At 38.4% G+C, this 288358-nt stretch overlaps 10 protein-coding genes and 1 pseudogene across 18 annotated transcripts in view; 8 read left to right on the top strand and 3 right to left on the bottom strand.

Moving 5' to 3' along the window:
- Positions 1-28028, top strand: part of LOC140314083 (SR-related and CTD-associated factor 4-like) — a 28607-nt gene extending 579 nt beyond the window's left edge. Inside the window, exons 2-18 of the mRNA XM_072392117.1 lie at positions 566-649; positions 2541-2585; positions 2699-2860; positions 2947-3064; positions 3180-3313; positions 3399-3539; positions 3626-3699; positions 3950-4043; positions 4323-4406; positions 4633-4712; positions 6524-6705; positions 7708-7808; positions 7904-8017; positions 8114-8270; positions 8374-8465; positions 26695-26833; positions 27021-28028. Coding sequence (XP_072248218.1) covers positions 566-649; positions 2541-2585; positions 2699-2860; positions 2947-3064; positions 3180-3313; positions 3399-3539; positions 3626-3699; positions 3950-4043; positions 4323-4406; positions 4633-4712; positions 6524-6705; positions 7708-7808; positions 7904-8017; positions 8114-8270; positions 8374-8465; positions 26695-26833; positions 27021-27433 — 2214 coding nt within the window. The 3' untranslated portion in view covers positions 27434-28028. The remainder of the gene's footprint in view (positions 1-565; positions 650-2540; positions 2586-2698; positions 2861-2946; positions 3065-3179; positions 3314-3398; positions 3540-3625; positions 3700-3949; positions 4044-4322; positions 4407-4632; positions 4713-6523; positions 6706-7707; positions 7809-7903; positions 8018-8113; positions 8271-8373; positions 8466-26694; positions 26834-27020) is intronic.
- A 389-nt stretch (positions 28029-28417) lies between these two features.
- LOC140314080 (rho guanine nucleotide exchange factor TIAM1-like) lies at positions 28418-71484 on the top strand. Of its 3 annotated transcripts, XM_072392113.1 has the most exons (27): positions 28418-28583; positions 46864-46951; positions 47038-47956; positions 48874-49330; positions 49705-49877; positions 50691-50915; positions 52056-52241; positions 53685-53831; positions 53959-54030; positions 54471-54641; positions 54861-54965; positions 55420-55501; positions 55664-55750; positions 56191-56403; positions 56829-56929; positions 64444-64629; positions 65681-65749; positions 66074-66199; positions 66287-66395; positions 67055-67234; positions 67343-67461; positions 67550-67658; positions 68156-68214; positions 68348-68453; positions 68582-68669; positions 68797-68969; positions 69844-71484. In XM_072392113.1, the coding sequence occupies exons 3-27, from the start codon at positions 47048-47050 to the stop codon at positions 70386-70388; spliced, it is 4797 nt and encodes a 1598-aa protein (XP_072248214.1). In that variant the 5' UTR covers positions 28418-28583; positions 46864-46951; positions 47038-47047; the 3' UTR covers positions 70389-71484. The 3 variants fall into 3 exon arrangements, with proteins under 3 accessions (XP_072248214.1, XP_072248215.1, XP_072248216.1); XM_072392114.1 differs by lacking the exons at positions 28418-28583; positions 46864-46951; positions 47038-47956; ... (10 more) ...; positions 56191-56403; positions 56829-56929 and adding an exon at positions 59259-59769; XM_072392115.1 differs by lacking the exons at positions 28418-28583; positions 46864-46951; positions 47038-47956; ... (10 more) ...; positions 56191-56403; positions 56829-56929 and adding an exon at positions 64176-64308.
- Positions 71485-74687: 3203 nt separating this feature from the next.
- Positions 74688-75323, top strand: LOC140314079 (claudin-8-like; annotated as a pseudogene).
- Positions 75324-76708: 1385 nt separating this feature from the next.
- Positions 76709-78142, top strand: LOC140314078 (claudin-8-like). Its single transcript, XM_072392112.1, has one exon. It carries the CDS (start codon positions 76784-76786, stop codon positions 77681-77683), a length of 900 nt encoding a protein of 299 aa, XP_072248213.1. The 5' UTR covers positions 76709-76783; the 3' UTR covers positions 77684-78142.
- A 679-nt stretch (positions 78143-78821) lies between these two features.
- On the top strand, positions 78822-79874 carry cldn8.1 (claudin 8.1). Its single transcript, XM_072392111.1, has one exon. It carries the CDS (start codon positions 78976-78978, stop codon positions 79756-79758), a length of 783 nt encoding a protein of 260 aa, XP_072248212.1. The 5' UTR covers positions 78822-78975; the 3' UTR covers positions 79759-79874.
- A 1422-nt stretch (positions 79875-81296) lies between these two features.
- Positions 81297-82589, top strand: LOC140314075 (claudin-8-like). The gene has a single exon (XM_072392110.1). The coding sequence runs from the start codon at positions 81370-81372 to the stop codon at positions 82450-82452; it is 1083 nt and encodes a 360-aa protein (XP_072248211.1). The 5' UTR covers positions 81297-81369; the 3' UTR covers positions 82453-82589.
- A 2981-nt stretch (positions 82590-85570) lies between these two features.
- On the top strand, positions 85571-108248 carry LOC140314074 (glutamate receptor ionotropic, kainate 1). 2 transcript variants are annotated; one of them, XM_072392109.1, is made up of 16 exons: positions 85571-85981; positions 93392-93559; positions 93653-93910; positions 96327-96508; positions 97045-97098; positions 97551-97724; positions 98500-98643; positions 101859-101966; positions 102488-102526; positions 102892-103005; positions 103103-103306; positions 103384-103607; positions 103987-104105; positions 104353-104570; positions 105682-105907; positions 106028-108248. In XM_072392109.1, exons 1-16 carry the CDS (start codon positions 85891-85893, stop codon positions 106315-106317), a joined length of 2613 nt encoding a protein of 870 aa, XP_072248210.1. In that variant the 5' UTR covers positions 85571-85890; the 3' UTR covers positions 106318-108248. The 2 variants fall into 2 exon arrangements, with proteins under 2 accessions (XP_072248210.1, XP_072248209.1); XM_072392108.1 differs by lacking the exon at positions 102488-102526.
- Positions 108249-112078: 3830 nt separating this feature from the next.
- LOC140314072 (transcription regulator protein BACH1-like) lies at positions 112079-118300 on the bottom strand. 2 transcript variants are annotated; one of them, XM_072392106.1, is made up of 5 exons: positions 118139-118300; positions 116707-116964; positions 115317-116474; positions 115023-115229; positions 112079-113288 (listed from the first exon to the last, which is right to left on the bottom strand). In XM_072392106.1, the coding sequence occupies exons 2-5, from the start codon at positions 116944-116946 to the stop codon at positions 112920-112922; spliced, it is 1974 nt and encodes a 657-aa protein (XP_072248207.1). In that variant the 5' UTR covers positions 116947-116964; positions 118139-118300; the 3' UTR covers positions 112079-112919. The 2 variants fall into 2 exon arrangements, with proteins under 2 accessions (XP_072248207.1, XP_072248206.1); XM_072392105.1 differs by lacking the exon at positions 118139-118300 and adding an exon at positions 117310-117394.
- A 181-nt stretch (positions 118301-118481) lies between these two features.
- Positions 118482-123854, bottom strand: usp16 (ubiquitin specific peptidase 16). 4 transcript variants are annotated; one of them, XM_072392103.1, is made up of 19 exons: positions 123768-123838; positions 123179-123236; positions 122961-123027; positions 122671-122864; positions 122460-122563; positions 122276-122364; positions 121964-122196; positions 121791-121886; positions 121579-121709; positions 121388-121475; positions 120925-121006; positions 120710-120801; positions 120581-120634; positions 120332-120499; positions 119560-120223; positions 119384-119478; positions 119184-119270; positions 118948-119095; positions 118482-118866 (listed from the first exon to the last, which is right to left on the bottom strand). In XM_072392103.1, exons 3-19 carry the CDS (start codon positions 123019-123021, stop codon positions 118745-118747), a joined length of 2508 nt encoding a protein of 835 aa, XP_072248204.1. In that variant the 5' UTR covers positions 123022-123027; positions 123179-123236; positions 123768-123838; the 3' UTR covers positions 118482-118744. The 4 variants fall into 4 exon arrangements, with proteins under 4 accessions (XP_072248204.1, XP_072248202.1, XP_072248203.1 ...); XM_072392101.1 differs by lacking the exon at positions 123179-123236 and having other exon boundaries at positions 123768-123854; XM_072392102.1 differs by lacking the exon at positions 123768-123838 and having other exon boundaries at positions 123179-123455.
- On the top strand, positions 123462-127669 carry rwdd2b (RWD domain containing 2B). The gene is made up of 4 exons (XM_072392107.1): positions 123462-123971; positions 124063-124130; positions 125974-126342; positions 126445-127669. Exons 1-4 carry the CDS (start codon positions 123759-123761, stop codon positions 126695-126697), a joined length of 903 nt encoding a protein of 300 aa, XP_072248208.1. The 5' UTR covers positions 123462-123758; the 3' UTR covers positions 126698-127669.
- A 10038-nt stretch (positions 127670-137707) lies between these two features.
- On the bottom strand, positions 137708-282264 carry LOC140314069 (cell adhesion molecule 2-like). Of its 2 annotated transcripts, XM_072392099.1 has the most exons (11): positions 281890-282264; positions 186537-186563; positions 167543-167692; positions 155395-155547; positions 154743-154880; positions 148640-148798; positions 148263-148353; positions 147903-148081; positions 140205-140231; positions 138346-138468; positions 137708-138254 (listed from the first exon to the last, which is right to left on the bottom strand). In XM_072392099.1, the coding sequence occupies exons 1-11, from the start codon at positions 281948-281950 to the stop codon at positions 138136-138138; spliced, it is 1227 nt and encodes a 408-aa protein (XP_072248200.1). In that variant the 5' UTR covers positions 281951-282264; the 3' UTR covers positions 137708-138135. The 2 variants fall into 2 exon arrangements, with proteins under 2 accessions (XP_072248200.1, XP_072248201.1); XM_072392100.1 differs by lacking the exon at positions 140205-140231 and having other exon boundaries at positions 281890-282263.
- Between the last annotated feature and the right edge of the window lie 6094 nt (positions 282265-288358).

Genomic DNA, 288358 nt, shown 5'->3' with positions numbered 1-288358 from the left:
TCTTTCTTTAAAATAAAGTTATCATTTACACTAGCTTTACCAGGTAATGTTTAACTCTTCAATGACACTGTGTCCTCCCTCGTTGAGTTTATCTTTCGACGTGTTTTTGTATGTTTGTTGGAGGGGCATTACGCACTAAACTCTTACAGCTAAATACAGCTCCAACACATTAATTGCCACGGGTGAGTTTGGCATTACGTTCAGCTCTAGCTGACTTATAACTGAGAAATCGCATGTATTTACTCAGACTATGTCTGATCTGCCTATACACAGTCTTAATCATGGGTTCCAAAATGTGAGTGTACAATCTAGATTGTGAACTTTTCACATGCCTACAAAATAACAGAAGTCATGTACGAGGGAAATTAAACTGTAAATGTCAATACATTTGTAGGTTTGTTAAAGTCTAAATCTTTTGTGTATTTGTAGATTGTTTTCTGTATGTGTTGGTGTGTAGTTCGGTTGTTCCTAAAGTCTTTATGTATGGCATACCATAGGCATGTAATGGAATATATTTTCTTCTTTTCAGATGAACTGATATAAATCTTTTTTCTTTACCCTTCAGTTGTTCTCCATGATTGACATGAAGCCTCCGATATCCCGTGCTAAAATGATGTCCGTAACAAAATCAGCCATCAAAGCTATCAAGGTAAATATCAAATTTAATATTCATGCTACATATATGTCAACATGTAGCATGAACTAGATATTCTTCTCTCCACAATAATATAGGATAAGAATAAATGATTATATTTTTGTGAGTGTAAAGTACCTCTCCAGCACAATGCAAATGTCTTGACTCACCTCTCATTTCTTTAAATTTTTCCAAAACAATTATAAGAAGATGCAGTTATTTATTGGGACATGTGCAAATACAAATGGAAATACAGTGTATCAAGCAAAAAGCAGAGGTTGTATAGTTCGCAACAATCTTGAACCCAGCCTGAACTTACTTAGGCAAGCATTCTTGTATTGTTTTAAGTAGTTTTCAGAAATACTTCTCCAGGCTTCTTCAAGGGCATTCCAAACCTTTTTATTGTTTGCTGCCTTTTGTTCCATTTTCTGTCAAGATTATCCCACGCTGCTTTATTGATGTTGAGGTTTGGGCTCCTTAATCTTAAGTTTCTGTTTGTCGTTCCTCATGAATGTGTTAAAATTGATGTTATAGTAGCTGTTGTGCAGGGTACTTTGGTTTGTGTTTCAGCTGGTCGTGTACCTCTCATATTTGTAACCTTTTGTGAGTGGCCTGTTTGAAACAGAAAAAGCTGCAGACAAGTGTGCAAACACTGTCTCCATCTGAACAACCCATAAAAAAAACTTGCTTAGAAGTGAAACTGAGAAGTTAAAACTATATTTACATGTATGTGCACATTGTACTGGCTGTACAGCTTCTTATTGTGCTATTTATGCAGTGTACTGGTGACATTTTCTCAGTAGTAACGTCTACAGCATGTCTTATTCGTTGTTTAAAAGATTATACTCCAGTGTCAACATCACAGTTCAGTTGTGTAATGACCAATGCGGTAAGCATATTGGTTGTCTAAGACCTGTTGCCACTGATGTTAAGTGCACTTTTTGTTTCATTTGGCCTACCTTTTCTCTCAGTTTTCCTTCCCTAATAATGTCTTCATGACAGCCACCCTTCTGGAGACTGTTTCTAAAAAGGCTTTAGCGAATAGTAGATGGTTCAACTGAAAAGGATCAGATACATCTCTCAAGAGCTGTTAGGCCAGGTTTTTTTCCATTTCTTTCATATAATGTTCATCTGCTTTTTTTTTTTTTTTGCTCTATCAGAAGTTCTTTTGTCCAGTCTCTTGAAAGTGTTTAAGAACACACTACATCATACAGATATTTTTTTAAAGTTTTTGGTTGATAGCTCTTTAGGAAGCACATTGTTTACGTGAACATACAACATTATGCTTTTCAAACTGTGTTATCTGTGTTAACTGTGTTATAAGAAATTATCTGTCTTTGCGACTGGCTGCTAGTAGCAAAGTACCTAAAGATGCTATTGTAATTAGTTACATGTAAGTTATTGTAATCTGTTACGTGTAGGCACAACACTGACTCGTCCCTTGAATTAGGTGTCTTTTATGTACTTGAATGATTCTGAAGTCAGTGTTATTTGGCTTTATTGAACAAAAAATACTTTGCACTGAAAAAAGGTAGGGTAGAAAGACTGGACTGACAATGAGTCAGCCAGTCTCCAAAGAAAAACCGTATTACATCCTGAAGAACTATTGCTCAAGATCATCCTAAAAGATTACAAGAGACTTTGGGCCCTTAGAAGCAAATATAATGAAAGGGGGGGGGGGGTGGATGGATCATGACCTTTACACAGTCCAGTATTATTGAGATGGATGAAGCTTTGTAATGGATGAATGGTTGAGCAGTCGTATGCCTTTTTTTGACTTGATAAATGAGTAATTCACCATCATTGTTAAACATTGCTATTCCCAAGTTCTGTGTCTGTTTTATCTCGCCTTCCCACAGTACTATCTGGTCTTCTGTGACTGATATCTGTTTTTCTTTTGAATCAGCTTTACAAACATGTTGTCCAGATCGTTGAAAAGTTCATCAAGAAGGTATGTGTCATTGAGTCCGTTGCTGTATAACTGAGTGCATTTCATAAAAACAAGTCTTGAGAGGACACAAGAAATAAATACTCTTCGGTTGTTGCTGCTGCTGTTTGTTTCAGTGCAAGCCAGAATTAAAAGTGCCCGGTTTATACGTGGTCGATTCCATCGTTCGACAATCACGCCACCAGTTCGGTGTTGAAAAGGATGTTTTTGGACCCAGATTCTTAAAGAACTTCACTGATACCTTCCAAAACCTTTACCGTTGTTCGGAGGATGACAAGGTATTTTTTGTACTTTCTATATTATTATTATATATATATATATGTATATATCTCAATCTAAACGATGACATTTTTATTCTTATCAGAATAAAATAGTCCGCGTCCTGAACCTGTGGCAGAAGAATGGTGTGTTTGACATGGACATCATTCAGCCTCTGATGAATATGGCTGATGGCATCATTGTACCTCCTCCTGCACTGGAGGGTAATGAAATGACATTTTTGTAACATTGTACTTAAGCTCTGAGTATATTGGAATTATATGCCTGTTTTCGATAAATGCTGTGTTGTCATGTTTGATTATTCCTGTGTCTGAATAGCTCCTGTTGACCCCCAACCAGAGACACAGCCTCCTGTCAGTAATGCCTCAGTTGTACCTGCTGTGCCCCAATTACCCAGTCCGGATGCCTTAGCTGCTGTGGCACAGCTGTTTCAATCCCCCCACGGTCAGGAGGTAAGCAGTACATTTATTTAAATAGTCTGGCGGTTCTTTTAAGATTGAATTATTTCTCAGTTGCCCCTCGTTATCCCTCCACCAGCTACAGAGGATGCTTAAGAACTTCCAGCAGGCAGATAAGACACTGGCAGCCACCACGATTGCAAATAACTTGCCAAACTCGTCACATATGCCAGTGGCCCAGCTCAACCCTTATTGTGAACAGAAAAGCTCTTTAGCGGAGGTAATGGCATAGCTCAGTTGCTCAAAATGATTTTTAATGACAATTTGCTGCTTTTCATTCACTAAACTGGGCAAATATTTCTTTAGAAACTCCTGGATCGATTTGACTATGATGACGAACCTGAAGATATGCCGGTTTCAGAGGCAAACCTTCACTCACAGTGAGTCTTGGAAAAAATGTCTTTTTATTGAACATTCAAGGACAAAAATGCAGCATGATTTTTATTTGAGTCTTGCTAGCATGTTGCATGTATCACATGATCATATGTATTTTACCTTTAGCAGCACATATGAAACATTGTTAATGATAATATTTTCAAAAATATCTCAATGTGAAAACACTGATATTTTGAAGTTCTTCTCATGTCTGTGTTATATTGATGTGTGTGTGTGTGTGTTTTGTCATGACAGGGGCATTTCAAACAATGTGCTAAACCAGTTTCCCGGTCAGATGCTCAACACAGATTATCATCCTGATATGATGGGGCAGACTGGGGATCTAAAGGTATTGATTTGTAATTGCATGATAGAAAAACTCTTTATTCTGAAATTCAGTAGCTCTCTTTCTTTATGACACAGACATACGTCCACAGTTTGTTTGCAAATAAATTGCCTTTTTTGCATGTAGCACTCTGAGATACTATGGAGCCAGAATTGTTTCCACACCTGAGCTTCGTTGTCTTGTTTTGATTTTTGTTAGGAGCTGCGAGCTAAATTTTAAATGTACTGTGGTCACTTTTACTGCGATGTCCATTTACTGTAATCTTTGGTTGTCAACCCTAAGCAAAGCGGAGGATTAAGCCATGGTGAACATCATTTGATGCCAGATGGATATCATTCCACACACGAGGCTTACTCTCAGTCACAGGTAGGCATTTAATTGTCATATTTTGTTTAATTACTTGGTTTATAATATATATATTTTTAAATTAAACAGTTGAAGAACAACTATTGTCATTGTTGCTGGTCGGAAAGTTTTATTTTCACCAAAAATTTGACAAACTCAACTCTTTAAATTGTGACTTGGGACCATCAGTTTGGTTATAATGGACAGAAAATGCACAAATGGGTGTCATGTCATCATTGTCTAATAGGGAAACTTGAAAGAAAACTCATCCATGAGACAGGACGGCAGACACAGAGGTTATGGCAGAAGATCCAGGTCTGGTTCCAGGTAACAGCTGAGCTCATAATATAATTGTGCTGTATTGTAAGTACTCTTTTGTTGGGTGTACTGTGCTTTATGCTGTTTTCATTAGAACATATATTGAAACCCAGTATTAAATGACCTGATGCTAAATTCTCAATGATGGTAGTAATGATGAGCTCCAGTATTATCAGCTACTGGATGAACTAAGAAACAAGCCTTCCAAACGATTATTGCGGCATAACTGTTATCTCACCTTGCACATTTTTTCCTTATCAGATCAGTTTTCTCTGTTATAATGATAATAAATGATGTGGTTCCAAGCCAGCTAAGCCAATACGTAATGGTTACATTAAGTATTGCTGGATTGAGTAGATATATCCGTTTTGATTGGTTCAGTGTGAATTCTGACCATATTAACCCAAATTTTTAAATCGATGATGGATAAACTAAATAAGATTTACTTTAAAATTAAAATGAGTTTAGTCAGTGTTTGAAATTCATGTTTTGAAACCAAACGTCAAACAAGGAAGGATAACTAATGATGGTGTTACCTGTTCTCAAGGTTCATTCTTATGCCAGGAATATACTTACTGTTTAATTTCTTACTGTTTGTTTCACATAAGCAACTTTCTGTCAGGGCATAATCGTTCAAATACCTGCCTGTGTACTATGCCTGTTACTGGTGGATTCCACCAGGGGGCACAACAGGGGACTTTTCCTCCATGCACAGATGTTAATTGTGCTGATCTCCTGCCTGCTATTTCGACAGACATATTGTCAGTGTACAGTGGCAAAGGTACAACTGAAGATGTGGGTAATTGCAGATTTTCTCTACAAGCTTGTCATCAAAACTTGCCACAGTTCATCTTTAGTTTGAACTGCAAGCATTCTGAATACTGGCTGTGATTTGTCAGGACACGTCACCAAGAGCAACAGGGCCCCAGACTGGAAGAATTGACACCTTTTTTAAAGTTGTGGGGATGAAAAAAAAATGGGTCTCTGAAGTCACTGTTTGAATATTTACAAAGATTGACAGCACAGCGTATGCTCTGTTCTTTGGAGTTACCGAAAATGAAACAGTGAAAAGAAAGAATTGTACATATCTCTCCCTAATTGAGACGTTAATGCATCAAACGGTTATCTTAAACTTAAATTTACACCCTTTTTGTCATCCTGACTGTACGACCGAACAGTGTTTTGGTATAAAATTGACTTCTATAATTGTTCTATTTTAGAACATACTGTATATTTAACTGTCCGTTTATTAAAAAGCTCCTGTAATTTGGTCTTTTTTTCCCCCACATTTTTATTTCTGGTGGCTAAATTTTCCAGCTATTACTTGAGTGTTCATCAATGTTATAGTTGGGATAGAAAAAAGTGCTTATTAAAGTAATCCATGCATGTAAATTTTGTGCAGTTGCTCCTAAAAGATTTCCAAAGGGGGAGCACTGGTGCCACTAATGGGAAAAGCCCATCTGGAACTTTTCACGCCATGCTTTGAATAGATGTGTCTAAACCCAGACTCATTAGAGGTCTAAAGTTAACTGTTTTCCACTGCCAGTGATGTGTGATGACTGGGTAGCATTACAGGGACATGCACACTTAGTTGACAGCCTTTGTACTGGCAGCCTTTGTATTGAATTTTGCAGTGCAAAGTGTTAGAATTTCTCTATGAGTGATCTGATGTGGACTCTGCAGGGTGCGCTCCACATCTGTAGACGATCAGCTTTGTTCACGTTGTCTTTTCGAGCTCATATAATAGTGAAAATGGTGATTTTTTTATATATTTTCTTCCTCTGTATTTGTTGACATCATGTTAATTGTTTGTGTTCCAGATCTCCAAGGCGAAGAAGATCAAGATCTTCGTCTCGCTCGAGAAGATCAAGGCATCAGCGTTCTCACTCAAGAGAACGACATTGGAGATCTCGCTCTAACTCTCAGGACAGAAGTGAAAGAGAGAAGGACCGAGAACGCAGACAGAAGGGTCTTCCCAGCATAAAGAGCCAGACACTCAGTGGTATGTTTTCTGACCAAAACAAACACAGTGCACATCACTGCTGGGTTCAAACATTTTTCCTTTAAACATTGACTGCTTTGTATTTCCTGGGAATTTATATTGGTGTGTCACTAATCCCCAAACATACAGTACTGCAAGGACTGTATGTGTTGAACAGTAATGGAAATGCATTGGTTACTTTTTGTCTTTTTGGTTGGGCTGCATTCGCAGGGCCAATCTTTTAAGTGCAAACATGGGTTAACTGAGTAATTGTCCGCCACTCCTTGCTTGGATCTGGATGTTGCTCATTCAGAGCGTTTCAGAGGTGACCCGTCTCTCATGGATCCTGTGTACGAGGTCTGGGGCTGTGCTCTCTGAGCACACGCACACACATAAACACAGATCCATCTTATGATGATGATAGAGAGATGTTCAAACTGGTTTCACTACAAAAACTTTATGTTGCAAGTCTTTTGCATGGACATGGAAGCCTTCTGTGGACAGTCAATGCACAGTCAAATTTTTTTTCTGTAAGCTAGCAGCCCAGATCCACACACAATTCTAAATATATTATATTAAAGGAAAGGATGCATTCATGAATTTAACTTGAATATTCGGATCTGAAATAAAGTTCACAAAGTTCTAGAGAAACGTTTCCAACTAGTAAGAAAGATTTTAGGTGCACCACCACCGCTTGAATTGACTTCTCTATAGCACATTTATTTTTTTTCCACCTTAACTGCAATAAAAAACCAAAAAATAAACAAAGCAACACTTCTTCATGTGTGCCGGTCATGGTAGCGCATGTGTGTTGTATGTACAGCACACGCAGGTCTGCTCTCATCAGAACTTAGAGAGGAAGGAGACAAAATTCACCTTTTTTTAAAAATCATGGTTTTATTCAAACTACATTTTGAAATTCTCTTCTTCTTCGAAATAGATAACATTAAACGGTAACATGTAGCTGTGATTTTCTAATCTTTAAAACTCTGATAAATGTAACATTTCTCTCTTTGCTTCTAGTTTGCAGTACGACACTCTGGGTTGGACAGCTGGACAAGAAAACTCAGCAATCCGACGTGATGTGCCTTTTGGAAGAGTTTGGCCAGATTGAGTCCATCAATGTAAGTTTGGTATATGCCAGAGACTACTTATAAGATTGGGATTTAAGATCATTTTATCTTCTTTCTCCCTTTTAACTTTTGTTCCTTGTGTCCAGATGATTCCTCCAAGGGGCTGTGCCTATATCGTTATGGTTCACAGACAAGATGCTAATACAGCCTTGAACAAACTCAGCAGAGGGTCATACAAAGTCAATCAGAAACCTGTTAAGGTATGTGTTATTTGCTCTTCTACCATGGCTTTTTATTATTTAACTGTGCGTGTGCTTGAATCCATGATGACGACACCTAATGTTCTTCTTTCCTAGATTGCTTGGGCTTTGAACAAAGGTATAAAATCAGCACACAAAAAGTTCTGGGATGTGGAGCGGGGAGTCACTTATATTCCCTGGAGCAAAGTCAAAGTTGAAGAGTTGGGAAGTTATCGGGAAGGGGGTATGCTGGATGCAGAGACACTAAATCCAGGTAAAGGCACATTTGTTCTGTTATCATGAACTTAATCTACCTGTTTCAAACTATAAGTAACTGTTTTTTCTTCTTTTGTTTTCTTCTTATTCCATTGGTTTAGACTGGAATTGTGGTAAGGACCTCAACAACAAGGCAGCTTTAAATGGAGCATTGGAAATGGTACCAGATAGGAGTGTCGCTGCTCTCGTTCAGGTAATGCTAATGCAACCCTTAAACACTTTCTTTTTAATACTAAAAGTGTTTTTATTCAGTCGCTTTAATGGCCTTGAGGAGAGATTGTTTCACAATCTGTCTAATGATGGCTGTAAATAAAATAACTAGTTGTTGCTTATGAGTGGTGGAGCCTATCTGAATCAATTCACTTTTTTTTTTTTTTAAATCAAAAGTCAAGTTACCACAAGTTAAAACCAAAAGAAATCTGTGACCAAATCAAAGGTCAGTATCAAAATTGAATCCATCTGAGATTTGCTTGCCTACGAAAGCTTCTCTCAGGTCTTTTGCCAGCTCTGGACATACTTATTTGTAATTGGTTTATTTTCCATAGAATCATTGTTTTTACTATATGATCATTTGAGCGTCCTGCCCTGTTTTGGAATAAGGAAATATTCTGTACAATTCCACAGATTTCAGAAAGAATATATGTTGGGAAATTAAATGTACATAAGAGAAATGCTCCAGTTTATTGGATACAGTGTCCTCTGTCTGAGCAACTTTGTATCTTCTTAAATGGCCCTGTTCCCTCTTGTCTTTGTGTCTGCTGGCAACAAGTTGAGCTGCACTTGCTTGCAACTTTGCCAACTTTAGGATATTCTATTTTAGAAAATCACCTGACATGTGGTGACTCTTCTTAGTCTCAGCCCTAAAGTGTGCACATGCTCTTCCTTCCTCAACTTTCACTGCCAAACAAAGCTGCAGCTCTATTTTAATTGGGTCTGCCCCCCTCTCCCACTAAAGCTGTTTTAGCTATGTAAGCTATTCATATTTTTATTTTTTACTAGCTGATAAAGGGAATTCTACTACTGTGGAGCTTCTTGAGCAGTTTGGTTCAGCTCGTGGTCAGACCCCTCATCCTATACTTGTACACAGAAAATCAGAATAGGATCATGCAACAATCCCTGTCTTCGGAGGTTTTAGACTCTTATATTTATAGGTGCTCTGTCAGAATAAAGGCATTCTAATGTAATCACATTACTTATACAGTATAGGCAAAATGTTGATTGCAAATCACTCTGAAACCCTGGAGGGTTGGAATTTGATTGGATTTAATGTGACATCACACATATGGCTTTTAGATTAAAGTAAGCACATTTCATATAAAAAAACATGTCACATAGTGCCGTTCAGCCCAGAAATACTGAGAGATATGTTTTGGTTTATACGGCCCAGTCCAAGTATCAGATATGAATTGGATCGTATACAATAATTCAGTTCTTCTTTCTAAGGACAAAGAACATTGTTTTCTATAAATTGATACTTGTGTTAGGTCTTCTGTGCTTTGACATTGTCAACAATTTTTGTGAACTTAAAGTCAGTTCAAATGATACTAAATTAACCATTTGAGCAAGAACAGTTAATTCTGTTTCAGCCATTGTGTCATCATGGTATCGAGGAGTCTGTGAAAAAGTCGGTAAGAATGCTAAATTAATGGCTGTGTTGTTTACCAATGACTTGGTTACCAGAACTAATGTCAGAATTGTAATATAATTATTATTATTATTTAAAAAAGCTGTCTATAGCGATGTATCCACTCCTGCCTTTGAATTTACATGGTGCCAAACCACACATCTGGCTCAGATACTGTCGACGGGTTCAAAAGAGCATAAATTGGCACTTTTGATATACAGACTTTGAGAGCATTCTTTGCCATGAGAGTTTCATCCTTGTCGTGCAGGTTTCTCAAAGCAGTCAGTTTGTCATGATTACATCATGTCACTAACTGCAGCCCGGGAGGTTTCACAACCTTCTCAGTTAAAGCACGTATAGTTTGTCTTTCTTTGTGTCGCTCCATGACTTTCTAGTTCAACAAATAAGCAATCGCATCTAATTGAACTTTTATCCACTTTGTCACAATTCAGATAGGCTCCTCTGCTGATAGGCTTTGCATTCAGCAGTGCTTATTTATTAATTTCTTCTTTCTTTCCTGCAAAGTATTTGCATCTCCACCCAGTAACCTTGTACTGTGTCATATAATCTTATTCAAATAAAGTGGGAATTAAAAAACTTTAATAACTGTGGTATGTGTACAAGGGATGCATTTCTGTTATCCTTTATGTGTTCAGTAACTGTTGAAAATGTACAGAGCATGTGTGTTTGGCAAAAGTTTCAGTAGTTTCCTATGACTTAAAAATGATTTCCTAACCATTCAGCTGTGATTTAATTGTAACGATGTTTAAACAGTGGAAATCAGTTTACAGTGAGTGATGGATATTAACTTAGGAATGTCCAAATAGCGATCTTGCAATAACTTGAAATATCTTGCAAAAGTTACTATTAAACATAAAATGAGCCATCGGCAACGCTTCACACGAAGCAGGACTGTTAGACTGAGCACCTCGCTTGGAAGAAAAGTTGCTCACCTCTTGTGATGAAGTGATTGTCACTAGTGGCTTCTACTGGGACTAAAAGGTCAGATTGGGAAGAGGATTGTCAAAGTGGGAGACAAGGTAAGCCAACAACAATGTCAGCCAGACCGACAAAATGTTCATTTTGCACAGGAAACTAGCTTTTTAAAATAATTTAGTTTTTTTTTTTTTTTTTATAAAACGCATATTGCAATCGACCAATCAAATCACTCCTCAACCCCTTCTGCCACAGTTTTGTTAGCTGTGAAGAAATCTCAGGTACCTAATTGTGAGCTTACTTGATTGAGTCAGACCTGTTTCCTCATTTTAACTGAATTAAAAGTTTTTCATGCTTTCCTCTGGCTTTGCTGTTTAGCCATCACTGATCACCAAAGAAGATCAGTTAAGGTTATTGGCTTTTTGACAGCTTGCAGCCTTTCAAGCAGTTAGCACAATAAGCTCTTGATCTCAATCTGAAGAGTTTTTCTGTGGGAGTAACCTGTGGTATATGAATGTTTGATCGTCTGCCTCGTCTGTTCTTCTTTCTCAATAGCAGTTTTATGACGTCTTTTTTATCTTATAGACATATAGTAATATGAGAGCGAAGTAAAAGGAGGATAGAGTGACATAGCATCTATAGCAGTGTATAGCAGCTCTGCTTACTCGGCCCGTCTCTCCAGAAATGTGAAAACGGTACACCTGAAATGCATCCACATGTGTGCGTCGGCAAAGCCCAACATTTACCTACTTTGCTCTTACACTCCACATTAAGTTCAGCTTTGTTTCAAGAAAATACCGGTTTTGATGAGCAAAAGTACATGTGATTGGGCTCGAGGAGTAACAGGAGGCTCTCGGGACCTACAGGGTGGACCTGGGCTTTGGCATCGGCTCAAAGCCTTTTTTTCCTATGGTCACAAGTAACAGAAAGAGCGAACAAGAGGTTTTGTTTGAATGATGCATCCTGTACGAGTGGACTCTACGAGAACATATTTTTTTCTGGACACTGGAAGAGCAAGAAAAAGTCCAAACAAACCCTGCTACTTGTGTGGAGGCACGTCAGGTGAGTTGGTGCTCCTTCTGGAGACATTTGCATTTACACTGTTGAAGAAATGTGGCCACATGCTTCCTAAACTACCATCATATGTGGTCTGAGCAGTTGGTTTTGAAGGTGTCCGCCCAGAGTGCCTTTACACCTGTACTCGTACCGCTCCGCTGGTGATTGATGCCAGGTCGTATATCACCTGTAAGGAGCCTCATTAGAAAAAACTTTTCTATTTTTAGGTTTGCCTGCAAACTGAGATTAATCTGTTTTCATTAACAACCCCATTCCCAAAAATTTAGATGCAGTGTAAAATGTAAATGAAATGCAATGATTTGCTTAGCTCATAAACCAGTGTTTTATAAAAAAAAAAATAGATCTATAATCATATTAAATGTTGAAAATTAGACTTTTTTACTATTTAAGATAAAGAAATTTAGCTTAGCTTGAATTTGATGGCAGCAACAGATGCCTGAGAAGTTGGGACAAGGCCGTGTTTAACACTGTAGCATCCTCTCTTCTTTTAACAACGGTCCATAAACATCTGGGAACTAAGGAGACCAGTTGCTGGACCTTTGGGAGGAATGTTGTCCCAGTTTTGTCTCCTATAGGATTCTAGCTGCTCAGTAGTCCTGGGTCGTCTTCTTCATATTTTGCGCTTTATGATCTGACAAATGTTTTCAGGTCTTGACAGCAGACAGACCAGTCCAGCACTCGGATTTGTCTATTATGAAAGGGTTTCTTTGTCATAGATGCAGTATGCGGTTTAGAATTGTCTTGCTGAAATATGCAAGGCCTTCCCTGCAGAAGACGTCTGGATGTGGGTTTATTGGCGCTAAAACCTGCATTTTCTTTAAACATTGATGGGACCTTTCCAGATGTGAAAACCATCTTACCATCAGAGAAGCAGGCTTTTGAGCTGGTCATAATCTGGATGGCCCTCACCTTTTTAGTTTGGCAGATGTTGCATCCATGATTAAAGAAAATAATTTCAAAATTTGCATTCTTCTGACCACAGAACAGTTTTCCACTTTGTGCATTTTGAAAGAGCTTTGGTCTTAGATTTTTTTGTTTTTAAATCATGTTCCATATGGCTTCTTCTTTGCATGATAGAACTTTAATCACAGACAGTGATGTCTGGAAGTGTTCTTGAGCCCATGCAGTGACTTCCACAACAAAATGATGCCTATGTTTGATCAGTGCTCACTGAAGGCCTGAAGAATCTATCTAAAACCGTCTCTGCTGTGCATAAACCTGTTTCCAGACTTTAGCTTTTGATGATATTATGTACTGTGGATGATGGGTTTTTCAAAGTAGGGCTGGACGTTGAAACAATCTCAAAGTTGGATCAAAATTAGATTTGTGTAGATCTCTCCGGTTTATAAGCATCTGTCCATTGATGGAACAAATGACCTGTTCCTCAGCACAGACATTGTGTCAAAGTGTACAGCCGTTGATTACTGCCAAACGTTGTGTGAGGTACCAGCGGTGAAGAGGAGTGAATGCACGGGGTAGAATGAGAGCTGTGCATCCTCCCCGTGTCATTGAGGTAAATAATTGGGTTTTCTTTTCTTACTGTTCAAAATAGCAATGTCCTCTATTGCTGTAGAGCTGTGTGTAGCACATCAGTTCAGCCCCTCATTCTGTCTTTGGCAAATCGCCCGCACACACTCGGGCTACAACAGTTCCTCCCGTCTGTATGCAGGAATACACTGAATAAGTTGCCACAAGGTACACTGTTGCCACCTGAACACCCCTGTTGCAACTTTCAAGCCTTTTCGATAACCTTTCCAATAAAGCACCCAGTGAAAAATAAAAACTATAGCAACCTCAGACTGTCCATTCCTGTTGCAGTCAGAGAGGAGACAGAACCTACTTGTATAGAGAAATATGAAGCCGATTTAACCAAGTTTAACAGACTCAACTGTAGTTTCTGGAGTGAGTGCAGCAGCCTGGCAGTTAAAGAGGACACTCGATCTGTACTTCTGAGAAAATCAGCCACTCTGAGGAACTCTTTTTCTACTTTTTTATTTTATCACTGAGCTGTTGACCTAATTGGCTGCAGTGTGATCCTCCAGCTGTTTATTTTAACACCACTTAAATTTTTGTTTTTGTGTCCCATGTTTTGCTGCTGTCAAATTTAAGATAGACTTATGAATTTAATAGAACAAGGTCTCTCTTTCAATATTTAATGTTTTCTATCTTCTACTGTGAATAAAATTGAATAGTTTGCAATGTACAAATCAGCACACTCTGTTTTCATTCACATTTTTTTTATGGAATTGGGGTTGTGCATTGCTTCTTTTAGCACTATCCTGTGCAGAGCAACTGAGCCTTGACGGGAGTTACTGTAGAGTTGTATGGCTCAGCAACAATTTTGCTCTGTCTGCAGTGAGACTTTGATCAAAACGCTTTCAGTAGGAAAAACGTCTACTTACATTATCTTAGAATATGTCCCTTTTTTTCTAACACGAAGAAACGTTGCACTTTAATTACCTCTGCTCTTCGGATCATGACATCCATAATACTCTTGTCTGCATGGCCTCTGGTTTGTTGGAGGGGTATCAAAAATGCTGTTTGACTAATGTGATAATGTAAGTGTACATTGTGCTGACTTGACAAAGTTTCACTATCAGCCGTCCTCAAGGGCAGCTGAAGAGGGAAGGAGAGAAAGGGCTGAGGAAGGAAAGGTGGCTAGGAAGGTATATAAACCATGGTAAATAAACCATTGAATATGCAATTGAACTTCAAACGATGCTTAACAGAGTGGGGTGATGGGGCTTGAGCCAACAAAATAAACCACATTCAGCATTTTTAACTTCTCAAAAGTTTTTGCTTGACACTTTAACGCACTAACAGAAGATTGCTGGATGGAGATTTGTAAAAATGTGAATTTTCTCTCATCTTAGAAAGTGAACGTAACTTTCTGTGTCACCTACTATGATGCAAGATGCCAGATATCCCTCCTGCTGTCTTGTGTGGGAATGAGTCTTGTGTCAAATGACACAACTCTTGGTGAGGTGGCCACAGGCAACTTTTTAAATCTGGGTGAATTAGTTTTTAGAAGTATCGGTGGACACTTAAAAGGCACAGTGTAAAAAAATAAGATTAAAATAAAAACCCTAACTTTCATGTCTATAAGGTCAAATGCATAACCTTGTATTGAAACAAGACTAAAACGTGCTGTAATGCTGCGCATATTTGTCCTTCCCTTCAGATTGATGAAGCTGTGTGTATGCATGGTTCTTTTATAGAGCTCAGTTACTGTGCAGTGGTTTGGTGAAGCCTGATTCGACCTCCATCTTTAGTTTTTGAATGAATGTTGGTGCTCCCTCAATCCTTGCAACATAAAAATGTTTCAGGACTAGTTACTGGACTTTGCAGATGGAAATTTTACTGAAAAAGTTTCTGAAAAAATGCACTTCATTAGGTGGTCTGACTTCTTGAATCGGCGACAGAACAAGCATAAATAAACGGAAACTGTCACTTTACAAAGGCATTGACTGAATCCAAGTAACAGCAGAACAGCCATACGTAGGCAGTTCTGTGAAACGGACTCGCCTGTTTTATACTGGTATACAACTTACCTTAATTTCCATATCTGCTTCAGCCTCTACCTGCCCTAAAAGCTATTCCTTTATGGTCCAAAGTATGAGTAAGGTACACATTCTCACTGCACTTGTTTCCTTATTTGAACATCAGTCTGTATCTGGAGTGGTGGTGGTGTGGGTTTACAAATGATTTTTGTGCGTATACATTGTATATACGTACTGCCCCTGGGGTTGAGACCAGAACAATTCTGATACCATTTGTTTCAAAAGGATGTGCAGCACTGTACAAATGCCACCTCAGACCCAAAATGTGCTGTGCCTTGTTTACAGAGGAGTCTAAATGATTCATTATTTCATGGTGTTTCAGGTCCTATGTAACCAAACACGAAATGTCACAAGACACTCCAGCACATCTGTCAGCTTTACAGGTTGTCTGACATGGAATTGTGATTAGTTGGACCATATATAACAGAAATGTCATGGCAGCCCATTTTTCCAATTTAAGTACTGGTATGATGTAAATATCCAAAGTGAAAAAAATGATTCTGATCATTTAGCGATCATTTAAACACTTTCACAACAGTTTTGAAGAAAAATGTACTACCTGCACGTCAGCAGGAGTTCGACTGCTGTATACTGGGTCCACATTCTGCCCGTTGAGCTGCTGAGGTGCCCCAGATCCCAAGCAGTTGACCTGCCTTCCAAATTCTTCAAATCCCAGTCACATTAAGCTTTTGTGGGATGTGCTTGCAAGAGCTCTTTTCAAAAAGGTCAGACTTGGAATCCCACAGGACCTAAAATATTCCCTATGGACATTCCAGTCCAGGGCACTTGGTTCAGAGGTCAAGAGGTCTTAAGTTTGTACTCCAACCAGCCAAAGCTGCTTTGGCACCTAGACTGTATAAGGCAGGTGGTTTTAATGTGGTGGCATTTTTCATTTAACAATTGTCTACAGACGTACTGTTCGCTTTCATAAAGTACAATTTCATCTTTATCTATCTACGTATGAGGGCATCAGACAATGATATAAACTGCATACATAATTAAGGGGAGCAGAATTATAATCCTAATGATTTTTATCCAGGTGCCCTAATGGGATGTAACTCAAGTAAGGGCTTTTATTGAAAAAAATCTTCTAATATGATATGAAAAATGCTAGATGTGAGAATCACTGCACTTAAAACGGAGATACGTTTTTGTGATTAAATTAGGCTAAATCATGGTAATTGGCATAGTTATTCCAAATATTTAGCGTGGTGAATGTAAGTTTTCACTAAGCTGATGCATTTTTGACTTCCATAAACCCATTTTTATTGTTGAAATACAACATCTTTGAATTTGAGTGAGAGGCAGAAGTGCTAATTAAAATGCCTGAGGGGGATGGTGTCATGATGCATTGAACCTGGAGTTCTGGTCCTTGATAATTGTATTATCAGTGAAGTGGTGTAGATCGAAGTAGTCTGAGCAATGATTAGGTTCATGTTGACTCCAACAACTCGTAGTGCAGTTAAAATTCTTGGCAGTCGTCTTTTGTCAGTCATTTTCAAATTAGGTGACCTTACCAGGAAAGAGGAACTCTTCAGTTACATAGAGCAATTCGACAATGGTCTAAATCCATGGACAACATCAGACTCACATGACGCCTAACAAAGGTGAGTTGGGAGAATTTAAAAAAAAAAAAAAGATTGTTGGTGGTTCTGATTTTCAATCTTTGGCGTTACTATGGGATGAAGGAAAAGGTAACGAAAGGCTCAGTGATGCTAAATGAAACTTTTTGCCTGTAGGCTATATTTTCATGAATAATTATAAGGGCTGCCCGCATAAATTGTTTTTATGTCGTCCAATCAAGAATGAACTAATAACAAGTGAATTATAGTGACTGAGGCATTGAGAATCAGTGTGGTCATCATGGATCCAAGAACTGGCTGCCTCTCTCTTTGGTATTAACCTGCAGACAAATACAGCAGCTTTTGTCCTTTTTTCTGCTGAAGGAGTGAAATAACTGGACAGAAGTAGAACCCTATTTTTGCTGTTTGACTTTTGGCATCTTGTATTTATTTAACAGGAAAACATTTTTACAGAAATGGCTTATATAATTACTCGCTTTGTTCTGTTATTTGACTACCATTGCACAGAGGGAAGATATATATATATATATATATACATATATATATATATATATATATATATATATATATTTTAAAATATTTAAATTTACAGTTATATACAGCCTGATTTCTATACCACAATCTATAGTCATTTATCGGGGACAAAGGGAACTTTATGAATTTCCTCACTGCGATCAGTGTGTCATCTGCTCAAAAATAAAAGGAAGGTTGGTGACATTTTGGACTCTTTAAAGCATTTGGCTTTGGATCACAAAAAATTGGCTCCCAGTTACTCACACCCTTTCGTGTTCTTGCCTTGTATACACCTAATTATCAGAGACTGCAGCCCAAAACCATACTAATCTCTGCCCAATAAAGAAAGGAAAATGCAAACAGGGAAGTCTCTGGAGAGAAATACACTCTAAAGGGTCAGTATTTAGTGCTATTGGATTTTGATGGTATTATTTTCATGAGTTTAAATGTTTATTTATATTGCGCTTTGCTCATTTATGTTTAGGCATATTGTCCATATCAGCATTTGGATGGAGCATATAGGAGGCAAAACGTGAAGCTGTAAAATCCATTGTTTTCTTTAGAGCACATTGATGTCAGGATGGAACACCAACTTAATCGTAATCATTGTTGCATTCACATCAATGCACCATGTATTTGGACAGGTCTGGATTATCTACTAATGAGTGGAGAGGAGGCAAACAGAGCTTGCAGCAAACATCCCTGTTATTTGATCAGTGTGACTTCGGCAGACATTAACTGCTCTGTTCTCTCAAGGGGACTTCAACAATAATTTCACCTCAGCAGACTTGCTAAACTGCACAGATTCCAGTCAGACAGGTGTCTCACATTCACCTGCTTTAAGTACTGTGCAAAAGGTCATGGCCCTTTTCTGCCATGTTTACAATGAGCCAACTTTAATGAGCTTTTTAAGGACCAAAGCATCAAATAGCCAATGAAATTTTGAAAATGAGTATTTTCTGTTTCCATGCTTAGCTTTAAATGTCTAGCAAAGAACGCCTTGCATAAAGAAGCAACTCATCTATGAGCTCTCCCAAATAAGTTATGAGTTTATTAGGTAAAAAATATGACAAAATGAAAACTAAACACTGCAGGACATAGTGGAGACATGCAGTCGTGTCACGGAAGGAAATATCACAACAAACATGGCTGTGGACCACGTGGAGCTGTTTTTAGGCATAACTAGCTGTGTAACATATTCTGCTGTTTTTATGCAATTTGGAATAAGAGATTACATGACTCCTACTTGTTAGAGATTCCAGGTAATCTTTGACTACCACTAACAGTAACATGGCCTGAAAGTTGATATTATGTTTTGATAACATCTTTTTTCCAGCATTCCAGATACATTTGTTCAAATGAACAGTGCACCTGGAACATAAAACAGACATATTTTATTCACTAATAATTTTTAACAACGCCTTAAACAGCTTAACGATGAGCACAAAGCTATTGGATTTAATTTTAGTTGATATGCCGTAGGGGTCACACACGATGACTTTTCACTAGGCTTAACTCCTGATTCCTTTTATCAAATGGTGGTTAACTTATTTTTACAAATAGCTCTTGGTGATTAAATCTGTTTGCCCACCTAGTTGTTGAAGTGACCTGGCAGTTTCTCTTCACAGCTTCTGTCTGTCGAGCCGACTGTAATGTTGCATACTGGAAACAAAAAAACACTTATCGGTGTTCTACCAATTAACCAAATTCTGCTCCGTTTCATGAGCAGTTCATAGCTGTCCCACCATGCTCACAGTCCTATTTCTATCTCTTGTGCTCTTATTGAGTTTAGCATTTTACTCACCAGCTCCTCTCCGGCTGCCTGCCCCAGATTATCAAGCAAGCCGGCTTGCATTTAGTTGGAGCCTGGGATGTGTCTGCGAGTCTCTCATATCCCTTCTTTTTAGGTGTTCACACATTGGTATTGATGGCCATATCTATGCAATGTGTAAATGTCCCTATAAGGATGTGTCGCCCTTGCATTAAAGAATATGTGGTAGAAAGACGTAGATGGTAATAAATTAACATCTTAGATTAATTATTCTACTCATGTTGTTCATAAATCTCTGCAAAGTTCACAGGCTTGGACACTTAGGTTCACCAATCTGCAATACCCCCACACGACCAGAAGATTCCCTTCATTAAAATGAATTGAAGCTTTGATATAAAGATTATATATTAGGAAAAAAACAGCACTTCTCTGTGGAAGTCAAACACTAGATCAAAACCGATGCAATTTAAAGCCATTGTTGTGAAAGCAAATCTGTCTGAGACCTGCACATGAACAACCATTCATGGGAATTTGTTGTCTCACTGAAGAAGGCAACAAAGACACCACCAGAAGCCACCAAAAATGTCAGGAAACAAGGTAGGGTGATGTTAAAGGACCTAACAAGAATAGGGCTGCATGATTTAATATATTACGATACCTCTAATGAACACACTCACAAAAAAATAAAAAGAAAAAAATTTAAATGATTTAACTGTAATATGAATTTATTTATTTATTTTTCTGATTTACAATTTCTACGTGTCTGAATGTGGCATAAGTGTGAAATCAATACATGTGCAACGTCAATCAATCAATCAATCAACATTTATTTAATTAGGGCTTTACAAGATCCAAAATGTGACCAAAGTGCTTAACAGTGAAAATAAAACAGGAATAAAAACATTTTAAAAAAGCACATAAAATAGCAAACATAGAAGCATGTAAAACACGTAAAAAGCAGGTGCAAATGTCACAGCGTCAAAGTGCTGCTAAGTACTAAAAAACAGTTTGATTAAATAAGTTTTTCAGATTTTAAAAGTACCGGGTCGACAATGGTGTGTAAGTTGGGAGGTAACTTATTTCACATCTTGGGAGCAGTAACAGCAAAAGAGCGATCACCCCATCGTTTGTACCAGGACCTCAATGAAATGATCTGAAGACCTCTGGGCCCTCTCGTTATTACAAAGAGTAAGAATTTCTGAGAGATCAGATGGGGAAAGGCCATTTATGGCTTTAAAAACAAACATTAAAATCTTAAACTGAATTCTAAAATGAACTGGGAACCAACGAAGAGCCGAAAGCACTGGGGTGATAAGGTCGCATCTGGATGTGTTGGTTAAAAGACAAGCTGCAGCATTTTGGACTAACTGAAGGCGAGCAATGGAAGTCTGGCACACACCGACATAAAGTGCGTTACAATAATCAAGTCTTGAACTGATAAAAGCATGACAGACTTTTTCCAGGTCGCTGGAAAACTCTGGCTGAGGGACGAAGCTTAAAGAAGCTTGCTTTGACAACAGAAGCTATCTGTACCACCCAGATTTTCACTTTTTGCTTAAAACTTGAGGCCAAAGAACCAAAATTTGGCAACATAATTCATATTGTTAATATCACAGGGCCATTTTATCACAAAGTAGAGGAGAATCTTTAAAAAGGTTGCGCAGTTAAGACTTTGGTGTGGGATTTGCCAAATTTGACCAAAACCTTTTTCAGGTGGCTAATGGAGGCTTCCTCTGTGAAGCAGAGATGATAAAAATAAGGTTATAACTTATGTTCCTGTCTCTGATAAATGACATAACAGGATAAACATGCTGGTGTTGTAATGTACTAAAGTCAATGTCTAGAGTGAATTGATGTGTTGTAATGCTGCATTTGCATAAAAGTAACTAATTAACCACTGCTTCAACCACCTCTTATTCCCAGCCTACAGAGAAGGATGACATGATAATCCAACAGTTACTGAAGCAGACACAATATGGTGTAAAATGGCGGATTGTGCAAAGCAAAGTTAAGACAGTGTGGCAAGCTAGCCCAGGCAGATTTGCTACAACTTTGGCATCAATTTAATCAATAGGACCTGACATGATATCAGCAGCTAAAATGTTGTTGAAATTATTGTGATCTTTTCCTAAATCTACTTGCTGACAACTTTACCAAGAGAGCCAAGCAAAGCATATGTGACGGAGCACATGAACGAGTGTTGTAGAACTTCACAAGAACTGGCTTAAAGATTAAATAGATAGATTAAACCTGAATTTGTCAGCTTAGTGAACTAAGTTCATATTTCCAAAGTTCACTAGTTTGTATTCATTTATCTGTTTGTTTGTTTTTTAATTTTTATGACCATCTCTGAATGCTCCTAATATGGAACATAGTTTTTGGAGTGCGATGACATATTGGAACAGGGGCACCATGCCCGTCTTAGCAAATGTTTACACATCTCTGCATTTAACTGTTTTACCATCAAATTACTGTAAATCAAACAGATAAACCAACAAAGAATATCTATTTAACGCATGACCTACTTTGTTTGATCATTTTCACACTCCAGTGAAAGCACTTTAGCAGAACAGAAGCCCAGTGACAAATGCTGCAGACTCACAATTAATATCACATCATCATAGGTTAATTTCAGCTGCCAATGAAACAATGCAGCCTCAGAGACAAGCAGCAACATTTCAAATGCCTAAAAGAAACCAAGAAAACAGATTAAGAGCTGTGTGACCAAATCTGGTGTGGGAGCACGAGCGGTGCAGGAGACAGCTTTGGTGCAGAGGCTGTGAGCTTGCCCTTATAAAACCCTTCATATTCAGTTGTTTGGTCTTCTCTGAAACTTCTTGTTTTGGTTTGCTACCTTTTGCCAGTGTGTGTCACTCTGTGGTAGTGATGATGCCTAGTTCTGCACGCCTATAACTCCATGTCATGTAATTGACCTAATGCAATTGCATTAGGTGTACATATGGTATTTATGTCTGTGACTGGTGCAGAAAACAATGTAAGGTTGCCAGCTCCCATTTGAGCACGCACTCAGGGGATGCATGCAAGCACAACTCAGCACAACACGTTCAATGTCCACAGCAACGTTGTTCGAGAGAGCTTTGCTCACTTTGGATTCTTTGGTTAAAAACTTCCTTTTTCACAGCAAAAGTAAATATGAGCACCTCTTAAGAATGCCCAACTCATGCCCAATACTGTATATTACTTACCAAAAGCAACAAGTAGCATGATGAGAGATAATCTGCCTTGCCTCCTGGTTTTCTCAGAGACCTCCAGCAAGGAAATGTCACTTCAGTGTTTACTCTTGTCGAGTCTCACATTTCCTTGCTTCTTCTGATAGCTTATCTTGGGTTTCTGCCATAGTGTGTATCCATTACAGCAAAAGTGTTACAGATGTGTTCATTTATTTGTATATTTTTTCCTAAATCTTTATATAGAAATGCCCATTTGGCAGTGTAAGGGAAAACTAACTTGTTGTCTTAGTTGCCAGGCTCAACCATAATTGTGAAATGTGGTTGTGTTGTCAACACCAGTGGTGATGCAAATGTTAGCTGGCTTACTAAACTCTTCAGATATTTGTCAGGTATTGTATCTGTTATTGGGTTATTTAATGAATATGGCTTTTCAAAGAGGTCACAAACAACCTTAGACACCTCTCAGCATTGCACTTAAGCTGCAGCAACTCGGACCAAAACAAATTAGACCAAAATTGAAAGTGAAACCTAACATGGAGTCCCTCAAACATCTCTTAAATCTCAGAAAAATCCCAGATTTTCTCTCTGATTTTATCCACCCCTTTGTTGGAGACTTTTCATCTGAAGAACATGGTTAATTAGTTGGGGAAAACCTCGAACTGTGCTTGCTTTAGGAGACTCACATGTACACAATATGCATGCATGGTCGTTCCAGCTGCATAGCATGAGAAGGAAGCGAGGGACACAGAGGGACAAGGCTGCATGCTCTGGTAAGATCTTCACTACAGCGCTAACATTATCTCATAGCAAATAGTTGTTTGCTGCTTTATTAAGGTATAAAATATTATCTGTTGAACTTTTAAGATGTAATATTTGCGGTGGAATTAGATGTGTGATCAGGCACCTCTGTAACAAACCTGGGCAAATGTTGCAATCAGCATTTCTTGCGACTGGATTTTTAAACAAGCATTTTGGGTTTTAAACAACCTGTCAAAAAGTAAGCACAAAGCAAGAAACTACAACATTCAGTGTACTCATACTGTTTAAATTAGACTAAAAAAAAAAACACTCAAGAACTTACCGATGTTAAGTCAAAACTAGTAGGCTCGACATGTATTTAATAATTGCATTAAAAGCTAAACGTTTTTTTCCATGCTTAAAATGGCTGACTTTTAGCCATCTGAAATGTCATTGTGGGTGTTTGGCTTGATTAAGCAATAACCACCTGAGCCTAAGACTGAATACAGGACCAAAAAGCCTGTTAATTCTGCTGTGAGGGACAAGCAACAAGGGTTAAAAAAAAGGTTTACACCACTATATACAGATCAGCCATAACATTAGGACCACCTGCCTGACATAGAGCGTTCTCTCCTCATGCTGCCAAAAGAGCCCTGACCAGTGGGGTGAAAGGTGGGGTCAAAGAATATCTGAAAGTGCCCTAGAGTGTCTTGTACCAGGATCCTTTTGTCCATGTGGGTTGTGAGGAGGGTCTTTGTGTATTTGAGAGAGTTTAGAGATCATGCTTTTTTAACCCTTCCTAAGCTGTTTTTCTCAGTGCTGTCTCTGTGGAAAGCTGCTCGTCAGTATGTTGCCATACTGTATGTCTGTGGGGGGTGATTAGTCTGCAGAAATGTTTAGGTAGGTGCCAAAGAAAAGTCCAGGATGCAGGTTTTTATTGAATCAAAATGAATGTTGCACACTTTACCTGTCAGTGGTCATTATGTTATGGCTGATGGGTGTATAAATATATATATATATATATATATATATATATATATATAATGTGTGCATCTGTTTGCATACACACACAGAACACAGATATACATATATGTGGGTTTGATCGTCTTTCAAGGAATCGCACTGACTCGGAACCCAAAGAGTTCTCAGATCACATCCGTCTTCAGATATGTTCATTACTTCATACACACCTGCTAACACTTTCAGAGCCGATGCAACATGTCTATTCATCAGGTTCAGTACTCAAAACAGCTTTTGTAGTTGTCTCCAGAGCTGTCAGGATCCTGGAGACAGTCACTTAACAGGTGAAAAGCTTATCTGTTATTTTACCACAGCTGGTAGTCGCTGGAAATAAGACTTTCTGTGCTAATGCTTAGATTGTTGGGAAGAATGATTCTGTTTTTGTTAAATGAGTGGGGTGCATCATATAAAAGGGGTGGATTACTTTTTCTCTCGGACACAAGATAAATCAGATGTTGCAGCAGAATTTTGGACACGTGGATCAGTATGTGTATTTCAATGTATTTTTTGTCCTGATATTGTTTTTGGAGTTTCACACAGTAAAGATACCACTGAGCAAAGTTTTGCTGAAGAGTCTGGCATCTGCAGGCAACTTGACATCATGAACAGACAGAAACTTTAGACTGTTAGACTTGCACCTATAATAATAATAATAATAATAATAATAATAATAATAATAATAATACTTTTTATTCATAGACGCCTTTCTGGACACTCTGGTCATCGTACATAGGTTAAAAACAATACAACACAGACAATGATAACGAAATCAGGTTAAAATTACACATTTTAAATGAAGTCATAGGGAAAAGGCAGGTTTGAAAAGGTAGGTTTTGAGTTTGAATTTGAAGTGTAAAAGTATAAAGGCTGACTGCACGCTGCACTCACTCTGTGGTTTTACAGGGAAATTTACAACTGTGTCATTTTTTTTACTTCTTTTCATCTATGCTGCCATACAGAGAGCTGCTGAATTGCTTTTCATTGTTCTTGCAACAGTGACAATAAAGATCTATTCTATTCTATTCTAAACTTGCATCATCTGGCAGGCTGTTTAAACCTGATGCGCTCAGTGACTGTCAGTGACATCACTTGTCATGGATTTATGGAGAGTTTGTAGAAAGAAAATAAAAAGTGATTTGTGATTTGTTAAAGATCTTGCACACATTTTTAGATATTTCTCACTCATTATACCTCAAAACTAACTAGAGCAACACCTGTAGCATGCTAAATATATTATTTTTTCCATATCAACTTGAATACTGTATTCTGTTTTTATAACCTTTTATATATATTTTTTTAATTACTTTACATCACACCAGTTAAAATATTACAGAATAATTATAACCATTGGCCAGAAGTCCTGAAATAGAAATGACTACACCGCTTTGCCTTTTCTGATTTACCAGTTTGTTTCCTTAATTTCTCTCCTTGACTACTCGCATCTTAGTTTCTCCCAGCCGAAATGCTTGAGGCGAAGACAGAGAAGAGGAGGGAGTAAGCAATAAAAGGCATATGCCAAGTTGGGGCACCCTCGCTTTGAAGGCAGTATTTTAAACAAATACTGATCTTCATCCTTCATTATTCTGTTGCAGCACTGAAAGATGCAAGAGTGTGTGAAACATTTACTTTCAATTTAATCAATTAAGGTTTGATTAATGTGTCACATCCTCTTTAGACTCCACAAAGCGACTTATGGAAAGGATAGAATAAAATTCAGTAATTAGTCTGTCTCAGCAGTCCACAACAGCTCCAACAATCAATTCTTAATGTTCAAATAGCAAATAGCTTCTACAATCATCTTTTTATTCTTTTCTTTCCCAGGTGATAATTTGTCCATGAAATATAATATATAGTGTCTGCTGATGCTGCGTGCTGTACGTTCGTCACTGGAAAGGGCTTTTTTTCCCCAAAACAACAGAAATTAAATACTTTTGTTAAATATATATATATATATATATATATATATATATATATATATATATATATATATATATATATATATATACAAGTAAAAGGGGTGTTGAACCACACTGAAGATGTTGCAGAATGGATCAAATGAAGACGGTTAGCCATAAGCTTCAGGATTGCAGTCAGTGATCTCTGAACAGCCTCGAACTCACAGTTCTGTACTGTTTTTACCTGTTGTAATACATTTCAAGTTTGTTTTGTCTAATTTGACAGTTCACTTTGCAGTAGTTTACAGTAATTTCATGCTGACCATTGAAAACATAAGCACAGAGCAGTAATAAATATCAGATATATAGATTTATATATTTCTCCCTCACATCAAGATATGTCATGCTGTGGAATCGAAGCATGTACATGCATTGTCTTTTTTTCAGTGTGCTTCGCAGAGGCTCGTTTAACTTTCATTTTGATGAGATGCCATTGTGTTTTTTTGTCTTTCAGTTGCCAACAGTTCAACAGACAGAACCAATTGGAAGTCCACATGCGTTTCCTAGCCCCATCATGCTTTCCCCAACATCGATGCCTCCAGGAGGAGCTCCTTTCATGCCCACAGAGTTTGACCCTGCAAATCTGGCAGCTGGTAAGTTTTAAACAATAAATGATGGTGCATATTTCCAATATTAAAGCAGAAAATGAAATTGCTGTTCCATGATATGGATATGACTTGTTTTGGTTTGATGTTGCTTCTCTGAACATTTGCACTCTCTGGCTCTTATTGATATTCCATTCTTGCAGGGATCAATATAACCTCTTAATTTCCTCCACAGAGTCCACAGAGAATTCTGCAGGAAACAAAGACCCTTCCTCAGATACCGGCATTGGCAACCAGCTGGGTTCTCCACCAGCACCAGTGATGACCTTGCCAAACCATGCAATCATGCAGGGACCCCCCAGACCCGGTATGCCACCTCTGCAGCCTCCTCCCGGCATGCCAAATCCTCACATACCTCCCTTCATCTCACCTCCAAACATGCAACACATGCCCCCGCAAATGATGCCAGGAGGACCAGCGTTTCCATCCAACAGATTCAGAATACCAGTGCCCTTCCCTCCTCGCGGTCCTCCTTTCCAGCGATATCCATCCATGAGACCTGAGAGCATGAACGACAGAGAAGGGAGACCTTTCCCAAACGGGAGGCCAGGGTTTGGATGCCCACCCTTTCAAAGAGGGAGGTGGTAGAGGATAGTTGAATGATGAACACTGACGTTGCTGAACCACTGTGACAGATTTTAATGAAGACAATGACGTTTGGTTCATTGAGGACCTTTGTGATCAACAGGTGGTGCCGTCTCTCCTGTTCAGACCGACAAAACCTTTTCTATGTGTAACTTTAAAAAACAAAACACTGTTCTGAATGTGGTCCACACACCTGTCCACCTGAGGAGAGATTTGTTCCTGTATATATTTTAGGTGCTTGTAGATGTTTCTCTTTTTGTATATTTAAAGTTGTGTGGTTCATGCTTGACTCGATTATCCTGTTAGGTGCAGTTATAAACAAAGGCAGTATGTGCATTTTTGAACTAATATCCTTGAACAGAGTTTTTGTCTATAGAAGCAAAGATCCCTCATGCCCTTTTTGGTATTTTGATTTTAGGTTCACACCAATACTACATTCTTTGCCAGAAAAAAAAGGATTTTATTTAAATAAGATTTTATGTCCTGCCGGTAGAGGGTAGAGTGAACCCTGTTTCTATGCCCCACCTCTGTTGTTCATTAAGGTTGCACCTTGTTGGATCATGTGCAGTGAATAATAAACAGAGTGTCTATCATTTGTTCAAGTCGACTGTTGGCGTTGATTTATTTACTGTTAATCCTGTGCTGGGTTGAGAGACAGTTTTGCACTTTCACAGCATCACTTAACAAGAGTTGTCAAAACTGCCTGAGCCGTCATCTCTGACGTTTCATGCGTTGTGTTTAATTTACTCTCATAATTTTCTGTATTGTATCTATTTGATCATAATTATGTTTATGGCATCTGCGTGCTCAAGGGATGAGATGCCCAGAAACTGCGCCAATATGTATTTCTTACTGTTTTGTCTTTGTAAAATTATATGTATAGCGGTGAACGTCGATTCGAGGTGTACCGCGTCTCATTGGCTCCACGGCTAAATAAGTGGCATTCTCATGATCCACTTGTGCGCCGTCTCCAAGGGACCTTGGGCTCCGCCCCTCACAGCGGTGTGGAAACAACACGCATGGTCCGTAGACGGACAGACCTTGGAGAAGCGGCAGGATTTTGAGACACAGATGGGCGACACTGATTTGTGGAAAAAATGGATATTTCTGCGTCAGGGCAGGAGCAGCCATATCCCGGTGGAGGTGAAGACAGGTATGTATGTGAGGGGAAGCATGCTACCCGAATCATAGGAAGGAAAAAATAAGCTCGATTACCGATCATGCTTCTGCGTGGTCCTAGCGCCGTGTCCACGCATGAGCGCGTCACTCAATCATACAAGTTTAGCAGAGGTGACACGCTGGCGCACTGAAGCAGGCGGACAAGACTGACCAGATGCGGGCTTTTTTCTTAGCACTGGCTGCTTTGCATTTGTTTTCCAATAAGTCAATGTCGGTTGCTTCAGGGGTGGAAACAGTCATGTGCCTGAACGACGGGAGACATCAGGGTTAACGCATGCATGTATAGACGTCTGAATTTCAATCCTAGTGCATGGATACAGCATCACAACAAATTGTACCAGACACGCATAACAAGCAGCGTGACTCCCACAATACCTTTGAGATGGGGTTGATTTAACATTTTGGCAAATTGCATGGGCTTAGTGCGGTGCAGGTTGAAGCCATTTCATTTGACTTATTACGCTCTTTTTGCGGTACAAATGGTCCAACTTATTGATACATTGCATGCTACCTTACTAAACAGACCGTAGAGGTGACTGGGCTGAGAGGCTGTTTATGCAGCCGGTTTACTCCAATGACCTTATGGTGTCACGTTTGTTGCAGCGTCACTGCCACTGTCTACCAATGAAAGTGTCTTCTTCGTGTCATTTTATATGCAACTGTGATAAACATCCTAAAATGGCGAAGAGAATGCAGGGTTGTAACAGCTAAAGGCTTATTTCTGCATTTGTTTTTGCAAGGTGCAGTCTGGGGCAGCCAGTTTGTCTGTGGATGTGTCAGCAGTTGACAATTTGATTTAAGAATTAAAACAAGAAAAGTCTCCTTTTTTTGCACTAAAAATGTGTCCCATGGGAGGATAGGATGCAGTCTCAGCATCTTGTATTGATAGTGAGACAAAACCTGCCCCACAAACAAGTCATATTAGTTGTTTATAACATTGTGACACCACAGAAAAAGTGATGTAGTAACTTGATTTTTAGTATCAGTCCTTCAGTGGTTCAGGTTACAGCTTCTTTTTTTTTTTGTTCCCGGAGACCATAATATCTGTCAGTATGCAGCCAATAAATGTAATTGTTCAGGCCCAAAATGGCTTCTGGTTTCAGGCAGTGCAACTCGAGAAAGAACAGCGCATACCAAGTAACCAAGTTAAAAACAAAAAATTGAATAACATAAAATTGAAGTAGGGCTGGTTTCCAACACATAGTACTGTTATGGTATTCTTGCTTGTTGATTATAACACTGTTATAAAGCAGCCTCTCAGAGGAATGTTGGCATTTTCAAATCACAGCTAATTATTTTTGTGTTTTTCAAACACCGCTAACATTTCATTAGATTGTTTACAAGTTGAGTTTTTAGCTTTTGATCTGAAGGAACATCCTAATGCACAAACATTGTAATCAGTGCTAGATTCCTTAAAGATTTTGAAAAATGTAATCGTTTAAAGCGTGTTTTGCTCATGGGTAGCTGTCTATAAATAATCTGAAATCTTAAAAAGACACATGTTAACATGCATGTTGTGTGTAACGTGTTCTTTGAATGATCGCAGAAGTTATGCATGAATGTGAATGAAAGCGGCCTGGATGGACCAATGGGAGTAGAACATCAAGCAGAATGGCCTCAGTGTTTAGTGACATGTCCTGTGTGTGGTAACCTGAACCTCTCTGTATGACATGCCAGCACAGAGACCCGACCCTCTCTCTGTCAGCCCCTGTTTGTGTGGTTCACTTGTAACTAGTTTAGTTCGTCTCTGGCTTGTGTCAACGTGCTTTAATGCTGCATCTCAAAGATCTTGAATGTTAGACCAACTGTCTGCTCATGAAAGAATGTCTGTACATTCACATGGTAATTTGTTGGCTTTTTGTACAATCCATGACTTTGTTCTTTATGCATGTTCTGAGATGTACTACCAAACACAGTTGTTTCGTTGAAATGTGCATAATCTAACCTTCATAAGTGCTCTTTGTGAATTATTCATTTACTTCCCACTTGTGCATAACTCGCCTTTCATTTGCAAAGTAAATACTGGAGACTTTCTCGTGTTATGCTCAGTGCCAAGTGAATAACATGCAGAGCCTGATGTGTTAACTCTAACACACACCATTCATTAGAATTCAAACGTTCTACTACTTACTGTAATAATGTTTGAATTGTATCTGTGGTATCCTTGTTCTACTCATGTTAAAGTACTTGCATCCTCGTTAGGTCTTGCCAAACCACGTTTAAAGGCCAGCTAAACAGAAGGTGATGTGCATTTGATCATATTGATGAGAGACATTAGATCACAGCCAAAAAAAGATATTGATTTCCCTGAACAGAAAATGTATTTAATTTCCCCAAGCGGGTGACTGTGGTTGTGTCATGCACATTTTTCTCCTGATTTGATAGGCCCAATTTAACAGCCAGTGTTTTGTCTGTCAGATTCTAAGGATGAAACAGCCAGCCCTATAGTACTGAATGCACCCTCATTCTGAAGTTGTTTAGATATTTGAACAAAACTTAATCAAGAACCGAGACCAAAATAACTTCATAAACAAAGGATCAAAATTTGTATCTCTTAAATATTCACTTTTAAACTGAAACTTGAATTGATCCCTGTTTTTCACAAATCATGAGATGTTGTGGCCGTATCGTGTAAAAATGTCTCTGCCTGGACTCTAGTTTTAGATGTAGTCATTACAGGCTGCTTGCAAATTTAGCCTTTTAACAATTATCTGCTGTCTTTTTGCTTAAAGCAACAGATTCCTTCCTCCAAAGCAAGACAGACTTCAGGTTGCAGTGATATACACAATGTGGGGTTGCCCGTTGATTTTAATGTGTTTCAAATGTAATAAATGTTATACATTATGTCTGTAAGTAGTTTCCAGGTAACTGATGAGGGACAAACATGCTGTTCATTCCACTTCTGTTCACACCCATGTTGAATTGCATTTCAGGTGAGAGCTCACCCTTTCCTTGTTCATCCTGACAGGACATCTGTCTTGATTAGTGGACACTATTGATGTGTTGCTCTATCCGTTGATCCTCTGCCATTTTCGACAGTTGAAAAAAGGAATTGCATTCTTCTCCACAGACAGCCGAATTGTACACATCAGGGTGTGTGGTATTGTTTTCTCCAGAATCATATGCTGCTAACTGCTAGCTACTTTATTAATTCCTCATACATGTGTATCTTTCTACTTTTTCACTGATCAAAGAGGAGGTGGAAGTTGCCACATGTTTCAGCATCTTATGATGAATTCACAATGTGCTGACAGTCAGCAAAATCTGAAACATGGCTTGTTAAGATTTGTTTCAAAGCTGCATTTGAGAGGGTAACGCCTCCAGCAGTGGTGCACATTAGTGTGACTGTGATGCACTCTAAATATTTCCATGAACCTTAGAAAGAAAGGACCAAGCCCAAGATACTTTCATCCTCTAAGTTCAAGGCTGCACAACTGCAGAGGTATTTTGCATGATCCTCAGCTGCGCTTCCAAGCAAGAAGACATGGGCTTTCTCATGAATTATTGCAAGCCTAAATTAACATTCTAATCAAACTCCTCATGAATAACACCATGCTGCGGCTTGCACCTTTAGAAAAACGGAACAAGAGCTTCAGTATTGACTCCAGCTCGAACGCCTCCTATTACACTGTTAAGGCCCCAAAGAGTGATATCTGAAAATGCTCCGTTTGGCTTACAGCAAATAACTTTTCAAAATAGAGGGCCCAGTGTGTTTCTGTATGTGTATGTATGAATGCAGAAGTTGACAGTATTAACTGACCGTCTAGTTCTTGCTTTCTGAAACAGTCATGGGGTTTGGAAAGACCTGACACAAGCATTCGATGATCTCATTAAAGCTCTTTTCCACTTATTTTTGAACTGTGTGGAAGAACATAAGACCAGCCATCAAAATGCACACGGTGGTGGTCATCAGCTACACGTGGCTGGTGGGGTCTCGTGGTTTTGGATGAATAATGGATACTAAGTGCACAAAACTGCTGAGGCTATGCATCACTTTGGGGAGACGGGAGTTTGGCTAACTTTACCAAACACCATCATTTATTTTCTCAGGGTGGAGACTCTTTAGAAGTGTAATGCAGTGATGATTAGTTATCACAGTATGCTTCTTTCTTTCTGTTTCTTCCTTCTTTCTGTTTTTCATGGCCACCATGCTTTGTTCTACACTGTCAAAAGAGGGTGGTGTGTCACTACCTGATCTGTAAAACTGAACTCTTTAGTAGAAATAATTACATATCTATGAAATATGACTTGCTAAGACAAACACTACTGAAGCATTGGTTGTGCTATTATAATTCTAATAAAAGTCAGTGCAGTTATATTCTTAAATATCTAGACGATGTTTACTTAAAGATCTGTAGAAATTCTTTTAAGCCAAATCAGCATATAGTTAATCCAGCCAAGCAGCTTGTGAAGTGCCGTATCTGCTCTTTAATATGCTCAAAGCATCTTTTTATAGCTAATACTGAAGAGCCACCTATACTATGTAGGTTCAGTCTTGACCAGCAGATTCAAGCTTTCTCTCTGCACTTGGAATTATTCCCCTTCTATACTGCTCTCTTTGATGTTGCCTCTCGAGAGGCAACTCTCTGCTGGAGACCTCTAGATCTTCCACTAATGATGTCTGCCCATGCTGAGGTTACTTTCATGTCTTGCACAACATTTGTATTTTTCTCTTTAGACAGCGGTGGTCACAGTGCTCTTCATTGCAATCTCTTTTCTCTTTGGGACACAGGTGGGGATGGGCTTGGTGTGATTGAGGAGACTCAACAAAATAAAAAAAAGGAAACGCTTGAACCCCCTTTTCAGTGTTCACTAAATGCAGCACATAGCAGACGTCTTGTTTAAATGCAAAATCAATTTCAATTTGATGCATGCACTTTTTCTATCTGTAGACCAATATCTTTGTTGTCGAGTAAAATTTAAATAACAAGGCAAATGCTGTTAATTCTACATCTTGATGTAGAGTTGTGGGTAATGCTCATCCCCTGTATGCAAATGAAGAGATTAATCCTTTTCAGACAATTAAGCCTCTTCGGTTTGTAGTTCAAAGTTGTTGGCGGCAGACAGGAGTGCGGCCTGTTTCATTGAACTGTTCAGTTATGTTGTGCATTGTTTATAATGAGCTTTACATGTTAATCCTTGTCAGGGAAGGTCATGCTGCTGTTGTCAGATCATTTAACTCCATCCTGCAGAGCTACATCCTGTAGGCCTGCACTGAGCACACACTGAACTCAGTTTGGTTTATGGTCAGTAGTTTTTTGTTGACCATATTTCCTCCACATTGTAGAATTTAGCATCACAGCTTCATTTTGAATCATATGTTATTCTGTGGTCTATACACAATTGCTATAATAAAACATTGTGTAGTCAGTTATTAACTGACCTTTATCTTAGTTGTTCTGGGGTGTAGCGCCTGGCCTCTTAGCCTCACTGAAGAACAAAGAGACAAGAATTTATGTGACTGATCTTTACGCAGAGACCCACATGGCATTTAAAAAACTTATCTTCTCACTTGTCACATTCAGAACAGGTCACAAATCTCCTTTTTTTTTTTTTTTTTTGTCTTTCTGAGAGAAAGCATAGCTCATTTTCTGACATTGCCTGTACTGCATCAGGCTTTGAACATGGATCTGGGAGGCCTCTGCTTTGGGCTTTGAAAATGCACATCTAAAAGATACAGCATTCTGCTGCCACTTGGGAGGAGCCTTGAAAATATGTGGATCAGTCTGAGGAATGGGTTGTCGGTCCTTGGAAAAGAAAAGTCAAAGTGGTTGGCAGTGATTTTGGTTGGTTGTGACACCTGGAATGAAATTAGGTGTCAAAAAAAATAACAAGGATTGTTAGTTGCAGCTTTTGTTTGTACCTCTTACCTGTGATTCTTTGTTGTTTTTTGGCTTTTCGTCCTCTTTGTTGTTGGCTCCATCACCCAGCTCAAACTAACATCCAGCCAATCAGTATTCGACCTCGCATCAACTCAGAATTATTTGGAGATATTAGGCTTCATGTCTCCAAAATCCTTTGCTCTGCAGGGGCTTAGAGCACAAACGGACACGCATAAACGGGCGCTTAGCTGTGTGGCAGCATCAGCTAATTAACTAGCAAAGGTTAGGACAGATGTAAAATTAATTGCTCTAAAAATGACCTTGATACCAGCAGAGGAACTGCGGGATACAATTATTTAAAATTATTTTTCTATAGGTCTTCATTTTGATGATAATAAAGTAGCTAAACATCCTAGAAAATGTCTGAAGGTGATTGGCAGTGATTTTGGTTTGTTGTGACACCTGGACAGCATCAGCAGTCCGAAGTGTTGCTTTGGATTTGTAACTGAAGCCTCACCTACCAATTTGCAGCATTGAGTGGCCTGTCAATGCACTGGATGTCCAATTCATTCAGTTCCTTTACTGACTGCAGATAGCACTGGGCTTAATAGCCTTCTCCCAGTAATGAGCAAGCAGTTTTTTTTGTTTAGTCAAGCTCCATGCAAGCAATCTACATTTCTGAAATGCCTTTGGTGACAGCAGACCTGGAGTCAGCATTAGCCCACATTTTACTGATAGATGCATTTATTACTTTGCTGATTTGTTTTGCTGGTGGGAGGGAGAGGTGGTGGGTAGGAGTGCAGAGATGTACTTTTAAGGAGATCTCAGTTCATGTAATGTAATGTACTGTACTGTTAATGTACTGTTGCCTAATGTCAGCTTAACTTTTAAGTTAACTATGAGAATGTAAAATAAGCCATTTTGTTGTGTGTTACAAAGCAATCATTTCTTGATGTCTTCACACTGCAAAATGTACATCCACATTTTTTTAGTTTTTGGAATCACATCCCAGAAAATTGTTTAATAACTGAAAAGATAAAATTGGCACATAGTTAGTTTTGCGTGTGGAATTTGTATTTTGGAACATCCTGACATAGTAGCTGAGCTAAATCTAGCTCTTGGAGTTGATAAGAATGCAGATTATTTATCTGTCTTTACAGAAGAATTCCAGTTGTTTTTGTTTAAATATCAGTGTCGGGATCGTTGGAAGCAGATGAAATTGTTTTGAGAAGAAGCCAGTTTGACCATTGTGCTAGATGCTTTTTCTTTTGGTTATAATCATTGCAAAGTCTAGACAAGGCAATTATACCTCCAATCTCTGGATTCCTTTTAGACGGACAAAGCTCAGCGCTCTCCCTGCTTCTCCTCTGTGGTTGTCTACACTCTTAACTTGCTCAGGGCAGGTTTTACTGTGCAGTGTACACGCAGAGCTGTTTCTGGAGCAGATATTGCTGGCTGCTGTTGAACAGACGTTGCTCTAAACTTACTCTTTGTACTTGGCAATTTTTCTCCCCTGTGCCCTTTGCACTTCCTTTAACTTAAAATGAATACAGCACCACTGACACTGCTGGTGTGACTGATACACAACATCCCTTGTGCTGTAACAACAGCAAATGCTGCATCTTTTTCGTTTAGTTCAGCAGGATGTCACTGAATATTTCAATTACACACTGCAACACAGTGACTGTGACCTTTCCATAGCCTTAAAGGAAAATATTAGTTACATTTCCACAATTTGTTTCTGGTTATTCTTAAGCTTAAAACCAACAAACAATACATCAAATCAAGGGTACTTTCTATAACAACCAAAAATGAAGTGGCATTCACATTTAGACCTCTACTGATCCACTGACAGTTGTTATTTGTGTCAGTTTTTCTTGAATGAAAAGGCTACATTTAGTATAAATATCATGCATTTCATAAGGGAGTGGAGCTACAGCCTCAGTAGAGGGAGGGAACACAGATTCCTGATGGTAATAGGTTTGTTGTTAAGGGGGATGGAATTAAAGAATAAGGAGTGGGCAAGAAGGGAGGGAGTAGAGTGTGAAAGAGTCAGCTGGAGTGTGTGTGAAGGGGGGGTTAGGAACAATTACTTCCCCTCCTTCTTTCCCTCAGTTCTTCGACTCATCCTTGCAAGCAGCAGTCACTTTGCTTTCTGGACTTGCAGGGGATTGATTTGATTTGTGAGATTTCTTGTCGCCCCTGTGTGAGGAATAACAGAATTAACTCTTCCTGGTTGTACGTAGTGAGGTAAGTCTGTGTGTTTGCATCAGTTCGTGTTTGTCTCTTTGCAACATTATGTTTAGCAGAGAAGCGAGACAAATGGCTCTCTTCAGCCATAAAGCTACCACCTTCCAAACTGTTTGTCACATACTGAGAGTCAGTGTGTGGTCTGTAAGCATATGTTTGTAAGTCCAATGCAACAAAGGCTCCTGTAAATCATGTTGCTGTAGAATCTATTTTAGCACTGGATGCAATATTGTCATTAGTTACCTTAGTGTCTGCTTTCCATTCTCTTTTTCTACTAGTTTTTTTCCCCCTGCCATATTCTGGGGTCTTCACAGCATGTGTTTAAGGAGGAGTTTCCACCAGTTTGTACCTGTAGCCCTCCTGTGTAAAGCTAAATTCACCCTCAACTCAAGTGAACAAACCATTGAATTGCTCTCCATTCACTGCTAGATGCAAACAATACAGCTTGTGTCTTTCTAGTTGTAATGACAAAGCAGTGCTGGTGTTGCCGGTTTTGTGATGCTGAGAAGGAGAAATGATGAATTGCAAATGTGAGAGGTGGTCAAAGTCAAGGAAAATTCCCAGAGCGCATCCTGGAGGGGATAAAGGACGACTTTATGATGTCCGAGTTCATTTAAAATCTGAGCATTGTGTCTGAAAACCCACTGTGACGAGGGGCGAGAAACGGTCATCTGGTGTCATAGTTATGGTAATGTGTCGATCGTTCAAGGCTCAGCAGGACAGGAGGTCATATACTAGCTCTCAGGCTTGTAAATCTTGACAATGTCCCTGTTATGATTGGGGGAGAGCACGCTTTTTAACATTAACATTAACACAAACATTAACTTAAGTTCTATTAAAAACTTCGTTCAAAAAGCACATGCAGAGGAACCCTTGTTCTCTAAGTCTGAACAAAAATGTATTTTCAGAATAGGAAAATGAGTGTTCAGATTATGTAAGCATGTACATAAGCTTCAAAGCACAGTGTGCAGAGGAACAAAGACTATACTGTAGACTCACAGGCCACGAGCATTTCTCTGGATCATGTGGTCTTTCAGTTACTTTAACCTTAGCTATTATAGCATTTCAACTGTATGGAAAAGAATTTTAGCACAGTGACACATGCAGCTGCACAATTTGGTGTTTTTACAGTAACTCTGTCTTGATACCACACAATATAAACCACTGGGACTTTTAGTGGTTTTGTTAAAGTAAATGTTTTTGGGTGCAGGCAAGTTTTTTTATTTTTTATTCAAATACCTGCCCCTCAGTCTCAGTAATTGTAGAAGCTTAAGCAACAAGGATATACACTATTATTTTCATTATCAGTATTTGGTTTGTTTCATTTTCTCATCAACTGTGGTTAAAAAAATAAGAAAATGTGTATTGATAGGCCATTTTGCAAGAAATTCTCTTGAATTTTTTGGTGAATGGATGGTTGTTTTCAACAGTAAAGTCAATGTAACAATCTGGTTTTATGATAATTTTTATTAATTAGATGCTACCAAAAGAGTGCCAATAAGCAGGGAGAGTTAGCCACAGAAATACTTTGAAGCATGAGGTCATCATTGTACAATGACACTACTGGACTGCCTTAATAGACTTCCTGCAAATCAAAGGTTGAGATAAAACTCTGCATACTATTGAGCTTTGCTGTGGATATCATCTGTCAGGAAATGTAAACGACAGTAAGCAACCTTCCTATCAGGTTCCAAACAACTCGGTAGAGGCCCTGGAGTGTAGCTGAAATGTGACTTTTTAAGTTACACACCACTGGCCGATAAAAGAAGCTTGTAATGGAAACTGTGTACAGCTTTTCTTGGAGGAAATGGTACAATTTCTTACCTTGCCTTGTGTAGCCATGTGTGTCGGAACCCAGGTTGCTTCAGCTCTTGAGCACAGTGGAACCCAGTTAAGAGCCGGGAACTTCTGAGTTTAATGGTTGAGGTAGCACTCAGAGATTACTTCGTGCGCTGTGTCCAAACATATGATTAAGATCAAATCTCATGCACTCAAAAGGTTGGCCATGTGACTTTAACTGATGAAGGAACACTGCAGCCATGCAGGGCCATGTTCTCTTCTGAACATGTCCTATTAAAAAGTTGTTCTTGCATTTAAAATGAGTTTGGGAACGCAGAGATGCAGTCTTCACCAACTGTCTAATGTACCAGGAAATGACATTCTGTTTCTTCTTCAGTATCTATTTGCAACACAACCTGAAACATGTACTCCCCGCTCATTAATATTAGAATCAAAATGATGAACATTTGTGTTGACGTTGACCCAAATGGGATTTTGAGTGGAGGGTGTATTTGTGGTGCTATATAAAAAGAAACACTCAGACTGAAGGCATGCTTGGTTTCTCACTTATTGACCTGGAAGCAAATGTTTGCCTGTGGAAAATCTAGAGTGAGTCATACATGAAATGTATCTGTTGCTAGATATTGACCCAGTGTTATGATTACCACCATTTTCACATGGTCTCTGTGCTGATTTTTCCAGCACAATGTTCTTATACTTTTACAAGGTTTTAGTGTGTTTTTTATATTTATTATCTTGTACTCTTGTTATCAGTAGATAACATTCTCTGGGAAAAGTTTCTTGTACCATATAATGTGTTGGTCCCTGCATTGATACTGTTGATCTTACCTATAATCACAAGACTGTTGAGCACTTTCGTCCTTTTGTTAGGGTGAAATTGGGGGGTGTTTGGACTCAGATCTTTGGAGGGGCAAAGTGTAAGTCTGGAATGTGAAGCGTGTTTAGACAGAGTAGTGTTGATGCTCCATGTAGGCAGGGGAGACCTTTACACTGTCAGTGACAGTTACAGGATATGAGAAGGTCAACTTGTTAAAGTCTGTGATTTATTTCCACTTTATTTATTTCTATGCCTTTTTTAATCAGATCAAATTTAGATTTCAGTTTGAGCTCGTTGTCTTTATCTGGCAGCTAATATTTTCTTAGCTTGAGGATTTCCAGAAGATGGGTTCAAATCTTAGACTTACAGGTTAGCAAATTTTAGAGAAACTGCTTCAGAAGAAAGGTAAACAGGTCATTTATGCTCTGAAATAGTCTCCTACAAAGTCACCACGTCAAATGGGATTCAATTTATTTTCATCTATACTCTGCAACCCTGAATTTTACTGTGTGGAGTAAATTCTGCAGATTTTGCCCTGCGAACTCCAGGAAAGAAAGTGCGTGTAATGTCAGACTGAAAGTATACATTCTCTAATATCTTTGAGAGAAAGAAATTTTACAACACATTATCACATTGATGAAGATGAAGATGAGTCATTGATAAAAATGTTTTTGTGTTGTTCTGTAATGTAGGGGATGAATAAAATCATTTTTAAAAAGGCTTCAGTAATGCTGTCTTACTTTAAATTGGCTAGTGAAACATATTTCCACCCAGCCTTTGACAGGCAGGTCCAGTCTCAATCACTGATGAAATAGGGAGCTAGTTTGATACAGTAAGAGCAGCCCTGATGAGTTCAGTGTTACATCAGATGTTTTGCTCTGATTAATAGAAATTCTGTCCATTTGGAATACCCTGCTTTGCACACTAACCATGAATGGAGATGTTCCAGACTAATTTACATTTACATATTGATAAAACACTATCTAGTAAAAAGTTGTTTGAGCAAACATCCCTCAATCTCCTACCAGATTCAAAATTGCATATCCCCTCCCCCACAGAACTGCAGTCACAGGAATCACTGCTGTCACAACCTGTATCCACACCCATACGTGTTGACAGTAGTCTTCTTGTTTATGTATTCTTTCAACTAGCAGCTGTTGCAGAACTTCAAAGGTTGTCAATGAAGAACGGAAGAGCCGTAAGCAGGGTGTCCTCTGATAACTCTTAAGTAGAGAACTGCTTGACAAGCAAATTGCTGGAAATGACAAAGGATCTAGAGCTGTCATCCAATGTTAAGTGTTGAAAACTGAAAATAGTTTATCTTGGCTTGTATCTAACTGCATAACTTTGTTAGATTTATGTTTTGGGGGTTCTTGGGTTTAAAGACCTTTATTATTGTTAAATTTACAAATCTCTTGGTACAGCCAGGGTATCATAAGCAAGATCCACTGTTGCAATTAAAACAGTGAACATTCGTTATCATTCTAATACAGCGTGTAATATAGTGTGGAGATAGCAGTATAATATTAATCTGTAGCCATAGTATTCTTAAATCAAAGTATGTGTTGACCTGACAAAACCTGCAGCATCTGCTGTGCAAAAACCCCACAAAGCTTTGACCTTAGCAAAAGAAGTGACCTCAGCACACAGTGACAGTGAAAATCAACCCAATAAGACTTCTGATTTGACTTGCAGTTGCTTAAAGCATTTCCAGACTGTCACTCTGCTCTCATAAAATTCAGATTTTTTAACAATGGTGTCCTCTGACAAAATTACCATTCAAGTCAGTTAAAGACGATGTCTTGCAGTGAATTCAGTCTACAGCATTCTCCCAAAGAGAAGCTGCGGAATGTCTTGAATATTTAATCTCACGGTCCACATTATCGGTCAAAGTGTCAAACATACTTCAGCGAATAGCTTGATTCCACAACCATGCATGTGTATTGTGACAAGGACAATGATCCAGATAAATGGCCCAGATGAGCTGTACCCTCACACTCAACTATGCATGTTAACATGCTTAGTGACAGGGATTAAGGTGTTTAGGCTCAACAACACTAGCTGCAGCTCAACAACAAGCTCTGAAATATTTTTTTCTATACTTACAGGTCACTGATTATTTGAACCTTTTACAAACTTGGAGTTATCTTCTGTAGTCTTGGAAAAACATTGCATAGACTATTGTTTGTGAATTTAAATGATAACGCTGCGTGCAAGTGTTTATGTGACATAATAATCAAAGTCAGTAACAGTTTGGGTAGAAAAAGACGTGCAAACACAAGGGTTCACACATGCTCAGTTCAACATTTATGCTGTTCTATGTGTGTCTGGATCCTTCTAAAGGCTGCCTCCCTTCAGAAATAATGTCTCATAACACAAGGCCACCTGAGACCCTCAAGATGGGGTCAGTAGGGTTACACATAGTTGCAGTGTTTGCTAATTTCCTCTCAAACATGCTTCTATCTAAAATGTGTTCATTTTGTTTATTATTTTTTTATGTAATGATACTTCCAATGCTACTATGTGAATGTCATTACTGAGCACAGTTGAACTGGTATGCCAGTTCTGCAGAGATATTTGAATAGAGCTTAAAAAATATTGTCTGGATAAACTAAAAACTGGCAAGTGCTTCGCCTCTTTATCCTTTCTTTATACTGTACATTACAGTACTTTGCACAAAGCTGTTCCAAGACAAGTCAAGCTGTTTTCATTATCACTGAGAGCCAAGCCCTCCTTTTTTTAAACGTTTTAACGTTTACAGTCAGAAAGCATCCTCTTTTTTTTCTATTCTCACTTTTTTAAAGATTTTAACAACTGGAAGAAGTTCTTGTTTTTTTAATCAACTCTACAGGCAACTCTATTGTGAGGATTTTTCTCTTTTATTTGAAAGCTTTTTGAATGAGGATGCATGTTTTTCTGGTGCTGAACTCCCTCTGTCCCAAAAGACACCCAACTACAGCTGAGTGCTCCTGAGAGCAGAAAATGAGTCATTACAATGAGAGTTGCTGTTTGTTACATACTTCCACTCACACTGAAGCATGTGACCATATCAGCTGGAAAATGTGAGCTGTCTTCAGTAAAGTCTTTCAATGACGAACCCCCTCCCCTCCTCCATACAACTACCTGTGTTATTATCTGTAGAGCCTGGAGTGTTCAGATTACAGGGTTTTGTGTTGGAGCTTGTAACTAGTCAGCCCAATGCATTCTTTCTTTTCATCAGTGTAGTTTGCTTAAATGGTTGGAATGCGTTTCAGCAGTCTCTTCTCGGCTCAGTTTGTTTGTACCCTCTTGCATTGTGTCCATATTCATTGGGCTTTACATTTAAGGTATTTCTGTTTCTGTCAGATTTATCTGGTGCGTTTTTGTATTATAGCGTTTTAAATTGAGTTAATGAGTATGGGAATATGTGAGCAAATGTTTCTCACTATCAGTAGATCAGATTGTGCCTGTAGGAAAAAAATTAAAAAACTTAATTTTTTTAAAAAGATGCAAGCAGCTTGAATTTTGTCCCTGAGGGTCTAAGGAGAAGGGCAGGTGGGGGATTGGACAGTTCTCACTACCTGTTGCAGCAGGCCTAGGAATTTATCTAGTATTTGTTGTGCTTTTAAGTGTTCTCTAATAACAATAGGACCATAAATCTTCCTGTCACATAGTTGGGAGATGACAAAATCCCACCCATTACCTGCAAATATACCACCCTAATTCCAAAAAAGTTGGGACGCTGTGTAAATTGTGAGTAAAATCAGAATGCGATGATTGTCAAATCTTATAAAAACCTATATTTTATTCAAATTTCATGAAAAATATTAGCTCATCTTGAATTGGATGGCAGCAGCTCCTGTCAGCTAAGTTACGACAGGATCAGCAAAAGGCTGGAAAAGTAAATGGTACCAAAAATGAGCTGCTGGAAGAACATGTTGTAACTAAGTAGGTTAATTGGCAATGGATCAGTGACATAATCATGTATTAAAAAAGCTCCTAAGAGAGTCACACCCTCTCACAAGTAAAGATGGGTGGAGGCTCAACAATCTGTAAAAAAAACTGTTTACAAACTGTAGAGCAGTATCAGAATAATATTCTTCAGTGCGAACGTGTGAAGACTTTGAATAATCAAGCATCGACTGTTCATATTGCGATAAGAAAATTCGGAAAATCCGGAGACACCTCTGTGCACAGGGGACTCAACAGAAAATCAATACTGGATGCTTGTGATCTTCAGGCCCTCAGGTGGGACTGCATTAAAAACAAGAGACTTTGTCATGGAGATCCCTGCATGGGCTGAGGGACACTTCCAGAAATCATTGTCTGTGAACACAGTTCATCCACACTTGCAGGGCAAAGCTCCATCATGCAAGTAAGAAGCCATATGGGAACATGGGCAAAAGCTCATTTAAAATGGACTTCAGTAAATGTGGAATAGGACAAACTGGAATGTGAAATTCCTTTTGGAAGTCATTTTCATCCTTTAGAATTAGGATTAGAGGGACCATCCAGCTTGTTACAAGCACTCAGTTAAAAGCCTGCATCTCTGATGGAATGACGGTGCATCAGTACCTATGAGAAGGGCAACTTTCACATCCAGAAAGTCCTCATTAATGCTCAAATTTCAGAGCAAAATGTGGTCCCATCCAGAAAACATCTTTTACAGGGAAGGCATTGTATATTTTAGCAAGACAATCCGTTGTATTAATAGCACTTTGGAACAGTTTGTTGCTAATCGAGATGCAATAAAACAGGTTGTCTTTCTGAACTGTGTGTCGCTGGAATCTTTTGTAGTTATCTATTCAATTTAGGGCTTATTATAGAGTCCTAATGGCTTATACCATTTATCTATTTATTTAAAGTTGAACACTAAAAAGTCCCAGGGCAGCAAATTGAAAAGGTCACAGTTAATTCCAAACAGTTTCTCACAATACAGTCACAGATACGGTGTCTCTTCCCTTAATAGTAGTAATAGATTGTGATTTCTCAGGCGATTATGATCAAGTTGTTGCGGCATAATGAGCATTGATAGCATGTGGGTGACCTGGCTATGGTATAGTAGTGTCTTACCACCGCTGGAGATGCACAGTTATGGAATGATTGACATTTTTTGACTGACTTAATTTCCTCTGTGTAGGATAGCCTCGAGCAGAACAATAGGTCTGTTTCCGTGTGGTTTGTTCAGCTGTGGCACTGTTTGAGAAAGATTTCATTTAGTGGTCCAACTATAGCCCCAGACACAATGCTTTGGTCTCTTACTTCACTTTAGGAATGATCACTGTTCAGCTTGGGACAAAATCATGCCTGGTTTCTGTTGAAAGTCAGTGAGAAAAAATGTTAGTTGATTAACATTCCTTTTTTCAGAATCTGCATTGGGAGTTAAAAAATGTAGTATTTTGATAAATGAAAGTGCTGTATTTTTAAATGATGTGAGCAAAGATGAGTGCTCCGGGTGTGGAGTGGGGGTTTGGTGCTGTGGAATACCTCTTTCCTCATGTATTAATCAAGAGCAAATGATGGACCAGCAGTTGGGGAATTAAGATCTTTTTCTACTTTGCATGAAAGACAATGAAACATCTATATTTTAGAATTTGGTCCTTATGTTTGTGATCATTTGTAGCTTTTTACACTTCTCAGGGTTAATTATTTGTCTTTTTCCATCTTAAAAGCTTGGGTGGAGAACACAGCTCAGATGGAATCTGGGTTCTGTTGTCTCTTATCTCTAATTATACTTTATTATATTTTGTTATCTCTAATTATACTTTGAAGTAGTTTTTCTCTATGCGAGCTTATCAAGTGATCACTTTCAGACTGATCTCGGGCTGTTTGTGCGGTTAAGATTTTAATCATAATTGGATCAAAACTGTTTCCTTATATATGAGCTGACGAGTTAAATATGTTGTAGATATGTATGGACAATATTGCACCAGTCATTTCCCTTCGGTCTCATTTGAGTTTGAGCTTAAATTGATTTTGTGCAGTTTTATTACACAATCTTTTGATCACTTTTGGGTTTTGCTTAACTCTGCTAACATAATTTTTTATTCAAAATTAACAATAAGCGAAAGAGACAGAGTCTTAGTGTTGTTTTTCTGGCACCACCTGGTTCATGCACTTCAGGGCAGAATAAATTCAATTTCTCACTCAATCTGAAGTGCAGTGAGCTGACTCTACTGGCTGAAGTGTGTTGCGTACACTTAACCGATGTGGTTTCTGAAATGAAAAAAACCACATATTCCACTACTTAAGTTCCTCATCATTGTTTAAAACGTTGATTAAACTTCATGAAACATTAATGTCTGGCCAATCTAACATCATATTAACACATTAGAACTTTCATCCATAAAAGTGGTTGTTACATCTGGCCTTAAACGCACATTTCTCTCCATGAATGATCTGCAGAGGAATCAGATTTTAACCACTAAATGAATTAAAAGTAAAACTGAAGGGTATTCTATGGGAGAGGGTACAGACTAGCTCAGATGTAGTCCATGGTGCACTATTGGAAGCACTTGCATTTAGTAAGTTTGTGCCTTTTGGTGAAACACTTTCAAATAATGAGTGGTGTCGTATTTCCTAGATATGTCTTATCTCCGTGTCTGTCCCTTTGCTATCAAACTGGATTAAGTGGAGCAGGTAAATCACTGGGTTATACGAATAATAAATCAACCTCATCTGCAACATCAAACATTGTTCATTGCAGTATGAGTGAGTGGAGGAGGGAATGATGAGGCAAATGGGAGCAACAAGGTAGAATAACATGGTCAGGATCAGTTTATATAACACTCCCTTCACTTTAAGCTTGAGTGCATGCAGCAGAGGGTTGGGCTTACACTCGTATGCGTCAGCCACACATAAAAACATTGCACCCCCTCCCCAAAGGGGTCTGTTCTAAAATGAGAGGAACACGCATTGGAAGGAACAACCGCCACATCTTGGTTAATCTTCACTCCCATCTGTCGATAGTCTTTAGGGCAAGAGACAGGACCTTATTTAGAGCAGACTGCTCAACCTAAAGGCAGGTAGATGGACTCCAAATGGGCATTATGGTGGAAACTTCTGTCCCCTCCTCCTGCTCACACTCTGCTCTGCTGCAGGAGGTAGTGTCTGAGAACAAACGACAATAACCCAACATGATTGTTCACTTCAGCTCTGAATAACTCATGTTCACTCAGCCTGTCACTATACTCACTCCCATTAAATACCCTCTGCTTCACAAAGTCTCTGTGCATTTTGAAAGAGGCTGAGTACATTACTTCCTCTGTCAATCTAAGGGTGGTGTTTATGTAGTTGGTTTCACCAGAAATAGCTACTTGTTTTATCTTCCGAATAGCGAGCAGGTTAGAAGAAGCTCAGTAAGCCAGGTCAAGTTACATTTGCTTAACAATTCTGCTCTCTTTATAACCCTGTTTTCATTCTTTACTTATTTAAATTTTTTGTGTGATAAGAGAGGGACATGTTACTCGTGTTTACATTATTGTCTTTGAGAACAGATCCCTTGAAACACAAACTCATATTTATACACAATTGTAAGAGGACATTTCACAAATAAGTTAAGAGTAATGCAGATATGTGTCTTTCAGAGCTTTGTGGATTGTACCACCAGCTGAAGGCTGAAACTGCCTGAAGATCCAGTGACAAAATGCCAGAAAAATCTCTGCAATCCTGCAGGTACACCAACTTTTAGATAGTTCTGTTGCAAATTATGTTGGTGATATTTCTAAGTTAATTTAAACTGCATCTTCTCTTCTATTCAGGCTCTGAATTATGGGAAATGTTGAGAGCCAGAATGGGGACCATGCCCTATACAGTAATGGACGGGGCTATTTGTCACGTAAGCACATGTCCCGGTCTCTTCGCATCACCAACAAACAGTCCAGACGCTCTCGCCATGCTTCATCAGGAAAAATAGAGCACAGAAACTCTGAGACGAGCACACGCTCAAGTAGCACCCCCAGTATCCCACAGTCCCTAGCTGACAATGGCTTGGAACCCTTCAATGAGACGAATATGCTCCCGGACTTTGGAAGCCCCATTTGGGTGGATCGTGTGGCCATGAGCCTGCGGCCTGTGTCCTTTCACAATGATTTGGCCAGTCCCTCTGTGCACATGAATACGATGCACATCACCCTACCTGGTCCCACGGCAGAGGAGGTGCAGGATGAAGATGTGTACGCAAGTGATGTGAAATACCTTCAGCAAACCCAGGACTGCTCCAAAGAGACAGTCAGCTTCAAAAAGAGGTCTAAATCTGCAGACATGTGGCGAGATGACAGCCTGGAGTTCTCCCTGTCTGATGTCAGTCAAGATCACTTGACCAGCACTGAGGAGATCATCGACATGTCCAATGAGAGGGACTTTACCGACCGTGAAGGCCACTTACAATCCAGCCCCGCAGACTCCACTGACAGGGCAAATTCCCTGGATGAGCTGTACAGTAACACAAGTCCAGCCCGCAGGCAGCCCCATGGCCGCTATGCCAAGTGGCATGACCCCAACAGGTCTGTCAGGGAGGGTGAGGATGATAAGATGCTCTCTCCATCTGAGGAGGATGGGAACACATATGGTGCATACACCCTGCCCTGCCGGCGTTCCCACTGCCTGTCTGAAGGCCTGAACAGTCACCAAGCCACACTGTGTGCAACTATGCAGGGCAGGAGAGCACAGACTATACAGGTAAGATCTGGAATCATTTATTGACTTGTGTTTTACCCCACTAATTTGATTAGAATAATCTCTTTTAAAACATGGCACAGATGATAGAAAACAGAGCAAATGCCTGTGGCTCTAAGTGGATGTGCAGTATATTTATGTCAGATGCTGTCTTAAATGACTGTCAGGGAAGTTAATTGTTAAAGCTTTGTAATGGCTCTTTTGTATTTTGGGACAGAATGTGCAAAGCTGTGCACATCACCAGCCTCTCACGTCATTATTTTGTGTCAGAGTGATGCTGTATTCATCTCACAGATCATAAGCTCCTGAAACTGATTAAGTGTAAAAAGAAAGCTGCGATGTGTTGTTTCCTGATGAAACTGTTGTTTTTCTCAGGAGAGGAGACTGCAGTGATGGGAGCACAGCTTAAAGTCACTCCCCGATAGAAATGCCTCAGGCTATTGTTATGATAATCAGGGAAGGCCTGTGGAAGAGTGTAACAGTAAAATTTGTGTGGTGGGCCTGTCACGAAGGGGCACCGTCAACCTTGGTGAATGGAGTTCTGGAGCGCATGATTGGGTCATGTGACCAGATGGAGATACCAAGCTTAGTGTAACCCCCTTCATCTCCCAGGAGCCTTTGGCCATGTGGGGAGAAGAGGGCAGACCCCACAGTGCCACAGGGAGGGAAGGCTGTACTCATACAACAGTAGTAGCTTTTGCTGTGAGTCATTATTTTTAAGCGGAACCTTCAGATCAAGGGACCCACAGGCTCTTCTTAGGCTCTTGTTTCCTTTACAGATATGCTTCTATCTAATATCTACAAAGATTGCTTAGCAGTCAAATGTAGCCAAGGTAACTGTTGCTGACTGCTAACTCAGTAATGAAGAAATCCTGGTTGCCATGCTGTCTCACCTGTCTTGTGCCTCTGCCACAATTCAGGATGTCACGGCCGGGGAAGGCAGCGAATATGAGGACAGTGGAATCGACGGGGTAATGGTGGAAGCAGAGCACCAGTCTCGACGCTACAAGACCATGTCAGCCTCCTTCTCCGTATGCTCAATGCATGGCAGGAACATGTTTGCTGGCAGTGACAGTGGCAGCAGTGGTGGCGGCGGGGCCAGCGAGTGTGTACAGGGAGTGTACGAGAACTTTCGCCAGGAGCTAGAAATGAGCTCCTGCCAGACGGAGAGCTTGGAGGAGGCAGGCTCCGCCCTGAGTGATGAGCAGAGCACTATGAGCTCCGCCTACCAGTCTGATCTGTTACTCAGCATTGTCCAGGGGATGGTGCGCAAAGCTGGTAAACTTGCTGTCAAGAACTTCCTTGTACATAAGAAGAACAAGAAAGTGGACTCAGCCACAAGACGGAAGTGGAAGAGCTACTGGGTTTCCCTGAAAGGTGTGTTACTTCCCTAAAGTAGCCATAGCATTCTCTTTATTGCTCCACACTTTATTCAATAATGTCATTGCTAACTCATTCCACACTACACTGTTTTTTTTGTAACATTAAGCAGCCTATGCAGAAACACTGAAATCAAACTGATCTAAAATATATCAATTAAATTATATGTCACTTGACTATGCTTAAAATGAAAATATAATACCTCTCGCAATAATAAGTCAGCTGTGCTGCACTTCTTAATCTTGGCCACTGGAGAGCAGAATTAAATTGCTTGAGAGAATGTGGGAACAAACAAAAAAATCCCATTATTATTCTTTCCCTGGGACTGAGGTGTCTGTCCTTTAAAGCAATAAATTATTTTTGTTTTCCAGGATGCACTCTCTTCTTTTATGAGACTGATGGCCGTTCAGGAATTGACAACAACAGTATTCCGAAGCATGCCATATGGGTAGAGAACAGTATTGTCCAGGCTGTGCCAGAGCATCCAAAAAAGGACTTTGTGTTCTGCCTCAGCAATTCCTTGGGAGATGCATTTCTTTTCCAGGTAAGAAAATGCTATCATGGGCCTGTTCTACAAAGAAACCTAAGCAGCCATAACCCTGAAAACAACAACTTTTAAATAAAAGGGTCTGTGTTGGTAGCAGATGGCCAATCACAAACATGGACAGAGCAACATATTTCTTAAAGCGTGAAAAATTATTATACTGAAATACACTGTTGCTGTAGCCAAAGGTTTATCAGTATCACTGGTCCAACTTAAAGCCAGAAATTGTTTAAATTCTGCATGATTATAACTACAAATGTGTGTTCAGCTAAACGTGTTGTTTTTATTCATTTTTAATGTAAGAGGCAAATAATGAACAAACATAGAAACTTAGTTCAATCCGGCCAACAGACTTTCCTGCAAATCTCAATAAATCAACAAGTACAAGGCTGACAGGCATTAATTACTCTCTGTTTTAGAAGTTTGAATCTGTACATTTTGTGTAAATGCTTGTAAAAATGTTTACTTTAAAGACTCTTGCTTCATAAAATGACCATTGCACTATATACATGCCAGTTAGGATCAGATAAGAACGATGGCACTTTTTTTCAAGTTGGTCAGTAGGCTATTTTGTTTACTCAATCAAATGTTATCTCGTTCATAATATGTATCACAAAAGTACGTTGGGTGGGCAGCATAAGCATAGTTACTACAAATCCTGCTTCTTAGTACAGTCCTGCAGGATAAGCTCATATTCCCCTATGGACTAGCAATACCTGGAACAACAATATACCTACTGCATTCCTTTGAATTTTGAATGTCACGGAGCTGCTGTCATGTTTAAACTTTTGCTTTTTTTCTGTCCCAATGTAGACCTGCAGCCAGACAGAGCTAGAAAACTGGATCACAGCTATACACTCAGCATGTGCGACTGCTGTCGCCCGCCAGCATCACAGGGAGGACACGGTTCGGCTGCTTCGTGCTGAGATCAAGAAGCTGGAGCAGAAGATCGACATGGATGAGAAAATGAAGAAGATGGGAGACATGCAGCTGTCCGCTGTCACTGACACCAAGAAGAGGAAGACGATCTTGGATCAAGTAGGTTGCATATCCTCTTCTAATAGATCTCCTCTCACATAGTTCCACATTCAGGTAGCTGTGCAGGATTTATGTGTTAAAAAATAGATCAGCTACTGCGGCCTGTTTTATGATTTTTCCCGTTCCACTTTTGCCTTTCCTTCGTTTAATTTTACCTTTATTATATAAAATAACAGTAAGAGTTATGGAGAATATGTCCAAAGGTGAACTCTTTCCACCTCCTGCTGCTCTTTTTGACTCTTAACACAACTGCTTAACTCAGGAGAAGATAAAGAGATTTGCCTCAGGATGAACTTCCTGCTTTATGTCAGAGACAAACTCCTAAAAATGATAAGTGCTTTTCTGGGTTTTTTTCTGCTTCACGGCTTTTATGAATTATTCTTAAAACATAATCAAATAATGTTTTTATTGCTAACCTCCACACATAATGTAGGTGATTTTAACACAAAAACAGGGAGACTTTCAGAGAATCAGGGAGCAGCATGAAAAGAATTAAGTAACAGATTTCAGAGCTTTTGTCCCCTTATGGCTGCTGGGGCCACAAATTAAGAAGCCCCCTTCTATTATTTTTTTCATGGTATACAGTTGGCAATGGTCAGTGGCCCTCCATTTTCTTAATTAATTACAAAGCTCATATTGTCTTTAACAGGTCTGTTTACAGTGAGAAAGAAGATCAAATTCCCTTTGTCCAGTCAGTTTGGTAGTGCCTGGTTGAAGCCGTTCAGTTTGGCAGTGTCAGGTTTCAAATTGTGCAGAGCTGAATGGATATAGGAGTGCTCCTTAGAAAGCCGAGAAAGCTGAAACACTCCCAGCCTCTATCTGCCAGTGGAATGTGCAGCATTGTTTCTTCGTCTCTGGGCTACTTGGCAGTAAAACAGAGCTATCCGCCATGGTGATGGCCACCTCTTCCAAGCACCAGTTCAGGACCGTGACTGGGAGGGGGCGGCCCAGTGAATAATCACAGTGTCCTGCTCTACTGCCCCAGTAAACATTAGCCATTAGGCAGAGAGAGTGCAGATTGGCATCTCTAACAGAGCTTGTAGGGAAAAGACAAGTGCTGCATCCTGATCTGAGGTTGACAAACAAGACCCTTGATGACTATTTATGTGGAAGTGTTCTTCTGTCCCTCTTGTCTTGCAGATATTCTTGTGGGAGCAGAATCTGGAGCAGTTTCACATGGACCTGTTTCGCTTCAGGTGCTACCTGGCCAGCTTGCAAGGAGGGGAGCTGCCCAACCCTAAACGTCTCCTGGCCTTTGCTTCTCGCCCCACAAAGCTGGCAATGGGTCGACTGGGTATATTCTCAGTCTCCTCCTTTCATGCACTGGTAGATATTATCTTTTTGCCCTTTCATGAAATTAACTGTCCATATGTAATTTGGTGAAGTGGAGTCATAATGTGCTCCCATGAATTATCTAAGCTTTAGTGCATTAACGTTTTTTGCATTTAGCTAATGCCCTCATTGATATGTCTTAAAACCCATTAATACTTGAGTGACTGATGACTAGCTTAAGTATAATTCAACAGCATTAATTGTCGCTGTGGAAGGGAGCAAACTTGTAGCATTTCAGTTGCAAGATGATCTATCTTAACACATTGCCCTTGTATTTATTTAAGTTCTTTGGATTTCAAGTGTTGCAACATTACTGTATCTCCTTCAAAATACACTCTGGCATCATCCTGGCATCACAGTTCTCCCGGGGACTCTCCTGGCAGGAAAATTGATTCCAGAAACTAAAATGCTTTGTGTAAAATCATGTTTTTCTGCAGTGATTGCTATTTTGGTACCAGGGTCTCACACAGGGCACCTTGGGTGTTTTTTGTTGCATATTGGCCTCCTACTGCGGCACCAAGGTTATTCTCTCTAAATATAAAAGCAGCAGCAGCACAGAAAAACATCTATTTGATTTTTATACATCATTGAGGTACTTTTTCCCTCACCACCACCAACGCAGTGCTTTAGAGCAGGTGGGTGGGAAAGCTGCGAGATTGTAGATCGGGATGTCAACCAAGAGACAACTGCTAATAGCTGCCCTGCAGTTTCAATCCTCTAATTTGCTCATCGCTACATCCATCAGTACCTGTATCTGCATTTGGTCCAAAATACTTTTGAAACATTGACAGGATGAAGAGTGAGTGCCCAAGTTGAGTAGCAGTTTAGACAATGCTTGCTCTTACAGCTAAAGTGCAGTTTTAATGTTTAATTCTTCATCTTTGATGCTTTATAATGTTGACACTAGAGTAAAAATGTCATGTTTGCCCAAACCCACATGAGGACAGACGCTTTTATTTAAAGCAACTGCCTGGTGAAATTAGTTCTCACTGAAATCTTACTCATCATAAATACGTTAACCATATTATACTGCTTTTAGCACGATTTAAACATACGTATCTTAACAGCTTTTTGTCATTGGCTCATCTTTATTAACACGTTGAGTTACATTCCGCACTCAGGATGTTAATGGGCTGCATTTAGAAAAGTCAGTGGATGCCACCTTTCTAAAATGCAGTGTGACATGAGATGTTTATGTTTATGCATTTAGCAGACGCTTTTATCCAAAGCGACTTACAGGTAGGCAGGGTAAGGGTAAGGGGGTCTTGCCCAAGGACCCCTACTGGAGATAGTACCTTTCATGCAGGGGATTTGAACCCAGGTCTCCCACATGAAAGGTGGCAATCATACCACTATGCTATCCAGATCAAAAAGATGTCTCATTTGGTCTATATTTGGTCTATATTGGCCCTGATTGTGCTATCCTTTTTTTTGCAGGTGGCAGCTCGCACAGAGACTGGAGTGAGACGGCGAACACAGGCCATGTCCCGCTCCTGCAGCAAGCGCAAGAGCAGGTTCTCTTCCCTTTGGGGTCTGGACACTACCTCAAAGAAGAAGACAAAAGCCCACCCTACAGTCAGCCAGGTCTGTGTTCCCCCATCATCATATAGTTTAGTTGTTGGTTTCAGACTTGACTACATAGTCATTTATTTTCCCCTTTCTAAAAGCAGTTATCCTCACTGTTCTGCTTTTGTTTTTCTTTTCCTTGTAGGTCTTTGCTGATGGTGAGCCAGAGAAGAGGCCTGTTGATGGCATGTTTGTTGATCCCCTGAAGGAAAACAATGTAAGGAGGAATGATCCATGATCCATTCTCTATGAATTAATCAGTGAGGAGTATGTCAAACAAAAGTGGAATTTGCTAAACTAATCTTCAGCCAACAATGATATCAGTGACATATTAGCCTTCTATGCATCCTTAATTAACAACTGTGACAACAACTCAGGGACGTTGATTAAATTTAATTTCATACCTGAAGCAGTTACAATCATATATTATATATGTTATTTTTATATAGATAAATGTACTATATTTCCTGAAAAAATGCTTAATTATGACTATTTTATGGGTGTGTTGACAGTAGCAATTCAGATCGCGATTACAGATGATAAAAGTTTTCTTTAGGCAAAGATTAAAACAGAATAGCGCAGCTGGAAATTTAATTTAATCAGCTCGATAAGTTAGTTGCAGTTGTGCTTACATACTTTTGATGTCTGCGTTGAAAGAAAAGCGAGGACGGAACTGTAAAAAGCTTCCCACGGCCCAACACTGAGAGCGACATCTGGGTCCCTGACCACCTCACTCCCTCCTGGGTTTGCCTGCCAAATGACCAGCCTGTGTTAGCTATCATCCAGCCAGGGGAGTCTGCATTGTGTGTTCTTGAATCCATCTGCAAGGTAACGTAACCAATTACGCAACCTGACCCATGATTCATAATGCTTTTTTGCTTAAGATATGTGTTCCCTGCATGTTTCTACATCTTAGGACTATTGTCAAGGATGTTGTGCTTCTTTGGCTAACATAATTTAACCAGAGAAATGCCAGTTTTGCTGTTTTTTAGGAAACCTTTTTGTCACGAGACAAGATAATATCTCCTTTTTGTACTCATCACACAGGCTCATGAGCTGGATCCAACCAAACACTACTTACGACTCAAATTCCTTATTGAAAATCAAGTGCAATTCTACATTCCCAAACCAGAGGAGGATGTATGTGACTTGGTATGTGCCTGCTTGTTTTGAACGTGATCTTACACATCTTACCTCTTCTTTTCCCACTGGCCCTACCAAGTTTTTAAAGATCAAGGAATTAATTTCAATGACAGTCATTTTAAAGGAATATATGACAAGATTACACTTGGCAGAATGCTACAGTCATAAGAGAACCTACTGTTTTGAATTCTAAATGGGCTTTGTATTTTTCGCCTTTGATTCCATAAGTTCTCTCTAGAGAATGAGTTTCCTGGGAACACTATACATCAAAACATACTTTTGGAGACTACTAATAGAAACATCTGTAGACGGCGTCGTTCATAAAGACATGAAGAAGTGCTTTGTCTGAGAACACAGAAAATGAATGCTCTCCTTTCCTGCTGTCAATAACCCACCCACCACAGTGACTAAAGTCGGCTGGTGGTTGATGATTAATATAATAACTTCTTTTTGTCCTTCACAGCTTTACAAAGAAATTGAGCTTTGCTCCAAAATAACAAAAGTAATCCAGTTTGATAGAGATGAATCCTGTATGATTGGTTATGGTAAGGACATTTTTTGTATTCAGTTGTGACACTGCAGTAAACATATCATGTGTGTTCTCCTACTCATGACCTGTTTTTCAGAGCATTTCCACACTCTGTCTATTAGTCACCCTTCTCTCACTGAACTTTTCGTACCTCTCTATCTTTGCTTTTCCTTCTAAGGTTTCTCCATTTCGGTGGTGGAGGAGGATGGAGTACAGCAGCTCTACATCACTGATGTGAAGGCAGGGGGATTGGCCTTTGCTAAAGGTTCATTTCACTTCTTTTTTTGACAAAAGAGCTATCTTTTTATACACTCAAAGGACAAACAACTTACAGTTAGAAAAAAAATATATATATATGAGTTGCATCAGCTGTTCTCAGCACTCTCCAAGGTAGATTGACATTTGTTCTTTTTTCCGTTTCTCTTTAAAATGCAATAAAATAGGCTTATTTAACAGGTAGGTTTATAGGACAAGTTATTTCTGAAGGAGGTTGATTACTATAATCATAACCACACTGCCTCTCAATGGCCTTGATAAGGGATGATGTTGAATATAACACTTAACTACAACCACTTCCCATTGGCAACTCCGCTGTAGTTCTTCACAGGTTTGTGTGATGTAAAGATAGTTAAACAAACAGAAAATGTTTAACTCCTGCTAATTACATTGGTGTAAATTTAAGCAGTTGGTGTTTCTACTTTACAGGACTAAATGCAGGGGATGAAATACTCCAGCTAAACGGGAAAGACTCCCACAGTCTTAATTTCTCTGACATGAAGGCAGCATTCTCTCAAGCTTCGCTGGCTTTGACGGTTAACACTCTGCCATCTGTGGAACGCCGTCAGCTTTGCTACCTACCGCCACGCCGCTCAGATGCATCAGAAGATCTCTACACTGATATCTTCTCCCAGAGTCAAGGTGAAAAGCACTTTCAAATACAGCCTGTTGTGCTAATCTGGTACAGGATAATGTTTCCTTAAGTAATTTAAAGCACAGGGTACATTTACAGGCTGGCAGGGTTACTTGAAAAGTAAACATCATCACCAGTTCACCTGGAGTGACACGAAAGAAAGGCAAATTTTAAGCTTTGATTTTTGTTTTCCACCAAGCAGACAAGATTTCTCTCCAGTGTCCTTAATGACATCAGTTTGATTTGTGCAAAAAACTGTGTATCTACAATTAATTGGTCTTAATTATGGAGGATGGGCATCTCTGAGCAAATGAATGCAGTCAAACTTTGTGGATTATTAGTATGGTTTTACAAATTACAAAAAAATGACAAAGAGGGAAACAAAATAATCTAAAAAAGTTTCATGAAGCTCATAGTTTGTTGTTCGATGCAGAGGAAATCCTGGATGATGGAGTGGGACTGTTGCTTGAGAGTTCAGGAGACAGCCTGGACGATGACTCTGAGATCTTCAGTGAGTTTGATGAGTGCAGAAAGGTAAGACCACAGCAAACATGTGCCAGTACATCTTGGATCTATGCTTGTTTTTTTTCCTTCGCAGCATCCCCCTCAGCTTTGTGTTGTTATGAAAAAAAACACTAATGAACATTTTGCCTCAGCACAGATTAAGTCACCATCTGTTACTGGCTCATTTTATCTTGTTTATAAAAGCAGTGCAGTTTCCATCCATATTTACATTAAGGTGTTGCTTCTCAACATGTAAAAGTCTGTATCAAGTTTTTCCCTTCATAACACAAAGCTCTAACAGAATTCAGCAGCCTTTGACATCATTAAATCAGTAGAATCAAACTATTGAGAATTGCCTTCATTAAAGAACAAAGTGGATGTTTTGCACTTGGAGACCCGAGGCAAGGCAAAGCATTCCTTCTGAAAGTAACAGCTTAGTGGCAGACGTGTCTTTGATTAAGCTTGCTTTTTAATCGCGTGGTTAAGTGTGGTTATTGGGAGGGTATTACTGATGGTGTATTCTTTTTAACCCTAAATGAACAACAACACATTCCTGACCCTGAGAGTAAGAATAAGCTAAAAGAAATTGATAAAATATCAAAATCCTGACATGTTGCCAATTAATTGCTTTGACTTATGAGATGGCAATGTTTTCTTACACTGATTAAAAGAAACCGGTATCACTTGGGCAACATTTTCTAATCATCTCTCTGTAACTACCTTCAGAAGGACAACTTAAGACAACATTGTATTAAATAAATAATTTCTCAACGGCACTGAAAGAAGTCCAAAGATCAGTCCCCAGTCATCCCTTTTCCCCCTTCAAACTCTGGGCCAGTCCCATTACTGGTTGTTTGCGTTCTCTCTTTAACTTCTTTATTTCTAAGGTTGCATGTTGCTAATTACTGGGTGAATTTTTAAAACTGATGGTATTATGGAAGTGAGCCAAATGAAAACACAAATCCTTTGTCTTATTAAGCTGTGCTTTTTGTCACTTTTTTCCTTTGAGGGTCGATGTTTGAAAATAAACCATTCCAATGCATTGTTAATGCAAAAAGTTCCTTTGTCTCAGTCTGGCATTGAAAGAAGTTGATGAATCAGTATTTGAGGCTCGGAGATTAATGAAACTTTTAGTCTACTGTATTAATTGGCCACCAGCTCACGATTAGGAGCAGAATTATACAGATGTTTGCTAAGGGAACTCGTTTTTAGCTCTGCCTGAGAACCGTCCTCCTGTGTACAAACCGTGCCCATTTATGCGGTCAGTGAAATTATCAATAAGGTGGAAGCTTGTTTCCAGAAATAATACTGTGCAAGCTGTTTTAATTTTTTGTGACTTCTACATTAATAGATCTTTGTTAGTTCAATAATCCCCCTTGACTTGACGGGTAAGTATTTTGCTCATTTCAGTGAGTAGTTGACTGGCTTTAGTACTTAATGAACTTGCAACATTTGTGATTTTGTCCTATACTCTGCAGTTCTCACTGGTGCGTTGCGTTGACCACTGCTCAAAATGATGTAACCCAGAACTATACAAAATGAAATCTTTCCCACGTGTCTGCATTATGTTATGGCTGGCTGAACAGCTAAGCACACAGCCACTGGTCTGCTGCAGGCTAGCGAAGGGCCAAAGAAATGTAGCCAGGAATACAACAGCATAGCATTCCAGTATTGTGCATCAGCAATAATGGTAAAGCCACTGGGACGATCGCAGTTCAAGGGCAGGAAGGTCAGCCAATGACTACAGCTCATCAGGGTTAGTAAATTCAAATTGTTCACCTGGGAAACAGATAGCATCTTCAAAAACTGCTCCTGCCGTCAGAGGAAGGCACAGCAGACGTTTGATATATTTAACTGCTTTTGTTTTGAGACAATATATGGCGTAAATAGCAGCATTAATATTGTTTTCTGTTACCATCATGATGTTCTATTGTAACAAATGTTTTTGGTAAAATAATTCTAACAATAGAAATTATGTCTTTTTATTCCCTTTAATTTCTTGAGCAGCATCTTTGGGAAAGTAGGAAATAATTAATTGAGGCATTGTTGACATATGAAGTAAAGCTAATCATCAAATTTGCATGTTAAATAAGTGTATGTCAGAGATGTAGGACATCTACATATGTGATAATATTAGCAGGTTTATGCAGTATTTCATATACTTTGGTATTTATTATTAAATCTATTTTCCAGACTGAAAAAACCTTCTACATCGGTTTTCCTCTATCCTTGCTATCCTCTATGTTCTGTGGCCTACTCTGATGCAGCCCCCCCCCTCCCGCACTTTCTCTCTGAATTCCTGCATTTATATTCTATTGCTGTGTTGCTTACCCAGCCAATCCCGCTTCACTGCAACCTTGAGGACGAAGCTCTTCCCTTCTGCTGCTTTGCTCTCAGTCCAGTCAGGGGGATTATCAAGACTCATTTACAATGATGCCAGAGTTGGCCAGATATTCACCCTTACAGTCACAATGTGTGCCTGAGTTTATCCAGACTGTGGAGAAGAGGGAGAGGCAGAGAGAGAAAACAGCAGAATATTAGTGACAGAGAAACAGCAGACTGTGAGGGCGCAAAAGAAGGGGAGTTGGAAGGCTGTAAGTGCTGGTGGGCGGAGAGGAGGAGGCTGAGCAGCTTCACTCATCCTTCATCACAAGCACCACAGCACCTTCTTTTATAAAACAGGGAAGACAAAAGGTCTGAAAATGTGTTTGAGGGACACAGTGTAGACTTAATTCTTCAGAGCCTGGGGTCTTTTTCTCTTTGGCACTTTAATTGACGCTGATTGTCCACCGGCACCGGCTATGTCCGTCCTGAAGTGGAACAAGCACAGAAAGCGCTCGTCAGACTCCATCTATGACATGCTTCATCTGGTGAGATTCCTTTGATGCATCTCTTCTTTACATGAGTTCCTTTTGCTGCTGCTGTAATAGCTGTTGTCTTAGTTAAGGGGGAAAGAAAACAAACACCTTTCCTTCTCAACATTTGTTTCACACTCCTTCTTGGCTGCTAAAGACAGGAAGCTGTGAGTCATCATTGTGTCGCAGAGTTGCCCCATAATCACTGGAGTGCTCCACAAGATAATAAGGAAATAAATCACTGCGTGCAAGAGCTAATTTTCCACAGATCTGACCCCAGACAACTTGGACTTTACATGACTTTGACAAACTACCCTGAGCGTTGTTGCAGTGATTGACTGTTGGAGAGTTTTCTCCCTCGCCTTGTAAAGTTGTGATCTCAGGCTTCTGTCAGTTTCAGAGGGGAAGATATGTAATCTTCTCTCCATTTTATGTGAGTGCTTTGATGTTTTCTAACTGTTTGATTTATATTTTAAAAGAAAGGGGATATAATTGACTCCGGTGTCTCAGTTTCACCCATGACAGTGTATGTAATTAACATATATTTCATATGATGTGATAGCGAAGGCTTTGTTCTTTCTTTCTGTGTTCTTCCATCCTCTTTCTGCCATGTCATAACTGTTCATGCACGCAGAGCTGCAATGGTGTTAATTAGCTATGACTGTGTGAAGTATGACTGGACTGTGACTGTCTTTGTGTGCTCAGTAAAACTTGATGAGCTTAGCTGAACAATTAAACAGGCTGTGAAGGATTGGATTTATTTCTGGTCCTATTTTAAGTCTCAAAAGCTATCTCAGACATGAAATATACAATATTAATGGCTTAATCCGTCTGATAAAAGTAGTATTCCTCTTTCAGATAGGTTCCATTTTTATGTTCATCCAGGCTTTATTCAGATGTGCCCACAGTGACTGTTCACGGGGGCAACTTTTCTACATGTTCAAAGGTTTAATGTGCAAGAGTTTGAACATTTACATAACAGAAAAGAGCTGTTGGCTATGCAAAGTTTTTTGTTAATAATGGCTCTCTTATTAGAGCGGGAAGTCACACGCTCAATGTCTGTTGAACTCCGAGTCTCTCTATCTGGTGTTCTGGCAGCCAGATTGACTTTAGTCTCATTCAGACAGTGAGCCAAACAAATTCAATTTACTTTAAAACTAAGAGGGGAGTTCCGGCCTGTTACATTTGTTACGTTTTTGCCTGATCGGAATTCATGCACACTGAATCACTTTTGCGAACTGGTTATAAATCTCTATCCACATGTATGCAAATAGTTGGATGGAGCAGACATAGATACTATCACCATCACTATTTAGATACTGTTTTAATGTCTTTATCAACATCTTGTTGCCTTCCTTCTGCTTTGGTTTAATAGCACCTGAGTCAGCAGTGACACTAACTATTTATCACTTGACTCCTTATATTCAGCCCTGAGGATTCCAATAAGCATCTATTGGCATTAACGTCATGTACCAGCATTTTGTTGTAAAGCTAAAGACTGCAGCATCGCTGTGGACACGTTAGGGCTTTAAATTCAAATGTGAAAAGACAAGGCAAATTGACAGAGGAAAGGCTTTTTTTCCCTCTTTGGAACAGCATATGAGTGTCTGATGCAATGATGAGCTTTTTGTGAAAGATATTAACTGACCCTAACCCTTGGACACACATACCCTTTCATTTTGAATGACTAGTCGTGTGTAAACTTTTGACACGTAATTTATCCTTGCAGTTTAGACACCGTGCAATGATGTCATTGATAAAGATGCAGATTTGCTGACCTTTGTTGGTCAGTCATGTTCAGATACCGGACGGTGTGTGATAACTGGCTGCACTGATGTATTGCACGGCACCGTGGTAGATGGTATCCAGAAGCTTCTCTTAGTGCCTGGATTCTTTTTTAATTCTTTTTTGGTAGCGGATTCAGCATACAAAACATCTCAAAAATCAAATATAGACAGTATGATTTTTTTCAGCAAATCATTTTTTTATGTTTTCAAAGAGGAAGGAGATTTAATCTTTTGAGTAAGACTATGCAATTTAGTGTCTCATTTGTGGACAAAAAAGAAATCACTGAACATTTCCAGAGATTTGGTTAAATTTGATTAATAAATTAACTGAGCTAGAAAAACTTAGCTCGAGCAGTTTCTCTAAAGAATTCTACCTGTAACTTGTGTGTCTATGATTTATGATATTGCGTTACATGCACATAACTGTACGGCCTGGAATGCTGATGCAGATAATTAGACAGAGAAGATTACAGCAATGATGGAAGAGATTGAACCCAGATAACATGTGTTAGACTGAACAAAGGGTTGATAAACAAAGAAAAGCCTTGTGCTTAGCAAGGAAAGAGGTGGGACAGAAATACTGAACTGCAACAGATTTCATAAAGAAGCAGTTTCACCATAAAGTACACACATAATACCTCAGCTGGCAATTTATTTCTGATAAACCACTCCTCTCGCATTGTTCCTGGAACTCTGTCTTTAAAGAAAAGAAAAGCTAACTTGTTTATTAAAGTAAGTTTTTATAACTGTGAAGATATGAATTCCTGCTTTTGTTATCAGAACTGATCAAAAGTTGTGATGTAAAAGATGCCCATGGACCGTATTAATGAGATCACAAATTAAAGTATGAATGAAATTACATATATAGTCATTTTTATCTTTTATCTAAAGCTATTTACAAATGAGGAGCAACATTCAAACTATGGTATAAATAAAAACTCTATACCTCAACTGCTAAATCAATTTATATGAATTTTAATGACAGACTACAAGTAGTGAAGGAAAAGTTATACAAAAGGAGAGCAAAAGTGCAAGTAAGTGCAGTTTATATGTGGAACCTTAAATTAAAAAAGGCTATGCTGTGACTGTCTTCTTCATAGAGATGACAGTACCACACGCAAACCTGGGAAGGGCATTTGAATAGAAGCTTGCTCTGTAGACAAGTTTTAGTGACTTGAGATGTAAACACAGTATCAGCCGTCTTTTTATAATCACAGGAAGGTCTGCAGATCAGTGGGAGCTGTCTGTAAACTGTAATATGGCAAATGCCCACAAGCTCGTATCATCAGCATAGAAAAACAGTACTATGCTAGAAAATTAATCATTTATATAAAGAGTAAAAAGTAATGTATACAATATGTAAATGTTTCTCAAGGTTCAAATATCCTTAGACCGCCCGCTGGCAGAAACATCAAAACACAGACAGCAGCTTATTCTTGACAAATGTTGTGACCAGAAGAATCTAAAGCATTAGACAGATACACAAATAGTGGAGCCCTACTTACTATCTAAATGGTTTTTCTGGTGTACATGAGCTTTGTCAACTCTTTTTCAGCAGATATGACAGCAGAACTGAAGAGTTATCTGACTGTGGATGCCTCAGATTAAGCAGAAAATACAGTTGGATGTTACATTAAGATGCATTTGCGACATTTAATCAACCGCCGTGACTAACAGTTCCTAGTTGATCCGGAGGCTGCCTAATGATTTTGGGAAATTTGTCAAGAGGGACAAATGGCTGTCGAGCCTCACATGTGAATGTCTGCTTGATTAGATAACAATGTTGATAGTCCCTGTTTTTCTCATTTTCTTTATCATATTCATCGTATGATAGAAGAGAACACACATAGAAAGAAATCCCTCTTTCTACTGTCTGCTCAGTGGTGAATCTTGAAAGAAAATCCCTGTTTTTGTTTTGTACATTCTATCTTATGCAAAGGACATAGTTGTTTTGATGTTCTGAGACGTGTTGATTGACAGTAACGCAGATCTTAATTAAGATTATTTTTATCTGAGAATTATAATGTTCCATCCCCTGCAGCTGTGAGGAAGCTATACTATTATTATTTCTCAGAGGAAGTTGTAGGTGTGATCGGATAAATTTGCCTCTGCCAAGTTTATGAAACACCACATATTATGAGGTAGAAGCATCTTAGTCCCCCCGTTAGGCCCTTACACCTGCGTGTTTTATCTGTCGTATGGCTATAACTGCCCCATACAACTTTCCCTGTGAATCCTTATATTTTTTAATTAATTAATTAAAACAATTATTGAAAATATGAAATAATCTTCTGATGGATGTTATTAGAGCCTTTTTGTTTAGTGTTTTTATTGATATGAAAAGCCGAAGGACCTTTTTTTCTCCCCCTTTTTCAGTTTTCGCTGGTGAGGCCGTAGCCTCCTGCAGACAAAGTAACTGTATTTGTTCAGCCACGGAGGCTTTTGTTGAGAAGGGTCTATTTTTGTCCAAAATAATAGTCTAATGCACATCAGGGCCGGTCACCACGGCAACCCATACTCTTTGTAGACAGACTGTTGTGTGTATATTTTGATTCTGTGAAAGAGTTCAATCATTACACCACTGATACATCAGTAAGAAGAAAAGCACAAGGGAAAACAGGGAAGTCAGTGAAAGAGAGGGGGGGCGGAAAGTCATAGTTATGATAGACTGAAAATAGACCAAATTAGTGCAAATGGTTTTTTTAGAGCTGCCTCTCTGCCTCTTTCCAGGCTCACTCTCTGCACAGTCATGAATCAGTGCATATCGGTAGGTAGAAAGTGGCGTTTGCACAATAATATTTAAGGTGCTGATCGATGGCGGACTGCATATTTCTTCAGGTTTGGAATATAATTTAATCATTTTTAATCTCAACACTTATCTGTCTCGTCGGTTTATTTGCAGAGTACGGAGCAGGTCGCTGCTTTCTGCCGCAGTCTCCATGATATGAATCCCTTGGAGTGTGGGTCCTCTTCGCCAAGCCCAGACTCACCCTTTCCACCTACTGCAACTCCCCGACAGCTGTCTGATGCCGACAAGCTTCGCAAAGTCATCTGTGAACTTGTGGAGACCGAACGCACCTATGTCAAAGTCAGTATCAGTCATCTTACTTGTACTAGGCAGATGGTGTTTGGGAGCGCATATGCTACCTTGTCCCATCGATCTGAGTTTTTACCTGCCTTAGCTTGTGCTTGCCCTGCGTATAATACCTATCTTATATTAATAATCCATATTTATCTTAGTGTCCCTGGAGATGTGAGGGGGGCACAGCTGTGCCCTTGCCTGGATATTTTCCAATTCCTTCCAATCCGGTATAAATATGGCTCTGTGGAATAACTGGGTTAGAGATGGTATATAATGGGATAATGTCAAGGCTGTCTAAAGTGTTATAACTCATTTTAGGGGGCACAAATGTACTTATCATAGAAATGACATTATGCATGATTGATCATGTGCTGTACAACCTTCAAAAGGATGGTTTGTTTTTGTTGGGCGATTTGTTCAAATTATGGACAGTTGGACGTGTGGGTGCACAGTGTTTCTTTGTGTGCAGAAGTGGGACTTCAAGTTCAATTGCTATTACAACAAGCTATAAGCAAAGCACTAGCAAGGACTTTAACTGCTAATTAACTTTTAAAATATGAATGCAAGTAATTATTGTCCATATCATGCGTGTGCCTTATTGAAGATTACGTAACCAAAGTATGAACTTATTCATTATTCCTTTGTAAATTTCAGCTTGTTACTGATGTTAATCCTGCAGTTTGTTAGCTCCTATTTTCTGCAAAATATTACTAACTATTTCTATTAATTTATTTTTATGACAGTCTGAGCACAGGAGAATTTAGGCTCTTTAGAATCTTAAACTACTTGCGATTGTCAGGCAGTTGTAAGGCACTTCAGAATTAGCTGTTTTACATGGCTTATTAAATGTTTATACCATTAATTTTACTTAAAAACACTTGCAGAAATGCCTGTTCCTCTGGCTTTTATTATGGATTCAATATTTCCTTTTCTTTAGACCTATTTTGTTGTGAAATATTTGTAAAATTATTTTAAAAAATAAAATAAAATAAAAAACTATTCAGCTTAATGACTTTGGGCAAACCTGAATCAAACCCATTTTACTCCTGTTCTGCAGGATCTCAATTGCCTCATTGGGAGGTATTTAACCCCACTGCAGAAAGAGACCTTCCTAACTCAGGATGAGGTATGTAATACGTTATCCATGGGTTTTTTAGGGTTAACTTTGCTTTTAAATGCTTGCGGTAGTGAAATGTTCGAATGAAAGCTGGTTATATAATCATGAGAAATGTGGCTGTGTAGGAGAAGAGGGATAACGAGGGGATGAAAAGTGAGGTTGGAAAGTAAAGAGATGCATTTCATGCATTTGCAACAGTTAAATTAATTTTCTTATACTGCAGTTTGAGTTTCCATACTGACAGTAGCAAGCAACCAGATAGATTGAAATATTATGGAATGCTGTTAAATTATAGAATTTTCTTATCTGTACTCAAATGGACTTTTCCTCCAGCTGGATGTTTTGTTCGGCAACTTGCCAGAAATGGTGCAGTTCCAGGTTGAGTTCCTCAAAACCCTGGAAGATGGAACCCGACTGGTTCCAGATCTGGAGAAGCTTGAGCGAGTCGATCAGTTTAAGGTATACCTTCTCTTTTTGAAACATACATCAAAAGATAAGACGAGCAGCAAAACTTTATAGGAACCAAAAACTCTTTTTATTCCCCAGAAAATCCTCTTCTCCCTGGGAGGCTCGTTTCTGTACTACGCAGACCGCTTTAAAATCTACAGTGCTTTCTGCGCCAGCCACACCAAAGTCCCAAAGGTTCTTGTAAAGGGTGAGTAAATGTGCTCCTGGGTTGACATTTCTCCTTGGCTCGAGGGAAAAGACGTATTTATTCGTCAACCATCTGCCTTGAATTGCAAATCTCTATATATCTCCTCTGTAGAGTTTTCATGCGCAGGGTTGTCCATCCGACCTCTGCCTGCATACTTTTAAACTGCAGGCTATCTGGGTTGAAAGCCCTGCAAGATTGCATGATATATAATGAGCAGTGTTGAACAGCCTGTTCTGTAGTCTGTACACCCACTCCCTTTAAAACTTCACTGGATCACTTTGTTTGTCACATTTATATTCAATGAGTCAACTGATTATCTGGCATGCAGTTATGTACGGCTGTTTGGATAAAGCTGTTTCCTGAAGCAGTAAACAGCTTTTTTTTTTTGTTTGTTTTTTTGCTCACTTGCAATTTCCTGTTTTTAGATAAGAATGACTGTTGAAACAGTTCAGTCCCACTGGCATGGTTTAGGGTGATTTCTTATGGAATACAAGTGAAATGCACATCAACTGGGTCTAAGTCTAAGTTTGGGTCATATTTATACCACCATCAACAAGTTTTCTGACTGTGAATCACAAACCATACCTAAAAGGACTTTAGTGAACCACTCAGTAGTATCATACTCACACACACACACTGTTTTTTATCCATCATTTCAGCCAAAACTGACCCTGATTTCAAGGCCTTCCTTGATGAGCGGAACCCCAAGCAGCAGCACTCTTCTACCCTTGAATCGTACCTAATCAAACCCATACAGAGGGTGCTAAAATATCCCCTCTTGCTGAGGGAACTCCACTCCCTCACAGACCCAGACAGTGAGGAACACTACCACCTGGATGGTAAGACAAAGTTTCATGGCAGACTGAGAATATTACAGAAGAGTGCTGAAGTATATACATCTACAATCAAAAGTTCAGCTCTAACTGTTGTTTTCTTAATTACTTAAGTTGCTATGAAAGCAATGAACAAGGTTGCCAGCCACATCAATGAGATGCAAAAGATCCATGAAGAGTTTGGAGCGGTGTTCGACCAGCTCATCACCGAGCAGAGCAGTGAAAAAAAAGAGGTAGGGTTGGATTAATGTGGCTTGGATTGGTTCTGGTAAATAAAGAGTCCCTGTGGGGTGGCTGTTAATATTTTGCTACAATTGTCAGGTTGCTGATCTGTCAATGGGTGACCTGCTGCTCCACAACACTGTGACCTGGATTAACCCACCTGCCTCCTTAGGAAAATGGAAGAAAGAACCTCAAATGGCAACATTTGGTACGTCAGGGGAATATAATGCTGTTTTTAGCTACGGTTACACTTTGCTGAAAAACTGTGAATAACTGAGTAATTTTTGGTTTGGATTTGGTTCCTCCATTTATTTGATGACTTTACAAACAGAAACAAAAAGCTGCATACGTGCACCTTCTCCAGCTGTTTTCTCCTTGTCAAATAATCAAATTTAATTTGCAGCTGTCTTGTGTCCTTGTGTCTTTTCAAATAGTAATTGTTTACAGAAAAAAATTTATTCTGTATCAATTGAATTCAATTCAATTTTATTTATATAGCCCCAAATTACAACAATTGTCATCTCAAGGCATTTAAATAATATAGTCCAATTCAAGCCAATTGGAATTCAATTCAATGCAATCATAATCCATTTCATTCATATAGAGCCAATTCAAAAAAATAATATCCTAGTTAAGGAAACTAACAGATTGCACCAACAGATTGTATCAAATAATCAGAATTTTTTTCCCCTTAATGCTCCTCAGTGTTCAAAACAGCAGTGGTCTTTGTCTGCAAAGAAGGGTCCAAGCAGAAGAAAAAAATGGTAGGTTTTCACACTAAATCAACACTAAATCCTGTTTTTTAGAATCTGCACCTGAACAAGCAACATTTATGTTAATATTTTTTTTGCAAGCATAGTTCAGGGAAGTTCACAAAATATCTTTTACTGATTTAAGGGTGGTTCCCATCGAGTTTCCATATCCTCAGAAGAAAAAGACCCCTTCCGATTCCGTCACATGATCCCAACAGATGCCCTTCAAGTCAGATCCTTGGCCAACGCAGGTAGATTACACAATCAGTGCTGCACTGTGTTTTTGAAGTGCTGAGGTCTGATTCTAAATCCAGGAAGAATTGTTCTGGAAAATCTTACCAGATTGCTCTGTTAATGAAATAATGTGTGTTTACCACAGATGGCGAGAGTTCTGCTGTGTGTGAGATTGTTCACATTAAATCAGAGTCTGAGGGAAGGCCAGAGAGGACATTTCAACTGTGCTGTAGGTGAGGAACCCGTCGAGAAGACGTTGAATTCCACTGCAGAGTGAAGCTTTCGTGGGACTGATACAGCCCTGCCTGCTGTTATCAACAGAGTGACAAACTGATAACATGCCCCTCTATTCCCCCTCAGCTCTCCAGAGAGCAGAAAAGACTTTCTGAAGACCGTCCATTCCATTTTGAGGGAAAAACATCGCCGGCAGCTCCTAAAAACAGAGAGTTTACCCCTCAACCAGCAGTATGTGCCATTTGGAGGAAAACGACTCTGTGCCCTGAAGGGGGCCCGTCCAGCCATAAATAGAGCCGGTAAATGTCAGACTGTGACTGCATTCATCCTACAGCTCCAAGTGTCCCAATTCCTTCGGAACTGACACAGATACGATCTTTTTGTTGAATCCAGGTTTTTCATTGATGGTTTTAACCAAAGAACGTGTTGCAAGATAACTGCAGCCAAAGGAAGCTGCAGTTGTAAATAAAGCGAATATAACAGTGTCATGGCTGCTTAAGGGAAATTTGATGTATTTAACTTGGATTTTATCGTTTGTAACTGTTAGGATAATGATCAACTTTCACCAGACAGAGCAAACTTTGTCACAATCTGCTACTTGACATCATAGGTGGAAATTGTGAGGGGAGAGGGGGGAACATCATGGGAAAAAAAGGGTTAAAAGGATGAAAATGGCCCAGTTAAGCTGTGTCCATTGCTTGACTCAACTATGTATGTAACCATGCAAAGTGGTTTGGTCAGTCTTTCATCCAGTTCTTAACCCCCTAACCCTGACCCCCATCCCCCCAACACACTCAAACACAAAGAGCAGAGCTGGGTACAGCTGGGCAATGAGGCAGAGTTTCAGGCATGTTTGTTGATGATTTTTTTTAGCCCTTTGAAACTGAAAAAACGTTAAGACGGTAGTCTTTGTGTTGTGCTGAATAATGTGTTTGGTAGTTCTGAAAGAACCTTAGATTTGTTCAAATAGAAAGAGGTGGCAGGTTCAGGGTCAGAGAGAAAACCTGAAACCTCAAATTAGAGTACGAAAGACAGGAGAACACTGAATGATCAACTATTAAAGCAACAGTGGCCTCCTGAAATTGTAATACTTTAATACTAAATCCCAAAGTAATGTCCCAAGATCTTAAACTGTTCGCTGTTATTGATTGTGTGTTTGTGATCTTTCTGCAGCATCTGCTCCAACCAGGACACTGGGCAGAAGAAAGTTGGTGCGCAACCGCTTCACCATAGACACCGACATTGTTTTTGATGGGGACCTGGAACAGCAGGACCTTGCATCGCCTCAGGAGCCCGACTCAAAAAGGCTGCAACAGAAGAATGAGCCAGATCAGCACCAGCAGTCTGAGTTAGCAGCTGATACAGACCGCTGGGTGGAGGAGCAGTTTGACCTAGAGGAATACGAAGACCAGGAAGAGGTGAAGGAGACAGACATCCTCAGTGATGACGATGACGAGTTTTGTCTGACACCCAGAGCTCTATCCACTGAATCTGATCTGGAGGGGCCCATGATGGCTTTATCTTTGGGGGGTACAGAAACAGAAGAGAGTGAGAGCCTTAAATCCCCAAATGCGAGCGAGACACCAGATGATGTGAAGCTATCAGACATGGAGAACAGCTCCATAAATGACAACATGGAGGCTCAGAATCCAACAGAGACGGATCAGATTTGGGTACGAAGGGAGCCGACAGGTACATCCCCAGACTGTTCTACCTAAAAGCTGATGGGAACAGGCATGTCTTTACATGGGCTGCACAAAGATCACTCATCACAAACAATGCATGAGCATTGATGTATATTGCACAGCTAGTAGAAAAAACAGTATATCCTTCTAGACTTTACTTATGCTGAATGCTTTTTTGTACAGGTAAGATCATTTGTGGAGCAATAAAGGAATCCAGAATGAGGGAGCTTCATCCCAAATCAGATGCTGTTTCCTAAATGTCAAGCGTTACATTTGAGAGATGAACTAATGGTACAATCATGGAGTCTAATCAGTTGCTTTGATTGGCATGGTTTGCACATTTAGGCGGCATTTTATAGTCCCGCCTGCTGTTGCCAAATTTGGGTGTTGTGAGAACATTAATATTGGTTTTGTCCAACTCAGAGATATTATGATAGTTAAGGGCTGTATGGTATTTGTCCTTAAAGACATAGAATAATAAATTGCAAACAATGGTCTTGTCTTGCATAGTTTACTGTACTTGTATATTTTCACATGAATACAAACACACTGACTTGTGTAATGATTTTGATTTTGTGTTTGACAGACTAAAATGATGGCAGTCTGGAAGATAAAGTATTTCTCTTGTTACATTTAACTGCAGAATTATGTAACAGCCCTCATGTCACAAACTGAGAGAATTTCAGCTTATTTTATTTAACATAATCCTGTTTTACTTGAATTTGTATTTGCTGTTTCCTGATTTTGTTTACTGTGAAACCATACTTTTGAGTTTGACCTATTTGCTTTTCAGTGGCGTCACTCACTGACACTTCACTCTCCGTATTGTAGATAAATTTCACATCAGCTTCGTTAGAAATTCTTGTGTGTTCAAGAAGATGGTTTTCTGGTGATAAATCACAAAGCAATGCTTTTATTTATTCATTTGTAAATGAATTTGTTAGCAACAAACAAGTAACTTTTTTTGCAAATAAAGTCCATATTGCTCATGCAATCAAGGGTAAATACTTACAGTATGGCTGAACAGTGAAAGAAGTCATACTCGTAAACAACTCATTGTGCTACTAAGACTGCATTTTTATTACTCTGTATATATAAAATGTATTGATATCATAATAAAACATTTGTTTCCTACTTATAATTCAAAACCCCTCTGTCGTAATTTATTTGTTAGCATGCTTATTCAACAGCTTAACTTGATCTGTACAGCTTAGCAGACATCTCTGCAGAGCAATTTTGAGGTGTGAGAAAACCACATATATCCAGAGTACTCACCATACCTGAGAACAACAGAACAAACCTGTGCTAATGTTTGTTGACTGTGAGTGATGTGATGTCTTAGTGATGATGGAGGCGTCAAATATCTGTTATAACTGGAAACTAACTTGTAAAAGTAGTCAGTATGAGGAAACGGCAGAGAATTAATAACAGAACGAAATCTAAAGACAAAATAAACACACATTACACAATAAATTGACAGACCACCTTGTTCTGCCTATTAATTGGCTGCTCCTCCTCCAATCAGATATCAATACTTTGCAGATCTTGAATTTCCGCTTCCTCGGTTGTTATAGTCTTCTTTTGATTTCCTTGTTTACCAAGGCTCTCTTCTTCTCTCAAATGTCACCATCATTCAGTTCAGGTGCAGCTCATATAATCACTGCACATTAATGTGACCAGGGTAAAAAGTCAAGATGTCAATTTTTCCACTCCTACTCTCAAATGGCAATGCACTTATCTTAGATAATAGATTGCATTTTTTAACAATTATATGAAAGCCCCCAGACACTGCTGTTTGTCATTACTATCTTCATTAGAAATAAGTTAGAAGTGCAAGTGGAACAACTTGCCTCAATTCTTGTCTAAATTCCTATGAACATATCTCACAGACAGTAAAGTTCATAAGAAGAGATGAGTCAGTCCTATGTCTAGAGAACACTTTCACAGTACTAATAAAAAAAAAGGCTAAAAATATTGAGCTTAGTCTGAGAAGTTGAGTGTAAGATGTCGTATAATAATAACAGTGAGAATAAGTGACAGAATTCAGGCTGACATGGAGAAGCGTGGCTGCACATGCCCCAGACAGTATAATCAATGTTTCTCACAATCTTATCTCTTTTGTATTCCTGATCCCCTCTCTCAAACCTGCCAGTCTTCACTCCCACCACAAAAGCTCTTTTGCTCTTTCAGATAAAGGGGAAACATCACTTGAGACTAAATGCTTTATCTGATGCAAACCACAGTTCTGAATGGCCAAAGGATGTGGGTCTGTCACGATCTGTTTCTTTTGTGTTTTCTCTCTGGTCTCAGTTTTGTCGCTTCCTCACTTTTTTCCTCAGTTCCCTCCTGCCAGTCATCAGCTCCACTCCCTTCACCTGATTTCACTCATCCTCAGCTGCACTCACTCACCAATCACTCTCCCTGCAGTATGTCGTCTCCCTGTTTGTTCACAGCATTTGTCAGGTCCTCGTCATTGTCCACTCATGGTTTTCCCTGTCAGTTCTTGTTCCTGCTCATGCAAAGTGTTGCAGTCAGGTTTTGTTATTTCTTAGGTTTTTGTTTTTCACAAGTTTAGTTTTATGGCGTTCCGGCTTGGCTCTTCTCATATATCTATCCACATGAATCATAGTTGCAACTTGATGAGTATAATTTAATATTGCTTTGAAATTTGCGTCCGCAAGGAATTGTGCAACAGCATCATCTAATTTTTGTAAATGATGCTCTGGTGTCTCCTGTGCTGAAAGAGATAATAAAGAAAGCTCTGAAGCTCCTTTCCTCAACATTTAGAGAATTTGAACAGCTCTTATCATGACTGCTACTTAGATGCTTCTGAATTAGACTACTCAACTGGAGCCAGGATTACCCTGTTATCCCCCTCCTTATTAAAGGCACAAGCTCTATCTATCAGAGTTTCTCTATAAATTAATCTACAAATAAATGATAGTAGATCAGAAAATAAAGTGGAAATTGCATTCAGTTAGATTTCCTTTGAGTTGTGAAAACTGGAAAGCAATAATTAAATCTTGTCTTCTAATGTGTAGTTATGTGTGCATGCAGCAGGTGGCACACAAAGTCTGTTGCACATTTTTTGTTTTTCTTTCAACACACCATCAATATCTCACTGTGTACTCCATTTGAGCTTAGTTTGAACTAACTTTATTTGGAATAAAATCCAGTTCAAGCCTAGTTTCACACCTATTAAACGCTAACAGAAATGACTTCACAGCACAGCTTTGATGGAATAGACGTCCCGGTTGTGGGCTCGTCTGTGTGAGCAGATCTGTTTACATTTAAAGTAGCTGCGGATGTGCCAGTAGTATCAGTCATCAAACCTGTTCAGCAAGCTCTCCAGTTTCTGTTCCTGTTTCTGACTTCTCATGCTACAGGATCTCTCTGTTGCTCTATTTAGTCTCTCCTACTTCTCAGAAATAAGGTGATCGACGGGGCGTTACCTGTCGTAGACCAAATAAGGTTTGACTAGAGGAGTGTCTGTGAAATCCCCCACTGTTACAAAACACTTCTTTCTTAGCTCTAATCAGCCCCACTGGAAGGATTTTAGGAAATGGTCGAGTGTCTGTGACGTGGGTGTGAATGTTAGAACTTTTGTTTAGAAATTTTACAGAAATGATTGCATGGAGACTCTCATGTGATGATGAAAAGATGTGGGGGTAGGAGGTGTCTGCTGCAGACCAATTATCTTAAACACATTTAATGAGTAAAAAGCCCACTAAAATGGTTTAGAAAAACAAAATACGTGACACAAAAGAATATAAAATAAGTTACTGGGCAGGTATCACAACACAATTCAGTGCTGCATCAGACATGCATCACTGTTACACAACAAGAAAGCAAACTAAAAGGAGAGGGGACCACGTTACTGCTGAGGTGTTGCTGGGAAATAGGATCATGTCTTAGCTTGACAAGACAAAGCAACTTAAGTTACAGTCTGGATGTGGCCTTGAACTGAAAAGAATGAGCAAGCATTATCTTCGGGGGTCCACCAGACATGCAGTCTCTTGTATTTGTGTTGACCAACCTAAGTTTTCCACCTGGTAGATTAGTCGTACTCTTGCGATCAATATGTATGTATGTCATATGTACAGATGACAACTGAGCGATACTCAGCTGATTTTCAGCAACAAGTGAAAAACAAAGCCACTGTAGTTTTCTTGACTTGTGCTAAAAACACTGGTATGATTAAAGATCATGTCAGTCCAAACCAGCGGAGTGACATTGCATGCGTGGTGATACTATCACACATTTAGGGCTTTGTAAAACAGACAGGTTGAGTAGTCTTTACATTTGATGAAAGAAAAAGACTTCTGGTAAACCATGCAATTAAAGCTGGAGGTCGTAGCTCTGGCTCTGGGCGTCATTGGCCTGTTTGAAACAATAGCTGTTACTGCCCTGCCCACCTGGAAGGTATCTGCCTTCATTGGAGCCAATCTTATTGCCATGGAAAGGCTCTGGGAAGGCTTGTGGATGACCTGCTACAGACACGGTAATATCAGGATGCAATGCAAGGTCCACGACTCACTGCTCACACTCCCAGCAGAGCTGCAGGCAGCCAAGGGGTTAATGCGTGTCTCCATAGTCCTTGTTGTCATCTCACAGATTGCCACAGGATGTGGAATCCAGAGCAACTGTTATCATGATAATATGAAGAACAAGATCATCACCCTGGCCTTAGAGGGGAGTTTGCTCTGCTTTCTTGTTTGACCACGCTTACCCCTGTTAGCTGGGTTGGTTACACTGTTATCAGAACCTTCTATAATCCAACATTGGCTGGGCCATTTCTGGTATTTTGCTGTTTACATCATCCTCTTCAGGTACAGCAAACTTAGATCACAGGAAGAACAGCCCTTCCATGAAGCATATCTTATAGAGGAAAATGATGTTCAGAGACAGGGCAGAGTCCACCTGGCGAGGACACCATCCAGCTTGTATAAGCTTCAAGAATATGTATAAATAAGTGGACTGTATAAACTGATCAGTTGTTTGTCAGTCCCAATGCTTTGCCTCTGCACCAAAAAGGTTTAGTGTTATGTTATACACAAAATAACTATTCCTACATTGAGGATATCATTACAGTCAAATGAATGGAAGTACTTTTTTGTAATGCATGTAGTGGAAATTTGAAATCAAGGAGCTGAGTTCTCAGATAATATGCTAAGTAAGTATTCCTTATTGCTTTCTATCTGTTTGATTGATTGAGTGTGAGTTTGCAAAAGTTCTCTAAGACTTATGGCATGACTGTCACAAACACAGGATGTCAGCGTTCAGAGGTTAGACGGGTTAAACTTTCAGTGGCAGAAGGAAAAACTGCTCCCCCACCTTAAGGTTTATAAACAAAGCTTGTTGCCGCACCTTCAGGTGCACAAAAAGATTAAGATGACATTTTCAGATAAGTGGAACTGTTGTACGATCAAGTTAAGGACAGTAGCATACCAATGATTAACTCAGCTGCACTTGATCATTATGCTCTGATATCCCATGGCCAAGTATTAACATCAACCAAGTTAAATACTTGGCCTGATTTTGTTAGCGTGTATGACTGCATTAATCTATAGAAACACCCTAAAGATATATTCAGTTATTTTCTAGATGCACTGAAAGTGACACTCTTAGTTTTTTACAACGTAAGGAACACTTTAGTGTGGTAGCGACAAGGTGAGAACTGCTGACAAGAACACAGTTCAGTGTTATAGTGAAACTGATCTTCCTCATGTTTCTTAGTTCAACGCCTTTATATCAGCTCTCTTTACCTCTAGGGGGGTGGGCAGTTTGACATCTGTACTCCTCGTATCAACTTTCAATTTGTGAGACAACAGATTTAAGACAATTATTTAAGACAACTATTTAAATGTGCAGACTGCATAAATAAAAACTACACTGTGCAGCTTTTTTTGTGTACCCATGTGTAATTGTTTGAAGATGGCAATTCTTTTCAGAGACAAAAGAGGCCAAACATTTTATTAACTTTTCTGCTTCAAGTTTCAACCAGTAATGCATGAGATTTCACATTAATGATATTTTACAATCCTGTTTGCTGCCTAAATGATATGTTTCTTTAAAAAAACATCCCTGGAGTATTAAAAAGGTGTTTATCAATAGTTTAAATAGGTATATTTTGATCAGCAGTGACTTCATTTAGTGGATTAATTTGTTTGTGATGAAGGGTGATAAAGTAGATAATCACAACAGTAGTGGCAGCAGTTTCATTTTTATTCAAAACAAGTATCACTCTTTGGTCTCGAACCATTTATTGCATAGCCGTAAAGCAGCGTAACCAGTAAGGCTGCATTGCATCGTTAGTGTTTTTTTTGTGGGTGTATAAGTTCCTTGACTTGCCTTCCTCCTCAGAATTGTTCTAAGGGCTGTAAGAGTACTGCCAAAGACAGCATCTTTGGCTCTTGGCATTAGCCACAATGGCCTCTTACACTGCTTACAGTGGCTATACCAAGCCACCTGTATCTTACCCAGGGTCTTACGCAGGGTCTTACCCGGGGGTTTACTATGATGAGAAGCAAGCCCAGAACTATGCAGATTACCAAGACTCGGTAATGGAGGAAAAACAGAGACTTGAGAGACGAAAACGCAGAAATGCTGTCTGTTGTGAGGTTGTGGCCCTTGTCATCGGCTTCATTGGACTAATTGGAGTGGCAGCCGTGACTGGCTTGCCTATGTGGAAGGTGACAGCCTTCATCGAGGAGAATATCATCGTGATGGAGACCCGCTGGGAAGGTTTATGGATGAACTGCTACAGACAAGCCAACATTAGGATGCAGTGTAAGGTGTACGATTCCCTGCTGTTTCTGCCTCCGGACCTCCAGGCTGCCAGGGGTCTGATGTGCAGCTCAGTGGCTTTGACAACATTTGCCCTCATCGTTTCAGCAGTGGGAATGAAATGTACCAAAGTGGTGGACCACCGTGCTCGCACCAAGCACATTGTTCTTGTGGCTGGAGGCTGTCTCTTCCTCATGGGCTGTATCACTACCCTGATCCCTGTGTCCTGGACTGGCCATGTGATCATCAGGGATTTCTACAACCCCCTGCTCATCGATGCCCAACGGAGGGAGCTCGGGGAAGCTCTCTACATTGGCTGGGTGACCTCTGCTTTGCTTTTCTCGGCTGGAGTGATTCTGCTGTGCCGTCACGCTCCTCGCACCCAAGAAACAGATGAGAGGGTAATATACAACCCTGGGGGAAGCCTCTACCAACCTGCGTACTCATACCAGCCATACACATACCAGCCAGAATACAATTACCAACCTCCATACTCTGGACCTCCACCAGGATCTGTAGCATACACACCAAGTCAGTACTAGGCAATTAGGGACTTGTTTTTCAAACTTGTGAAGATTTGGCTCATATGAATAAGGAGAGTTGAGTGACTGAGACCAACAGGTTATCTCTGGTAATGGCCTAATGTTTTGTTACTTTCTCAAAGTAGGCGAAGTAGTCCAGAGATTGAAATTATTTTAGGATTTATTTGTATTTTGATTCTAATTAACTATGCTGAGTTGCTGGAGCCTTTTCCCTCACATATGTTTAATTTCTGCAGTTATTTTTAATCTGATACTATAACAGATATGGGTTGACATACCTGCCTTTTCAGACTCGGCTGATATGCTCTTCGAGTACAAATTATGCACTAAGTCTTTTTAATACATCTTCAGATGATTTACTTTGCGCTTTTATTGTAAATGTACATACTTTTTCAAAATGACAAACCAAAATACAAGGTCAACTGTAGTTTCAAATAAAGAAATAATGTTGAAAATAAATGTTTGTTCTGTTTTTTCATTCAAATTCAATTTATGCTTAAAGCCTAAGTTTGGGATTTTTATAGAAACTAAACCTGTTTCTCTCACGGACATGCAAATGGAGAGCTGAAACAATGTTGTCTCCATTATTGTCAATAGAAATGTGCCTAAACTGGTAAAACCAGGCTGTTTAAACAGGTCCACCCACTATACAAACCAACAAAGATGTCACCTCAACCAAGTCAAAGCTGCATATTCCTGCTTTTTTTCTTGAGCACAGACTGACACAAGAGACCTGCACAAACACAAGGACACACGCGCACACACACACATTTTAAAATTTTTGGTATTGTCTTGTAACATGACCTCTTCATTCTAGTGAAGGATTTTTAATTAAAAACTACATTAAGACGCATAGATGTGATGTTTGTAATATTTACAGTAACAAATGGTAAAAAAAAGTAATTATTCTTTAGATGTACACAAGTACAAGTGCTGAATTGTTAATAAACATTTTTTCCCCTCACAGCTTCTGTATAAAGAGAGATCTGAGAATGTAAATCGATACCTCTGAATAAACAAAGTGTCAGCTGACAGAAGCTCCTGGGGTTTGTGTGCAAAGAAAAAAAATGCTCTGAGAATTCAGTCTCCTAGCAACAGGTTAAAATTCTCACCCCCTCCCACTCTATTGTAAAATCCACAGGGAAGAGGTTTTGCAGGTGAACATCAACCTGCTCCTCCTCCTCCACTTGGATTCAAAGCCACTCCATATAGGACATTTACTTCTTTGTACTACAGTCACTTTGTGTCTGCACACTTTTACCCATGAGCCTGGATGATTAAAGGGACACAGAATGGCCAACTCAGCCCTGGAGATAGTAGGTCTTTTATTGACCCTGATTGGACTGATTGGGGCAGCAGCAAGCACTGGAATGCCAATGTGGCGGGTCACAGCCTTCATTGGGGAAAATATTATAGTGTTTGAGACTCGCTATGAGGGCTTGTGGATGAACTGCTTTCGGCAGGCTGACATCAGGATGCAATGTAAGGTGTACGACTCTCTCCTGGCCCTGTCCCCGGACCTGCAGGCAGCAAGAGGGCTGATGTGCTGTGCTGTTGCACTCGGTGGCCTCGGATTACTGATCAGTTTGCTCGGAATGCAGTGCACGTCGTGTATTGTTAACAATGACAGAGCTAAGCGACTGGTCCTCATCATTGCAGGAAGCATGATTATAATGGCTTGCATTTGCGTCCTTATCCCTGTATCCTGGACAGGCCATGTTATCATCAGGGACTTCTACAACCCCTTGCTGATTGACGCCCAGCGCAGGGAGCTTGGAGAGGCTCTCTACATAGGCTGGGTGGCCTCTGCTTTCTTGTTTGCTGGAGGATGCATGTTCATCTGTTGTAACATACAGTCAGAAGACAAAGGATCAGAGAGGTACGTGTACTCCAGAAACACAGACTACAGGGCCTATTCTCCCCAGTCTCTGCAGCCTCTACAGCCTCTACAGCCTCAACAATTGTTGATACTTCCCCAAGCGCGACCTCAGCCCATGCTGTCAAGACAAGCATCAACCAACTACAGCTACCAGTCCAGATACCCCTCTGTACACAGCGGAGTCGCTTACCTGTGAGCATTTTAAGTAATCATTAACTATGATGGTCCCGATATGCAAAAAAAAATCTTTTCAATGTGGCTCGATATGACTGTGCAATCTTTATATTACTGGTAAAAAAAAAAAAAGATAAACTACATGTAACGTGAAAGCAAATATTTGTATGTATTATGGCAAGTTATGAAAATAACACGAGTACTTTTCCTGAATTCTGATCAAAATCACCAACATTTTTATCTCACACTGCAATTATAAGCGTAACTCTGTGAGCCAGTTCACAATTTCCATTATTTTCACTGTAAATTTTATTGTTAATATATATGTACACACACACAATACGATGTTTAACCTCTTTGTGATACAAGTATATTTGTAATTACTGTTAAAATGTAAATTGACACATGGCGGATTTGTGTAGCTCTGACCCCATCAATGTTTCCCATTTATCGGGTCTTGACTGTTTGCTTTTAACTTTTAATGGGCAACAGTTCCTTATTAATATATTATACACAATATGTGATACACAAAGGGAAACTAAGGCAGGTGTGTCACAGTGACTTTGTACAAGCCAAATTGGTTACCCGATATATTGGATATATTCTGATATTAGTGTCTAAGTCTTTTTGTCTACGTTTGGCATTATGTCCTGGAGCACTTATTTTGGAACTGATGAAAATGGCTGAACAAACTTGAGAAGCAGATTAAACTGCTTGCTAAGGGTGTGGACTCAGAGGAAACTTTCGGCAGAGAGATTAGTACCGGAAATAGGCTAACGTCATGACACAACTTTGCAAGTCACTTTGAATAAAAACAGAACGCTTGAGACTATCCTGCCGCCCCCAGTTGCGTTGATCCTTGCTCTGAAGGTTTGAGCACTGAAATATTTCTGTCCGCTCAGTTATTTCTCAAACTGATTTCTGGTCACTTCATTTCACTTTCAGTAAGAAAATTACTTCAAGTTCAATTAGAACTGTCAGTCACAACATGCTGTTTTTAACAAAACTCAAATAAAGAAAAGGGTGCACAAACATAGAGTGTATGTTGAACTGTTGAATAGAATTTAAACAATGTTACAATCACAAAAATATTTCTCTGACTCTAAGCAATCGGTAAATGCATTTGAGCTGTGTAATATGCACTGTGCCTCATTTCATGACCATAAAGGTCATCTCTGCTCCCCTGTGGACAATACACGAATTACAAGATCTGTTTAGTTGTAAAACTGTATAATTATGTTTTCTTTTTGTATCACATAAATATAGAAAAATAAAAACATGGCAACTTATAAGACCTTCCTGAGAGTTTTCATCCATTATTGACTTGTTTTGTGAGTTTACTGTTGGAGAAACTGACATCAGTGATATACCACCATCGTCTGACAAACCGTAAACACAAAATAAGCAGACGTCTTCATTACCTCCATGTCTCTGAGCCAATGGGATGATCACAAAGCATCTTTCCCATAACAATCTGTCACTTACAACAAACAAGCTGTGTCAAGTGAGCTCCTTACCGCACCATACAGTTGATGTCTCGGTTACTACGTGCTAAAGATTTGGAGTTATCATTGCTGTGGAAGTAAGCTAGTCTAACTTTGGACTTACCAGCTGGACTCTTGGATACTGAACAATGGTTCAAGGTGTTTCTGAGATAGCTGCAGTGTGTGTTGGCCTGATCGGGCTGATCGGTGCAGCAACCACGACCGGGTTGCCCATGTGGAAAGTGACAGCCTTCATTGGAGAGAACATAATTGTGATGGAGACCCGCTGGGAGGGCTTGTGGATGAACTGCTTCAGACAAGCCAACATCAGGATGCAGTGTAAGGTGTACGATTCCCTGCTGTTTCTGCCTCCGGACCTCCAGGCTGCCAGGGGTCTGATGTGCTGTTCTGTAGCCTTGTCGGGGCTGGGGCTGTTAGTGGCCCTAGCAGGGATGAGATGCACCTCCTGTTTTCAAGGAAATAACTGGGCCAAAGCTATTATCCTCAGGGTTGCAGGTGCTATGCAGTTCATGGCCTGCATCTGTGTTTTCATTCCAGTGTCATGGACAGGCCATGTCATCATTAGGGATTTTTATAATCCTTTGCTGATTGATGCCCAGAGGAGAGAGCTAGGAGAGGCTCTTTACATCGGTTGGGTGACTGGTGCCTTCCTATTTGCCTCAGCTTTGCTGTTTGTCTGTCGTCATACACCTTCAGACAAAGACTCGTTTGATGTGTACCACCCTGCTAACTTACTCAATTACAAGACAACACCCAGCAAACCAAATCTGATGAGCTATCATCCCATCTCAAGTGTTCCCAGCCTGTCGTCATCTGCACACCAGAATTTTCTGCACAGCAATGGTTCCATTGGACAACAGTCTGCCATACCAATGCAAAATGTTCCGCAACTAATGATAAATGATGGATCCCTGATCAACCCATCTATTATTCATAAGCCAGGTCCTCCTGAAAATGCTTATCTGTTCTATCAAGGTAACCGGTCCTCTATGAGGAGTTCCATGCCTGGTGGCAGCCTGTACACTCCAGGGAACTCCTTGTATATAAGTCAAAATACCACTCCGTATTCAACCACTTATACAGGCAATACCACTGCATCCCACCAGTCCAGCTTTCATCCCGTTCCACAAACTCCTGTGTTCATAACATACAAAAAATCAAGGATTCAGCCAGAGTCGTATAGAGGAACCGGCTCAGGAATGTACATATAAGGAACCATCTTAAGTGAGTTATTTAGCTGATCACACATTACAAACACTGTTGTTACTTTCTCTCACCACAAGGTAATTGTGAAGATGGAATCATCATTACTGCTTATATTATCTTTATCCCTGTACAAGGTTATGTGATTAGCTTGAACATTATTAGTATAAACTAAACCACACATTTATAGGAAATCATCTGTTTGGAACACCATAATTCAATATTTTCCATCTTTATGACCACACTTGTAAAACATTTCATTGTATGTGTCTCGTGTATGTTTATTAATATCAAGATGTTGTCACAGTTTAGGTTTTTTATGTCACAGTTTATGTTGTTTCTGTCACAGTTCATGTTTTGACATTTATGTTTTCGGTTTCTTTGTTAGGTTTTCAGGTTCTTGTCATGTTTCTCCCCTGTCACGTTAGGTTCACTCATGTCACCTGTTTCATTGTTCACAGCTGCACTGCATTCACTAATCACTCCCTCCACAGTATTTGGTCTCGTGGTTTCCTTTCATTCATTGCAGAATCCTCACCAACCCTTCATGTCATGATCACAGAAGTTAAGGCTGGTTTCCTGCCTCATAGCCTTGTTAATTTCTTCATAGCCCTAGTCATAGTATTTATTCCATAGCCTTGTTTTTTCCATAGTCTTGTTTTGTTTTCACAGTCTTGTTAATTCACCGTTTAAATATTTTTGAATCCGGCTCTGCCGCGCTTTTTGTTCTTAATCCCTGTTTTGTGAATAAACCTTTTTTTGAGTCTGAAAGAACTGCATCTGGGTCCTACCTCTCCACCGTTCCTGACAATGTCTTTATATGCCTTTATCATATCATTAGTATAGCATTATTATATTATTTAATGAGTTTTATCAATATCAAGTCATTATTCCCATTTACTTGTAATTCATTATTATTATTTTCAATGATCATTAAAATCAAATTCTGCGTTACTGTTGCCAAATGGATGATCTATGTATTTTGTAGAATAAAGGAGTTCAACTAGCAAATGTGGGTAGGCAAGGCATTTTTTCCTGTTTCCCTGAGGGGCATCAGGGAGGTGGACCAAGCGTCTGAATGAGTGGAAACTGTTGGATATATTGAATATTTTTGTTCCTGCAATTTGCATTTCGAAACTTCTCTTTAAGATATTTCTCAAAACCTTGTTTGAAAGACAATTAATAATCCAACTGAACTGAAAAGAAATCTGTCAAATTGTATATCCATGAAAAAATTATAATGTATTCTACTTTATTATTTTCTTTTGCAATTGCATCTTGAAAGATCAAACTAAATGCCTTCTGTTCGTAAGCCTGACACAGTCCTTGTTGTTATCATTTTCCACCACTAGATGTCAGCAGAGAACATGAGGAATGTATTCATATACCTGAATATAACTTCCATTCTTTAATACTGCCGGTTTCAGAGGAATGATGCCCTCTTTCCATAATGTTCGATCAGCTCATCTTTTTTCCAGAGAAAGACTAAAAGTGAAACAATGTGAAAATAAACCTTATATAAGGGAATGAAGAAAACACAGAAACATTGTTACTTAAAGTTATAAAAGCAAATGATGAACATGACTGGGTGACACATCTATTATTACAAAACTGGAATCTTAGAAAATCTGTTGAAAAGACTACAAACTGCAACAAGATATTTTCTCACTTCAAATGCAAATTGAGAGTAGTATTACTGTTGCAGTTTAAGTAGAAGTATTCCCTCTACATTAACTAACCTCTGGCGAATCAAAAAACAGTAAGATTACACTAATCCCAAGATATCTATCGGACACTCTTGTTTCTTCCCTTCTGATTAGAGCGGTATGGTTTGGACCATCAATGCCAGTTGCAGCCAGGAGAACTTTTAACTTCCACCCTAAACTGCTCTGTTTCAAGCAATATAGCAAAGTGGGTGAAAGTAACTTCAACACAATTTATTTAACCACAATACTGGGTGAGATCAACAGTTTGAGATAGTTAATCTTCAAGGGAGCATCACCAACCAGTTTGTAGATTAAATCTGCGTTTCCATCAGCACTGGAGCAAAGATTTAATCATTCCTCGGTGTACCAAAGCAAAGACGCTGTTGAGGTCGAATGTTGCCAGATTTGAAGTTAATCTGCAGGACGTATCCATTTTTGCGGATCAACGGCTTGACAGTGCCCTCAATTGAGCGGCTGTATGGGAGGGGATGTTCAGCTTTGTCAAGTCAGCCACAGACACAGCTGAGGATACCAGAAACGAGGCAGACTTGATTTCATAATAAAAGTGCAGACTTTTAAACAGATAAACGCGAGCAGCAAATGTTACAGAAGGGAAAATGCAATCGTTTAAATTCTTACTTAGGCGTACACAAGACACTGGGCTGAATATGAAAATTAGCTTTATGTGTGGAAGAGCAGCACCTGTTGAAAGTTTGGACAGATATTCCTATTCATTGTGAATGAGTAGGTGTGTCAAAGCTTATAACTTGCAAAGTGTTCAGTCAATTATTGTACACTCATAATGTAATGTAAATTCTGTTTATACTGCCATATATATGTATATACAGATTTGCCACTGCCATTTTTTATATATCTTTCATGCTTGCATATATATATATATATATATATATATACATTTTTTTTTTATCTTCTACTTTACATTTTACTTCATGTTTATTGCTGTTTTACACCAGGGATAAGAGGGAAACACTATTTCAATTATGTGTATGTCCTGCACATATGGCAGCATTGACGATAAAAGTTTAATTAAATTTAAATTGAATTGAATAACTGGTACTGTATATCCACGAATAACCAAGGCTCTGACTACCACAGTTACAGGTGGAAAAAACCCACAGCAGAGCAATATTTCCTGGTAACATCTAGAACATATAAAGATATGTTTGTATTTATTCAAGGAAGCATTTGGTGGATATTTGTGTCATTTATGAAAAATGCACAGATCTTAACAACATCTAAATATGATTTGTTCTACACTAAACATGTTGATTTGTTGCCATTGTTGTAACATGCTCACCAATTCAACTTTTATTTTGACAGCTGTCAACAGAAAGGGTTTTATATTGTTGCAACCTTGACAGAAGAAGAACAGCGCACGGTCCTCCTCCTCAGTTGCAGCCTACAATTCAAGTGTGCGCCGGGAAAAACATGATAAGAAGGATGTCTGAAGAATGATTATGGGAGAAAAAACCTTATTGGCATATAAAGGATTTTAGAATGGGAAAACTGGAGGTCTTTTGACCGGTGACAACTGCAAGTGGAGTGTGCAGTTTTGTGTTTTTCTTTCTTTTTTTTCCCATCACAGTGTGTGAAGCATGGATGTGGTTTGGGGACCAGTTTATTTTCGCTACGGATACAAGGGCTGGCAAGTTATCAGCATGAATTGCTAAGGGGAGAAAAAATTCTAAGAATTTCAATGTTAAATACAACTCTGGAGGAATGACAATGGTGAAAAGGAAGGGACTGTTATTTTCACTGCTGTACTTTATGACAGAGTTTTGGCTTACTTCACAGCAAGTCCTGAGAATTGGTAAGTCGTAAAAGTATCATATATTCATATATATGTCTCTCTCTCTCTCTCTTACTTTATATGTATATATACACAATCATTTCCACCATACACTCATCAGCTGTTTTATCATATCTGACCCTATGATCTTGAGTCATTGCTTAATGAGACTAACAATGCATTGAATTTGTCATTCAAAGGAAGGGAAAGAAAATGACTTCTTTTTTCGTTATCATAATGCACGATATCATACATAAAATCATACAAAGATTGACATTCATAACAAGGGTACAGCTCAGCTGGTGTAGGTAAACCAAAGGCTAACTCTTAGCACTTTTAATCACAACTTGCTTTAAAATGATGATGATTGCATGAGTGTAGAACTCAGTACGCAAGATACGGTGCAGCGGTGCGTTTAGGCGTTAAATGATGTCTCTGTTACTGCTACAGCACTTATGTTGCTGTGAAACATGCCTTGCTGTCGGTACGGTATTATATGGTAATAACATCTACCATTATTGAACTCAACTATTATTCTGTAGAGACTGTTTTCATTGTTGTGATGGTTTTGCAGAATCCTTTGAAGTTTTATTATTGGATTTTCTTTTTCCTACTTTTTTGGTTAAGAGATTCTGAGGACAGAGGGGTGGGTTGTTCAAATGAAACAAATGCATCTTATTTATTCATTTTCAAAATCTAAATCGTGTCAATCTACTTTGGTAAGCCAGTGCCTGAGTCTCTCTCTCTCTCTCTTTCTCCTGAGAGCAAACCAAATAAAAATAATGTGAAATGGATACAGTGATAAAGAACAAATAGATTTCATTAAAACTTTGTTTTAAATCTGACCTATTTTCCTTCTTGCACACCCAAAAGTCTTTTAGCCTTAATTCTCACTGATGGCCAGTGACATCTGTGAGTGTAAATCACAACGCTCTTGCTCCAACTATTCCCCTATGATGTAATTTTGTAACAATGAGCCTGTATTTGCAAGCAAATTAATGCTTTCTGGCTCTTTGTTCCTCTCCCATTAGCTATGTGGGTTAGAGCATTGCATCACAAAAATGTCTCTTTTAAATTTAGGCCACAGGACTCCATGTTCTGTTTAATGCTCAGGGCAAATCTGACTGAATTATTATTCTTTTTTTTTTTTGTAATTTACTTTCAGTCTAAAAACTTCAGTAGTTTTAAAAAGGCTGCGTTGCATAACTTTAAAACACTAATAGGCAAGAGCACCTCCCTGTTTCAGCAGTCCCCATCTGAGCTCTATATTGTTATTCTCCCTCGACCATCTATCACTCTCAAATACCACCCAATCTTTGTCATTCTCTTCATGACCCCCACACATCCTAATCTCTCCCATATGGTGTGTGGCTTGGCTCAATTAACATTTCTGTCTTGGCAAGTGCTGGCATCAGATTGTGACTGGCTTTCACTCTTTCCACTAGGATTGTTAATAATGGTAAATCTTCTCCCCCAAGCCCTAAAACAACTAACACTAATCTTCTTTATGCAGAAATATGGTACTTAGGCAATGACCAAATCTCATCACTGGGGAGAGCATAGAAGCAACAGCTTGTGGCTTCCACTCTATTTTCTTGTTTCTTTAGGTCATTTGTCCTCTTACTTCTATACTTTATGTGTTGGTGAAAGCTGTTTTAATTATTCATGATTCTGGCCCATGAGAGAAGCAACCAACCTCTCTGTTAAACTGAAAAGATTTAGTAAATTAGGTGAATTTGTATTTGTCGCCGATTTGAAGTCCCTTTAAATATTTTGGTGGTGGATTGCAAGCAGCTATCTTGTAAACAGAGAAACCTCAGTGCTCTACATCAAACGAGCATAGTAGACTGCTTAGGACCTCCTCATTCATTCACAGTCTGGCACGGGCCCAGGTTGGGGTGATGCTGGTCTTGCTGCGAGGGTGGGGGTGGGAGGTCTCATTGGGTACTGGCCCAGGATGGGGAGAGAAGAGAAAGACAACACTACGTCATTGTGCTCCTCTGCCTTTAAAAGACTCTCCTTCATTTGATAGTTTGAGACACAAAAATCACAAAAACAGATTAAAATCACAATCTAAAGATCCTGTTTTTCTCAACCTTTGAGAATCTGGACTAAAAACAGCCCATCTCCCTAAATTCTGTTAAATTCTATATTGCTAAGTGCACAAGAGAGAGGAATAGAAGTCCATATTTAAAGGCACAGCCTAAAGGTTTTTCAGCACTTGCCTGCAGCATGCATGAACATAATCTTTTGTTTTCGGTACCTGTGACAATGCATCATCCCCCGGTACAACTGGCCAATCAAAGACAAGGTGGAGGTTCAGTGATCCTAAAAATGACATTGGAAATTAAATAATGATACCTTTAGAAAGATTATTTCATTAGTCACTTCTCAATGACATTAATCATAATAGTGTGACGCAAAGGAGCAAATAATAATAATAATCAAAGAGGGAGCTTTGATTTGTTTTTACACAAGTTTTCATAAATATTAAATGCTATTTTTGAGGACTCAATGTTTTCATTTATAAATGAGCAATCAGGTTATGCTGAAAGAAAGCAATGCTATTTCAGCTTTAACTAATTAGGCTTTAACTGAATGAGAATAATTTCAACTTTAAATGACAAAATCTCAAGTCATCCTTGGCAGCTCTGACCTTCTTCTCTCTTTGTGAATTTTCTACCCAATAGTCTGTGAAATGGAGTGAGTAAATTATTCCATGTGCAATCTGCAAACAGACAATATGAGAAATGTATTTCTGTGTACATGCAATGAAAATGGCTCCTATGAAAGTTGTTTGTGAAATGATTTCAATTGTACAAGATAAGGACATATAGTAAATGAACTAATATCATTGAATAATTTGATCCAGTATGGCTTTGCTGTAGCCTGTGAATTAACCTGCATAAATACAAGCCTTTGAGCCATGTCTTTTTGTGAGTATCTCTCTTAAACTGGGTCACGGGATCATGGCTCAGTACATATTTAAAAGCAAATCATGTATATCCAAACACTGCAATACTGAAACGCCAAAGATGTATAACACAGCTCTGTAATTTATCAACAGGATAAGTTTATATTTCAGCTCTAACAGCTTGCAAGTCAGAATATATCTTTGTCTCAATAACTAAATTTAAGGGACGCTGATGAAAAAATGCTTGTCACATAGTGACATAGAGGAATCAATACCTACCAAGACATTCAACTCTGAAAACACGAAGATCAATACTGACTCAATTTTGTAGCACTGATGTTGTGACTTGACCATTTGAGTGCGTTTGTGTCTGATGGAGTGGCAAAGGTTTTTCTTAAAAGAAATAGATGAAGATACATGATCATGTTTTGCATTGAGCTGCACAGGAAGCTTGCTGATTTCCAGAAATCTTAAACAATTCCTTGACAATTTACACACTGTAAAAACATTCTCTCCAGAAGGCAAAAGCAATCATGGAATGCAGCGGTAGACAGTGTTTACTCAGTCTCATTGGACCACAGTTGTCTCTGCCTTGGGCAGCGACTGGCTTAATTATTTTTCTGGTGATACGCACATTGTGTTTTGTGAAGTTTTGTAATTGAAAAGTGCTGCCTGGGTTTTCAGTCACATCAATATATAAGATAATTTTAAACCAATTGAAAAATGAAATGGAGTACTGCTGCTGCTTTACTCCATACGCCTGGATGATTCATCAAGGTCAAGAGGATTGACTACAGCAGAACTAAGGTACCCCGCTGCATAGCAGTCAGCTAATGACTGAGCCACATCCTGGTAGAGAGAACAACTATCAATGGTGTGTTAATAATGTTCTGTTATCCTGAAGAGATTAGTTGTTTTACACTGTAGAAGTATTATTCAGTGGTGATGTGCTGATACAGACCAATATAGATTTATTGGCTCAACACTCCTCTTGCTGAGTACATACAGCTGTCCTTCTCCTCCTCCCAGATGCTCTCTGGAAATCAGGAAACTCATTATATTTACACAATTTTAAGATCTTACTCTAAGTGGAAATGAAAACAACAAATAATGTGTTTTCTTTTTCAGTGCATTTCCTGCACGCTTTAAGGGGGAAGTGAATGACATTAAATCAAGACAGATTTTACATTTGTCTTTTGCTGACAACAGAACTCATGCTGGTACAGAAATGTTCAAATATCTAGGTTTTCTAAACTGTTATTTAGTTAAGTTTTTGTAAATGTATATTATTTTATAAATATACATTCGGTATATCTAGCAACAAATTCAAGGTCTTGCATGGGATGCAAATGCATTTAATCAGATGTCAACAACAGAGAGTAGTATATAGAGTATATAGAAGATTTAGTATATAGAAGATCTATTTTCACAGTCTTCCTTAAGTACTGTATGAGAAGAAACAAATTCCTGATTGGAAATGCTGTTTTGCTGCCACTTGGATTACTTTGTTTCCGGACTCTTAAAGCTGCAGCCTTGGCACTCTAAGCAAACAAATTAGACCAGATGGTCAAAACAGGCTTATTTCCCCATTTTATATAAAAAATACCATAAAATGGAATATGTTTTGCAGTTAATTTAGCTAATTTAAAGAAAAGATGATTATTATATTTATTTGCATGAATTTTATATTTCAGTAGACAGAATTAAGGACTTTAACAGGTCCCAGCAGCTGCTCACTGAGGCTTGGTAACCATAATTAGGATTGGCACTTTCAAGCATGCTTTTAAACCAGGCAAGTCCAGACAAGGCTCTCTCAGTTTGGGGTTTGAGGCCATGCTACACTAAAGAAAAAGGTCATTCACAATCAAGGTCTCAAGGGGAGCTTTTTAAAGGACGTCTCCCCTTTCAAATCAATTATAATTTCACAGGCAATTCTTCAAAGACTGTTAGAGTGTGCAGTGACCTACTGCCATCTGCAACCTCAGTTGTGAAGTAAGGTCATTTGCAAACTCTTGCAAAATTGAAATGGCATCATTATGATTTATGTTTGCGGTCATTATAATCATTGGTGAGCAATTCTAAACATGTCAGAGTTTTCAAAATGCCCTCTATTAGTCTTTGTTGTATTAATGTGAATGTTGCAAACTTGGAAACTACTTATTTTGCTTTTATTTTAGGATAAAGAACTGATAAACCGCTCAGTACTGGACTGAGTAGTGTCTCTTAAGACTTTTGAATAGGGAGTTGTCAACCAACATTTAAATCGTAACTATATCACTACAGAAGTCTTATCTCTTAAGACCCAGAAGTTTAAAATCCTGACATTTGTAAACGCTAACTGACCAGTGGGAGCTTTCTCTCACACAAGTGTGTCTGCTTTATCTACAGGTGCTGACAGTCAAGTGACAAAACAACATATTTCTGGCCATGTTTTTCATGTGCTTTAGGTGAAACATTAAATATGGCACTCATGCCTGGCTGGGGTTATATATATCTGTATTGTCAGCTGTGGCAGACCAGCCATCTTTCTGGGGCAGCAGGCTGGATTAGGATTTGGATGGTGTTTAGGATGATTTTCTCCTTTCTGTGGCCCTGGTACACTCAGCTATTTCAGAGGAAAGATGGCTGAACAGGGAAATACATCTTGAAATCAAATGTTTGATAGTGGTGGTCCCTTAAACATATCAGCCAGTGTTTATTACCTCAGTAACCGTGTAGTCTCTTTAAAGAGGCAGCGCATCATTTCCGTGTTACATGTCCGATTATAATTTTGTGTATGTCTGTCACTCCTTCTTAGTAAAACATATTATTTGTGGGTCCAATTTCAGTTATTTCTTTTGAATCAGAAATGAGGAGTTTTAAATGATTTTCCTAAGATAAATGCAATTGCTGAGCATTGCTTTCTGGTTTACTATGCTGCAGAAGCTTGCAGAGAGGCTGACTTGCGCAGAAGTTCCAGTTGAATAGTCTGTTTTGCATACCTGAGTCTTCCTACCTGAGTAAAATTACCAGAAAGTAGCTTAGCAGCTGCCATGATAAGAGCCGTTTGAATTCTCTAAATTCTAAGGAAAGGAGCTCTAATGCTTCTATTAACATCTCCTTCAGCATAGGTAACAGTGGACCATCCTTAATCAAAGAAAATAGATAATGCCCTCCCAAAATTCCTTGCAGCCACAACTTTCATAGCAACGCTTGATTATTCTTTATCCGGTCCAGTTTTGTGACTCATCGTTCTTTTTTAATTACAAACCTCGATAACATTCTATGTTATTGGTAATGTATGAGATAACCATTTATCCAACATTTTATCCAGAGCACTAAGGACTCCATGATGTTTACTATCAAGGCAAAGAAAAAGAGCTTAGGAAAAGACGATAGGAGGTAATTCTTTTATATTATTCGACTGGACCCAGAGAGTCAAAAATGAACACCCAAAGCACCAAATGCATAAAATCTTGGGTTTAGTGGATAAAAAATAGGCTCACCGGCCAGGTGGCTGGTACATTATTTAATAACACAGCATTGTAATTTCTACATGAGAGGTTTTATTCAGTTTCAGTAAAATTTAAAGGGAAAATGAGGATGTCCACTAAAAGTGAAACGTCAGAGATTGGCTAGACTGCTTTACTTCTAAATACAGTCTCTTTGCACTAAGTCAAATTAGCACACGATTGCCAGCATATGTAAAAGTATATATATTCCATCATAATTTTGAGTAAAGAAAAAGCCTCTCACAATACTTCAATTCACAGATGCTGGTATGAGATGTAGTGAAGCTCCCATAACTTTTGTTCTCATATCTCAACGTCATATAAATTTTACAGAGAAGTCTACCAGAAGAAACTGAAGATTGACTACAAGCCAGGAGGAAAAACATACATATAGCAGCCAAAAAACAATATGAAATGAGTTATTTTGTGAGTCTTGCATCTGTTTTTAATATGAGAAATCATTTTTAGAAACTTTTAAACTAATTATATAATGCTCTTGGGCTTAATTATGTCATACTATGAGTCACAAGCTGTTAGAGGCATGTGTAACTATGATTTCATTCATTTCAAAGTCGAAAAGGTGAGAAAACTTAATTACCACATTAACATGTTGCTGGATATGTTAACCTCAGATGCTTTGTCTGTGCGACTGGACTGTGATGACATAAATGTGTGTCATGTCTTCTTAACCAAACCATCCTAGCTTAAAAAATTCAGGTCATGTAAATGCGCTCAAGATGGAGAAGGTCAGATCTTTTGCAGAATGAGACTAAATCCTGTCATCTCAACCGGGTCCCTTGGGTGGCATTATGTGGCAAAGTCCACTGGAAATTGGGCCACGTTATGCAACTGTGAGAATTGAATTGTGATAATCATGAAAATTAGATTATGGTGTGTGTGTGCGGGGGGAACAACAAAGAAAAAAACAGACAAACACTACACTGAATATGAATATAGCTGCTGTCATTTAATCAGTAACCCATCAATAACTCATTTGTGTGAACCCTGTGTCTTCTCTTCTTATAGGGGGCATCTTTGAGACCCTTGAAAATGAGCCCATTAGTGTTGAAGAACTAGCTTTTAAATTTGCTGTAACCAACATAAACAGGAACCGGACTTTAATGCCAAACACCACGCTGACCTATGACATCCAGAGAATTAACCTATTTGACAGTTTTGAGGCCTCAAGAAGAGGTAAAGATAATTTTATCCATCTAACAGTCAATATAAGACTCATGGACTGTCCCTCCTGTTGGTCATTTGTTATTCTCTGTTTCTTTAATCCAGCCTGTGACCAGTTGGGACTGGGAGTAGGGGCTGTGTTTGGCCCCTCCCACAGCTCATCGGTCAGTGCGGTCCAGTCCATTTGTAACGCCCTGGAAGTCCCTCACATCCAGACACGCTGGAAACACCCATCAGTGGACAACAAAGACAGCTTCTACATTAACCTCCATCCTGAATATGCCTCAATAAGCCGAGCTGTGTTGGACATAGTGCAGTTCTATAAGTGGAAAACAGTCACTGTGGTCTATGAGGATGCAACAGGTGAGTCAAAACCAGAGTTAATGAAACAAAACATGCGTAGCTATCAAAATTGAAGGCATAAAAGAAAATTTTGGGGAATAGTTGACATGTATGCAGCGATATGTGCATTTTCTTAACTTTAATTAACAGTTTATGATAAACCACTCTACATTAAGTTTATTATGATCTTTTTTTACTTAAACTCTCTTAAAGAATCATTTTTGTAATTTTTTAGGAGAACCAAAGTGATGTTTCCACAAAGCGTTCAATCTGAGTATCTAGAGTACAGACAAAGATATTTTCTTAATTTAAAATATGACCATATGCTCCGAGCTCTTCGTGTGAGGCTTAAACAGAAAAATTTCAGCCTCTTTTACTGTTAACTAGTTATTGTTGGTCTGTTATGTTTCATTACAGCCAATAATAGACTGGATCTGAGACTCAGACAAAGTGGGAGGTAGGCTTGGCTAGCACTGAATGTTAGGGTAGGCTGATAGGTAAAGATGATGCAATCTTTCAGCCCGAACTTTCCTTAACAATATCTTAAAAACCGTATATGTACCACCTTCTGAGTGCACTCAAACATACAAGCTAAAACTCAACCATCTGCTAGTTACTACTAAGATCATGAGGGATGAAGAGTGGAAAAAAATATGTAAACTAATAAAAAGATTAAATACTTTGGGGGGAAATCCATTTTATCATACATCCTGTATCATACAGACCAAACTGCTTGAAAATCAGTTGAAAATGAATGAAGTTCTAATTCTAATTGGACACAGAAATACGTGGACAGGAGACATGGTTGTTCAACACAACCTGCGAAGTAGTGGAGCTCAGCATACATGTTGGGTTAAAATTACAAACCTACTTTACTACTTTGCTATTGGGTGATTTAAACAGATACATTTAAGATTCTTTGTTTCAACCACTGCAAAATAACCACTTCACTCAACTCGACCAAATGTTGAGCCATTTTTTAATGAAAACAGCAACTTAGACAGTAAATTATTAATGCTACCGAGTGACAGACTGCGCAATATAAATGCAGGGACATTCATAACTTCCGAAGCAAATATTCATACTATAACTGCATCACACAGCTGGCGGATAAAGGAGGAGTTTCTTACCTTGAACAGATATTTCTTACAAATCAGTCCTCCCAGCTGATAAACACAGGCGTGTTTCAGGGTCAACTTCTGCATTCAGTCTCAAGACCGATTGTGAATTGACTTTATGACAAATCATACATTATTTACAAAGAATTTAAAGACAAGGTTTACTCCTGCGACCGGGGACAACAATAAATCTTTCAACTGCAATGTTTAAAATGCCGCGATTTTGTCAGCACGTAAGTGAAACCAATGGCTGTTACAGCTGTTTCTTGCTCTAACCACATGTAACATCCCACAAACTTAGCTTATGGTGGTAAGTACAAACACATCACCCCACCGAACAATAACCTTAAAGCGAAGGTATATGTAGGTATAGTGTTTCATAGTTTCAATGGGATTATACGAGAAGCACCATAAACAAAAGCCTTATATTTCTACCTGCTTCGGGCACATCAATGTTCCTTGCAACAGCGACAGACTAGGTGAATTTAGTTAATTTGATTTAGCAAGTCTTGATCGGAAAAGTTTCTTATTCGTCATATTAAGTCTTGACGGTACGATATTGATATTTCTCACTATGACCACTAAAGGGCAGTAACCAACATTTTAAAGAAAAAGGTTTATGATAAAAACAGAATTTTTTTTTTTAGCTCTGGTAGTTTGATAAATGCATTCAGAATAGAATATATCCCAATGAAATCAAGTTATATTGCTATAAACCTATTACATTAAAATTCAGAAACGGTTTTTATTGGCATTGACGCTTGAAGAAACAGCCCAGCAAAAGCTGTATCACAGTACAATACAACACGACAAGATACATTTTTTTTTCTAAATTTTTCTAAATCTTTACGGCTTTGGTGCTGGTGTGAAATTATTAAGATAGAAATTTTCCTAAACTAGTTGAAAATTTGATCACGACTAATATTTGATGCCCCCTAGTGAATAATAGTAACATAATCCAAAATAAATTTCACAGTACAGTGCCCTGTAGCGGTCACGTGATGGTACTGCAGCATCAAGTTGTCATATAGCTCAGGTAATTACTTCCAAGATATAGTCGCAAATAAAAGCATTAAAAATTGACGAAATATATTTAAATTTTTTTTTTCAAATCTAATATTTTGTATCATAATGCTTTCCCTCTTAGTAAACATAATATACTTGTATTATACACCCCATTAATTAGTATCTTTCTACTTGGAATCACAGGCAGGATTTAAAGATAGACTGGAAGCTTGAGTGGTTACATTCTTTCAAAGGTATGTGTCTTCTGTAACAAGTGGCTTTATTGATTGTAATATTCTTTTTTTAAATTCAAGGACTGATTCGCTTGCAAGAGTTGATCAAAGCTCCATCGAGATACAGCATTAAAATTAAAATACGTCAGCTTCCGTCTGGAAGCAAAGATGCTCGTCCTCTGCTGAAAGAGATGAAGAAAGGAAAGGAGTTCTTTGTCATCTTTGACTGCTCTTACCAAACATCAGCTGATGTTCTCAAGCAGGTGAATAACTCAAACAGCCATTTTTTCTTTTGTAGTAGCCACAGAGCTTTCTGCTAAAGATTTCATTCATAACTTCTACCTTGAAATAAAGTCTTCTGTCAGAAGCCCAATTTGGAATTGTCAATGGAGAGTAGTCTCTGTGTTATTTATCCACTTTCTGCATTGCTTTTTGGTTTAATATTCACTATAAGCAAGATTAGTCAAATTCCCAGAAATCCTATGTTCATTTTTTAAATCCATGCAGAGCCCATTTCTGAGCCAGACATACACATTAAGGACACATTTTTGTCATACAGCTCAGAAGATTAACTGGAGACACAGTGCTAACATCAGCAAAATGTGACATATTCTCACATAAACACTTGTTAATACAAACCATGCAAACAATGCAAAATGACAAAATTCAGGAAATGGTGTAGCTACGGCACGGTTGGTTGGTTTTAGTGGAGGAGAACATAATTTATTCTGGTTGGAGCAAAACTCCCCAATACAGCTAAAGAGAAAACTGTGACATACATTCTCTTCTTTCTGTTTAGATATTGTCCATGGGAATGATGACTGAATACTATCACTACTTTTTCACCACACTGGTAAGAAAATTGTCTTTCCAAAAATATCTCTGCAGTCAAGAACACAGAGGAGGCGTTTTACTGAACATACAGTACCTGCAGAAGAATTTCCCTTTCAAAGCAAATTGAGAAACTAAATGGATAAATATATGTTGGTAATTTGCCACTTAATCACACATTTTTCCTTGCTATCATTAAATCTGCTTTGATCCCACACATGTTTGGATGTGTGTGTTCACCTGGAGATTCTGTAAAGCAAAGATTATGATGAATTCAAATATGTGTGGTTTATTTTATGATAAGATTGCTTGATGTTTTAGTGCCCTTGGCATAATTCCATGGTATTACATTGTATATTGTTCCACTATTTAATCAAGCATTTTTTTTTCCCTTGGAAGTCGCATTTGCATTGGGGTCATTTAAGCAAAATTGTATTATTTCTGCACTGATGACCTTGTTGCTGATCTGTACAGGACTTGTTTGCTCTTGACCTGGAACCTTACCGCTACAGTGGGGTTAATATGACAGGGTTTAGGCTTCTCAATGTGGACAATCCTAGAGTGGCTTCAGTGTTAGAGAGGTGGGCCATGGAGCGACTACAGGCTCCCTCCAAAGTTGAGACTGGAATGATGGAGGGAATGATGACAGTGAGTTTGATTTTTCTATTAAATATCTACCTGGAAGTTCAAGGTCTGTCCACAGGGATAAGCATGATGACATGTCAATGTTATATTAATAGCCCCATATAGTAAATCACAACTTTCACATATTGGTTGCACCTTATCGGTGAAAAAAAAGATTAACCCACTGCTGTACCCCATCATTGCTGTGTCCTAGCACACATCAAGCTGTCACTGAATCAGCTGAATGTTGACAGCACTGTAGTTAGCGTGGCGAGTTCTGTAAATCCTGGCTTGATGTGTGTAAGCACACACGACGCAGGCCTATTTAGCCTTTGTATCTTCCTCCCTTGAGGGCTCAGAGTCGTATTAGCAGTGGATCATCTTCGGCTCTCCATTCCACCTCTGAACTTTCGCACATGACACAATGTGCATCAGTTCTGTCTTCAAAAGGCATGCTCTATGATCAGAAAAGCAGATCGACAGTATGAGCAATCAATGAATTAAATAGATTAATTATGTAATAAAAAGCTAGAGATTATATGTAAATATATAGACATTAACCTGTTTTGGGGGATGTACAAGCTTTATAAACTGATTTTATTGGATTTTGTTGTATGCTCTTGAGACAGGATACAACAATCCACCATGGAGCTCTCTGATAGTGTGCAAACCAAGTTGTGCTCACTATGAGTGATTGGGGTTGATTGTGTGATTGCACATAATGTTTTCTATGTCTAATGCATGACATGTGATTTGTGATTCCAAATGTTGGATTATAATAGCAGTGTTTATCTTTCAGACTGAAGCGGCTCTGATGTATGATGCCGTTTACATGGTGGCTGCTGCCTCACAACGCACCTCCCAGATCACCGTCAGCTCCCTTCAGTGCCACCGACACAAGCCATGGCGCTTTGGATCACGTTTTATGAACATGCTAAAGGACGTAAGTTAGATTTAAGAACGTATGACACCACCGAACACTCTTCTTCCATCCATCCATCCATCCATCCATCCATCCTAGCCTGCTTCCGCTGCCTCAAGAGCAGAAGCAATGAAGTTAGGAGATCAGCCACATACTTGGATTTCATATATTATTGTATGGGCACATTTACACTGATGGGAGCTGCTCTTTGTATAGATATTTAATGCAAGTGAAGATATTAATGAATAGGTTTGAAGCAGTTTGTTTGAGCTGTTGAAATTGAATGCCAAATGAAAAATGTCGCTATATATCTACCGTTTTAATTTCAAATTTGCCATACTAAGTATTTTAAAGCTCTAACACAATATTCTAGCATGAATTATTTCAACAGCCGATGAGACAAAAAAAGCAATTAGACAAACATGGTCAACAAACAGACAGTTTGAATAACACCCTGTCTGTCCAGTGGTAATTATCCTGGTTTAATTGTGAAAATAGACCTTCTCATCTCTGCTAAGATGTAGCAATTTGAATTTAATAGGCTTCTTATCGTCTAATTAGATGTTTCCTTGACCAGTGAGCTTCTCAGTTGCAAGTGGGGAAAGAATATTGACAGGCACTAGCAAACCAAAGATCCCAGATGGTAACATGATAATAAATTAATGAATAAGTTGAACAGGCTCTATAAATTGTGCGTAATTAGACTTTTGATCAGTATTTTTACATGAGCACACTGGGATCTGAAATGTTATTTTCTGGACCAGCGATGACTAACTGTGCTCTGCATTCTTTCTTTTACTGGATGGACATGACAACATGCCTTCATTTTAAAGGTTTACAACATTTTACACAGTTGATATTTTCTTTCCTGTAACATATTTCCTCCGTTACTTGACAGTACAAACACTCAGCAAGAGATCAGGTAGATTACTGAGGGAAGCTCATTGTTACACACCAATCAGCTGCAAAAATTAAAACCATTTGCGTAACATTGTTTGTCCCCCTCATGTCACTAAAGCAGTTTTGAGCCACCAAAATCATATCTCCTTTAGTCTTTGTATCTTTAGTATTTGGGTCTGTTCCTCTGTAATTCATGACAGCCTCATGCTGCCACATAAAGTCACTGCCAACAGGGAATACCATTTCAAGAGGAGTGTTTGTAGTCTGAAACAATGTTTAGACAGGTGGGAAATCTCAGAAGGAGCATCCACATGTATGCCCATAGTGTAGCACATTACCCGCAGGATCACACAGCCTCCACTTGCATCCAACACATCATTAGAATTTACATCAGTGGCTTTAATGCTTTGGCTGATCAGTGTATGCATACATACTTAAGGATCTGAGTAGGGGAAGGAGGTGCAGGTGTGTAGGCAACGGGAATGATTGAAGAATCATAGCAAGAGGCAGATGCAGGAAAAATAACTACATTTGTATTAGGAACAGACAGAAATCATGGAAACTGGTGTACATTCATTTGATTATGATACTAAGAATATGTCAAGATGTTTGAAACATTCTCAGATCTTCTGGACAACCTGTTTATTCTTATTTTGTTATTAATCATTATTGCTAAATAATGCAGCGGAGACTCTGCAAAGTCTCGTATTTAAGTCATAAGAATAGTTTTGTTGCCTATTAAATTATCAAAGACAATGGCGTTGAAATATATGATACAAGAATTTGACATCTTTATCTTACATTGGTTCACATTTATTCTTTTGATTTCAAAAGTTTGCTCTGTATAACCACAGAGTAATTGTATCTTTGACAGCAACCAGTTGTAACATGATGAGTTGGGTCAGTTATAGAATGTTATTTGGTTCAACAGGATAAGTGAGGATTGATACATCTGCATACTATGGCACACTTTTGTAAAGTTATCAGCAATAGCTGAGTACTCACACTGCATTAAAGTTAAAAGCAAACATTTAACAAAAATACAAAATGAAATTCATTAAACCTTTTCATACTTAATTCACAGCTCAACACTAACCGAAGTTAACTGAAGTTGTGTTATCTGAAGTGCCTTCAAGTAAGTCTCTGAATCTAGGGTGCTTCTCTAGCTCAGCCTGCACTCTAGTGCTGTGCGGATGGGAGGGCAAAATGACAAAATCTGCCTGCAGGAGTCAATGCTGTGTCACATATTTGATATGGTAACTTACATTTCATAGAAAAAGTTTAATAAAGAACTGATATTTCAAGAAAATAAGGTACACTTTGGCTTTTCCCCCAAAACTCACGGATGGACTTGCAGATCATGTTTGTTTGTGAGGCTGATGTATTCAGGCCTAAGGGAAGCGTGGGAAGACCAAACAGATTTTATTGCTCACTGTTTCATACAATTTTTACCTCATGTTCATGGATGATCCATGGTGGCGAGGTCTCGGTGATGTGTTGAAATCTGACTCTTATCCTTTTAATTCTGAATTCTCCAATCTGAGAGAATCAAAGTCGTCATTACACGTAAAATTACAGCAGGTGGTCGAGACAGAGACATTTTCATTTGGTGAAGATTTAAAACAAGACTTATTGAGAATAATAAATCTGGAACTGGAATCAAGTAGAGTTCACAGATGTGTGAAAAGGTTCAGTGTTGTCTTGCATCTGTTAGTAGTTGCGTACCATCTTTCAGACATTTCCAACAAAGAAGTAGAGTAACAGCATATTTAGAGTCTTGTATTATCATTGTCCATATTTGACACATTTGGCTTAGTTATTCTCTCAGTAAAGTATTACTTACCTGCAGAGAAAATCATCAAACACCATGAGTGTTTAAAGATAAAGGCCATTTTCCCATGAAAAAACAGGCTTCTAAGCTTCTTTCATCATCACAGAATTGAGATGCAGCTCATTTTCTTGCGTCTTCTGTAATAGAGATTCAACTTGACTGTTATTCAAGTGAGCTCACTTCATTGTCAACTCATTTCAAATATCTCTGAGCTATGCTGCCCACCCTCTGCTCTCCAGTCAGTCTGCCAGCACCATTTACATCAATGCCACAGACTCAGAGACATCTAATATTTCTATTGAGGATCCAGCTAATGCAAAATATCTATTAAAATGCAGTTCGTCTTTGTTAGCGTTCTTTGCTTAATGGAGAACTCATCAATTATTCATTTTCAAGGATGTTTTAATTTTTTCTGGGCCTCTGCTTGTGTTTGCATTCGTTTAAAAGGCTATAATCAAAACTGAGTGATTTGTCGTATGTGTTTTCTGTGCTCCCTTCGCCACAGGCACAATGGAACGGTTTGACGGGACAAATAATTATAAACAAGACAGACGGCCTTCGGAAAGAATTTGATTTGGATGTCATCAGCCTAAAGGAGGATGGCTTGGAGAAGGTGAACTACCTGACCTGTGCATATACTGTCAGGCTGTTAGAGCTGACATTTAAGCGGAGCTGAAAAGTGAAGGATGTCTACAGACTAATAACATATAACAAAAGATGCTTTGTCTGGTAAATGATATGCAATATCATTTACTGAAAAATACAGAAATATTCATGGCGAGTGTCTAAAATCTATATAATTTAAGGAAATGTGTGAACTGTTGTGACACAGGGGTACAACAAGTTCTCTTTTTAAGCTCAGAGCTTTGTGGATTTTTCTTTAATCACACTGATGATGCTTCTCTGTATTTTGAGTTGTCATTAGGGTGTCTGTAACCTGTTATTGCTGAGAAGGAAGCAGAATAAACTCAACACATTTGAAAGTAATAACTAAAATGAAAACTAAATCATGGCTATTACCAGAAGATTTATTTCCACATTTATTTTATAGTCAGATTTTGCCATCTTTGCTTTACTTACATTTGGGTTCAGGGCTCTCTGATTAAAATGCTCTCTCCTTATTGTTTTTGCAAGACAATGACGGGCAGCCGCCTGAATAAAGTGTGGAAAAAGGTCTGTATTCTAGCTGTCCTGACAGACTAAAGGACCATTATCATTTACTATTCTACCCTATTCTCTTTGTGATGTCTCTCCTTTTAATAAAAAACAAGGTGCAGGTACTGGTGGGACGAAATGTTTCTGTACCGGATGTGTTTGTAAAATTTCGTGTTCCATGTCCCTTCGATGTTTTTTTTCTCTTTCATGAGTATCACATCTCAGTTCCTGTGTTGTGATTTTTTTCATTTTTTGGCTTCCACCTACCTGTTTTGATTCCCTTTTTTTAAGTGTTATTTTCCCTGATCAAGTGAGGGTCCGTCCAGGCAGTAAATGTTTGATGTCATGTCAGTGCGCTTATTTTGATATTTTATCCTTTACAGATTGGTGTCTGGAATTCCCAAACGGGCCTTAATTTAACAGAAACCAACAAGGATTCTTCCACAAATATCACAGACTCAATGGCCAATAGGACCCTTATTGTCACTACTATTCTGGTATGAGTGGAAGTGGATTCATTACAGGAGAACATTTGATCAGACGTGTCCTAAAACTAATAAACCAAACGAATGTAACCTTTGTGTCTTTCACCAGGAAAATCCTTACGTCATGTATAAGAAATCTGATAAGCCGCTATATGGGAATGACCGCTTTGAGGGTTACTGCCTCGACCTGCTTAAAGAGCTCTCCAATATTTTAGGCTTCTCCTACGAGGTGAAGCTGGTGTCAGACGGCAAATATGGAGCTCAGAATGACAAGGGGGAGTGGAATGGCATGGTGCGAGAACTCATTGACCATGTGAGTACTTATCAGTCAGTCTTAGACACTGACATAGTCCAACAAAATCAGCTGAATGAGGTCTTGCTCTGTCCCAGGTGGCTGACCTTGCTGTGGCCCCTCTCACTATCACATATGTGAGGGAAAAGGTGATAGATTTCTCCAAGCCCTTCATGACGCTGGGTATCAGCATCCTGTACCACAAACCCAATGGCACCAATCCAGGAGTGTTCTCCTTCCTCAATCCACTGTCTCCAGATATCTGGATGTATGTGTTGCTGGCATGCCTTGGTGTCAGCTGTGTGCTGTTTGTCATTGCCAGGTAAACTTCTCTGGGGCTGGAGGTGAACTCAATTGTTTAATTAGCCTTACCAATGTTAAATCTTTTTCACTCTTTAATACATACTGACTTGGCCACTTAGCAGCAAAAAGGTGCTACATTTTATGTTGAAATAGTTTGAGAAAAGTCAAAGATTTGTGGAAATAATGTTTTGAATGTAGAAACAGTGTAAACAGTTCCACAATAATGGGACCAAAGCTGAGAGTCCTGAGAGTCAAGGAGACTATTTCATATTTGCATTATGCCATTAACAAAAGCTGGAAAAGAAAGTTTAACTCACCTTTTATTGAGTAAATCACAGTTGTTTCTACAGACCTGTTGTTTTTTTGTAAATTATGACTGTTTTATTCATCACATTCAGGTTCACTCCATACGAGTGGTACAATCCACATCCCTGCAATCCAGACTCAGATGTAGTTGAAAACAACTTCACTCTAATCAACAGCGTCTGGTTTGGAGTTGGAGCACTCATGCAGCAAGGTATACTTATTGCTATTTTGAATATGTAGTATTTTTATGCTGTTGTCATTTCCTTTCCATTTCACATCTACCTAAAGTTCCCTGTTGACAGGGCACCTTTAACCGTCTATGATAATGCTTGTGGTGTGTTTGGGAAATAAACAAGAGTCAGTTTGACGACTGATTTGTGGTGTATATTGTAGAGGTTCATGTTTTAAGACCTATGTGATGTCAAATGGATACTGTAACTTGTGTTTTTACCTCACAGGGTCTGAACTGATGCCTAAGGCCCTCTCAACTAGGATAGTTGGTGGAATATGGTGGTTCTTTACACTGATCATAATCTCCTCATACACTGCCAACTTGGCTGCCTTTCTCACTGTGGAGAGAATGGACTCACCGATCGACTCTGCGGATGACTTAGCCAAGCAAACCAAAATAGAGTACGGCGCTGTAAGAGATGGCTCCACTATGACCTTTTTTAAGGTAACTTTTTATTTTTTTCTGGAAATGGCTAAGTTGAGGAGGGATGCAACCAAGTGAGGACCCAATTGTAGACACTGGCAATGACCGGAGGTTGAATAGACACAAACTGCTTTATTTACAACTAAAACAGAAAACATGGCCAAGCTGGAATACCATAAGAGAAAACCTAACCAAATAACTGACAAAAAGTTGACTGCAACTACAAAAATTTGGACTCAAAACCGTGAAGTTATAACGGTAGAGATCTGACAAAGACTAAGAGAAACCAGGGAGCTTAAATACTGTGGGGAACCGGTTGGTGAATGATTGCAGGATAATGAACACAGGTGAACCAGGCAGGAGGGAACTATATAAGAGAGGATGAAGCAAGAAACAGAACTAAGATAAGACAAGACTAACTGATCAAACGTAAAGGCAATCAAGACAAAACATAAGTAATTAAACAACTAAAGACTAGAAAAAACTGAAGAAATCCACCCAATAACTCGATAACACAAACAAACTAAGCTTCAACAACTAAGAACAAGAACAGAGAGCAACCAAGGAGTAATCTATGAGGAGAAAGACAAATCAATCCTAAACAAATACAGACAGAATAAATCCAAATAACGACCAATGACAGACAAGAAAATTGAAAAGAAACAAAACAGAGTAAATTCAGGCATGAAAAACTAAAACAAAGTCCAAAATCCACAAACCCTAACACCACCACTTTTAAATTTGATTAGCATGACAGCTTTTACCCTTGAGAAATCAGTCCTCAGTCATGTGCGGCTTGATGGGTTAGAAGAAAAGTGAGTTGGATGAAAACGGATTGGGGTTAAAGGTTAGTCCTGAAGAAATTTCCATGCACATCAGGTTAATAAGAGCCTGTCAGCATATCCTGCAGTTCATCTGAATAAACAGGGAAAACGGAATCAACTTTATGGATATGTGCTTGCCTTTCACATCCCATTTCCTCCCATGCATCAGAACAAGAGCACCAGTCAAAAGTGCATCTTAGTCTTTATCTTATAAGCAAGTGCTAAATATGTAGCGACATTATGTGCTAAAAACGGTGTTTGTTGGCTTGGAAACAGATTACCCATAAGTTCTGATTCTGTTTCAACAGAAATCTAAAATCTCAACTTATGAGAAAATGTGGGCATTTATGAGCAGCAGGAAGAATACAGCTTTGGTGAAAAACAACCGGGAGGGGATTCAGAGAGTCCTCACCACAGATTACGCTCTTCTGATGGAGTCCACCAGCATCGAGTACATCAGCCAGCGCAACTGCAACCTCACACAGATTGGAGGCTTGATAGATTCAAAGGGCTATGGTGTGGGAACTCCAATTGGTAAGACTGAGTATTAACAGACTATACAAGAACAATACCATCCAATAAATGCTTAGTGTCTGTCTATGAAACAACAACCCAGGAATGATGTCACTTTATTCCTGCTGTTTCCTTCTGCAGGCTCCCCTTACAGAGACAAGATCACCATTGCCATCTTGCAACTTCAGGAGGAAGGGAAGCTGCACATGATGAAGGAGAAATGGTGGAGAGGTAATGGCTGTCCAGAGGAGGACAGCAAAGAGGCCAGTGCACTGGGCGTGGAGAACATAGGGGGGATCTTTATTGTGTTGGCAGCAGGACTGGTCCTCTCAGTCTTTGTAGCAATTGGAGAGTTTATTTACAAATCCAGAAAAAATGTGGACATTGAAGAGGTGAGTGTCGGCCAGTGTGAATGGCACAACAAGTATTAACACAATAGGCGACTCAAAGACATTTGTGCACCTACCTACACGTTTGTGTTGTCATCGTCTTCACAGGACGACAGTAATCAGTGGGCCAATATGAATCTGAATGTGTTAAACTGCATTGTTACAATCAAAACATACGTTTTTAATGTTTTTGGTAGCGTTTATGTAGATCACACAAATATGTTAGTCAAGACTGGAAGAACACATTAGAATCCCTTAGTCTGATAACTTGACAGTTGTTGACTCCTGACATTTTGGTACTTGACCAACTGAGCCTTGTTGTTTTTTGCAAAAGCAATGTAACATTGTTATGTGTGACAGAAATGTCACAATGATGCCATGATATAGTGGGTAAATAATGGTAAGATATATAATTCCAGATGTTATTACCATATTCACTTCAATAACTGCTGTAGGTTTGACAGGTTTTCCATTTGAATATTACATTTATTCATTGACAGTTGTTTCCAAATTGTTTATGAATGAGTGTTCCCTTAAAGATAGTAATCATGAAGCTGCTTTGCATCTTTACTTCTTTTTTTCTTCCTGTTTTTGTTTTTTGTATCATAGGAACGTTTTGAACATGCATGTATAGATTTTGTCATGTCGTGATTGTTTGAGAATGACTAAAGTTATGTGAGAACGTCCCACCTTTTCACCGTTGACCTTTGGTTGCTTTGGTTTTGCTCTCTCAGAGCCACACGCTCAGATATTTCCTTTAATGGATAGAGACATTGTCAATACACAAAAATTTGGGGTCGCATTAAAAAGATCTGAGGTTGTGGAAAATGTGTATGTTATTCATATTGTAGCTGCCCATCATTTTCACATTTTATTGAAATATCTTTTTTATCTTATGCTCAGTAATTTTGGGAGAATCATTTCCTTGGACGCATCATTCTTGCTATCAAACAGGAGAAATGTGCTGAATAAGTTCATGTTTTCTTGTTATTGTTGTTTGCCTGCACTATAAACAACCTGCTTTATTTCATATAATATTTTTACATGCTTGTGTATCTAATTACTTATCTTAAAGGTACTATTTTTGGCATACATACATGTTGCTTGCAGCGCTGTCTGCTTAAATCTAATGAACTATTCTGCGTTTGCAAATGTAGCTTCTTGTATCCCCGAGTCACCGTTCTCTCCCCTTGCTCTCTACTCTGATCAAACCCGTACCCACTGTATGTGTGCTTAGTCTTTCCTGTAACATCCTCATAAGGTAGTGGATAATCAACCCATATCACACACCTCTGATGTAAAACTGCAGTAGCCCTTGTTCCAGTCTAACAGGAAAAAAACTGAGCCTTGTTCGTTTCGTTAATATATTTGAGTGATTTGTGCCACATTCAGGATGATGTCAGGAAACTATCATGGCTATGGCTAAGGACTGTTGAATCAATCATTACCTCAATATATAACACCTACGATATTTTTATCTAACGTCACATAATGTATAACTACAAAAAAAGTAGCTAATTATGATTTACTACAATATCAGAATGACATTGCTTCAAAAACATGCTAAATTGGGCATGAAAGCCCAATAATCCAGCATGAAACCCAACGCTACTGTTGTATCCATTCTGCAAAGAGTGACAATGGAGATATTTTTAAAACCCCTGAATTACTTGAATTTGATATGAGAACAGATTATTATTGTGTCTTACTTGTCTTCTTTTTTTTCAATGTTGTCACGGAAAAGGGGATCTGATGTGTCTATGTCACTTGATAATGAAGAGAAAAATCTATGTCAAGGGGAGGGCAGCATGTTCCGAGGTTGTTTTAAGAAAAACAGTCTGCTCCTATCAAAGTTACTGAGTTAAATTACTATTTCACTGCTGTTCTGTACAGTTATCAATTATAATGAATCCTATAGTCCTTCTGAAATGTTTTAAATTGTCCATAAAGCAGCATTGTCAACCACCAGCCTAACTGACTCAAATCTTTTACCTAAATTTGTTGACACTCATGCTCTTTATAACGTATGTTGACTGGTACACTCACTGGTCAGATGTGCTAAAATCCCAATAACCAAGTACACCAAGTAAACCAAGTTAAATCAACAGCTCAGGGTATGATAATGATGTAATTGTTGATTCACTTGCTGTCCAACTATCAGTTATAAATGGATGCTTTTTAAAATGCCCTCGACACACAAGTAAAATGCATGAATAAATCTACAATATGCGACAGTGTTTGAAGGATGATGACTTTCTTTAAAACTTTGTGGATTATTTTTCACTGCTAAGCTGAATCTAAATCTCCCAATAGTAAAGTTAATTAAAAACCAATGCAATTGGTAGAATTTCAGGCATAACATTTGCTTTTCCAGAAAACTTTTGACACTGATAAGTTTGCAGAATTTGATCATGACTTGTTAAATATCCATCCTTGATACAGTATAAATTTTCTGAGAGATTTTGTCTAAAGGGCACTTTTACTTGTTCAGCTGGTGTTCCAATTGCAAGACAGAGAGGATTGTTAAGAAAAGAAAACAAGTGTGATAGTAATCTGTCACTGTTCAACCAGCTGTTAATCTGACTGTTGCAGATCAGGGTTCTGGCCAGCTGGGGTCGGCACATCCCCTACTTTCTCTCATTTCCCTTGGAGATTACAGTATTATGGCCCTCATTTATGTAATCCTGTCAATGGGATACAGCCCCCTCTCAGCACTACCATCAAACTGAAGTTCATCGTCACTTCAGCGTGTAATCAGTTGGGATGCAGTAGCTCCGCAGCTTAGGACTTTGTAAGGAGGTCATGGACCTTGTGCTGAGATTGATTGTAAGACTTGTGTCATTCTCCAGGCTTATGACTAAAGAAATTTCAGCATTATGTGAATGTCCAGTTCTGTGCTCTCACTTTTAGGGTGGAGACCTGTACCACCTTTTCCATTTACATAACAGTCATTTTTCAGTTAATAGGAAGGAATAGAAAAGCTAACTGATCAACGAGACAGAAATCTGCTGCTTCCTGAGTTGAAGACAAACTGAGCCATACCAAAGATTTAGGTTTATAATGCTTTGATGTTCCATTGATGTAATAGTTTTTTAAATAGTTTTTAAAAACATCATGGGACCAGAATCCCACCATTAACCATTAAATATTTTGGCTTCTTAAAGGAAATTAATTATAGGTATGTATCACCTAAAAATCTCTTGCAGTGAAACCTGAGTCCTTAAGTGCCACCTCAAACAGTGTCAATTACATTGTTTCCTAAGATGTGCTTCCTCAGTCCTGTGGGGTCTGTATGCCTGAGGATAATAGCTAGAATCATTAGATACAAATATACTTCACACTATATAGAAATGGAAAAATTTACAGTGAGAAAATGCAAAATAGAAATAAAAAAGTGATCACAGCGGGTTATCTTGGTCCCGTCACGCTGGTAATATGAGAGAACTGATGAATTAGAAAAAGGAGGAGACAAAATAAATAGATAAAAGTTATTGTCCAGGTTTTTGGGAAAAATGGAAAATTATAGGCTCTGACATAGATGATGAGTCAACACAGATACAGCAGGCTTTGCAATAATCTCATGTTGTGACTGTTTAAGGTTTTGGTATTCTGATGAATTCCAGGATTGGGCTTTAACTGCTTTCATTTTGTTTGCCGGTCTTTAATCTTCTAACCCTGCGTTCTTAATCAGAACTCAAAGCAGGTTTTTAATCTTGCATGAATGAGGCCGCGGATTATGGACATCTGACCTTGCCATGCTGCACAGCTGCTTCCGCCTCGCATCAAGTCTCTCATTCTGTCTAGCTTGCAAAAGAGGATAATGTCACTTTTGCACTACAGTGCTATAGGATCTAAACTGTGTTAAAAGGCCCAAATGCTGGGAAAGATCCAGATTTTTGACCAACTTAAGAGGCTTGCGTTGATATTTAAAAGTGACTTGAGAATTTTTTTTTACTGAAGCCAACGCAGCTGAGGGGGGTCATATCAGGTAGCTGTAGTACCATCATCATCTAATCATTATTTTCAAATGCTCTTTAGACTTAAAGCTTCAGGAGTAACTGTGAGTGTATGAATTTACTTCTCATAGGCAGATACCCTCTTTTTGCTCCATGGTTCCTCGTGTAATTACCACTTTAACCCAGAGGATTTATTTTTGAGATAAACACAATATTATTACTTTTTCTTTCATTGTGCTAAAGTGCTACCAGAGCTACTTCACAGGACGCAAAATAATAACCCGTAAGAGAGGACAAAAACATCTTGACGAAATTGCTATAACTCTTTAAGACCTTCTGAAAAACTATCATTCTTTTCAATATTAGTTTGCTTTGCCACGTCTGATATAAGATCATCTCCACTGTGAGATGAGAAGGAGCACTCAGACCGGTGTCGGTTCATACTGTTGCTTCAGAAAGTCCAAGTCATTTAAGATCAAAGGTTTATCCCAGATTTCTTTTGGCTAAAGAATATATACCCTCCAAAATAAACAACTACCAATAAAAGTACCTCCAACTCAATGGGTGTTCTGAATGAAAAACGGATCATTAACAAGATAGTGTACATAGAATAAGGTCATTTATACAGTTAAATCTAACTGAGGAATTTACCTAAATAACAAGATAGTACGCCTCCGATTCAATAACACATTTCATGTCTCTGTAAGAGTGGCAGCCACCACCGGAGGCATTATTCTGTATTTGTTCCATATTACGATCTGAATATCTGGGGAACGCCTCAACGTAAAGGATGAACTTAATTACCTCACAGAATATGATTCTGACTACTTAGTTTTCAAATAGGATAGAGTATATGATGATGGAAGTATATTGTTTTCTATCAAACATTATTATGATGTGCATAAAACACCTTGCTTGTCATTATAAGTCAGGCAGAGGTGACATGGCTGTATAGGAAACAGCAATTTAGCGGGCAGGCAGAAACATATCGGTGAGGCTGCGATTTTAATTCTAGTTTAAAATGTAAAAGTTACTTCTTATCTATCTCATGCTCTGACCTGAAGGGACTGTAATATGCTCTGAGGTGAACTGTATTTAACATTAGAGCTGGGTTGATATGATGGAGAAGGTCAAAATGATATGAGGCAACACTCCAAACATCGTGTCCTTCATCAAATGTCACCGTTTATTGCGTTGCATCTCAAGAATATATTTGATTAAATACATTTCAACCATGAAAAAAGCCGAGCTGCCAGTCTAACTGACACCACCTGCTGGCACCAAGAGTATTTGAACCCAAATAACATGTTGGCTTGCTCAAGCAGACATATTTTATTGCTATTTACACTCCCTCTAAGAATATCTGCTGCAGTGGCTAAGGTTATTCTTTTAATGGTTCACTAAATGTGGATGTGTGCGCTCCGGTATGAATGAAGAAAGACAGAGTCTTACTTCTTGGTTTTAACTGCCAGGTTACAGTTGTCAGTCTAATGTACTTTACTTTATTTCCAATTTCCTGTCTGTAAAGTCTTTAGTTACCTTTACGTCGCTTAGGTTATCTATCAGACTCATCAAGTCTGACTTTAATTGCAACCCTTATCTAGCCTTCTCCAAAGCCTTCATAATACTTCTTTACAGCACCAGTATAGCATTAGCACATCCATGCACAACGGACTTATTACCCCAAAATGATTTGCATAGAAAAGAAGATACAGATTTCTATCCAGTCGATGAAAGGTAAGAAGATGTGGTGTGGAAGAGCTGCGCTTCCATCTACTGGCCAACATCTGAAACTGTTAATAAATAATGAGGTGAAAAATCATTTTCAATGGAAATAAAACGCTGAGTGGTACCAAAATGTTTATTTCAATATGTAATTCATCAAAGCATTTTATTAAAAAAAACAACAACATGCAGACAGACCTAAGTGTAAGAAAATGCCATCAATATTAGCTTTGGGTTAATGTGCAACAGTGCTTGAGACAGGAATATAAAAACATGACCTATTCTTTAATACTGTGCTACAGTGTAAGGCACATGTTGAAACAAACAACAATTTCTTATGTTATCCGGCAACATTTTCACACTATCTAGAACCATTTCTCAAATTTCTAACTGACATTAATCACTCAAACTATACATGTGCATCACAATTATGTTAAAAAATTAGTTTAAAGAATTACACATAAAGTACTGGAACATTTTCTGTTAGTTCTCTGCATATCTAATGCAAGAAAAAGCAAATATTACAGATTCATTGAAAAGGAAGACGATACCTTTTCACACCAGTGAAAAATGAAGGATATGTCTCCCGTGTGTTTGTGTGGCCTTTAAGGAGTTGAGTAGGATGGGTGTACAGCAAGATTTAAAATACAGTCAGGTTATTAGTTTCCCTGAGAAAAACTCATCTAATTTTAGGAGCCATCTTAATCTGTGACTGGAAACTTTTAAAAATGACCTGAAAATTGCCTGCACTTTCAAAATACTGAAATCTGTGTTCACTTCAAAGAAAATGCAGATTAGGAACACAGCAAAACTGAACGACAGACGTTTGTGTGTCAAAATAAGATAAAGCTTAAAATGAAAGAGGGAAATAGAAACAAACGCAAGTCTATTCAAAAAGAGGATTACAGTATAAAATGAAGGTGGTCTTGCATAATTGGGAATAACAGTGGAAGTGGAGCCCTGTTATAAGCCGTTGGTCATGTCCAAACAGGCCGTGAGTAAAGATGCAGCAACAGGGCACCCTGCATCCTCAGTGCAGGCCTGTAACGCAGCAGACTGAACCAAGTCTGAAGGCGGCCCACTCTGATTGCACTCTGAAGAGGAACTTACCATTTCAATGGTGATATGAGACTCCTCTTTTTGTTCCTCAAAGCTGGGGGAGGAGATGGGAAAATCTGGCGAAGAGAGCTTGGCGAGAAGTTGCAAGTGATCCTGATCAGAGCCAGAATCAATGCTGACACTCTTACAAAGCCCACGCAAGCTCTGCTGCATTTCCCCAAGGTTTTGTTCAAGCTCCGTTTGCTCCTGCAGCAGCTTCTCTTTTTCACTTTTCTGTGGAGAGAGGCACGGTAAGCTCATTCACTTCATCGCAGCACAAGCCTGATTTATACTCATGCTAGCACAGCTCGACTCTACTTTTTATGGTTTCTTTGGGGGGGATTTTAATATGAGTCTGCTTTTAGTCCTGCCTTTGCTGAGGTTCAACCTGGGTGTCTCTGCAGCAGCACTGAAGTCCTGCACATGCAGCACATTTCCTCATTTTCTAAAGAAAGAACTCACGTGCAAACCCCTGCGCACAGTTACAAATATGTAAGAATGAATTGCAAATCACACAACGCATCTGCAGGCCAGATTTCAACCAGTAATTAATCAATGCTTATGAATGAGCAGGAATTAGACGTCCACATGCAGGTTTATTCACTGATAATATGGATTTGGACATTTCTCTTCTTTTCCTCCACTGACCGGAGGTGAAATCTGCAGCACGCTGTTATCACGCTCACTCTGTATCCAGTAAAAGCTGCTCACACACACACACACACACACACACACACACACACACACACACACACACACACACACACACACACACACACACACACACACACACACACACACACACACACACACACACACACACGCTGTACAATGCTCATCCACTCAAGATGGTTTTGTGTAATGTCTCACAGTGCTGTGATGAGGGCATATTACCTGCAGCGGAAAACAAAATGCAGAAGAGTGTTTAAAGTCGAGCTGTGCCATGCAAAGGAAAACCAGCTCCATAGAGCTGATTGTATATATTTGAGGAAAAAGGCCCCGTTGCTGTTTTCCGTCTTCAATTCTTGCTTCTTCTTCTATAAATGTATGTTTCCCCATCACTCATAAGTATGTTCATATTGCGGTGAGCCTGAATCTACCATTAACCTTTCGGCAAGATGCATTCACTTGCTTTAAGCTGCGTGGCCTTCTCACTCATTTGAAAAAAATGACACTTTTTCTGTAGTCTGGAGTGGGGATGACCAAGAAGTGCATTAAGAAATTTGACAAACACTCAAACATATGTAAAGTAAGTAAAGCAATGCAGCAAGCTGTGTTGAACTTGATGCTTCTCCTTTCATTGCATTATGCTACATTCATAGTGTATTGACTATGATCGTTTCAAAGTAACAAGCATTCACTTTCACAACTTTGCATGTGAAGGAGACGCTTAAAGGTGCTGTTTTAGTGCTTTTGCTACAGTGAGACATCCTCCACCACCGACAAATTAGACTGACCTGACTGGCACTTTCTCTAGATGCAAACTTTCTCTTCCCCTTAAACTGAAAAAAAAGTTGTTTTCTTTCAATCAGAAGCAGTGATGGTTGCTATAAAGAATACACACATGACGTGTTTCCTTATTCCGTGTCTTGCTCAATCACTATCTCTTTTCCCTCACTTCCTCTGATAGCATTGTCTTCAGTCTCTATGCTGCATCTAATACTTTATTTTGCTCTTTTATTTTGTTCCAAACCTTATCTATTATGGCAAAAGTGTGCTATTTGGATGTTTGCATTACCTGATGCTGAGCAGTGTGGTGCCAAGCAGGCACTCCAGGGCAGTTTCAGGCCCGGGAATAACAAAGGTCAGTGTACTTCAGCTCCTATAAGGTTCAGACTCTAGTGTTGTTTTAAATGTATGAGCCGCCCCTGCTTGTGCTCAGGAAAGGTCCTACATAGTACACATAGCTGAGGAAATGACCTCATGTTTGACACGCTCAGCATATTGAACATATAAAAGTCAACTTACTAATCTTTTGATTTCACATTCTAGCTGTTGTATGCTGTCTAGTTTCCTCTTTCGGCAGCGCTGTGCAGCCACGCGGTTTTTACTTCGCCGACGGACATCATGGACAAACTCAAGCTGATCTGGAGTCAGGCGGTGGTCCCTCAGAAGCTGTTGGAATGCACTCCTGCTCACTTCTGAGATTTGCTCTACTGGGAAAGGGAGGTGAATCTGTAGAAAAGAGGTTTCAAAGTTACATTTAACTTATTCCATTAAATACTTTGCTCAAAGTGAAAGTAAGTTGTGTTTAACAGTGACCTCTGCTGCTCTTTTGTTGTTTGCCTCAGTATCCCCATCTGTGTCCATTTCGGATTCATCCCCAGAATTGAGTGAGGAGGACATGTAGGGACTCTTCTCTGCCTGTGACAAGCTGTCAGTCTGTGCACCAGGATCATCACCCGTCCCAAGGTCCCGTAGGAAAGGACAGTCTCCGACACTGGAAGTCAGGTCCAACTGCTTTAGCCAGTGGAAGTCTGATGCCTTTTCCAGATTGTTTTGGTTCATTGGATCAAGGGACTGTGGTGGAGCTTGAGAAGGGCATAGGTCGGGCCAAAACCCCTTTGCCAGGTGTTCAGCAACCTCCCTCTCCACACGACTGCGGTCCTCATATCGATCTTCGGGGGTTAGCTCAGTTAAGTTTGGGTTTGAAAGATCACCTGCCATCCCTTGTTCAAGGCCATCCTCGCTCTGCTCTAAAACAGTTGTACAATCTTCCACCCCTGATGGTTTGACTGGACAAGAGCCTGGGTTACAGTTGGTTTCAGCACCAAGCGTCTCAACAGTCTGTTCATTATCTCTGCAGGCTATGTCAATTATTTCTGGTGGAGTCCCATTTCCTGGTGTGGACAGCTCGCAGTGTAAGTCGCAGCCTGCCAAACTCAATTCGCTTTGATTACAAACATCTCCCATCTGTAAAATGTCTCTTTCGCAAAACTGAGAGGAATGATCTGCTTTGTCAGAACCTGGGCATGGCAGAGACAACATGGGGCACACACCATTTGCCGCTAACTCTAGAGATAAGGGAGCCATTTGTGGCCCGCAGTTCTCCAAACAAAAGTGTTCCTCCCCACTGTTTGTCTGACCCTGTGTGCTCTGTGATGGAAAGTCTGTTTGCTCATCCCTACCTGAAGGCAATGAGCTGTGTGACTCAAATGATTCTGCATGGCTACTGTTGGTACTGGAGCCAAAACTGGCACTGTGCTCCCAACTCTGACAACAGGCTCTTTGCCTGACCTCCTGTGAGGTTCTTTGACCCTCAGAAAACTTTGGGAGGAGGAAATCAAAGCAGGCTGACTCCACATTGTGAAATTCTAAAAATTTAGCACTGGCTTGAATAGCGTGAATGTTTTCTTTGGTGAAAAGCAGCTTTGAAGTGTAGGCAAATTGAAGCAATGGTTCAAATCCTTCCACGGTGACCTGTGGAGAAAGGTCACGCAGCAAATTGAGTCACAATAGGTTACCACACTATAAAACGCAACAATCACACCAGTTTTCTAAAACTAAACATAAAGTGCTCTTCCATAACATCTTTACACGTTATAATTTCAAAATGAGCACCTGAATTTAACCGTGACAACATTTTGAGCAGTTCTGCAATTTCTTTTTCCTTAAAAAAAAAAGTTCTCTTCTTAATTAACCGCACACCCACCTCCTCGGGTAGGGTGATGACGGGATTCTGTCTGGTAACACTGGTAACCCTACTGTGAAAGTATTCACTGCATGAGGCCAACACAGAGCAGTGGGCCCGAAAACTCCTGTTTTCCACCACCACCGTCACATCACACAAGACGTCCTGCTGCCGCTGGTCATTCAAACACTGGAGAACATGGGTGCTATGCACTGCTGACTGAAAGGTGAACACTGACATGCGGGGAGCTTGGAGCGTCATGGTTGTTGTAAGCTCAGCCTGTATGACAAGAGAAGCAAGGTGAAGTCAAATCAGCAATACAGCAAAATACATAAATCATTCACCCTCAGGGCCGAAGACACAGAGGTGGCAAAAAAAGGGAAAAATTTAACTAGAGACTTTTAAAGGTGCTCACTACTGCAGCCACAAATCTCTGACTTGCATTACCTTATCTCAGTCTCCTTAATAATAATCTCACAGCATCACTATAAGCTACATGAAGTCTGTTTTTCCAAGCTCTTCTAAAATAAAGTGTGCAGCATAACAACGTACTTTTTAATGCAAATGTGTCAGAACATTCACTGTTTCCTGCTTCTCTAATGTGACTGCTCTGTAATATTGTACCTGCTCTTCAATCACGTAGATATCTCCAGGTTTTGGACTTTTGGTCATTCGTAACCAAGACAATTGAAAACGTCATTTTGAATTTGAGAACGAATTATTTCATTCGAGAAATACCACATATTGTTCAGCTTAGATGGCATCTTCTCGACCTTTATAATTACTAACCAACCAGAGAACATTTTATGATCGTGTTAAACGTGAAAATCACTTAGTTATGCAAGGCATTTGACTTTTCAGTTTTCCTATTGGTGGTAAAATATTCTGACTTTAATTTATGCGTCGTCACTATTGGTTGTATCTGATATGTTTTTGTCTAGTTTCAGTAAAAAAGAAAACTGGATCATGTGGGCTCAAAACTGTGCATTGGGCCCAAATTGTCTTATTGTCGTAAAGCATTAGTAAAACTGCTCCCTGACTAAATTAAGTGCGTCAGCTTGACAAACTAGACCCTGTTTAGCTGACAACAGGCAGGGCAGGTTAAATGTTAACGCACCAACATGGACCTAAAGTTAAACGCTGAAACGCTGACTCATGTTCAGCCAAGTTATTGAACTGGGTCTACTGGCGAAACGTAACGAAAATTAAGTTAAGACTAGGACGTTACGTCACTTGTGGTTAACAACAATATTAAGATGTTACACTATCATTACTGTTAAGCAAAAGGATGGACCCTAAGCTAGGCCAGACCGTTAGCTGGAACTATTGTGGGCAGTAAACACATCTTCCTGTTTTAGCTAGAAAAAAAAAGAAAAAAAAGGAAAAGGGAATCCCCCAGAAACATTTATTTCACTTTAAAATGTTTATTCAAAAAGCCTAAATGTTTACTGACCTGCCATGTTTGCCGAAAATGACTGACAGTGGTAAATTTTGGGTCGGGATTCTGACCGTCCGAAGCAGCACTTTCCTCTTGTCATGTGACATCAAGACCAGGAAAAACTAAGTTCCTACTGCGCATGCTCAGTGCTTGTGTACGAAAACTTGCACACAGGACAGACCTGATTTTGAAGTATGCAATTACATGAAATTCATTCATTCATTATCTATACTTGCTTATTCCAGTTCAGGGCCGCGGGGGAGCTGGATCATATCCCAGCTGTAATTGGGCAAGAGGCAGAGCAATTACATGAAATGTATTTATTTATTATGCAGATATTATACAGATGTTTGTTCTCAAATGAAAATGATCTTAAACCCCTTGTTGGTTTAATAACCATCTAAAGTGTAATTCAAAATTTGCCATTTCCCATAAATCTGAAAATTTATACACATGATAAACCCTTGAAACATTATGAGACACCACTGTGACAAAAAAATGTCCATTATGTAAAAATGATGCAATTTCTTCAAAGCCCTGGTTGAGGTCCCCTTGCATTGGAGCTGAAGCAGCAGGTTGGTTGGTTGATTTTGTGGTCCTGAGCATAGAGGCACGGTTCAGTTAGAGGATTCTTTCGTAGAAGAGGAGGTAGGCTTGGCAGCTCTTGACTTTACTCTCACTCACAGGCTGAACACTTGTATCGCTGATATGGAACCAGGATCCTCTGGGAGGCTCCTCACCTCCTGAAGGCATGATGGAGATCATTTGCTTTAAGGAACACCTTATTATTATATTACACAAGAGTCATATCCAAGTACCCCTACCTTGTGTTGAAAGTCCGTTAGATGAGGCTTTAGGACTCTCAGGTCGAACTTTTACATAAGCTGTGTAATGACCTGATCTCATTGTTCCACTGTGCTCTACAATACCGTACAAACTGTACAAAATCTGAGTATCTCCATCTGAGACGTTCTGTGTGTGGAAAAAACAATTTGTTAGTGCTCAGAGATTGAACAAATAAGTAAATAAATACCGGTATGCAGTTACCCCCCATACTAACCTTACATTTGGCTGAACAATATGGAGCTAGATCCAGGATCATGGGAAACTGGACCTGTCTGCTCACTTTACAAATACTGTATCCAGTCTAGAGGAAAATAACAAAAATGATTATAATTCCACCCAAGAAGTCCATCATAGTCTTAAAAACACACCAAAATGATGTTTCCATGCTCTGTGAATGAAACAGTTGGCTCAAACCTGTTGAAATCTTTTCAAATGAAGGGTGAGGGCAGCTGGGGGAGAGGAGATCAGCATTTGCTTCAACGCGTCAGTGTAGACATTCTTCTTGGATCCTAAACACAGAACAAATTTTAGGATTGCAAAAGTACATCTAAAATGGGTCAAATATTACCATGGAGAGTAATTCTACATACCTCCACCTTTGTCTTTTTTCAGCTGCTGATTAGTGCAAGTGACACAAAGCAAGCTGTTGTTCTCCGTGAGTGTTTCCACCTCTGTGAACTGAAAAAGACACGACTGTACTGAACACTCCTGTTTCTCTGGGGTTGTTCTGGTAGCCAGTGTGTGGAAGGCCAGTTCTGGGTCTTGGTTTATTACTGTATACTCTTTAGCCTCGAGCACTTCATCTTCACTCCCCATGTCTTGCTCCATAACATCAGAGTCTTCAATGAAAGCCTCATCCAGGGTCACTCTTTCCATCTTATTAGCCAGCTTCGTGCCCTCCTCCCCTTCCTGATCCATGTTGGACATTTCATCACATAAGCTGTCCTGTGAGTGCTGCTCCTCTGATAAAACAGTGAAACGATTGTTGACGGACGACGTAGCTAATGAGTCACAGTCAGTCACTGAATCTTTGTCCTCCTCTTCTTCCTGCTCAGTGCTCTGATCTTGTTCAGACACACTGGCTGGTGCAGGAGTTTCTTCACTCATTGGGGCTCCTTCGTTTGCTTCCTCGTTAGTGTTCTCCACGTCCTTTGAATCTGCAGTAGCATTTGTATGTTCGGTATCTGTGTGGCTTGGAGATGTCAGACTGTCCAAAGTCACTCTACCCTCAAACTTTTGCTGCCTTTTTTGATGCTGCAGGGTAAGAGAAGGAAATGGACTTTATCCATTTAGTTTACCGAGATCCATCAAAAACATTCGGGCAAAATACTAAAAAAACCTTGAATCAATTCACTTGAATACCTTTGCTTGCTTCTTTGCTTGCTTCTTTGCCTTTTTCTGCTGGTATTTGCTGCCAGCTCCAACAGGAATATCATCATTTCCACTTGTCGAGACTGGACTGTTTCTGCCATCCTGCACTGACTCGCTGTTCTGCTGAACTCCGTTCTTCTGGTTTTTCTTCCTGTATACCTGGAAGAGGTTTTTTGAAAATGTAAGAGTGTAAACACAAACAAAACTTTCGGAAATAGTTTCTAAATAAATCTCTTTTACCTCATATGAAACAGGAAGAGAAAGATCCAAAAACATCTCCGTCACCACAGACACCTGTTAGAGTGAAATCGTGTTACAGTGACATTTACCTGGCAGATTTTCCTCAGCATTTCAAACTACAATACGTACCGTTTTGCACTGCTGACACATTATAGTGCTGGTCATTTCCCCACCAAAGACTTGGTCAACAAAGTTTCCGGGACATCCCTTTTTCTCATATTCTGGAAACAAAATGTACTGTCAGAGGGCCATGTTTTTCAAATAAATAAACCATCAGAGTGCCAAAAGCTATATAATATATGTTTGATTGTGTGACACGGACTTAAATATGTTTAAATATTTGCCTTTTGCCATTTTTTTCAGGTGGTCTTCATCCATGTCTGCACTTGATTGTTTCAATGCCTCCATGAGTCCTGTGTTTACTCTCTGTAGAGATGAGGTTTAAATACAGATGATGAAGCAACCACTAACAACCATCCAAAGATCGTGTAGATGAGATCTATAGCATGCTCAAAAGCTCAATTTTAGATTTTTAGCATATTGTGTTTTTTAAAAACTTTTGAGCAGGAGATCATCTTTGCAACTCAAACAATTAACAGGTTTGATCAATCTATGATGACATTTTGACTCTGAAGTTCTACTGATAAGCAGGAATAATCTCATGGTACAAGTCACAGCAGCTGGTGTATTTACAGCAGAACTGTTCTACTGCTGTGTGATAAATAGCCACTCGGACAGCTACTGCTTTCAGTGAAGTACAGTTTTCAGCGGTAATAAAAATAAATTTGTTAATAACTGAACGCATACTTTTAGCTCCTCGGCTCGCATCCCATCCAGCAGATAGCGCAGCAGCTCCTGGCTATCTTGCTGCTGAAAGCCTTTGAACCTGGAAGCCCTGCAAAGATCAGATAAAATTACAAACAATCTCTGAAGCAAGGAAATATATCTTCAGTACATCTCACGGAAGAGTTTAAACTCTAAACAGTAGTTGCACTTACTTCTTACAGACTTGTGTAAACAACTCCCTTGGTGTCACCACACTTTTCTTGGATTCCTGGATCTCATTGAGTAATTGACACATGGCCAAAGTCAGGGGTCCAGGCCGGTTTAACTGGACAACTACAGGCTCCTGTAATCATAATCAATGAAAGTCCCTTAGTAATACAAAGCACAGAATACATTAAAAATCAACAGAAGTATGGCAACACACCAGATCCAGAGAGGCAGCAGGTTTAATGTCAAGACTTCGTTTCTCTTCTGTAACTTTGTTAAGAGTCTGACTTAAGGGCTGTGTTTGAGAAAGATTCTGCAAAAGACAACAACAGCAATTGATAAATAATTCAATTTTTCTTTAGAATGGCCTTGTGGAATGCACAACCTCACCTGGATGACTGCATTGAAAAAACATGTGTTTCCAAGGTTGCTCAGCCCTTTTACTGGAACACCACAGTTTCCTTCAGTCGTGCTGTGGTTTTGTGATTTCCCAACACTCTCTTTCTTGGTGTTCTTCTTTTGATGATTCCTGCTTTCTTTGTTTTCCTCATTCACATTTTCCTCTGGGTTTACAGTCTCTGTCTTCTGTTCGGTTTCTGGCACATCCACTTCCTCCCTCACACCTTCATACGCAAACACAGTGAACAGGGTTATTGAGAAAGGCAACGCTGATATTACACAAAACTACCAAGTGGTACCTACTTTTCTGCACTTGCTTTTTCAGGTTGGTCATCAGCTGTGCTAAATGTCCTGTTCTGGAGTACTGGACTTCGTCATCGCATATGTAACACCTGAAAGAATTATTTATGAAACACAGCAAAAAAAGTTCTACTCTTTTCAAATACATGATATTCCTCAGGGTGTTACAACCAAACAACATACTCACCACACACTCCAGCTGTCCAAACTGACCACTAGACAATGTGGATCTGACCGAGGAGTCTCATAATGTTGGATGGCATGCTTGTTCTCAGAATTCCTTCCACATCCCTGATAGAAAAGATATATATTCATATACATGTTTATGTATATATACAAGGTAATATAAATCAAACACATTCAAAATAAGAATGATAAATGATTTAGTATCAACTTACTCTGTGGCCACATTTCAAGCACATCCATATTCCTGTTTCTTTTTCATCTTCAGAGTCCTGTGACAGAGTTGAGCTGATATTTTCTTTATTCTCATCATGCTTACAATCCTGACAACTTGTCCAATCAGATATACCAGAAAGTTTCTTTAAAAGAGTTTGGTCTGTCCCCCTCTTAATATGTCTGCAGGATGGAACTAAGAGGATAAATAAAACGTAAAAAGGTCACATCCTTGTCTTAAACAAGGAATCAGACAGTATGAAATGAAGATTATCGTGTATCGTATTTTTACCTGCCAGGTCAACGTCATCCTCCTCTCTGGGACTCTTGTCTTTCGCTTTCTTCTTTCCCATTTTAACCTAAGCATAATGAGAGATGAATACCAAACATACACAGCGGTCACCTAACATAACGCAAGCTTTAATCAATAACTACATCACATGTTATTACTGCAAAAATTCTTAATGTCAGAGCATACTCTGGATGAAAATAGCAACCGATATAACTTACTGTCACAAACGCAGGCTATCAACCGTTCTCAGTTTCGTTTACTTCGTGTAGATCAGCTCTTCAATCCGCACATAATTAATTAAATTGTTTATTATAGACAGGATACACAAGCTCAGATGTATAGCAAAATAATCCACAAAGTTTGAAATTCGTACAATTGCCTGATTATTTGCAAGTAAAAACACCAGATGACACATGCCGACTACAGAGTTTTGATGGTGCAACAGTTTTTAGTGATCGGTTTCTTCTTGTGCGTGCGCCGTTTAGAAAAGTCCGACTCGAAACAAACTTCGCTTCCTGTGGAGTACTGTCACACACGTTCAGACGCTAAACCAGACCACGTACTCAGCTTTTGACTCATCGTTTATTGAAATATGTCATTATTTTCGCCAGACTTAACGATACATTTCCTGTACCGACCTAAAAGTTTACATGTGCCTGATGATTTGTTAGCATGATGACGATAGCAGACGTGAAAACCACCTAAAACGACAATATCTCAGACCGTTTGCAGTACAGTTGGACTGTTTTTCACCCTAAACTCTAGTAAAGGTCGACGCCTTAGTTAGGGTTTACAAGCATGTCTTACTTGGAGTGTGCTGAGTCTCAGCTTGCAGAGATAGAGCTGCTAACTAGCATGTTCCCTACCCAGGAGGAGCTGGAGCTCATTGACCAGCTGGCACTTGCTGAGCTCAGGAACTACGTGGATGGCTCCGCTTCAGCAGACAACCCTCCTCCTTCCAGACCTCAGTTCCTCATCAAACAAAAGCTGGACTCTGCAAGTATGAACGAGGTAACGGGCGGATTGTCTGTAATTGTTAGTGGAAATATTATTATTGTATTAATTTTCACTTTGTCACTTCTTATTTTGGTCTCCCACTCAGACGGAGATTATTGTGTCCTGTGCTTATCCATCTGAATACCCCAATGTGTTACCAGACATAACAGTACGGTAAGCCCCAGTCAACTAATGGATGTCTGGTTATAGTGGTATCATTTATGCCTAGTTTATGATCAAAATAGATTAGGCACCAAACTGTTTAGCAAACATTTGAAAAGCAACAGTCTGGCGTATGTTTGATGTATAGAATTATTGAAATCATATTATGAAAAAGCAGACCTCTGCAGGATCTCTTAAGCCCTAAAACAGCAGCAAAAAGTCAGATATGGCAGTGTTGTGTCTTATCAGGGTCCACAGTAATTATCCCCCTCAGTTCTCATGCATTCTGTGTTGTGTCAGCTAAAAGAAGAATGAGATTAGACCAGAGTCCACATTGCTTTCGCTTTCCCAAATTGGAGATCTATGAGCTGCTTGAAAGATTTCAGTTTGGTTTCACTTTTAGTTTTGGCCCTGTTCATTTTTAGACACGGGCTCAAATGAATTACATAAATCACAATAAAGAATTTAAGCAGTCTGCAAAGGCAGAAAAAAATCTAACAAGATGGCGTTTTCCTGAACTATGAAGAGACCGTTGGAGCTGTGGTGATAGTTAATGAATGAACAGTCCTTAGGAGGGTGGCAGATGACCAGATTTTGAATCTATACAGCCCTTTTCTCTGTGTTTTTGCTGTTTGTCCTGTGTATCTGTACTGTAGATCTGTCCTAACCATCATAGAGCTGCACAGTATTAATATTAAACATTTGTATTAGAATGATTGGTATTTTGGTGATTTATTTGTACTATGTGAATTTTTATGATATATAATTAGGGCGACAAACTGGAGAAGAATCCCCTTTGTGCATAATTTCCATACATTTTTCTGCAGGTCATTAGTGCTTTTCTCCCCAAACTTAGGATAATATGCTCCTCTCCATGCAGCATTACAGACATCAGAGCACATAATAATGGTGAAGGTGGCCACTTTGTTTCTTTTGAAAAATAGTCTTGCCTTTCAAAGAGATTCAAAAACAGAGTATCAGGGCGGCTTATCTTGTAGATTAGTCATGGGACATGAGTACAGCTTGAGTTTTCCGTTTGTGTCACACAGCAAAAAAGCTGCAACATGACAAGTTTGAATTAATTAGATTCACTTAACATCAAGCATGCTGCAATCTGACTACAAGGTCTTAAACAAGCAGCTTTGAGAGAGCAGAGATAAGCCATCTAGCTTTTTCTTTTTCATGATTCAGCAGACTAATTTGCCCAATCTTCACAGGTATTTTCTGTCTTAGTAGAAATGCAGACAGCAATGATCTGAAAGGAAATTTCTGTTACTTAGCTGCAAGGTGCTGGCTCCAACATTTTGTCTGGTTCCAATACACAAAAAAACGAAACAAACAAACATCGTCAGCGTCTCTCACGAAATACGGAGCCTTTCCACCCACTACTCTTAATGAGATCATTAGCCAACATCATCCATCATTTATGCAGTGTATGAGGGAACTGGGGCAGAATATTCATTCTCTAACTGGCACGTTAAAACCGGTTGATTCATGACTGTTATTTGGTCCTCTGAGACGTTCTTGTGTTTTCCACAGACTACTTTGGTGAGTTAGATACTTTAGTCAGTTTTTGACTTAATCAATTTGTTTTATTTGAACCGTTGCTTTCTCAATGGTTTGTACTATGGTATTAGTTTTAATTAGAATGTTATCCAGCCAAAAACACTGCTTGTATCCAGCCATTTGTGTGTGTGGTGAATGATTTTATTTAGTAAGAAGTCGTGGGCATCTGTTATTGTATTTTATGCTATATTCCACTGTAGAAATAATGTGGCAGTTTCCTCAAACTGTCTATGAAAAGTTAGAAAGTTAGAGTTCAATGTTTTTGTTTTATGCTTTATTCATACTCTAGGTGCTCTGGTCTTAGCAGGGCTCAGCAGACCCAGCTTCAGGCACATCTCAATAGATACCTTCTGGAAAACTGCCAGGGGGAAGTGTGTGTGCTTGCTGCTGTGGACTGGGTGAAAGACAACCTGCAGCCTTTCATTAATGAGAGCTTATTAACAGCACCAGCTCTCAAGAAGGAGTCTCCCTCTTCACGGCCACAGGAAGTGTTCAGCCGACTGTGGATCTACAGTCACCACATCTACAACAAGTCAAAGAGGAAGAACATCTTGGAGTGGTCCAAAGAGCTGGGCCTGTCAGGATTCAGCATGCCTGGAAAGCCTGGTATAGTGTGTGTGGAAGGTCCTCAATCTGCCTGCGAGGAGTTTTGGTCCAGGTACCTTGAGTGTTGTTATTTTTGCAGCTAATATCCCAGCCAGAGTTCTACTAGCATGCAAGGTTTATTTGTATTTATCTCCAAACCTTTTCCCCATTTCAGAGTGAAGGTTCTGACATGGAAGAAGATCATGATTCGACATAGAGAGGATATTACTGTCGATCATCAAGATGAGGACAGCAAAACTGCTGAGAGTGTAGACTCACTGCGTAAGTTCACAGGCTTTGAAGAGGCAATGTTTGAGCCCCATGGAAACAGAGGAAATCACATGGACCTTGGACAGCTTTACCAGTTCTTAAATGAGAAAGGCTGCTGTGATGTATTTCAGATTTATTTTGGCATTCAAGGCAGGTAGCCAGAGAAAAATTCAGATTGAAGTAACTTTTCTTGAAAACAACTTATAGTGTGGAAAAGGGGAATGCATTCATTATTAATTTTTAGTGTCACACGCAAGCTCTCAGAGGGAGCATGAAGACACTTTAATCTGAAAAAGTGAAATAAGTTGACCGCTTTGGCTGAATGATGCTCGTCACAGCTGGGACCTCATTGGTATATCAGACAGAAACAACATTTCTTTCGATTTCAGAAACTATTTTCTCACTCTTTTTAGTCAAAAAGAAGCTTTAAAAAGATGTTATCTGACTTTTCTCAAGGACTCACTGTTTTCTTTTTAATACGGCCAGTGCTGCAGATCACGCCTTGCCTGAGGTGCTTCTTTCCTCAAACCTCACCAGTGTTTATTACTGCCAAAGCATTATTGGATTTTCAACACTGATATTATTCTAATATTCAGATTGTCAAAAATAGGTTGTGTATCTGTGTTTTTTAATTTTTTTTATCTGTTGATGTTATAAATGATGGATAAAGCAATTATGGAAAGACTTTTTCCAATTTTCTCTTATTGATACGTTGTTTGATAAACTATGCGTCATTAGGGATTACACATTTGCAATTAGAATTTTTTGTTTCGTGAACATTAATCTTAATTTTCTGCACCTCAACCCTGAGATGAAACTGGAGGGTACAAAAGTTTTTTTTGTAGTTTCATCTTGATTTTACTCCTTAAGGATCACATCAAATTTATTGTGGGGGTGAATATTTTCTCGCTGAATTTGTTAGTACAGTGCACTGTGTAGGCATGATGCAGCAAGTACTGCTGAAAATCTTGAAGGACTCGTAGGGATATTTGTACTGTTTGTAGTAAAATGTGTTTGATCCGGAGTGCCCAGCAGATGGCAGCATTAGATAATCAGTCGGCAGATGTGACAACCTCAGATATAATCTGTGTTAATGATATTTTTCTGTAAGAGAAAAGATTTAAGCACAATTTCAGTTATTAGGATCAGTTATGGAGATTCTAATAAATAAAGTGCCCCAGAATCAAATCAGAATAGATCTGTGAATATTCAAGGAACTTCAGTGTGTTTGTGTCTGATTATTGTCTCAGATTGGTGCTGCCCTGTGAGATGCGTGTCTGATTTGTCCTGGGCCTGGGGGCCTGGGGGCCTTTCCTGCTCTGCCCCTGCTGATGTTGGGGCTTCTCACTTATTGTTTTTATGGTCATTCCACACAGAGGTCTAATGGGCCACCTGAAAAGACTAGATAACTTTGTGTCTTTGTTAGCTCACAGCTTTTGTGCAACTTGCAGGTACACCCATTATAAATCAGGGTGAGTGACTGTTCTAACCCTTCATTCAGCAATTTGTGTCCAATAACCTTTAATTTTTTTAAGCCAGGAGTTCCTTATTATTGCAAACAATAATGACTAACTAACAACAGAGCAACTTGAATTGGCTTTATTTCATTATGCTTCTAAGTAGTCCAGGTTTTGGTACATTAATTACTTTTGCAACGATGAACACTGTCACTGGAGTTTTGACAAAGCAATGGCAGGTGAAGGGCGGCTTACTCATCTTTGTAAGAAACCTGTTGGGGAGGTTCTTTTAATGAAGACAGTGTTGGTGTCCCTTCATACCCTTACTTTATTTCATTCCTTTCTTAGTGGCTTTCAAAGCTCTTCACTGATTTTATTTTTTATTCTTTCTGGTGATCCTCTACAGACCTTCAAAGCTATAATAATTCCACATTAGATTGTTCTAGACTAACAGCAAGCCATATATCTTAAAGACTGACTTCGAAATGCAGAATCATCAGTCCATTCTGACTTTTAACTAACCAGACAGCTTCTTATTGGTCATTTTCCTACTGTTGCACATTTGATCTGTGAACTGAATAAAATCACCCGTGATGTTCAATGCACGACATTGATAACAGCCAAAATGCCTGCAGCTCAAGTCATATCTCAGTCTTGGCCAGGACTCCCTTGAAAAAAAGATTTTTAATCTCAATGGGACCTTTTTCCTGGTTAAATAAAGGTTTAATAAAAATAATATCTATATATCAATTTGTGTCATTAGGTATGACTGTTAATAGCCAAGTGGAACATGGAAGGATGGATTAGTCCCCTGCTCCCCCCAAACGGAGGCTAATTGCTCATGTATATGTCAGATATAACCGTATTAAACATGTTGCTTCAACTAGTTTTAAAATCATTGTGTATGATAGAGATCTATTCATAGATTCAAGTCATAAACATTACTTCAAGTCACAACAAGTCAAGCGGAGACCACCCTTTCGTAGCTATACAATCTTCTTAGCGACTGTTCTCCAGACTTATTTTACCTACTCACAGATAAACTGTACAGCTCTTAAAATAAAAAAAACACTGATGATAAAGTCAGGTTTACATTAATCTCGGAGTACTTTTGTAGCAATCCAAAACATAGATGGTAATTACAAAAGAAACTTGAATATTTTTCTTTATTTGCCCAAAGTTCTTAGCTCTTAAATCCCAAAAATTATGAAGTACAGACACAATATCCTCTGGTGAAGCTCTCTCAGGCTTTTACTGCTGTCAATCTTTCACTGTTTGTTGTGGAGACTTGGTAGTCATCTACCAATCTCAAGGTTTGATCCTTAGTATCTCCAGTCCACATGCGGAAGTGTCCAGAACATTTAAATTCTCGTGATGAGAACAGACACGATCTAATACACAGCAGTGGCCGTACACGTGACACTTCTTCTTTGGTTTTTCATGTGATGAGATTCATCAGGACCTAAGTGCTTTACCTTCCCTACTTTGCATTTTCCTGTCGGGAAACCTTCTGTATACTCAATACACAGGCTGTTAAAACTCTTTGAGCTTGGATTCAGCACTGTAGCCTCAGTCTCAGTCAACAACCAAAGTGATTGAAAATATAAATGACCGCCCTTCAACAACTAACTAAAATACTGGAGAGCAGACATGTGCATAGAAGTAGGATGATTATCTTCCTTTCTTGGACTATGTGGATTTGAGCTTCATGTTAGTGTGAGATTCTACTGTCATTATTACAAAATGGCAGACATGTGATGGTTTGGGGGGTGATGGTTGGGTCTCATTAATTTTACTCCACTTACTCACCTCAAACCCTTTCATTATTCAGTGACATATCAATATTTTCATACTAAATGAAAACGGAGAACTGGACTGTGACTAATAGTCCTAGATTGTTGGCCATATAAAAACATAAAATGCCATACATTTGGTATATTTCTTCCTTTAGAGCAGTACTCGATACATAGTTCTTCTAACTAAAGCAGCTTTGTAGATGCTGCCTGCATTTTTTGCTTAAACTAATAATTAAAAAGATTTTTCCTTCATTTGTTGTTCCTTGCCCCGCTTAGCCATAAAACATTTTATCTCTCCACTGGAGCCACTGTAGTAATGATGAAGGACAATATCTTCGGAAGATTCATATTAGATAGAATCTCTAGTTGATGGGGAGTAAATAGCTTGGAAGATGACTACAGAAATCATTTGTCATTCCTTGTTCTTTAAGCCTATTTTGGCAACTTCTTTATGAAAATCATATTTTTTTTCACATAACATTGAATTTATCCATGATTTGCCAGTATTATCCTTTTTTTTAACTTTTTTTTCCATTGCTGACAATAATCCAATTCTTTAGGTGTATTGAACTGGTCATGCATATAATTGAATTAGTTTTGAACGTCATGGTGAGGTACTTTAACATAGGGATTTCATCCTGTCTCTATAGCTGGCACTCTTTCACACAGCCAACTAATATTAACAGTATTGTTTTGAATCACTTGAAGCTGAAAACCCTGAGCAGAGGGTTTGATGAAGAGCTTCTTTTCTTATGCTTAATCTCATGAAAAGGATGTATGGTGGATTCCTTCTACATTTTTCTGAACCTAACTTCAACAGTTTTGTCATTCACAATTGTTCCACTCATATATTCGTCCACAGTTTAAACTCTACAGACTCATTCTAACTTGTGCAGCTTGTGTAGCTCCATCACAAGTTATTTAAGAGCATTAGTTGTACTGTTGGATTATAAATGTGGTGACATCTTTTCGATTCATCAGGCGCACAATCCTTCACTGTGTTTATATAAGGTGCACTATAAAGTCATAAACCATGCAAACAGGCATGTGTCAGTTGACTTTAATGATGAAGTAGATTGAATAATTGAAGGAATGAATTAATTTATATTGACTGATTGAGGTTCAGTATTTATTATTGTAGTAAATCTCTCACAAAGTCACCTGAGCTGCACAAAAAGCTCCTTTTGAAAGCATATCAGTGTGTCCACTCACTACATGTTGCATTACCATTTTCAATTCAGCCAAAGTAAACTTTATAATCAAACCAATTAACAAAACAATCAGTTGTGTTTCTAAGTGTTATTATGGAAACTCAGCCCAGATGCTCTTTTGGATTCAGGGCTTTATCTCCCCATGACCCTTCAAGGTGAACTCTTGTATGGTTTGTCACCCCATGAATACTAAATATCGCTGAATTAAACATTTTCTCCAGTCTCAGAACTATTTAATCAGTTTTCTTTCTGGGCTTTCTGTCTGGAAGAGTCCCCGAAGCCCACCATCACACTGGCTGACATCATAAAGACAACTGCCTAGCTGCTCAGGAAGTATTTAAATCTCATATCCAACTGGTCATTCCCAGTTTTTTTTATTGCCACTGTGCACTCTTTAGCTGCTGCCCTATGAATTAAGAGAAGCTCACGGATTTGTGTATATTAGACTTTTGGACATCCTTGTGTGAATCAGATGCAACATCTCCCTGTTCTCTGTTTTCTCCGTTTCAGACATTTATAAGAGATAGATTGTCCGGTTCTTCTGAAAAACCTTGCTTTGATGTTAAGTCAGGTTTATTTTAGGTGGAATTTGCAGCATGTGGCTAACTGATGGTTACCCAGCTCCCACATCCTAAGCCACATTTTAAAATGAAAGAACATAAAAATGTCCCAGTTTTGACTAACTTTCAATGATGTGTTAAAGTATTTCCCTACTTAGACGTTGAAAGGAAAATGTAAAGTGATAATAATGAAACTTAATGTTGTTATGTGGCATTACTATGATAATGAGGCTAATGGCAACACCTGATGTCCACCCATACCCAGACAGCTGGCAACGTGCTGGTAGAGCAGTTTGTCAACACTCTGTTTACACATTAGTATTCTGTTTGCAGTAAAAGGGCCTGTTATTTGTGAAGGAAATTCCTATTTTGGAATTTATGAGAGAAGGAATTCCATAATATTATTCTTAAAGGTTTTTAATCTTTATCCTGCTCGCTTCTGTCCTTTGAATAAATGAAAAGACAGACTTTTTTCACTATTTATGGCTTTAAGACATCCAGCTGTTGACTTTTTATGCCATCACAAATTCAGTGAAACTCCACAATCATCATCTTGGACAGTCAATGACTGCAGTGCAGCCATGGTTACAGCCACACAACTTTATGAAAATAGCTATAAATGTCTTCCTGCAGTTTCCAGACGACAAAAGTTTGGGACTGTTGAACCAGTTTCCCATATGAACAGATCATGCATTATTTCCTGCTGTAGATGTGCATTTTAGTATAGAAATGGTAGTCTCAGATTTAAACTAACATAGAAATGGTACATTGGAATAATATATGGATGCATATCATGTTGCAAAACCATGTTTGTTTTACTTTGAAGAAAACAAATGGTTAAGAAATTAATGCTTAGACTTCTAGTCTCTAGTCATAGTTTCATTGGAGGAACAATATTTCCCACTCATTGTCAACTTTAATTAAGTCTCCTGTGAGTTCCTTGGAAGAATCTCAAGTGCTCAAATTCAAACAGATGGTATGCTATTTATTGCATACCTTATGCCACAGGTACGGCGTTGGACTCCCACCTCAACACTCACACTTACATAAAAGGTCTTATAGTATAGCTTCCCCTATGTACTCTCCTGAGTCTGCATAACCTAAACTCACCTAAACAATTTTGAAAAGTTTGTTTTGATTAAATCTATAAATACGAGGAAGAGTAAATCAAATGGCAGACAGACAATCCCTAGGCAGGCTATTTAAAGATGTACCGGAGAAAATGCGAGTCAGTTTGGATGAATGAGTTAGAATTACAGTGGGTAGCCCTATTTCAGTCATCAATCTATGGGACTGCATGTGGCCTGATTTGAACAGTGAAGCCGCTGCCTCACAAAGTGGAAGCTCTCATGCAGCAAACAAGGGAATTGTATCTGACTGTACACATTCATCTAGACTAATAGCATGGTGATGCATCTAGGGGGATATACAAGCTCATGTTCTTTGTTCCAGATCATTTGATTCCTAACTTCCATTCAGTTCTGTCACAAGCAGAAGTCTGAGTGATCTGTATAATCTCATCAAATATGATTAAGCAAAGCACATTTCAAGCTAATTTCCTACACCCCTCTGTTACAGCAGAGATACAGGTGAGGTGTGCATGTTGAAGCTATAAGTCAGACAGGACTGCATAACTACAGTTCTCTACTGTGCCAAACCTGTGTTACTTTTCATAAAAATCATTAAGACCTGTCCATTTTGTTTCTGATTAACTTCTGTTTACTCTCTGCAATCCATATTTTTCTATAGTAGCAGCAGTCACCTTGTTATTATTTGTTATAATTAGAATAAGATGTTAATCAAATACAAAACACAATCCAGGCTTATGAGGGCAATGATACGCACACCCTATGCAAAGTCCTGAAAATGAAAAGGATCTCATAGAGTGTATTTTATCTTATACTGTGTTCATACTTACATGTGACTTTTTGATAAGGTGTAAATCTTGTAAAATGTTTGTCCATGCTGGCATACACACACACACACACATACACACACACACACACACACTGATCCACCACATTAAAACCACTGACAGGTAAAATGAGTAACACTGCTCACCTTCTTACTACGCCATGTTCTACTGGAAAAACTATCATTTGACGACTGGCCTCCTCCCAACGCGCAAACACGCTCACACTTCCATATGGCTGCAGCACTCCCCTTCTGCAGTAGAGTTGAATTGATTGTTTCTGGCTGTGATTAATGTTATTTATATTGACTTAAGGTTTCCATGAATCACAGTGTCACTCTGTAGAATCACTAATACCAATTAAATTGGTAATTAAAAAAAGATAATCCAGAGGACAAACATTTTTCATTGCTTCTGTCAAGCATATTTTATCCTGCCCCTTTTTTGAAATCCTTTTATCCTTCGGCATCCTATGTAAATCAAGGTAGTCTTTATGCCTGGAAAGTGCAAACAAGTGAAATTGCTGTCATTTGTGCACAAAGAAATTGGACCAGCAATCCAAAATAGGAACTTCAATTTGTATCAGGGTTGGAGGGCTTTTCTTGTGCTGCTATATGGCTCCTCCAGCTGTCACTAATCTACAGCACAGCTGTGGGAGGGGGAAAAAGAAAGAAAAAACAGACTGTACAGATAACTGCTTGGTCCAAGTTATTGTAAAAACTTTCGTCTCTTTCAGGGTCTTGATGATGAAACTTGAAAATCCAAATGTTCAAGAGGAGCGTTCATTCTGACTATTTCATTTTGTACGGCTGGAGAAAAATTGTAGGGACTATTTACTCAAGCATTAACGTTTAACACTTCAAAATCACTTAATGTGTGCAAGTGTTAATGTTTCTCCGTAAGATAACAATGTGTCCCTGAAGAATTTTGTCAGAGACTTCTGTTCTGTCATGATAAGAGCTTATTGTGAGCTTGAAGACTGATATAGACTCTGCCTACAGGGTACAGTTGGGATCCATTTCTTCAGTTTAGTAAGACCTACAAGACCTTCATTGAGGTCATGCTGTGATTGTTACATTGCCCAGGGCATGGTTCTCACATTTCAAGGGTAAGGAGAAAACCCATTTCCCAGCTCACTATTTGTGATTGTGCATAAATATTCCCCCTTTTGATAACCAATTACTAAATTATGATGGATTTTTAGCATTATTTTCTGCCAGGCATTATTCAAGACAGTCTATCACAATTTCTGTAGCTTAACGAAGCACTGAGCTTTTAATAATGTGAAGGAGTGCAATAGTGGAAGCTGATGTTTATTTGAACTGGCTGGGCTTTTTGTGGTAATGATTATGAAGTGAGCACTGGGAACAGAGATGAGAGGGGGAGCTGGGCGCTATGTGAAGCAGGCAGATGGTTGGCTGGACAGCGTGTTGATAATGGCAACATTAGTCTACTGGGAAGCAGCATTATGCTCAAGGTCAATGGGAGCTGAAGAATGGAGGACCATAATGACTTGGTTCCTGTGTGCTGGAACGACAATTCTCTTTAAGGACGCTGAGGAACTTAATATGAGCTCAGTAATCTGCAGAAGGCTATCATATCAGTCCTCAAATTTCAAAAGGTTCATTTGTGTCACCGAAGCTATGATAATGGACCACAAAAGGTGCCTTCTTTAATATTCACATAACATTATGTATCCTGGTAGTATCCAGATTAGTACAGAAGGTCAGACACTGTAATCACCTTTTGCTTCAGCTGAATGTAAGTTTAATCACTCTTAGTTTATAGTAAATTGTAAGTTTCACAATAAACACTAAAGAAATTTGTTAGAACATTAGTTTTTTAAGGGCTACAGAAATGTTAAATCCTCTACAAACATTACATGTTTTCTTTGTCAATTGCACCATCCTTGTGTTTTTCATTTTTTAAACAGTGATGTTTATACTTATAAAGTGGCAGGACGAGGTGGGTGGGTGGTGACGGTGCCCTACATACAGCCACGTAACAACATTTTAGCCCTGTTTGACCCAATCCTGTCCAGTGACCACCAACTTTTCTGCTTTGCTTTCAGATCAGGTTGGTTAAGGTTAGGCATAAAATCGCTTCAGCTACGATGTAAGCCTGACATAAATAACATTTGGGTTATTGATAAAAAGGCTTGATTAGGCTCAAACATAGCCAAATATACAGTTAAAGATTTGAATCAGGTTGCTTGAACGCTGCCCTGTACAGAACAACAGGCACTGGAAAACATTAGCATCTCACAATTTCTGCAGCTTTCTTGTGACACTACATTTTCTGACGTGTGGACAAATGTACTCATGACATGTTTTCTCGATGGACTGTCCTGCAACATTTTTGAAGGTGAGGTTAGATCACAGAGTGGTTTGTCTGCAGGGTTCTTTTTCTCTGTTTTGTGTGTAGTTCCTTTGTCAACAACTGAAGGAGCAGCCTCCTGCCTTGATATCTGCGGGAGGTTTCACAAAAACACTTTTAACATATCAAACTCAGCTCTGGTGAGATGGTTATGAACTCTGGGAGACCTGAGTTTTCTTTTGACACCTCCTATTAATGAACAAATCACGATTAGAGTTGAGAGCTTCAGGCACGCTTTCCGAGGAGCTCCATGCTTTTTATTTATTTACTCATTTTTTTATCTCTCTACCTGTTTGGGACTGCAAATATACTTAATACTAAAGGCTGAGAAGTACTTAACAATTGCATTGAATAGCAATTATAGTTCAGCTTTGGTCAAAGTGCTGCCAATCAAATTATACTTCTTTCACCTGGCTGGTGAAGCTGTTTAATAGCTGAAATGACTGCAGGTAATAGCACTGTAATTCCTGAGCGCAGAGCTTTGATCTTAAGTTCATTTTAAAGTACAAATCTTGTCACAACAAAATGGAACAAAATTCCAGTTTTCAAGTTGTTCATATTTTAATCCGCACTTTCTCTCTTTTTTTTATTTTCTCTTACTTTTTTTATTTTTTTTACAGTGGCATAGTTGAAAAATGAATATTCAATACTGAGAAAAAAAGCAAACCTCACACATCCTCCATAAAAAGCAACTTAATTACAGCAATTAAATCTTTATACAAAATGAGTATTTATAGCATTATAATGAACTAACAAAATAACATGTATGAGCATTGGCAATGGTTTCAGTGTCTTTGATACAGTGATTATATACAGTGAGGGGATGTCTGATTCACCAATGCCTCAACATGTCAGTACTGTTTGCAGCAAACTCAAAGGCCATAATGGTGATCCTTGTACATTTTTTATGATAGGTTACAGAAAGAAATGGAAAAGTCCATGTCAGACAACTACTTTAGTATCAACAGCAATAATATCGATCAATATAGTATCATATAATAAATGTCAATCAGTTATAATAAATACATATATTTAGATTTTTTTTTCATTTCAAGCAATTCATTAGAATCCCTATTTGAGGAAAACTTCAAAACACTTATCAAAGTGACAGAGACTGATATGACCTGAAATCAAAAAGCTATCACCAGCGTTTTTCTTCATTTTACTGAAATCAAATACTTACATGCCTCATGGCAAAACGGACTACTTTTCGATGGGTGAATGAGAAATCAAGACTTGTGGAGTACTTTAAATAATGTAAATGCAAATATACAAACTTCAATGTGTCAGGGATCCCAAGATTCAACAATATTGTTCACCAATATTCACGTTAGCAAAGTATTTTACAGCAATATCCACACATTAAGCATAGTTGTTCAATGAAAGTCAACACAAAAAAATGAACCTTTACAAGGTTCCACTCACTCATTTTGGATCTTACATCGAATAGCTTGAAATAATGAATCTCACCCATGACAATAACTGAAATCGTCATCATGTGTTGGACTTCAATCTCCATCTAGACTCAAATTGAATCCTGAGACGATAAACGGTTGATGTGTTTTCCCTCTATATTAGTCCTCAGACTTTGTGCTTTAATTTTCTAACTTCTCTGTTGGTATAAAACAACAATGCAAGTTACAACTGAAAACAAATAAGTGCAATAATGTACCAACGGTGCAAAGATGAAACTGAATTTATTTGACAATCGCATAGATTGTGCTTCTACATTTTGTTCTGTCATTTTCATTTATGATGCTTTAAACGTGTGCGTTATGGCTGTGGTGCTGAAAACTCCGGGCAAGACAACTGTATGATCCTTAAATGAAGATTCCTCTGAAGTTAATGTTCGATAAATTCTTCACTTCACATGTTCTGCTCTTATAGGAAAACTGTTTGAAAAGCTAAGACCTGATTCTATGTTGAGATGAAGCACATTTATTTTTCCTTCTGAATTTTAAAAAATCTGCAAAAAAGTTCTGTATCACATTAATTAGGAGAGAGTAGAGAAAGACATTAATGCAGTCAAGAAAGAAATGCAAAAAATGTACAGCATTTAGGCACCAGAAAACTGAAAAAGGTCTAATTCATGGTTTCTATTTATTACAAAAGGAGAAAGCTATTTTGTTAGTGAATGCTTTGAAAACAAGCATATCCAAGCATAAACTTTCTGTAAAAGACGAGAGTAACATGTAAAGTAGAACAGATTATGTAGTGACACTGAAGCTGCTTAAAATTGCATGTCTGCTGTTGAAAGTTAAAAGAAGGGAGAAGGGCAAGAAGCCTAAATGAAGTACTCTTTCTTCTCCTCTGCATGCACATGGTTTCCCTCAGCATTGATGATTGCTGTGTCAGCGTCAGGTGCGTCCTCTGCTCCTTTGGCCTCGTGTGTTAGATATGTTCCTGTAAATATACAAACCAAATGCAGTAATCCACCAGCTAAAAAAGTCAGTGTTGCCATTAATCGAAAAAGAATGCAAGTGACCTCTTTTACCTTTATGTCTAGCAAGATATCGTCCAAGAACTATTATCAAACACAAGGTGATAAAGACCACGACTGCGACAACGCCACCGATTAAAGCGTGGTCAGGTCCATGTTGTCCTAAAGCGTTAGGATCTGAAAGACGGCAGAAAGAGAGAGGAAGGGGAAATTGAAAGAACTATTAACAATAAGATGCTATGCCACAGTTTCATGCAGCTGTAGGCATTTATTCAGCAGTACTGAACATAGATTGCTCTTGCAAATTTACCGAATACAAAGCGCAACAGTCCCAAATGAGCTTCTAGCATATTTAGAGCAACCTGCTGCTTACAAGTGCTTGAACTGTGATTTTAAAGAAATAATCATAGGTACTATCACAACTTTTCAAAAAGTGCCAACAGCACTAATGTGCTGCTATAGAACTGAAGTCGAGCTCTTGAGTGATGCTTTAGTTTTTTTGGCAGAGACTCTGCACACACTAACTTATGTTTCTTCTTTTTCATTGCCTCATCCTGCAGCTCAGGGTCGGTTTAAAAAAAAATTAAATATTCGACATGAGACATCCTAAGGGCAGAAGGAGAGCTGAGGGTTTCACAGGCTGGAGTATGTCTTGATGCTGTAATAAACTGTGAGTGTCTGTGTCTTTACTGTGCACCTCTTGTGCTCTCATTATCTCAAGCTGATGAATGGCTGTGGCTCGTGCTCGGTTTTGCAAAGTCACCCTGGGAAATGACGGCGGGATGTTACAAACCTTGTTATCCCACTCTGTTAACAAAATATAACCCTCATTTCCAGCATCACAAATTGTTGGACTTAAAAAAAAAAGGATGAAGTTGGGTATCATGCATTTTATCTGACTACATGCACAACAGAATCACCAATGTTGTTTTATCAGGTAACCCACAAGCAGGCACAGAAGGCTTTGAGGCAATGACTGTTTAGTAAAAATTTGCATTAACTCGATTTTGGCTGCATTTTAATGGGAATAATGATCGTATAGGTGAATCCACTGTCAGCAAGGAGCATAAGCAAATTTCATATCACACTTGATGCACACTGTCACAGAAATAAGAATAACTTAGCGTGTCTTATTAAGCTATTGAAGAAATTGGTAAAAATCATTTAATATTCATGCTTGTCTAAGCAGACCGTATACTTTTTCATGTGTAAAAACAAAGACTAATCCTATGTCAGTTCTGCTGTAAACAACAGGGAGGTATCACCGCAGTTTAAGATGGTTGCAAAAATAAGAACAAATGCATGTGACATTCAAGATCCTGCAGCCACAAACGCAAAACTATAGTCATGTCTTTATAAAACAGGGACATCAGCGTTTCAGTTATCGATGTTCTGCCTGATCTGCTGTCAAGTTAGACATCTCATGTCTGCCCTTTGTAGATCCTGCGTTGCACAGACACAAGCTCACATATTTCAGACCTAAAACATATGCAAATTTATCTAAAGAAAAAAGATACCATATCAAAGTAAATTTCAGCAACATCATACTGAGAATGTAGAATGATTAAATTATGGATGAATCTGAAGTATAGTAAACAGAAATATTTTACAAGAACAATGTGATCTGATATTAGGAAAGTATAATGGTTCTACAACAACTTTTATTTCCTTTCGCTGTAATTACATGATTTTATTGGGCAACGACAAACTGAAATGGAAAACATATTGTGTGAACTTATGCAGCCCATGACATGGCTGGAGAGACAGCGTTTGGTGTCAGCAGAGCGAGCATCCATGCATGGTGATGATTTGGCTCATGATGGGTGAGGCCATGATGTGTCCTGACCCAGAGCCAGTTCCAGCATCACACACTCTAAATCTGGCTTGCAATGATCATCTGCTGAGATATTTACCTGATGTAGGCCCTGGAAAGTCTTTAGCTGTTGCCACGGTTGTAGACAGTGACAGCATTGAGGAAAGACGAGGGGAACACCGTGAAAAGAAAGGTGACCACAAAATTCAAAGCAAAACATGAAAGGTTAGCATGATCTTAGCTTTTACTTGACAGAAAGCAAAGCTTGCCGCTTAAAGCCAGATGCTTTACTGAACATCCAGCAGAAATGCTCTCTTGCAGAGCAGCATGAGATAAGGATTGTTTAATATCCATTTATACCTTTTTTTTACAGATTTATTTGGTTTTCTTTGAAAACTGTCTTTACTTTGCACAGGTTAATATCTTCTGGCCTTTCTAATTTGATCTGTTTTGCTGCTTTGTAACATTGTTCCAAAATGTTCTGCTTAGATAAAGTTTATTATTACTGTCATAATAATGAAAAAACAAAGAAAGAAAGAAGAACATAGGTAAAATAAATATATTTTGTCGGCAATGTTCATCTTTAATAGGTCAGTTAAAAAAAATATGAAATGTACTTGCAGAAGGTTTTGGTACATGTTGACTGATAGAGTTTTAAGTATCATATTTCTAACCTTAACATGCGTGAGACCATCAGCCATCAGTGCATTAACTGGGCCTTTCTATTCTGAGTGCCACCTACAGATTCAGATAGATGTTTTACGTAGAAGATCCGAACAACCAATCCAGAAAACGTGTGGAATAGGACTGGTTAGCTATTCTTCTTTTATAGACCTTTTTTTTTTATAAACCTAGGAAATGGGAAAGAATCACAAACTACAAGCTGAAATTGGAAAGAGCTATAAATATATACAATAAATTCCATCATTATTAGGCTTTAGAGTTTTCAGACGAGATGCATTTGCAGCCTGTTTCATGCTGTTCTTCTGATCTACAGTTATGCATGATGGGGTGGGGCAGTTTTAAAGACTGCAAGCTGGTAAACATTGATGGTAAAGGAAGAACTTTATATCTATTTCTTGTGATAGGAACTAACTCCTGCACACTGTGTAGCAAAAAGAATTTCAGTTGGTCACAATGTTTTAGGCAAAACATCAGACCTTCAGGCAAAATGTAGATAAACGTCCAGCACCGAAATGCTTCAAATAATTACATTATCTGTACTTTTTTGGTCATTGTTTGGGAGTTAGTTCTGCTACTTTGAAAACGTTGGTGATGAAAATTAACAATTTCAACTGGTATAACAAAACGACCTTTGCAACTAATAAAAAACATTCTACATGTTCGCCTTCATGTTTGCTAAACCTCCATATGACACATAATTCATTTCAGTGACAAACTAAGCATATAAACAAGCCCTTTGTGTGTTTACACGACAATCTGACTTGCACTCGTAAGCTTCATGGCTTGTTTGTTGAAATGCAGTGCATCCCAAATCTCAGTAACCTTTGTATTTTTCATCATAACATCAAAGCTATTTATATGTGCAACCATTTATTATCTTTTACCTGCAGATTGCTCTTGTGGCTCAGTATAGCTAAGTCATATACAAACACTACAACACTAATTCAGAGAGATTAACTGAAGCATGCACATTTAGGCACGTGATTTTGGTAAACAATCAAACACAAGCTCGTGCGCTCTCATCAGTACGATGTACTCGTAGAGAAAAAAATACATTTTCTTCTATTTCTGCTTCTACACAGATATTCATATTTTTGCGATGGTTTACAAATGGTTAATAAATTATCGAGAAACTCGCTCTTGCAACGTTACCTCATGAACAGTAATAAAACAGTTCTGTGCATAAACAAACAAAAAGCAAATCTCAAATGAAAGTGAAAATGCGTGAACATTGAATTCATCAAGTAAAACAATGCTATTTTCTAGCTCAAAGCTTTGTTGTTAGCTCATCAATCATCAACTGTGTGCTCAATGTCGTGTTTGTGAGTGCATGGAGTGTTGAGGCAGAGGAAGAAAAGAGGGTGCAAGTGTACCTGCGAACACAGCTGTGACTAACCAAGGCTGATGTGGGAATGTCTGCATTAAAAGATTGGAAGAATGGAGCTAGAGAGGGAGGCATGGGAGCTAGAGGCACTAAGGTGATGACAACTGCTATATTAAAATAGGAACAATAGAGCAAAAACAAACCTCTCTGTGGGGAGCAAGCTCAACACGAGAAAACTTAAAGGGAAATTAAACAGCACAAATCAATTACTGTGCATGGCTGGTGCAGGTTAATTCTTATCTTTCACCTCAGCAAATACAAGCAAAAGTCATTTTTTAAAAATGCATCGATGATAAAATACAATAGCAGCACAACTAACTTAAGTTCTGAATGAATAAATCATAACAGCAATATCTTTTGGGAACGGATGAATCCGGGCATTAAGGATTTATCTTTTACATCTGTTAGACTTTGTCGGGGCTTGATGCTTGGTTGGCAAATAGGCCTACCGACAGAGAAAATGGGAAATGTGTCATGCTCGTTGAGGTGAAAATGTAAAATCAATCAGAGGAAAATGTGATGTGAAGAGGAAAGAAGTAGGGTTGCAGCTTCATGGATGAATGTTGCCTTCTCTGTATTAAACTGAGCTACTTTTTGCCAATGCTTCTTCAACATCATGTGTGCAGTGTTTCCTCTATGGATATAATGCAGTTTATCAAAGAGAATCATTTCAGACTATGATAAATTGTGGCAGACAGATGACATTTATGGTTTCTCAGCTCTCCTGTCATTAGCAAATTAGGTTTAGAGGCTGAGATGATCCGTAAAAGACCTGGCAAGTATTCAGCCAGACACAATGTAGCTCTGAAGAATGAGTGTCATCATCAGTGGAAATGAGCCTGTCTCACACTTTGTTTTTTCTGTGCTCAGCTCAATTTTTAATTTTCCCTAGCAACCTGGACCTTCATATTTAGTGAGAGGGCTGCTGAGGATTATCATTTTTGTTATTCCCTCAGTTTATCTCACAAAGAGTGAGAAACAGCTTCTAGGCACATATAAATCACGCAGCCCCAGCAAATCCAACAAGTTTCTTTTTAATTTGAAGTAATAGAAAAATCTTAGGCTGCAGCTTGGCTGTGAAATCTGACGAATGGAGCCTTGAACCAGCACACCGTAGCTGGAGGTGACAGGAGGAAATAGACGAGCTTGACATTGCTGTCTACCTCTATTCAATGAGCATGCTGAAAGAGGACACTGAGATAACATAAGCTGAAAGGACAAATGTGTCATCTTCCTTTTCCTTCACTTTTGGCAAAGAATGGCTTTCTCTCCCCAAAGCCTCTGCCTTTCACACAAAGAGGCTGCTGTGCATCGCATAACTGCTTGTGAGTTGAATAACTCCTCTGTTAAGTAACACCCAGACAAACCACGCTCTAGTGTGGCACTGTTTAATTGGCAAAAATGGAAACAAATAAATCCATGTTGAATTTTAATTTTCTGCCCTTGTTTCTGTATCATTTCTTATTCTTGGTTGTATCTGATTAATATGATAAATATGGGCTGCTGAGGTCGTAACGATCCATCTCCTGCAACAAGTTGTCTTCATTCTTTTCAGTATTATTATTATTGTTCCTTTCTGTTTCCTCACAGCAAGAGTCCAGAAACTCATGAAAAGTACTCGTGTAGGGATATGCGGTATGAAAATGGGTTAACATGGTGCCAATCGTTAGCCTAATAGCATAATTGCCTAATTTACCTAATTTCTTGGCCAAATTGTAATATCTGCCTAACTTTACTCTTCTACCACTGCTGCATCCTCAGCCTATCAAAACACATTTTAGAGTCCAAAATCACTATCTGCCTTGGTCATCTCTTTGACTTGGGCATTTTTGACGCACCTTTGGTAAGTAACCCAAAAACATTCAAATATGACTTAGACAATTATGCTATTAGGCTAAAGCAATGCAATATTTGAAAGTGGGTCATGATCTCCAAACCTGGAGAACAACAGATCATCATGCTGACTAAAAGTAATGGTCTTCATCTGGAGCTATAGGATATAAATGTCCTTTAATGATTTGAATCATGCACTGTTACTTTCTTACTTTCTTCAACACATCTGATTCAGATTAAATGCATCTCTTCGAAAGATTGTTAAGTTCTGCACAAGCCTGCTAATGATGCATTGATCTGAATCAGGTGCGTTGAAGCAGGGAAGCATCTAAAGCCTGCAGGACAGGGGCCTTCGAGGACCGGAGTTTGACATCCCTGATTCTCACAATCCCCAAACTTAGTGGAACTGTCATGCAATGTGCTCGTGTGGTCTCTGGAGCAGCTTGGGATTCAGTGTCTTGGCCAAAGACGCTTTATTGTTGGGTTTGCAGGTTTTGTTATGTTAATAGGATTGTAGTTTAGTTTTTTATGCTAGTTTATTCTTTGCCTTTCAGTCTTTTGGTTTCTCATGTTTGGATAACATTCTTTGTCTGATTATCATCTTTTCTTTAGTGTTTGTTCTACGTTTTGCTTTAGTTGGACTCAGCGTCTTGGTTTCGTCCCTGTTTGCTGTTTTGGTTCAGTTGCAGTTTGAGTTCTGGTATTTTGTTTGAGCTTTATTCTTTGTGTATTCTGTTTTAGTCTTCAGTCCTCTGTGTTCGATTCAGCTGTTTACTTGCTTTTATCATACAAGTTTGTAATCTATATCCTGTTTAGTTTTAAGCTTTTGTTTAACCAAGTCATATGTTTAGTGTCATCATGTGTTTAGTGCCAAGATTCTTTGAGTCCTTGGTTTAGTTGAAACGACTCTATTAATGTCAGTACCCCAAGATGTTCTCAGCTGTCTTGATCTTGTTCTGGTCTGAATTCACACCTGTCTCCTGTCACCTGCTGTCACTCAACTCATCAACCCTGCCAGTATTCATAACTCTCCAGTCCCCTCACTCATATGCCTGTTAGTCCTTGTCTCTTTCCCTGTGGGGTTTTTCTGCTTGCTGCTTCATTTTGCAAGCTTTTTGTTTGTTTGTTTGTTTGTATGGATTTTTTTAATTTTGTGACTTTTGGATTTCTAGTTCTATTGTACCATTGGTTTAATTAATAGACTTTTTTGGGGTCATCGTTAAGTTTGCCGCCAGCCAGTCTGCATTTGGGTCCCCCTCTAACTGTCACCATGGATACCAACACTTTATTATGCGATGATGTGGGAGATCTAACTGTCAACCTTGCAATCGGGAATGAGAAGCCTGCTTTTAGGCTCTGCTTCACAATATGACAGAGACAGATTTTTTGACTTTGCCATTTTCCTGATTATCAAATAAACGTCTCCCATAACAAGTGGCATATAGGTGTCTCTTTTGGATATTAAAGGACCTCCACTAAAGTTAATCAGATGACCCTGCATGTTGATTCTAAGTTAATACCCCACAGGCATATGTTTAAATCTGATACTACGGGGTCCTTCCAAGTTAGGTTAGGTTAGGTAACTTCATTTACACCCGAAGGTAGATTTGGTTGCAGTTTAAAGAGTTGGCTGCTAACACACAAACAGACAACATTTAGGACAACGATAGAGACAGTGAACATAACAGTGACAACAGTGCTCCAAAACATGGAAACATGGATAGATTAAGAAGGCTGTACAATCAGTAAGTTAAAAAGTGTAGTCCAACATAGACTAATTACTATTCAAGGTTTTGATGGCTTTCTTCATCTGCAGAAAGGACCCAAGTGTTATGTGTCTTATAGGCTTCTGCGGCCAATGTTAAGCCTAATCTTGAGCTCTTTCACAGCTTTGAAAACATTTTCAGTTTGCTGATAGAAAAACTTTCTTCTAATGAACATCACCAAAATTGCTTCTCTTGTCAATCTTTTTTTTTTTTACAGTTCTCTGACTAAATTCAAAGTTGGCGTTTGCCACAGTGATTATTGTGTTATTTGTGTCAGCTGTGCAAATAGATGTTTCCCATTACGGCAAATGTGATGTGACCCCTCTAATCACTTAGCCTGAAAAACTCTTGATATCAACACCTTTTATTAGATTATCAATTATTGTTGTTCTGTATCTCTGTTTACCTGGACAATGCCTGTCATGGCCATCTTCAAGGACAGAGTGATTGAAGTCTGTCTCGCCCACGTAGCATCTTTTCTAATCAGACCATCACTATGTTCTATGTCCCAGAAGTTTAATCAGGCTTTATTTTGCCACAATAACTCATACACCTTGAATACGGAGTTGCTGCTCTTCAGACGACTGAGATCATTACATATATGGCTATGTTTATGGTCAGCGTCATCAATTTCAAGGCTTTTATATTTATAGAGCTGCGGTTCACTTATGACTGTGACAGGTGGGGGGGGGGAGTATAATAGCTGCAATCAACAGGATATAATTTAGAGTCGAAAGCCTAATTACTTCTTATTGTGCCCCCTGTTGATGATAAGATATACATTTACCCCAATTTACAATTTCAACATCAGTCGTAGAGCAGGAACATTTAGTATTGGATGTATATGATGTGAAACTGTAATGCCCCAGCTTCACCAATGGTTTCTTCAAGGAAAGTTACTTTGACATGTTTCTTTATATTCAGCTGATATTTCAGAGTTGTTTTTTGCATTTAGTTGCTGTTTACACATAACAAACTACTTGGTAGTTTGTTATGGTTAAGGTATTAAAATCATAAAGATTAAGGTTAGATATTTAAAACAAGTTTTTGGAAAATTCACGGCTTGCCTGAAAATTGACCCAGTAATCATGTATTATATAAAAAAATCTTGGATTAATGGATGCCAAGTCCTTCCTCCTCAGTTTAACATGCAAAATGTGTTTGAAATACTTTGAAAGTCATGCTGGGTTGCATGAAAAAAAAAATCAGGAAAAATTTAGTTTTCTATTACGTGACTGTTTCACATTTTCTTGTGAACCGTATATTAACATCTCAGAGTTGATCTGCTAATGACTTGTGGCTGTGTTTGATAAGTGAAATAAGTTTTTTTTTCAATAATATTGTAAGAATGGTTGTTGTGTATCCGAGCACTGAGCATCAAGTCCATGTAACTTAATGACCATCGGTTAAACCACTTGCATATAAATATTTTGCTTTGAAATAAAGTTTGTGTCTTTAAGTTAAGCTGAATTACACATTTTGGTGTCATGATCCGTGCTGTGTTGATGTTTTTTGATGTTCGTTTTCCATTCTGTTTCTTGTTTGGGTTCTGTCACTTCCTCACTTGTTTCCTCAGTCTCTCTTCAGTAGAATCATCAGCTCCACTCCCTTCACCTGTGCTCACTTATCCTCAGCTGCACTCATTCACCAATCACCCTCCTCTGTATCTAAACTCCCGGTTTCCCTCACTATTTGCCAGATCCTCACTGCTACGCCCTCTCGTGCTCTTCCTGTTTCCTTGTGTCTATTCTTGTCAGTGTGGTCCATTCAAGTTTTCTCAGCTTTTTGATTTTGTTTTCCCATGTTTTAGTTTTATGCATTTCCGGCTTTGCCTTTATTTAGAATAAATAGTTTAGTTTAATTTTTGGCTCTCAGTCAGTGTCTGCACCTGGGTCCTCCTTCCTCGCCTCCACAATCGACACGTGACAGCTGGTGAATCATCAGATGGAAAATTCTAGGATTTTTCATATTTACAGTGGCAATCATTGTCTTGTAATCAAGCTTTTTGATTCAGAGAGCCATTATTATATAATTTACCAACGTAACAGGTGTTACCTTAGGGGGAGCAGCAAAGTGAATGTTGAAGCGTCAGTAAAACTGATAATACACAACAAAAACAGCCCTTACTCACCGTATACAAACAATATATATTCAGCAAAGCTGGTCCCGACGTAGTTGCTGGCCTCACAGCGATATGTGCCATTGTCCGTTTTGTTTAATGCAGTGATTGTAAGATCCCAGCCCTCCACAATCATCCGCTCAATATCAGGCAGCTCACCTCCATCTTTATACCACAGTACCGTTTCAGGTCTGGGAAGGAAAATAAAAAAAACAAAATTCTAACCTTGGTCTTTGACTTTTTTTTTTTATTTCAAAAGTAAAAAGTACATAAATGTAAAATGAAGAGAAATCACAGCTCTGAGTCCAATTTCTGCCATCTTTATTCTAACTACCACCCACAAATTGAAGCTGTAAATAAGTTCCTACTTACTTTGGGTTGCCTATGGAAACACACTCCAATTTGAAGTATTGTCCTTCCTGTGGAATAATCAGTGAATGTATGATCTCCACTTGGGGAGCATCTGCAAGGAAGAAACAAAAAAATCCAGTGTTATAGCAGTACTGTGTATTAGAGGCTTTAACTCAAACACTAACAAAATACGGCAGTCGTTAGCTCTTTGCCCTTTGGGAAGCTTTTAGTTGAGGCCCATATCCCCGTTGTGCTGTGGTACTAATCCCTTACCTGCAAACTAATCCTATGCTAATCCAGAACAAATGCAAAGCTAAATTTGCAGACATAAATGTAATCTCAATCCCTGTATTTCTTCTCAGCGCTAATCCAGCTTTGTGGGGTGGGACTGCACTCACAGTGGACCTCCAGGACCTCAGTTGTCACGTCAGGTTTTGACAGAGATACATGCTCCACACTGCAGGTGTAGGCGACACCATTATCCCGTTTGTCCACCTGGAACTGGAGGCTACTTTTTACTGTGGATGACTTTCCTGTAGCGTTGACCTCTTTTGTGCCTGCAGAGTGTCAGAAAACAAATCAGGGTGAAACGTGCTCGTGAATTATTAATGTTCTTTGGGAGTAGTTTTGAGTGAAGATTTTATGTTTTTGGGTTTATTTAGGTAAACAAGCAAAACATTTTCTGTAAAAATAATGTAAAAAAAATTAAATATTATTTAAAGATATTATTTTTCCTCTTTTGAGGAAGAGAATCTTTTGCCTTTGAAAGTCAAGTCAAAGTACGGCAAATAGTGCAGGGAGAGCGGTGTGAGAGTTGACTCGGTTGGCTGGGTGTGTTTGCTCCTTCAGGACCATCTCTCAAACAAACAGACATACTCTCTTCCAGCAGAGTGGGATGGATTTTCTTAGCTGTTGTCATGCTTTTCCTTTCCTCCCTTTTTAAATTCTTTTTCTTAGATTGTACCAAAATATTCACCCTTAACAGCTCCACATGATTTGCATTTTTTTTCCTGGTCTTTTATGTCGGTAAATCTATAAATGCATCTTAACTCATAATTGGATTTTCTTTGCATCTTTCTGCCACCCTCCAGTCAGCACCTAATTTGGTATTGCCTCTTTTCTCCAGAAAAAGCAATACAAGGCTATTGGATCCTAACAAGACATTACCCAACCATGACCCCTCAAGGACTTATTTGTAGATGGTATCCTTCTCACCTCAACCCCTTTACATCCTGCTCACATTACATCCTCTCCCTCTTCTTCCCTTTGGACTCTCTGCCATCCAATGCGACCCTGAATCAATCAATATATACCTATGTACTCATTCCACTCCTCCACAAACACACAGATGCACACAGCTCAAAAAATCTCTCAGTGTATTAAATACTAAAAGCTATTTGCAATGAAAACCAGATCACCCATATCATTCTTATTTAGGCTGTTCTGCTTCATTTGTCCCTTCCTACTATTTCTCTTTGATTTTGTCACGTACAAGTAGATTACTATAATATTAGACGATTAGAAACCCTATTACCACTATTGCTGCAATAACTTCAGAACTGCTTTTGCGGTATATCCTCTGACACCCTAAAAGAGTAAGTTTTTCATTTTCTTTAAAGTAACATAACTTCATGAAGATCAAAGTCAGCGGTGTGGGAGGGAGCAGGGCTTTGCCACTGCTCGTACCACCTATTATTTAGGGTCAGAATGTTCTCTGATAACGGAAGATGTTGTGGCAATCTCAGACATAGTGGTGTCGGACAGAGATTGGGTTTTGGCCACGTTCGCACAGAATGTTATCAGGAAGTATAAGAGGATCTCACAAACTGTTGTAGTTGGACATTCTGTGTATGCTGCCATGTAATTTTTCTATGTTGTTCCTGCTAATAAATTCCCCATAAGATGCTGCAAAGATGAGTCCAGCTACTCTTGTCTCCACAGCACAATTATTTGTCTTGTAAACTACAACTGATACATTTGTTAATTTGACTGTAGACATTTCTGATTATATTTCAATTTGCAAATGCTTTCCACCCTGGAACAGACTTATGATTTACAGTTTCTGCTGACACAAGCACACACATTTGGAAATGTAGTAACAGTAACAAGCAATAGCAATAAAACCACACATCTCACATATCACTTGCATCATTTGAGGAAACGACAAAGTCACAGGTCTTGTGTATGATAATCAAATGTCTTGAATTTTGCCCCAAAGTGCAAAGAGGGAGTAGAAAGCCTCTGTGGCATTAAACACAAATCTCTCCTGCATTTCCTTTCATTTGTCAAGCTCCCTGCAGCATTGGAGCAGAAACAGAGAAGCTGTCAGCCTGTTTCAAGCGGCTTCTAGCACAGCCAGAGAGCGTGCAGTGCCAGCTTTTAGAGGAGTGGGAATGTACCCAGGTGCATCTGCTTTGAACTAGTCCCCCAAGAGGCCGGCAGTTCTACCGTCAGGCAACTGGGGGCACCTCAGTAACCACCACTTCAGCTTCTGTTTTAACAGAGGTGCCTAAGGACTGGATTTGATCGCTTTTAAGATGTCCGGGCATTGTAAAGATACTAGAACTCACACTGGTATACCATGGAATACTTAAATACCAGCTTCCCCTCAGATGAATTACTGTTTTATGTTTATTAGGTTATTGGGTCAAGCTAAAGGAATACATCTATATCAATTTAGCGCATATTTCATATTTCACAAAGGCATCAGAAGCATTATCTATGGGTAATATTTCCCCTCACAATAATTTCAGATAATAGCTCCACAAAAAAAAAAAACAGAACCCTCTGCTCACCACAGATTGCAATTGACTGCCTGTTAGTCAGTAGTAAGAGCTTTAAATGTTTAACCAAAAAAGAAAAAACAAACATTTTCTGTTCTTTCTTACATCCCATGATCTCATTTCTCACCTCATTAGCCATTAAAATGCCTTTAAGAATGAATCCGTTCATCAGGAAAAACTGTTTTGCTTAATTTGGCAGTTGTTATAGTCTTTAATTTGACACTGGAAATTGTTTATCCATAATGACCAGTCGAGCACATTTATTATTTTAGTGAGGCACAGAAGCATCAGGAGGATGCTCTGCTGGTAAATTTGTGCTGGCTTCCTGTTGAGATGGCAAAAATGAAACAGGTGGTCTAAGTTAGTGCAGTGTTAGTACTGTATACTGTATGTTCAAGCATCAAGACCTAATCCACTGACAGGTATTTCTTTTAATAATAATTTAATCATCAAATGCTTTCGAACGATAGCTGTCAGGTCACTGAATGAACCATCTGTTTATCGTCTATCACTGGCTAGCCTCGGCCACATTTGATTGGTGCACCTTTTGGTAAAAAAAAGCTCTGAAGCCATTTGGGAGTAGAATGAAAGCATCTTTCCTCGGTTATGTTCTTTGCCCTTCCTTTAATGGCTATACCCATTACCACAAGAAGACATATAAAAGGCACATTTGTTCACATGTCAATAATGTTTCTAAAGTCATAATAAGGGCCCAGAATTTGTGAGATGATAAACTTTTTCTGTTGTTCAAGCGAGGCGAAGCTAACCTGTAACCATTGACTAAACGGTTCTTATCTCAATCCTTAACCATGTTTTTTGTCAGTGGCTAAAGCTAACTGCATATTTTCATGCCTAACCCTAAACAACTGAGATTGTAAGTAGAAAAGTTGTTGGACAATAAATGAAACTTGGTTCTCTTGTGTGACAGTCAGTGACGTAGCACAGCTGTCCACCTCAGACCTACCTCCTGATAAGCATTTTAGAACGTGTAATAGTTGTGCCATTTTAGACATAGAATGTGGAATGTAAGCAAGTTATGATTAGCAAAGGAGCCTTGAATGAAGATTTTAGCATGCAAGACAGTTTGAAGTAATGCAGAAAGTTGACATGTTGCGATTTTGAAAGGTGGACGTATGCATATGAAGAGTTTTCAGCCCAGACTTTATTCTAATTATACAAGTTTTGCTTGTATTTTAAAATTGCAATGTTTTTTGCTCGGAACCAAACTTACTCTTTCTCATTTCTGGTGTGCAACTGCTCTGTTATTGAAATAATACTCTCCAGTTCTGATAAAAACCAATGCTATAATCATCTACTCTAATATCTATGGATGGCAAAAGTACTGATGAAACTCTCCCATAATGGCCAGCATGGGGTGCTGATTGGTTCACACAACCTGGAGCTCTAAAGATGGATTCTGCCTTGTAATATGAATAGACGATGAGATGGCCCAAATTTGCCCGTTTGAAAATTAGAATGTATTAAAAAACATGTTGTGGTCAGTAATGAAAATATCACTAAGCTATACAGCTGCCTAATGACGAGCCAAAATGAATATTATTTTAACTTACAAAGATGAAATGTACAGTCTAAATAAACAGTTATCTTATTGAAAATGGTAGATCATGATGAATAATGCTTATATCAATGTTTTTTTAGATATTTATTTGTACATTTGTGTGCTCAGATGGTTGTTTTTATACAAGGTACAGTCTGGGATCAGCTGGTCCTAACATAGTAGTCTGTTTTGTCATACTATGTACAAACCATGAGCCTAAAAACGAGACTGTCTGTGCTTTGCTCGCCTTGTTGCTACAAAAAGGAGGCTAGACTGCTCCAAAACAGAGTAACCCAGATTTATCATCCAAAATAGATTAGACATTTAGATTTAAATGTCTTCATATCTTGCCTACCTCTGAATATAAGTGCAAAATGCATTTTTATGTCTCTGTGAGAGGAAAGTTTGGCAGTGGTTGGATTTTTCTTCAATAGTTTGAAGCATTGCTGTCAGTCAGTTACACGACTAATTTGTGTGTCTCTATACCCTATAAACAAATTATTTGACATAAGATGACAGTTGAATTTGCAGGTTTGTAATGCTGTGTGCTTCTAATATAAATTGTTGGAAAAACAATTCATCAGAGCATGAAATAAATATGACATGTTTTTGTGATTACACCTGCTACCGTCTTGCAGCTTTATACACTGGTTCCCCCAGTGGGGATAGCTTTGACTGACAGCAGACACTGGTGGCAATGATCTTCCACAGAAGAACCAATGGCATAATATACTGCTCCCAGCACATACTCGCTATAGAAAGCTTTAAAGAGTCACCTACAAAAGACTTGGATCCTGAACACAGATTGACATGTAAATTAAATTTTTAAGTCAAGCCCTCCAGTCTCTGCAATGTTCTTTATCTCTCTTTGACTTGGAGATGCATCGGAAAGGTCTGTTTGCCCAAGCGGCATAATAAAACCCACTGCACCTAAGTAAAACTAATAAAAACACAAAAAATTGTTTGGAGCAGACTTGGGGTTGCTGATCTTTCTTAGAGATTCGGTGTTCATGCATCACATGTGTATGCCAACATCAGATAAAAATGTAGGGAAACATGCTCAGGTTTTAAGATTTAAAGATATATTTTAAAATGCATTGTTAAAAAAGCACAAAAGAGATCATCTCAGTGTCTCTTGAGATGGACAGCAAGTCTGGTTGTGATGCTGTGTGCCAGCTCTCCACTGGCCTTTCTGGGAGCTACGTGCATGTCATTTCAACAAGAAAACTTCATATCTCAGCCCCTCTCCCATCAATCATCATGCCATGTTGGGCAGACATAGACAGAACCACCAAGAAAAAGCTCTCTGGTGCAAATCTTCAATAAAGAGCAACTGTCACAAGGAGCCTCAACAGCAGGCTCCATTACTTTAAAGAGCTCCATGCAGCATACCGCTGTCATCAAGCTGAGGAAAACATTCCAGTGCTATTTCTCAATGTTTTGGTCTTTTTAAAAGCGGAAACAAAATTATGATAAAAGCTTTAGAAATGCAAAGTTAGGAGCTTCAGACAGTTTGGAAAGAGGTAAGAAAATGAAAGCTTTTGAAGCAAACTGTGTGACTACAAAAAAAACTTTAGTTGCTTGTTTATTGGCACCATCAGATATTTTTTCAGTTTGGGTGGGACAAGTGAGCATTTATGTGGGCTCTTCCATCCTCCTTAACAATAATATTCACTGTGGGACAAAAAAATGACGAATGGAACGTCTGTCATCATCACGCAACAGACACTACTTAATTGGGACACACTTGTATTATGTTTTGCAAGCTTGCATGTTTTTATGTTCATATTTTTATGATGAACTTTTACCAAAATACAAATTCTCCACCATGATGAGCATGACATACAGCTTTTGGTTCACTAAATTACAAACATTTGGTTGTTATTTTTCAAATTTTTAATCAAATTTCTTTGTTTGAAGTATTAAAAATTATTATTTTGCTGGAAATTAAAGAAGGAAGCTCTAACTCCCATGTCTAATGTTTATCATAGCACCACCAACGGTGATTATTTACACTTAACTTTGGAGTAAAATCCACTTGAGGCATTCCTGAAAGTTACTGCTTAAAGTGATCAGTCCAACAACGTTTGACAGCTTCTAAGAACAGACAGTGGAACAATGCATGAATATGAGCACAAAGCAATAAAGATCCCCGCTTACCTTGGACCTCCTTATCATTTCGGAACCACCTGATGTTGGCAGCAGGTTTGCTGCCTGATGTGGTGCATGTCAGCGTGATTTCCTCCCCCTCCATGGCCGGCTCTGTAAATCCTGTGATCGCTGGACGTCCTGGAACTCCTGTATTTCGGGAAGATATAAACACAAATAACATATTGGATACATATTTAGCGATAAGCCATAGTTTGACATGAATAATTTTCCTCTGACAGCAAAAGAAAATTACTAATTGACAGAAATTTTCTGACATTTTTTCTGACAAATTCCTATACATCACTGACTGTGAATTTTTTCCAAAAAGTTAACAAATAAACATATGGACTTAATATGGAATGGCTGTTTTATTCCTGTTTGGCTGCAACTTCTGAAACAGGTATTATCCTAAATAAATGAAGAAGATTACATTGTTTTATTTGATTTTTCTCCAATTCCAATTACAAGATGCAGAGGCACTGCTTGCTTGCAACTGTCATGTGTTACCTTGCACTTGCAGACAGTATTAAAACTTGACACATATCTTTTCTTAATAGCTTAACTTGTAAATATGCAGTACTTATGCCGTCAGAATGTAATGAATTAACTAGAAAGTAACAGGAACAAGGACAGAGATATGATCCAACACTGACATGCTCACCTAGAACAGTGAGGAAGGCCTTGGTGGTCTTGACGGGCATGGTGAAGAGCGAGCATGTATATAGGCCCTCGTCTGAGAGGCTGGCATCGCTGATTCTAATGGTGAGCTCCAGTGATGAGGCTCGCACCAGCTCAATTCTGTGATCTCTCAGAGCTATAAGGAATGACAGCACATCAGACAGAATAGAAAAAAGACAGAGCTCACTAATGAGCAAAATTACAATAAAACTGTAATGGCAGCTAACATGTAGAGATACCATGTGCGATTCAGGCGACCTTTCCCACAACAAGCTGAATACGTTGTACTTTCAATTATTTCAAATTCAATAGTTATCAAATGCTGCAAACCCATACTGTGGCTAGTGGTTTGAAACGTTTTAGATATATTTGCATTTTCAGTCTCATTCACAGTCAGTGCGAGTACAGAAGGCATCAGTGAGATGCACTGAGGCGTAGCAGCAGGAGTAAACTTACAGCCCTAGATTACTGTATTTATTTTGGTAATCGCTTACTTTCTAGTCATTGGTTTAAACTTTAACACACTTAGCAACAGGCTGTGCTGGTGACATTTTTTTTTACTCACAGTTGTACCCCACAGCCAACAGTTAAAGAGTAAAAAAGACTAATCAATTTCAAAAGAACTAGGCTATTAGGCTATAGTGCAGATATTGCCTGAGCAATAATTCATTACTGTGTATTCAATATGTATTATGTTTACGGTCAGATCATAACAGGACAATGTTTAAAAGAGATGGTAATGTAACAAAGCTGGAAGTAGAATATCAATACAGTAGAAAATTTATTATTTTCTTTCAGTTTTTTTATGCAATTGTTTCATATTCAACATTAAAACATTCTGTGTATCATTAAAGAATGAGTATAAAAAGAAAACAATACCAATCATTACAAAAAGCAGCTACACCTACGTACAAATTAATAAGTAGTAAGCTTTAGTCTTCTTATGAGAGAAAATCCTTTTCGTGTTTTCTTCCCTCTCGACACCTTCACCACAGTGCATTCAAATGTGAGTGCACTCCTAAAAAAACCTTCAAAATTACATATCTTAACAAAACAAGATCATTTCACACCTGCCATCTCTAATCCATTCTTATATTCAGAATCACCTGCTTCTACGAGTACAAGCAACAAGCCACAGAGGGCAGGAAGGAAAGCGTTCTTCATTGAGTAAATAACACAGTCTTAATCCTCAGTCCCCAGTTCTGGCCAGCTCTCTCCTGGGACCTTTTCTCATCTGAGGTGATTTAAACTCTACTGAGTATGAGTAAGAGTACTACACAGGGAAAATCTGCTGAAATGCAACAGAAAGGGGTGCTGATTAGGACTTAATCATTGTGGTCAGTTTAAAGTGGTGTCATATCAGATGAAGACCGACATTTGATTTTAGTGATAAACGCACACAGCCGACATGTGATACACAATTAAATGAGATTGGCTTAAATGGTTATTAGGTTTTACACAGACATAGGTGATTATCAGCAATGCTGCTCCTCATCTTCAATTACACCGAGTCGTTTGATGATCATTATCACATAATCAAACACTTGTTCAAAAAAGAGGGGGGGGTAAATTAAGACTGATACTCATAGGAATTTTCTTATTAATGACATTTTTGTTTCTTGAAGAATAAAGAGTAGTGCAAATAAAAACAATCTTCAAGCCAGAATTAAAATTTAATAACAAGCAGTGCCACCAGGCAGTCAGCTTATTATGTGCTACGGGGCTTAATACAAACATTTGATAGTCTTACTGTAGCAAACAGCATCCTGAAACAAAGCTGTCTGATGTTCTTTGTAGTTAAGCGTCCTCACTACAGAGCTTGAAAATGCCCAGAGGCTCCAGCAGAAAAGAGCAAAGCCTTTGGTGGATGGATGCATTGGAGAGGTGATGGGGTCTAAGCAAACATCGCGCAGGAACTCAGAAAGATATGAAAGTACGGGCTGGGAGGATCAAAGTCGTGAACAAGATGACACACTATGATTCCCTGACCTATATCCCTCTATCTCTGCAATGCATAGAGGAAAGACGAGACAACAGACCATTTTTTTCTTCCTCTTAACACCCTATTCCTTGAAGCACAAACACCTTTGAGATGCTGATCATGTTTAGTCTCCTGTAGATAAAAGGGATTAGTTGATGAAAAGCTGCTGTCTTTTCATTAAAGTGACAATCTGCCTAAAATCTGCTTGTATTGACAGTAAAATATTTCCAGTTTATTTCAGTTGCAGCGATCAGCCTGAACTGATGTGTTACAATTCATTTAGTGTTCTAAATAAAAATTGAAATACCACTGAAACTTCTCTAGCTACTACAATATAACGCAACCACGTTGTCTCATTGTTATCATCAAAACGGGTATCATTTTGGATAAGCTTTTATGTTTCACCATTACCGATTTTAGAGTACCATGGGGGCATATTTGGGTGTATTTAAACAGAAATACATGTGTTTTGCAACACTGACTTGAAAGTTTACTGGATTATTATACCGGCGTGGTTGTAGGAATTCTTTTGACTTTGCATACATTTCTTTGGTAGAATTTACTGCCATTGGAATCCATTGAGAATAACCTCAAGACTCTGAAATTACCAACTTTAAAAAGGCCTTTTAACAATGTCTGCTGCTCAATAGATGTAGGGTACCATTTTAAATATCAAACAGTGACCCAATACAATACAGACCACTGATCATTTCAAGTGACATTTAAAGTACCAGGTATTCAGCTCATTTACAATAAGTCCTGAACAGCATATTACTATTCAAAATAGAAGTATATCTAAATGTCAGAAGCTGAAATACTGATGTTGATGGACTGAACTCAAAGAGAGGCAGAGAAACAACTTATAGCTGGACAAAACACGGTCTTGACAGTTTTTGTTAGACAGCCAATGGCTTTACAGAGCAAATGGGTCAATGACATATTGATGGAATGAGATATACAAAGGTTTAAATAACCTTAAGACAAGTGTTATCTATTACTCAGACATCACATGGCCTGGAAACCATACTACCAGAATCCAGTCCAGGCAAGAGGCCTAGACTGTGGCAACATCTGTCACAATCAGACCCAAATGCCATGCCTGACAACGCTTTTTTCCAGGTGCTTTAGAAAATCAATGTGATGAAAAGGTTCATTTCCCTCACACCCTAGATAGCTCTGGCACTGTTCATTCTGCTTGGGTGCAAACATAAATCTTCACCTTGACCTTGTGTATGCTACAGCCTTGCAGCATGGCAGCCTAATGCCATTGCAGCAGTACATCTCTTGTGATGGAGGCCTTTCAAAGGCTATCTCAAATCAGTAAAACTGACAATCTAGTTCTCCCTCATGGCAAAGGATACTGTTGCTGTGGTTCTTCGATGCAAAGTAATGCCTGCCTCATTTCCTTTACATACCTTTGCAGCGTCAAACCTGTAAGTGGAAGATCTAACTGTAGTGTGTCAGTCTAAGGTTTTTGCATGAGTGACAATTTTGCTGAAAGTTATCTGAGTGCAGTCAGTCCGAAAATAATTTGAAACTATTATCAAAAATATTTACTTGACAAGGAGTATGATCTTAACAGTCATGAGAAGCATTAACAGTCTGCTCAGATCTGTCCTCAAATAACTGGAAGCAGAGAATCTAGAGATGCAATTATCACATGACATTCACTTTTTCACTCCACTGAGCAGCAGACAGATGTTAACAAATGTTTCTAATCCAAAATGATGAAGTGTATTCTGACGGTCCAGATAGAAAAGGACATTTCCCATCGATCCATTAGTCTTGGAAACAAGCTGATGGCTTTCGAGCTTGGCCAAAATATGTTACTTCTGCAATGTTCCCATTTGGCAATTTTTGCACAGCCTATAGCCACTTTGAGCTAGTCCTGAAATGTGAAAGCACTAGCTGTCCTTCAGTCAGAACACAGAATCCTGGCACGTACCCCCTGCCTGCTCTCCAGCCAGGGGCTCCACTCTTTGCAATTAGAGGGTGTTTGCTGCTGGCTGTGCTCACTCAGTGTGGGTGATTTTGGATGTGCTCCAGGTCTATAGTGGTGCATACGGGGGGCTTTTTCCAACCACACATGTGGCTGCAATTAGGAGAAGGAAAAAGCCTTGTTCCAGAGGACCATTGTCACTGCCTGCATCTAAGAGATCCCACAGAGCAGATGCAACTCAAATTGGACTAATTTTGTGTGCTTGAAGCAGTGAAGGAAAGAAGGAAATCTCACTGAGGTTGATACAAACCGACTTCAAGCAGTGAATAATGAGACTAAATATATTCTTGTTCATTCCTTTCTTAGTCCAAGCTTTATTGTACACTGTGTGATTTTTTTAGTTTGTTTGTCTGTTTGATGAGGTTACGTAATTCTGTTTACAATGCAGTCATACCAGTAGAGTTCTTTTAAGACATACCCATAACAATAACAACGCTGCAAAGATGCCAAACATTATTGGGGTGGGCCTCAGTCTCAAGGAATTTAAATGCAACATATTCTATGTTGACTATGACTATTACAAAGGGATAATATAAATAATACATGAGAGTGCAGTGTGGCATAGAGCTTAGTGAAGTAGATTCTAGAGTACCTCTTCACATTAGCAATAATAGCAGAGTGTATAGTGCCATAATGGTAGATTCACATTTCAGTGGAAGTAAGGAATTACACTTAAAAGCCCATTAGTCCCAGAGGAAAGACATTATCTGTGGCCTTAAGACTCTTTCTACATTTTTTTGCCAGCAAAAACATTTACTGGAAAGTAAACACCATTTAAAAGAATAAACTCATGACGTGTCACCTGCAAAGTCTTTTCCAGACATTTGAAGAAATTGAGAAAAGGCATAATCTGAGAGATGCATTCATCAATAACAATAATAATAATAACAGATAAATCTTCACTTGCTTTCAACAACCTTTAAACATAGTGTATTTACTAGAATGGAGGTTTAAATGCGCTTTCATTGGTGCTCACTCCAGTAATTACATCCTTGCTAATTATCTTTCATTCTCTCAAGCTAATGAATGTTTTAATGCTCACATTAGAGCATTAATTTAGCACATAACAGCATTTTGATTACAACAACCCAATTAAGATCAATTTTGCTGTGTGACCTTTATGAATTAGACTGAATGCCCCAATTAAATGTCATGAATGATGAACCATGAACTTCTGAAAGATGGGACGGAAACTGGATAAAAGTTATATAAAATATGCAACATCATATTTATGCTGTATACATCTTCATATTGCTGCACATGCTGCAGATCAAATTAGCTGTCTGCCACTGACAAGCAACCTGCTGTAGCTTTCCATTAATTTCATTATTCATATTTGCCATATCTGATAAAAGATTCTGTATGCCTCCATGAATGTCATTACCGTTTTCTACAGCCTCACTACTTAGGTTTTATTCTTTTCCCACAGAAGCCAAAAGCGAAATAAATCATAATGAAGACAGCAAAGGACAGCTCTGTTCTCATTTGTCCTGCTCAGTAATAATAATTCATAACAGCGGCAACATATAAAAGGGATAATTCTACAAAAGACATATGGTCTAAATCAATGTTTTCATCATGGCAGCGCACCAGAGTTTCGGTCCCTAGCAGTTTTCACTAATTGGCCTAATGTATGAGGGAAGCATTGGCCTAGCTATTAAGACAATGTATCTGTGTTTTCTCAGGCCTGTGGCAGTAGGCTGTCGGAATCTGATATCTGCTGTAGTGTCGTCTGAATTGTCTAAGGTGGCAACAATCAGCCAAGAATCAAATATACATGTTGAATGGCGGGGGGGCTCATGCCAGTGAGCCAGCTGGCATGATATAAGAAGAGGGCTGTGTTCAGTTTTACACAAACATCTTGAGAGACCAAGCTATATGGATCAGATGTGGCAAGGTTAATATTCTTCTGGATATCCATAAAGTTAACTGAGCTCCTTTGGGATGACGTAAGATATTGTTTACACAATACATTATACTATAGTTGTCACCTGCTCAAATTTACTCTATTATTCACTGCAGGTCTGTCATGACACATGACATTACTGAGTTAACAAATTTAGGAGATCACAACTTTCAAGAAGCCCACCGCACAGGTATGTTTTACATGACAATCATAACCCTATATGGTGAATTAAACTAATGATACATGTTGCAACTGAATCCAGAAAGGGTCTGAATAGTTTGATCAGCAGAGGATAGAGTTTTTAATCCTATAATTAATTTGTTGAAATATCCTAACTGATCCATGTCTATATGGTCAAACAAAGCAAAGGTAAAAATATTGGGACATTGTTATAACACAGCAACAGGGAGCACACTGGCATTAGTTTTTGGGTGAATGGCCACAGCTTTGACATAAACTGCTGTCCCTATTATAACCTAATAAGTTCCCTGGGTTGGATTTTGAAATTTGGTTAAAAAAAAAAAGAATAACCGTTAATCATAGCATCACTTTCTATGCCTCATTCAGTAACTATTGGAACTAATATAACTTGGTCCTCATATAGGACCCACCAGACTGGAAAGGTCGTAAATAGTTATCATTACCATTACATTCTTTCAGATATGTTTAAGTAACGCTAGCAAAGCTTTGAACCCTAAAATGATGTATCTCTGACTCATGCACATTAATTTCATGCACATTCCCAGGCCTGAAACTGCCATTGAATGCCCAACGGCTAAAATATTGTACTCCCAAACTTTGATATTCTGCCTGGCACAGCACCATTTTCCTTTACGATACCACATCATGCACAACTAGATAAAAGGAAATTAATAAATTCTAAAAACAAGCAACAAAACAAATATGTCACCATTTGGAGTGGAAAAACACATGGCTGTCATTAGAAATTGTCAAACTTAAAAACAAAACAAATAAAAGAAAAAAAACTTGTGGCAGATGCAACAACAAGAGCCAAGACAGCGCTATAAGAGGAAGTAAGGAAGAAGAGATAAAGTGTACGAGCAGGATATGGAACGGAAATAAACATGAATTTGGATTTTACTGCTGGAGAGAGTTTGGAGAAAAAACAGGATGACAGACAGATGCAGACTTAGCTTTGATTTGTTGCTATCACTAAGTAATAACTGATTAGCCCTCTTCTTCTGTCTGCCTTGCTTGGCTCTGTAGCTGAAGTTGCCGACATGCAGGTTTAAATAATACATTGATATATATAATCACAATAATTTCTGCCTCTGCTTTGTGTAGGCTGTAAATCAAAGAAGATGAGAAACACATTTATCGACTCCAGACTGACTAATTGAAAATACATAACATTACAACAGCAACATTTCCATCCACATTATGTTATTTATGAGAAGCTAAAACAAAAGTTATAATGTTATCTTTATCATCTTTGTTGAATCACAGATAAAGCCACATCAGTTCCAGTTGAGACTAACATGAAAATAAGTTCTTCCAGAGTAAAAATGTTGATATCTCAGTGTTTTCTACTATCATGCAATACATAGCACTGTAATATATGCAACGTGCATGATGCTGCACATGTTTTGATTTCAAACATGTACATAAAGGTTTGCTTTGAAGACAGTGACATTATATCCCACAACTTTTGGGGAAGCCAAAGATCAATTATATATATATATATAGATGTATATATATCTATTCATCGATTTTCTGCTTAATCCAACTCAGGGTCGCAGGGAGGCTGGAGCCTATCCCAGCTGTCATGGGTACACCCTGGACAGGGTCCATCACAGGGCCACATAGAAACAAACAAGACAAAAACCATCCACTCTCACTCCTATGGTCAAATTAGAGTCACCAATTACCCTAACATGCATGGAGAGAACCCACATATACAAGGGGGAAACATGCAAACTTTGCACAGAAAGGCCCCTGCTGGGATTCGAACCTGGAATCCTCTTGCTGTGAGGCAATATATCATATGTTATACTATTTTGAAAGACAGAAATACCCTTATCTGAAATGGAACAAATCATAGACAGGCTAAAGATCAGACTTTGCCCAGTAGCCGTAAAACTCAATTGATATAATATGGAAAGCCAGACTCAAAGGAATTTAAAAGGTCATTTTAATACTCTTTCTGTAGCCACCCTATTTTACATCAAACTCCATACACATCAAGACAAATGCCTTTATCTTTATACTAAGCTTGAGGGAATAAGCAAAAAAATGCCTCACAGAATCTTTACTTGTATTTGTTGAGAATACAGAATCACACAAAAAATATAAAAAGATAAATCTCCATTTGACGTGCAAAATGAGAGCCTGCAACCATTTGCTGAAGAAAGACACCAGGGGAGACTTGCATGCGCATCAAATGCTCATGCTGTCGTAGGCTCCAATGACAATTATAGTATGAGGAGAGCTGGACCACAGCGACAGAAGACAAAGACCAAAAGCACAGAGAAAACAAGATATTTACCTGGCAAGAACAAAAAACAAAAGAAAAATGGGTATCTAAAACTTTTAACACTGAGAATGAGGCAATTCAACATTGCTGCATCAATCCAGTCAGTTTCAAAGGAATTTAACATGTAATTTTAATACACCTTTCTCAATTTACCCTATTTCATATGAAACTTGAAACACATAGAAATAGGCACTTATTATTAATACTAAGCTTGAGGTAATAACAACAAACAGATTTTTAAAAAACAATACGGAATCATAAATAAAAGGTGCAAAAAGCAGAATCTGTGGATTGCACATGCACAACGAGATTCTCCCTTTATTTTCTCTGAAGAGATTTTCTTGGGGGAGTTTTGCTAGTGCATCAAATGTCTATGCTGACATAGACTTTTGTAGTATGATACAAGGTGGACAACAGCAACGATAGACTAATACAAAAAGCACAGAGAGAAGGGGATATTCATCCAGCAGGTGCAAAAACAGATATCTAAACTCGCTGCAACAATCTATTCTACTTAGAAACAATAGTTTATGACCAGATGCATAAACAATGCATACATTCAAGAAACCTCTTCTCGTCCACATTAACATGCATTTTTCCTTTGTAGCATGCATTTGCAGTGAGAATAGACGCACCGAAGGCATTCCTCAGATCATGCAACACAACACAAAATAGAGAATTTCACTGAGCCTGCTCAGTCCTCCTGTAACTGTAAGTTGTCTCGAGACTTTAATAATAATACAAATATCTAAAGATAGTTTCCACAGGACTGTTGAGAAAACAGGAAACATACGGTGATCCATCTGTACATCTGTCTCCCTCCTGATCATTTCCACACAGACTGTATACTCTACAGGCTGTGCTTCATCCCTTGCAGATAAAATAGGACTTGTCTGCCCTCCGCCCTGATGTGCTTTGTGAGCTGATGCACATTTTGTCTGCTGGTTTACTTTTTTTCTTTTTTTTTATCTATGTTTGCTATGAACTTATAGCTTGATATTTTTTTTTAATTCAGCAGTTTGTTTTGCTGTTTTAATGATTAAAGAACTAAGATCGATTGATTGTCTTTTTTTCCGGTGCTTCACTGATGAGTGACTCAGTTGTGCCTCTTTTTACTGTTTTTTTTATTATCACGCCTATTAAGAATGTCAAACAATGTCTTGATATGCTAATAAGAAATTGGGGGAAGTGTCCGGATCATTCACAGCTGAAAACAGGAGTGTAAATCAGGTTTGTGCTTACTGTAAATAAGCATAAGGTTGATTCTAAGATTTTTCACTGACTCTTTAAGAGGGCTCAGAAAGCAGGAGAAGAGGGAAAAATGCGGCCCTGTGCCAAACAATTAACTGGTGATTTGGCACAGCAGAGAATTCCTTCCAGGTGTCCCACCCTGGTCTATGTATTAAGCTTGTGTTTTTCCACTAGTGTGATGGTCTTACAGACATCATATTAGTTGTGCCAATAAACCTTTTCATTTTGCTGGAAGAGAGAGAAATGAGGAGTCCCCACACTTAGCCCAGACAACCTCTACTGGGTGGACGGTGTTAATTTTGTCATCCTTGTTGCTCAGTGAGAGGATTCTCTCTATCATGCGCTCCAAGCTCCCTTTACAGTCATGTGGAGAAAAAAAAAGCTCATCTTCTTCTGATTCTTCTTCTGGTTTTACATATAAGGACATAAGATGAAATAATATGGTCCTCACCAGGTTCCACTAAGACATCCTATTATTCAATTAGCAGAAACTATGTATATATGCAAAGGTAGTTTGTAAAAATCGAGAGCTACATCTCAGTCTCTTCAGGCCTCGATTTCTATGTTAAATGTTCAAGTTGATGACAGTACAGTTAGAAAAAGACAGAATAATAATGGCTCGCTCTGAATGGTTGCAGGAGAAACCCTCTTTTTGCTGAAAAGAACAAGGCAGCTCAGCTTAGGTTTGCAAAGTTGTGTCTTAACAAATCACAAGATGTCCGGAACAAAGTGACCACAGGCGAGATGTTGGACCATAACACAGCGCCAGGTTTGCTGAAAACACTTCATAACATCTGTCAAGCACAGCGGTTGGAGGAGGGATGACTTGAGCGTATTTTGCAGCCACAGGACTTGGACCCTTATAATAACTTAATCAACAATTAACTGAGTCAAATGTGAAGTCCTCTGTCCAACAATTGAAGTTTGGCCAAAACTGAGTCATATCACAGGACAATGATCCCATCCACAGCAGCAATGTGTAAATCAAGGTGTAGCAATTGTCCAGTCAAGGCCAAGAGCTCAGCCTGACTGAAATGTTGTGGCGGGCCCATAGGGAGCTGTGCATGAATGAATGCCTGCAAAGGAATGTCGTAAAGAAGAGTTGACCAGAATTACTCCTCAAAATATCAGACACTGACAATGTCACATAGAAAACCATAACTTCTACTTATTGCTTGTAAAGGTGGTTCTATGATCTGCTGAATCACAGGGGGCACTTGGTTTTTCACATACTGCTTCTCATTTTGGCTAACCCTTGTTCAGTGAATACTTATATTTTTTTGTATTTCATAGGTTGTTGTTCAATCTGAGGTTGTATTTGGCTAATTTCAAAAGCTGGTAAAGACCCATTTTTTCATTATGTCCTGTAATTTAATTTAAAACTTTATAATAGAAAGAGGGGATGCTTTCTTTTTCACAGTAGCAGCATTCAATATGTATAAATGGGTACAGACTACTGGTTTGCATAATGTAAAGTGTGGGGAAAAACAGTTGATTGGCTACTTTAATGCAATATGACATAATCTAAGAGATATAATTGCTTCAGTTTAAACTAAAATGTACTAAAAAATAGTAGTTATATTCTTATAGTTTTGGTTCAGGGATTTCTACTTGAATTTCTGCACCCACACCATTTACACAAGCATTATCGGTTCAAGATTCACTTAACTTTTACCTAACTGTATTTGGAAGTAATTCAATCTAATAAGATACCTTAGACCTCATTACCAAATCCAATCAGTTGTGAGGGAGAAAGTATTTCTTCAAACCAGACTCTTTCTGCTGGTTCACTTTGGCATCTCTCTCCTATCAATTGTTATTTAAAGGGAAAGTTCATCCTCAGTCACTGAACCAATGATATTGTATTAGCAGCTAGAGAATAAATGAAATGAGTAATATGCTGACAGATGAACACCCCGACCCTTACAAGACCAGTCCACTGGTATGCTCCCTTTCAACTAAATTCCAATTTATCAAATCCAGACTTTTGTCACCTTCAAATTGCATTTGGCTGGTGAGAGCACATTATAATTCATACTAGGGGCTTTGTTTCACTAAGTTGCAACAGTCTACTTCCATATCAGAGTGACATCGAAACAGTAATACAAATGTAGGGCAGCAAAGATACTAATTAGGCCCAATCATCTCACAATCCACAGGCATTATTCTGTTGTAAACAGCACTGTCAGTGTTGCATGATTACAAAAGCACAACACAAAAGCAATCTATTTCTGTTTAGTTAGTGCCCTGGGACATCAATGGGATGGTACATTCATTAAAAGTCTGCTTTAACATCATGGGTAATAAATGTATTTTGTGTCTTTTTCGTGTATTCAGTCAAATCATGTGCTTGAAGGCAGGAAGGCAGGGACAAGTTTGAACATTGACAATTTGAAAAATTAATGACAATGGCGCTGATGTAATATAAGTGCCTCAGACATTTTTGATCATATCTTAACAATTCATCCCTGGGACTACTATCACTGGGAATATCACTTACCCTTCTTGTCCCCAAAGAACAGAGTTTGTTGTGCAGGGTTTGACCACTGGAGGGAAGTGTTATCATTGTAATCCACTCGGCAGGTCATGTTGGCTGTGCCCCCCTCCACCACCGTCACATTCTGAGTGATGGGGAACTGACCCTGGCTGCCTGTGGTATCATAAAACAGAGTTTGAGGTTATGGACGTGACATGAAGCTGTTGGAAGCAGTTGGAACTCTGTTATATCTAAAGAAGAACACAATGTCATGGCTTGCAAATCTCATAAACCATGTTAAATGTTAAAGAGTGACATTCTGTTTTATTATGTTTGTTCGTCTTGAATTTGATGGCAGAAGATGTTTCTCACTGTGTAGCATCCTCCCTTCTTTTAACAACAGTCTGTAAACATCTGGGAACTGAGGAGACCAGTTACTGGACCTTTAGGTGAGGATTATTGTCCCATTCTTGACTGAAAGAGAATTATAACGATTTCTTTATTGCTGCAATTTGAATTTCATGATGCACAAATCTGTTTTCATTGGTCAATGGTCTGGACTGCACCCAGACTCTTCTACTATGAAACCATGCCATTGTAATAAAAGCAGTATGAAGTTAAGCATTGTCTTGATGAAATATGCAAGAGCTTCCCTGAAAATTGTCTGGATGAGAGCATACGTGGCTCTAAAACCTAAATTTCGATTCTTCTGACCACAAAACAATCCATCCAACAGTCCATTTCAAATGAGCTTTGATCTAGGGAAGATGGCTGTGTTTTTGGATCATTCTTGGTATTACCCAGCTTTAACCTGCATTTGTGGATGTTTGTCATAGTTTCCACTGCATGTTCATAACAACAGTGGGCATGCGTGAAGAGAGCTCATATGCCCCAAATCTCAGTTAATGTTTACACATGGATTACACATGAATTTTTAAAAGATATTCACTTTGGAAAGTATTTTTAAAAATTCTGACCAAAAACACGGTTTGCATGTGTGTCTGTTAGTGTGGACAGGGCCAGTAGTTACTGTGGATTTGCAATGAGAAACATTAATCTGACAGTGCTCTGCCTTCCTGAGGTGTTCTTTTTATGCCTAATCATGATGCTGATCTGTTGTAAACTGACCCGATTAGTTTTAGCATGTTTTGCAATTTTCTCTTTTTTTTTTATACCGTTTACTTTTTCAGACTTTTTTTATTTATCCCATTTCAACTTTTTTGGTGGTATTGCTACATTAAATTAAAAATTTTCTAAAATTTTCAATGAAATCGTAAAACGGCTCACTTTCAACATTCAGTGTGTTTTCTATTATAGCAAATAGAATATTAATGATTGCAAATAGAATATTGGTTGACGAGATATTCACACTGTTAGATTCTAGTTTTATTTATATGATGCTCTGTGTCCCAACCTTTTTGGAATTTGGGTTTTATGTGGTACAAGAACAGAGCAAATTTGTGCATTAGCCTTTTCTCTTTATCAATTTGATGCTCAGTTCAAGCTTCACCTCTGGCGAAATTTGCATTTTTGTTACATTTACATCTACATTACATCACAGCCAGCCAAAAATAGTTTAGTGGGAGCTTGGTTAATGTGGTCCTCAGCTTTCAGCAGCTGCAGGAACCAGAGGATTGTAGTTTCTTTTCATGGTGGCGACAATGGTAGGTTTTACTTTCCCAGAGTCACTTCCTTGTTGCCTTTTTTCAGGGCCCTAATTGGTAGCTTGGCCTAATTAGAGGTAGTCATGTTCTGTTGTAGAGTGGAGAGCTGCAGCTGGGTGGTAAATTGACACATAATCCCAGATACTGTGGCCCTTCGATCCGAGCCACTGCTGTGCCCTGAAACAGCCGCTCATCACAGTGTGCAGAAGACATCCAAATGAGGCATAATCACCCAGCCTTGCTGGATTTTACCTTCTTATTGCACATTTGTTCTTGTCCTCTCAGCAAAGTTCCCTAATTACATAGCAGAAGCATTTTTATCCTTCCTGTGTTTTATGGAGCTCTACCAAGCTTCAGAAACTAAAGCCAATGCTGCTTTGAAGGGAACTGTGATTAGACAAAGTCCCTTAATATGAGCCAGACAAGACCACTCCCTTTAAGTATGACAGAAAGTAACAACTGAATTACAGCGTCTTAGTTCGTATTTGAAGCTGTGTAAGCCTGCAAAAATGTCACTGTCCACAAGCTAAGTAATGGAATTACATGTTTTCTTTTGATTTTACAGGTTCGCTTTAGTGTCCATTTGTACAGTCACATGGCTGAATTTGAAGGTGACATTGTCTCGGTTTCTCCCAGGTACAGTTCACCGCAGGGATATTTCCACTAAGGGAGCAGCTGTCTCCTTCATTAGTCCCGTTTGCACATGGGTGCAGAGATGGGTGGGACAACCAAAGATCTGTGAACCTTCTTTGACCTAGATTGTCTTAATGGAGCCCATTGTCAGTTAGAGGTGAAGGAGAGGTTGACAATGAACGCTGATGGAAACTCATTCCACCAGAGCAGAGTACTGTATGTGTTCAATGCCTGGTCAGAACCATAATCTTAGTCGCTTTTCAAAAATAATAATGAAACAGTAACAAAGTAACAATATTACAATATAACAACATATTAACAATATATCAAATCCACAATGACTGGAATTTTATGTTGTGCAGGAGTAGAAATGCCATCTTGACATTTTCATGTCATTTATCTATTAATTCACCTGTTCACCCATCTCTCCAGTTATATTTTCCTCTTTACAGTGCGTCTTATTCACTGCTCATAGAAAGGCTTTGAAAAAGGATCAAATACAAGCAGATATGACTAAATTCATCAAACATCCCCCCAAAAAAGAGGAAAGTTGTGGAAATAGCTTTTAATTGTGCTTACATGGCCATTAAAGGATGTACTTATTGTTCCTGTATAGTTTGTGTGAAAAGGGCAGATTAGGCTGCAGCAGCAGGTTACTGTTGTTACCTAATATGTTCATGAATATAGTTCCCTGTCTCACCCGCAGAGTGATTTTCTTTAGATGGTGATTAGAGTTTGGCTGACTTTGCTCCCACGATGCAAAACAATGCTCAGGGAAGTCACAAGCTGTTTAGAAGATACTTCATTGATTTGTGCAACCCTGTACACTAACCTTTAAAGAAGCTGCTCAGGTAATTCCACCACAAAACTAATGTACTTTATGACGTGCCACTTAACATCACAACTCAGTACATGGTTAACATCTTGTACGAAAAGAGAGATACTGCAGTAATATCATGTTAATGGAACAAAAAGCAACAAACAAGCAAACAAAAAAATACAAGATTTTTCCTGCTCGTTAAAATAGGTAAAACGACTGTTTATTTATTTTCAGATCTTTTGTACTGTTATGGTTATTGAGAAAAAGACTTTAACACATCATAAGTGGCAAATTATTGTAAAAGGACTAAAAACCAAACAAGTTAAGAGAGCATATTGTGCGCCTGAATCTTGGATAGATAGATAGATAGATAGATAGATAGATAGATAGATAGATAGATAGATAGATAGATAGATAGATAGATAGATAGATAGATAGATAGATAGATAGATAGATAGATAGATAGATAGATAGATAGATAGATAGATAGATAGATAGATAGATAGATAGATAGATAGATAGATAGATAGATAGATGGGTACTTTATTGATCCCGAAGGAAATTAGTGGACTCAGCAGGACCTACATCAATAAAAGCAAACATCAATAAAAAGCTAAAGTAGTATCAGTATATGGCAGTGTTTGCTGCATTCCCTGTAAAAGCTAGTAAGCAGTATTTCAAACTGCTGAGCCCTCTTGAGAGACTCATCATTACCTCAATTGTCCATGTACAGATGTGTGAGAAATTAAAAGAAAGTCTGAGCTCTTTGTCTCTACAGTGGTTGAATCCAGGAGCATATTGCTGGCATAGTTTGGGTTCACTTGTCCTCTAAAAGTGAAGGGTCAACACTAATCAATACAAAGTTTTCTGAGTGATCATTTTTATCCTCTGATGAAACATTTCAACCTTGATGGAAGTGTTTGTGTTCACAAGCTGACAGTGCCCCCATCCATAGGACATGCAGGGTCAGTGAATGATTTGATGAGTATGAAAAAAAAAATATGAATCATACACTTTGGCCTTTGAAGTCTCCAGATCTCAACCCAGTTGCACACTCACGCAAGAACTCAGAACAATGGGTTGGACTGCACTCTCCACCAACATCAACAAGACCCTCGATGGCAGAGTGTCTTGTTGATGACATCTTACTTACTCATTTTATCTTTATTTTTTCCTTCACTTGTCAGCTGTCTCTAAATATGAGCTATAACCACAGCTACACACACTGATGGGACAGAAGGACTGACACAGCAAAGGGTGCTTAAGATTTAAGTAAAATTTGTGAAGAAATAGAAAAGAAATAGACAATACCAAATGTTATTTTTTGTTGTAAAATAATAAATCTATGGTAAAATTGAACCCACTTAATGCAACAAACACCATGATAAACTAAAATATATATATTTAGGGATATTTATAAACTTAAGAGTTGAGTTCAAAACAAATATACCACTTTTCATTCATATCCAAGCAAAATTAGCATTACTGACAAATACATTCTCATGATATATTTTGACATTTGTAGTATCCATGTGCTGAATGAATGTGCATATAAATGTCCATTTAGATGTTTACTAATGTGTGTATGCAAGCTTTGCTTCCCACAGATGCAGTTTACTTGGAAAGGGCCATCGAGTTGTATCAGCAACTGCCAAATATATTTGGCAACCAAGCGTATTTGGCAGCGTGGCTTATCTAATATGCTTCACAAGTAATAGAAAAATAAAAATATCCAAAACAAAGAAAAGAAATAAGTGACACAGCAAAACAAAACAACTAAATTAAATCCAAAATGTGTTACATTTTAACATCAACAAACAAAAAAGCCCTAAATACAATGAAAAGCACCACACTGCAGCTTTTACATCAAGCGAACAACTATATGAACTGTATGTATGAAAGAGCAGTTAGTGCAGTGGTGTTGAGTCATGGCAGAGATTTCATGTGAAAGTAAACCCAATGAATGGGAGCAAACAGTAAAAGTTACAGAGGTATGAAAGCTGTCTGTTCCACTGATGATTCAAGACAAATGAGGAATAAACCTGTACTTTTGCAACATGCCCTTGGGATATAATAGGCCAGCCCTTAAATGTAAAGCGTTTCAGCTCTAAAGGCTAAAGAAGTACAGTTCTGGGCATTGCCTGAATCAGTTTTTCAGTGCTTCATACATAAAAAAGGAGGTTGCCCATTGCTTCTAAATCATGACAACTCTCTTCCTTTAATTTGTGAATACCATAAAATGTTACAGTGAATGAAAAAATCAATATGTAATATCATGAGTGTGTTTCTCTCCCCCTCTTTGCAATAAAGTCCCCCGTTCAGCTCTTATGCTTAAAACATGAGATGATGAAACCTGAGCTGAAAATAAACCAATTTTCACTCTTAAATTAATCAGTTAAACTCAAAGATTTCATGGGTTTGTTTTTGTGCCCTTAATTTAAATCAAAACATCAAAACATCAGATTGCTTACAAGCTTAACTCATAAAACTATGTCACATCAAATCACATGGATCAAAGAGTAGAGAGCATTTCCCCCTTTTTTCTTTTCCTTTTTTTTTGCGTCCTACAGCAAAGAGGCCACTCCAGTAAAAGCTGCACCTGGCAATATCACCCTGAGCCGAGAGATTATGGTCTGCCCTCAGGTGGGCCACCAACACACTGATCATCAGTCACAATGTCAGCACACATGAGATTAGTCAAGTTGTTTGCTGTGCTTCACACATTCAGAATGCTGCTGACACATCTCTCTACGGTGGCATTAACTTTCATACAGAATCAGGTGACACTGCCTCATGAATCAAATATTTACCTGCACAGCTAAAATTAGGTGGAAATGCAAATGCACAAAGAGGATAGCATCATTGCAAACACAAACATTTGATGATCAGATTTTAAAGCGGAACTATAAAAACATATGTCGAGCCCACAGAGTAGATGTAGGTGTTTCTCCTCTGCATCGGGGAGGAGGTCTGTGCACCAAGTGTTGAGCTCAAATATGAAAACAGATGTTCGAAATGGCTGGGTGTTGAATGCACACTGGCAATAAACTATTTCATTCAATATCAGTCCGAATCTTTTCCTTCTGCTATCTGAATGCAGCTCAGACCATACCCTGATGGAATCTGAGCTGTGACAATATTAGAAGCAAAGAATATGATAGTGAGGCTATTGATTTTTTGCTAGCCTTGTGGTCTGGGTGGATATGTAGAAAATGTGAAGATGACAAAGATAGAATTCTGTGTAACTGTGCTTAAAGGGATGAGGAAGAAAGCAGGTAATGACTGTAAATTGAGTGTTTTAAGGCTATTGCTTTTGTGAAATCTCTTGGTTCCATTTGATAGTATACTCATGAAAAAAAACATGGCATGCAGCTCCAAGTCTGAAAACCAAAATATTACAAAATATTGTTGCATACATAATTGACAGATTCCTCTAGTGTCAATACTAATCCAGGGCAAAAGAAGAGTAAAATGAGGGACATCTCTGTTTAGGAGAAAGGAGAGTTAGTGGAGGATGAATGAGGCATACCACCCCAAAAGCTTTTCTCAGTTTCAGCTGAGTGCACCAAATAATGGAAAGCAGTACCTTGATAAATGGTTGGAGAGCAGTCAAGCACACCACAGCAGAATAAACTGTAAACTGTGAGCAGAGTAAAAGAAAACAAATAACTCTAAATATAGTTCCAAACATACCTCAGTTTATTAAGGAATTATATCAATGATTTGTTTTCATATGAAATCATAATCAGGCAATTATCAAACCACAAGTTCAACATTGGAGCTGATTTTCCAAGTGTCTCTTTGTAATTTTAGTTAAGGGAGATGCTGGGCTCCTCTCTTCAAGCTGTTGAGAAATAGTACCTTAATACAACACTGCTTGTAATAAAGTCCCATGTAATGTGTCCCAACCAATCACACATGTATCTGTACTGAGGGGTTGATTGTCAAATTGATTACATGTATACTTTAAAGCCTCAATTATCTTAGTCTTTTGTCATTATCAAATGTCTGAGACAAAAGAAAGCAAAGCAAATACATGTATACAATGGGTTGTTATCCCAAATAAATACTGCATGTAGAAGCTGAAGGGATGCTTATGATGAGGTAAGCTTGCAAATGCTGATAGCAAGCATAGGTGAGCTAAATAAGATTTTCTCCCAGGAGATAGTGGTGTGAGAACTGCAGAATACTGTTGCTTTCTCTTATTTGAGCTCTGTTTGACCTTCATTGTACCCTTCCCACTACTGCTGGTTGAGGTTTAGACCCAAAAAAGTGGTTTGTCAGGTTTTCACTTGACAAACAACTGCCTTTTTATTTGACAGTTTAACTGAACTTTCACTTTACTTTTGTAAACTCTGTTTCCAGTTGCTGTTTGGGCAGGTTTAGGCCACACAGCTGGTTAGGATTAGGAAAATATCTATTCGTTGGGCTAAAAGTCAGCCTTTTATTTGACACAAAAAGCATATTTTTACACTCCCTTATTAACAAAACCACAAGAGGTCATCTATTGGTTGCATTCTTGTTATTATTGATTAGTGTTTTTTGAAGATAAGTATTAAAAGCATGTGATTAAGGTTCAGAACACGCCAAGTGTTAAGATATTTCAAAAGATTATTCTTTTTGCAAAAACCTTCATCAACATTGCCATGTTGCTATGGCCTTGAGTCCCACTATTGTCATTTTTCCAACTTGAGAAACCCTGCAGATCCAAAGTGACGCTTTGGGGAACTCTCTGTGTTAAAAAGCGATGCTGCAGGCCCTACACCAAGCATTAGCATAATATCAGTTGGGTGTAAAAGCAAGGCTGTTGAATCAGGGATGTAAAGGCTCATTTGACTGCTAAATGTTTTAGTTCTGGTCATTAATTAAGTGTTTGGACTTGTAAGGCAGCCATTTTATGTTGCTGGGATGTTTTTATTGTTAGCAAAGCTGAGGACAGTGCTTTCATTGGGTTAATGATATGCCCCCATGAGGAAGGATCCTGCTGCAACTCTTTCTACTGTTCAGTAGTAAGAGAACCTGAAAGTTAGAACTGGTTTTCTGAAGTGTTTAAGTCAGGAGTGTGGTGTGCAGGAAGTACTGTTCAGAATAAAAGCTCTGTGTTCACACTTCCTATATATAATGTAAGCACAACACTATCACTCGCATTATCAACAATACATTTTTAACAGCCCCTAAAGTGGCATTGCAATAATGCATCAAGTTTGATTAATAATCAGCATATTTGATGATGCTTGTCTGAGCATTTGAGGAGATAGAGGACACCTCCAGGTGCTATCTGCGGGGGATATTAGGTGATAATGTTGGGCTGATAAGATCCAAAGCAGCTCTGAAAACAGGTAACTCTATATTTTGATATATGCATACAAATGATATTTTTATATAATTACATTATTATATTATATTGAATTATATTATCATAAAATTTGAAGTTTTGAATACAATTGAATTACTAAAATGACCTGCATTAATATTAAAAAGTTATTTAAACAAACAATGTACTCTTGAGAATAGATTTGTTCATTATTGCAATTGCATTGTCTTCAAAAATGTCTTCAATATCCACAGTGTATGAATATTCAATTTATTCAAGACTTGAGACACCTTTTGCTGTACATCTTAAGAGCTTATTTTCTCCCATGGGAGACAAATACAGAAAGGTCCCTTAAACCTTGCAAAGTTTTGTAGAAACATGGCTTGCGTGGTGCTGATAACTTCCTGATTTATTCTCCTCTTTTACATTCATTGGAAAAGCTCATCATCCTGAACTCAGTTGACAACAATATGTTAATAGATTACATCCAACCATGCAGCAGACATTATACTTTAAAAGGTTTTCAAAGAGGTCACAGATGTTATTGCTCCGACTGCATTCTGCATTTATTTGTCATCTGCTGATGACAAATAAATATATACTTAAATAAAAGATGCATATCCCACGTTGAAAGCATAGCATGCAAATGTTTGGTAGTTTTCAAATACTAATTAAAACCAAATATATCTGTCAGGCTTTGGGGAGAGCTGCAGGCTGGAAAAAGGCTTAAAATGTCCAACATAATGAGGGCGTCATGACTGTGCTGTTTAGAAGAAGCATTCAAGTGAATCATGTAAATGGCTGAGATATGTTTGAACCCTCATTTCCTCAGAAGGAATGTTTGCTATTAGCAACAGTATCTTGTTAAGTATTTATATTATTTGTAGTATCACAACCTGGAGATCAAATGGATTTATGTATCATTTGTATCATTTCATCATCACCAAATGCCTACCACTATAAAGATTAAATCTGAAAACTCACACACACACACACACACACACAAAAGTCAATACTGTGTACAGCCCCCTTTTTGCAACTATTATAGCAGCAAGTTGCTTGGGGTGTATGAATATACTCTAAGCTTAACACATACATCCACTTGGATTTATGCCTGTTCCTCAAGGCAAAACTGCTGCAGCTCTTTCAGACTGGATTGATTCTGCTGGTGCACAGTAATCTTTAAATCATACCACAGGTTCCTGATTAAATTGAGGTCTAAGCTTTGGCTAAGCCATTCCAAAACATTTAAATGTGTCCCCTTAAACCATGTGAGTGTTACTTTAGAAGTTTCCTTGGCTTCATTTGCAATCTAAGTGATGAATACACCATCTCAATAATTTCCCCATATTTAGCACCATCCATCATTCCTTAAATTATTGTTGATTTGCCAAGTCCTGCTGATGAAATACATCATCACAGCATGCTATCACCATGGTGTTCTCATGTTAAAGGATTTGTGTCATAGATAGCATTTTCCTCAATGGCCCGAGACTATTGATGTGCGAAAAAGGGACATCTCACCAGTGTACTCTCTTCCACATGTATGGGAAGTCTCAAACATGCTTTTTTTGTTTTCTTATAAAAACAATAGCCACTTTTCCATAAATAACACTCCAATATCTGATGTGGAGCCTTACTTCCAGTGTGGAAATGTAAAAGACATCATGTCTTGTTCCAGTACCTAGAAGATCTCCATCTCTCCTTAACAACTACAGACCAGTTGTTCTAATGTTACACATGATGAAAGTCCTGCAGAGGCTGAGGGTTCGCTCAGCTAAGTAAGCAAGTGAACACCTTTCAGGACCCACTTCAGTTTGCTTATCATCTCTGAGGCTGGAGTAGAAAATGCCAAAGATGCCATCATCTACCTTGTTCACGAGCCCACTCATTTAGAATAAGGAGACAGCACTGTGAGGATCACGCCATTTGAATGTCCAGTGCTTTTAATTCAATCCAACCTCCACTGTTATTTGAGAAACTCCTGGAAGTAGAAGTTGATCCCCCCCCCCCAAAAAAGAATGGCCTGGATTATTGAATGTCTGACTAACAGACCACAATTTGTGAGACTGAAGAGTTATGAGTATGAGAAGGTGATAAGCAGCACAGAAGCACTACAGAGGACTGTTCTCTCTCCACTTCTCATCATTCTGTGCACCACAGACCTCCAGCACAACTCAGCCTTGCTATTTCCAGAATTACCCAGATGACGAGGCAGTTGTGGGATGAATCAGTAATGGACAAAAGGCTGAGTACAGGTAGCTGGTTAGCCATTTTATGTCAATCACTTTAATTTGAATGTTCACATGACAACGAAGATGACAATAGGTGTGTATATACTGAGATTGTGTGACACGTGACTGTGCAGTGGTGAAAACTAAAATGAATTGATTCTGCAACTTCTGGATGCAGTTGGTGGCACCAGAATATATATATACATCTTTTGCACCAACAGTCACGTGCAGAGCTTGGGTCCATGCATATCCAATCAGACCATCCCTGTCTGGAAAAACACATCAAATCTGTCAAAGAGAAAGCAGGAACATTCAAGTAGCCGAAAAAAGGATCATCAATTTACAATTTGGCGCAGTCTGATAAACAACCTAAAAAATGGTCTGAATATCAGCTGTGATTAATTCTTTAAAGACTCTTTCTATGGTAAAAGAAAACGTCCTGCCAAGAACAGAACACATTTCTAACCATGTAAACAATAAAGAGTAGAAATACACTGGAAAATACAAGGAAATCCTCACACGATGCAAGGCATTCATCGGCCTCAAGCACAGAAAAGCTAGGAGATTTGACTTCATACAGATGGAACTAAAATCAACCAGAATGACTGGCACAACAGTAAATATTGACAAAGTTTGCAAAGGCTAATTAACTGAGCAATACAGCAGCATCTGTAAGACAAATGGTTGTGTGATGGCATGAGCATGTATGGTTCCCATTGCACTGGTTCTCTGATGTGACAGAAGCAGCTTGATGAATTCTGTGTATAAGTGTGTTTTGTGTTAAGTGTATAGGCCTGTACTGCTCAGTGTTAAATGTTGCAAAGCAACTGGACATCACTGACAATACACATGGAAAATGAAAAATACACGGTAAAAGCAACCCAGGTGTTTTTGAAGATAAAGTGAGAAGTTATACAGCAGTGGCTCAGTCAAACACTATGTCGACTCAGTGGAGTTGCATTTCATACTGAAGACTAACCTAAGGCAAAAAGACCCAACATCAAACAATAGCTGCAGATGGCTGCACTAAGATTCTGGCAAAGCTATCTATTTTGGTGATGTCCATGGGTTTAAGAGTTCAGAAAGTTGTTGTTTATAAAGACTTTTAAAGAAAGTACTGACAACAAACTTTTAAAAAAATCTTTTGAACCCCTGAAAAATAGGGTTCTGCTTTGTTCAGCATCTGTAATTCCTTCATTTTATAGGTGTGAATACTGTCAAATCAGTGCAAGTGTCTGCACTTTAAGTTCATATTCATGATCTAACTATTCTATATTTAAACGTTTAAAATGGCAAAAAAAAAAAATTGTGAGACACTTTTTCCAAAAGTCATTTTGGACCTAAATTTGTTTTTGATCAATCTGTGCCTAAGAATTCAGGTTTTCATCCAAGTAAAAAGATTTTTAAAATGAATTCCGTGCAGCATTTTTGCTTGTTTGAGTATGTTCAGCTGCTATATTTGTTCTGAATTAAATGACACATTTATTAGTTGTGTCAGCTGGAGATGGCTGGGATGTATGGCATCATGATTAGGACCAAGGTTCCCATCCTCCAAACTGTTTATGGCTACATTTAGGGGAAAAAAAAGATTGTGGTTTTGATTAAATATAAAAACACACAATGTGTACTGATGTGTCTGTGGACTGGCCTGAAGCAAGCTGGACTAAACTGGCACTGTGGTAAATTGTAAGTTTATGACGATTAAATGTTCTTGCACAAATATATTTTTCATTTAACCCTTTACTTATGTGCAATATCAGTGTAACTTATCAAATATATTAATTAAAGATATTTCCATAGAAAACTGCCATTTCTTAAAGACAGAATATTTAAAGGTTCCAGTCTTGCAGACTGAATTTCGTATTATTCCAATAGAATAGTTCTATGATATTAGAATTATATATATTTTAAATTCTATTACCAACTTTTATGGGGAGACCTTGCCAATAGCTACTTTCTCTGACCTTTTGGCCCTTATGAATCTTAGTGCATCCTTAGCTCCACAGGCAGGGCTCTTGGCAGTCGTTAAGTAGAAGCTCAAGATGACAGATGACTGAATTTCTTCTGTGAGGACACCTAGGCTGTAAATATCCTGTCATGCAAGCTCAGGTTGTTAAATGTGTAGCATCCCTTAAAATCACTTGTAGAATATCCTGTGGAAACACTCCAATAAATATGTCATAGTATTTTAATTGGCTGTTTGGAAGGTATTTCGTAATTCCTTAGTTGTTAATGCCTTCTGTCAAAAATAATATTAATGCATATTCCTTGGCTTTTGCTGCTACAAGTAGCTTATCAGAAAGGATTACAAAACTTCAAAATATGGTAAGAGGCGATAGTTTGAGGTAGAGTTCCCCAGTCATTTCCAATCGGACTACAGCAATCTGAAAGAAATGCTGATTGCTGCCTCATTCTGTACATTCTGTCTTTTTCAACAGCATTATTAGAGTGGGCCATTGATGTAAGCAGAGGAAACTGAAACACAATAAGAGACTAATTCTAATGAGGGAAACTGGTGTGTAGCTGGCCTCCAAGTTAGGTTCAGTTGGCCACTTATTATCACTATCCATCCATCCATCCATTGTCTATATCCTCTTTATCCAATTCAGGGTCACAGGTGGGCTGAAGCCTATCCCAGATGCACTTATGACCAACATACCAGCACATTCCAGTGGCTCTAAAAATTCCCACTGACATAAAAATGACTATTGGAACTTATTTTCAAAATATCAATCATGTGATTCAGACAAAATATCATATTTATGTTCTATGATATTTTGGTGACTTGGAAGCGGTATTCAGTGAAAACGCAGGATTTAAAGGGATATTTCAGGTAGGGTTGTGTGACATATTTGTGAATAGTTTGTACATTGCGGTCATAGCACTCTCTTTTTGGTACTAACTACTCACAATTACATCACTAACTATTCCTTTAGCTGAAGGACATGGATGAAATCTATTCTGATAAGCTTGAGTAATTTTTTTTTTCACTTTGAGTTTGCTGCTTCTACAAATTGTGAATTTCCAAATTGGTAGTTCTTTGAGTGGATTTCCGTTAGATACAGTAGAAAGCAGGTTTGGCCACTGAATGTATTCTAAACAATTAGAAATATCCCAGCTGTCGTTGGGACGAGTGGCAGGGCGCCAGTTCATCACAGGGCCACACAGAGACAAATGAGACAAAAAAAACATGCACACTCACTCCTAGGGTTAATTTAGAGACACCAATTAAGCTAACCATGTTTTTGAATGGTAGAAGGAAGCCGTAGTACCTGGAGAGAACCCACACATACATGGGGAGAAAATGTAAACTCCACACAGAAAGGCACAGCTGGGATTTGAACCAAGAACCCTCTTACTGTGAGGCGATCGTGGCTTCCAGCCCCTCCTTGAATCAGTCAAAGATATGACAAAGTTATATGGTCCTGGGCAACATAAAAAGATAAACACACTATATGAAAATGTACTGTTCAGTTTTTATGAAAACTGACAGGATATTACATTTCTCTTCACTGTCGGGCTTTTGAGCCAAATCCATTTGGTGTCAAATGGGAGGATCAAGGGCTGTGACTCACAAAATCGTACGGCCTTAATGAATTTCAGGTACATCTGAGAGACCAGATGCGTTCAGTTCTACATGTAGGACTATATAGGATTCATGAAAAGGTACATAGTAGTTCTGTGCGCTTTGGTGTTGGTGTAACAACTTATTTATCACTTTGATACATACAAAGCATTGATTCCTGCAAGGAGCAGGAATGATCTTCTGCCATTTGTCCAGGGTTGTCCATTGTGTTGTGTTGCTTACTTCAGAGCACTACTTCGGAGCAGTCTGCAGCACAGAGCCAGCTTTCTTTATCCATTTGTTTAGTTACTTTGAGTCACTGGCTCCTATCTAATCTAATCTCATCCAATAACAGCATGTGAGTTCCATGTCCAGCAACCTGTGTCAACACCACAACCTACACTGGTAAATGTAGGTTATCTAATTAATACCTTAAGCAATGTAGCAATTCTTTCATTTGTCTTGTGAGGTTTGGCTGTATAGAAAATAGAGGGATGATGCAACCACATAATTAATCTGACTCTGTCATTTGAATAATATCACAACATAATACCCCTGTTGAACTATCTTCAACTGTAATTGCTGATGAAAGAAATGCTTTGAAAGTGAATAGCTTTAGAGACGATGAGACTGCTGTTCTCGATCGACTTGTGAAGTAACCCTGTCATATTTGATTGTTTGCTGAGTGACCTTTCCTGAACAAGAACAACATGGGTGAAAACATGTTTCATATAATTTATTTCTGCTTGAAAGGTCAAGTCTGTCACCTAAAAGTACAGTGTACACTCATTTAAGTTATACTGGTTCCTATCAAGAGTAATGCATCCCATGTTTAAGGGAAACTTGCTGAACTGAGGCACACAGTAAAAGATGCAATCTTAAAAGCAATCAGCCTAGTGAATTGGGCAGATTTAAACAACTGTTTAGGGGCAGCAGCTAATTAACACTAAATCTAGATGTGATCCATTAACTCAAGCTAATCTATAAATTACCTTTCCAAGGTGAATTGTACTACTATTGGTTCAAGCACTGTCTGCTTTAGATAATGTCACAATTTGAAATCACAAGGGAACATTTGCAATCTTACTGTACTGGCATTCTGCTATGAAACTCATTTGGTAATAGAAAATCCATTTATAATTATAGTAAAACATTATAGGCTGTAATTACTTAAGCCTGGATTAGTAATGCAAATTCAGGATGGAGGGTACATATATGTAAAATGGATACAGATACAATCCAAGTGCATTTTCTTTCTCAGTTCCTGAATAAATTTCAAATGCAAGTGGCCCGTGCATCGACTGGGATTATAAAGAGTTCCAACAATTATTCATTCAACATCAGCTTCAAACTGCAAAGAAGATTTGTTAGACAACCCGACAGTGAGCAAACGACTCAACAAATCAGCTTAGTATGGAGTTCCTGGTCTGCACAGGCAGTGTTATTTTAAGATGCTGCAGTCACTAGATTGAGCTGAAGAAGTCCTCTAGAAAAGAAATAACCAAGACAGAGTGAGCTGTTTGTCAGATTTACCTTCCATCAAAAGAAAAAAATAGAAGCATTTGGTGCTTGTTGCTGAATGACACCAGGGCAAAAAAGAACCTTCCTCAACAGAGAGGTGTAACTGAGCTTCGTCCTCCCCTGTGATTTACCACAGTGGGGGAAGCTGGGGGAAGGACAGGGCTGGACAATCCACAGAACTGGCAATAAATATCCCTGCTGGGAAAAACTCTTAGCAGTGTTTTTTTGCTGCTGTGCAAGAAAAAAAAAGAGGAAAGTGGAAAGTGGCGATAAATCAGTTTCAAAAAGTAGGTCAGAAATACTGTACTATCTCCAGGTGAAATTACAAGTTCAAATAGTGTTACTTACAAGACTTTACATTTGATGTTCCCCAAATCGACTTTGGGAAAATGTTTCTTTTTCTTTTTTCCTCTCAGATCTCAAATGTTGGTCATTGCAAGTATTATATTACACACTCAGAAATGAAAGTGACAGAACAAGCCCTCAGTGTACTTTCTGGAAAATAAATGGCACAAAAAAACAGAAAATATGTGTCATAAAAGAAAGAAAAGCAGAGGTTACACAGCTTAACTCAAGAGAGCAGTAAATGCCTTGATTAACAAGAAATCATTGAAGTACAATTTTGATTCTGATTATTATCAAACGTTTACACAGTAACTCTTGTTTTCCTTAAAGATGCTGCAGAACAGTTGGTGAAAATACATATGACCAATTACTTTTACTCACAAACACTTTATTTCATTAATTTTCTAATAAAAAATTTCTAATAATACTCTGTTGAACTGTTTTCTTTTTTATGGAAGAATGATTGAACAATATACAGCTTTACTGGAAAAATATAACAATTTTATGCCCAAGATGTCCTCATTTTATCTTTTAAAAGCAATAAAAGGCAAAAAAAAGATGCATGTTCCAAAATGAAAAGATAACACACTTTGTGTTTGATTGAATGTACCGTAGCAAGTTCCAACAAGTTGTTGGTAGCCATCAACAAAACTTTGGTGGCATTCTGGTTGCAGATTTTAGACTGGTTGCAGACTCTTCTCGGCAGAATTAGTAGAGTTCAATTAAAGTCACTGGGCTACTAACATGGATCGAGCTTGGAATTTCAGGAAGGTCCTTCGGCCATTTTAGAATTCATTCTACGATCAGTTTAGATGTGTTTGTGGTCGTTGAAAGATGAAGCTGTCTCAAAGTTTTAGCTGTAGCACTGATGATTATTAGTTATACTAAAGAGTTTTTGGACAAAAAGGAAAAAAGTCCAAAGATATCACTGCAATCCCAATTTTAAATGAATGTAAGCTTCTGACTGGCATTGTACACTTTCTTCACACAAGCTCCCAAAGATTCTCAAAGTGCTGGGCAATCTATGTGTGAAAATGAAGATTTGTGCACCCTGAACCACTGTTTCACAATCTGAGTCTGATGAATCGTGGAATTGTCATCTTGAAGTATATCCATGCTATCAAGGTACACAAAGTCTATTGATAAAAACCTGATCATTTACAATAATCAGGTAGTCAGTTGAATTAATTTTAGGACACATAGCATTGTTGAACCAAGACTTGAGCAACAGAAACAACCCCAGATGATTTACTTGGTAAAATCCAAGTGGTTTAGAACTGCTTGAACACAACATAAAAATTACAAATCTCCATATTTTGAGCCCCTTGTTTTCCTGCTTGACATATTGTTTACTACAAGCAGAGTTGCTGCATTTAAAAAAAAAACTAATTACAAGTTGCCTTGCTAATTTAAACTAATAAAAATGCATTATCAGTGTGCATGAGTAGTGAATGAAAGGTTCTCCCATCAGAACAGTGTTTACACTTCTCATACAAACACACTGAGACACTGGACGAGGTACCGCTGCACATGTTGAGGTGAGTCCTAAGAAAACACATACAGTAGATCCATTCATAAGATCTCTGCAAATGAACTCAAATGTATGTTTTCCATTACAATTACGTCTACTGGGATGATTTTTATTCTCGGTTGTTGCTATAATTTTTTTACATTATTCCACAAATTACATTGTGATGCAGTAGCTAACAAAAATCTGACAAAATCCATTTATCAGAATTTGGGAAAGATATATGGGGTTCTATATACAGTATTATCTTTATAATTATTAATACAAGTAATCAACCATAATTAGACTGCTGAAAGTGCTGGTGAAAAAGGCTGCACAATGTTGAACTACATTTCAGAGGTTCGAATGCTGAATGTGTATCTTCTGTTAATTAAAATCTACCCCGCTAATTACTTCTGTAATTAGAAAACACTGCATTTTCAAAAATGGTGGGGAAAAAAAGAAAACCCCAAGCATTCATACATGAAAATGAACAACATTAATCAGTGGGCTTGGCTGAAGTCATGTCCAAAAACAAACCACAGAAACAAACATCCCAAACAAGCAAACAGAGGCCAACAGTGACCCTAAAAATGTATGAATGTTTGAAGCTAGTTAAAAATACCAGTGTCACATTTCACGGTACGGCATAGGAATGACAGCCCGCAGCTACAAAAACTTCGGTTTGATTTGGCCATACATCCAAAACCAACAAGCATTTTATTTTAACAGAATCCAATCAAATATTCAGTTGCAGGATCCAGAGATATGATCTAGTCATTCAGTGAACAGCAATAAATAATATCAATAAAAAGACACACTGTATGCCCATTTTCACCTCTCAGTATATCATAAATATGAAAAGGACAATTTATTGGGAGATTTATCAGAATCAATAGCTATGTAGTAAACATCTTATACCATTTGAATAAAACAACAGTGGTGAAAAGTAAAATTCATTAAAAAGCATTAAAAGCAGGCTTGTGACCTGAAGGTTTTCAGTTTCAATGCACAGTATGTCTGGGAATATGTGGATAAGGAGAGCAAATGAAAAACACTCCTCACTCATCTACTACTGAGGTGTCCTTGAACTAGGAACAACCCTCCAGCTGCTCCACTGGAGCTGCACAGTAGCCAAATACAGGGAAGCATGACTGGGTGGTGCAGGCAGCTCCCTGGTGTGAATCTATACATATGTGAAACAGACTGTGTCTAAAAATGATCAAGCAAGTTCAGCAAACCTGTTCTGGAAAAAGCAATGTTGAAGAAAAAATACAAAGAAAGCTTCAGCTGAAACAGCGTATGTTAATGCTTACTGGGCTCTTGGGGGAAATGAAAGGTTGATCCAAACATTGTTTATTGGGAAGGATGTGCAATATAAATCATGTAGAAAGAAAATGGAAACAATAACTCACCTTTTGCTTTGCTTTTTGTCCCAGCCACTGATAGCATGAGGGAAAAAAGCCAGGAGACAATAAATTAGGTAAGTGGTATGAAGGAGTTACATTGATAGCATGATGATTATTTGTTCTTTGCATGGTGACAGAGAGAACATGATTAAATGGTGGAAACGAGCGGTGTGCTGAGAATTCATTTATAGCATACCCACACGGAATGTCAACGTGTTGGAGTTTAATATCAATAAAACTTACCAAGCTGGGCTGCATCAATTATTCTCCATCAAAACATGTAGCAGCTGGTCCATGTAATATAAATACAAGTATTTACATAGCGCTTAGAGTAAAACTCATAAAATCCAAATATATCGTTTATGATTATAATAATGCTCAATGTATTTGTTCATAAATTGAAGAACAAAGATTGTTATAGTTCTTAGAATGATTACTTTAATGTGGGTTCACAAAGTGTACAGAGTTGAAATTGTCTATTTATATTTTCAAACAACATCTCTTTCAAAATGAAGATGTCTTAACAGGAATTGTGTTATTTCATTGGCTAAACTTGGGGACAAGAGCATCATTAAATACAGCTTCACGGCACAACATCTTTTGGGACTTCACACGTCAAACTGATTGATATGAAAAAGATCAACAACTAATCTAAGCCAGTTATGTACACCATAAACCAGAAGTAAGTACATCCTGTAATATTGCGAAAACATCTATTGGTATTCTGGTTTGGTTGCGACATGTCCTGAGTTCAGATCTTGGACGAGCTGCCAATTTATGTTTGGCCCTGGCTCATTGGGCCGCAACATAAAATGCAGACTGAATACATGGGTTTAGAAAGATATGGGGTCTAATACTAATAACAACAAGCTACGGTAACCAATAGCATGAGTGACAATCTGCCAGTTAGCAACACCAAACAAGCTTTATACATACTTTCACAGGGGAAGCGGCTGAGGATGCAGAAGGTCAGAACACAAATGATTAAAAAAGTAGTTTTGTCTCTTAGGAACAATCCAAAAACACTTTCTGAAACTATTAAAAATGCAAACTTTAAAATAGGAATTCTGATTAGAACAACAGGTCAAAATGTTAACACCAGAATATCATATTATCAGTTTAGGACATGTGGTCTGTTTCTCTCCGTATGTCTGTATCATGACGCCACCTGAAAAAACAGTGGGCCTTATCAAAGACCGAATAAAAGAAGTTAAAACCAATTAAAACTCAGCTGCAACACGCATAGAACAAGCTTCATCATAAATCAGAGTTGCAGTGGCATACTTAACTAAAATATTGATACAAACAGGACAATGTCTGCACAATCTGGGGCTAAAAAACAAACAGTGAAGGGGCTCAAATGCAAACAATGGTTATGAGTGGAAATGTGCAGATTTATGTGACAGCTCATACAATGCACACTGCAGACATTAACGGATGGTGCACAAAAAATAAAGCTCCAGCTTGTTCTCAAACACAACCTTCAGGATAAAGCTTTGGTTAAAAAAACAATGAAAACTGTGGTGGATATGGGGAGCATATGCCTTGAGAGATGAAACAATGTATTTACTAAGCATGTTGGGGTCCATCATATTTGGCATTAACATGGCTAGAACTACCACTGAGAGTGTACAGTCCTTTAGATAAATAACTGAAGTCCTAAAGTGACGATGTGGGGCTACATGTATGCAAAAGGTGTTAGGACATGACACATATAGACAGCACCATGAGCGATAGTGGATATACCAAAATATTGGCTGACAAGGTGGTTCCCAGTGTACGGAAGCTTGGCGGAGGAGGAATATTCCAGCATGATAACGATTCAAATCACTCTGCCAAAATTAGAAAAGAGCTTCTAAAGATGAAAATGAAAGCTATGAAACCTTTGGGGTATAGCAAAGAGAAAGCTAGAGTAACACAACCCCTCCAGCAAAGACGAACTGAAAAAAAAAACGTCTCTGAAGAATGGTAGAATATTCCTCTTGAAATTCATGCAACACAGGTGCCATCCATTGTCAGCAGGATTGAGTCTGGCATCAAAAGTGGGTGATCTTATTCTCAAGAACTGTTTTTTGTTGCATTGGCCGTTTCTACTCGGAAGAATTGTTTTAATAGAGTAAATCATATATTTAATGTCAGATTTGGGGATTCTAATTAAACTAAACTGTGTGTCATAGTTACAAGAGCCAAAACTCAACTAAGCCTACTGACCTTCTTTTCTAAAGGTTTTGATAGAGTTTAACATGCCAAATGTGATGCTTTGCAGTTTGTGAAGCGGATGAGTGAACATTTAACATACCTTTCTGTCTAGTTTAAAGTAACTGTGTCATGCATAATTATCTTTAATGTGGTTCTTCCTCCATCAAGAATACCTAATGTCCCAATTCAATGTGTCAAATACTGTAGTGGAGGAATCTTGAGACATCTAAAGACATCTGAAAACATCTAAAGAGGTTCTGTTAAATTTTTAATCACAACAAAATTAGTAAATGTTTTTCTCCACAGTGTCACTGGTTTAGGGATTTTACTCAATAACTTCCAACCTTTACTTTCTCTGCAAATTACACACTACTCTGGGCAACATGGCAGAACAAAGCAAATTGGTAAACAATTTCCTTTCATCATCACTCAAGAGGCAAGTAATTTGTTTCTTTCCAATAGTTACATAACAGAAGGTGATTAAATGTCTTTCAAGTAGAACTGCTTGGTAACATATAATGAGCAGAAAACATTGTCAACAAACACTTCAGACTACAGCAGATTAACACTAGATATGCCAGCAAGACCCATCAGAGTTTGAGGATTCCCCGTCGAAAACTGCAAAAATTAACCAAGACAAACACTTTAGAAGAAAACAACGACAAAGTTGTGCTTGTGTTCCAATTACATAAGCATTTCTTTTCAAATTCAACAAAAACCTTATCAAAAATATTATGCTGTGACAATTTTCTTTACATTTTAAGACAAATACTCTCTCAATTGATAAGATGATCAAATAAAAATATGAAGCAAAGAACAGATGGATGAAAATGTGTTCAGTCTTTCACTTTGAACCCTGAGTGAATATTCCCATTTCACAATAAATTGTGTTGTGCATTTTTCAAGGAACCTGTAAATGAAACCTTTGTCGTAGCAGGATAACTATGGGGAAAAAATTTAAATCTTATATTTTATAGTGAATTATCTTTCTCGCCCCAGTCATTTAGATAGGGATTTAGATATGTGTTGTTAACCCAACACAACTGCCTGGAGGAATTTCCAAGATGGCTACCAAGTGATGAGACTTCCATATGGACTTTGACTGAACCCTACATTGCTCTCAGTAGTAAGCAAAAGCTACGTTGCTTCTGCCATTGGTGTAGTGAATTTGTAAAACTGTAAAGTGCTTTTTAGACCTGCTACCATTTAAATACTCCAAACAAGAGGCCTGCAGACCCATACACACACTTAAAAGATAAATGGAACAAGAAACACTCGAGAGTTACTGAGAAGTCTCTTAGCCTCTAGAGCAAGACAAAATATTCATACCAGACAACAGTGGCTCTATGTTACACATTCACAGCACACGCCAGCACCTGTCGATGGACTTCCTGCTGGTCTTCTTGAATAATCGTGCCTGTTACAGCCTGTTAAGTAGGATGCTTTATTAAGTTATTGCTCAGTTGGATTTTCTTGGGGTTGTAGATGCGGTTTTGCTTTCTGGAGCTGATGTCGTGCTAACGTGTTTCAACAACTAAATGACCAATGACCAAATGACACTGTGAGCAAGCAGAATCCACCATCACCTTTTCTTTTTTCTAAATTTTGACAGGCTGAAAAAAACTAAAATACACTGAATAAGGTACCGTTTTGAATGAAAATGTTTTGTTTCTCCTAAATTTTAAAATGTTTTCATTTAATCTCAAAATGTAAATTCTTTTGTTTTAAATATTACAGATATTTAAAACAGAGTTAGCTGTATTTTAACAAACGGCACAATTATTTTATTTTTTATCCCATCTGTGAGTTACAAAGACATATTGCACTATATGAAGTTTCTGTCTTCAGTCGTGCATTATAGATTGTTCAATGCTGGATGGAGCTTTAGAAAAACAGTTACTGGTAAAGCAGGATATAAGATCTCCCTTGAAAAGTCCTGCACCAAATCTGCACTGACTCTGGGGTTTGTGGTGACTGACAAAAGCACTCCTTAAACTCTCTAAAAAATAAGCCCCACCAGGTGAATTTGCTGCTGTTCCCACTCTGGTCTACAAATGCTCTGTGGGCTGAAAGAACCTGTCTATTAGTGTAACAGTTTACATGCTACAATTTCCTTCCACCTGGAGGTGCTGAGGGCATTGTTCACACTATGAACATCTCATTTGATTCTCAGTTTTGGCGTCTTATCCTTCTGCAGCTCAAAGTTGCATCTGTATTCAACATCAATCCTGTTATCACGTGTTCACCAACTGCTGATATTTGACAACTGCTTGGCATCCATCCCAGCAACAACTAATTACATGTTTGCAGTGAAGGCTATTTGAGAGGCATGAATCTCAATAAAAATAGTTATAATTTTGCTCATTACAGTAGCCATAGCTTCAGGTGGAATGAAGCCTTGTGGAAAAAAGCACTATTTCTGACTTAGAAATAGGTCAGTGGTAACCTGAAGTGTTGGAAAGGGACAGAATACTTATCTGTAAAATGGGTCACTTCTTGGTGATCTTGAACAAACCCTTATCTGATGTGAAGACTGGAAACAACATACACTTGATGTATGCCATGCTTCTATCTAATAGAAAATTCATTGTTTTTGACAGTCATTAATCTTTTGTGAGCCTCCAAGCCTTCGCCTCTTCCTATTTTCCCCTGATGTGGAAGTTATTAATCTCAGACTCTCTCCCAATTCAATAGTGTTGACAAAGTCAGACACCATGATAAGATTCTCCTTGCTGTGAACTGGAAATGTTTGCAAGCACATGGCAAGCATATGAATATATCTTTTAGAGGGAACGCTAACATTTTGACATTCCTAAGAGGACTTTCACTAAAAATCAGCAGCAGAGAAAATAACATCCTCCTCCCCTGTAGGAATGTCAGGGTATCTAACAAATTACAAATGAAATCTAATGATTAAATACATAAGTTTATGTGTTGCTGTAAATTCAACACAGTGACTTATTGTTTATTTATGTGACTTGTTTTCCTTTAAGGTCTTTATTATATCTTACTGACAGTTTAAGTGAATTGAGGTGTGGAAAATTCTTGATCCTAATTTGTATCACACTGCAGATGTGGGTGACTGTGCATTGATATAGTTTCAGTGTGTAACTTAAAACAGATATAGTATACAATATTTTGCAGTATTGTGATCAATACTTAGAGATTTGATGGTACATTTCACTGTACTGAATCATGTAAGTCATGTTAATGCGATATGTTGGGTGAATTACAAAAGATATATGAATTGTGTATAATACACACTTTGGTTTTCAACTAATATGAGTAACAACATTAGCTATTTTCACCATAGGGTCCGGTTGAATAGTCTATTTTACATAGAAACCCTCCTAACTGGGTAAAATAAAACGCATCTGAGCAGCAACCATGATAAGAGCTATTTGAATTCTCCTAATGCCAAGGATAAGAGCTCCAATGCTTCCTTTAATATCTTTTCAAGCACACGATACACCAAACCATCCTTTTAGAGAAAAGGGAGATAATTCCATCCAACCAGTTATTGCGGCTGCAACTTTCACAGCAATGCTAGATCATTTTCAACCAGTTTTACTACCGTAACAGTGCTTTGTGTGGATAAATATGAGGACAGGAGGGTAAACGTGAGCAGCCTATGATGGCACTATGTTTCTTCATCAACATTTTTCTTTCCTTTTGAATTTACAACCTTGATAGTAAAGTAATATTCTATATTATCTCTAATACATTAGTAAAAATGTGATTTTATTGCATTCGACAAAGTATCTAATCTACTTTTTGCAAAATATTTATTGAACATTTCCCTCCCTTCTAAATGAATTTCTCCTACCACCTTTACTTTACCCCATGATGTTTTCCAATGGGATCAGAAAAAATAGCTTGGGAAGAGATGATTGGAGGTAATATCCTTAACTATTCCATCGTACCCCTGATGTTTGCAACACCAATATTAGAATTTTGAAAGCACTAAATAAAAGGGGAATTTAGACAGATCTGACTGGTTGCATTGATAAATGAAAATTTCAAGTAGCTATGTGTGGTTATATGGTAATTCAAGGATTAAAGACACTGAGATGTATCTTGAAATACTATAATAAAAGGTACAATGTAATCAAATTGAACGGAAGCACCAGTAAAGAGTCACAAAATGAGATATATCAATTCTCTCAAAAGCATAAGGGTAAAGAAATTAGAGATTAGAGAGCTGATATCTCATGCAAACAAACGGATGATTGGTTTTGCATCTTTACTACAATAATGTCATCTCATGGCTTAATTTATCTAAGAAAAAATATTAAAGAAAAGAAGAACCAGTGGCATTAACCTGCAATGATCCTGAATATTGTCTAGAACATCACTCCTCTGTGATTTAATGAAAAAAAATATTTAGAGTGATTAAGATGTTTCCAAGCATCATGTTGAGTGCAGTTGTTAATCGACACTAAACACTGTACATCACTTAAAACCTACAGGTTGACAGATGTTTATTCAAGGAGAGTTTATACTTATTGCCATAAATATGTAAAACTGTTCAAACTGTAGATACAAAAATGTAAATCGACAAAAAAATTATGACAAACCTTCAAAACAAACCAAAAAGCATTGAGAACCTTAATTTAAAACCAGGTGAGCAAAATGGGATGAAAAAGAAATGAATACCAACTGCGGGATAAAGATGGAACCCAAATCGGACAGATTGGAACAATAAAATGGATAACGGCGTGTCAGTGACAATGAGATAAGAAAGACATAAGAAAAGAGGAACCACAACAAGGCAGCAAGATAGGACATTGGCCAGTTAAGCAAACAGGCATACATTTGGAACAGTCAGCCTCCTTGTTAGCTGTACTTGCATTGTGTGATGCTAAATGTGTGACAGTGAAGTCTGTTAATTCATCTGTCAGTCTTATTTCTGAAAGAAAACAACAGTAATAGCTGCTGATCCTTGTGGTGATTAGTTTTCACAAGCCACTGAGAGGTTTGTTCCTCAGCTGGCCATCACTGAGGTCACTTCTCTCCTTCTGCCAGGGTCTCACGGTAAACTCTACTCGGACAGTGTGCAAAGCTTTGATGAGAAAGCACTTCATCATTTTCAGCTCACATCCAAACACCCTCAAGCGAAATGACAGTACAGTTTTAATAGCCACACTGGGCATCTGTGCATGCCGGTGGCCCTAAAACACCAGAAGCATATATATAAAATTTAAGCTTCAAAATGCTAATTTTGAATGATTTCATGCTCCAGTAACTTTCATTTTAGACTGATGTAACACTGATAGAAGCAGCTAAGTGTTTTAAATGTCAAATTTAAACAGTTAATGTATTTTCAAAATGGCTGAATTCTTCTGTTTGTTGTTTGCTTCTTTTACAATACAACCATCAACGAATAAAGTGAACACTAGAGCTGAGAATATTCCTATTAAGAGCACTGTAAGTGTTACAGACACAGAGACTGAATTTCTGTCACACCAGCCTGCTTTGTTGATAATGCAATGAGTCCCAAATGAGGCGGTAGAGACAACACCACTGCCTCTGTGAAGTCAGAAATGAATTAATTCAGTTCCAGAGTAGAAATATTAGACTGACGTTGTGAGGGTTACATCAGGTTTTTATTTCAAAATAAAAACGTTGTCCTTAAACCAATAAAACAGCGACAGAAAACAAATATCCTGATCTAAAGCAAGGGACTCACTGAGGACTTAAACCAGGGTGTTTTGAAATAAACAAATTCTCTATGTTTGAGGAAGTATAAAAACCCACAAAGGTCAGATTTAGGTGGCAGGAGGAGACAGTAAGTCCACCACAACAAGCAAAGATATGTCCATCACTATATAACAACTTATTGAATTTATATCGGGATGGCTTCAAAGAAGCCAACATATGAATTTAAGCACATTATGTGCAACAATACTGTAAAGTGTTCTTTAAAAGGTTGTCTTTATTTCACGTTTCTCTTTAAAATCAGGTTGGAATAACTAGCTTTTATGCACAGAAAACTTTAAGCCAATGACCAAAGATCAACAAAAGATGTGGATAACAACAGATTTTTTTAAACACAAGCTCCTTGACAGTTCAGCAGTCACTATATCTTCTTCCTACTGTCCAGTGTGTTTGAAATAATTACATGTTCACTGTGTTATCACTAAAGCTGTAACAAATGGTTAGTGGCTTCTGCTTTTACAGTGATAACTTTTCCCTAAATGCAATGCAGCTCATGTTCCAGACCTTGGCGTCTTGACTGCAGGTCCAATGAGAATGCCATGATTTAAACACACCTCTTGAACTCTGAAAAGTACCATTACAGGCTTACATATTGTACCTCCTGAAGATGGCCCAAACCAATTCCTTGTTCAATTTTCTCATCTTGTCTCCACTGTTTTTCAATTGTAAGCCCTTGTGTAATAAAAGTGTGCTGGTGCCTATGCTGTTAGAGGAACATAAGCATGGGAAGGCGAGCCAGAGAAATGACAAAACTTGATTTACACAGCTGTATCAAGGTGTAGCCACTGTATGATGGATAAGACCTTCTCATCTTTACAAGTTGCACTGTTTTTGTAGAAGTAAATGATACATAGAATTCTGGTTCCTCAGTGAGATTGGGGTGTCTGTGAAATCTAAACTAAATTCTATCCACACTGGCGAAAGCTACACCTTCAGACAACTTTCGGGTCACCTATTGTGGTTTATCTTGAGGTGACAAGTGTTGTCAGAAATATTTAGCTCAGCTTAATGCCACTGAAGCTAAACACACACTTACATTTCTCTGTTTGCATCACTATGCAATCTAGTTAATTCTACATAAAGCTATATAATGATTAATGACTAACTTTTCTAGTTGTGTGACAGTGACCAGTTTGGTTAAAGTCAGACTTTACCACAAACGGCAATCACAAATGAACTTCTGATTAATTCCATTGAATATTATTATCCATTAAAAAACAAAACAACATTCTACCTAAATTGAATTTGTGATTAGTTGGCGTCCATCTATGGCAGGTCGTCTGCAAGTGATTTAGCACCAGGTTCTCCACAAACATGCGGTGCGCGATAGGAGAGGGGCGACCGTCATCCGGCCGCACCCCAGCCCCGTCACGAACGGCTCTCCGCACCGGCCGGAGCCGGCTATCCGAGACCAACCGAAGATCCGCGGCGCTACGGTACCGTTACGTCTGATTTAGAGGCGCTCGGTCATAATCCCACAGATGATACCATTGGCTCCTCAGCCAAGCACATACACCAAATGTCTGAACCTGCGGTTCCTCTCGTAGTGAGCAGGATTACTATTGAAACAACACATCATCAGTAGGGTTTCCCGACGGTCCAAACCCAGCTCACGTTCCCTGTTAGTGGGTGAACAATCCAACGCTTGGTGAATTCTGCTTCACAATGATAGGAAGATCAAAAAGCGACGTCGCTATGAACGCTTGGCCATTAGATCATCTATGCAGTTCAAGAGAAATGATCTGTTATATGTGACCAAGAGAGGAGAGCATGAAATGGCTGTACAAATCATTTTTATTTGAAGAGTTGGAAAAAACTTGTGATATTCGACCCAGTGCTGTTTTGTGTGTGATTTTAAAGAGTCTCTGCCAGAAAGGGATAAAGTACAAAGTTAGCATAGCCTTTAAAAGCAAAGTAGCCAGATTCATGGGAATTTCAGCAAGTTGAACTAGAGTTACTGAAGCTTTTGAAAAATCTATTGCCATTTTCAACCAACAGGCATTAAAATGTGCATTTTATGTACATGGCTGTACATAATAACCCTATTATTGCCTCCTTAACCATGGGGTCTCATTGTTAAGCACTTTAAATTCTGCCCTTGCTTAATTGCTAATCACAATTTTGCATTTATATATATTCAGCCATCTATTACATTAAAAAGAATAGCTTCTATACAGGAAATAAAAATCAAATGCCCCAGGCTTAGCATCATATTCTTACTTTTGTTTTTTTCCAAACTATTCTATTCATAGCAGCCTAAAACGTTATCACTTAAATCTCTATTGTTGCTCAGGCACATCCTTTTAAGGTTTACCAATTTAATGGCACAAAATTGTCTTTTAGACAGCGGTTGTAAGATGTTTTCAGTATATAACAATCCGGACTAGCAATTTAGTATGACAAGACACATGCACAGGGTTCCTCTGTCTGCTAGTTATATTGTCTGCCCTCGTAAAAATAAACAGGTGTGCAGTAGAAATGTTTTAATAGACCGAGATATTGAGTTTAATTGTACAGGTTTGCTATAGCATAACTAAAGCTATGATAAGAGAAACAGAAAATACAAACACAGTGCCTGTAGTTCCTCTATCACTCAGCAATACCTGCTAGATGGGGTATGGTGTGCATGCCACGCTGCTCATGCTGCCATGTCATGAGGTTATGCTTCAGTCCAGCTCAGCTGTATTTGATATAAATTGAGATGTTTCTAAGTGATTTTTGGAGAGTCCATCTACTCCCTGCTCTACACCAAATCAGGTTTCCTTCTGGTACAGAAAATTGCTTGACATTATGTGGCTCACCCAATGCCTTGCGGAAGCCCTGTGCATGCTGATTATGGTCCTGCTTAAGGCAATCCAGGACTCAAACCTCCAAAGTATTTATCTGCCAACCCCCAGGATAATGGCAGGCATGCACACCACTTTTCTCTGGTTTCAGTCTAGCATAATGGTGACAATGTCAAATTTCATATAACTTCATATAGTACACAAGGGAAATGTAGACTTATGAATTCAATTTTATGATTAATATGGAACAGTAAGGTTGAAAATACAGCTCAACAGTTTAAATGAAAATACCTACACATTTTGCTGACATTTGATTTGATGAAATGATAAAATTCCATTTATTTTAAATAAGATGTTTCCCTCTGCAGTGCATGAGGCTCAGGAATGCATTATGCTGTTTGTTTTAGTTGCAGAATTACTACAATTGCAAAGGCGTAATGTGGAAAATCATTAATGTCATTTTTAAGAAAAAAGGAGCATTTACAGTATATTATAAAGACCACATTATGTTTCTGAAAGTAGCCTTAAATATGGTAGTGATGATTTTCTGGAGGGGTGGCACATGAAAAAATACAAATGAAGTTTGTTGAAGAAAATATTTGCTTGTGTTCATGTGAAAATGAAACCCAGGAGGACCTGGAAATCATCTTAAGCCCTGTTCCAATACAAAGATACTTTGTAATGTACAGTGAAGCTTAAAAGTTCAAGCAGATGCTGTGCTGTTGTATTCAAAAACATTTTAGACCTTCAAACACTGTAGTTTCTTTTGGAGGAAATACATGTCGTATGCTGAGCGAAACGTTGGATGAACTGTTGGGTCAACCTTCTTCAGTCTGACAGGTGTAACAAGTTAGATCTGTGTTCACCTATCTAGCCCGAGAGGAAGAATGACAGATAGAAAGGGTGAAGTGGAGGTGATGTTCATTACCAGCTTGAAAAATGAAGAAAATGGGCTGGCAGGGGTTAAATCCCACAAATACTGTGTAACAATTTACAAATTGTGCCGCATCATATGTAACTATGTGTGAGATACGCAGTTCACCATCCTCCTGGTACAGAATATCTGTTGCATTATCTTTCAAAACACACTCATATCCTAGAGATGGAATTCCACAGAAGGTAAAGCTCTGGAGAATAGACTACATCTGGCTGCAGAAGATAATCCACTGATGAATCTGCTCACATTCACACAACCGACATCCTTAAAGCCCTTCAACTCGATATTCTGTAGATGCTATATAGATAAACTGGGCTTGCAAAGACCAATGTGCTAACAACACATAAGCATAGGCTTGCTTCGAGGTACAAGATTATGTATTGAAAATGTTTTTTAAAAAAAGGGGGGGGGTACTAAACAAGACTTAACAGGTCATTCATGCATGGTGACATGGAGTGGATAGTGTAGTGGTAAGATTGCCACCTTTCATGTGGGTGACCTAAGTGCAAGTCAAGATCCCCCCTACCAGTGTAAGTCACTGTGGATAATGGTGTCTGCCAAATTCACAAACATAAACAGCACATATTTGGCACTGACATCCAAACTGAGCAAGAATCTGCACAAAATGTGCACAAACCAGAAATATGTGGTATAAGGGAGAAAACAGCTATGAAGTTTATCTGTTGGAGCACTTTTATGAACTCACACAGAAACACTACAGCTGTAATGTCGATTCGCTCTTCCAGGGTTTAGTGATCAGGCCTTAGGATGGAAACTTGGGCCTGTCATCAGTAGTCTTTCTTCTGAAGGTGAACCTGACTTGTCTAAAACTAAACAGCAAGTTCTTTAAACCAACAATCAGGGGCATGAGCAACACCCCCCTTGAGATTTGGGCAATTTCAAGAGGACAGACCAAGGAAACAGAGTTAAGCAAGGCAGGTGCTGGTCTTTTCTGAGCCAGTACCACCGAAACCGTTGATGAAGAGCAGTCTTCTGGCAAGAAAAAATAAAATCTCACAGTTGTGCAAGAAGAAGTTGGTACTTTTAAACTGTCATTTTATGGATCAATAACTGTAATGGAACAATTCTACTTTTTTTTTTATTACAATCCTATTTTCTCCTATTCGATAAATGGCATGGGTGGAAGTAAATTCAAAGCAGAGAGAGAATACTTATGAGAAAACAATATCCTCTTTTTGACATCTCGAATCAGTACCTTGAGCTTTTCATGTGCATAATAATGTTTGTATGTGTCCAAAAAAAAGCATAACAGATCATAACAATTTCTCATCCTCAAAGTCTTCAGGGCATTACAATAATTACATATCATCCTGCATTATTCTACCAAAATGCATCCAAGTAATCAAACATTAAATTACTGCTTAAAGGTTGGATAAATTGTTTTCTGCTCTTCGAGATTTAATGAATAATCTTAAATGAAGGTCCACTTGATAGTTTTATCTGCAGTTTTCACAAAAGCTTTAATCTCAAACTCTGTGGCAAATTAATTTGAATGGTGAAGAATTAAAATGCAAATACAAAATCAACTTTTAAATTCAAAACTTTTTTTTTTTGGTAGCAGGTAAAGTTTCCAGAGCTCTGACACAGGTACACTACAGACAAGTCATTCAAACCCTAAGGGAGCCTGGATTGCTTACACATTTGAAAATAAATAACATGATCTCCTCTTCGTTCAGTAGATAAACAGATTTTGCACCGTGCATCTGGTAAAAAGCACATTTATTTGTGTACATTATTGCATAAACCATTGGTGGATAACAATGTTGTCAAGGTAACAGAGGTCTGGTGGGTACAGTTCCTCTTCTGTGGCTAAGTAAAGGAAAATAATCTGTCAGAAAATTAAGAAGAATAATGAGACTACTCTGAACTAAATTAGAGTGATAACATGGTTTTATTTTAGCAATATAGATGCTTTAAAACAGTCTTTATCTACTATTCACTTGATACTCTTGGTGTAATTTTAAGTTATTTTCTGAGTAATTCCTGAGGAGTGCTGCTATGAATCTATAATTGTTCATTATTAAAGTAAATCAGCATGACCAAAGAGCACTTTTATGGTTTTGGCTTGTGACAATGCGCCAGCTGATCAGAACTCTGTCTATGTACAGAAAAGAGATAGTTTTGGCATTCAACAGACTGCTTATCCTGTAGAAAATAATTTTCTTTCAGCTAGAGAGTTAACTTATTTGCTGTGGTCAGTATGTCTTTCTGAGTTTCTTCCCTTTCACTGCCATAAACAAGAGAAAATTATCAGTTGTAAAGGTTCACCTAACTTGAAATTAAGTAAGAAAAAAACCTAACTAACTATAAATAAATGCTCAGTAATCCCTGCGTGACTCAAAAGTTTTGTGAATGCATTCCATGAATTGTAAGGATTGCATATCTTTTAATTCTATGTGTCACAACTGTTTGGGAGGCGTGGCGGCAGTTTAGTGAGTAAATGTTTTTTCTACATTTTTCTCAGGAAAAAAGGAGTATGCAACCATCTGGCCGGTCAAGTCTGAAGCAATTCAGAGTTTGGTGAAATTAGCTTGGGGACAGAAAAAAAAACCGGGTAGTGGCAACGGCAGAGACCCAGAGACACACCCTGCTGGGGACCAGCAGCCATACTGAGTGTCCCCTGACAGGTTTGGAGGCAGGGTGTGTGGGAACTCACTTTCCTTTGACAACAGAAACTCCACGAGGTCTGGCAACACAGCAGCCACCTGGCTGGCAGAAACCTCCACACAAATATCAATGTTGCTAGGTTCACTCCCAATACCTTATTACCTCATAATTCATTTTTAATTCCGACAAGATAATCTCTTTTTCCTCCAAGATAATGCATAACACATGTCCTCTGAGTAAGAACGCACAAGTCTCATATGTTTGCTTTTGCACCTGCGATTTCAATAATTAATTTATTGAAAAAGAGGACATAGTTTGACATAGAGAGAAATAGATGGGCTTAGGTGTGCACTGAGCAAAGTGAGCACTGCAAAACATAACAAAAAATCAGGATATCTCAAGGGAGACAAACATTCATGTTGTAACCGTCAAAGAAATTTTTCAAAGCAATAAAACCGTAATGTGGAGCATGCACATTGGCTCAAAGATTAATTTATGCCAACTCTTTCAGCATGACCTTCCCACAACAGAGCCCTAAGGCATTTTAAGGGAAGGCTTGCTTTCTTCTCCATTACAATACTGGTGGTTAAAATTGTAGTAATTGTAGTAATTAATCTAAACAGGGTCAATGTTGTCATAACACGGTTAATTCCAAGACCTATTGTTAACAATGTTCAAAATGTATAAGACATGGGATCAAACTGTGAGAAAAAAATGAAGTACCGGTATATGTGCTTCTAAATAACATAGAGCTGATTAAGAAAATATGTCTCTTTGTAATTTTGATTAACTGACCGTCAAAGGAAGGGAATAGATTTAAGAAAAAGGATTAGCAGTTTAATTACCAGTTTTTAAGTCCCTTCTTAAATATTTTAATTTCTGAGTCCACAGGTTAAGTTTTATGTAGATTAGCTCAAATCATCAAGCACAGTCCGCTAGACTCTTTTTGTGAATGAACAAAAAAAAATTGAGGCAGTCATGAAATAACTGTCTCTTAAAGTATCGTCTCATCACAATAGTAGCTTTCACACCTTTAATTTGCTTCAAGGTAATAAAAACTGCACACACACTATAAGAGCAGATATTTTCTCATCTGTGACTAAACTTAAATGTGCTGCAATTTAATGGATCAGAGTTCTGTGCATGGCAACAGATGGAGATCTAGCCGGCATACCCCTCATAATGAAGCCTCCAAGCCCTCCTCTCTCACATTGCCACCTGTCCAGCAGATCTAATGTTATTCTCGCACCTGGGCAGCCTATCGCAAACTATCTTCAAAGTTGTGCTCTGAGGGCATCCAGTCTTTCTGCAGCACGTCATACAAGAGACTCGACATATATTCACCTTGACACTGCAGCAACTACAGATTAGAGTTACTGAAAGTCCTGAGAAGGAAGTTGTAAAGCACCTTACCTGCTGGATGTTGTTTTGAATAACCCATGACTGTAGTAATGAATCTACACTTTCTTTGGCCAACTGAGAGGGCACGAGAGAGCTCATTTATTTAGTTGATAAATATGGATGTATTCAAAGCATGTCTTCACACAATAACCTCTACTTCTTCAAGTTTTTCAACAGGGAAAAAAACTGTTCCAACTAAAGGAAAGAGCAGCCAACAATGACTCAGGTAGGCTAAAAAAATGCTTTGAAAAGCAGATGAAAGATCCATATGTATGAAGATAACTATGGTATTAAACAGATGAGCCCACTTATTTACTTTTCTCTGAACAAGAAAGTTAAAAACAGGCTGATCGTGCCTGCCTTGCTTTCATCATTACACTCATAGTTTGTGTAATTAACAGTCATGGAAATGAGTCACCAGCAAAGCATTTCTTTCTCTTTGAAATATTTTTAGTTGTTACCCTTGTAGTTCCTTCCTTGATGCTTTATTTTTGTGTGATAATATTGTGGCATCACCATAATAAAAGCACAACATCTTGTGTGTGTGTGTTTTTTTTAAACAATATAACAATATGTTGCCATGTGATAAGAGAAGATTTACTGAAACCTGGATGAATTACACTTTTTTGGAAACTGCATACAAAGTGGCTTCCAGTGGTCTTTATGCATCATGTGTAATCTGTTGATTTTGCCTGTACTGTTATAAACATCTTTAACCAAGAATCACATCTGTCATCAGAGCAACACTTCAGTCTGTCCACTTAACATGCCTCCACTGAATGTAAGGCAACAGTGAGGGAAAACAGAAGTTAAAAGGATGATAGTGTATTGAGCCATCAGCTACTACTTGTGGACACTCAATCATGTGTCTTTTCTTTGCATTCATTAACATATCTTTTAAGCTACTCTTCAGTACAAGGTCTGAAAGTTGATTAAAGGGATGTTTGCTTGGAGGCAGGAAGAACAAAGGTTGATGAGCTGTAAGGGGAACACAGTATCTGCACAGCTGCCATTAAAAAATTGTAATATCGGTTTAGCCTCCTGAACCCCAGCCATCAATAAGAAGGTCTTCATGACTGACAAAGGCAAACAGCAAACACCTCACAGGCACAATCCTACCTGATAAGGCCCGTAACCTCATTCACTCCTCACTGGAGGAGTTAATCGAGTCAGGCTGACATCATGAACTGCGATAATGCCAATAAATACCATTTTCTCACACTATGTTCGATAATTATAGCTCTCTAATCCACAAATTGCAAGAGTATAAGGTTGAAGACACTGCTTCATGATAAGACTCTGTGTGTTCATTATTGCAATCACAAGAAAGCTGTTCCTTTTTGTGAAAAATACTTTTATCTATTATACATTCAGAGCAACTTTCTGCTACTTTCATTGCATGTTGCTGCAAGTTCTTATTCTCTCTGCAGCAACACTAAGGAAAACGTGGAATTAGTTTTTTGTTCAGCCCAAGTAACTCATACTAATAGTTTCTGCAGACGTTGTTGTTTATGCTGGACTACTTTGACTTTGTTAAATTATTTATTCATGGCTTTGCTTTTCACTACAGAGGAAATAGGAAATATATAACTATTGACTGCTGCTGCCGGAGCTAACTTCTCAGCTTCTCAATACAACAACTTCAGCATGTTCTGATTTCAGCCCGTGTCCAAACAAATGTCTCTTTCGCTCACTTCTCTGCTGTCTCTGTTGTGTGTAATTTTTGCACTGTCATAACTGATATCTATGACAGTCTTACTGACTGTTGCTTTCATAGACTAACAATCATCAGATTTGCTCATGTCACCTTGTTGACAGAAAAACAAGACCTTCAATTTCATCAGCATTGTCAGTTCAGCAGTCATCCCAGTCAAGCCGTGCACTGAATGCCCTTGACTGCGAAAGGTCTTTTGGATTCAGGCTGTTATTTATGATTTTGTTCACTGCAATGCTGTCTATCATATTCTTTTCAAACCATCATACAGCAACATTTTTGCAATTAAAATAAAATCATCTCTGACTAATGTGTTGCATTTGCTTTGTGTCCTCAGTGATGGATGCACAATGTGGGAGAAGGTTGTTCACACATCACCAGTGAAGAATCATTTAAGCCACTAGAGAGAGGGCAGAGTTGGGTAGGGTATTCGCTAAGTGAGGTCCCTGGCTGAGTCCTCCATCACACTTTTCACAAGATGGACAGAGAGAGTACTCTTCCGCCACAGAGATTGATTACCTGCAGTTGGCTGTCGGAAGGGATTAACCTTGTAAGCTTGGAAATTTAAGGTTCTATCCGTCCATAGTAGTTTTGATATATTGACAGCATCTACTATGTAATATATTTTAAAAAGCAACATTTTGAGACTGGCAGATGAAGGCAGTAAGATCAAAACCAATGATATGTAAAAAAAAAAAAGTTTGAATTTTAGATAGACTGCTTGATTCTAAATAGCAGGTTGTGAATATCTTGTGTTATCATATCCCACGCCTCTCTGAAGAATAGAATAATTTACCAATGCACAGCTTTTTGTATTTCTAATAGAAAATGGCATTCAATTAATCATTGGAAGAACATCACTTCTCAGAGGAAAATTCATAGCAGGCATAAAAGCTCATTTGTTTTCCAGGGAAGAAAAGCTATGTTACACACAACAATATCATAATAGGGAATCTTTGATAGACATTCTCATATGTGTCTATAAAAATTAAATCTGAAATTTATGATTGACCCCGAAGTTTTTAGGTGAGTGTCTATTTGCAACACTGTGACGACTGGCGTCTGGTAAGACTCAGCCCAAAAAAGCAAGAAGGCACAGCTGATGGGCCAATAACCACAACGATGGGATGTCTGAAGTGCCAAGGAACTGGAATGTCTTGGCAGCAGTATGTTAAGGTCAAGGCCTTACAATGTAAGAGAGATACCCAAAGAGTCCCTCTGAGCTCTTGGTGACAGTGGGGAGAAAAAACTTTATTTTAACAGGAAGAAAACCTGAACTAAAGCAACCGAAAGGAGCTAAGGTGCAAAGCAATTGGATAACATAATGTTATCCTATTGGATAACATTATCCAATTATCCATAGCTTCAAATGACCCCACGCTAGGGGACAGGGTGAGGAACTTAAGACATGAGAAGGCAGCTCAAAGTAAAAGTCAGGGTTCTTTTGCTGTGACAAAAAGGAACGAGTTGGGGTGATTTGCACAACTAACCTATATAACACCTGGCACCTCCACAAAGAGGTTTTCCAGGTAATACACACCTGGATTGTACGGGAGGGACTCTTCATCCTCTCTGGCCTGGAAATTTCTTGATGATTATCCATACAGTATCCAGTATGAGTAACCAGGGATCAGGACACCTGGGCTACTTTGCCTAAAGTGCTGCCTCTAAAACCTAGTTCTGAATGAACTCATCTTGAATAATCCTCACCCGTTTGACCAACATTTACCATGTAAACCCATCAGCAGCAAGGAGTGAACTTTTGTTTATCTTGAAATCTACGAGACATTTACAGCTTTTCCTTGATGATCAACATGATATAGTACTTAGCACTGAATAATGTGATAACTTGATAAACGTTATCTTCCACTTAATGCTTGTCACAGATGTTGAATATCTCATATTCAACAGACTTTCTAATGTCTTTATTATCTGAGGAAAGAAATGGGTAAAGCAGAAGTGCAGTTTCACAAAAAATAACCTCAACAACTGTCACTTCATTCAAACAAGCAGTGTTCTATCTTTTTTGTGATTTATGTTATCTGTAGCTCTCAGATAATACCTGTCGTCGATAATGTGCACATTTCCAACAGTCTGTCATGTTCCTATTGAATTCAAACTGCATGAATTCACATCTTCAGCAGAGCAGCCACTGTCTCATTTCAGAATCCTAAGCATATCCAAGCAACACACTGTGCATAGTGTAGATAGATTCACAGTTAGTCTAAGGTTCTTGTAAAAGACCTTAAATCAAAGAAATTCCTATTTTTCCCATTCTGTATGCTTGATACAGATTTTATTTAAAGGGTGTGTAATTTAAGATGTAAAATTTAAAAAAATGGGTTGTTTGATTCTATGTCTGAGTACATCAAAAGAAATAACAACCCCAAAATATTCCTGGATGTAATTTCACCATTTAGGTTCATTTGAGGTACATAGCCTTGAAAACTACTATTCGATATGTATACCAACATCGGTAAAGTTAGTCTTTTCTAGCAGAAAAGTTCAGTATTGTTGTTGTTTGGAAATATTCAACGAATACTATGAATACAAGGACATCTGTTTCAGGTATGGGCAGGATGTTGCAAAGTTCTTGCATACCTCCAGAGGTGGAATGACAGCACTAAGATCCTGCGGGACTTCCAGATCCGGCTGATAAACTGGTAGCCAGCAACTATAATAGAAGGCAGTAGTGACAGTTGCACCAACCCCAAGTGACAGCAACACAAAGAAAAAGGAACACGACAAGCTCCAAAATCACAAGGAGGATGTTGAAAAGATGTGAGGACTGAAGGTTGCATTAGTACCAGCAGTAACTGAAAATCCCATCCATCACTCTCTCATTACATTCATATCATGCCTTTTTTGTAGTTCTCACTTAGTTTTCTTTTTTGTCCAGAACAGCTCCTGCATTTAAGCTCCCTTCTACCGACTTCCAGTGCTAGATCACCTTAGTCATACTAGGGGTCATTCCAGTGCTTCTCGTTTGAATTTTGAGCTGGCCTGTTTTATGCTGACTGCTTTTTTCTAAATCCCAGTCTGACCTAGATGCTAGACTCAGTCCAAACTTCTGTGTACTGAGCCTTTTGGATTGACTGTTGGATTTGGTACACTACATAATTACCGATTACCTTCAATAATAAAAAACACAACTTGCATTTTATCCCACCCACCTGTTGTGTCATGCATTTGAGAATTCTTATTACACGATTGTTTAATTCTTCCCTAAGCAGTTAATAAGGGTAAAATACACTTGTGAGACTTCTGTAACCACAAGAGATGATGGACACGAGTAAGCACTTCAGCCTACTTTACAAAATAAACATCAGAAATTGAAATCTCGATGCTTTTATTTTTCAATCTTTTTATTGGTGGTTTTCAGAGCCTAGTTTGACTCTAAAATGCAGGTGCAGACAAACTGAAGACTGCAAGTAAGTAACATTCAGTATCATATCAACTGCATTGTGGATTCAAGATGCGTTGCTCACAAATGATATGCCTGATAAAGTCAAGCATGACTTTAAATGCGGCAGTTTATGCAGTATCGGCCAATAATACTAAAATCTCCACGCCACATTACTGACGCATCTGTTGTGAAATGAACATCTTTCAACAGAGCTGCACAGAGATTGCTCTAGTTTTACACGGCAGCTGATATTGGATGGCAGATTGCAGGCAAAATACCATTTTACACATGAACTGCAGTTAAAGTGAAGGTTAGAACAGCAGCAGAATCATCAAATGTGAACCACAACTTTATGTGGACATGGCTGAAGGAACATCAGTTTATCTGGCACAGCTAGGATGCTTTAAAGTGACCATGCTCGAGAAAAATGTTTAAGGATGAGACCGTCGTCTCACAGTTAATTGACGTTTCTCTGAGGTTTAGCTAGTTTGAAAATATAATTCTTAGCAAGGACAGTGAACATGAAGTGTTTCGTGCTCCACCGTAAAGACTCAATATCTCCATTATCTAGCCTTTGGGGAAAATCCTTTAACTTTTCCCGGGGTAGGTATATTTCCATCTGTCATTGATGTTATGCGAATAATGTCCATTTAGGTCAGATAAAAATAGCAGAGCAAATAAATCATGTCATTTCTACTCTTGAGAAAGAACTGCACATCATAGACTGTCAGGCTGTAGAAGAAAATTACACCTCCCATGGGAAACATGGACCAAGTACTTCATTATACCTCTTATGGAGAGAAAAAAGTGCACTCACGGCACTTTTCTTGGTCATATACCTACAATATCATTATTTTTTACACCAGTAGCTTGGCCTCACAGAAATAATACAACAAGTTGTACATTTCTGGGCCAAGATCTACAGCTTACAGAGCACTAATGAAGGTGTAATGACTACAGTGCTTGTACACAATAGCTCAGTAACCTGATTCCCCACAACCACCTGTTCACCTCCTCCTCATTCCCTAATCTGTCACCTCCTGAGTTTCCCTTCAGGTGCCTGCAGAATGTGTGACAACTGAGATTTTGAAGATTGTTGCAAGTCAGTCTTTCTTTCAGTCTGTCAGACTATCACATTATAAGGTAAAAGTCAACTGCTATAATGTAAGTGGAAATAAAAGCATGTGAAAGCAGATGTAAATAGGATTGTCTATAGTTCTCAAAGATGCATAAGAGTCATCTGTTGGTGTGTCTTACAGTTGTTCATATGACCACAATTTTGGATTTTTGCTCACAGACTTTACTGTGTTTCTATCATATCTCACACTAAACTAACACACTGACAATGGCTTTTTAGTTTTTGCCCAGCAGTCTTGAGGTTTTTTTTCACCCCCGTCTGTCTGTTTATATTTTGATCTTGTCAAGCTACAGTATATACATCCGTTTTTGTTTTCCAACTTACCTTTTGCCATCTTCGGATTTCTCCTGGACTCTGCTCTCTACCTTGACCTACTGCTTTGCAAAAATCCAGGTAGAGATGAACTGTTGAACTTTTACCCCGATTCCCTTAGCTGTGCTCACAAGTGTTGTCGGCCATTTCTCCTTAAAAGTAGGTTGCCTATTGAACTGAGGAGAGGTCAGTTTATCTCTATGTGTTGGGGGTTTTGAGGAATTCAGTGCAGTATAAAATTACATTCTGCTCTCTCCAAGACTTGATTTAAAAAACTAATGAGCTGCTTTTGTGAAATAATAAAATTTGTTTGCCTCACTTTTCAGTTTCCAAGTCCTCTGCAAACTAATCCAAACTAATATTAGATGTGTAGTAAGAAAGGTTTGTTTTTCTACAAGGATTATGTTCATTTACCTTCAATTGCACAGAAAAAAGAAGCCAGAGGGAACGGGTTTCACATCTCTAAAAAAGAACCAACGACTCATGACAGGGTGGCCAATTTTAGCACGGAAGCACAGGCAGAAGACAAACGCACGGAAATTGCTAGAGTTCTAGTAGCTGTATCATCAGCTCAGCATGGAAGTTCTTTTTCACTGAAACTATTAAATCTTGACTTATTAGGTCCCACAATGGTGATTCACCACAACAACTCATCACTCTCCCCAGCCAAACTCACCAGTCAGAAAATTAGCATGTTGAAACTGAAGGAGCACAGCTCTCAGGCCCCATTTCTCCATGTAACAAATAAATCTATTTATCTATTAAAACATGGTGCCAGTGGTATTTCTGAAAGTTGTTGTCATAACATGTTTTCTTCAACAAGAAGTGGAGAAAAAAGTATAAAACACAAGCTTTGTGTTAATTAGGGATTCTCATTCTTGGAGTTGGAGCCTACACAATGACTTATGTCACAATTATCTGTTTTATAGGCTCTAAGCCAAATGTTTTGTGGGAAATGTGACTTAATTGAAAGACAAGCTGACCCCAAATGATTTTTTGTTTACCTTTAATTACATAACCAAACTGAAAGGTATACATTACAAAGATCTACGTCTATTTGAGCTCCCTAAAAAGCAAAAATTCTATTATCAGCTAATTAATTCTGATTAATTACTGTTGAATTGTTGCTTATAACAGTAAATCAGGTGCAGATTATTCCATTTTTTTTTACCTTTAAAAAATTTTAACTTTTAAAATACCGAAAATGATGGGTGAAAATTTTTAATTTCTCCCACTCAATGCTTGTGTCTGTTTGTTTTCATTCCCATGGGCCTAACTGACCCAGATGTACATTGTCCTAAATACGGCCTTGCGAGATCTCATATGATTTTGCGAAAAAAAAAAAGACAAATCTCGCCACACTTTGGCGAGATCTTTTTTTTGTCCACCCTCCCTGAACCCTGTCCCCTAGGGGACTCCGTATAAACTTAATTTAAAAAAATTGTAACAATTTGCAATTTGCAATTTCCCTTTCATATTCATTTTCCTGAAACAGGCACTAAAGTATTTGTTAAGCTTATTTGTCACTTCAACAAGTCACCTCTGAGCCTAATGACAGACATCAGATCTCCTTTCAATGCGCTGATTGATTGAAACAACATACCTCACAAAAGTCTGTGTACAAAAATTAGACTTACAAATTGAGAGCATCTGAAAAACCACACTTTGTCAATGTGACTTGTGTAGACAGATCAATGTGCATCACGTTGTCTACGGTGTGTGACCCCACTTAAATATCTCCCAAGACTGAGATCCTCTGACTGTGGCAAGAACATCCATACTGTCTCACACACACACATACCCTGAGCCCTTCTATTATAAGAGGGTAGAAAGCCACACTCTCATATTAACTGGTCTACTGAAGCAGTCAGGGATAAGATGACACTTTAAAGAATTATCATCATTATAGTGCTCTGACAGATATCGGTATCAGATTATCGGTGATGAGACTGAATACTAACAAATCTCCCCGCAGCCAAGTGGCTTGAAGAAAGCCGGGTGGCAGCTGTTGCCCTATAAATCTGATCATATTTCTGTTCCCTGGGGTAACCCAGGCGGCTTCCAGAAAGCACAACCAGAACTTTTCAATATGTTGGCATTGAGTATCAGTGTTTACATCTCCTCAATCCTGTTCACCATGACCTAGGATTTATCTGCCATTTTACATGCCAAATGCATCTGTTGATGATGTATCTATAATATTAGAATTTTTAAAGGCTTTTAAGCAACATATCTGTTTTTTAGACTATCTCTGTGGGGGGTGTTAATAACACAGCACAGCAATAGCTGAAAAAACAAAAATGAAAGCATCACTGGTATTGTACTATAAAGACTTTTATAAGAAGAAGAATTTATTACGTTAGTGTGCTCTTGAAAAGTGCTCCTTGGGTTAGGCTTAAACAGTCATCTAGAGATTTCAGTGTAGTGTCCATCACAACCAATTTTTCTCCTTCCGGTGTCTGATTAAATAGCTAAGCCGTTTGTCCCCAGCTGGAAAAGACATACTTTGAATTGTAAACCTGTAAATCACCTAATATACTGAAAATAGTGCATACTGCCATTACTGTGAGGAACAAAATACTAAAATTGTGCTGGGATCCACTTTGGCTTTCATCACAATCCTGAAAACATGCAATTTGATATCAAAGAAGCTGAAAAAGCTAATGCACTTAAAAAGACATCAATAAACCAACGGGATGTACTGTGAGATGCTAAAGGTTACTAAGAAAAACCACACATTTCTACTTATTTTGAATCACATACAATACATCACTGACAGAGTGACCATAAAAGAAAAATAGCACTTCCCTGTGTGCAGAACATCCTAAGGGAAAATTCTATATCACAACAGAACCATTGGCCATTAAGTAATGTCCACTGTCCAGTGGTGGTCTGCGGTGCCATGGGGTCTGCACACTGTGATCTGTGGCTCCAAGACAAAGTACTAACAGCCAAGGGCATTATTTCATCCTGTTCCACAGGGCTGTAGCCTGACTCGTATTTTCTGAAATATATCTAGCCCTTGGGAGAATGTTTGGTTTAATTATGGATACATGGCAGATCAGTCAAAGTTAATGTTGTTCTTGTCTCACACAGCCATCCTTGTAAGGATGACATCCTTCTGCCACGCCCAGAACATCCCAAGGAGAATTGCAAAGTTTGTTGCAGAATCTTAGGGTCAGAAAGTGAGACATGAAGCCAGCTGGGTCTTTGAATAATTGATAAGGTCTAATTTTCAAACTGAAGCATGCTGATGTCTTAAAAGCTTTGTTACAACAACTGTTAATATCAGCATGACAATAGCTGGAAAAGCTCTCTATGGTAGGAATCTTAAAGTGGTTCTTATAGACTATTTGTGACAAAAATTACACTCTACCCTCCTCTCCTGATTGTGGCCTCCGGCAACACTCATCCCTCCCCTGTTGGAGCTGCAGGCAGTATGGTCATTACCTTCACCCCTGTGGAGCACTACTTCCCTGGACAGCCACACTCTCAGAGATGCTTATGCTCCTTATGAAAGCCCCTCCTCATGACAAGAAAATCAAAAATGTGCCTGGTGGTGCTCACTTGGGAAGTTGTCTGTCTTTATTGTGTGGGGAAATGAGCAGACACTTGGCCTTAATGTGCAGGTACTGCTGGCGCTCAGAGCTGACAGGATTAGTCTCTCTTTGCAGAGATCACTTACTGTTATTGTAAAATGCTGAATTACACTGTTTCGACTGTCTAATACATCTTTGTCTAAAACCATCTATTGAATGTATCCCTTCCTTTGTTTCAACAGCATATGTGACAGTTTCTTTGGGAAACAAGCAGTGTGGATTAATTGCAACAGTCCCAGTCTCAGACAGTAGATATTCCAAAAATATGCAGCAAATGACTGCGTGTCACCCTGCTCCTCTGTGTCTGTATGTATGTGCCTATGTGCTCTTGCCAGCTTGTTACCAGCCAGTCTGATGTGTTAAAAGCACAGAGCGACCTGCAGATGGCTAAGGTGATTGATTTGCATTGTGATTGTTCTTAAAAATGCTCAATTACACTTGATTTGTAGAGCAATAAGGGGGAGGAGGACTTTGTCCAAGAGGAGTTAATCTGCTGACATATTCCTCAATTACTTCTATGGTTTCCAAACGGATGATAAAGACTGTCAGGAGCAAAAATGCAAAGTAACTCCAACATCGAGACCAACACATGTTCTCCACTGCTGGAGCCAGAGACTCTTGGCTCTGAGTGAGAGCTTCCCAGCCAGCTCGTCTTGGCACTGCTGACTCTGTCCTGAGCATACTGATTCTCATATCAGGGTTCATTTACATAATCCTGCCTGTGACTGGTCTCAGTTTAATGAAGGGTGGTAATGCATTTCTATAACAATGTTTCACCCTCAACATGCCAACATAAACAGAACAGTCTGATGACATCTGGTGAAGTACTCATTGACTTTATATTCATAAAAGAAAAGCCAGTCATCATTCGGCAGTGACAGTACAATATCTTTTAGTATCAAAGTAGCTGTCAAATGTCTTTCTCAATGCAAAAAAATTGGCTTCCAGTGTGGGAAAGTATGACAAGTGAGCAAATCTAATATGCAATGATAGCTATCAACAAAAAACAAAAAAGCAGCAAAAATATATTTTTTATTTCAAGAAGCAAAAACAATTTTTTTTAAAGAATAGTTAACATCGTGCACACATTCTAAGTGAAACCTTTGTGTTACAGCCTCATAAAATATATCCATCCGTCCATCTTCCACTTCTTTAAATACTCTGAGACTGCATATTATTTATCTGTCTTTAAGAGCTCATTCAGTGTAGGGATTTCTCTCAATCTCAGCTGACTAAATGCCACAAACGAGTGAATTCTTGTACAAAACTAGTAAAATCATTAAAAAAAAATGCAAAGGGTCTATTACAATATCAAAGCCCTTACAGGCACACTTGTGTTCTGTGCTACATTTATGGACACATACATTTGTTTTCTCCACCAATTCTCCATGAATATGCAACCCTACCCTGCTTGTGACTGATTAAGAGCCTGAGATTTTGTTTCCAAACCATCTAACAAATAATCTACCCGTCAACCTCAATCGTGCAAACACAGGGGTGGTTGTGGCAGGGATGGGGAGTCTAAAGAGGAACTTTAAATTTGTAAGCATCCAATAATTTAGCAGAAGGTTTAAACTACTTTTATATGGAATCTTTAAAAACATTTAATAGTAGGGCTGGGTACCGAACTTCGGTTCTTTTAAGGCACCGACCGAAATGCTTCGGTAGCACCAAATATCAAAACATGCCTCGTCTTTCGGTGCCAAATATCGGTACCCAGAGATTAATCATGTGATCAAGAACTGATCATGCCACCCTCGATTGGGTGTATTAACGTTACACTTTGTCGCATGCAGGAAAATGTGGTCACACACACAGATGGGGTTCATGTGTATCTGCGTGGGGAACTGTAGTTGTGTGTGTGTCGTCGAACCTTTAAACAATGCCACCGAGGTCTAAAGTGAGGCTCCATTTCACCAAGATTGATGCCAAGAGTGCGCAATGCAATATATGCCAAAAAGTCATCGCTGCTAAGGCCAGCAACACGACTAATTTAATGAATTATTTGACACGCACAAAATCAATTTAAGAGCAGACAGTTGCTCCGTGTTTTACTGCAAGAAGGTCGGATCGCAACCATCCTCCTCTCTGCATTCAAGTCAGCATGTGGACGCTACAGAGCCCGAGCGACATAATTCAAAATCTCCACCACTGGACTCCGCTTCATCTAAGAGCACCGAGGACGGCGCAGTGTGTGGGATTTTAAAAGGTAAATTAACGTTCAGCGAAATCCGGCAGTAATCTTAATGTTACTGCAACTTAATAGTGCAGAAAGCAGACATGTTGATGTTTCTGAAGAAAAACTGCTAAGTGAAAAGTATCCTCGGTGTGTCGGATAGTATTAGACACCAACCTGTCACTTGTTTGCAACCCACCCAGCAAAAATTTGTTGAAAAGACATTGGAAAGACGTCAAGGTATGCGTCCAAACAACATCTACATTTGGTTGAAAAATGAAAGGTGAAAAGCCATCATTTTCAGGCCGTCTTTTCAAGACATCTTTTCAACGACTATTTCTGGACTAAATCAAGACTATGACGGACCGACCAGATTTAGTCTAAAAACCAACATCCAACTGGCGTCTGGTGCTCAGTGGGAACTGTTTTGCACTGGAAATTATTTGTTGTTAATTTTTTCTGTAAGAGAACTGCTTGGATTGTAAAAATACTGAGCTGAAAAATAAAACTGAAGATTTGTACTGTTATGTGTAATGTATTTTCCTTTCTGTTAGAATTGATATTATAAAATTGGTATAAAAAAAATATCACTCAGGAACCGGTATTGAAGTGAAGGTATCGATATTGATACCGGTATCGAAAAATTTTGATTGATACCAAGCCCTAAGTATGCAGATGGAGTTAAACGGCAAAAAAACGTATGGAATAATAATGAAACAAGAAAAAAATAGTGGCCCATCTTTACAGCATACTCACAATAATAAAAAAGAAGCACCCAAGTAATTTAGTAACCAAAGTCTGAAAATTGTGAGACAGCTAAATCAATGCCATTCACCTCTAACTGAACCCCAAACTGACTGCAACACCTCAACAGATGGCACCTAATGTTGACTGTGATCTCCTGGAGGGAAATTGGGATCACACCTCCAACCTCCCAACACAGGATTTTTTCCCAAACAATGCAGCCTTGGTGGGGAGATTAAGTAGTCTGCCACAGGAGTGCATGATGCTTCATTAGGCCAAGCAAGGATGGATGTCAGTGCCTGAAGCAATATGGGAACCAGTGAGGTGTCGAAGGACCTCTAGCGAAGTCTTACTCATTACTGCCCACTATATTGACTAAATGTAAGGAGAGCTAGAATGATTATTCAAAGGATTAAATCAATTCTTCACATAATGCCTTCACTCAAGATCTAATCACAGCATGCTTAATGTATTTAATGGTGCTAAGACCAGCAGTGCATCAAACCATGTACATAATTTGGTAATGTTAATGACAAAAGTAACTTGTGACTCCTATGAAAAACCTGTATTGCATGCTGCTGTTCTGAGACATTGGAAGCTATTAAGACATTTTTTAGACTGTTAATTATACCAAACAGTTAGTTCTGTCAGTCAAACTGCAGCTCTGCTTTCAGCACCCTTTCTGCAGGAAAGTGTGCTAAATGAATATCATTTTATGAAATTATCAGCACTCCTTGACTTTAATACGCTCTCTGGAGGGATTTAAATGTTTTTTCAGACTACAGCATAATTTTTTTCTTCTATAACTGCAAGAAAATGTTTGTACCAAATAAAAAACAACAATTATTTTTGTGGCTATATCATGTCATGTTCCTGTTTTACTTATAGGAATAGGCTGAAATAAGCAATCAAAGAACTAATGAACGTGTCGTCAAAAGACTTCCTTAAAATTCTGCAGTCAGCGTTTTTTCATCCTTTATTGGCACTTTTCTGTTTCTTGGTGCATTGCCAGCATTTACCTCCAGTAGCTGAATGTAAATGTATCAGTGGGATATGAATATGTTCTCCTGTATGTTTGCACAGCAAACAAACAAAACAGGAACAATGTTCTGCAGCCTTACTGATGATCGAAAAGTCCACAAGGCATAGTACGAATTTAGCACAGCAGTTTGTTCACGCAATAGTCCAACAGAATTAAAATGTCTTGAATTACAGTGCAATGAATTTTAGAACTTTACCTTTTCAGGGGACAATAGTTCAATCATAGAAACACTGATATTTATCAATTTACTGAACAAGTAGCCAAATATAATCTCAGTTTTTTTTTTCATATCAATGTTCAGCTGGCAGTAACACAGACACTTCTGTTCTAATATTCTTCAGCCTGCAATTTGTTTGATATACAGGGAAACCTGAAAATCAGCTATCATTACACAATTTGTTTCCATATTCTCTTTTATTAATGATTCATTTAGTCATTAATAAATACAGCTAACTTTGTGTCAATAGGGGGTTATGGAACATGTTCATTATATGAACACTTGACAAACATGACAAATGAATTTGAGAAAAATACTGAGAGATCTGCAGTATTTCTATTGAGTGCCTCACACTAAAATGCAATCCAGTGGGGGCTATCTCTTGGCATCTTCCAATAAAACAGCAGCCTGTGCTTCGAATTTGTTTGGGCTTTATCAGCAGTCTGTCAGTAATTTTCAAACAGAAGCGAGCAAAGCAGATTAGCCTGGCTCTACACCACCGACACTGTTGACTCATTTGACTCACAGATGAATACGAAATTATCTCTAACCCATTCAGTGCAAGCAAACACGTGAAACATCGTCCAGCATGAGGCCGGATAGAAGGTGTCATTTCAGAACTGCTCTGCTTTTCACCTCCACTTGTAGGACATAAAGGTCAAAGCACATGAGGCTCGATGTGGGCCAGCTCTCTGCAACAAGAGAGGATGGAGGGGCTGAGTTCCATCTTCTGGAGGACAACAGAGCGGCACTGTCACAGGGAGTATATACCCTCACTGTCACCAAGAGCGTTCAAGTGGAAGGGGCCAGCTCTTGACTAGGAACAGTTTTGTGAGTGTGTATCTGTGTGTGCGCATGTATGCAGAGGGAGCAATCTGGAGTGTGCTGGAGGCTATGGCCTCTTTGACATGATAGATTCCTTTTGCAGCCTGAAAAGCCTGGAGGAAGCCAGTCCTGCCTCATACCGTGCTTTTTATATTCCAAAATCTGATGACAGGTGCATCCTCTGGGCCCACCCTAGATGCTCTACCCCCTCACCATAATGATCATAACTTATGGTGTCATAAATGACTGTGCGATTTGCAGTGTTTAATGCTGCAGTACTAAAGCAGATTCTCTTCCACATGGATTTCTCACTATTGAATGAGAAGCACAAGGACCAACAAAAGGCATGCACAAGTATGCAAATGTTTGCTGTGTTTTAACAGATACGGGTTGAATCAGGTTTCACAGGAAAAACAAGATATATGGCTCAGAACTCTGAGATCATAGCCCCTTACTAAAGAGAAAAAGAGAGCTGGGAAGGGAAAAAAAAATTCAATTCCGAATCTGCAGCTTCAAAAGTGGATGGAAGCTGAATGCAAATAAAGTTCTGTTTCTCTGTGTTGTGATTTATCACTGTGCCGAGCAGTAGTGCCGAGGCAGGCGGTGTATTGAACGAAATGACTCTCCTCACATATTGGAAAAGCAACTCAACAACAAAGTGCAGGAAAAATAGAGCCAGACAGATGGATGACCTTCAGTCCCCCTTGATAGGAACAGGTAGAGGGATTTGTTTAGAGAGCTAATCGTTCACTCACATGAAAAGATTGTGTGGAATGCTCATTTATACGTACAAAGAAAAGAAATCCTACAGGGTAAAAGTTACTTTTTGTGAAGTCAGTAAAACAATGAGAGGATGAGATCTATAAATTATGTACAATAAAAAATTAAACAAGAAATACAGTGTAAGCTACTTTTTCATCCTTACAGAATAAGGCTTTTTTTTTTTTTTTGTAAAAATGCAAAATTTGCATGCAAATGAGAACACAGAAGCTTTTTTTGTTAACAAGAGATTTATCATGGATGCAATATAACTCAATAGCATTTGGCATTTCTCTAACATCATAGCACTGCACCCATTCCACACGTTGGATAAAAGGGCCTGTTGTCAACATCATCTATGTATTCAGAATCCTATTTCAGATAATCGGCCAAATTTGTGTGTGTGTGGGGGGGGGCATTTTTTCAGCCCATGTTTACAGAGCACAATCAAACTTGGCCATTCTTTTGTCAAATGTTGGAGAAAGAAAAAGCTGAGGCATGTAAGTAATTTGAGGCTTATTTAATGCTTGTTTAATCAATGTGTTTGAGCAAATGTTTGTGAACCACTGCTCTTCAGCACATCAAGTTAAAGCCATTGAAAACAAAATCTACAATCAAAGAATAGGCAGCGCTGCACTTAAAAGGCTGGGCTTCCTGTTTTACGGTGCTCTAATTCTCCCATTTGGTGCTCATTGAAAGTTTCCAGTAAACAAAACTGATTGAAGATGGGCCATGTGTTTTCCATTTTTCTCCTCTCCATATAATTCACTGTTGATGAGTCATATCACCATTGCTCTGGCATGGTTGAGCTTCAATCTCTGTGCCCAATGACTGCACCAGAGAGCAATCCTTCAATTCAGCCCTGGCATCAATCATGCTTGGAAGCATTTAGTGATGAACCTGGACTGCCTAGAGTTCTCCACATTCCATGATCAGACATCACAGTTGGCTGTCTGATTCATACCAGAATGCCACATGAGTGGAGGAAAGGAGAGATCATCGTCCTGTCCCTAAATGTTCACTACAGAGGACTAGAGTACTGTCACTGCCCATTCAAAACTAAGTTAAATTGTGAATGGAGAAATTTACTGAACAAAGCAAAGAGTTGGAGAAAAAAAGAGCTATTAATGGGACCTATATTTTTATTCTCACTTTTGTCAGTGAGCCAGCAATTTGCTTCCAAATGGCCCCTTTTTAGCTCTTGCCTGCTGGTCTTAGTGACAGACCACTGTGTCTGATCATTTGTAAAAAAGTAATGGTCATACTTGTAGTTTTAGTTATACTAAATGCCTAATATGCCCAATCAAAGCAAGTTCACAAAGTCTATTTAAATCCTAAAGTATATGCACCTGTATTATGCCTTTTTTTCACAAGCTGACACAGAATACAGAGGTCCTAATGAATGTCTGGGACATACTTTAATCGCATATCTTAGATATACAATACCAAAGCTCTCTTTTCAGCCTCGTCTTTAAATCTTTGTTCAAAGCAGCTGGTTTTAGGGACTGAAGTGAGCCACTTAACTCCACTCCACCCTCTTCTGTGGGGTAAGCCTTATTTGAGACAATAGTACAGCCCTGCATGACCATGCAAATGAAAATTTAGATACAAATCACATTCAAAAAGTATTAGAATGTATCATCCTTTGCCTGAAAGCTCAGGCCTGCACACATATACCAAACCCACACAGCAACAAACCAAACTATAAAATAACTGACAATTTTATCATCTCATCAACTTCATCTTCTTTGTGGTACCAATCTCTCTTTTAGTCATTAGCCCAGGCTTTTAAAACACTGCCCCACTGTTAGGAACATAATAACCTGCCGGCAGTGGCAATAGGCAAGTCAAACATAACGTTGTAATTCCTCTGTTGGCTTAATAAACCTTGGACACTGCAGGTCCAAGTATCACAAGTGAGAAGCCTACAATAGGTCAGATTCTCTGGTAGGGATATACCCCATAAGATAATGTAGAGAGTAGCTGAACTATGCAACTGCGGATGAGAATTTGCTGTTAATAGAAAAACAAAACAGCAAGAGCAAAAGAGTTTCCAGTGCAGTGAATGATGTAATATTTTAAATGGATGTTGGGTGCAGAAAAAGATGGAGATGCTGGATCACTCTACTCTGAGGTGAGGGCGTGACATAGTGGTACCCGGCTAATCTGAACGTCTCACAGAATTACATATTTTCAAGACCTATGCAGCTTTGAACAGAGTAATCAGGCTGTGCTTTTTTCAGTTTCAGCACTCGGCTAAAGATCATTACAGACAGCCAAATAAATGCTCTTTTTTTCCATATGTTAAATAGAGAGGGGTGGAATCCTCAATTTTACCTTTTCTTTATTGTACCATAGTGATGGAGTTGAGTTAATGTTTGGCTGTATGGCTTAAATCAAAAAGATACACTTTAACAATTATTTGTTTATTAATCTTTATAGCAGATTCTAATATTCTGAAATAGGTGTAGCAGCATAAAAAGTCCTGTTCTCCTTGACTGAAACATTTTCCTAATCTTAAGTAACGAGGACACCTTGATGAAAAGCAAAGCCAAAACAGGTAAAAACATCAGGGTGGGTGGTGTCAGAGGTTCCAAATGTTTCCCTGGATGTCAATAGAAGGTAAGGAAATAAGCTTTTATCACCAAATGACACACTTTCATCTCCTCATTTGATCGACAAAGGAGAGCTCATTGCGTCTAATCCTCACTGACTAATCTGGAAAAAAAGACTTTGCAAACATGTTTATTGCATTTCTCCTCAATCCACACAAAACTGTTTAGGAAAATCTTCTAAATGTACACATCATATATACACTGCACAGCATCAGAATCTCAAAATAAATTGTTTTCTATATTTCTGCCACAGTGTCTTTCCATCCCAAAAAAATTAATTTATTTAGTTTCACACCCAGTTTCTTGTAAATAATGTGGTTGAAATGTTTCACTTCATAAGACTATTTTTTGTTTTTTTTGCTTGTAAATGAAAACAATGTTTTGCTGCATCCAAACTAGACAGAAGACTGAGTAAAGAAATCAAACCCATGACAAGCTTATAAAGCAGCTTTCTTGTGTCTTCAAGCTATTATGCATTCTTTTGCCAGCACTGCAGAGGGGAGTTGTGCTCTAATTAAACTCACCTCCAAATATCCTTGCAGACACCTCCAGAATACTCAAAAGCTCTTAAAATGTGGCTGAGATGAGAATTTGTTATGCATGTACCCAGCAGTGCTAATAAATTCCCTGTTTAGACTTCAGCCAAGATTAGCGTTGCAACCTGCAGAACACATCACCAGTGTGGCTCCGAGTCACAAAGGTCACTATTCAAATTCTTTGACACATGAAAACCTACTGTGATTGAACTAGTCCTCAGAGGTAATGCCAGCTGCCAGAGCAAGCTGTGTGAACTGTTAACTACTGATTGCTAGCACAAACAGCTGTGTGGATAAAAAAGCTTTGCTGCCCTTCAACATTATCAAAGCTTGAATGATGAACCAGCACTAGATTTAAAAAGATTGCAAAAGAATTTCTGAACGTTCACCAAGGTATTGTCAGATTTTAGGTTTGACCTTATACTGTTCAGATGAGAAACCCTCTGAAAACATTTGAAAGCATTTGTTACTCCTGAGAAGGTAAGAAACATTTCTCACTGTAGAAAAATTGTTTCAACAAAGAAATTAAGAGGACTGACTGTCAATGAATTCAATATCATTTGTGCATGGTTACACTGTAAAGAGCCTTTGTGGACCTGGCAGGACCTTTTGAATTGACAAAACCCACCTCAGTCGGTGTGCAGAGTAGAACAAAGACAGGAAAACATCCATAAGCTTATTAGCTACCTGCAAGAATTACATCTGATCTCTCGTTGCTGTCGCAGCAGCTGTAAATAGACGTGATCCACCTTTGAGGTATTTCACTTTATACATTAAATCACACATTTTGATTCTATAACATACAATCCCTTCTACATATTTATTTTCATGCCCCATAAAAATGACATTGGCTTTAAAGATTTCCATTTAAAGGTGACTGTTAATTCACAGTCTTTGTCAAGTTTTGAGGGCAAAGGCTGTGTTATTAAGCCTGAAATAAAGACATCCTAAATGATTAAACATATAATTACCAGCCAAAGCTTGAAGGGCATAACTTGTCAGATCTCCAGAGATTCCTGATGGGCTGTAGTCTGCACAAGTAATTCTTCTTCTGAAGCAAAACAAAACTCTCCAATCTCCATCCATCCATTTTCTATACCTGTGTAATCCAACTCAGGGCCGCGGGGGGTATGGAGCTTATCCCAGCTGTCGTTGGGCAAGAGGATCCTGGATGGGTTGCCAGTCCATCACAGGGCCACACAGAGACAAACAAGATAAACAACCATGCACGCTCACTCTCACTCCTCGGGAGTCACCAATTAATCTGACATGCATGTTTTTGGGCGGTGAGAGGAAGACAAAGTACCAGGAGAGAACCAACTCTTCAATTTCTCAAAATATATCTGCCATTACTCTTGTGATTGGAGCATCTAAATGTTTAACCTGAGATTTTCTGCAACAACCTTCCAAGATATTTTATTCTATCCCTAAAACTACATCTGGGCTTTATCTGACAGCCAAACTAGCAACTAGGCCACAGCCCTGTTCCTGACAAAAATCCCCAACAAAACAAGTTCAAGAAATGCAGCCCCTTTGGGGAGAGATAATTATTCACCAAAGTGCCAACTGAACAACGTTGTTTGTCTGACAACAAAGTATAAACTACAAGTCTTGCGTGACAATCTGGAAAATCAAGCTGAGCTTTGGCCGCTACCCTAGAACAAGCATCTGTCAAAACAAATGGATCTTATTTTTTTTTTGTTTTACATGAATAAATAATCAACTTAAGATCCATGGATGGAATAAAAGAAAAAAATAATAAGAAAAGGAACATTGACACAACTGTGAAATTTCAACAGAGATGTCTGTGACAGTTTTGGCAATTTTAAGGGCTTTTGGCAGATCAGATTATAGGATTAGTCCATACTGCATGATTGCATTAATATTAAAAAATAAAATTACATTTAATGCTGAAGATAACCTTTAATGATTATCATAATTAAAAAAAGATTGGTAGCAAGATAACGTGTGAAATCAGTTCAAGCAAAATATTACAAATCATACGTATTTATTCCAAAATTGCATTTTCACTCTGGACGAGTGAAATAAATCAAATAATTGCTTAGAAAAATGTAACACAGGTGAGTATAAAAAAAAGTGAAACTTGTGAATCACACAGATGAGTGAAGCTTATTCCAAGCGGATAAATGTTTGTTAACCTCACATATTTTGTCCATCTTCCATTTAAATAACCTTGAAATTTGTTTCTGGTGCAGAGGTTTTGTTCGAAAAGCAGAGGTTGACCACATTAATAAAGTAATGAGCTGCAAAAAGCCCAGCAGATGTCACATTTTTAACCATAAAATTGTTTCCTGTGTACTTATTTAGCAGGCGCACACCTGTTTATATGAGGTCCAAGTAAACTTTGACACTGAAAAATGATCTAAAGCAACAAGGCCGTTTTTTAGGCACATATTTGTGGAAGGATACAAGAAAACGTGTCATTTAAAGAGCTTCACAAAGTAGTCTCTGCCATTTTAAAATGGAAGAAGTTTGTAAACCATCACCAGAATGAAGAGCAGTGAAAACCTATTCTCAGACTGGAGTGAGAGTTTACTTTTCACCAAGACACACAAGCTTCAGCGTGCCAACATAAAAACAAAGGAGAGGAGGCAGGAATACTCTGTAAAAGTTCTGCAGTGACCCAGCCAGAACCTGGACCTGAACCTGGCAGACCATTTCTGGAGAGACCTTCAGACTGACTTTTGATTAATGTAAGGGCTACAACTCTGAATTGCTTGAGGTTTGTTGTCTAAGTGTTTCAAGGGTTACATTAGGAGAAGTATGAAGAAAGCTGGACCAAAATTCTCGAGGCTTACAAGCAAACTAAAGACACTTCAGACAGTGAATTTGGTTCATGCAATTGAAAAGAAAGCCACATCATTCTCTCTGAGGATGATAAACCGCCTCTAAAATGGGCTCTAGTCCATAGCACAAACTGTAGCTGGTTCAATCAGAGTGAGAAATGAACCATGTAAAATAAATAATTCATTCACCCTCTTATTGTTATTCAGGGTCACAGACAATACCGGCAACTATTGAGAAAAAGGCGGGGAAACACAACTCAACAGTTAATCACAGGGCTACAACAGACAATCATTCACCTACATTTATGCCTAAAGGTACTGAATGTGACTTGCATGTGATCTCTGTATATAAGAGACAAGGTGACATCATGTAATAAGAAAATAAATAATTTTCCACCAACAAAATCTGATCTTGGAAATTCTTTTCTTGTGATTCTTACAAAGTAATTATGAAAGTATGTGCATGTGTTTATTCACTCCAAAGCAGCTCACCTATCTAGTGATTTGTTATCCATAAATGCATTCTTCTAATTTTCTAAATCATCATATACTCCTACATCATGTTCACACACAGATTTTGCAATAATGCTGCACAGAGGATGTCCTTGTTGTGCCATCGTTGCTCATCTTTGCTCATTCATACTAGCAATGTTTACTTTCGAACAGCATGCCAGTGTTGTGGAATGCCATCTTTTTCATATGCACGCTGGTTAATTTGGCTACTTGACAACATCTGCTACTAGCTTAAAGGGATATCAATTTGACCACCCAGTTCACCTCTGCAGTACCTCACAAATATAATGATGAGGAGCCACAAACTGGTTCCAGGCTTGAATGGGCCATCTGAAAAAAGGCACAAGTCACCTCGTTTTGAACGAGACACCTGACCGAACAACTCACTGTTACATCCCAATTTATGCAAGGGGGTAGGGGGAAGTAACAAAAGATGTCCAGATTGTAAGATGGGGTTTAAAGGTTTATTAAGATAAGAAAGGGATCAAAAAGACAAGATAAACCAGAGGAACTAAGGGTGGAAGGTGTAACTGAAATCAATAAGTAATCAAAGCATAAAAGCATCTTCCTTAATATTTAAAAAAACTAAACTACTTAGAAAAGAAACAACCAAAAAGCCTAAACAAACACAGCACCTCTAAAACTAAGCTGTAAGGAACAAAAGTATGAAACGAGTTGCGAAAACTAATTGATCTTTAGCCGAGCCTCTGAAACAGTTCCAAGTTCTTTTACAAGAGAAAAGCATCACTTAAGATTAACCAGGATCAAAAACAAGATAGCGGCACTATCAAAGCAGAGGGCAAACTGCACACCAAGCTGCAGTTGCCACCAAAAGCGCTTCTTCACGATCCATTTATCGTAAAAAGAGGTGTGCCATCAGCCAGAGTCTGGAGGCCAGCAATGGGCTCTTGCAGTAGGCGGGCAGACAGGTCAAGGGAGCCAAGCCTTATTTAGAGATGACACACTCATCTTTGCATGAAGGCAGGACGTTGAAATACTTTTCCAGAGGCCTCAGGATGTAACGCACACTTTCAGAATAAATGGCACAAGTCTTGTGTCTCTTAACTGAACCCACCGCAAAATCTGACTAACTCTAACAAAGGTAATTACACCATTGATGCTTCACACCTACTCCTTCCAGGTATGCTCAGTATTTAGAACCCAGTACCAGAGACACTTCTTAATCTCTGGCATACATTTTTGCTGCTGTTCCAGTGTTACAGGGAAGCAGACACAAACAACAAAAGCTACCAACAGGACACAATACAACCTTTTCACAACTTGACTACTTCAGCAAGGAATGACACCAACTCTGAACAGCCACATCCTCGACAAGGTCGCTTAACATCTTCTTTCAGCCGTTTTTGTGAATGAACCCAAGATTTTACCAGTTAAATGCGCTCCTTTTTTTTTTTTGGTGGTGGTGGCGGGGGGGGCAGTGTAAAATATAAATTATAGACAGAATACAAAGATTTGCAAATCTCATAAACTCATTTTTTATCCACAAGAGAACAAAGGAACATGGAGAAAATATAAAAAGTTGAAAGCTAGACCATGAAGAAAATATTATCTCATCTTGAATTTGATGGAAGCAACACATCTCACAGTTGGGACAAGGCCATTTTAACCACTGTGTAGCATCCCTTCCTCTTTTAACGGCAGTTCATAAACATCAACAAATATTTTCACTTGATGAGAGGTCTGGACTGCAGGCAGGCCAGTTCAGCACCCAGACTGCATGATTTTGTAATAGATGCAGTAAGTGGCATAGTTTAGCTGAAAAAGTAAGGCCTTCCGAAAAAATGGTTTCTCTAAAACCTGTTTTTTATCTTACAGCATTCTAGGTTCATTTTCAGATGTGCAAGTTGCCAGTTCCATAGGTATTAATACATCCCACACTAACACAGGCATAACACCTGTCATGATAACAAGCTGAGTGGTGCCTCTCTTCTCTAGTCTGGAGGACACCACATCATGATTTCCAAAAAGAATTTAAATTTTTCACTTATCTCACAGAACAGCTTTCCACTTTGCATCGGTCCATTCTGAATGTGGTTTGGCCCAGAGAAAACAGCAGAGTTTTTGGATCACGTGGCTTCTTCTTTACATGATAAAGCTTTAACCTGCATTTGTAGATTGCATGGATGAATTGTGTTAACAGACAATGATTTTTGGGTGTTTTCCTGGTCCCAGGCAGTGATTTCCATGACAGAAACATGCCGGTTTTTAATGCAGTTCCACCTGAGAGCTCAAAGATCAGGGGTTGAATTGTTTATTGTCCCTTGCACACAAGAATATCTCCAGATTATCTGAATATTTTTATGATATTGGGTAACATTTTCCTCCAGCTGTTTGTTATTCCCAACCTTTTCTGAGACGTGTTGCTGCCATCAAATTCCAGAGAGTTCATCAGTTTATCTGTTTTCTATGTTCTATTGTGAATAAAATATCACATTCACCATATTCATGAATTTGAAAATCATTGCATTTACTCACATTTTACAGTGTCCCAACTTTTTCTGGAATTAGAGTTGCACGAATCCTACATTTCTAACAGAAAAATACCTGATTGGCGTTTATTCGTCAAGTTGAATCCTCATCCTCGTAAAGTAAGTCAGGATTACAGTTATGGTTTGTCGCTGATTAAACTATTCAAACTTTATTAAAGGCTATTCTATCTCTTATCAAACTCTGTCAGAAAGTTTTTTTAAAAAAAACTATTTTATCATCAAATGTCTTTGTCTGTAAAAAGTAATGAGAACAGAAAAAATCAATTAGAATATAAGCTATTCTTTATTCTATTCTTGACATATCCGGCTTGACATGTTGGGCCACTATGCCACCAACAGCTTGTCTATTTCACTGTAGTCATTTAAAACATACAGAGGTAATTACATTTAATAGAGAACTAAATTTTCTTTTGTTTTTTTCTGTCCGTGTGCAGCTCATTGTGTGGTATGTCCTGTATTATGAAGCTAATTAGGTCATTTGCTTCACTGAAGACATTGTTTGGAGATTAAGTTGCTCTGACCCATCTGGCTAATGGCTTGGTAGGGTCTCAACTCCTATTAAAATATCTGCCACAGAGGAGAAAGAAATATATTGAATCCTATTATTGTCCTAATCTAATTATTCAACATCAGTGGACATCATTTCCCCATAGTCCTCGACAATACATCGATGGTTGAATAAGGTAGGATAAAGGATTCTTACACATACATCAGTTAATTAGTGATAATATGTACATTTAAGCTGTATTATTCTATTTGGGTCTTTTAATGTACTTATATGTATTGTTTAGGTGTTGGAAGCTGCTATAAGATCATAAGAAAATGATTATAATCATGATGGTTTTCTCATCTAATTTCTCCTGATACCCTTTAAACTAAAAACAGTTACCCTCTTATCATCCTGAAATAACAAGAAATTAAAACTATAACTATTATAACACCAAACATTTCATCGACCATTGATTTGGCTAATGTTTGTCCATGAGTCCATCTGTCAAACATAAAATGGGACGCTGTGATAGTCTGGCAACTTCTTGTGCCATTGTAGGCAAACTGTCAACCACTGGCATCGAATCTCAGAGCAGTGACAGATGTTGTCACCGGCAAAATAAAAGCAAGTGGAAATAAAAGCAGAGTTGATCTCACTGCTTTGCTAATGTCACGCTGCCACAGCTGGAAAAGTCAGTTCAAAATAAAGCAGAGTTTTGCTGAACTGTTTTCACTCACTGTTGATCCAGCAACCTAAAAGAAATACCCCATCTAATGTGAGAACAACAGAATTGTTTTTTAAGAGCCAACAGGATAAATAAAGAGTGTTGCTCCACAATTTGTGCTGAAAGTGGCACATCGCAAATTATCCACAAATTACCCTCCCAGACGGCGGCAACAGTATTGCTCACTGCCTTCGAAGCTTAAAAAGAAATGTTTATCTTTAGCACCTATCAAGCACCTTGTTCCAGTTCTATCAGCAAGATTTGTTTTGGAAAAATATATTTACTCAGTTACTCCATCAGAACACCTCCAAATTATGTTGGTAAATAAAGACTTCACCCTTGTTTTCCCACACAATTATGACAGTCGTCTGTAAACGTATATCAAATAACATTGTGCTTAAATTACAAATTAAAAAGATAAACGCACAACATCAGGAATCTTTTATTGCAATTTAACTGCAACACAAAAACTCAGCGTTAATCTACTATAAACAGGTAATGGTACTATCTGTAAAACAATGGCATAAATACATGCAAATTACTTTCAGTTTCCAAGAGGATTTATGAAACATTAAGAGTCAGTTTAATATGTAAATGTCTGGATCACCATGATATGCAATAAAAAGTAAGAAATGCTCCACTGCTCAAGCTGCACTTCATATGAGCTGGAATAATTATGTAAAAGGTTTACTGGTTAAAAAAGAGCTTCCACTTTCTTAATTTCCAACAACAACATATTGACTTGTTTATGGAAAGGACCCCAGACCAAATTCGTAGAATTCGTACAATTGATGTGGAGGTAATGTTTGTTCCTCCTTGCTTCAATGACTCTATTCAACTTCCCATACAGCATCACTCACAGCATCACACAAAGACTGAACATAAAACTCTATCTTAGAGCAAAAAAAGTTGTACTTATTTGTCCAAACAATAATTTGAGCAACGTCAGGGGGGTAAAACAGAACCTATACTGCCTGGGGAAAAAAAAGTAGGGAATTTGGCTGCTTCTGGACTTTAAAACCCACCTCAGAGATGAGGTTTAGCCTCAACTTCAGTTTAGAGTAAAACTATGATGTCATCAGAAATATAAATGCCTCCGTTATCAATATGATATCAGTCAATTACGTTCAGTATTGTTATGCCAATGTTTTTGTCAGTGCCCTGGATACTTGTCATTAACCTACGTGTGATGCTGAGTGTAAGAGGATGCCAGCCGTGTCACCAAAAGTTTCAGTGATACTCAATCAAAATATTTAAAGGGAAGATTTTAGGGAATGAAAAATGTCAGCGTGTTTGTCCAGTTTTGTTTTCTTAGATCGGGTTTCTATCATTTCTGCAGCAAATTGACATTGCAGCAATCATTGTTCGTGTATACCTTTACCAACTACTGCTACAGCAATCAAACAACCATCCTGCTGTCATGACCGGTGGATATCTGCTTGCAGTTGAAACAGAGCCCTCAGCAGTGGCCAGGGAAGAGAACGCAGTACACTCAAAGAAACATAGGAAAGTGCATAAACTTAAGAAGTGCAGCAAGAGCCGCTGAATTAAAACAAAACCCTAGCCAGTCAACTCTCCTGTTATATTCATGTTCATGCTGAACAGACGACAAACTGGACACTAAAGCAACTCATACTTCAAGCCTAGATGCATGCGTTAAGTGTCATTCTATAATAACCACAGGTATGTATGCATGTATGTATGTACTGTGAAATTTCTTTGTGATGGACTGACTTGTCCAGGATCCATCTCGCCTTTCTGCTTTTGGCCAGCCTGTGGCACTGAACAGGGTATATACAATGGTCATAGAGGATGGATGGATGTCATAAACAAAGTTTTTACATATTGCCTCTTTAAAACACATTTTACAATGTTTCACATGACTGTCTATTGGTATTATACAATTCATAATCTAAAACTGAGACAGCTTCCAGCATCAGAACTATTCTAAATGTGGTATTCAGTAATCAGGTAAAATAGAGAATATGTTCTGTATCTGTAATCTCAGTTTTATAGTTTAGTCCAGGGGTCGGCAACACGCAGCTCTTTCATCCTTATGCTGCGGCTCCGTGGCTTGGGAAAATAAATTAAAAAGTATCCAACTGAAGTGTATTTTATTTGTGTTAGTTCCGTTTTTTATTGTAGTTCTAAATTGGAAGTTTATTGTGATCTTGAAATATCAAAATAAAAGTATATTTTGTTATTTTTATCATTCTCCGTCGCTCAAAATATGCGTCACACTCATCGAAAGTGGGTACATGCCTGTCAAAACGGAGTGCGTTTATCGCGACTTTCAACCCCAGGTAGGCCAAGTATGGAGAAATGTACGAAAAGAAAAATATCTGAAAAAAATAGAACATTTAATGATGCCTTGGCAGATTCATTTGCATTTACCTCAGACGATAGTGGTCTAATTTATGGTGAGACCTTCAACTCTGCGGTTTTTTTTTGGTTTTTTTTCAAGAGTTCAAAATGTGCTCATTTCATAAATAAAATTGAATTTTCTCTGTAGCACTTCATAGGTTTTGTAAGCAACACACTATAGTTGTTTATACAAAGCGTAAAGGTAAAAAAAACAACAACAATATCTTCATTTTAGATGTCAAAAAGTATTTGCGGCTCCCAGTGTTTTCTTTTCCGTGGAAACCGGGTCCAAATGGTCCTTTGAGTGTTAAAGGTTGCCGACCCCAGTCTCTAGTCAACAATTTCTGGAATTATACCCACTGAAGATGAGAACTATGGAAACTGGATGTTAAAACTGCCAAGCCTGTCTTTCTAAGCTCTAATAGATGTGTCAGTGTTCATATTCATCTAATGACAGTTGACATAAACACTATAGTGATCTGATTGAGTTCATCCAAACAGTAAGTACTTCTAACAACCGTCGAACCCCTGGTGGTTTACATTTAGGAGCAATTGTCCTTTTATAGCAAATTATTATGTGACAGCCTCTTTTTCAATTTTGGTTTCCATTTTTATGACAGCTTTACAATTTTATCACATCAAGATGGAGAGATGAATGCTCACAATGTTCCTTCTCCAATATTACACTTTGAAGATTATCTTAATTTGCCTGTTGCAGTGCAGAGAAACAGCCTTAAAAAGAAATATCACGGTCTGGATGCCAACTCTCCCATCTAAATTACAGATGCTAATATCTTTTTCAAGCAAGACTAAAATGCCACAAACGGTGCTTTAGTCAAGCAACAGGAGGCCTTGCCAAGGGCAATGTGACTGCTGATAAACCCACAAATCAAAAGCAGATCCAATCTCTGTGTCCCACTTGGCACATAATGGAAGAGTTCAAGCAGGATCAGCTTAGTAAGTCCTTGGACCTATATTTACACAATTCTGTTACCTCATCAAGCAAATGTGGCATTCAAGAAAGTAAGACAAGATTTATTTTGAGTAGGTGGTCATGACAAGCAGGCCCCAGATCCCAATACAGCAAAGCAACTTAATTAGAAAGGAGCAGACACCGCAATGTACTCTCTGTTATGCCTGCAGAAGCAAAGCTTTCATTTACTGTGGCAAACTTAGAGTAGAGTCTAGTCTTAGCATCACTTCATCATACGACATGCGACAGATGATTATTTGGTGCATTCACTCGGTTCAGGCAGTTATCAATTAAATAATGTTTAGAGCTAATCATCTCTATCCTCTTGCTAATTACTATGTTTTATATACTGCATGATTAGTACAGTTTATTTGTCTTATAATTTTAGGTGATATACTAGAATGTTGGCTGAAGAAGGCAAACTAATCCACACACTGTCAGTTTGGTATTTGGTCATTCTGAATAGTCGTTTCTTTCTAAGAAGCCCAGCAAGCTTTTTATTTTTACACACGTTAAATGTCACTAACAAGTCTGCAGTGCGCATGTCGTATGTTGCTATCTATGGAGACGAGTCCAGCTTGCAACCAGGACAAGCTGACCTGCTCCATCGATGATAGCTTCTTGTTTCCTAGCCAACCAAATACCAAGAAATCCAAAGTGATGTTGTCAATTTATGATGAATAGAAACATACTCGATGGGACACTTCCGGCATAGGACTAAGCTGAATTCAAATAGAGTTGAAAACATGTAGGTTTTAGAAAATAGTTCTGTTAGTTCATGAATTTTCAAGAAAAATACAGCACTTGGGTGACAAACCAGGGTTACGGCAGAACACTAGAGTATGTCAGCAGCATAATGAGGGAGGCAGACTGAACAACTAAGCAGTGATCCACAGCAAAAACAAGCTGATCATTAAAAATAGGTATAATCTGAGAGTGTTTCAACCTATTACATGGAAAGGAGACCCATTTATATAAAGTGGGAAATTTCTGCCCTCTAAACCAGCCTACCAGAGTTCTCTCATCCTCAGACTACCAGGGAACCCTCCAGGCTTCAAGCTTTGCCTAAACACAGCCCTAATGTATGCACTGAGTAGGTTGGGCCAACAGTGGCAAACAAGCTGATAATATCTAATCCTCTGTGTAAAGGACATATTTGTCTTCCCACTCAGTATCCAATGTACAATAATAAGTAAGCCCAGAGCAGTATTATGAATCTTGACTACAATGAATCCTTCGATAGGCTGCCAGAAATCATTAAGCTTTTCATTGCTCTATCATGTTATACGGGTAAAAAAAAAAAAAAGATAATAATAATAATAATAAAAACAATCCTAATAAGAAGAAAAAAAGAAAAGTCATTTTTTAATTCATTGACATGGATTTAATTCTATGTCAAATTCCCCCACCGTTTAAGTCAAATTTATTTATGTTAATGAGTCTTAAACCGAGCTCTATTCTGGTGAACAACAAGAAAACTCAGAAGTTAATTTCTGTGTGAACTGTTTCTGAAATCAGCACTTCATCAACACATGGATGGCAGGAAAAAGACCTGCTGAAGACAAGCTGAGTATTACAAAGTGTATTTTTCTAAGATTAAAACAATACTTTAGGTTTCGTACCAGATGACTGTCTTTCATCTAATGGCTCACGGACAGCAGCTCCTGTTATTTTACTGCGCAGTTTTTAATAAAAGACGCAAATCACTGTGCATAAAGAAGCACATCCAGCCACAGCTACTCATAAACAACTTACTTATTATCTGGTCACAGTTGTTTTTACATTTTAGCATTTGTGTGGAACTGCTTAGGCAAGCGAGTTGGCACCTTCTTTGAATCTTTGCATTATGCCTCTTCCCTGGTGAGACACATCTGGCTGCCATCTCTTCTAAAACAATTTTGCCCGAGGGAATTGCCACCTTGCAATACTTGCATTATGCAAAACAGTCAAACCCATCAGGCCAAAGCATGTACTGGATGCAAGCACCAGCTGTTGTAACAGGATTCACTCTTCATTTCATATTCATGCCTTTGTTTACCTGCTGAGGGCACTAGTGGCAGGATTGACAATATGTAGTTCTGACATTTCTCTAAGATCAAAAACTGATTATCTTACTTAGTCACATATACATGTGCAACAGTCTGATCCTATTTAGTAAAGTTATGCTTTTTATTGCTGATGCACACAAAGAAGATTCACCTGCAAATCTGAGCTAACAAAAAGGTTTTTTAAAAGCTTTGTGCTGAGACTCTGAACGAACAGGGTGCAGACTGGTCTTGTTCTCATACGAACGCATGACAGCTTATTCAGCAAGATTTCTTATTGTTCTGATTGTAAACTGTTGTGACAGCATTACTGCCAAGACGTGTCTCCCAGAAAGCTTTAACCTTTCAGAGTCTGAGACCTTGAAACGTAGCTGCATGCAGTAAATCATGACGGGAGAAATGTATTTTCCCAAATTCCATACATTTATGCTCATGTCTGTTGTGTGTGATAACATCTTTTGAGACAAGCTCAGAGTAAACAGACCCGGTACAGCATACAGTACTAGTTGAAGAACCGTACCTCAGTTTGTCCAATGAAAACTTGTTACAGTTCAGTTCATTCTTACAGTTCTTGACATGAAGGAAAAAAGTAAACATTAGCGCAACAACAACAAAGCTCAGAGCTGACTATATCTTCTCCCACTTACAAAGTCCACTCAGTCAGTACTTACCCTTTCTAAAAATCAGCTCATTTTCTAATTGCATCCAATGTGCATTTCATATCTCTGGCCATAGAGCAACAGTAATGCAGAGTCCAATGCTTCAGGCAGCTGTGTTGAGATGTTAACACACCAGGCTTGCTATCAAGCTGACTACATTTGAAAATAAGGATCATACCCATTAGGCCTGCTGGAGCTTCCTACGATTTTGTATCCTTGTGTGCAGAGGGTTTAGTGGTACCATTATCTTGTTTTTTCCACATGTTCCAGTGTAATACATGCTTATTCTGTGCTTTAGTTTTCACTTGATATTCCGAAAAACATCCCCACTGTTTTGCCAGAATTTAGACTCACTAAATGTTGGGCCCGTGTAAATAAAGAAGGAACAAAATCCAGTTTAAAGGTAATCAACAGCTTGTGATGCGAAATGACATGGCATCCAAGTAATTCTAACAGAATAGATTGTAAATTAGATGCAAAGCACATGGCTCTCAACTAAAAGGTGAGTGATATACAGTACCTGTTCCACGCTGCTGGAAAAACATTGACATGAAAGCTCCTTTTGAGTGTTTGAAGAAATCATTAATATAATGCAAATGATCACTATTGCTGCTTTTCAAGAAGGAGAATGAAATCAAGCTCAGATTGCTCTTGATTATCACTTGAAAATGTCACATCCAGCTGCTCAGACTGCAAACATTAGGAGTGAATATTGGATCTGCAGCAACTGAACAGCATCTTTACGCGAGGTCCTAATTGGTTGGAGCTACAGTGAAAAATGGGATGGTATGCGTCTAAATGTCATCACCTTGAAAAAATATCTGCAAGAAAGAGAAAAAAACTCAATAACACGAGTCAAATAAACACAGGTTTTCTCTCAAACAAAAGTGCTGAACATTTGTTGTCTCAGGATTCTCAGATGTAATTCTCTTTTTCTCGGTTTTCTTCAGTCTACACTTAATATCTTTCGGACTGTTGGACACAAAACAAAGTAATTTGAGGATGTTGTTTACACTGAGATTTTTAGAAGATGTGACTTATGTTATTCTGAAACAAATCATTGAAGTTCTTTAAACTTTTACTTGGCAGAATATAATTATGACATATACATGCTAATGAATGCTGCACTTTGTGTATCCAGTGTATTGTAGAAAACTCAATGGTTTTTTGCTTATTTCACAAATACTGAAACCTGCTTCTAATTAATTTCATCTCTCCAAATTAGCATTATCCTTGATCTGTTATAATTTCTTGATACTGAGTAAACATATACGATAAACTCTAAGAAGGCACAGAGACATCTGGGCCAGGTATATCAACAAATCTGTTAGAATACTTGCATCAAGGACCTAAAATAGGAGGAGGCAGAGAAGCGGAGGGGTGCTTCTGTCATGTAGTCTTTATTTTGACCTTCATAATGCATGCGCAGTTTCAAGGTTTCATAGTGTCCCTGTGAGGTTTTTTTAAGGCTGTACCGGTCTTCTGTTAAATTTCACCTAATGCACCATTAACTTTGGTATCTTGTGCAGCAAATATAGATTCAAAAAAGGAAAAAAAAGATTAGTCACTGCACCCTGTTAGACTATCGATAAAAGTTGGAAAGGCACTGCAGGTTGCTTTTGTGTACAACTACACAGAATGGGAACAGCTTTCCTTATAACCACAAAACTCAGAGTATCAGATGTTGTACAGCTTCACCTTAAAACAAATTGGGGTGATATTTCTTAAAAGGTCAGTATTGCACTTTTGTTGTTTTCAGATTCCTTTACCTGCAATTCAGCAGAGTCTTTGTAAGAAGTAGTGCTCCCATGCTCTTTCCAGGCCATGGGCTGTACAGTAATCAATGTTGATGAATGAGTAGGAAGGCTCTCTTTATTCCAGCCCTCGCTGAATAGAAAGTTTCCATTATCTCTCACAATGTATTCACTCTATCAAAGTGACAGGGTTGAGGCAAGCCACACTCCATTGCTCTCCCTGTGCCCATACCCACCTTCATCCGTCTACTCAAAAAACAGGAAAGCCGGAAGAGACTGTTAAAATAACAGTGCAAAAGCCCTACAAAATCTATAAGACTGTGGTGAAAGTGGTGAATCTCATCCATCAACACTGTGCAGATACAATGACATGCATTCAATGTGCAAAAACATCCTCTATTACTTTGAATAATATAAGAAAGGATTGGAGCTGATCCGTTTTATTTGGAAATCAGACAAACTGTTTTTAAAAGGAAAATATAATTCAATTATTAGCATCATTATTTATTCCCATTAACTAAATACCTGGTGTGAATTGGTTGGCATTTGTAATTACTAATTGTCTGTAAAGTTTGCTTTAGTATCTACATATCTGTTAATTTACATAAAAGTGCAATAAAAAGTTTTATTGGTTCATGGTTTTATACTGTTTAAGTGTAAGGAAGAAAAAAATGAAAATAACATGAGTTCACTGCGCTACAACATATGATATTACAGGTAACTTGGCTCATACTGATGCAAAAATCAATATTTTAGGGTCCTAAAATGATCCAAGACAAAAATAATGCTTTATAAATCCTCTATTATTAAAGGAAATGTCATGTTAAAGAGTGACTTTCCACAAAAACTGGTCAAATACCTAACATTTTGGCAATAACTTAATCAACTTTTAAAATCACAACAATTTTTTCACCTTGTTACAATGTCATATGATGTTTTTTATGTGTTACAATACAAATCACAAGCAAAATCAGCAACGTACACTATAGCTGAGAATCTCTGCATTCAATCTTCAGAGTGCTGCTCTTAGCCTCAGAAAGGACTTTTTGGAGAAACCAGTGCAAACCAATCCTGACTACTAGCAAGTTATTAGACATGCTAACACATGCAAGGTGGAGAGGGTGCTCGGTGTGCTTGCCAGTGATTGCTAAAATGGCAGAAGTGGCATGTACTGTTTAAGAATGTGATAGCATGAAGCCAGAGTCTGTAAGCCTTTATGTCTTATCCAAATATGTTAAACTACAGAAGAAATGGATTTAGTTTATTTAGAGACATTCCACTGACATTTCCACCTCCGGTACCCAGCATACACTGGGAGCCGGCCTTTGTTTGTGTAAACCCCAACCAATATTAGAGGCTTGGTTTTCCTTCAGTTTGAGGAAATACAGTACTTAAGGTATGGTTTTATACCACAATTCTGCTTTTGGTCACCATTTCCATGGATGCCAAGAAAGTGGTGTACTTGTGAGTTTTAGAAATCTGCAAACTGTTGTAAAAAAGATGCAAATATAATCTCTTCCAGATTATTATCAATACTGTGGCAAATTAGTAGCACAGTACTGACCCCAATTCAAACCTTTAGAGTCAATAGACATTTGGGAAAGCAAGGAGAATGAAACATAACCCCTATGCTGTCACATATCTAGGACTAACTGAGGATATGTTACATGTTACATTTTCCTGTATCACCTCTAATTATTCAGTCATTTCAATAAACAGCTAAAGTAGTATGCAAAGGAGAAATACTGTCCATAGACAACAAACTGAATACACACTGGACCCAGCCTCATGTATCATGAAGTTACTCTACAGCGGCTGCTTTTTCAGAGGCTGAATACATTATTAATTCATGCTGTTGATCTTGGGACTATATGGTCCCATGGGAATAGGGTCATGCTCCTCCCGTTAGTTCAGTTAATTGGCCTGCACACTATTGCTACAATACTGCATCATCAAACCAAAAAGAAGCTAGCGCATAAATTAATGAGAAGAATAATGTTTTCTTCATGCATTCAGAAATTAGTTGTGCTGCAAAGTTGTATTCGCTTATGCTGGCAAAAGAATTCTGTGAAAAAAAATATATGTAGAACAAATTTTAAAAATAAATGTAAAAAGTATCTTCTTTTTGTGCATCTAACTTTTCTCCTGTGTCTAAGTTGGGAACACTTGATCTGTTTTAAGACAAATCCATGACTCTGAAAAACATTAGACATGACAGGCCCACAGCTCAGTAACTGCAATGATTAATATAACTGGACAATTATTTAAACCAAGAAAGCAAAGCACAAAGACAACTAAGACTGTGATGAATGATGAGACAAAATTGTCAACATTCAGACACTTTTTAAAGAATTGAATCTAATCATATCTGATTTCCAATCTCTCCCGTTTAACTGAATATCATCACGCTGCTACTCATCTCAGAAACTCCCTATTTAAGATTAAAAAATGTCATCTTTCAATGTCAACTCAACTATGAAATTAGCATTATGTTTAGCAGGTCATACACTCAAAATTATCCAGAGGTAATCACATCAATTAAGACTTCTTTTCTAATTAGAAAAAAAGGAAAACAGATCCAGGTGTCTTCTATCTGTCAGCTAGAGGTGATTATTTTCTCCCACAAACGCCTTGTCTTAAAAATAATCCAAGTTGTGCGTCCACTTCCTGACAAACAAGCAGATGGTCTCACTCAGAAGTGATGTAGGATACAGAAAAGCATGGAGAGTAAACAAGATGAGGGGGCTAGTCTATTGAAAGGATTCTTGAGCTTGATGATAAAATATCTATTGCAATAAATCCTTAATAAAGCAACAGTGTACATTTAAATCAGAATAACAAAAACAGAAAGAATGTGTATTTTGCACATTATAAAGTCTGCAAAAGGGGAAATGATCAGTTTGATGGTTAAGTCTGACAAATGTGTACAGCACAAGAATACATATGTTTAACTGGGGCTTCCTCAAAGGGCTACATCCAGTTTACTGTGGTGTTGTCCCGCTTTTATCCTCTTTATTTTAAACCTTAAATAAAGCTGCTAGCTTCCATTCACATGTAAGCATCTTATCTGGATTTTGATGTCTCTGCCTGGCATCCAACACCTGAACCGTAATCTGAGAGTGCGCATGGACTCAGGCTTAGCACCGCAGACACAAAAAGAAGCTTGAATTTCTTCCTTTTAAGTGTCTGTTACTTCTAATAAAAAAAAATGTAATGAAGCCCAAAAGATAATCAAACCTGAAATCTGTTTTTGTACCTTATCTTACCAAAGAGAAAGATAAGATAGACTTGAAAAGAGATGTGATTCTACTGAGGGAGACAGATTCTTCTATAACAGTTCGTAGCCATTGCAGAGGCTTTCATCACAGATCCTCAAGAGGCCAATTTCCATCTGCTTCGAATATTTATGTTACCTAAAACAAACCCAATTGCTTATGCACGTCCCCATCAAACAAGGGTGTGCATATTAGTGTCAGCAGCTTACAGGGATATAAACAGTCTTCTCTGAGGTCATGGTTGGAGCCCAGGTGGTTGGCTGAGCAAAATGACAAACTGTTATTGTGATGCGACAGCTCTCTGGCATTAAGCTTGTAAATCGGCAGGGATCATCACTACATGTTAATGTTCATGATGGGAAGGACCAGAGCACTTCCAAGGTGACTGAAAAGCCACATGTGATGTCAAATTAAAATGGAATTTTTGCAAGAAAACAGAGGTGTATAAACAAGCTAATTATTTGTGGATTTTATGTTCCTTTATCAGAATTTCTTGACAGGCCAGAATGTTTTTTCAATGTTACACAATTTATACCTGCACAAAATAGAAAGTGTCTACCTTTGCTGCCTTTGTTTTCCCACAAAATAGCTTAGTTTATGTTACCAAATACATTTTTTTTCATTGCAGGCTTCACCTAGAGAATTGGTTACGGGTAAATTAATTTAAAACATTTGCCATCATCCATCAGCTACAGCTGAGCTGCAAACCCCAACTGTCATTTACTAAACTGAAGACTTTGCACATTACAAAAGGGTTTTGTGTTTTGTTAAGCAAGCATAGTACCTCTCTCTCGCTAAGTTTCTAAAACCTTCAAAAGCTCATGTCAACACAGTGAACAAGAGTACAATTTTTAGCCTTGGTCCCTTTTGATGGTGTTTCTACTCCAACTAACAGCCTTAAGAGGTAATAAATAGGGCAGGCCAAGTTTTCCAGTTTAAGACCAAATTTTGAGATAATTCAGAATCATTAAGAACAAAATTAAAGAAAAACATCTACACAAATCTCCTGCCTTGTTACCTCTCACCAGCAACACATGAAATCGCAAAAGCATAAGTAAAATAAAGCAGGCTGATCAAAAAACCCAAAATAATTAGCCAATTAAAGGTGTGAAGCTACAAAGAGGATACACTGGGTGCAAAGTCTCAAGGTCAAACACATTTAAATGCCAATTTAAATAACCAATTGGCAAGGGGGATGTGTTGTTTAATGACCACATACAAATTAAACCATCGGCATCCATAGAGCGCAAGTAGATATGCGGTTTACAGGGACACACTGCAATTACCAAAGATAAAAAGTGCTATTTATAAGAAAGAAGGGAACAGAAGTAAACTGAGTAGTGATAACAGTAAATTCATACTGTGCAAAAGAATCCTGAAGAACAGCCATAATTTTCCTGTTGTACTTCAGTTGCTGCATCCATGATTGTTGATTGATTACACATAGCAGGTATTGATATGGGATTTTTCAGTCCAGGCACTACAAAGCAGCAGAGAGGAGGAGACGGTGTGCAGAAAAAGCATATTTTAAACGGGCTTTAGAAGCATGGATAGCAGAAACAATACAAATAAAACCAGACACAAAATTTCTGTGAGTCAAGTGTTTTTAAGAGCAAACCTGTCAAAATCAGCTTTGGGCGCCTTCTTTACAAAACTTCCACTAAATTACACTTAAATTTGTTGTAATCACATATTGTAATTTAAAAAAGGCAAAAATAGAAAAATGAACTACAATCTTAATAATATAATTCTTCTGAGATTATTCACTTTCTGACTAACAGTAGCTTTCACTCAAAGTGAACTTAATTCTGTATGTCGTGTCTGTCACCTCTTACATTTTCCCTCTTCTGTGAAGAACAATGAAATTAATTTCAATGGCTGCCGCTGCCACATGCACACACAGACGCAAATGTGTGTGCACACCAACACACACACACACACACACACACACACACTTGTCAGCACTCAAGTGTGAATTCCTCAGAATTAATTAGAAGCTAATTTTGAGTCATTATACAACAGCAAACAATATGGAAATGAGCTCATAGGTTCCTGACAGTTCAGTTGACTTTGACCGGAAAGAAGCATGACAAATTGAAGGAAAAAAACAGCTTGTTTATTAGCGTATAGTTTACTGTGCAATTATCTGATAGCTGAGCTGGGGTATCATCAGTTGAGTGAAAGGGCTCAACTGGAGAAACTTGTATTCAAAGTACCATCTTCAACATTTCTGCAAAACAAATGATTTTCTTCTCTTTTACCCAGTTACAGTCAAATTAATTAACAATCAGTCTTTACGGGTGGATTTAAAGTTATTTATCATTGCCTATAAACAGTAAAGAATATATCCAAACATTGATAAACTTGTAATGCATTCTTATTGTTTCATGGTGAAATACTCAAATAAGTTTATATTCATCCTGCAGCTCTCTATAGGAGAATGTCTGTTTCATTTGACAATATTGACACTCCCATTATACATCATACATGCTAAAAAATATCTATATTATCTGACTGAAACTCTGCAGCCCAGAGGGCAAAATCCCCCAAAACTTTGTAAATCACTTTCCCACTTTGACTTTGAAGCACCTCTGTGTTGGATTTGCTAAGCAGCCTGTGTTGAAACCGTTCAAATAAGGCCAGTTGTTCCTTTACACTTGTCATGTTTTGCATTTTTTGTCATGATCTGCATTTCTGTCTAGTCTTTAGTATAGCAGCCATTTCGTCACTTTCGCCTCAGTCTTCCTTCTGCCCTGCCATCAGCTTCACTCCTGTGTTCATTCTCATCAGCTGCACTCACTCACCAATCACCCTCCACAGTGTTTAGTCTCCCGGTTTGTTCATGCCAGTTGTCAGATCCGTCTGACACGTTGTGTGGAGTATATGTGCAGATGAGGACCCGAATGCAGATTTATAGTAAAAAAAAAAAGATTTATTTTAATAATTTAAACAAAACTGGAATTCAAAAACCCTAAACTGACAAAACAAAAACCTGACTATGACAATGAAAAATAACTTTACTTGAATGATGACAAAAACCTGTTATGAACAGTGCCGGTAACATTGACAAACCTGATTTAACAACATGGGTGACAGTGAGGATCTGACAACTGGCATGAACAAACCGGGAGACTAAACACTATGGAGGGTGATTGGCGAGTGAGTGCAGTTGATGAGAATGAACACAGGTGACGGGAGTGAAGCTGACGATAGGGCAGAAGAAAGACTGAGGCGAAAGTGGGGAAATGGCAAAACTAAAGACTAGACAGAAACACAGAACATGACAAAAAATGCAAAACTTGGCAACACTAAAATGTATTCTACACAATTGGAGTTTGTGACGATTGGGCAAGGACACAATAAAACACAATGAGAACTAATTTCACAGCAAGGATTTCTTTTAAGGATTGATATAGTAAGAAAGACCTTTTATTTATTTTTTTACTTTAGATATTTTTCATTTTCATATCCTCAAATGAGCAAATATATAAATAAAAACAAGTTACTGGAAATCATTTCAAAGGTCTAATCTTTGCCGTGTGACAGGTAGAGGAAGAAATTAATTGCAAAGCAACAGAAAATGCCACGAAAAATGTCAAAGGACCACTGTTTGGTTTGCTCTTTCTGACTGACTGTAGGAATGTGGTGGATCAACATGCGGGTGCAGGAGGATGGACACTCTACGCTGGAACTTCAGGTCAGGAATAATTCGGCCATGACTCAGTGGTTAGAGTGGGTTGTCCAACGGCGGTTCAATTCCCACTCTCGCTACTCAAAAAGATTGATGAACTGACAGCTGGAGGGGTGGCAGTCCACCTCTTTGCCACGGCCAAGGTGCCCTTGAGCAAGGCACTGTACCCCCATGCTCCCTGGGTACTGTGATTGGCTGCTCAAAGCTCCAGTGTATGGCACCTGTCTGCATGAGTGTTGTATACTTGTTATGATCTTTCTTTTATCAGTTTCATAATGTGTGTGTGAAGCCACAACATTTCCCAAAGCATTTCCTCTCCCTGACCAAGCCAGATTTTTGTTTTATAATATCTGGTTGACTGTGATTCCCTAATGAAATTCTGTTTTGTTTTGGTGTTGAGTGTAATTTATATCAGCTGTCACCACAGAAACTGATGCAGTATCTTTGAAGTATTCCAGTTTAAAAAAAGTTTATTTTCTGATGACGTGAGAAGAGTTTAAATCAGTTTTTTTCATTTTTGCAAAGTGCACACCAGGCACTCCTGTGTTCCAGGAGCTCGCTTTTGTATTTACAGGCAGGTTTATTTTGTTTTGGGAGGAAAGTGACAAATTACAGAGTAATGAAGATAAGAAAATTTATAGATATTCATTTCAAAACAATTTCTTATCTAATCTCAAAATCTCTTTGTTCCAAAGTCTCACTTAAAGTCACTGTTAGTTATTCACATGCAGACCCATCTGTCTGGAGTTCAGTTTTATTCAAAGAAACATAATTGTCAGTACAAGTAAAACATGATTACCTGTCTACTCTGTTCAAAAACTGTCCTTCCCCTGAATATGGAAGGCGCTTGTTCAAACAACCTTCGGCACTTTTCTGCACGAGCTCCAGAGCTCGTAGTCAACTTGGTATAATGAAGAAAAACCTTCAGCGGAGCAGGACAAAATAAAAGCAGTGATTTAACTGAGTGGGAATCCAGCTTCCAACCTTGCATGGATTACTCTTTATATAAGTGCTGAACTTACTGATGAAGCATACAGAGGACTGTGGTGAGTTTTTCCAAGTCTTTCCAATTGATTACGAACATTTCGCATTCAACTTTTGGGGTCATGTCTGTCTGATGTAGCAGCTAAAATTGTCACATTTTACAGGGTAATCATCTTTTATGTCAAGAGCCTCTAAACCCAAACTGGCAAAAAAAAATGATTATCTTCTTGCATTTAAGTGATTCTTTCGAGCGCTGCGCACGAGGATGCACACACATCATAATGCTGTAATGACTGAGCATGGGAGATTAGATTTGATTGATAATCCTCTTCTCCTCTGCCACTTCCTTTTATCTGGGTAAGTGTTTCTTTGCCGAGCTCTTGTGCCACATAGGGATTATTTGCAAAAAATTGTTGGTTATCTTGTTTAGCACGTTGAATGAGCTGGCAGAGCATGCAGAGGTGAGCATGATATTGAACTGTTAACATGTACTGTACATCCAGTGATTTATTAACCTGGAAAAGTAAAGACCTTTCAAGTTCAACCGAGCTATATTACAAAAACGGACGGTTATTTTCTGCAGTTTTTTTCTTTGAAATGGAAACATCTGCTGTAGTTATTCCCAAAATTTTAAATTTTGTTTAAGCTCCTCTTTTGTCTTGTTTTCTGGGTCTGAGTATTTGGAATAATCTAAAGGCTCCTCTGATCAACTGTTTCCATAGACTGCTTGTTGCAATAAGAAAGTCGAGTAAAGACTAATCTCGATCAGATTTCTTGTTCATCCATCCTAGGATTCCTATTTCTGTAGAGAAATCAAACAAAAACCAAAAACAGTGTGAAGTTTTCCAATGCTTCGAGTTGATTGATCCACCTTCTACCTCCTAAGGAGGCACAAAAAAATACATAAAGGCAAAAAGTTTGATTCAAAGGGGATTCATAACTGCTGGAGTGGGACTTTAAATACAATGTGAATGCTTTCCACCATAAACACAATCTGAAAAGAAGGACAAACAAGCAAGGAAGTTATTAAGTAATTTACATGGTGCGGTGTCAAACTAGAGTGCCATGGTTGACAGTTTTGCTTACACAAGCTCCATCTGCTCACCCTCTTTGCTCCTAATGTAGACTTAGTGGATTGTTTGAATAAGCACTCTGTGATGATGTTTGCTCAGTTAGTATGATGCGTGACAAGTGCATTCTTAGAAGGCAGGGTATGTATTGTACTTACTGGCCCATATGTATTGTAACAATATCCACTGATTACACTTATAGAATTATCCAACAACAAGATGGGAAAACAGAAATGTTACTTTTTTAAAACCATGATATCCTTGAGCAGCACCATTAAGGTAAGAGATTTAACCTTTCCAAAAATTCTGCAGGACTGTGTTGTCTTGAAATATTCAGTGGGTCTACATGATGAGATTAATTCGATTATAGCTATGGTTGGATTATGCTCCCTTGCATAAGGTGGGTACAGCGCCACCTATTGTACCAGGTATGACATGCTTTGTGCCAATGATTCGATTTATTCACCGCCATATATAATTGGATAATTGCCCTTGCCCAAATAAGGAGCATAGTCCAACTATAGCTATAATTGAATTAATCTCATCATGTAGACCCACTGACTGATTGTCTGTTACATGTGGTTGTAGAGGATCCTAATTATTTTGGGGATGTCTTCCTCTCACACCAACATGAGGATGACCTTTAAGACCCATTTTACACAACTCATTTTGGACCACAAGTGAGGTGTCAAGCATTTTAAATCATTTTAAGTACATTTAGAAAAAAATAAATAAATGAAATAAATAGAGCAATGTTAGAATTCACAAAGCTGCATAAGGGCTTGTGCTCACAAAGTTTTTTCTTTCTTTTCAGAAGTCAAGCATTTTTTCTTTATTTGTTTCAAATGAGGAGAGAGAGAGAGACATTTGCTGTCACCCTGGTAACCTAGACAATGGAAGAAAAGTGGTCCTGGATACATCCGTCTTATCCTAAGTTGAACTTGTATGACATGTTATACAGAGATGAATATAACAAACAGTAAAAAGGCCCATTTGTAGGTGTAGATAACTCAGATGTTCAATGTTGCTGGTGGGTGTTGTACTTTTATCACAGTGCAGTTTCAAGCTTGTTGTGAAATGTGTAGTCAACATCAGTGGCAGCACTTTGCTAGGATGAGGCACTCCCAGTGAACTGCCAACACTTTCCTGCCACAGAGAATCTATATAGATACATATCCTGATTAGTTTTTCAAATCTGTCATGATCAAGAATTAGGTTTGAACTACATAGGCTGAAGTGCAAAATAAAGCACATTTATGAGTAGAAGGTTAGTCTTTGAAATTTAAGTTTAACCTGGAAAAATCTGCTTAATGATTTCCTTAAAGCTGCCACACAGCTGTCATCTCCCCCTGAAACCGCTCAGTGATCAGTGGTATAGTATAAGACTGTGGCTGGGTCTGGCAGTTCATAGCGGCTGCACTTTTTAATTTTGAGGTACGAAGAGAGTAAGGATGAGCTTGTGTGGCCAACTATCACTGTCTGAATTAATTCAGATGGGCCGAGATATAACAAATACAATGACAACAAGAAAGAGAAGAAAAACAAAAGCTAAATTATAGTTGCAAACTGAAATAATGTTGTTCATCTTTTTCTGTTTCAGCATTTTTTTCAAAACTGACAGAAAGACTGTTCTTGCAATTCATCGTGTTTTTGGTGTTCGGTGCGTTTTATTTATTTATTTTTTAAGTATATTTTTGGGGCTTTTTATGCCTTTAATGGACAGGACAGTTGAAGAGAGACAGGAAGCAGGGGGCGGGACTCGAACCGCTGCAGTGAGGACTGTAGCCTCCATTCATGGGACTTTTCAGTATGATGAAACTGTGTGAATAAAACACTCGCTGAATAGCATTAAAATCACTTCAGTTTGATTTGTTTGGGTAGTTTTCCTTCTATGACATCAAATTTAACTGATAATAATTTCACTGTTGGTCTGTGTTCCGTGCCAAAGTCATTTTACATACGTAAGTTAAGTTATTACAGTCTCAGTGTGACACGCTCAAAGAGTGTGACACGCTCTTGCTGTTGACTCAAACTTGATCAAACTTTACATTTTGTCTGCCATTTTTAAAATTAAAATTCCAATCAGCTCAAATCGACACAGATCACATCTTACAAACATTGCACTGAGGTTATTTAGTGATTTGATCTAAATTACAAGAGTGACCACAAGCTTCTACGTCTTTTCAACACGATTTTATTAGGATTAAATTGTTTTTCAAGTGTTCTTGAACAAAACCTCTGTCTTGAGTTGCTTCACCAACTTTAGCTGCCACGACCCTTAAGAAATTGAAAGTGTAGATGATGGTTATCAGAAGAGCCCTGAACAAGACAACTGTCATGCATGGGTTCAGCTTAATTTCCTGACAAGCCGTGAGGTTGAATGTGAGCAATATGCTTCACTGTGAACTTGTATTAGCTCAGCTACAAGCTGCCTAACGCTGCCAGGCACTTGTAATTGCACCGGGTGTCAGAGGGGATGGGATGTGCCCTCACAGTAGATGTCTACAGACAGATGGACTGGGGATCTGCATTGACATCCTGATGGTGACAGGCCACAATACCTCACACTATGTTGGCCTGACAACAAAGAGGCCATCCACTGTGCAATAATCTGATACTCTGCCCAGCAAGCTGTTGTTGAACTGTTCAGACAGCAACAGGCTTTGTGCACAACACACAGTGAAAAAAAATGACATATCTACTACACAACAAAAAGTTGGCAAACAGAAAGGAGACATGAGAGAAGTTCAGTCTGTCCAAATAACTTTAATAAAACCCTGGTCATTTTGGGACTGTCTTTCACCTTGTGAGTCTGGCCATATTAACATGCAAGGTGTGCCAAGGTCTTGAATGCACAACCTTAAAGGTATGGCAGTTGGTCGATGCAAAATACTGAATAATTTATAGGACGACAAATAAATTCCAGGCAACAACACAAAGCCTAACTCTGGGGCCGATTGGCTATCAACGTGGAGTCGGTCAGGAAACTTTGGACTGTTAAAAAGGGCAGTTGCTGAATATCTTACTCAATGAATTCGAATGGAGATCGCTAGGGTATACAGAGGCCAAATCAATGTGTGGCAGGTAATGAATTTAAGTAGCAGTGATAAGTTAAAAAAAAGACCAATATTATAAATGTCAAGGTGAATTTCTTTTTGCCTTACATCTTTAGTACACAGACAGACAAAAAAAAACATTTTTCCAAAAGCACAGGCTTTATGAACCTGAACATCAGTTCTTTTTACTGTATTTTTCCCACTTGTTTGGTATTATTCTAGAGACAGCTAACTGCTACAATACACACAAGAAATCAGTATAATGGAGGGCAAACACAGACTGATTATTTCACAGAAAGGCTGAAAGACCTTTCCACTAAGCACGTATAACACAGGAAGCAGGATGAGGCATCATAAGACTTATCTGTGCAAATTGTGCATTAAAGTTATTGAGGCTCTTATGTCCAGTGCTTTCTATTTGTGGGCATATGTTTTTCATACACTTGAAGGAAGGCTTTCTATTAATACATTCTGGAAGATGTTTACTTCCTTAGCAACAAAGTGGAACCAAACGTGCTACTCTGCTGCACTGGGTTTCTCTAATTTAACAGATTTGTGAATATTTTACAAAGCTTTCCTTTAAATGTTGTTTTACTATTTTAGTATTGTTTGATGCTACGTTACTTAACCAAATGCCATATATTCAATTTTAAATTCAATTCACTTTGCTTTGCTTTATAATGTGTCAATACACATCAGATTCAAAGATGAAGTCATATTCTATCCAATCCATTCCTAATTTAATCAAATAGACTAATTAGAATTCAAGTTAGTCTGATTCATCTGCAGTGTGAACTATTGTTATTACTGCACGTCCTCCTCAGAAGCTTAATTATCCATAAAATGCTAAATGTAGACCATTTTCATGAAGTTGTGGTGTTTCTACATATTCGGTTAAGGCTCCAGAGATATGCATTTTTTTTTTTTAACAGCTCAACATTAAAGCTGCCCCGCCTCTTGCCCGATGACCGCTGGGATAGGCTCCAGCCCCCCCGCGACCCGACCAACGGATTAAGCGGGTATAGAAAATGGATGGATGGATGGAACATTAAAGCAACACTTCAAAGCTGTTTTAAGATAGTGGCAACCACAGCATGTATGATTTGAGCTGATCAGAAAGTACTGTGGCACTTCAGATATTTTGATGAAATCAAAGTAGAAAAACGTCATGTTGATTAACAGAGTCTGCATACAGCGGCAACTCCAAAACAATTAACAGATGTCATTAAGGGGCTTTCACTTGGGGCATCTCATTTCCATCTGTTTTGTGGTGGTTTTGACATTATTACCTACTGTGAGAACATTTAACCAACACATAGAAAGTATTTCACCCATAGCTATAACACAATTGCACAGAGGATAAAAAAGAGGATTTATTTAGCTCTCTAATTAAAGCATTATTTAAAAGTTCTGACTTTATAATGGTGCAGAATCAAACTGAAGTCAGCTGACATAATTTACGCATCCATGATGGCAACTACTGCAAGTTTAGCTTAAATAAGGTTAGTATTTTACATCTAAATGATCATACATCTACATTTAGTATCCGTACAATATAAATCTGCACGCTAATACTGCCAATGTCATCCTATAAGAATCTGTATTACAGATACACTGTAAAGACTGAATCTAAATTCAAATAACTGGTGAAGCAGAAAGCATTCCCTCTGTGATAAGCTCTTTGGAATAGTGGAATGACAGATATCTGCAGCATGTGGCTTCCCTGTAGGCTCCTGCACAAACACACACACACACACACCATCAGCAGTACTGCTCTGACAACTGGAACACGGGACAGCAAATATCCAATCCTGCAGAAATGTGTGCATCACAATTACCTCGTGAAATAACTAATGCAGTGGTAAGAACTGAAAATAAGTCACACCATGAAAATAGCGTTTTCAAATGAGAAAGTCTGAGTTACTGTTATATGTTATAGTTCCTGGAGTGTCACAGGACTTTTTTTATTACAAAGCTTTGTCTGAAATTAATTGGACTGTGAACATTTTCACATATAGTATTGTGGGTTTAGTTCTTTCTTTTTTTAAGCAGAAGTTCTGACGTATATGTAGGATTACACTACTTAAATTGATCAGAACAGTTGTACAAATAACAGGTCTTAACATTTAGATTGCCGTGTCAGTAGAGCTCAAAAGGTCTGACTAAATAGATTTTTTTTACCTTGATAATTTAATAAAGATGACAATGATGACTTAATAAAATACATTCCTAGTATTGATTAAAACATTGACATTTCAACCACTGAGAAACCAAAACTAAAAAACCTTCCACTTTATTTAGCTCCTGCTGTCATCCTCTATTGATACTCTCCACATGTCCACAGGCCACATACATGCAATTATGATGGAAAATCCTCCACTACTATATATAAACTACATAATTTGCTTATCATTAAACACTTCAGAATGAGAGTTCAGCATTGTCACAGCTGGTGAGGCTCCTTGTGCATGTCTAAGGGCTATCACAAGATGTTTTGATGCCCAGGAATGGGAACGGGTTGCTCTTTTTGGTGTTGCACTTTGTGGATGGTCTCCACGCACTCATCTCACAGCTGACTGCACCTAGAAACCAGTGTAATTTGTCCAGGATGGAGGACAGTTCTTTTTGATGAAAATCATGGTTGGTCATGCTGAAAACCAGTTGATCGATTGGTACATTTCTATATAAAGTGTATGGCTCTAGAGTCACAGACTCCAGGAGTGAGTGAGTGTAGAAACGACGATAATAGACTGTGCTTGACAAAACTTAAAGTAATAAAAAAAAAGTGTGTGTGTTTGTGTTTGGGGGGCGGGGGGGGAGCGCGCCGCTGCATCCTCCTTTCCAGGAGCTCCTCATCTGTATGGCTCCAGACGTCCACCAAACTCAAAGTCATCGTCCACGTTGTCAAAATCTGATAATTAATCAATAAAGCTAACTCTGTGGAGATAGCCAAATGTCACAGAGTCGTCACAGTAAATAAGCTGTGTTGCAGCGGCGCGCAGCGATGACATCATCCCCCTATAAGCCCCCGATAGCCCCAAATAACAACAACAGGGAAACTCTGAACTATCAGTGCAATAGTACGCGTTCATTCATTCATTCGTCTTAAAGTATTGGTGAAATAAAGACAGATAATGCCTTATTTAGAGGCTGTATTGTCAATGCCCTGTTCACTCATATGGATATACGCGGATCCCGAGTGATCTAAATAGCGCCCAAGGACACCGACTTTCACCAAAATGGTTTTGGTGAGTAGATGAACGTATTTTATGCCAGAAATACGCATAAACAAAGTCTGCTACAGACCGCCTGAACAAAAAAGTTTATTTACTTAGTTTGGCTCCATCTTCTGATTGACTCAGTTTTAACTGAGGATTTTCATATAGAAACAGTTTCATGTTTGTGGGCCTGCTTGTCCATGTTATTTTGTTACATAAATCTGGTTTACTGATTTACCTCATTAATTATCTTTTTTCTTATTTATTAAATGAACCAAATACAGGGAGACAAAGTACTAATGAAAAGAATCATTTTTTTCAACATTCCCTATAATAATAGCTTAATATGATCAAAGATATACTATTGTTTGCCAAACTTTGCCAAATGTGGTGTCTTATTTGTTTGGTCTAAAACCCACAAAAATGTAATCTAAACTTTGAATGACCTGAAAAAAGTAGCGAACATTTTATATTTGAGAAAAGCTGTAAACAGCAAAACTTCAGTAGTGTGATGCTTTGAAACATTTATTAAAGTCTACAGATAATATCATCCCACATGACTTAATTTTCTCACAGCTGGCAGCATGAATTCAGGCTCACAAAGTGAATCCAACACTCACAGGAAAATGGTGCAATGTGAATAAACCACACAGATCTTAGAGTCCTCGCTCATCTGTCCTCTCTACGATCTGGTCAAGTGATTTTTGGAGTAACAGTCACATACTCATGGGGATGCACAAAGGACAGGGATATACACACAGCTGCCCCACCTCCTCTCGCTCAGCTCTGCAGTAAACATCACAATGGTGGGCTTTCTGCTTGCTTTACCAAAGAGTATCTGGAAACCTGTCTTAGAGCTCACTCAGGTATAGCAGAAGGCCCACAAGTGACTCAGTTCAAATCACCTCCACAGACTGGCACCTCTTTTGTTGTGATCTCCTCTGACACAATACGTCAAGTTCATTTAGAGTTCTCAGAAAAGCCTGACTGGAAAGCCTTTTTTCCATGTTCCTGAAAGTGTCATATGGGCATATACTGCTCACAGCCAAGCTGTGCCTTAAAGTCTTAGGTTTTAGTTCTTTGGAATGTACTCCTTCTCCCATTTCATGATAAATTATTGATTTATTAATTCATCTTTAAAACTATTTCGCATTCATTCTCTTTCCTGCACAACTGTGCATCATATTTAAAAGGAAACAACACAACAACAGCTACTCAGGCCGAAGAGATTGTAAATGCTGGAATAAGATGGGTATATACAAAAGGCTGCCTAAACTATGAAGAGGCGACAAGGACAACATAATTCAAAGCCATTCCACTTTTAAATCTTTGGTTAAGTGTCACTTTGAACCTGCAAAACAAAGAGGTCAAACAGAGAGAGATAATCCATAACTAATTTAGTTGATTGATGCTCTAATTGTGCCTGTTTATGTCATGCTTGATAATCCACTCTTTGATAAGCCTAAGCACCCACTTGAAGCACAGAGTGGTGGCAATAATGAACATGCAAACACGGTTATTGCTTAGACCTTTTCTGTGACCCTTAATAAAGCATAACATCAGCTATGTTAAATTTAACTCACTTAAGATGCTCTTTGTCTCACTATTGATGCCACCTCTTTAAACAATTCTTTAAACTGGATTTATCTTAGGATCACATGATTTCAAGAGAAAATATTCTAGATAAAGAATGATTGAGGATTCGTATCCTATACTTTTTTTAAATGATTTTGTTCATGCATGGTTTTGTAGCACTAACCACACCGATTTTAATGTTTCTGTGTGATTACTTACTAGTCACATCTTTCAAACCTAGCTAAAGTCACAAGAATTTCTGATATGGATGCTTTTTCCCATCAAGAGAGATAATATACTGATATGTAATAAACTGGTTGCAGGAGCCGGTCTCAGTCTGTTGAGCCTTCATTCCATCTCCCACATTGTATCTAAACCATGTTATAGTCAAACTCATAAATCAGCTGATCTGTTCTTTGTTTTAATCAATGCTAGTTTGGGTTTGTTTTACTACATTTTCAACATTTTTCAACAGCAACTTGGGAAATCCAGGACTAGACAACAACTAAATTCTGTGTCAGAACAAGTGGAAAGTTTTGTACAGTTACATGACAGGACAAGAGAAAAAAAAATGGATGCTTTTATCTATTTATTTATTGGAAACTGTGTTGCAATTGTTAGCCGTCTATGAGCCATCAATGAGGCTTTGCATCTGTCCACCGGTCACGGAGTGTGCACAGTCTTGTGAACCAATCAGTCGTTTCTTTTCATTTATGATCTCAAACACAGAGAAATTTCACCTCCAACCAGGCAACCTTCCACAAGTTTCTTGAGAAAGTCAATAAAATAAAAACTAAACCAACAGGTGCAGAAACGGTCACATAACATGACTACCAAGCAAAATTCCACCAGAGTTTGTTGGAAATATTTTCAGAGTTAAACTAAAATCAGGAGGATGGAGGAATTCCAGAAAAAAGCAGATATTTGAGTTTAAGCTTATTTCAGGGCTTATCAGCTGGATGAGATGAGCCTACCCTGGTCGCATTGGAATAAATAAACAGAAATGGAACTGGTATGCTCAGCTCAAACATCCCTATAAACCCAAATAGGGGCAATGTTTAAACAATATTATTGCGAAACATTGAAATACTACTGACAAAAGTTCCAGTCATTAGCATAGTGGTGCCAACATACCGTTAAGCCTAGAACAAATGTTTTTAATGGTTTAATTTAACTGGCATAAACGCAGACTTTTAACTATAAGTATTTACCAACCTCCTTTCCAACAAACTAGAAATAAAGATAAAAATGTTACTAACTTGCAGTGAACAGATTCATATATACATATATGAATTGTAATGAATTGAACTCCAATAGGCTTGATTTGGACTATATTATTTAAGTGCCTAGAGATGACATATGTTGAATTGAATTTAATTGAAGTGAACGCATATTTTACATTAATGAATCATTGAAATTAGGAAAAACCTTAATTTCGGCAATCAGATGCTAGAAAAGTTGGACTTTTTATATGTATATGTGTAAAAACAACCCTCTTTGGCAACTGACCAAGTAAATCATATCACTAGTGGCCCAAAGAGTTGAAAAAATATGATGTCAACTCCTGAAATTACATCAGTTACCTTTTTTCTAACAATTCATAAAGCGAGAAACAAATGCCTTGCCGACAACACCAGCAATGGAGAGCCGTGAAGGACTCATTTGTTACTCTACAATGAAAACCCTCCGTGAAATGTGACACTGCACGTTGTTATTTACAATCTGCATGTGAGGGCGAGTAATCAGCTCAACTAGCTCAGTGTGGATGTGGCCCTTGAGCTCTGGATTTACCCCGGCACATGTTATATATAGCAGATAAGAAGTATTGATGTCCATAACCTAAATAAAAAAAGCCATCTTTAGGTACCTAAAAGTGAAAACAATATTATTTCACTGGTATTATTAGTTCCAACTGCAACAACTCAGCTTGATATACATTTTTTATTGATTTGAGTGAAAACCACAGGCAATAAGCACCCCACTATAATCTTTTGTGAATGCAGCCCAGTTGCATAGCAGCAGAAAACAAGCAAGTGTATAAGGATGCTACTGTGTGGTTTTTTTAGACACAGTAAGGGCATAAAACACTTACACATCCTGGTTTTAGGAACAACGTAATCGATGTGGAAACTAAAGCTTTTACTAACCATATCACTGGGATTGATCTGCTGCCATTTGTTTAACAAACTGATTTTCCTTGTCAGAGGGTTTCTTTCTTTAATGTAAGATTTTTCCAGAAACATGCCGTTTCCCCTCAAGCATAAGGGAAGCTAGTGTAAAGAGTGTGGGATCGAGACAGTTGTGGTTTATTTTCAGAGTCAAACGTACACTATGTGAACACGTGAGTCCAAATTTATTTGCATTTATGGAAATACTTGCGCTCTAATTACAGAGTGGAACATTCAGCAGGTGACAAAATCAATAACAGATGAATTTAATGAAAGTAAATTACACTGGAAAGTGCATAACTATAAATGTATTTAAAAAGAGAAAGCGGGGCACTTTTGGGTAAAATCAGTTTAGCTTTGAAGTTTCTGATGGAAGAGAGATGCAAGAAAAGGTCTAATGCGATCACTTGCAATGAGAATGTGAAAAAGAAATCTCTTTTACCAGTGTCCTTAAGGCAGAAGCAAAGGAAATACATGTTTGATTCAATATTTTAGCATTAAGGAGAATTTGAGCACCCCACTATGGACAAGTCTATGCATCTCACGGTGCTCATCAGGTTAAAAAAATAGTGAAAAAGAGAAGAATTCTTAGCAGTAAAACAAGATTTGTTTTAATGTGTTACAAAAAGAAGGGTTTCTGACAGTGTGCAGGTATATGAAAAGCTTGTTAACCAAAAGGAATTGTTTATATTTCTGCTTAAAATGGACCTATCAAATCAAACTTTTACACCAGTCTTAATGGTAGTTAAACAAAAGAAAAAAGAAAAAAAAACACAACAGCATTGATATACTTGGGTATTCGACAGATATCAAAGTGCATTTCAGAAGTTCTCAAGACACATTACAGGATGTGATTCCTGTCACAAACAGAAATACCTCTGAAAAATGTGTTGCTAATGGCCTCACTGGTCTGCTAAATGCATCCTCCCTGCACAAAAAGGCGCTACTGCTGGCGTCAGTGGTGACGACACAGTTCACAACAAGCTTGAAACTCTACAGTGATAGAAACACACCAGCAACATTCGGTGTCTGTGCCATCTGCTCCAACAATCTGCCTACAAATTGTCTGTCTATCAACTCCAGATAAACAGACATGACCAAAACTGCTCCTCCATTTTCCTGATTACCAGGGTGACGATTTCTGCAAATAAAACGGGAAAAAAAGTGCATTATTTGGATGAAAACCCTCAAAGGAGCGTGGGCACATTATGTGCAAACTGGGGAAATTTAAGACCATTGCTACCCTCCCTAGAATACCAATGAGTCCTGGAGCAAGTTGTGTAATCGTTCTAAGGGTCACAAAGCAAACAAGGGTCCATTCAAAGCAACCGATACATGCTTCTTTCACATGTTATGTTTATGATTCAATCAGCAGCAGAATGCCGAACAACTGCGGTGTGAAAGTCAGAGAATCAAGGAAAAAGTCGTTTCTCTACAAATAGACTGCTGCCAGTCTGTAGTAGAAGCCAGCCTTTGGGTTAAAACCCAGAAGCATTATGATGAATAAAAAAGAAAACTCTACATTTCAGCCTGAGAATCTTATCCCACCAAAGAAACAAAGTGATGGTCGTGTCTTGCTTTGAGCCTGTTTTGTAGCTTCTGTGCCTGGACAGATTTCCATCAAAGGTCAAACCATAAATATTGTATCACACCAGGGAATTCAAACTGAAATAAAAGGATATCTCTCTGATCAAAAACTTGCCACGAAGCAAGAGAAAAACCTGCACAGCACAAGTTGTTTTTCTAACCAAAGAATAGTTGAGAAGAGCCAGTTTCATCCAGAGAAAACATTTTGGAAGGATCTTAAGCAAGCAGTTCATGTTAGGAAGATGGGGCACAGAGACTGTAGCTCTTTAACACAGCTGACCCGGGTTTAAGTTCCCGTCTGGGCTCCTTTGCCACTTCCCTTTCTTTCTGCCCCCTTTCCTACCCACTGCTGAATAAAGACCACTACTGCCCAAAAAAGTATTTAAAAAGAACCCTATAACAAATGTAAAGTTTATATAACATAAGCACTGAAACAAATCTTGAATAATGACTGATAAGATTATACCATAAAAGAGAACTAAGGTACTTAATCAGAGGAGATTAAATTAGCAGATGCTGCAGCTTCTATAATGGTGGTAATGGGTAAAAGTCTGGGAAACAAGTGTTAATTGAAAGGATAATTTTTTTTCCCTTGTAAGTCGCTTTGGATAAAAGTGTCTGCTAAATGCATTAATGCAAATGTAAAATACATAAAACAAAGAAAACATAAGGCAGGGAAATAGCTTATGGTATGACTCCATCTGTCCATCCATTTTCTATACCCACGTAATCCAACTCAGGATTGCGGGGGGGGGGGGGCTGCACCCCATCCCAGCTGTCATTGGGCGAGACGCAGGGTACACCCTGGACAGGTCGCCAGTCCATCACAGTATGGGATGAAGAGGATGTCAAAGATTTATTTATTATCAGTTCTAAATGTTAAATGATTTCATGTGCTGTATTTATATTGAAGCTAAAAGTAATCCTTTAAAAGAATGTTCAGAGAAATGATGTGTTGTTGTTTTCTTTTTGCTGTTCTCTGTATGAGAACAGCAAATTATTCATTTAAAAAGTGATTTACAAAAGCACGAAGAAACCCATCAGAGACTTTGTATCAGAGAATAGGCATTCAAGAGCACACTTTTGAGCACAAAAGGCCTTGTTTAAGTATTCAAGGAGTGAAACCAGAATGAGGTTCACATTTATCATCCTATGTCCCTGGCTGATTCATAACTCTTGTAGTTCATTCAGTGATGTGACGATCATGAGCGACTTATAGCAAATAATAAGAAAATCACAACAGAAATGTGCTATTATGAAAAGCAATGGGGAACTGCATATGATTTGATATTCTAAACGGGATGTGGATTAAAAAAAAACAATTAATGTGAAACATATTCTTGTCGAAGCACCACATTTAAACAATGGGGCCTTAAAAATGTTGATTACCTCCGATCATAAAATAAAGGTTTTGATTAATCTAGTGAGGCGCCATTATGCATACCTAGCAGACTCAGTGCAGCTGCACTTAACTCTGCGTGTTGAATAGATTTAGATATCATACTGTACATGCAATAAATGAATTTACTCCCGTTATACTGGCCTGACGTACACGTCTGTCAGTTTGAAAGAAATCAAAAAGGCAAATCACATCTTCAAAGCTTCATCTTCATGAGGTTTGCAGGTAACCCTCGTCTGCTGTTTTTCAAGGCGTAACCAATGATTGAACAATCTATCACAGTATCCTACAGCATGACTTTCAGTAATGTAAAAATGCTATACATGGAAAAAGTGTGCGTGCATGTATACGTAGGGGAATGACCTTTGAGGGTTTGCTGCAGCTCTGTCTTTTTGATAAAATCAGCTATCTGCATACTTCTTTTTCTACATTCAAAATTTTCTGCCTCTGCAGATTTAAAAGTAAAATGCATTCTAATGCAAATTAGCAGTTAATAACTTCAATCATCACACAATAAACTGGAATACTCTGAGCACTACAAATCATTGAAAACATCAGGTTAAATTTCAATGCTTTCTTAAGGACAAAGACTGAGTCGGGCTACCAGTAAAGTAAAAAATTAATCAATTAGTATATTGTTATGGTGAATAATTAAACCAAATATCAGCATGTTAGTTCCAGTTAATGTGCTTGTGATTGATCTCTGCTGAATTATGTTATAATGTTTGAGTATTAAGCCAATTATTACAGACATTTGTAAGAGATGTGCTTCATGAATTTAAAGACAACACATTGCAAGTGCAGTTTCCCCAGTTTTGATTAATTTGTATTAAAAATGCATAAACTTATTTCCTTCTTAAAGGAAAGAATAGGAGGGCTTTGATCATTTTCAACGGCCAAAATATGAAAAGCACACTGCACACCTCCTGGTTCTCTACTTCATGGATGAATAACATTTCATGAAATAAATGTAAAGAAATTAAATGAAACCCTCACAAAGCATGTCAAACAGCTGGGTGTTGTGTGTCCAAGAGGGTCGGTCATTCCTCTACTATGAGAAACTCACAATAACTCACAGTTAATGAGAACAAAAATGTTTAATGTCAGAAATACAGTTTGTAGTTCTGAGACTTTCTAAAAAGCACATTTTCATGCTCAAGGAGCCTGTTTCAAATTACCAAAGTTATAAGAGTTTACAATTAAGGTAGCTTTAATTAACTGTCTATACACCAACTAAAGAGTAAGATAAAGTTTGGAAATATATGCATCTTTGAACATGTGAGGAGCTTTAATATGCATCCATGTACTTATGATGCGCCGTGTAATGTGTTTCATGCATTTGTTTTTGCTTCAGTGTTCAGCAACCCAATGTCAAGAAAAAGGATTAACACAATGCAAAGGGACATTCATTCGGAGTCTTATTGAATATATGACTGATATCATTTAGGTTTGCATTACATTTTAGACTTCAATGATCCTCAGTGAGCAATTGATCAGATATCTGTCAACAAAATTACAGCGTCAGTTACTTCCCAATGTGACAGGAGTCTGTCAATTTGGTGTAAATTTGACAAAATAAAGCTGAGAATATCTTGAAACGTCACATTTCCTGTTGCTGCTCCTGCACCACCATTAGCAAAGGCGTTTCTAATTCAAAACCTACTCAGTGTAGTTTTGAGAGGTATGTCTTAAAATATCCCAATTGTGCTTCACAAACTGTTGAGAAAAGTAGAGCAGTGAGTCAGTCACAGTTACATGTATCATCAGTTACGACTGAGTTGTGCACATTATTATTTTGTGTCTTTCATCCGATGAGGCCCAGTTCAGAAATGTTTTGGTTCCCATTTTCTTCTTGTTGTTTCGTCACAGTAAAGATGACAGAGCCATGAAACGTACATGAAATACATGAAATGTATTCTGTAGCCCTTTTCACCCTCGTGTGGTTATGCTGATTCAGTATTGTCTTGTTAAAAAAATGGAATATCGGACTGTCATTTTCTTGTAAATCATAATTTAAAGCTCACTTTCCATTGAATAAGACTGTACATTTCCATATAAATGTTCTCTGTCTGTCTCCCATAGCTACTCTGACACACTCACACAGCACACACACATTGAGCAGAAGGTGCAACATCCTCCATTTCCAACGAGTTCTCTTGACACTTTGGCAACAACAAAAAAAAAGTGAGGAAAAAAAAGTTTTCTAAGAGGAAAAGACTTTCTTTGCCCCCAGCAGAGGTTCACTCTGTAGATTATTTTAAAAATGGCATCTATTTTTCTATGTGATGGCTTTAATGAGAAAACACATTAACCACATGAGCTAGCTCCATGGCCACAGAGTTTAGCTTATATCAAATACATGACTGTATGCAGAGAACCTTTCATTTGTGCAAACATTAAAAGAAATAAATCTGCCCTGTAGTTTAAAAGGTCTTAAACAGACCTCACTTAAACTGTTTGGATGACCCACTCCGGGGTGAAAAACATTTTATTATACTATCATCTATATCACTTCTTGTTCAGAACACTGAACCAATCAGATCCAAATACTACACTCAGATCTTCTTCTTCTGCTTTCGGCCTCTCCCTTTATCAGGGATCGCCACAGCGAGTCAATCTCGCATCATCAATTTGGCACATGTTTTATGCCGGATGCCCTTCCTGACGCAACCCTCACCATTTATCCGGGCTTAGGACTGACACTAGAAATACTCGTGCTACCCAGTGGCTGGGCGCTCACAATCGCACCTAGGGACAATTTCGCATCACCAATTAACCTAACACATGCATGTTTTGGGGGGATGGGAAGAAGCCGGCGTACCTGATGAGAACCCATGCATACACGGGGAGAACGTGCTAACTCCACACAGCCGGGAATCTAAAAATACTACACTCAGATACAGAACACAATTTCAGGCATAAATTAAGTCAAAAGAGTTTAATTGTACAGGACTGCTGTTACATCTAGTTCAATTATGTTCGCTTGAGAGTAATCCAGGCAGCACATGAACAAATAACATGGATATGCACGTACACACACGGACATTCAAACACAAATCAAGATCTATGCTGAGACTGAATTTGCCCCGTTAAATCAGCACAATAGATTGTATGAGTTTATAAGCGTGTTTTTTTTTCTATTCGATACATACTGTTGGTTTATGATCTGTTCAAAGCCTCAAATGAAAACTTTCTGGTGTAGAATCACTATACACTAATTTAGTTGAACCTGTGACCATGTGATTAGTTGCACATAAGGTTGCCTGGACACAACACCTGTCACCTTCACTCCAACACACAAATCTCTGAATTATCTTTTTACTCAGATCATATTGCTAATATTGCTTATTTGCCAGCGGTAAATTGGATCACTGCTACTTTGACAATTTTGTGCTTTGAGTTTCCACCAATACAACTAGCTGGATAATAGTGTATGACCGCAGCAAAGCTCCTAACCAGATCACCAAATTATGTATACATTATATGCTCAGGAGAATAATGGCATTAGCATGATTCCAGATGGTTCTCTGATGCTTAGTGGGGATTGATTCTGAAATTGAAACACCCAGAGAGAAAACTTTTCTTGAGTTGCTACATCTAAATTAATGTCATATTTTTGATAAGGTAATGTCAGATGGTAACAAATTATAGCTGTTGAATGCGTAGCACTAATTAACCCACACACTGCAATAATGTTACACTTAGCAGAAAAATACATTAAATACAGAGAAGAACATTCTAATATTATCTGACTTCAGTGCAGGTTAACTGCTTTGTAAGGAATTAAATAAAGTGCACAGAGTGATCGTTAACATTGTCGCCTCACAGCAAGAAGGGTCCTGGTTTCTGCATGGAGTTTGCATGTTCTCCCAGTGCATGTGTGGGTTCTCTCTGTGCATGTTAGGTTAATTGATTATTCTAAATGGACCCTGGGATTGAGTGTGAGCGTACGTGGTTGTTTGTCTCCTTGATGGACTGGTGACCTGTCATCGGTGTACCCCGCCACTCGCCCTATGGCAGCTGAAATAGGCTCCAGCCAATCTGCGACCCTGACCTGGAAAAAGCAGGTATAGAAAATGGATGGCTCGACCTTGGCTCAACCATAATTCTTTATGTCCAGTCCATACAGCGTCTGAGGAGAGAAATTCAAAGCAGCACTTATTTTATGACATCGGCCAGATAGCTGTTGTTCTCCCTCGATGCTACCTTTCAAGTAATTTTGCCATAACCAATCACCTTTGAACAGGAGAGTTCGAAAAGCACAGATATTTATCCATACACACTGTACATTCTACACCAAATGACGATCACTAGTTCCTACCTGTATAGACCTATTTACCACCTAATTTTTTGGGGGTTTTTTGTTACTGGAGAAGTAATTTAGTTTGTTAGATTAGTTATTACTTTGTTTGCTGTGTAAAAGTATTCCATTGTCATTAAATAACCGTGTGGATGAACTTACAAATGAAAGACTGAAATATAAGCAACTTTAGAATTTAGCCCATATACCTGCATATTATAGAATACCGGCACCTGTTTAAGCCATATGAATGCTTGGAGCATAGCACCACAGAAGCAGTTGGTTTGTCACCACCAGAGAAAGCAATTGTGTCCAGAGGGCCTGCTTCTACATCAAGCTATTTCCCACAGTAACTGTTCAATCAGGGCTGAAACTATAGAAACAGGAAACCTCCTTCGCTGTGTTGCCCTTAAAAAAGAAGATGATCTCAATTTTTAATCATTTCTAAGCTTTGAAAATCCTGAGCGGTTTTCAAGAAATCAATTTGTCATTTCAAAGCAACCTTCTCACTTGTGAAAAAGCTTGATTTCCTAGGTTCACTGACATATTATTGGGTCCAGATCCTCATTTCTTCGAGATATTGGGTTTCATAAAATTTCTTACTTTGAAAATAATCTACTAAACTCAGATTGGTTACACCTCTGGGAACATTACCTCGTTGGAAACTTAAAAACTGAAAGAATCTTCTCTTACAAACTGACACTGGCTCTTTAATTGTCTCTTTAATACTCGAAAACACTTTGTTTAATTGCCTAAAAATTATTCAGTACATCTAAACACATCATATCCTTCCAGTTGACTCATCAATAGTCATCAGAGACATCGGCTTAATAGTCTCACCAAAAAAAAAGAACCTATGATTGCCATCCAAGTCTTTATTCACAGCACAAAAGCCTCCCACAAGTATGTGTCCATTTGAAAAGTGACTGCAGATTTCCACAGCGAGTCCATATGGTCCCTGTATTTATGAGGTGATGAGGCCTGCTCCTGGGTTTTCAGAGTGGTCATTATGTGGAGGATGCTGCAGCTCCAGTGGTTAAGGTCACCTGGTGCACACTGGATGTCCTCATACTCCAGCACAACTAGGGGAAACTAAATGTATAATCATCTCTGAGTCTACGGAATCAAGGGTCTGTCAGGACTGGCCATTACAAGAGGGCCCGATCTGGCTTCTCACCCTGCTATTCCAGCATCACAATCCCGATTAGTACATCTTCCCTGTGGTATTTACTCAAAGATTGCAGATATAGCTGACAATGGTGAAGACAGGACTCAAAGATCAAAGTTTGCCTGTTCCGACGTCCGATGTTATATTTTCTGCTTTATTTTTCCCTTTCATTTTAAAAGTTAAAATTAAATAGGGTTATAATCCTGTCAGCAGAAATTCCCTTTGGTTCTGTGATAAGAAATACAAAATTGCTACAGTTATAGTTGCTGAAGATTGAATTAATAGACAGTAGAAAGTCAAGACTGATTCAAAATTTCAATGATCAATTAAGGTTCAATTAATAGTTTTTAAGCATAACTGCCCACAACTCTCTGATCCTTGATTTTATCTTAAGATAAACACATAAACTGACAATATTCACAGCTTCACATCACCCCAAATTATCAATCCATATCATATTATGGTATAGTATTTGAAAAAATCAATTTACATGGCACACGTCTTAAGAATCATCATCATACGATGCTCAACAAGTTTGGGTAAGTGCTTTCAGTCATTTTAACTGGTGCATTTATGTAGGAATTAAGTTCTTATGGACAAAAGAAAAAGCTTGTTCCAACATCATCTGTGCTTGCTTTGAATTAATTGAGTTAGCAGGTCTGGCTTCCACCGTGCTGTCTTCTTTTTTACTCCTAATATTGACTTGGATTGGACCTTCCTGTGTAATTTTGACTTGACCCACTGCTCACAATCGTTTTGAAGATGTAATTACAAAAATGTTTTAGAAGAAAGGATAATAATTGTGCAACTGTTAAAATTATGCATGCCTGGAGGTATTTGATTTGGATAATCAGGCTGCAAGGTCACTGTCCGGTTTCAAATGAAAGGCTTAATGATTCATTGATGATAAATACATGTTCGACGAATGCAAAGTAAAGCCCCTCCGTTAAATTTAATCAGTGGGTGTACTTAAAGCCCAATATCACTATAAACAATGGGTATAGTTAACATATGCAAATCAAGGAAATACACAATTAACTGAAACTGCAGGTTATGTCACGATCCATGTATATTTGTGTGTGTTTGTGGTTAGCTGTTGGGTCTCTTAGTTAGCTTTGCCATTTCCTCAGTTCCCTGCTTCCAGTCATCAGCTCCACTCACTTCACCTGTGTTTCTTCCCTCAGCTGCCTTCACTCACTAATCACCCTCCTCTGCATTTAGAATCCCGGTTGTCATTCAGTCACTGTCAGATCCTCCGTCATAGCAACCCGTGCTTTTCCCCGTTTGTCTGCTTCCTTAGGTGTTTGTTGTTTCCTCTTGTTTAGTTTTTTTGGTATTTCCAGCTTGGCTGTGGTTTCTGTTATAATTAAACCATTTAAGTTTCCTCCTGGCTCGGGTGTCTGCATCTGGGTCCTCCTTCGCCTCCATCTCCAAAGGTGACAGGTTATGTTCAAATCTGTCATTTCGTCTCCTTTTTTTTTTTTTAAATGAAGTCTACGCAGATCAATGTTTGCTAAATCAGTGAAACGTTTGCTGAATAGCCCTTTTTGTCCAGCTTTCCTTCAGGTTATTTTCCCTTTGCACTCACAGTAAAAACAAACAGCATGATTATTTAAATCACAAGCTAATTTTTGTTTCTACCTCTCTGTTGACAACAGGGATTATTTCACTTACATCTATGAATCTTTTCCACACCACTATCTTTTGTCTCGGCAGCATTATCGCTATGTTCTCGTGAAGTTCAGAAACTTACAGTAAAGTCCACTTTGGTATGCAGCCTTCTCAGTCTAAAAAGGACTCAAACTGTGTCTAAAGTTAGTCGACACACAAAATGAAAAAAGTTAATACAATCGAATAAATTCGCCCAAGTCTCAGGAAAATTTGATAATAAAATGGATTATAGTCCCTGCATTGTCAGGCTGGGAAATACGACCCATAATTCTCATCACTGTGTTTCATACTGAAAGGGGATTCATGATATATTTCAGTATTTTCTATAAATATTTTGTGTTATAATGATTAAAATGATATCACATCATACCAAATATTTCCTTTTGCCTTGTCAGCCACCATCATCTATTTGTTTGCTTCTCTTCTGTCGCGCTCTCTTGCACTCACCTACAGTAATTCAGTACAAAACATTTCCACTGGAGCCTTTCTAATCTCTGTTTTTCATTTATGTTATTAACCCAACAACAGATAACAGAACCAGTCTGAAATAGTGACTGAGATACGCAGTCCATTAAGATGAGTTACAGATTCTATAACTGCAACATCTGCAAAACAAAGTAATCTCAGACAACCGCTGAATGTGCCGCTGCTGGAGTTGGCAGAGAGAGGCATGAGAAGAAAAGCAGGTTCTCAAACTGGCTGAGCTTTTGTTGCAGCTTTATTGTGGAAAGTAGCTACAGTTTGTCCAAAACCTTTCGGTGCTTTTTTGAAGAAACCTGGCAACAAGTTTGAGGCAAAGTTATAATCACATTGTTTTCTCACAGCGCCAGAGGAGAGCTGGGTATGGGGTTGTGTGCAAGTGTTAAAAGGTTATCTGAAACAACACTAATCACAGTTTTTATACAGTGTGCAGAATAATTTTTCATATAGAAAGGAATTTACTGTAATTTGGCCTCATAGAAGACACTACAAATACAGGTCTGTGGTGCCTGCAGCTGGCTTTGATTGCATCCACAGAAGAGTATAAAATGGCTCTTAGAGTAAACTAATCCAAAGATGCTCGGAGTGTCACACTCATGCAGCCGCTACATAGAGAATATTTTGCCAACTCCTTCTGTGTCTTAGTAAACAAGCTTTAATAGGGCTACTCTGAACACTGGGAGCTCACTGATATTAGGTTGCTTTCCCTTACAAATTTTATACTTATTTTCTATGTAAAAAGAAATATCTGTTGAGGACACAACAAACCAGATCACTTACATCAGAAGTACATTGAATACATAAGCAACAATGCGCTGCATTATGCAACATGTACTGGTTTAACCTTTATCTTATATCCGCTGTAACCCCTTTCACATAAAGGAAACGTGGATATCTTACATAACAACGCTTTGTGTGTCTTCCTGCTTCTCACCTTCTCCTTTACCCGTCTGCTCTTAGCTAAAGGCTTCTTTTTTCTTTTCTTTTCTATCTTTTTTTACCCAGCAAAGCATGCTCTCTGGCTCTGAGCATTGGCATCTCTTGCATCTGTATGCAGCTCTCGTTCACACTGCTGATCCCTCTTTATGAGGACATGAGTTTCAGTGCTTTTATCCCCCACCTTCGCTTGCAAATATGCTTGCATCCCAGTATCTACACTCCGTCTTTAGAGACCTGTGGGGAGCCTTTAAAGAGGAAGTCAATAAAAAGGTAGAAACATTCATGAACTTAAGTTTGTGCTTTTTGAGTCTTTATTCAAAAGTTAGAATTTGGGATGGCATCTCTCTCAAGCAGTTTGTCAGAGCAAAATATTTCTATTTGTTAAACTACAGCAGAAGCAGAATTCATATCTAATATCTCACAATGTCCTCACGAGAAGGAAAAACCTATAAGATAAGAATAATCAATAAGAATATTACTCAATTCTGAATTAAAAAATTTAAGTTGAATGACTTGTGTGCTTAAATTAGCTGTTTACTCTGAATTGTTGGTTTACAAAGATATTAGCGATTTTCTCATTCACAAATAAACCATCAGTGACAACATCCTATTCACTGAATGACTGCTTCTCAAAACAGATATATATAATACTGACGCTGCGTTCGGGTTCCAGGTTCGATCTCCACCCGGGCCTTTCTGCGTGGAGTTTGCATGTTCTCCCCGTGTATACGTGGGTTCTGTCTGGGTACTCCGGCTTCCTCCCACCGTCCAAAAGCATGCATGTTAGGTTAATTGGTGACTCTACAATTGTCCTTAGGAGTGAGTGTGCGGTCGTTTGTCTCTATGTGTGGCCCTGTGATGGACTGGCGACCTGTTCAGGATGTACCCCGCCTCTCGCCTGATGCTCGCTGGGATAGGCTCCAGCCCCCCCGCGACCCGACTGACGGATTAAGCGAGTATAGAAGATGGATGGATGGATGGACATTTGCATCCTTTTTTTTTGGCTTATAAACATATTTTACCCTGTAAAATAGTACCTTATAAAATCAGTCTCTCACACTTGCAAATCATTTTATGAAACGTGTGTTTTAGGCAATCGATTTCTATATCCTTTACATATGTGGTTACCAAGGAAAAGAGATAATAATTACATGCATAAAACATGCCTTGTTTAGTCAAACGCCAATCATTTTTTTGCAACTCAATTATGCAACAATCATTAAATTGTCATTAAACAACATGACAAATGCAATATACATGTCTCTATATTTTAAAATGAACCAAACAGAACTGGCAATTATACTTGCTGTATGAACATGTTGGTGATATTTCTCTCAGAGTTGAGTGAGGAAACAATAAACTGAAAAAACATCAAGAACTGATGTTGAGGGACATTGTTGCTTCAGTAGTTTTATCATCATTCAGTGTGCTTCTGTCCTCTGTGCTGTCATCTGAAGTCTCAGCTTTTCTCCCTAACGCTGATACCTCCACCTTTTCTCACAGAATCTCATCTGTGTTTCTCTTAGAACAGACCTGAGGTTATTTCCCTTCCCAGGGAAACTACCAAACACATTTTTCAGCACACTGCTGTCTTTACATTTTTACAATCTTAAATGTGAAAGGGCTCCATATTTCATAACACTGATAAAACACCAACACATTGACCTGAGACTCTTCCTCTCTCTGACTCCCCCGGTCTGTCTGAGCCCAGCTCTGTTCTGTATGTTGCTTTCTCTTCATGACGCCTTTGTGAAACATTTTCAAAAGGGCTCCTCTCACTCCTCTCTTACAGGGACTTCTTCAAACTGTCTTTGATATACCAAGGAAATGTACTTATTTAGCATGTTAGTACCCTGAAAAATGACCATTTTCTTTTCTTTTTTATTTACTGACCCAGCTGCTTATCAAATACATACATAAAAACACAGACATTACACACAGTGGCAAGAGGAGCAACAACTCTTCACTTCTTTCCTAAGATCTGTAGCAGATCTGTGTTTTTCATCAATGTGTATAAGGCCAAAATGCTATGAACCCACCCAGAATTTAGAATTTAGATGATTATGTGTCTTTCTTTCTTTCTTTTAAGTTTCTTTTAAGTTGCTTTAAGGCAGCAACCTAATATACAATAAGAAAACAAGAACTTCACTATTTAGGGTTTTAAGTTTTGAATATCAAAAGACACGTTTATTTAGATAATGCCCATGTGTTGTAGGTCAAATCCAGACCTCTGTAACAGAGAAAAGCACTTGAAAATTGGTTAAAGACTGACCAAGTTTCTGCAGCAGCATGTGCAGCATGAAAGACGGGATTCAGGGGGAAAAAAAGCTGATTTATTGTGTCTTAGTAAAGAAAATTGTTCATTACATAATTTGTTTTGACTAACATGTTACAAAGTAGTTGCTCTCGTCTGCACAGGAGGTAGCAGGTTTACTGACAGATAGAAGGACTTAAGATACTAAATTTCTAAACATGAAAGTTTACTGCCACTCAGAGTTTAGTAGTTCCTGTGATAGATAGGTTTTAGGTGAACTTCAGACTAAACTTTATGACTATCTCCCACTGGGTTCCTAATAGGTTTTCCTTTTCTTAATTCTTATTTATTTTCAGGGTCTGTATTAGCAATAAACCATATCAACCCAAAAAGCCATGAAATGCTAAATATTACCCTTGAATATACCTTGAATTTGTTATGATTTGCTGCTTGTAAGATGTGTAACATATTCCAGCAAGCTATCAAGTTTTCAAAGATGGCGCAACAGAGTGTCCTTTATCTGGAGCTCAGTCGTCAGGCTTGACTGCTGGACTGAGGGGCCTTTATGAGCACAGAAACCAAGTGATGCAACGACTGGCTGTGTGAAACTGATGGACTTTCTGTGTTGACACATACAAATATTTTTTTTACACCTAAAAGATTAGAAGATATAGTTTCATACATATCAAGACTTTGTGTGGGATTATTTTAAAGCTTCACTAAATTAGATTTTGTAGCTCCATAGTTTGGCATTATTTACTGGAGATATATTGTATATTTACAGAGTTTCATCTCACTTTATTAAGCTGTCATGGCTAAAAATAATCATCACTTCTACACTGCTGTCACCTCTCTCGAAAAGGAGGCAAATTTCATCAATTCCCAAATATTTTAAGAACCACAAACGGACATATAAATACAATACACTCCACAATAGATACTACTTTGACAATAAAGGCAGATATGAAAGTAACCAGGTAATAGCCATATTTTCAGCTTCAGTGTATTCGAGGCAGTGTGAGTACAGGCATGTTTGTATTGACATCAGCTAGGTTTGTCTGCTCAGTGCACAAATGGACAAGATGCAACCAGTTTTCTGAACTGCTGTTGCCTCCTTGAAAGATCAAGCATCACCACTCTGCAAAGAGCACGTAACCTTTAACCACTCCTGAGCACATGCTGATTAAACTAAAAAATATGTGTTGAATTTAGAAAACAATAAAACCTCTATGAAATGCCTAATTATTGTCCCCTAATCGGTCTGAAAGGGTCATATGAAATTAAATGAATGAATGAAATGAAATAAATTCTCTATTGTACATCTTTGAAAGATAAGTAGCATATATCACAATTAATCCCACCTGTGACAATCTCCCTCATGAATGAGGACAACGCTCAAAATCCCTGTTGTTTTGCTCTGTCTTTGAATCGAATATGGAGATTTTTCTCTTCAATCTGACCTGGAGATATAAAATGAAATACAATTTTTCACCATCGAAAAATGTGATGATTGTAAAAACTACAAGCTCTCTGCTAAATGGTTCACACTAAGCTTCTATTTACCAATTTTCAAAAGCATACTATGTTGTCAAAAGTTACTACTAGCTAGCAAGCCAGACGGTATGACAAGAGGATGGAGAGATTTCTTCTAAATTCCCCTGCTGCTAGCCATGAGCTTAAATTTTTCTAAAAAGCCTATGTTTATCATAATAAATAAAGTCCACTGCTCTACCAATCAGTCAAGCTACTTATCCAGAAAGTGTAGCCTTGATCTCCCCCAGCTTTGTTTGCGTGTGCATGCACAAACCTGCAAAACTAAAATCTCCCTGCAACGAAGACACTAAAGCCCCACGTTTTTTTTTAAACATTTTAAAGATTACTCACCATATAAAGCTTTCATTAGAAGGGAGTAGTGGTAATTGAATAAGATAACACTGAAATAGAAAACCGAGTTGTCATCATTAGCGTGGCATACGCCCTGCAGGTGTGGTAGCTTCAGTCTGATCAGAATCACACTTGTCACATCTGAGAATATCGATATGATGAATGCACTAATTTATATCATGAACAACATGTAGTTGCAGTCTTAACATTTACCACTTCAACGTGTATCCAACAAAATTCTTCTTCTTCAATTCTTCAATCTTAAGAAAAGACCACAGAGAGAAAGCTTTTGTGCCGTGTCAATGTGCTCGCAACACTAATGCATGTCTAGCCCAAGGTTGTCTAAAATGGACAGACGGGGGGGTGTTGGACAACTGCAAGTGGTTTAGTAAATTTGAATTTGAACACCTTTTTAAAAAAATAATGGCCACTGTATCCTAAGGGTATTAGAGGAACAAGCATTCACATTTTAATCCTCAAAGATTTACAGCAGGAAAAAGAAAAAAAGAAATGAGAAACCAAAATGTGGCTCACAATATTTTATTGTTCACAGTCCACATTGAGCAAACCTCTCTTTTCCATTGCCATATCTTCCCTCTTATGTAAATAATGACTGCTTTGGCAAAGATGCCCTTTCTGTGTAAATAATTTAAAAAAAGGAAAAGCTTGCTACAAGACAGCAGAATACTTGAATGGCATATAGCTTCAAGGTAGTACAACACCCACTGTGAAAAAAAAAGACTTTCACAGATTTCGTGCCTGTTGGGTCAAACAATTGTGTGTTGTAGTAATTTCTGAGGAAAAAAATCTTAAATTTCTTCAGTGACAGAAGGAGAAAGGAGAGATCATTACGAAGTGTAAATGAGATTCACAGACTCATCCATAGTCGGGCATACAGAGCACAACAGAGATGAAGGCCAAGACTGAATGGTAAAGGTCAACACTGCAAACAACAAAAAAATTAGGTATATGCTTCATCTCAGACACAGACTGTAATGTATAGAATGCATAAACCTCATTCAGAACAAATGCCTTCAATATTTCCAGCAGCACAGCAGAAGTTTCTTCATTCGCACCACAGAAACTGTGAAATTCAACATTAAGATTGAGCCACATACAGACTTCACTGTACGATTTGAAAACTATTATCTTTGCTTGTATGTTTGCATAGCTTAAATATTTGTACAGTTCAACAGCATGTAGATACTTCCTTTTGCCTTTTACATTCTGTCTCAACTCCTCAGCAAACCATTCTAAGTTATTCTATATCTAATCATCACTTTAAGGGTTTAGTTAATTGCTGGGGGGGGGGGGGGGGGGGGGGGGCAACTGTTGAAAAACTCATGATAAAGTGCCCCCTTGGGAGCCAAAACGTGTGCTAAACTGCCCTCAAGTGCCCTCTTGAAAGCCAAAACGCATGCTAAAGTGCCCTCTACAGTGGTAAGAACACGCTATATGTGCCCTTTTTTTCTTTCCGCCCCTGCCCTTCAAAAGGTTTGTGCACGTCACTGAACATGTTATTCATAGTAGAACTCAGAAAACGTATCAAGTGTTGAAAGGGATCCATTTTACTGTTTAACGCACAACATTGTTTGCCGTGCCATCCACAAATCGAGGTTAAAGCTCTATCAAGCAAAGAAAAACTTATCTGTGAACAGGATCCAGAAACACAGCTTTGGGCCAAAGCTCATTTACCATGGACTGAGGCCAAGTGGAAAACTATGAAGTGGTGAGATGATTCGAAATTTTACATTTTTTCATTTTCTTTGGAAAACATGGATGCTGTGTCCTCTGAACTAAAAGGAAAGGTACCATCAAGCACCTTGTTTAAAAGCCTGCATCTCTGGGGGCATTTGTGCCTATGGAACAGGCAATCGTACAGGCAGCGTCAGTCCTCAAATACACAAAGGTTTTAGACAACATGTCAGCACATGTCAGCAAGACAATGCTCATCTACTACAACAGCATGGCTTCATATAAGAGTCTGGGTGCTAAACTGACCTGCCTGCAGTCCAGACACTTCACTGACTAAAAACTTTTGGCACATCATGAAACACTGAACACTGAAAGAAGACCCAGGACTGTTGAACAGCTACAATTCTATATCAGACGAAAATGGGATAACATTCCTCTCCCAAAGGTCCCGCAGCTGGTCTCCTCGGTTCCCAGACACTTGCAGGGTGTTGTTTAAAGAAGAAGGGGTGATACACAGCGGTAAATGGACATTTGACGGGTCTCCAACGGTTTATTGTTTTTTTTTTTATTATTGTTTTTGTAAATTAAAGACTTTACTACATAAAAAAGATTAACTTTATCCTGTGGATCACATGGCTCACACCAGCATACACTGCTATCTGAGAAAGCCTTTTCATTAGATAAACTTTTGATTTCTATACTTTGCTTCGAAGTTGTAGCGTGCTGTGTGGTAAGAAAATTATCTTCATTACAAAAATCCAACAATCCGATACTTGACGTGGTCTTTAAATGATTACAGCCCATCACACCAATGAAAACTGTCAAACCTTTCTGTTCTTACATGAAGACTTAACACCTCAAATCCTCATAGGCCCCAGCTGGAAAAGCTGGCAGTAAATGTCAAGACATGTTGACCTCGCTGTCTGAGTCAGTTGGACTACATGTAAATTCTGTTTCATGTACAATACATGCTGCAGATATGTGAAAGCCAGCCTCTTCAGGAGCATAAAATGGATGCAACCACCCCTTTAACCACTTTTCTGTGTGACCAACTGTGGCATTAAACTTATCATGAGTATCTTGAGACAGTCTTTTTGTCAAGAAGAGAAGTCTCTTGACCTTTTTTTTTCCATCATATATGAGCCAAAATAATCTTTAATAGTATAATTGCCCTTACAGTCTATCAACTTCACTGATAAGCTTATACCCACTCAGAAAGGCCATAGAGTGCACAAGTGCTATGATAAAGAGCATGGCAAAGGGAGACTGACAGCATGCTGTATACTGTTAAGGCAGTGAGCAGCTAATTTAAAAGCCCCTTCCCCACTTGTCTGAGCATATTTGCCACTGGCTTGAGGCTTATCCCTACAGATGTATATCTGTCAACAGAAAGCAAGCAGGGCACCAGAAGCTCTTTTGGAGCATTTTGGTCCCTTTACTGGATTATCATTTGCAGTGGCATATAGCACAGCATCAGAGCCAGCACTTGGCAGCTGGGAGACATTCTGCAGGGATAAGCTAACCCTCAGCAGTGGGGTATGGGTATCCTTGAACGTAAACCTCCTTCCTCTGCCATACCTTGTCGTGAGCCTCAGCTAGCTTATTCCTGCTGACTGATTATTCTAACCCACAGGAGATGTGCTCAGGCATACGTCTCACAGGCTCCCTGTGTCTCACAGTGTGTGGCATTGTGTGCTTCCCCTTTGCTTGAGTCCAATATGTATCCATTTCAAGAGATTTTCATTGCACTAGGGTCCACACTGAAACAGAACTTGATTTCCACAAAAAATAAGAAAAGAAATGAGGCATGGTGCACTAACCACCACCCTACAGTACATTTAAATTACTTTGAAACTGAACAGGTAGCACAGTTATTCATATTTATGTCCACTGCCAGAGTGTTAAAAGCCTCTATTGGAATCAAGCATTTTAATGGTAGGAATGACTACTCCTAGGTGTTTTGTATAATAGTCCACAAGGCCTGTGACTCAGACAACTGTCAGCTACACAAAAAAGCAAAGAATTGATCCTTGATCTAATTCTGATTCTCTAAAGTCCCGCTGTGTGCAGCATACCAAACAAAAACTAGAAAAAAAACGCTGTTTTTATCTGGCTTGCCTATTAGAATTTTGTCCTGGAAGAGTGCAAATGATGCATCTGAATGATGGTGTTTTCTAATTTATCACATGCTTACATTTACGAATGCATAGAAGGTGCGTGGAATTTTTCCCCTCATTTTCAGAAGAGTTACTGAAAAATGATTCAAATGCCAATTAATTTCCAAAGAAGTTAGGACAGTTAGTTAGAAAATAAAGAAAGAAAAGCAAAACAAACAAAATTGAATCATTTCAACACTATATTCAAATTAATTCCTGCAAAGACAACCTATCGAATGTGAGCATTTTGAAAGTGAATGGTCATTTTGAGAATCCAGCAACACATTAAGATAAATAAATTGAAATATAAATAAAACATGATCGGATATAGCAGCAGCATCCTTGAAAGCCTAAGCCAAATAAGGGGTAATGATTCACCCATCTGTGAAAAACTGCATAAACTACAAAGAATTTGCTTCTCTGTTACATAAAATCATTGAAAGATTCAGAGTGTCTTCGGATATCTCTGACACAAGACTGAAAAACAATTCAGAGTGGCCTTGATCCTCTGGTCCTCAGACAGCACAGCACTAAAAACAGATACAATTCTGTAGTGGCAAACACTGCATGGAGGTACAAACATTCATGTAGACAATTTTCATTTAAAAAAACACAGTAAGTCGCTGAATCCACAAATGCAAGTTCAAACTCTGCCGTGGAAAGAAAATCATTAATCGTAAACATGATGCAGATGTGCAGCTGCCATTTCATAGACTGAGCTCATTTAAGATGGAGAGCAATGAAATGGAAAAATCTGGTCTGAACAATCAAAATCTGAAATTCTCATTGTAAAGTACAAACAAAAATGGTCCTGCTAAAGCAGCCCGGTCTCACCAGAAAAGATGAAAAAGGTTGGTTTAGAACATAGTGTCACAATCCATAGCTGTAAATGGTGAGATGGCAACATATCCCTTAGCTGTTGTTTTCTGGGGGGTAGTGTTAATGTGACATGGCATGAATCACAACCTATAAATAGATTTCTGTAAGTAGTGTAAGCAGCTATTTTGTAAAATGTAGACCAAACAATGTAGATCAAGTCTAACCCTCATCATTAACTTTCAGCACGTAACCCAAACCATTTGTGGATGAGACTGCAGTATAGATAAAGCAATCATGACTGGGAGAGTAAGTGGAAAAGTCTAATGATTGTAGAAAGCGTTGTTCAGGACACATATCAAGCGAGCTTACATGAATGTCTATGGATTAATGTTATCTGTCATTCCTTCCTCCCTCCTTCTTAGCATGTGTGCCACATGCATCTTCTCGAAAAGAGGAGACAATAATGCTAGTTATTGATACAATTATAAAGCCAGTGTCCATGATGGTATGAGGGTGCATTAGCCCATTAATGCTAACCGACATCTAGAGGTATTGGAAGAATGCTTTTTCATTGGGTCTAAATGATTTGAACATCTGTGTAGCAGTGATCTGCTCCTTGATGTGTAATTCGCTTCACCGGGACTCTTAATAGTCAGCACGATGGTAACAAGCTTGACGTGAAATGAAACATCTGAACGCACTAACTTCAATTGAAGTGTTCACCAATAAAAGTTGTTTGAGCTCAACTTGGCAGTGGTCAAAACAAATGTGTCTTGAGCCACGGGTAACACTCGCTGGTTGCTATTAGCTATGACATAATTGCTAATATGAATGAAGGAGCGTTTTAACATTTTTCAATGAATAATTTTAAGGATTCTCATTCAACATGGTTCTGGGAATGAGATTGAACATTCGGAATAATATTACATGAATAGAATTATTACATTTTATTGTTTCAGGCATGCTGTTAGAAACCAGATGTTATTATGAGAACCTTGATCTACTGGTCATGAGTGTGTTGAGGGATCACGTTTGGTGGTACGTCATCATTTCTGAGATAATCAATAAATTTAACATATTATTTTACTATATAACAACTTCACACAGTTTTCCAACCGTTTATCTGACATTTATATTCTATTAGTTATATATGAGAAACATGAAATATATGTCCTCGCCATTTAAAATGTACGGCTTTTCTCTAACAGCAATATTTAAATGGACTAATCAAAGACTTTAAAAGACAGTTTTACATTTTTAATGACTAGACTCAATTCCCCTCCTAATCAGAGAGGAATGTTTTCAGTAACATTACCAACAAACTATTCATCCTCTACCTCTTTGTCAGTAGTTTTGATGTCTGTGGATTTGATAGCAGTTAAAATATTTTTTAAAAAGAGCCACTTTCATTTATCTTCCGCTTTGCCCTCATTACTGCCCCCACACATCATGGTCAAACACACACCAATGCTTGAATGTCACCTGTAGGCTATACTTGCCAAAATGTCTGACAAGATAAGACCTGATGAAAGGCTCCATGCTCAAACAAAGTTCCCCTGGCAGTGTGGGAGCTCTTTGGGTTTTGTAAGAAGGAACATGATGAAACACTTGAGAAGAAGGAATATCACACCAAACCAGAGACTGCGGCCAATAAAGAAATGTGCAGATCATAAAACATACATCGACAGAACAAGCAGCCCACAGTTCTGCAAAGTCAGTAAATATAGCTGCACCACATGGCTAATTAGCATTACTAGCCTGACTGCCTGCCATTGTACCTGATAACTGCCTCTGACAAGTCTGTCTGGTGTCTTCATTAGCTGCCTTCGGTGAAATTGGTTGTGATGGTGTGATGATACATCAGCACCTCAGAGAGTGACACAAGTTCCCACTAATGCACATCTTGGGGCAACAGCATCTCACGGAGAGTGGGAGCACGAGGCAAACCAATTTGAAAAGAGGAAGCAATATGATACATAATGTCACACAGGCTTTTTAATAATTTGCATAGCATAACATTTGTAGGTTGTAGTTATAGATGAGCAAAAATAGTAATAGCGTAGGTCTTCGAAGAGGATTCTGCATGAAATGACTCACAGCATTATGGTGCATGAACAGAGAGCTGCTGAGGCTGAAGTCTTGTCTACAGAATCACTGCAGTATGTGATGCGGTGCACTGCAATTTAACTGTCGATTAAGCCGTAAACACACAGAAGATTCTGCTCCCTATTACCTACGTCCAAGAGGTTATGTTTTCTGTCCCATTTGTTTGTTCGTCTATTAGGCAGCATGATATCTCAAAAACTGGTCATGACTTCAGTGGAATCAATACTGACAGCTTAAGCCACAACCCTACAAACCCCAGTGTTAAAGACGTCCAGGAGTTGTTAAATCTGCCATCACATAGTGATTACTTTTTTTACTCTGAAATCCTCACTTGCTTTACTTTTGAAAACGTTCTAATGGTTAAATATGTTCTGAAAAAAAATCAAATAGTAAAGAAAACGTCAATAAACTGGAAGACTGTTTTTCTTCTCTCGTTAATCATTTCATTAACCTCAAGTGAATCTGCTGTACCTGTATATAAAACTGTGTATAGCTCCTTCTATTTCTCTGTCAGCAGAAGCAGTAAGCTGTTGCTTATACCCTTAGGTCATGGTGTTAATAATCTAAATTTATTACATTTAATACCTGGACACCTGGAGATCTTTTTTTAATCAAATGTGTAACATTTAGGGGGCTCTACTGATAAAAATACAATATGATATGTATCATAAAATGTATTAGACCCAGAGAAAAGTCAGGGGAAGATAAGAACAGCTGTGTTATCCTAGAATGAGACAGAATGAGAACTGTGCACGTCTTCTTCTTTGCATTCCACCACAGTCCACCATCATGTTTCTACATCCCAGAACACTGACCCTGTTCTGTATCTTCAAAAGGTGTTTCTTTTTTTATTGTATTTATTCACTTATGTGCCCGTTTATTTACAACACCAAGTTTGTCCTACATGCATGGAGAAAGGTGTCTGAATATTGAATTTGACACAATTTCCTACTTTACCTCTAGGTGTCACTAAAACTTATATGGTGGATCTATCCATTAAAACAGTTTGCTGCCTATGTTTTTAAATTTTAAATTATATTATTTTAAAAAATAAATAAATACATTTTTATTTGAGTACGATTTTTCATGCATGAATTTTTCTTGCAACTGAGTCTATTTACATTTTATCTAAATAAAAAACGGAACACTTTTCCTACCACTTGTATCGAGTAACTCTCCATCTCAGTTTCTTGCAGCAGATCCTGTTCCTGGTGCAGATTAAACATTTCAGATGACTTTAATGACAGATTTGGATGATTGCACATGCTTTCTGTCTGTGTCTGTTCTTTGTTTGCTATTTGTTTGATTTGTTGTTTGATCTCTCCCATCTCTCCAAAGCAAGCTCTGTGATTTAGACTTTTGGGACACTAGCCTGGACATTTCATGTGTCTAAACCTTAGCCTCATGACATCAATATTTTAAACAGACCTTGAAGTAGACATTATCTTCGCAGAAGCCTTGTACAAGATCAAATTCTCTGTGCCCTGTCCTGTCTTCATGCTCATGCATAAGAATAAGTGGGCCAGTTTTCCGTGGACATTTTTTTTCTCAGAACCTCGTACCTCTTTTGTCGAAGCTTGTGATTTTAAAAGCTTTATAGCAAAAAAAAATGCTGCCATAACACATTTTGGGTGCTAGGTGGCTGATGTCCACTAAAAATCAGCAAAACCCTTTTTTTAACATGTGAACTGAGACATTCGGGTAGGCTCACAACTATACAAGAAATGTTTCATATGGTCCCTGAACGAAGATTTGCCTTCAATTACTTCTTCCAGAGTGGCTGTTGCTTAGAAGTAAGAGCAATCGCCGAACAATAGGAAGGCTAGTGGTTCGACTCCCGGCTTCAACGTGTCAATGCATCTTTGGGCAAGACACTGAATCCCACATTGCCTCCCAATGTGTCCATTGGTGTATGGTTTGTGTGAATACATAAAAGAATGCACTGTGTAGCACTTAAGCTACGAATAGTTGCTGTGAATAGTTCAGTGTCGCATGAAGTACTTTCAGTAGTCAGCTAGACTAGAAAAGGACAGTCCATTTACCGTTTCCAAAGCATAACTAAGTTTTTTTAGATCATGTCATACAAGCAGCCAGCATTTTGAATTTTCATCAGGGTAGATTTAAAGTTGTTTTTACTGAAACTTGAAATTTGACTGAGAAAGGAAATCTGTGACAGTGACTATTGAGTCAAGTTATTAGTTATTGTGTTGTAATGCTCTTTAGACAAAAACTGATTGGAGAACTCTTTCTTTTGTGTGCAGTCAAGGTCTGCTCTCAACAACCTTTAAATATTGATGCTATAAAACTCAATTTAACATTGCCTCAATCAGACTGATAATTACTTTTGGTTTAACATATTTCTTTACAAAATAGTACAGAAAAGCCAGTGAAGTTAGAGGTGATGTCTCACAAGACACAGTCAAAGAATTTCTCAGTGGTCACTGCTTGCAGGTGACAAAAAAAAAGTTTTATGGTTTTATACTAAATCAGACTTGAATGGAGGAAAACTGCCTGCCTTGAGAATAGAACATTTCTGAGATGAGATCACTCTAAAACACTATAAATTAGCAGTTAACACAACACAGTTTGAAGTTAATGAACCAGAAAACAGGCAAAGTCAGGCATGCCTATTTAATTACAGTCACAATCCTCTCAAAAAGGGCCACATCTTTAGGGGGCATGGTGAGAGGTGAATGTGGTTGGATGTCTCCTCAGGTCACACCACATGATGGCATCTCAAGTTGAGCAGCTCCTAAGATGAAACAAAACTGTGGGGCCGACACTTGCTCAGCAAGTATGCCAAAGGCATGTACACATCAAGGCTGAAATAAATTAAATTCTAGTTGTAAAAAGAGAAAATCTACACCTAAGTCTTATCAGATGTATCACCATTACACTGCTGAGTATTTGAGTTAAATTTAGCCTCAGTTTTGTCAAACACGTAATAGCTTGATACTTGGAGTTAAAATGTCATAAGATGGTTTTCCGTGTAGAATCTGATGCTGATTTAGGACTCATTTGAAAACTGATTTTTAATGCAGTGAGTCAGTATAAAAAATTTATTGAGCAGGGACTCTGATGAGCCATAGGTTCCCTAATGATAGGATGAACTGTGTTTGTTCTGGGAGCGGGATTTTATTATAGGAATCCTTATTAGAAGTGGTTTAAATCGATAGAATTATTCCGACATGTTAATGAAAATAATCTCTCTGATCACTGGTCACTGTTATTATTAATATCAGTAAAAGTATACTGGAACAGCACTGACAATGACATCAGTGCCATTTGGGATAATAGTGCTTTAAACTCATGTAATTGCTTTGATTTGGTAGTTTCTCATATGGAACACTTTAACAGCACCCCCACTGCTTCAAGCAGTGGTTAAGTGAACTGGTCGCCTATAGGGCGGTGGCTGCGCAAGCATGTCCAGGGGCGGGACGGTCTGCGAAGAGATGGGCTCCTGTCATGAGGACACATAGGTTCTAAGCTGCAGGCATCACACACGCAGTCTCACCTCCGTTTGCAAAACCCCAACTTTGAATGCGCGACAACATGATTTGCACGGTGCTGTAATGCATAGCAGCACTCCAGGAGAACGAGTCCTCACACACACGCATTCACACAGACACTATTCTGCCTGTAGGACAGCGATCATACTACTAACCAGGCTGGAGACAAAAGCTTCCTGACATGCAGTCCATGCCCTATGAAGGACTTGCTTTAACGTCTGCAAACTCGCGGATTAAGAATAACGATTGAGATTAAAATAGAGGAACCCGACAGTAAGAATGTAAGAAACCCCTCAAATGACACCGGAATCAGCAAACAAGACGCACGCCACCAGCCAGGCTACTGTAACCTTTCCTGCATCTCTGTGTCAGCTCGGGAGACATAGATGAACAGATAAACAGTAGGCTACGGTCGATTCATCCGCAGTCTCGTGTTTTATCTGACACTTAATCCCAAAGGGGACGGCGACATCCAAGTTGTCACCGACACAAAAACTTGTGCAGCCGCATTCTGCTTTTCCTTACATCGCACAATTCAACTTCCAGGCATTCCAGCACACTCGGCTCTGACAGCAGATAACGGCAGCCGTGCTGCAGCCAAAACTGCTGCGCAAACACACATCATGTTAAAGGAAAAACAACTCTCTTTGCGTTGAATAGGCAGCTTGCACTCACGTGCACAATGGTCACAAATTATCTTTACACTTCAGGCAGCCACATCCGCGCACACCACGCCCGTCTGTACGGCAACATCCAGTGCTCACCTTTAAAGACGCTTGCACAGAGGCTGTAAAAGATGAAGATCAAGTGCAGCTTGACAATCATATTCTTCTCTTTTCCTTCACAATTTTACGTCAACACTCCACTGACGCTTGACTCTTTTTGTCTTTATCTCTTTTTCTCTCCACTGTCAAAATGGACTTATCCAGCTAAACGGCGCAGTTTCTGACTGACCAGAGTTACATGAACTCTGCTATTTTTCGGAGAGGTCCCTGTGTAGTTTTCGCAGATCTGGGGGCAGTGATCACTGTAGTGAAGCAGGACGGCAGAGATGCTCGTCGGCAAAGTGCAGCTCCTGCTTCCCTTTATTGCCTTTCACTTTGACTCGCTGCAGAGAGCAAGAGTCCCGCCCACGCTTTTTGACTAATGAAGACGCTTCGCCAATGGAAAACACCTAGAAAATACTTCTGATCTCTGGTAAACAATTACACAGTGTGCATAGTTACTTTCGTATATCCATTACGAGAAAAAGGCATGCGGAATTCTTCCAAATGCCAGAGCACAACACGCTGCTGCAGGATTATGGCAATAGTTAAAAGGTCCCTTATAAAAGAGTCTCTCATAAGATCTAATAAGATCATATGTGACCAAAGCTGGGAACTTCTCTGTAGGACTCCAAAAGGAATTCATGATGATGATCTTGTTGAGTTACTGTGAGTTTAAAGTGCAAAAGGGGAAAGTAATGTATAAAAATACGGCAATAGCTAGCAGGATTGCAGAACAGTTTTCCTTTGTTCACTGTATTTCTAATACAAGGAAAAGGACAGCGTGTTGTACCTGCCCATGTTGTGTGGAAAAGACACAGCAACTTTCCCAGAGGTTGTGACCCGGTGTCTGTCAGGAATGAGTGCACAGGCACAGAGGAGGTTAATAGGCTCCTGGACATCCTTCTTTCTTCAAAGGTTCCCATGAGGAGCAGAGAAACAAGTGTGACCATCCCTGAAGACAGAGGTGTGTGTGTGGGGGGGGGCAGCTCCAGCCAGGAATTGTGTTCTGAGCTGATCGCAAGGATTTTACACATGGTTTAACATTCTGCTGTGTGAATTTTTGCAGTTTTGCACAGTGGCCTTGCGCACCACTCCCATTTCAAATCAAATCGCTGACCTGGCTGTACCACCTGAGAAAAGAGGTGGTGCTACAAGCATAGGCCAGGCTACACCAGTTCCCTCGTAGGTTTAAATCAAAATGACATATCTTCTAAATGAATTGTCTAAACATGTAATTAGTTGGATCACTAATTTTTGCAGAATAAGACAAATGGATGCATTGTTTTTTTTGCATGTTGTCATCAGAATGAGTCAAACGGGAACCGCTCTCATTCAGTGGCGTTTGCTGATGCTGCGTTTTGGCCTCTTAACTTGGAATCATGTAGGCACATCTCTAATCCCAGTGGAGCCACTGATGCCTTTCTGAACTGTAAACCTTGAAGGACTGAGTGCTCTTGTGTGACATACATTCTCTTTACAACTCACTTATAATTCGGAGCAGAACCATACAAAGCCAATTACCATGAGGATGAGGGTAAAGAATCAATCCCTTGTGTCCTGAAGGTCAGTTTCTAGTCATTTCATTAGATCTTTGGGAACAGAATTCAACTCATGCACCTTTTTAACAGCGAGAATTTATTGACCAAGTGGGTTCAGCAGAAAAGCATGGGGTGCTGACACAGATCTGTAATGCAGAGGAGCACGTTCCCCTTTGCGTTTATCTCTGGGGCATTATATTGCATTCCATTCTGTTCTTTGTGTCATTTATAATGCCCAGTTGTGTGCACTGTTAGATTTAACAAGGTCACCAGCTACACTTGAGAATCCCAACTACCTGTTATGATACCATACAATAAAATAGCTTGAAGTCATTTCAAATTCAAGCCTGCAATGTGCAAAAAAGGGAAATCAAAACAAACGGCGAGACTAAAGTAAAGGTTCCGATGGTTTTCATTACTTTGCATTAACTCATTACTGAAAGCACTTAATCCTCCTCACTGATCAAAACACAACTTTCAAGACAGACTCTGTGGAATCCATTTCAGAATGGACCTGAGTGACTGAGAACGTGATGAATGCTAAATTTAAATGATTAACCTTTAAACACAGGATCAGGAAGTGGAATGATCATTTTGTAAGTCAAGGAGTATATATCACACAGCACAACAAAATCCTGATTTAAATATTCATAATTTAGGACTTTCATAATCCAATGTGTCTGATACATATATGCTTTTTTCCTGTCAGTATTCAACTGGGAAATAACGGCTGCTCTCTCAAGCTTTGTAAAGTCTGAAATTGAAGTGGGCTCAGAGTGTTATGTTATGTTTTTCTCAGGAGCAATATTTGCTATTGATGGTGAGAAGTAATACAATTCCATGTGTTTATGGCCTTATTCATAGGACACCGCGAGTCAGCACTCCAGGAAAATGTCTTTATATATAGTTGAATTAGAAGTAATCGCTTAGATACCTTGTCTGGAGATGTATACCATGCCACGATTACTGTTTTCCAATAAAAGTCAAACATATTTGTCTGATCGCATCACCTGTTTAACCTAATACATGCTGTCCAGCCAACAAGCTGAAGAGTCAACAAAAAACTACACAACTATTCCACATGCAGATAACAAGAGGATATTAACTCTGAAATTGTTTTAGACTTAAAGCCCTCACATGTGTACATATATATATATATAATTTCTCATGACTGAATTGAACTTACAGCAAATAAAGAATAAAATGCAATGCAATACAGCAACTTGTCAAGCTGTAATGTCTTAAATCTCGAGACTTGAATTTCTAATTAAAATTTTTCTAATTATTTTTTTATTTTATTATTATTATTTATTATTATGGCTATGGCTCCTTGAGCTTTGCTATTTCTATTATTTTATATTTTGTACACTCTTACTAGCAATTAACATGTTCTTAAATCCCCAGCAACACATACTTGTGAAAAAGTAAGTACACCCTCTTGTAAAACTAAGAGTTTATGTGTCTCAGATGAACAACACATGATATACTGTACTACATTTTGTCATTATTTGTCTTTTGTCGTTTTTCTGGTTTAGTCAATTCTTAGGTATTTGGTATCATGTTCTTGGGAGTTTTAGCTATTAGTTTAATTAGGATTTATTCTCTTTCTATTGTTTGATTAGCCTTTTTGATGATAGTCCCTCTTATGGTTTGCCTTTCTTATTCTGGCTTTGTAAGCAGGTGCAACACGTGCACTGCTAATCAAACACACTCAAATGTGAGCACCTCTAAGAAAGCAGTTTTTCTTCATTTTGCTGACCTGGAGCATTCTGGTGTGTTAACACAATGCTACGGAGGAAAGACATCAGCAATGAAGACTCGTTTTAAAAGCGGTGGATTGTCGGTGGTTCTCCATACTATGAAACTGCAGGTTTCTGGTTTTGAGGCATTACGCAGTGTTAGAGCTTTATGTCAGATTAACAGTGATTTAATTTGTATTTTGAATTCAAAAAGACTGATGTGTGTGCTGAATTTTGAACTGAAATCTAAGTCAGCTTGGTACAGACAATTCAAGCTGCAGGTGGACCAAATTATAGACAACGGGTGATATGTATGATAACTTTGCAGAGTACCTTTCTCACATCAGTAACATAGGCTAACACAAAAGCACATTTTCTGTGTATGAAAAAGTTATCCAGACACCTTGGGAAGCTGAAAGAGGCTCGAGGACGACCATGTCCTCCATTCAAACTATACTTAACTAAACTTACCCAAAGACACACTTGAGAGTGTAGAAAATACAACCCTTCAAACTGCAAGGCAAAACCTTGAAGTGGATTTTGATACATAATAAAATGTGAGCGTTTTCTTGCTGAACAGATGTGTATAAATATTTACAAATATTACCTTAAAGACGCCCTCAGATTTTAGATAACTTGAAATATACTACAGTTTTGCTTGTGAGAATGTTTGCTCTTGAGGGAAATTTTCCAGCACCGTTTAATGCAGACGTGCTTAAGGATACCTGGCACAGTACCACTGTGCACTTTTGTATTTCTCACATCAAAGAATGACTTTCCTGACCTTTAGTCTGGCTCATTAATTGCAAGTGAAATGTTAAATAAACACGGTGACACAACAGACCTCCACCTTATTTTCTACTGAGACTTCTATTGAAAGATGAGTCATCTTTTGGCCAGGAGAGATGTGTGGTAATTACTGTATCATTACTGCAGAGCTTCAAGAGTGAAGAGCTGTAATAACGGAATCAATACTGGCTTTTTGTCTGAACTTCACAAATATAGGATGTTTTCAAGGACACACACTAGCCCTGAGGGACCAGTACAGACACATATTCAAGCTCTGTTCTTCATCTTCTCAACCATGACGGTACTAACAACACCTAGTGCCCTATGCAGAGTGAAGTGCTTTGTGTTATGGGCTCACGTCCATGATGGCCCACGGCAGCTGGTGTTCTCACAGACCACTGCATGGAAAATGGGCTGATTTCAGGATTTAGCAGCCCATGGTGGATTTTTTTACTTGCCGCTTATCAGGGCCAGAATAATTTTGTCATGGAACTGCACAAGAATAATGCGGAGGCCTGAAAGCCCCGGTCTCCGTTTTGGTAACATGCTCATCCATGTTGCTGTTGTTTAATTTTGTTCTGCTGACCTGAAAAAAAGCAGGAGTACAATGTTTTAGTATTTGCGTAGATCTGAGGATTCAAGCTCCGATACAGCTGTTGTTATGACAGTTTTGATCTCTGGAAGAAAATAACGTGTCAATTCAAACATCAACATCACTGAATCAGATTTACAGTAGGAGGCTAACATGTACCCGGGACAACATAAGACCTAAGTGGTCCTGATACTGTGATTACATCTGTCAAATCTAAATATATGATGCCTAAACACCTCTGTCAATCAAGAAAGAAAAAAATGGCACATCTGGCAGGAGAAGACAAAGAGCATCATCAAGAAGTAGCAAGCTGTGAAGGCGTATAACACGTTACCAAAAGTTTCAAACTTTGATCGCTGTGTTATACGCAGAATTATGATGCCAGTGTCTCAGAGCTCATCAGCACTCTCAGCACTTCCTTTGCTTATCTTTGCATAACTACACATCCTGGTCATGTATCCTTTCTCCTCCTGACCATCTGTTCCCTGCTGCCAATCTTTTGAACGTGCCAGCTTCTGCCTCTACATCCTCTCCCTACCGAGTAAATCTTGGTATTGATATCATATTCTCTCTCTTTACTTCCCTCTGTTTCTCTCACCATTCTCCCCCTCTCTCTCAAACACACACACACATTCAGTGTGACAGATTGAAAAAAACAACAAAATAGATGTCCTTATAAGTTTGTCTGCGTGATGAACGTGTATGAATTCTACCACATCAAACAGAAGACATGACTCAGAGACAGTCCAGTACTTAGTAGGAGGTGAAATCTGTAGACAGGTGCAGCATACATGCAACGCCTAAGATCTTGCGGGACTTTCAGATGCAGACTGATACATCAATAACAGATACCTAACTGGACATTGTGGTGTTCGACAACAACAGAAGGCAGCAGTGAAGATGTAGCAATTTAAAGAAACAGAAGGAACACAAGAAGCTAGAAAATACCATGGGCTGAAGGAGGAAGTTGAAAAGATGAGGATAGTGAAGGCAACTTTAGTACTAGTGGTAATCGGAGTGTTCAAGGCACTAAAACTGAGAGTGGCTCCAACTGATCCAAGAAACAACGACTGAGATCAAGAGAACCTCAAGAACCCTCAAGCTCCCAGACCTCTGGTGGAGGACCTGAGCTTGAAATGGGAGACAACTTATGTAGGGTGAGTGTGAAGATGTTTGTGTGTATGTATTAATATATCTGTTGACTTTATATAAATTTTGAAGATTACATCAGATTTATGAAAGATTTAGAATACAAACTAAAACAGAAACACACCAACTTTTATCCCTGCAATGCTTTTCTTTTTCTTTTGGCCTTTGAAAGACTAATCTGCAGTTAAATATTAAAAAAAAAAGCTTCAGTTTCCTTGGTTTTTAGTTTTTTTATTGTTCTACAAAACATTATGGTCCAAACAGTGCTAATAAGTGCTGTTTCCTGTCAAGGTTCAGAAGAAAAAAAAACAAAAAAAAAAAAACACCATAACTCATCTATTATCGAGTTTCTCATAATTATCGAATCATGTTGTGTCAGTTCAGTGTAATTTAAGCATTAAATTCTGTTTCTGCCAGTAACACATTCACCTTCTGCCAAATATGAGTTTTCACAGAAAAGAAGATTGTTGTCCAATTCAAAACATGACCTTAGTTCCTCTCACGGCACAAAACTGTAACTGTTCCTCTGCTCTCCCACTTCCTCCTTGAGCCGACAGCTGGCGTCCACTCTAGTGTGTTAAGAGCTCAACTGCTCGCCTCAGGCTTTAAAGGAATTACTAGTACACTCTTTGCAAACTGAAAGACTACTCTAAAACATC

This window comes from Leuresthes tenuis, unplaced genomic scaffold, assembly GCF_036924035.1.
Source record: "Leuresthes tenuis unplaced genomic scaffold, fLeuTen1.0.hap1 SCAF_9, whole genome shotgun sequence".
NCBI lineage: Eukaryota > Metazoa > Chordata > Actinopteri > Atheriniformes > Atherinopsidae > Leuresthes > Leuresthes tenuis.
Note: the sequence above shows the minus strand (reverse complement) of the source record. Positions and strands in the feature narration are given on the sequence as shown.

Coding starts and splice junctions, on each gene's coding strand:
- LOC140314080 (XM_072392113.1), top strand. CDS start 47,048: ATGGGAAATGTTGAGAGCCAGAATGGGGACCATGCCCTATACAGTAAT. Junction 49,331..49,704: donor CTACTGGGTTTCCCTGAAAG/GTGTGTTACTTC, acceptor TTTGTTTTCCAG/GATGCACTCTCTTCTTTTAT. Junction 68,970..69,843: donor TCCAGCCATAAATAGAGCCG/GTAAATGTCAGA, acceptor ATCTTTCTGCAG/CATCTGCTCCAACCAGGACA.
- LOC140314078 (XM_072392112.1), top strand. CDS start 76,784: ATGGCCTCTTACACTGCTTACAGTGGCTATACCAAGCCACCTGTATCT.
- cldn8.1 (XM_072392111.1), top strand. CDS start 78,976: ATGGCCAACTCAGCCCTGGAGATAGTAGGTCTTTTATTGACCCTGATT.
- LOC140314075 (XM_072392110.1), top strand. CDS start 81,370: ATGGTTCAAGGTGTTTCTGAGATAGCTGCAGTGTGTGTTGGCCTGATC.
- LOC140314074 (XM_072392109.1), top strand. CDS start 85,891: ATGACAATGGTGAAAAGGAAGGGACTGTTATTTTCACTGCTGTACTTT. Junction 97,099..97,550: donor ACTACTTTTTCACCACACTG/GTAAGAAAATTG, acceptor TGATCTGTACAG/GACTTGTTTGCTCTTGACCT. Junction 105,908..106,027: donor TGGTGTGGGAACTCCAATTG/GTAAGACTGAGT, acceptor TTCCTTCTGCAG/GCTCCCCTTACAGAGACAAG.
- LOC140314072 (XM_072392105.1), bottom strand. CDS start 117,357: ATGACCAAAAGTCCAAAACCTGGAGATATCTACGTGATTGAAGAGCAG. Junction 116,475..116,706: donor TCATCACCCTACCCGAGGAG/GTGGGTGTGCGG, acceptor CTTTCTCCACAG/GTCACCGTGGAAGGATTTGA. Junction 113,289..115,022: donor AATGTGAAATCAAAAGATTA/GTAAGTTGACTT, acceptor CTCTCTCCACAG/AAAAGTGAAAAAGAGAAGCT.
- usp16 (XM_072392101.1), bottom strand. CDS start 123,021: ATGGGAAAGAAGAAAGCGAAAGACAAGAGTCCCAGAGAGGAGGATGAC. Junction 122,564..122,670: donor GCTTGAAATGTGGCCACAGA/GTAAGTTGATAC, acceptor CTTTTCTATCAG/GGATGTGGAAGGAATTCTGA. Junction 121,007..121,387: donor TGCGAGCCGAGGAGCTAAAA/GTATGCGTTCAG, acceptor TCATCTCTACAG/AGAGTAAACACAGGACTCAT.
- rwdd2b (XM_072392107.1), top strand. CDS start 123,759: ATGTCTTACTTGGAGTGTGCTGAGTCTCAGCTTGCAGAGATAGAGCTG. Junction 123,972..124,062: donor ACTCTGCAAGTATGAACGAG/GTAACGGGCGGA, acceptor TCTCCCACTCAG/ACGGAGATTATTGTGTCCTG. Junction 124,131..125,973: donor TTACCAGACATAACAGTACG/GTAAGCCCCAGT, acceptor TTCATACTCTAG/GTGCTCTGGTCTTAGCAGGG.
- LOC140314069 (XM_072392099.1), bottom strand. CDS start 281,950: ATGATTGTCAAGCTGCACTTGATCTTCATCTTTTACAGCCTCTGTGCA. Junction 148,082..148,262: donor GTTTCCATAGGCAACCCAAA/GTAAGTAGGAAC, acceptor TTTCCTTCCCAG/ACCTGAAACGGTACTGTGGT. Junction 138,469..140,204: donor CTTTCCAGGGCCTACATCAG/GTAAATATCTCA, acceptor GCCGTCTTTCAG/ATCCTAACGCTTTAGGACAA.